Below are 288358 nucleotides of genomic sequence, written 5' to 3'. Positions count from 1 at the left end.
TTATGGAATGTACTTGAATTAAATCAGGAGGTACTAGTAGTATCATATTAGAAAATGAGAAAAAATGTAGTAGAAAAGTTCTGTTATTTCAGTAACAACGTAAATGGTGATGGCCGAAGAAGGGAGAGTATAAAATGCAGACTGGCAGTAGCAAGAAATGCGTTCCCGAAAAAGAGAAATTTGTCAACATCGAATATAACTTTTATATGACATTATTACGATACAAAGTTCCTTTGGACATGCATGCATGCATATCATATTTATCTGCAGATACCGGACAAGCCACTTTCATGTACAACGTCTGACTTGTGCGGGAATATACATAATGGATGTACGAGTACAGGTCGTAAACACCTGGTTGACGACGTATGGAGTTTGGGGCTGGCCGGAAGTAAGGTGACCGCTCGCAATGAGCGAGAAATCCGGGTTCGAGTTCCGGTGTGGCACAAATTTTCATTGTCGTCATTCCATTCTACAGGTGATGGTTGTCCTTATTCGCAATGGCGAATACATCTAATTTATAAATTTTATATGTCATAATATCTTTTCTAAAGGTGTTCGTCTAGAATGCATCATTGTACAGAAGAGAAACGGGGACGATAAACAGATCACACGAGAAGAAAATAGTAGCATCCGAAATCTAGTAGTATTGAAGAGTACTGAATATTAAGGGTCAATCGGATAACTATTGACGAGGTACTGAGTCGAACCGGGGAGGAAGGTGATTTGTGGCACAGCTTGGCTAAAAGAAAGGTTCAGGTGGTAGGACACGTTCTGAGTCATCAAGGAATTCTCATTTATCCAATTTTTGGGATGGGGGTGGAAGGCAGCGAGTGTGGGTGGTAAAGTAATATCAGGAAACCAAGACTTGACTACAGTAGGTAGGTTCAGAGAGATATATAAAAACGTTTGCGCAGGATAGAATAGCGGGTAAATTTGTGTCAATGCAGTCTTCGGTCTGAAGACTACAACAATAAAAATGAAAGTTGACTTATATTCATGCTCCGAGATAAATGCTTCAATCACCATTTTTCTCCTCCGATTGCGAAAACATTCTATTGGCACCCATCTACATAGGGATAGATGATCATCACGATAAAATAAGAGAAATCAGGACTCGCACAGAAAAATTTAAGTGCTAGTTTTTCCCGCGTGCCGTTCGAGAGTGAAACGGTAGAGAGACAGCATGAAGATGGTTCATTGAACCCTCTGCTAGGCACTTTATTGTGAATATCAGAGTAATCACGGCCGGCGGAGGTTCGAGTCCTCCCTCGGACATGGCTGTATGTTTGTCCTTAGGATAATTTAGGTTAAGTAGTGTGTAAGCTTAGGGACTGATGATCTTAGCAATTAAGTCCCATAAGATTTCACACACACAAGAAAAGAGTAATCACGTAGATGTAGATTATCCCTTAATCCAGTGTAAATAACCAGTTTTGGAACCATCCGAGTGGGTTACTGGTTGCGCTCTAAGTGTATTTCATCAATAGAGCTATCCATGAACTGCTTTCACACATCGAACGGAATCTGGCGTTAGCAGAGGGTCGTTTATAAACTATATAATTACAATGAAACAGATCTGGATGGTCTCTGATAAACTGGAAGAGTCGTAATTATTACATGCGAGACAAGCATGACGAGAAAAGAAATTACTTTAAACAAGTTGTTGATTGTGTTAGAAGAGTCCAACTCGACACTCTCTTGTTACTGTGTATTAGCTTGTGATTCATTTGTCCCATAGATGTCACATTTTATGTGGTGCCTTCGTACAGAAATAATTAGACTGCACAAAATCATTACATTCACATAACTTTAGTTACATTTCTAGAATTACATGATTCCATAATTTATGTAAAATGGAAGCGTATGTACTACATGCATTGTCAAGTCTGTCTTTATGAAACACCCATTGAGAATTTCTAAGTCTGCATCTATGCATTGCACATCAATGTAACGTACGGTACATAAGCGCTTGTCACTATAACGACTACTAAAGTCTCGTCTTGTTCCACTCATATAATAAGCGTGCGAAGAATAACAACTTACATGTCTCTGTCAGATTTTCTCAGTCTAATTTCATCTTGCTGATTCTGCCAAAACAGTGAGTGAGTTAATTGACAACATTCATAAATTTCACTCTAAAGACCAGTTCTTGTAATTTTCGAGTAACGTCTTTATTTGATTGTCAGCCTGTTAGAATTTTTCAAAATTTTGGTTCTACTTCCACTTCACTCAGTCAATATTACGAATATGTCCAGTCACGTTGCCCTTTTTTGTACAGTATCACTTTGCCTAATCACTCCAACCAGAACAAACCTTTTACATTTGCAGTTTCCTAGTAACCCATTAGTAAATCAAAGTCTGCCATTTTCTTAACCTAACACAGTAATCGTTCCACTATAGTATTATGGCTATGTATTATCTGACACATCTTTCTATGTTTGTGACGTCGTGTGAGCAGGTCAGCTCCCTAGCCTTGACACCACAAGCCTCATCCTTCTTATCAATTACATCATCACCCTTATCAATGAGGTCATCGTCACCACACGACAAGCCATGCACTTCCCTCACCCTTTTCCCCTCCCCACTCCCTCACCCTTTTCCCCTCCCCACCCCCTCCCCCTACTGCTCCTCCAATCAGAGCCTAGTATTATACCTGTCATGAAAACTACACATCCAATCATATCCTAATACTTTAGCAGCCACTGAAATGAAACAGCCAATCACAATATGGGCCCAGGGCAGCCATCGTGCCTATGTTCAAAAGTATGTGAACAATCTGAATTTTTATCATGTTCTGCAGCATGTACGCCAGAAAATGTTGTATAAAGGCTTAAAGTATGCTTAAAGTATTTCCACACCTAAGAAATCTTCAGCGGGAAACACACACACAGACACATCTGAGAAACGTACTGTGCATTCTAGTGCAATTACTGCAAATGAAGATCAGTTGACAGAGTGTCAGCCATTACCCTGGGTACGGTTCATTGGCCCATTAATGATCAGGGACATTGGTGTAAAGGTTCGCTACATCCAATGAACAGAGTTTAGCATTTTCCAGGATCTGAGTGATTTGAGCCGAAACAATACAAGGTAATTTCCGTAACATGCATTACTAGTAAGTGGAGGGGGGGGGGGGGGGGAATACTTCATACTCATCTAAAAAAAAAAAGAAATGGAAACAAATGAATTTGTTAACTGTTGTCGACTTTCATTAACAGCATTCTTTCTAATGAGGTACTGATGTGTTAGTAAGGTCCATAACATGCAAATATCTTTTAGCACGCTGTTACCAACAGCAACGCTCTATCAATTATATATACTACGAAAGGTAGGGTTCAGATGGTTCAAATGGCTCTGAGCACTATGCGACTTAACTTCTGAGGTCATCAGTCGCCTAGAACTTGGAACTAATTTAACCTAACTAACCTAAGGACATCACACACATCCATGCCCGAGGCAGAATTCGAACCTGCGACCGTAGCGGTCGCTCGGCTCCAGACTGTAGCGCCTAGAACCGCATGGCCACTCCGGCCGGCACGAAAGGTAGGGAGGGTGCTTTACTCGACTCTAAAAACAACTTTAAAACGCAAATTTCGTTAATTGTTTTTAAATTGTATTCACAACATATTTTTTAAAGAGACACTGATGGTAACCTGAAAACATTGAACATAACATTCACTGGAGAAAGTGTCATTTACTACTAACACATAAATGGTTGAGTTAAGATTAACTCAAAAACTTAAAATATTTATGGAATCTGGTAGAAGAATTCACTAAAAACAGTAATTATTTTGTGAGAACTTTGAAGTGTAAAGTAACTGACTAGATTACAACATTTTCAAAAGGTGGGCATAAAGCACTCCCCCCCCCCCCCGTTGGTACTGTGTACTGCGATGGCTTACATAAGAGATTAGTTCGTCAGAATTTCAAATCATATGGTTGTCATGAAAAACGTAGTTCTTTGTGATAATATGATTTAATTTTTGACACAGTAGCTAGCTTGAACTACATATCTAGTTCATGATAGGTTGAAATGGAATATTTGATATATGAATCTTTGGCTGCGATCTAGGTTTGGGAGTCTTTGGGTTCATAACCACACAATCTTTCTTTTGGAGATCACTAAGAAGAATTGGGATTTAATATCTGTACCTTATGGTCTTTCTGAAAAATTCTGTTGGATCATTCAATAACTTAATAATGTCATTTGACTTAAAAGAATTCTAAGGCCTTCCTAACATTCATCACAAATATATGATAAAAATTCCAATGAATTAATTTCTTATGTTAAAGACATTCAGCTCCTGGTGAATGCTGCACTCTGTTTCTTGCATGGAGCGAATCTTATACCAATGTTTCTGTCACAGATTCCATCGAGCTTGTTTGAAAAAATCTCATATAGCGCAAAAGAATGAATATTCCTGAAATTATTGAGCTGGTTTATTTACTCACATTAGTTTTATCCCAGAATTATTTTTCTTTTAACGATGATATTTGCAAACAACACGATGAATTAACCATGAGATTCTGTCAGCGTGGCACTCTTGCCGACATATTCATGGATAACGTTGAGTAAGAAATCTTAAATAACAAATTATATGTTCACGATACACTGTCTCTTTTAAATGGAAGCGTAAATGACATTCATAGTGTACAGAATCTTTCTAATGACTATCACCCTTATATTGTCACTGTTTGAATAGAAGACAACAGAGGTATTAGTGTTCTTGATCTAAGAGTTTCTACAAATGAAAGTAGACAGTACTTTAATACCACTTTAATACTTTCAGAAAACTTACAACTAGTGCTCTAATTATTGATAAAAATTCCTCCAAATCATTTATGTATAAACATTTGTTTTTCCATTTAATTCTGGACAGAATAGTTCGAGTGCCTTTGTCAAATGATAATATTGCTGCTGAACTAAATATATTGTGGTACATTGCAATACAGGATGGTTGTGAACCATAGTCTGCAGACAGTTTGTATAATAAGAACACTGAAGTTTAGGAAAAGATAGCCAACCAAGGATTCACTTTGCTTACAATGAATAGCAGGAACAAAATTAGGCATGTGAATCTTCCAATTATGGAATTATTTCAGAGAGACTGGCTTCCGGCGGCTATCTGATTTGGTGAAGACTGCCAGTCTCGCTAGCGGGATGAAAGCAGAGCTCACCATCTGCAGCATCGTCGACAGGACTGACTGCGGACCTTTGGTACAGAGCCGAGTGGAGGGTCTGAATCAGAGGCTGAGACGGTTCTGCGACCATGTGGGCTGCAGATTCTTCGACTTGCGCCATAGGGTGGTGGGGTTTCGGGTTCCGCTGGATAGGTCAGGAGTCCACTACACGCAGCAAGCGGCTACACGGGTAGCAGGGGTTGTGTGGCGTGGACTGGGCGGTTTTTTAGGTTAGATGGCCTCGGGCAAGTACAGAAAGGGCAACAGCCTCAAAGGGTGCGGAGCAAAGTCAGGACATGCGGGGACCAAGCAGCAATCGGTATTGTAATTGTAAACTGTCGAAGCTGCATTGGTAAAGTACCGGAACTTCAAGCTCTGATAGAAAGCACCGAAGCTGAAATCGTTATAGGTACAGAGAGCTGGCTTAAGCCAGAGATAAATTCTGCCGAAATTTTTACAAACGTACAGACGGTGTTTAGGAAGGATAGATTGCATGCAACCGGTGGTGGAGTGTTCGTCGCTGTTAGTAGTAGTTTATCCTGTAGTGAAGTAGAAGTGGATAGTTCCTGTGAATTATTATGGGTGGAGGTTACACTCAACAACCGAGCTGGGTTAATAATTGGCTCCTTTTACCGACCTCCCGACTCAGCAGCGTTAGTGGCAGAACAACTGAGAGAAAACTTGGAATACATTTCACATAAATTTCCTCAGCATGTTATAGTCTTAGGTGGAGATTTCAATTTACCAGATATAGACTGGGACACTCAGATGTTTAGGACGGGTGGTAGGGACAGAGCATCGAGTGACATTATACTGAGTGCACTATCCGAAAATTACCTCGAGCAATTAAACAGAGAACCGACTCGTGGAGATAACATCTTGGACCTACTGATAACAAATAGACCCGAACTTTTCGACTCCGTAAGTGCAGAACAGGGAATCAGTGATCATAAGGCCTTTGTAGCATCCCTGAATATGGAAGTTAATAGGAATATAAAAAAAGGGAGGAAGGTTTATCTGTTTAGCAAGAGTAATAGAAGGCAGATTTCAGACTACCTAACAGATCAAAACGAAAATTTCTGTTCCGACACTGACAATGTTGAGTGTTTATGGAAAAAGTTCAAGGCAATCGTAAAATCCGTTTTAGACAGGTACGTGCCGAGTAAAACTGTGAGGGACGGGAAAAACCCACCGTGGTACAACAACAAAGTTAGGAAACTACTGCGAAAGCAAAGAGAGCTTGACTCCAAGTTTAAACGCAGCCAAAACCTCTCAGGCAAACAGAAGCTAAGCGATGTCAAAGTTAGCGTAAGGAGGGCTATGCGAGAAGCGTTCAGTGAATTCGAAAGTAAAATTCTATGTACAGACTTGACAGAAAATCCTAGGAAGTTCTGGTCTTACGTTAAATCAGTAAGTGGCTCGAAACAGCATATCCAGACACTCCGGGATGATGATGGCATTGAAACAGAGGACGACACGCGTAAAGCTGAAATACTAAACACCTTTTTCCAAAGCTGTTTCACAGAGGAAGACCGCACTGCAGTTCCTTCTCTAAATCCTCGCACAAACGAAAAAATGGCTGACATCGAAATAAGTGTCCAAGGAATAGAAAAGCAACTGAAATCACTCAACAGAGGAAAGTCCACTGGACCTGACGGGATACCAATTCGATTCTACACAGAGTACGCGAAAGAACTTGCCCCCCTTCTAACAGCCGTGTACCGCAAGTCTCTAGAGGAACGGAGGGTTCCAAATGATTGGAAAAGAGCACAGGTAGTCCCAGTCTTCAAGAAGGGTCGTCGAGCAGATGCGCAAAACTATAGACCTATATCTCTGACGTCGATCTGTTGTAGAATTTTAGAACATGTTTTTTCCTCGAGTATCATGTCGTTTTTGGAAACCCAGAATCTACTATGTAGGAATCAACATGGATTCCGGAAACAGCGATCGTGTGAGACCCAACTCGCGTTATTTGTTCATGAGACCCAGAAAATATTAGATACAGGCTCCCAGGTAGATGCTATTTTTCTTGACTTCCGGAAGGCGTTCGATACAGTTCCGCACTGTCGCCTGATAAACAAAGTAAGAGCCTACGGAATATCAGACCAGATGTGTGGCTGGATTGAAGAGTTTTTAGCAAACAGAACACAGCATGTTGTTATCAATGGAGAGACATCTACAGACGTTAAAATAACCTCTGGCGTGCCACAGGGGAGTGTTATGGGACCATTGCTTTTCACAATATATATAAATGACCTAGTAGATAGTGTCGGAAGTTCCATGCGGCTTTTCGCGGATGATGCTGTAGTATACAGAGAAGTTGCAGCATTAGAAAATTGTAGCGAAATGCAGGAAGATCTGCAGCGGATAGGCACTTGGTGCAGGGAGTGGCAACTGTCCCTTAACATAGACAAATGTAATGTATTGCGAATACATAGAAAGAAGGATCCTTTATTGTATGATTATATGATAGCGGAACAAACACTGGTAGCAGTTACTTCTGTAAAATATCTGGGAGTATGCGTGCGGAACGATTTGAAGTGGAATGATCATATAAAATTAATTGTTGGTAAGGCGGGTGCCAGGTTGAGATTCATTGGGAGAGTGCTTAGAAAATGTAGTCCATCAACAAAGGAGGTGGCTTACAAAACACTCGTTCGACCTATACTTGAGTATTGCTCATCAGTGTGGGATCCGTACCAGATCGGGTTGACGGAGGAGATAGAGAAGATCCAAAGAAGAGCGGCGCGTTTCGTCACAGGGTTATTTGGTAACCGTGATAGCGTTACGGAGATGTTTAATAAACTCAAGTGGCAGACTCTGGAAGAGAGGCGCTCTGCATCGCGGTGTAGCTTGCTCGCCAGGTTTCGAGAGGGTGCGTTTCTGGATGAGGTATCGAGTATATTGCTTCCCCCTACTTAAACCTCCCGAGGAGATCACGAATGTAAAATTAGAGAGATTAGAGCGCGCACGGAGGCTTTCAGACAGTCGTTCTTCCCGCGAACCATACGCGACTGGAACAGGAAAGGGAGGTAATGACAGTGGCACGTAAAGTGCCCTCCGCCACACACCGTTGGGTGGCTTGCGGAGTATGAATGTAGATGTAGATGTAGATGTAGATGTAGAAAATTAAGCAACTGTTCAGAAAAAGTGACGTCATGGTCTCTTATCAGTCAAGAGATAAGAGTAACAAGAAATTCAACACAATTTAGAGAAAGATTCCACATATGACCACTCTCGGGTGTAAAAACTCAAATCATTGTGGAGTGAGAAATTTTACATTGGTCAGACTGGAAGAAAATACAGAAAAAGATTTGAAGAGAATTCCTGTCCAAGTAATATGTCAGCTCCAGTGGCTCATTTAAAAACCCACAAAGTAAGTAATATAAATGATCGTTTGTAAATGTTACATAGATTTAAAAAAGGAATAGGGATTACTAGAAGAGAGTGAAATATTTTTGACATGGTCACACACCCAGATATGATCTTAAAAGAGAGGACTGATTTGAAAAATAAGATTTATTTAAATAATTTTGTTGAAGTTGTAGAAATGCAATGACACTTACAGTTCTTGTCAATGGATTTTTCATATACCATGATCTGTAGTATATAGATAATTAGGCATTCATATATGATAATTGGGTGTATAAGGTAGTATAAAAAACTTTTTAGCCCAGACCAGTACTGGGATATATTAACTTATCTTTTATCAAGACTGTGTTTTAATTTTTTATATCATCAAGTTCTGTTTTCTTTCTGATTAGCATATCCACTATAGATCTATCCACTTCCCCATCACCGTCCCCATCTTCGATCTCTTCTACCTCCTCACTCTGGTCCATTTTAATCCCCCATGCCCATAATAAGATTGGTTGTGTCTCAGCCTTCTTACTTACATTTGTTTATAATGTATATTTTACATCTTTTACTTAAATTCTACATCTCATTTACTTTTTGGCCATTCTGTTAAGGTACTGTGAGCATATATCATTAGAATAGACCGCTACTTGATAGTTGTAATAGTTGTTATTCTATCTCGTCCATTATCAGATATGTATACTACATTTCATTTATTTCTTGGCAATTTTATTGTTACATTTTACTTTGATCCCATTATGTATGGTTAATATTGATAAGTTATGTTACCCTTTCTGGTCCCTCCTGTAAAATTTGAGAATTTATATTATACTATCGGAAATGAGTGCTTTGTGATCACTGTATGACTTGTTGGAGTTGAGTTATTTTTGTCTCTTCTCTGATGATGTCCCCATCACCATTGCACAATATTGTCTATCAGATATTTTATTTTAAACTGTTAATGATTTGTAAAGACTGACAATTTATTTTACATTTTTTGATATGTAGTCACTTCCCAAAATCCACTACTGTAGTTATTCATTTGTTGGTCACTTGCTTTGTCCCATTATTGTAATGTTCAGTTACCTAAACCACGTCACCCTAATAACAATTACAAGCTCATTTGCTGTTTGTCTGGTGTTTCTTATTTATTTTGTACAGTCCGGTATTGTGTACTCATCCCTCCTGAGAAATGCTTCCATATAATCCTCGTTTGTCTAGAAGTGAAAAGTCGTGTACTACATCATTTTATCCCAACATGTCGACATGCAATAATGCTTTTATTGACAGATTTTCTTCCTACTGTCACTAAGCAAACTTTTAACGAGCTACTGAGTATTGACACTGAGTAACTTGTATTGCTTTTCTGGTATCTATGATCATGTTGCTTCTCAGCCTTAACCATTTGTTCCTGTCTGTTGGGTCATGAGCTACAATGAATTGTATACTGTACTCAGAAATTATATATGACATATCCTATTAGCCCCTTTACTGTAATTATATTTCAGAGATTTTTGTAAGAGGTTACATTATTGTCATTTAACGCCAATTAAAGAGGTAGTACATAGTGATGTGTATATAACATTAATTGTATAAAAATAATATGAAAATATTTTTGGTAATTGATACTAGTAATTAAATGATCATACTATTATCCTTTTTTGTACAAATGTTACTTATGACTTTACTGTAATCATTGTTATTATGGCTACTTTTATCTTAAAATTATCTTTGTGTGACATGGTTCATATTAACTAGACATTTTTGTAGTGTTATCTTTGAGGTTACTAGTACTCTGGCTACTCATGTCATGACCAGACCAAATATGTGCCATTTCCTGTTTGTATGAATGACAAAGGTAGCTGATGTGAGAAAATTATTGTTCTTTGTTATTACTCATGAGCCTGACAGCTAATCCGATTTTATGATTCAGCATTATTGACATGTGGTTTGTATTGAGTAATTCTTTTGTAAGTAAGGTTTCTTGTATTTTCGTGTCCTTATGACCATTTTACATTAACTTCTGTCTTCTTAACACTGATTCACATACCATGTGTTGGTCGTCCATCGATACATGCAGTGAACAAATAATCTGCCCTAATTCAGCCTAATATCATGAGTTTCCTTAAACATACACTCCTGGAAATTGAAATAAGAACACCGTGAATTCATTGTCCCAGGAAGGGGAAACTTTATTGACACATTCCTGGGGTCAGATACATCACATGATCACACTGACAGAACCACAGGCACATAGACACAGGCAACAGAGCATGCACAATGTCGGCACTAGTACAGTGTATATCGACCTTTCGCAGCAATGCAGGCTGCTATTCTCCCATGGAGACGATCGCAGAGATGCTGGATGTAGTCCTGTGGAACGGCTTGCCATGCCATTTCCACCTGGCGCCTCAGTTGGACCAGCGTTCGTGCTGGACGTGCAGACCGCGTGAGACGACGCTTCATCCAGTCCCAAACATGCTCAATGGGGGACAGATCCGGAGATCTTGCTGGCCAGGGTAGTTGACTTACACCTTCTAGAGCACGTTGGGTGGCACGGGATACATGCGGACGTGCATTGTCCTGTTGGAACAGCAAGTTCCCTTGCCGGTCTAGGAATGGTAGAACGATGGGTTCGATGACGGTTTGGATGTACCGTGCACTATTCAGTGTCCCCTCGACGATCACCAGTGGTGTACGGCCAGTGTAGGAGATCGCTCACCACACCATGATGCCGGGTGTTGGCCCTGTGTGCCTCGGTCGTATGCAGTCCTGATTGTGGCGCTCACCTGCACGGCGCCAAACACGCATACGACCATCATTGGCACCAAGGCAGAAGCGACTCTCATTGCTGAAGACGACACGTCTCCATTCGTCCCTCCATTCACGCCTGTCGCGACACCACTGGAGGCGGGCTGCACGATGTTGGGGCGTGAGCGGAAGACGGCCTAACGGTGTGCGGGACCGTATCCCAGCTTCATGGAGACGGTTGCGAATGGTCCTCGCCGATACCCCAGGAGCAACAGTGTCCCTAATTTACTGGGAAGTGGCGGTGCGGTCCCCTACGGCACTGCGTAGGATCCTACGGTCTTGGCGTGCATCCGTGCGTCGCTGCGGTCCGGTCCCAGGTCGACGGGCACGTGCACCTTCCGCCGACCACTGGCGACAACATCGATGTACTGTGGAGACCTCACGCCCCACGTGTTGAGCAATTCGGCGGTACGTCCACCCGGCCTCCCGCATGCCCACTATACGCCCTCGCTCAAAGTCCGTCAACTGCACATACGGTTCACGTCCACGCTGTCGCGGCATGCTACCAGTGTTAAAGACTGCGATGGAGCTCCGTATGCCACGGCAAACTGGCTGACACTGACGGCGGCGGTGCACAAATGCTGCGCAGCTAGCGCCATTCGACGGCCAACACCGCGGTTCCTGGTGTGTCCGCTGTGCCGTGCGTGTGATCATTGCTTGTACAGCCCTCTCGCAGTGTCCGGAGCAAGTATGGTGGGTCTGACACACCGGTGTCAATGTGTTCTTTTTTCCATTTCCAGGAGTATATATCTGCTGTTCACATAGCCTGAAGAAAACATTTGGACTAAAATAGCCTCAGGCAACAAAGATGGTTTCATAGCTTTTTTATTCCATTGTAAATTTCGAGACTTCTCGTCTCATCACCATATGTACCTTTGTGCACGTTTACTCTACGTTAATTATCAATTTCCCAGCTCACAGCAGGTTGTCAACCATTCTGCAGGTGTGCAACATCATGTCACCAACACCACGTAAACTGACATGTTACCGGTGGGCAACCATGGCGGTTGTTGTCTAGTAGCAGACCGAAGACCACCAAAAAACACCAACGTACAAGTCTTTTGGTAGGCTCAACATTGTGGACATTAGCATCAGCTTTGAAACTAACTTAGTAATATTACTGTATTAGTGTCAGGTTAATAATAACGGGTAAACTTGCACCACAAAGCATTAAATTAATTCTGACCAGTGGTGTTAAATGGCTTGCTGCTGATTCTGAATTTATATGTCTTGTATGTACAGGTGCGATAGCTAACAGTATTTGATATAAGGAACCATCCATTTCTTGGATACATTACGTTTTTTGGAAGAGAGGTCCTCTAATGAATAATCTTAAAACCAATTTTTCGGCAGTTTGCAATTTTCTCTTATCCAAATCACTCGAAGTAAAACAAATGCAACTAAATACAAAGGATGCGAGTTAAATCATATCCAAAATTAGTGATTAGTATTCGACTAATATTATTGATAAGCTGTTTAAGTAACTTGACTTTTCAAGAGGGAGATTCTGACTGGACATTGAGAGAAACAGTTCAACTATATGTTAATCTAAATGAAGAAAAAGCTTTATGTAGGGCTATACACGAAACTGCTCAAAGTCATAGCACATAAACACATAGCAATAAATGTTCATCCAAAAGACTATACTGGCAGTACCTGTTTCAGTTGGTCATTCTGACTGGACAGCATCCTGTAAATAAGGATTTACAGTGTCTCTCTAAATACTGTCCTCGTGCAAACAAATTAAAATTTGCCACGATACCGCGTCCTAGTGAGCTGAAACGTGTTCACGTCGAAGTTGACGTGTGTTAGTATTACTCATCATCGTAGATATCAAAGTATGTGAGAACTGGCTGCACTATTTTCAGTCCAAGGAGAAATTAGTTGCAGATTTAATTGATTGTGCAATGTGTAACCCTCCTGGAACCACTGAGGTCAATACGACTCCATAACCACTTTGGAACTACGAGAGTGAGTCAAATGAAAACCTTAATTTTTTTTAAATATTATTTATTGTGCAGAAATGGTACAAAGCTGTATCACTGTTCAACATCATCTCCCCCACACTCAATGCAAGTCCTCCTGCTCTTACAAAGTGTATAAATTCCTTTAGAAAAAAATTCTTTTAGTAGTCCATGCAACCACTCATACACCGCGTGGCGTACCTCTTAATCAGAACGGAACTTCTCTCCTCCCATTGCGTCTTTGAGTGGTCCAAACATATGGAAATCACTTGGGGCAAGGTCTGGTAAGTATGGTGAATGAGGAAGACACTCTTGGTTCAAAATGGTTCAAATGGCTCTGAGCACTATGGGACTTAACATCTGAGGTCATCAGTCCCCTAGAACTTAGAACTACGTAAACCTAACTAACCTAAGGACATCACACACATCCATGCCCGAGGCAGGATTCGAACCTGCGACCGTAGCGGTCGCGCGGTTCCAGACTGAAGCGCCTAGAACCGCTCGGCCACCCCGGCCGGCGAAGACACTCTAAATGCAGGTCTGTGATTGTTGCAACTGTTGTACGAGCAGTGTGGAGCCTTGCATTGTCATGTTGCAAAAGACCACCTGCTGACAGCAATCCACGTCGATTTGATTTAATTGCAGGCCGCAGATGATCTTTTAGGAGATCTGCGTATGATGCACTGGTGACAGTGGTCCCTCTAGGCATGTAATGCTCCAAAATAACGCCTTTTTCGTCCCAAAAGAGAGTCAGCATAACCTTCCCTGCTGATGGTTCTGTTCGAAACTTCTTTGTTTTTGGTGATGAGGAATGGCGCCATTCCTTGCTCACTCTCTTCATTTCCGGTTGATGCAAGTGAACCCAGGCTTCGTCGCCAGTAACGATTCTTGCAAGGAAGCCATCACCTTTTCGTTAAAAGCGCCGAAGAAGTTCTCCACAAGCATCAACACGTCGTTCTCTCATTTCAGGAGTCAGCTGCCGTGGCACCCATCTTGGAGACACTTTGTGGAACTGGAGCACATCATGCACAGTGTGGTGTGCTGACCCATGACTAATCTGTAAACATGCTGCAATGTCATTCAGTGTCACTCGGCGGTTTTCCTTCACTATGGCTTCAACTGCTGCAATGTTCTGTGGAGTCACAACTGGTTGTGCCTGACCTGGACGAGAAGCATCTTCCACTGAAGTTACACCATTTGCGAACTCCCTACTCCATTCGTAGACTTGCTGCTGTGACAAACATGCATCACCGTACAGAACCTTCATTCGTCGATTAATTCCAATAGGTTTCACACCTTCACTACGCAAAAACCGAATAACAGAACGCTGTTCTTCCCTGATGCAAGTCGCAAGTGGGGCGGCCATCTTTATATTGATACTGCCACTGTATGTGTGCATCTGCACTATGCTGCCACCTCCAGGCCATTCTGCTCTCTGTTTGTAGCACGCTAACCAACTTACAGGATAACGGCGCGAAATTTCGATTTGTTATTACAAATTTAAGGTTTGACTCACCCTCGTACACATCTCCATAGCTTTCGAAATGTATGACTTTCCCAATCTGTTTCAATTGTATCCGATGACGTTTCGTTCATTTTCATATTTACAACATATTAAAATTTATTCATGGATTTTTCACTGAGTACCAACAGGGTCAATATGCTCCTAACTTAAATTGTTTGCTTCTTTCCTGACTGTAACATTTATGAAAACAGAATGGTGAATATTATGTTGAGGAACTGCTATACCAAACACCTACAACAATGAAAATATTAATTCCCACTTATTATTTTATCTGTTGTTAGGTTTTCTTTCATCAGTTGTTGTACCCTTCCTAGTACTCGTACGACTGGAGTCAACATGACCCCATAATCAAGTTGGAAAATTATATTTTCCTTATTTTCAAAGCTATTTTTTTTCAAAATATATGCCTTTTTCTCTTTGACTCAATGATGTCCAATGATTATTTTTTTCAGTTTTATATTTACAGTACATTAAAATTTATTCATGGTTTTTTGCACTGAGTAAAATGAGGTCAATATGACCCCAATCTATGTTTCGTTTTGTGTCTTAATCATAATATTTATGAAAACAATAATACTGTTACACTGAGCATCTGTAATGTATATTTTTATGTTAGTCCATTAAAATAGTGCCAACATATCCAGTGTAAACTGCTTGGGGTCTATATGACACCAATGCTAATCATGAGACAAAAAAATGCTGGTAGTAGGAGGGTTAAAGCAGTCAAGTGTCATGCATAGTGGACTGAATGAGTAAATAAAATTTAGCAAGTCTGGAAACAAACTGAAGCTCCTTTTTGTGATTTATGCTGATATGGAGTGTGTGTTAAAACTAATTGCCACTTGCAGACACACTGCTGACTCTGGTTCATGTACGAATCAGGAACATTTGCCTACAGCATTTAGCATAGCCTAGTATATACTCTGCGGCTATGACCATGGATATTCCGAGTTTAAATTGTAGAGAGGCAGCCATCACATAAAATGGTTCACTGAACAATTCATGAAATCACTAAGAGTGCGAATGGCTTTCTTCTTATTACAAAGTAAAAAGATGCACGTAAGTCCCAAGGAAAAATTAGCGTTTCACTCAGCAAAGGTCTGCCATATCTGCCGAGATTCGTTTAAGGAAGCATATATTAAACACGAAGGCCACTGCCATTTGACAGCTGCATATTGAGGGGGTGCACATGCCAATTGAAGTGTAGACTACAGGTCTCATTAAACAGTACCAATTGTACCCCATAATCTCAGCTACTATCATGACCATTTCTTTATCATGAGCATATGCAAACACATGACGATAGACAATGATGAGAATGTTGAACTAAATCTGGGTCGCATTTCTCTGCTGCCATTATGAGGTGGCGGTTGAGGATTTAGTATACCCAGGAGATGCTATGCGATCGGTACCCAGTGACCTACATGGTGAAATAATGGATCAGGTGAAATGGAAAAGCAAAGTCATGCAATGGATAACTAATTGGGTATCTGAACTTCATACGGGTGGCCAAAATGAACATGAAACCTGGGTGCCACCTAGCTACTAAACGAAACTTATGGTCGCTATGACAATTCGATTTATTACTGCATACATGTATACGATTCTTATCACTGAATGAACAGTACACATAATCACAAAAGGACACAACGGTGCAATGACTGTACGAAAAACCTTGGCACAGGTGAGTGATTTTCAAAGATAAAATGATACGAAAATTCTGTCTAAGAAAATCTCAATGAATGCTGAAAAATTTGATAACCTAATGAAAACACCAATAAAATTCGAGGAAGCATCAATTCTCTCACCTAAACACATCCTGAGTACAACTAGCTGGCTATGAATTAGTTAAGGAAAACGGAACTTTGACATGAACCAAATAACTTCGCGGTCCCCTCTTCACAACGTACACACATGTACACTCCTGGAAATTGAAATAAGAACACCGTGAATTCATTGTCCCAGGAAGGGGAAACTTTATTGACACATTCCTGGGGTCAGATACATCACATGATCACACTGACAGAACCACAGGCACATAGACACAGGCAACAGAGCATGCACAATGTCGGCACTAGTACAGTGTATATCCACCTTTCGCAGCAATGCAGGCTGCTATTCTCCCATGGAGACGATCGTAGAGATGCTGGATGTAGTCCTGTGGAACGGCTTGCCATGCCATTTCCACCTGGCGCCTCAGTTGGACCAGCGTTCGTGCTGGACGTGCAGACCGCGTGAGACGACGCTTCATCCAGTCCCAAACATGCTCAATGGGGGACAGATCCGGAGATCTTGCTGGCCAGGGTAGTTGACTTACACCTTCTAGAGCACGTTGGGTGGCACGGGATACATGCGGACGTGCATTGTCCTGTTGGAACAGCAAGTTCCCTTGCCGGTCTAGGAATGGTAGAACGATGGGTTCGATGACGGTTTGGATGTACCGTGCACTATTCAGTGTCCCCTCGACGATCACCAGTGGTGTACGGCCAGTGTAGGAGATCGCTCCCCACACCATGATGCCGGGTGTTGGCCCTGTGTGCCTCGGTCGTATGCAGTCCTGATTGTGGCGCTCACCTGCACGGCGCCAAACACGCATACGACCATCATTGGCACCAAGGCAGAAGCGACTCTCATCGCTGAAGACGACACGTCTCCATTCGTCCCTCCATTCACGCCTGTCGCGACACCACTGGAGGCGGGCTGCACGATGTTGGGGCGTGTGCGGAAGACGGCCTAACGGTGTGCGGGACCGTAGCCCAGCTTCATGGAGACGGTTGCGAATGGTCCTCGCCGATACCCCAGGAGCAACAGTGTCCCTAATTTGCTGGGAAGTGGCGGTGCGGTCCCCTACGGCACTGCGTAGGATCCTACGGTCTTGGCATGCATCCGTGCGTCGCTGCGGTCCGGTCCCAGGTCGACGGGCACGTGCACCTTCCGCCGACCACTGGCGACAACATCGATGTACTGTGGAGACCTCACGCCCCACGTGTTGAGCAATTCGGCGGTACGTCCACCCGGCCTCCCGCATGCCCACTATACGCCCTCGCTCAAAGTCCGTCAACTGCACATACGGTTCACGTCCACGCTGTCGCGGCATGCTACCAGTGTTAAAGACTGCGATGGAGCTCCGTATGCCACGGCAAACTGGCTGACACTGACGGCGGCGGTGCACAAATGCTGCGCAGCTAGCGCCATTCGACGGCCAACACCGCGGTTCCTGGTGTGTCCGCTGTGCCGTGCGTGTGATCATTGCTTGTACAGCCCTCTCGCAGTGTCCGGAGCAAGTATGGTGGGTCTGACACACCGTGTCAATGTGTTCTTTTTTCCATTTCCAGGAGTGTAGTTCATGCTTACCACTCTGGTGATATAGTCAGTTGCAGAGTATGCCTGTAGTAATGTCTGGGAATTCCAAGTTCGCTTCTGGCATCCGTGATCAGCCCTAAAATGAAGACATCATCGTTCCCTCCCTACGTTCTGTTAGAAAGAAGTACACTCTCTCGTGCGTTTAAGACGAAGTTTTCTCTTCTCCTCTCCAAAATTTAGCTGGTTCTGTGAGCACTGGACACTCAGCCAGCCAATGAAAAGTCTATAGCACTTGCAACAGTTTCCATACTCCTAACGAAATTGCCATAGTTAACCGACCTTCATCAGTTCTTTCTTAGAGAGCGGCAGAATACAGTAATTCTCTTCCATTATATGTGTGGTTATGTGTTTCCTTCAATCAAAACAGGTGCCTGCAAGTACCTCACGATTTCTCGTCCCCATTACCAAAATAATTACTTTGAACCAGTCACGGGCCATTACAGATCTTATCTTTTCTTCATGGCATTCTTGCTCCTTGCTTTTTAAACGTTTTACAGTATGCTGGGTACTCTTACTTGGCTTGCCGCCTCCAGCTGGTATTTTCGCATCTGCCGAAAAAACAGTGCTCTGTCCCCAGCTGGTACTTGCCTGACTCCTGGTTTTCAGAAGAAACATTTTTATTGTCTGCGTGCCGCACTCTTATTTGGCGCACTTGTCCGTTCTCCTGGCCAGCTGGCCATTCAAAGTTGCAGAAATACACTAGAAGGCCCCACAACTGTGCATAGTTAACTGAAAGATTTCTATTTATATCCGCAGTCAGTGGTATTGGATTTAATTGCGTTCATACTTTCATACAGTATAAAAAATTTGAGTGGACTGTGTACCCTGATCTGAATAATGATTTATTAACCCTCTCAGACCCTCTGGCTACAATTGTGTACAATAACTTTTACTGTGTCTTAGTTGCAATAGAAATATTTTTTTCCCAATGGAAACCTGAGGTACACATTTGTGAATATTCAACCTTGACATCATGTGCAAGTGCTGCCAACTGTTTGGCATCGGTCAGAAAATATCAGCAAGTCAACGTATCAGTGCACAGCAGCTCGTGACCACCAGAATACACGAATGTGATTGGTCTGCTATATTCTACAGTATAATTGAATATTGCTATTGTTACTTTGCATGCTAATTATTGAATGACCATGTTATTGTTTAGTACAATAGATAATATTTCTTAGTAAGTTATTTTAGTCCATAATATGAGCCAAGTGTACAAAGTATGTTTTGAAAACTGGTACATATTCTTGTATAAATCTTACATCTAAAATCATGGAAAAATCACCTAAGAGCATTAGCACATAAAGAAATATTTTCTTTCCTCTAGAAAAACTTCAGATCTGAAATTGTTAATAAGGTTATGGACTAGTCTTGGAAAAATTGTTCCGTAACACCATCTAATATGGAAAATTTTAATCATTTATGAAGAGTATTGCAGTATTGGACCGAGAGAGACAATGTAATAGAGATTTATGATTTATTGATTCTATACATATTTTGATGTGCCCAATCGAAAACTGTAAGTAACCTCTGAAATCAGATGAACTCAAGGTTAAGAGGATATATTTTCCTGATTATTGTGACTTTTATGTAGTTAATCAGGAGATGAGGAGGGAGAGGGAGAGGAGAGGAGAGGAGAGGAGAGGAGACGAGAGGAGAGGAGAGGAGAGGAGAGGAGAGGAGAGGAGAGGAGAGGAGGGAAGGGAAGAGGAGGGTGTGGCCTCTCATGATAATGATGATGATAATGACCTGCTCAACTGACATCACAAATTCAGACAAAGTGCACCAGAACATTTACAGCTATAGTATTCCCTTCGTATTCAATGTGTTTGTATGGCGTGAATGTCGTCAGCTGTGGTTCATTAGAAATTCAATCAAAGATTACTATACTTTTACGTTCCGTGAAGCACTCTACTGCGCATTACCTTACGTTAAGACTAGCACCCAATGTTTTTCCACCTTTCTGACAGATCGTCAACCATCAGCTTGAGGTTTACTCAAGGTGGAATCCCCAAAATATTGTTATTTCGTCAATACTGAACTGGACATTAATACAATGTGTAGCCTATATCCTTCGTCTTAGACTATGTTGTCAGAGCAGAGTCTAAGATAGAGATTAACACTACCAACTATCCTTATAATATATAACATGGACGGTAGTTCACATTCACTTTTCCATGAGATACAGTCTGAATTAGTTGTGAGTTGTAGATAACACTCCTTTCAGTGTATATTTGTGCGTTCTACATGTTAGGGAAGCTTCAGTCCAGTCGAGAATATGGCTAGATCTCTCATACGAAACTGTTTCCTTTAGATGGCGCAAGTGTGACAATGTATCTGAAGTATTTCGAAATTCTCAAAACACTGAATGAATCTGCTTACCGTCTTCCATGACTTTCTGGGTGTACTTTCAAAAGCGGGCGAGCTGTTCTTTCTGTTCTTGAAAAAAAAATCTGTATGCGATGTGCACATCCCTGCGGCACTGACGATAAATACGCACCACACAAATAACTAGTATCCACCACGAGAACTAGTTTATGAGAAGACAGTGTTGTAACGTTGATGCACTACGTATGACAGTACATAGGTTATATTTTAACAGAAGCGTTTTGAAGAGAAGGAAATTTATACTTTTAAATCTCGTTGTTGACGAAACTATTAGAGATGGGAAAATAAACCAGACAGAGAAAGTTGAAAAATAAAATCGATACAACATACAACTCATTGCAGTTATTCATTTAGTAGCATGTAAAGTTTTTCGAATTGCCGAAGGTCTTACTACACTATGTCATAAGACATTTCCATCTTCCATCACCGTTTCTATGTACTCTATTTTTTTTCTTAACTATAAGAAGAGGCATCACAGTGAAAAACGTGGAAGAGAAGGTGTTTTTTATTTTTTTATTTATTTATTTTTTTTTTTCATCGCAGTTGTCCACATGTTGCCGGGCTTCCCGTAACATAATTTATACACGTTATGGGACCAACGTTATTCTAACACGTGAAACCTATTTTACAAATTTAAAAGTTGACATAATACACGTATTTTGACACTTGAAATACGACTTGTACGTTTTTCTAATTTTTTTAAGTAACAGAGGTAATTTTATCGATGATGTACTACAAACTGTTGACTTCCTGTGATGTTTCTATTGTTGGTTATGATGGCAGTAACTGATTTGCGGGAGAAAAGCTCGAAAATAATAATCGAAATGGAGTGGGAATTTGTAGATTTTTGCAAAAAGGGAAGAAAGGCGATCACAAATAATACCGTCATTAGAGACGGAGCACATGTTCGAAACAGGAAGGATAAAGAAGGTTATCGGCAGTTAACTTTTAAATGAAACTTTCCCGGAATTTGTTTAATGATTTGGTAAATCCATGGCAAACCTAAATTTGCGTGGATCGATGGGCATTTTAATCACGGTCCTCCCGAATTCAAATCCAGTGTATTATCACTGCACCACATCATTCGACATGTAGGTTTCAATGCTTATCTTTGGAGTTGCTTTGGTGGAAGTGGAAAATTGGTCACTTTTTTTTTTTTAGATGAAAGGAAAGGTGTGGGTGGAACGACTCCGACAGGAACAGAAAGAGTGGACAGAGAAGGAAGAGAATAATGGGGATTTTCTTAAAATTGGATAGATGAGCGTATTTCGTTATCCATTCATGGTCAGCTAGATAGAAGTATTTAATGGGAGTAGGTGTGGAAACTGCGTAGGTGTAACACTGTGTCTGGTATACACTTAGGTGAAAAAACTCATCTAGGCGCTCAGTGCGGAACCGCGCGGCTGCTACGGTCGCAGGTTCGAATCCTGCCTCGGGCATGGATGTGTGTGATGTCCTTAGGTTAGTTAGGTTTAACTAGTTCTAAGTTCTAGGGGACTAATGACCTCAGAAGTTGAGTCCCATAGCGCTCAGAGCCATTTGAACCAACCATTTGAAAAAACTCATGGGGTACCTCCTAATATCGTGTCGGACCCCCTTTTGCTGGGAGTAGTGCAGCAGCTCGACGTGGCATGGACACAACAAGTCTTTGGAAGTCACCGGCATGATTGCGAAAGTGTGGCTGGTGCAGGATTTTGTGCGCGAACTCTCCATTATGTGTTCGATTCCCAGCTGGGTTGGGGACTTTCTCTGTCGGGGACTGGGTGTTCGTTTTGTCCTCGTCATTTCATCATCATCAACATCATCATTCGTGACAGTGGCTAGATTGGATTGTGAAAAATTGGACTGTGTAAAAATTGGACTGTGTAAAAATTGTGACTTTGTACGGTCGCTGATGGCCGTGAAGTTTTGGGGTCAAATCATTCGCTCGAGTAGTGCAGAATGTTCTTCAAACCAATCGAGAACAATTGTGGCCCAGTGACATGGCACATTGTCATCCATAAAAATTCCATAGGTATTTGGGAATGTGAAGTCCATGAATCACTTTAAATGGTCGCCAAGTAGCCCAACAGAACCATTTCCAGTCCATGATCGGTTCAGTTAGACCAGAGGACGCAGCACATTCCATGTCAACACATCCCACACCATTATGGACCCACCACCAGCTTGCACAGTACTTTGTTGACAGCTTGGCTCCACGACTTCGTGGGGTCTGCGCCACTCGAACCCTACCACCAACTCTTACCAACTGAAGTCGAGACTCATTTGACAAGGTCACGGTTTTCCAGTCGTCTAGGGTCCAACCGATATGGTCACGAGCCGAAGAGAGGCACTGTCAGCATAGGCACTTGAATCGGTCGTCTGCTGCCGTAGCCCATTAACGCCAAATTTCGCCGCATTGTCCTAACGGATTCGTTCGTCATATGTCCCACATTGATTTCTGCCGTTATTTCTTGCAGGGTTGCTTGTCCGTTAGCACTGACAACTCTACACAAACGACGCTGCTCTCCATCGTTAAGTAAACGCCGTCGGCCACTGCGCTGTCCGTCGTGAGAGTAATGCCAGAAATTTGATATTCTAGGCACACTTTTGACACTGTGGATTCCGGAATATTGAATTCCCAAACGATTTCCGCAATGGATTGTCCCATGCGTCTAGCTCCAACTTCCATTCTGCGTTCAGAGTTTGTTAATTTCCATCGTGCGGCCATCACGTCAGGAACCTTTTCACATGAATAACCTTTGTACAAATGACAGTTCCGCCAATGCGCTGTCCTTTTATACCTTGAGTACACGATGCTACCGCCTTCTGTATACGTGCATATCGTTATCCCAGGACTTTTTTCACCCCAATGTAGGTATGGGAGAATAATGTGACTGCTGATCAAGGTTGAAAGATAGAGCGATTATGTGTGTAGGAACTCTAGAAAATCCACAGTTGTTCATTATGTGAAATAAACGGAGAAATAATATGAATTGGTAAGGGATTCAAAAAGAGGAACTATGGAAGGAATTCAAGCTGTTCAGGTATTTGTGAGAGTTATAGGATATTGTAAGAGCAGAAACAAAGCGGCATTTAGCTAGGATAGAATGATTAAGTTCAAGTATTTCTAAATGCCTAGACTGGTGGAGTAAAGCAATGCCCATATTCAGCTGCTTAGTTTTATAGTATTGTGGGATTTTGGATGTATATTTAACGAACGATTTTCATTGTTCTACTAAAGTTTAGGATTATCCAAGGTTCTTAAAGGAGTAGTTAGCTGTATATTCTGGGTGATTAGGCAGAAGTTGGGCCACTGAAAGCTGTGGGAGGTTCAAATGGTTCAAATGGCTCTGAGCACTATGGGACTCAACTGCTGTGGTCATAAGTCCCCTAGAACTTGGAACTACTTAAACCTAACTAACCTAAGGACAGCACACAACACCCAGCCATCACGAGGCAGAGAAAATCCCTGACCCCGCCGGGAATCGAACCCGGGAACCCGGGCGTGGGAAGCAAGAACGCTACCGCACGACCACGAGATGCGGGCTGTGGGAGGTTCGACTGGACTTTGGAAAGATTTAGCCACAGAAGCCACTGACTGCAACAGTAAACTTGTTGAGATGAAAGCTTGGGATTTATTTTGGTTGTAGCAGAGTGTTTCACCAGTATACTGGCTAAAGTGTGCAAGGGGAGGCGATTTAATTGTATGGACGTTATACAGTGTTTGTGGGAGAGGAGATGATGAAGCTTTGAGCATGAATTAAAAAGAAATTGCTTTTGCTAATGATTATATTTCATGGACCATTGGATAAGGAGTATGCAAAAAGCGGACGCAATTATTTGAAACTTCATAGTTCTGGAGTTTGAATTTCTCATTTGGTACCGTATAAACAATAAGATTTGGTGACTGATTTGTGACGAGTCTACGATATTGGTAGGTACTCAGTGGGGGAGAGGACATGAGGGATCGTAGCTGATAAAGTATTCGTAAAGGAGAGAGAAGAAGTATATTGGACACAAGACAGCGTGCATGGGGTTCAATGATTCACAAGAAGTGATAGAATATTGGGTGAGCGGAAATATCATTTATAAATGAGTAGATGCACGATCCCAGGCTTTATAGGTGCGGCTAATGGTGGAGGAAGTACGAGGCAGAGAGCAGTCAGGGTCCAGGACAGAGCGGCTAACGACGCGCGTTGAGTGGCCGAGTCTCGTATTCGGGTCTCATTAACAGCGGCGCACCGGTTTCCTTTTCAGTCCAAGCGGTCGGTGATAGCCCGATACCGCCCAAATACCCACCACCGAGTCTAAAGGAACAGCTGCCACAAAACAAACTTCGCTGAGGATTGCTGAAGCCGGTAGAGGAAGACTTAGGAGATGGAGAGCTAAGGCATTTCTCATCTAGACGACATGAATAGGGCCATGTGGGCTAGCGTAAATAAGAAATAACCGAAAATATTAACATATGCATATGATTGTAGCTACCATATATTCCTTTTGGTTCTCGTAAAAGAAATTAATGCATCAAATTTCTTGAAAAAGAAAATGTTCCCGTAGCAGTGAGCTTCCTGCTTTTCCAATTACGTCCAGTGATTGATAAGATCCTAGCCCCCATCTTTTAATCCCTATCTGAATACTTATTTACGAGGGCGTGCTAGAAAGTAATGCATCCGAATCTTTTATGTGAAAACTCTTAAAGGCTTTTAAATAAAGCAAACGATATCAACATTCTACATCTGTATTCTTCATCAACAAAGTCACCCTGACGATGGAGACATTTCTCCCAACGAGAGACCTGTTTGTTGATACCGTCACTGTAGAATGTTTGACTTTGTTGACGGAGCCACAATCTCACCTCTGCTTGCACGCTTCATCACTATCAAAGTGAAATACTCGAAGGTGTTCTTTAAGTTTTGGAAACAGATGGAAATCAGATGGGGCCAAGTCGGGGACTGTATGAAGGATGATCGATGACAGTGAACCCAAGGCGTTGGATTGTTGCAGATATGGCAGCGCTCGTGTGCGGTCTGGCATTATCATGCTGAAGGAGAGTGTGCTCCATGTGTGGGCCAATTCTTCGAATTCGAAACTCGATTATAGCACGTTGTTTCTCGTGCACCGACATCTTACATTACATACAGCCATGTTACACGAAACAGTTCGGAGCCCTCTAACAGCAGAGGGCTACAAATTTGTGGACATGAAGAATGAGGATGTAAAATGTTAATAACGTTTGTTTCATTTAGAAAACATTTAGAGCTTTCACATAAAAAATTTGATAACATGACTTCTCAGCACGGCCTTGTATTTAGTCTTTACAATTACAGTCTGTTATATGGATAGCTAAAATAGGCCTTACAACCCACATTACTGGTTGCAATAGTAACAACGAAATGAGAAAAAAAAAATCAGAAAATCTACCAAAACATACAGAAGACATCAAAATTAATGGCATATCTTCTCTGGACACCACTACTAAAAAATAGGCCAACAAGAGAAACACCCCGGTTTTCCTGAAAAAAATAATAATAGACCTAGAAAGAAAGAATCGGAAATAACAGGAAGTAACCAAAAATTATAACTAAAATACTAATTCTGAAGGCTTTCAAGACAGAAAAAGCAAGAAATCAGGGACACGAAGGCCAGAAGAAAGGAAAAGACATAATGGGGAGAAGATGAAAGCGTACTGGAAAAATAGGAAAAAACAATGATAGGGTTATTGAAGTTGTTACGTGATCCCAGTTGGTCAATACTAAAGCCTAAGAAGAACTAATAATGCAACGAAGAAACAGAAAAAGAAAGAAGAAACTACTTTCTAGCACTAGAAACCCACTACTGATCCTTCAACCGATTACCTACGTACTAGAACTACTGTTTGTGCTCGTGTTTCTATGACTACTACCGCTACATCTCTCTCTACATTCGCACATGGATGTCATTGTTTCCTTGCAAAACGGATATACTGCTGACATTAGCACTGCTACACCGGTAAGAATAACAAATAATAAAATTTTGATTATTATGTGCATACAGTATAGCAGGAAGAACACATGATGTGACTGTAGCAGTACTGTCAGTCCCGTTTCGTTAGAGTTGTCAATTCAGAATTTCCAAGAGTGGGCGCAACACGCAAGTCACATCGAATGTTACTCTTTCACCTTGATAACGAGCCACTGGAAGAGTGTTGAATCGGAAAATGTGTTTGTTTATTATGTATTTGTAGCTATGTGATCCCCACAGCCGGCCGAAGTGGCCGCGCGGTTCTGGCGCTGCAGTCTGGAACCGCGAGACCGCTACGGTCGCAGGTTCGAATCCTGCTTCGGGCATGGATGTGAGTGATCTCCTTAGGTTAGTTAGGTTTAACTAGTTCTAAGTTCTAGGGGACTAATGACCTCAGCAGTTGAGTCCCAAAGTGCTCAGAGCCATTTGAACCATTTTTTGATCCCCACACTTTCCTCTGCGCCCTTCTGAATGAATGAGTTTGTTTTGAAAGTTCCGTGAGGAAACAGAGAGTGAACCACTATACGTCTGAGGTTTGGTAGCCTAACGGTACTGTTGTAGTACAGTATAGGTTAGTTGGCTGATCTGGGGGAGGTGACCAAACAGCAAGGTCATCGGTCCCATCGGATTAGGGAAGGATGTGGAAGGAAGTCGGCTGTGTCCGTTCAAAGAAACCATCCCGGAATTTGCATGAAGCGATTTTGGGAAATCACGGAAAAGCTAAATCAGGATGGCCGGACACCGGTTTGAACCGGCGTCGCCGGCCGAAGTGGCCGAGCGGTTCTAGACGCTACAGTCTGGAACCGCGCGACCGCTACGGCCGCAGGTTCGAATCCTGCCTCGGGCATTGATGTGTGTGATGTCCTTAGGATAGTTAGGTTTAAGTAGTTATAAGTTCTAGGGGACTGATCACCTCAGAAGTTAAGTCCCATAGTGCTCAGAGCCATTTGAACCATTTTTTTGAACCGGCGTCCTCTCGAATGTAAGTCCAATGTGCTAACCACTGCGCCACTTCGCTCGGTTATAGTAAAGTGTACTGCTTCCAGAGGTGTACTGCTTCCACCAAAACACCTCTAAGCAATGATTGGCACTGTGTAACTGTTCTCCCCTCCACCTCTCGTTAGGACGCAAGCGGTAAAAATAGCGAACGGATAAGCATTCTTGTTCCGTATGCGTCAGAATAATGTGGTGCTCTTTAGAGCTTACTGTTACATTTTCGCTGGCCGCTGTGGCCGAGCGGTCCTAGGCGCTTCAGTCTGGAACCGCGCGGCCTCTACGGTCGCAGGTTCGAATCCTGCCTCGGGCATGGATGTGTGTGATGTCCTTAGGTTAGTTAGGTTTAAGTAGTTCTAAGTTCTAGGGGACTGATGAGCTCAGATGTTAAGTTCCATAGTGCTCAGAGCCATTTGAACCATTTTGTTACATTTTCGGAGCTAGGTAGCGATTTGAGTTATGCCAATAACTAGAGGGGCTTTATCTGTTTCTCTCTGCAATAGAATACGACAGGGTGTTTCGTGATTATATTTTTGATCGCTTTTATTCAGATTTTACATGTTGTGTGCAAGTTAGTGTGGAGGATATTGTCTATTGTACGATGCAACCATGTACCTGTATGGTTCTTTACGTTTAGTCTCTCATGAGTTGGTAAATTCCTAATACAGTAAATACATTGTGTTCACAAGGTTTATGGACATAATTTTTTTCAATTTTTCGTCATTTTTGACACACCATCCTGCATTTTATACCTCGGTCCTTTGTCTGTGAGTCTGCCCCATAGAATCACAATCAGACTAAATTCATTCTGAGTTGAGTAACTGTTAAGATTAGCACCATCAGCGATCTAATTTTGTCTTCTCTCGATGCTTTCCGTTTGCTTTTTCCGCTGGAATTGCTGCGTTCTTCTCAATGTTGGACATAGTCTTGGTGGTCAATACAGGTCACGTGCCACTTGTCTTGTACGTATCAAGTAACGTCGTAATCCTTCTTGTAATACACGAAATTACATGTAGAACGACTACCTATATCCATAAACTACTCTGATCCTTTCTTAATTTATAAATTTTAACTTTCTTTTTCTACCACTGTACTTGGTCTGTAACCTGCCTTAGTTAGGTTTAAGTAGTTCTAAGTTTAGGGGACTGATGACCTCAGATGTTAAGTCCCATAGTGCTTAGAGCCATTTTTTTGTAACCTGCCTGTATTCCTCCTGCTTATGCTCTAGTGGGCTTAATTGTAATGATTTATGAGATTTAACATCACCCGTAGTGTCCTAGCATGCTTGGCAATGTGAATACGTGTGTGATTCATATTTTAGTTGTCTTACTTCGTCTGTTTCACATGCGTCCCGTACATGAGGCTAGCCATGTTTATGATTGTTCCCTTGTCCCCTGTATCCGTCATTTTCGTTCCGTTGTCTGTATCAAGGGACCCTTTAGTTAATTAAATACTATGAGAGGTTGTTAAGATTAAACTACCGTCTATCGTAAATTGTGTACATATGTCACAAGGTTTATGTTACATCCTCACGAATATCTAGGGCAATCTCGTGTTTTAATCTCAAATAAAGTGTCATTCTTTGTGGTTATCAGCCCCATCCTTACTTCATACCCGACACGATTCCAGACTTTATCCATTACCATCAGTTCACCCCACTCCAACGACATTATCTAAACATTTATGTTTTAAGAGGGGCATGAAACTGATCTATAGTGATGAACCCGAGGTCAGTCCTTGCGTTGTCACTTACCACTGTGCATGTGTGCTAACATTTCCAAACTATCTGTTGCACTTACAACCATTATAAATCCTTTTATAGGGCCTATGTAACCTAACAAAGCCAGATCATCCACACAAATCCAGTAGGTCGTGAATATGGTGTAAGAAGAGAAATCAAATCCTTTCCTGGTGAAGACGTCCTTGTCTAAGATTTATTTTGTTAATTTCCATAGCATGTTCTGTTTAAACACCCACCTTTTATATGACGGCACTGGCTAGGCTTTGTTATGATTTATATGCACAGTTCTTTAGAAACACCCCGTTTCTAAAATTTTTAAGTAAGTAGTTCTAAGTTTAGGGGACTGATGACCTCAGATGTTAAGTCCCATAGTGCTTAGAGCCATTTTTTTGTAACCTGCCTGTATTCCTCCTGCTTATGCTCTAGTGGGCTTAATTGTAATGATTTATGAGATTTAACATCACCCGTAGTGTCCTAGCATGCTTGGCAATGTGAATACGTGTGTGATTCATATTTTATTTGTCTTACTTCGTCTGTTTCACATGCGTCCCGTACATGAGGCTAGCCATGTTTATGATTGTTCCCTTGTCCCCTGTATCCGTCAAGGGATGATGCGAAATCTAGTACACGGAGCTGCCACCTTTGACATCAACAACAGGCATCGAGTCGAAACGAGTTTTGATGACAAATACGGATTCCTTTTTCCATGCTGTTTGAACTCTGTGCCAGACTTAATCAATCACAGTGGCAAGCTACAGGTTGCGTGACAGTCTATAGGCAAAACAGTCGAACACACTCTCTGTGGAGGTAGAACTGGACAGCATGCGCTACTTAATGTCTTGGGTTATCTTGTTGAAAGAATACACGACGAAGGCCTGTAATATAGGACATATATACTAATCAACCAGAACATTATGACCATCTGCCTAATAGCCGGTATGTTCACCTTTGGCACGGGTAACAGCGGCGACTCGTCGTGACACGGAAGCAATGAGGCCTTGATAGGCCGCTGGAGAAAGTTAGCCGCACATCTGCACACACAAGCCACCTAAATCCCGAAAATTTCGTGGAGGGGGGCGATGATCTCTGACGCAACGTTCAATCACATCCCAGATGTGTTCGATCGGGTTCAGATCTGGCGAGCTGGGGGGCGAGCACATCAATTGGAACTCGCCAGTGTGTTCCTTAAACCACTCCATCTGACTCCTGTCCTTGTGACATAGCGAATTATCTTAATAAATAATGACACTGCCGTCGGAAAAAAAATGGTTCAAATGGCTCTGAGCACTATGGGACTTAACATCTGTGGTCATCAGTCCCCTAGAACTTAGAACTACTTGAACGTAACTAACCTAAGGACATCACACACATCCATGTCCGAGGCAGGATTCGAACCTGCGACCGTAGCAGTCGCGCAGTTCCGGACTGAACGCCTAGAACCGCTAGACCACCGCGGCCGGCGTCGGAAAACATGATCGTCATGAAGGGGCGTATGTGCTCTACAACCAGTGTACGAAACTTCTTGGCCGTCGTGGTGCCTTGCACGAGTTTCACTGCACTCGTGGATGCCCATGTAAATGATCCCAGAGCACAATGGAGCCACAGCCAGCTTGTCTCCGTCCCGGCGCGACCGCTACGGTCGCAGATTCGAATCCTGCCTCGGGCATGGATGTGTATGATGTCCTTAGGTTGTGTAGGTTTAAGTAATTCTAAGCTCTAGGGGCCTGATGACCTCAGCAGTTAAGTCCCATAGTGCTCAGAGCCGTTTGAATTCTCGGTGCCGCAGTACACGTATCAAGGGGCTGTAGCCCTGGAAGACGACGGATTCGTGTCTTCCCATCGGCATGATGAAGGTATAGGTATTCATCAGACCATGCAACGCTCGGCCACTGCGCCAACATCCAGTGACGATTACCACGTGACCATTTCAATCGTAATTGCCTATGCCGTGTGTTAACATTGGAACATGCATGGGTAGTCGGCTGCGAAGGCGCATCGTTAGTAGCTTTCGGTGCACTGTGTGTTTAGACATAGCTGTACTCTGTCTAGCATTGAAGTCTGATGTTAGTCCCGCCACAGTTCGCCGCCTGTCTTGTTTTACCCCTGTACCCAGCCTACGACGTCCGACACCTATAATGAGAGGTGGCCACCCAACTCCACGACGCGTGGATCTGGTTTCACCTTGGTTTCGCCACGTGTTGAAGACGTTCACCATAGCACTCCTCGAGCACCCGACTAGTCGTACAGTTTCCGAAATGCTCTTGCTGATCCTCGGGGCCGGCCGAGGTTGTCGAGCGGCTCTAGGCGCTACAGTCTGGAACCCCGCGACCGCTACGGTCGCAGGTTCGAATCCTGCCTCGGGCATGGATGTGTGTGATGTCCTTAGGTTAGTTAGGTTTAAGTTGTTCTAAGTTCTAGGGGACTGATGACCTCAGCAGTTAAGTCCCATAGTGCTCAGAGCCATTTTTTGATCCTTTTGGTCATCACAATGTGCCCTCGGTCAAACTCAGATAGATCACGTCTTCCCCATTCTACACACCGACAGCACGCCCATTGATACCGCATGCACCGGGCGTGTGTCTGACTAGTAGTCATTCCTCACCAGGTGACTCTGCTATCGCTTCGACTGTTTATATCAATAGTAGGTCACTAGTCATAATTTTCTAGGTGATTAGTGTGCACTTATAAATGCAGCGAAGCTACCTAAATTACCGGTTATATTACGTACCCAATGGCACCCAACGCTATCACGCCTTATGACGACATCGTATGCAATTTGCAACTTTAATTTTCCTCGGAGCTTCTATACACAGACACGTGCATAGTGAAGCAGTATACAGAAGAGAGATTCATCTGAAGAGTGACGTGTTGCCTGTGTTGTGGTCCAGACCGCGTTAAGTGCAGCCGAAACGATGTTCGTTCCGCTGGCAGTCTGTGGTGCTACAGACGGAGTCGCACTGTCCTTGTCCACACTCGTTGCGACGGTACCTAACGGTTACTGTGGGTAGTTGCTCTTCTAAACAGCATCCCATACGAGCCAACCAGTTGCATCTGTACTTCCGGTTACTTGTCATTTAGGTATTGTATGTATTGTATCGGAGCGTGGACTGTATTGTACCGGAGCGTGGAATGTCAGATCCCTTAATCGGGCAGGTAGGTTAGAATGACGAAGAAATTGATGAAATGTATGATGAGATAAAAGAAATTATTCAGGTAGTGAAGGGAGACGAAAATTTAATAGTCATGGGTGACTGGAATTCGAGAGTAGGAAAAGGGAGAGAAGGAAACATAGTAGGTGAATATGGATTGGGGCTAAGAAATGAAAGAAGAAGCCACCTGGTAGAATTTTGCGCAGAGCATAACTTAATCATAGCTAACACTTGGTTTAAGAATCATGAAAGAAGGTTGTATATGGTTTGGTTGGCAGGAGAGCCAACACTGTGTTACTAGAGGAGGCCGAAAGGCACGCGTTTTAGCTCACGCAGGCTGGCGTGAGGTCTGGAACAGGACAAGGAAATTAGAATTTAGAAAAACGGACGTAGCTGGTGGAATACTTAACTTTAATCCAAAAAATGGTTCAAATGGCTCTGAGCACTATGGAACTCAACTGCTGAGGTCATTAGTCCCCTAGAACTTAGAACTAGTTAAACCTAACTAACCTAAGGACATCACAAACATCCATGCCCGAGGCAGGATTCGAACCTGCGACCGTAGCGGTCTTGCGGTTCCAGACTGCAGCGCCTTTAACCGCACGGCCACTTCGGCCGGCCTAACTTTAATCCGTTAATGAAGAACGTCGGTCTTGACGGTACATGATTCATAATATCAATAGTAACTGATAATGGCGCCTTGCTAGGTCGTAGCAAATGACGTAGCTGAAGGCTATGTTAAACTATCGTCTCGGCAAATGAGAGCGTATTTTGTCAGTGAACCATCGCTAGCAAAATCGGTTGTACAACTGGGCTGAGTGCTAGGAAGTCTCTCTAGACCTGCCGTGTGGCGGCGCTCGGTCTGCAATCACTGATAGTGGCGACACGCGGGTCCGACGTATACTAACGGACCGCGGCCGATTTAAAGGCTACCACCCAGCAAGTGTGGTGTCTGGCGGTGACACCACAGTATACATGGAAGAACCCTGGAGATACTAAAAGGTATCAGATAGATTATATAATGGTAAGACAGAGATTTAGGAACCAGGTTTTAAATTGTAAGACATTTCCAGGGGCAGATGTGGACGCTGACCACAATCTTTTGGTAATGAACTATAGATTAAAACTGATGAAACTGCAAAAAGGTGGAAATTTAAGGAGATGGGACATGGATAAACTGAAAGAACCAGAGGTTGTACAGAGTTTCAGGGAGAGCATAAGGGAACAATTGACAGGAATGAGGGAAAGAAATACAGTAGAAGAAGAATGGGTAGCTTTGAGGGATGAAATAGTGAAGGCAGCAGAAGATCAAATAGATAAAAAGACGAGGGCTAGTAGAAACCCTTGGGTAACAGAAGAAATATTGAAATTAATTGATGAAAGGAGAAAATATAATAATGCAGTAAATGAAGCAGGCAAAAAGGAATACAAACGTCTCAAAAATGATATCGACAGGAAGTGCAAAATGGCTAAGCATGGATGGCTAGAGAACAAATGTAAGGATGTAGAGGCTTATCTCACTAGGGGTAAGATAGATACTGCCTACAGGAAAATTAAAGTGACCTTTGGAGACAGGAGAACCACTTGCACGAATATCAAGAGCTCAGATGGAAACCCAGAGAACAGCAGAGAAGGGAAAGTAGAAAGGTGGAAGGTGGAAGGAGTGTATAGAGGGTCTATAAGAGGGCGATGTACTTGAGGACAATAGTACGGAAATGGAAGAGGATGTAGATGAAGATGAAATGGGAGATATGATACTGCGTGAAGAGTTTGACAGAGCACTGAAAGACCTGAGTCGAAACAAGGCCCCCGGAGTAGACAACATTCCATTAGAACTACTGACATTCTTGGGAGAACCAGTCCTGACAAAACTCTACCATCTGGTGAGCAACATGTATGAGACAGGCGAAATACCCTCAGACTTCAAGAAGAATATAATAATTCCAATCCCAAAGAAAGGAGGTGTTGACAGAGGTGAAAATTACCGAACTATCAGTTTAATAAATCACAGCTGCAAAATACTAACGCGAATTCTTTACAGACGAATGGAAAAACTGATAGAAGCCGACCTCTGGGAAGATCAGTTTGGATTCCGTAGAAGTATTGGAACACGTGAGGCAATACTGACCCTACGACTTATCTTAGAAGCTAGATTAAGGAAAGGCAAACCTACGTTTCTAGCATTTGTAGAGAAAGTTTTTGACAATGTTGATTGGAATACATTCTTTCAAATTCTGAAGGTAGCAGGGGTAAAATACCGGGAGCGAAAGGCTATTTACAATTTGTGCAGAAACCAGATGGCAGTTATAAGAGTCGAGGGACATCAAAGGGAAGCAGTGGTTGGGAAGGGAGTGAGACAGGGTTGTAGCCTATCCCCGATATTATTCAATCTGTATATTGAGCAAGCAGTAAAGGAAACAAAAGAAAAATTCGGAGTAGGTATTAAAACCCATGGAGAAGAAATAAAAACTTTGAGGTTCGCCGATGACATTATAATTCTGTCAGAGACAGCAAAGGACTTGGAAGAGCAGTTGAACGGAATGGATAGTGTCTTGAAATGAGGATATAAGATGAACATCAACAAAAGCAAAACGAGGATAATGGAATGTAGTCGAATTAAGTCGGGTGATGCTGAGGGAATTAGATTAGGAAATGAGACACTTAAAGTAGTAAAGGAGTTTTGCTATTTGGGGAGCAAAATAACTGATGATGGTCGAAGTAGAGAGGATATAAAATGTAGACTGGCAATGGCAAGGAAAGCGTTTCTGAAGAAGAAAAATTTGTTAACATCGAGTATAGATTTAAATGTCAGGAAGTCGTTTCTGAAAGTATTTGTATAGAGTGTAGCCATGTATGGAAGTGAAACGTGGACGATAAATAGTTTAGACAAGAAGAGAATAGAAGCTTTCGAAATGTGGTGCTACAGAAGAATGCTGAAAATTAGATAGGTAGATCACATAACTCATGAGGAGGTATTGAGAAGAATTGGGGAGAAGATGAGCTTGTGGCACAACTTGACTAGAAGAAGGGATCGGTTGGTAGGGCATGTTCTGAGACATCGATTGATCTCCAATTTAGTATTGGAGGGCAGCGTGGAGGGTAAAAGTCGTAGAGGGAGACCAAGAGATGAATACACTAAGCAAATTCAGAAGGATGTAGGCTGCAGTAGGTACTGGGATATGAAGATGCTTGCACAGGACAGAGTAGCATGGAGAGCTGCATCAAACCAGTCTCAGGACTGAAGACCACAATAACAAAAATAGTCTTAACGTAAGGTAATGCGCAGTAAAGGACTTCAGGCGCCGCATATGCTGTGCCTTGGTCATCGATCTCTGGTATGTGACGTGGCTCTGAGCACTATGGGACTCAACATCTGTGGTCATAAGTCCCCTAGAACTTAGAACTACTGAAACCTAACTAACCTAAGGACATCACACACATCCATGCCCGAGGCAGGATTCGAACCTGCAACCGTAGCAGTCGGTATGTGACGTATTGGTTTTAGCTGAACTACGAACAGTGATGAGCAGGCTTTAAAAGTAGTCCGCGAAAATCGTTATGCCATTTAACACTTGAGGGTAGATATTAAATGATGTTGATAAATGAACTGTCCAGCATATAATTCGATCAAAACTACATACAGTTTCCACCATAAAGAGAAGTAAGTTACCTTTATGGGTGAAAAATGATAAACGCTTTCTTCTTGATGAGAAAGTGAGCATTGTAGTTTGGGGATGGGAACTTTCCCGAGCCTCGAAAGCTAGATGAAAGCCACACACCAATTTATATTGTGAACATTCATTGCGTACATAGAACGACGGATCAGGAGTCAAAGAACCAACTAAGATAACAAAGCTGTGGATTGTGTGGTGCACGCTGATGACATCGCAGTTGAGCGCCCCACAAAACCAAACATAAACATCTGTGGTACATAGACTAAATTACGATAGCAAATATGTTGGAGAAGGGATCAGAGTTAGAACTAGCAGAGGAAGTTGGCAGCTCTTGGATACATAGAACGAACTACCATCGCAACATCTATGGGTCTCAGACATCGAACTAGAAGAGTAAGGTGGCACAGCAGGGGATTAGAGATTGAACTATCACTGGAACATCTTTGGGTTTCAGAGGCCGTACTAGCACACCAAGATGTCAGAGTGGTGTCTAAGGTCGAACTAAAACAACAAATATGGCGGCTCTGGGATACATGGGATGTCGTAGCAGGAGTTAGAAACTGAAACAGTAGAGCAAGATGGCGTCCCTGGGGTACATACTGATTAGCTGTTTCATATTTTATGGCAATAAAGTACTAGGCTGTGATTATGAGAGGAAATATTTTGTGCTCGTATGTGTGTATGTGTGTGTGTGTGTGTGTGTGTGTGTGTGTGTGTATGTTTGTATATGTGTGTGTGTGTGTGTGCGTGCGTGTGTGTGTGTGTGTATGTGTGTGCGCGCGTGTGTTGTGTATGTGTAGGCAAAAAAATGGTTCAAATGGCTCTGAGCACTATGGGACTCAGGTCATAAGTCCCCTAGAACTTAGAACTACTTAAACCTAACTAACCTAAGGACATCACACACACCCATGCCCGAGGCAGGATGCGAACCTGCGACCGTAGCAGTCCCGCGGTTCCGAACTGTAGCGCCTAGAACCGCTCGGCCACTCCGGCCGGCTGAAGTCACTTCAGACAGATATCAGAGAAACTAATCATTTTTCAGCACAGTAGTTGAGATGTCAGCAAGCAGACAGCATATCGTGGGTAATGAGGTTTTTTCTTACAATTTTCTCGGTATCAATGTAAATGTAAATGTCGTGTGACAATGCCCTCCCGTCGGGTAGACCGTTCGCCGGGTGCAAGTCTTTCGATTTGACGTCACTTCGGCGAGTTGCGCGTCGATGGGGATGAGATGATGATCAGGACAACACAACACCCAGTCCCTGAGCGGAGAAAATCTCCGACTCAGCCAGGAATCGAACCCGGGCCCTTAGGATTGACGTGATGTCGCGCTGACACTCAGCTACCGGAGGCGGACTGTGTATCAATAATAGTGTTCCAATGGCCGTATTGAATTGGTGATAAAATAGGTTATTATAACCAATAACAGTGAACTTATTCGTCAGTACGTATTTTTTTTTTTTAACTCTATAGAAAATTTCTTGGTCTTCAGAGCATTTTAAACCTTCTTAACGTCAGTCCTGACACATGTGCGCAGTGATTCACTGGACCGTTCGCTTTCAGTCGTGTTACATATGTTTCGCAGCCGGCCGTTGTGACCGAGCGGTTCTAGGCCCTCCAGTCTGGAACCGCGCTGCTGCTACGGTCGCAGATTCGAATCCTGCCCCGGGCATGGATGTGCGTGATGTCCTTACGTTAGTTAGGTTGAAGTAGTTCTAAGTCTAGGTGGCTGAGGACTTCAGATGTTAAGTCCCGTAGTGCTTAGAGGCATTTGAACGATATGTTTGCTACTCGTTAGAGTAAATGCGGGATCGGCAATGTTTAACCCGGCCGCATTCGACGCTGCAAGCACTCCGCTTCAAAGTCAGCCGAGTATGATAACTCCAGGCTGGCCGCTAGAGGCGCTGCGCACACTAGATTCTCCGTCACTCGCCGCAAGACTGATGGGTGTCACTAGATATGAAGATAAGGGGTCACCGCCAATGGCCAAGCCCACAACGTTGGATACTGTATTCTTCCGCGCCTCCTTATAAGAAGCGCACTCAGCGATCTGGCAAAAGACCTAGAGAAGACACTCCGAAGACACATCGAACCTTGGAGGACTGCCACCGACGACTGCACCACAATCGTTAGTTATTACAAGGAACTACTCAAACCCGGATCTTCCTCATTTCACAGTATTCTTAGCTGACGCGGCCCCTTTAAATTTTATTTCCCCGGATCTCGCTACATTAGAAACCATCCATTTTATACATCTATAAACTCTTTTTACATCACACAATGTCGTTATTATTATTATTATTAATATCAATATTATTATTATTATTATTATTATTACTGCTGTTACTGACAGCAGCAACAGTAGTACAAGTACTGCCAGTATTATCTCCATTAGTTCATTGTCAGTATTAAAATACATTGTCACTATAGACAAATAATTTTCATACAATTTGTCATATTAAAATTGTTATTTCTTGCGTAGCTGTGACGTAAAAAAGTTACAGTATGTGTGAAACAATGGTCCGATGTAAAAGAGGGACTGATGGCCCTAATCATATCAAGTTAAGTAAATAAAATATTCAGTGAGACAGATCATAGTAAATCCAGCAGAAGACGTTAAGTATCATTTATTGCATTTGTCAGCTTGACTACATGTAAATATTGTAAATAGAAGTGTGTGAAATTTACCCATGCAACTGTGTGTTTTAGTGTTTGTAGTATGAATATATTCATCGTATCTGTCACATACAACTGCATTCACAACAGACATCTCTGGTGACGAGGATGGGACTTAGACACCCATTGGATTAAGAAGTCCATCAGACTGAAATATCGATGGGAATGACAGTTACTTGGCTGCAACTGAATTAAGCCAATCGGGGTTAATAGGACGCGAGTTCTGTATTAAGAAAGAAATTTTTTTCAAAAAACTTTCGGCAGAGAATTGATGGCAGTTACTGCTAATTTTCTTTTCTTTCACAAGGCGGAAAACGCGTTTAATTATTCTTTCCATTAAAGATTGCAGCGCCATATTAGAAAAAGCAAAATAATTTCCTTTTTTCCTCGTTTTGTGGCAACAGTATATATTAGGTGCTCAAATACTTCAGCTGTAGTATACATTCTATTCTTTAAGTTTGCTGAACACTTGCTGAAAAGTGACACTCAATGGGGCGTGATCACTCACAACACTAGTTCAGATGATGATGGTGTTTGGTTTGTGGGGGCGCTCAACTGCGCGGTTATCAACAACCGTATAAATTCCCAACCTTTCCTCAGTCCAATCTCACCACGTTCATGAATGATGATGAAATGATGAGGACAACACAAACACCCAGTCATCTCGAGGCAGGTGAAAATCCCTGACCCCACCGGGAATCGAGCCCGGAACCCCGTGATCGGGAAGCGAGAAAGCGACCGCGAAACCACGAGCTGCAGACAACACTAGTTCAGTTTCAGTCATCAAACTGACGAATTGTTAACCACGGTTACAGAACTGTTTCAAACAGAGTAAAACCAGCAGTAAGCACAGAAAACCCGCCGGTTAGCCGAGCGGTGTAACGCACGGCTTTCCGGAGCGGGAAGGAGCGCCTGGTCCCCGGCACAAATCCGCCCGGCGGACTTGTGTCGAGGTTCGGTGAGCTGCCCACTCTGTGGATGGTTTTTAGGCGGTTTTCCATCTGCCTCGGCGAATACCGGCTGGTTCCCCTTATTCCGCCTCAGCTACACTATGTCGGCGATTGCTGCGCAATCTCCACGTACGGCGTACAACACCATTACTCTACCACGCAAACATAGGGGTTACACTCGTCTGGTGTGAGACGTTCCCTGGGAGGGTCCACGGGGGCCGAACCGCACAATAACCCTCGGTTCGGTGTGGGGCGGCGGAGGGGTGAAGTGGACAGCGGTAGTTCAAAAAATGGTTCAAATGGCTCTGAGCGCTATGGGACTTAACATCTGAGGTCATCAGTCCCCTAGAACTTAGAACTACTTAAACCTAACTAACCTAAGGACATCACACACATCCATGCCCGAGGCAGGATCCGAACCTGCGGCCGAAGCGGTCGCACGGTTCCGGACTGTAGCGCCTAGAACCGCTCAGCCACAAAGGTATCCGTCGTGGGGTTATGTACCACTGCGGCTACGGCGGGTACGGGGCCTCTCCGTCGTTTCTAGGTCCCCGGTTAACATACAACATACAAGCACAGAAAGGTAATAATCAAGATAAGAATTACGAAGGTTCAATGCCGCCTCCATCATTTCAGCCATTAAACGCCACAGTTGAAGAATATTCCGGATATAAGACGCAACTCTAGCGGCAGCAGCACTTCTGTGCATTCTATAAGAATCTCGTCGTTCATTTTTATTACCTTTGGTTGGGGTGTAAAACTTTAGACTCTTTTATTTCCTCAGCTAGAGATTTGCCCTTTGCTCACCTCATGAAAAAATTGGGCGGTTATTATGAATCTTAAATACGTGTGGCTGCAGCTCGCTGCTAATTTTTCAGAACGTCTAAACAACCTAATCAGTCCTATAAAGAACAGATAACAGAACTTAAAGATATGACCAGAAATTACAAATTTATTTGTACCTGTGTAGTATCATTTCTGGACGAAATGCTTCGCAATGCGAGCAGACAACAGAATTAGAGCAGAAAGCGTAAAGCATCGCAATCGTTGTCTCAGCGACGTACTACAAGTAACTAAAGCTCTGCACGAATAAGACTTCGCGGGGTTAGATTTTCGCCGGCCGATGTGGCCGAACGGTTCAGTCTGGAACCGCTACGGTCGCAACTTCGAATCCTGCCTCGGGCATGGATGCGTGTGATGTCCTTAGGTTAGTTGGGTTTAAGTAGTTCTAAGTTCTAGGGGACTGATGACCTCAGATAAGTCCAATAGTGCTCAGAGCCATCTGAACCAGTTAGATTTTCACGGCCGGCCGAAGTGGCCGTGCGGTTAAAGGCGCTGCAGTCTGGAACCGCAAGACCGCTACGGTCGCAGGTTCGAATCCTGCCTCGGGCATGGATGTTTGTGATGTCCTTAGGTTAGTTAGGTTTAACTAGTTCTAAGTTCTAGGGGACTAATGACCTCAGCAGTTGAGTCCCATAGTGCTCAGAGCCATTTGAACCATTTAGATTTTCACGCACCCGTAGTTGCAGCTATAGACGCTGAGTGCTCTACTCGGGCTCGAAAGACGCAAATAGTTCGTGTTGCTCAGTACCGCGAGAGCAAACAAGCGCAGCAGATCGAAGCGGCACAACTGTCCTCGTCCGCCAAAGTTAGGTGCTAAACGCTTCGTAACGCACAGCCGTAAACACTGGTTTTATCCGACAAGCGGAATGCCGATACTGTCATAAAATCGGACACAGTCAGCAAGTATGCTTACAGAAGAAGCGTAAAGTGAATTCTGTTCAATGTCTGCCTCAGTTGCAGAATATGGAAATAAACAATTTCACAATATGAAATCAAACGTGCTCCTTCTAGCAGAACTCGGACCGAATGAAAGAAAAATCGCACGAAGCGAAAAGTTAAAGGCGCGCAACAAAACTTCGCTGTTGAAAAGTCACATTAGTTCTAACCAAATAGATTAGAATCATATCGTGCACTCAGCCGAGATTCGAAGCGTAACCGTATTCGACGAGAGAATACTGACACAAAAATTAAGAGGAAAAACAGAAAATTGTTCACTACTTTACAGATTCTCAATCGAAATTTGAAAATTCAGCTAGATGCTTCAGTTAGTTTATTTAACCAGCAAACATATGAGTCTATTAGGACGCTCCAACCTTCAGTACTCAAATCTGCATCTCACAACTTATAATGGCGAAAGAATTTCTGTTCTCGGGACACTTACACAAAGAACGAAATGCAAAATTAAGACCAATACACTGACATTCACTGTAATCCAATCCAGCACTAGTCAAAACAAATTTGGAATGGAGGCATTCGATCCCCTCTGTCTGGAAATTGAAGATAATATACATGCAGTCAGTATTCAGGTATCACACGAGAGCATCAAACAATTATACAGAGTGAGTCACGTAAGACGTACCACCCTTTTTATTTCGTGAACGGTTACAAATATCGAAAGACTGTTTTCAGCAAATGGTGGTGGTGAGTTCAAAAATAGTTCAATTGGCTCTGAGCACTATGGGACTTAACATCTGAGGTCATCAGTCCCCTAGAACTTAGAACTACTTAAACCTAACTAATCTAAGTACATCACACACATCTATGCCTGAGGCAGGATTCGAACCTGCGACCGTAACGGTAGCGCGGTTCCAGACTGAAGCGCGTAGAACCGCTCGGCCAGATTTCTCAGAAACGTCCCTCAGTGGAAGAGGAGCCCAATAAGTGGACACATGTCTCGACTAATTCGTAGATATTCGACCACTTCTGAGAAAACGACAGCTAAAGTTTCCGGCATAATTTAGATGCCATTTAGTGGGCAGTAAATGGAGCCCAATTTGTGGTGTAATGGCTAGTGTCGCGGTCTGCCACTTTTCATCCCGTGTTCGAAACTGGATTATTGTTTTTATTTAATTTACTTCTTTCATTTATCTACCCATTTTCATAGACGTATACTACATGAATTTTTCTTATCAAGTTAGGGGACACAAGGGTGTTTTATTAATTGTGAAATTACAACTGGGTTTCACAGAAAGCACCAAATAGCAGTGCCTGGGTTATTAAGAAATACGATGTAATGTTCTTTCTGACCTGATTGCATATCCGAACATTGCATCGTACTTCTTAATAACACAGGCAATGCTATTTTGTGTTTATTCACCAATTTCAATCCCTCTACTCTCAATAAGTATATCATCCTTGGAAGAGAATGTACGTAACGTACGAGTGCAGGTTGTGACACAAGGACGAAGACATATAGAAGTTTGGGTGTGGCTGTGATTCGTGCCGAAGCGGTGGTCTTCTTTGTCAGTTCCGCGGGGCAGACTGTGTTTAGCTGCCCTCGCCACTACACACGTATAATATTTGTTTAATTTCGCGCCACAGCCTAAGCTGAACGAACTATCATGGCCAACTCTTACAGGAAGAACACTCTGAAGCTCACCTTTTCGAATGAAGACATTCACCAATCCATCGTCAACGCCGTCGTTTATGTTAAGGTGACTTCCGACGCTGCCTGCAACGAGATTATCCAACGGACACGACACAAAACACAATTCAAAACCCTCTCCCAGGAATGACACAACAGGCGGCATCACAGCACCTCATCACCGGCAGCGCCAACCATGAATCTGATTTCCAAACACATCTACACTCGAAGTTCACGAGCATATCCGCGACAGTCGTACGGATATTGATGATCGCATTGTACCATCTGCAGCTTTTGTACTGGAACGAGGTGGGTCTCGTCCTTCCTCAGACAACTGCACACACTGCTGAAAACAAAAGTCTTCCAAACACCGCAAGAAACGCCCCAAGACATCAGAATCGGCCACTGAGCCACCTTCGCATGACAAAGCGGTGGCGCGCAAATCTGATGGCATACACAATGAATCATTTTTCTCTGTCACGGAGACGTGTTCTTCGCAAGGCTGTGAATCATCCACCAGAGACTGTAATCGAGAGCCACACCCGGAGACCACAGATAATACCACAATTGAGTCAACGCGACCAGCGCCGTCACCACCCACCGATGTTGCAATTGACCCACCATCTTCATGCACAGATGACGAAGATTATTCACCTCCACTCGACGCGGAAATGAGATCTGTTCCTCCGCTAGACCAACACTAAAGTAGAGTATCTCCCCACGACGCCCTGTGCGTCTGCTACAGTTCCACGACATCCACAGCAACTTTCGGCAGCTATGAGCATACTGGCAGCACAGATCCCCTAGCAGGCATACCGGATAACTACTGTCAACATCAATAATATTAGATCCTGCGTTAAACGTCAACTGATCCACAACACACTACGTGCTGCGGACACCAATAGTGCCCTGCTGCAAGAAATGAGGATAGCGACTTGGTCCAGGTCTTAGGGATATGAGATCTACCCTTCCCCGATGGATATGGAACACACCAGTGCAGATATCTAGCATTGAAGAATGAGATTTTCACTCTGCAGCGGAGTGTGCGTTGATATGAAACTTCCTGGCAGATTAAAACTGTGTGCCCGACCGAGACTCGAACTCGGGACCTTTGCCTTTCGCGGGCAAGTGCTCTATCACTGAGCGACCGAAGCACGACTCACGCCCGGTACCCACAGCTTTACCTCTGCCAGTATCTCGTCTCCTACCTTCTTTCAGGAGTGCTAGTTCTGCAAAGTTCGCAGGAGAGCTTCTGTAAAGTTTGGAAGGTAGGAGACGAGATACTGGCAGAAGTAAAGCTGTGGGTACCGGGCGTGAGTCGTGCTTCGGTCGCTCAGTGGTAGAGCACTTGCCCGCGAAAGGCAAAGGTCCCGAGTTCGAGTCTCGGTCGGGCACACAGTTTTAATCTGCCAGGAAGTTTCATATCAGCGCACACTCCGCTGCAGAGTGAAAATCTCATTCTGGAAACATCCCCCAGGCTGTGGCTAAGCCATGTCTCCGCAATATCCTTTCTTTCAGGAGTGCTAGTTCTGCAAAGTTCGCAGGAGAGCTTCTGTAAAGTTTGGAAGGTAGGAGACGAGATACTGGCGGAAGTAAAGCTGTGGGTACCGGGCGTGAGTCGTGCTTCGGTCGCTCAGTGGTAGAGCACTTGCCCGCGAAAGGCAAAGGTCCCGAGTTCGAGTCTCGGTCGGGCACACAGTTTTAATCTGCCAGGAGGTTTCATCTAGCAGTGAAGTTTCCAGTGTCGCAAATCCACCGACGGCACGATATATGGCCCTGACCGTTGAGGGAACAATAATCATAAATCTCTGTGCCGCATTTGGCACAGATAAAAGGAGAAATCGATCGCAGTTCAAGGCGCAAGATGTCATGCTTTTATTTCTCAGCAGGGTGGAGATTTTGTAGTGGACTGACAAGGCAGCCAGTCCACAGAGACGGGTAGCCGAAAGGGCACACGTACACACACGCCGACTGGCGCGAAGTCTGGAACAGGATTCGTAATGAATGTGATAAAGAAAAGAACGTAGCTACTAGAACACTTAACTTTTATATCGTCCTTTGGTATACAGCATTCTTGATGATACAAGTGAGACTATCTTGAGATACATGCAATGGTACAAATGGCGCCTTGCTAGGTCGTAGCCATTAACTTAGCTGAAGGCTATTCTAACTGTCTCTCGGCAAATGAGAGAAAGGCTTCGTACGTGTAGTCGCTAGCAATGTCGTCCGTACAACTGGGGCGAGTGCTAGTAACTCTCTCGAGACCTGCCTTGTGGTGGCGCTCGGTCTGCGATCCTGACAGTGGCGACACGCGGGTCCGACATGTACTAATGGACCGCGGCCGATTTAAGCTACCACCTAGCAAGTGTGGTGTCTGGCGGTGACACCACAGATTTCAACTATGTTCTCGAGCTTAAAGATAAATACCCTCATTTCAGCACATGACTGGAACTCTGCTACCTCGCCTGCCACCTTGTCGACACTTGGAGAACAGTACACAGAGACATATGCGAAGCATACACGCGTCATGACCCACTCCAGCAATCGACTCGATAGAAGATAAATCGCCAACACCCTAACACCCAAGCTTTTCGACATGGAACGTTGGCTGTCTGCCTTTTCGGATGATAACATCTACATATGTACCATCAGTCCTCATAGACAATCCATAAGGCGCAGTGTGGGCCCCTGGAAACTCAATGCCACGCTATTGGGAGACCCCGAATGTCGACAAAAGGTCACAGACATATGGCATGCTTGTATGAAATGCATCATACGTTATGGGACCACACTGTAATGGTGGATACTGTGTGTCAAACCGGCCATCCGCCACATCGTCTCGCAATACGGTAAAGCCAAAGTCAGGTGGAACCACCACACAACAGATATTTACTATAGTACTCTACGTAATTTCACGGACTATCCCCATCCAAAGACAGTCAAGAAGAAGTTCAATGCATCAAAGTAAAAATTTTAGTCAGGACTAGGTGCCACTTTAAAGAAACCATTATAGAGCACACAGCCAAGACAGGGTTAGCAAGGAAGAACCATATCCGCCTCATATCGTTCAAAACTTTCGACGACGTCGACAGGTCTTAGTATCGACTGTAGACATCCCTGATGACGATGACTGACATTGCAAACTCCCATTAGCGATGCCTTCACAATGCACTACAGCCATTTCTATGAAGAAGTACCAGCTGGTGTGCAGGCTATTACTGAGATTCCCCAGGAGATCCATTGTACACTAGACCCCGTCGTAGCAACCTTCTCAGCAGAACTGGCTACCAACGATGTCCTTGCAGCTGTGGCCAAAGGATCACTGAGTCAGTCTCCCAGTCTGAACAACTTACCTTTCGAGTTTTACAGAACCTTTCAAGATCTGACGTTATTGCGATAGAGAGACATGTACCAGGAACTTTTGTAAGGAGCGGTGCTCCTGCCACCAACGTTCATGGAGGACTTACTCATATCAGTCCCGAAACCCATGGGAGGAACATAGCATCATCGTTACTGACCAGTCAAGTTACTAAATTCTGATTTGACGATTCTCTCACACATTTTAGCTATGAACTCAAACATGTGTTACGACATGTTGTGTCTTATAAACGTACCTCCTTAGGTGGCGATAATAACATCCAGACCGCCATCAGTGAATATCAAGATGTGATAGTCGAGGCAAAACACTCCCGACTGCCAAGCGTTTTAATTTCCATCGACTTCAACCACAGTGAGGGACCGGATGGCAATTCCCCCAACGTTCATGCAGTCGATCATGTGCCTGCTTCAAGGGCTGACGTCCAGGCTTCTCGTCGTCAGAAGACTCACAGAACCCATATGGATCGGACGCTCAGTATGACGGGATTTCCTACAGTTGACCATGCTTTATGCTGTTGTGATGGAACTACTCATCTGTGGATTACGGTGACACTTGACCAGTATTCCTCTCTGGGAGCATGTTTTCTGCTGTTGCGCCTGTACGAATGACTTGGTCCTCGTACAATCAGCAGCTGAAATGCAAGCAAATGGTATGAATTACTTGTTACAGTGTCGGGGCAGGAAGTGCTGTTAACATCCCAAAATCATTCTCCATAAAGACCGGCTGGGGCCTTCCCAGCGAGATTCCATGCAGCCTTCGGGTATGCTATATGTTCTGGACAGATCGTAAAAGTCCAGTATGATGCCCTCATCTTACCAAAACGGGATGGTGGTCTCGTTTTGGTTAACTTGAGCGCTAGGGCCACGGTACTTCACACCAATGCCAAGCTCTGGCTGTAGAAAAGCCAGAGTATTAGTTTCACTGGAATGTTGACCGCCGAGTTCGCACCTATTTCTAGACGCCCGACGACGTCATTGGCCAACAGTCCACCTCCACTGTCACACATCGGCCGTTCTCTTTCGAATACAGCTACATATGCACCGAGCTCCCCATGATCAGGAGAATAATGGCCCGCGACATGTACCATCTTCTCTGACCATCCCCATCGCGAAACCCCATCCAAGCACGACGTCCCCAGCTCTCGTGGCTTAGAGTTTGGAAAACGATCTTCAACTCTTTCACACTACTGACACCTCCGCAACGTGGTACCTTCTCGTCAACAGCAAATACACAACAAGACAGAAAATTTGTACTGCATCACGCTGGTGGACTCACCCCTGTGCCTCAAGTGCAATGTCGAAGATCATTTACTCCATTTCGAGTGTGAAGCAGCAGCGATCATCTGGACCCTTGTACAGAAGATTGTGGCTTTCTACATTCGATTACCACCACATCTCTTAAACCATTCTGATGTGACCTTTTTTCTGTCATCCAAATGGCACGCCACCACATGAATTAAAATTTCCTATCAAGTACCTCTTCAGGGACGACGTTGTCGATCCGACTGACTTCTGGACACACCTCCAAGTACAGCACCACACCCTGCACCGAAATCGACACTATGAGCCACTTTCGCGAACTATTTACAGAGTACTTTCGCCAACCCCCCAGAAACTGAAATTTTGATGGACACCAGCTAAGACAAGAGGACAACCACCCCCCCCCCATACCCTCTTCCTTCAACGACAGAAAGAATATAGCAAGTCTTTCTACTTTCTCTAACTTTCCTCTTCCCTTTCTTTTTACTTCACCTTCTAAATATTTCTTCGTACACTTATTTATTTGTGGATGGCTTTGCATATGCTGCCGTATTTGTTTTACCTTTCCATGTGCATTGCTATTGTAGTCAACCTATATTCTCTCTTCCTACATGTGCCAAAAACATTTAGCGGGGCCAAATTAATCACGAAGGCAGTGCTCCACACAAATAAACACGAGAACGGTCCCCTTAACCGCTTTTTAAAGAGGAAATCCGGGTTCGAGTTCCAGTCCGGCACAAATTTTCACTCTTGATGTTCTAATACACAGCCGAAGGTGGTTCATATTCGCAACTGCGAATACATTTCTTGTATTCACAATAAGGGTGATACATTTATAACATAATATATATGTGTGTATTGTATTTTCAGAGGCAGCAATTTTTTTTTAATCTCAGTTCTTATATTTCCTTCTTATATCAGTTCTTAGTTCTTATATTTTATTTTTTTACATTTATTCTTCAGGTAGATTTGGTGCACACCCTTGTATGATACTGATTTTAGAAACATTCCAAACATAGACATTCTGAACACCAGTAGGATTGCACTTCTAAAAGTTGGCACACAGCAACATGCCTCCATACAAATCTTCCTTAGGAAAGAAATGTCGTTAACATTACTGGAGATTTCACGTGTTGGTAATAATTTCGCTGCAAACCACGCAGAACAGATCACTTTTCCGAAAACTAGAGCTTGCAGTTGATTATGAATCAAGATACATTACACCGAAAATAATTTCAAATCATGTTTCTATTCATTTACTTTATTTATTAATTATTTTGTAATTCATTCATAAGACATACTGTTAGTACACGAATGAGGACAACATTGTTTCATTATACACTGGAAAACGATTGTGTAATCTTCTACTGTCATGTGTAGATAAATGAAAAATAAAATTCAAAATGATAATCGGATTTCGAATGTGGGGCGAAAAAGTACAAAGCAGCATGGCTAGCCACTGTGCCAGTGCATCTGTGAAGCTCTGTACTAGCTAAAAGGCACATGAAGCACCTTGAAAATTCTGAGCGTCGTTTCCTCAGAAATGGTCGGATATCTACTGATAACGCGAGGCATGTGTTCACTTATTTTGACTCCTCTATCTGTGAAATCGGGTTATGGCAGCTGTGTTACTCTGGTGAGTTAACTTTTACCATCCGCTGGGAATTCGATAACTTATTGTTCCACTAGTGGTAACAACTGTGATGGTAACAACAGTTACTCCAGCCCCCTGGTTTACACTAAATGAACAGTAATAACGAACTGCAAAGCTTTATTTTGGTCTCATAGCTGACAGATTGTGAAAAAACTCTCCAGTAACTCTTCTCAGGACCATTTGACAGTTGGCTCCAAACTCAGAACATGCCAGATGAACATGGAATGGAAACTTAACTTCTTGGTATCACAGTCAAGGAAATGCACATAGCCAAAAATTACCAATCCCAATCACAAAGCTATATACCCACCTATAATTTCACTGCAGTATTAAATTATCTGATATTGAATTGTTAATTATACTAGTATAGACACTGATAATGCCATGATAATATACTCATCCTCCTCACAGTATCTTCTTTTACTTGCCGTAAAAGTCGTATCCTCATTTTCAAGCATCCATGTATGTATACGCATTCAAGAGATTTTAACTCGCATCACAAACTCTGAGGACACAACAACAATAATACACAAGGCATAACCTTGACAGACTGGGCAAAGAGAAATAAAATACAGCTCCTTTCTGATGCAAAGCAGAAATCCACCTTCCCCAATCTCAACATAGACCAATTATTATAGCAGTAGGCATAACCATTCCTATCAGCTGTTCCCTTTCCACATGTAAATGGAATTTTAGAAAGGCTAACTGGAACAAGTTCAGTGAACAACTGGAAAATGATATCATATGGATTCATGTTAAACTAGAAGACCTGGAAAGATTTGTGGTCTTAACAATTAACTCTGCTGAAAAACTTATCTCCTGAGGAGTAACAAAATCTTACATTCCTTTGAAATGAAGAGTGAGACAACTGTACTCTGCTTATCAATGACCAAGGAACCAGGAACTAGGTGAACAACTACTAGAAGCACTTACAACCGAAAGAACTTTTAGATGGAAAGAAACAGTTGAGAGATTAGACCTTAAACACAGTAGCCAGACAGCATGGAGCTTACTGCACAAAATAGAAACTGGATAATGAACACACACCGTTTCTACTGACTCCCCATGATCAGACGACATAGCCAAAAGAAATAAACATCAATCAAAAAACATCACTCATAAGTCACAAAACAGAGAAGTGTGGTATGCAATTAGAGACATTTTTAAAAGCCAACCACAGCTCTCTCCTATCATAGAGCTTATCAAAATGGAAAAACTCAATACTGCAATCAACTTAACAAAATGCAGAAAAGCTGTAGGGTTAGATAACATATGCTCTGAATTCATTGAACCTATGGGTCCAAAAACGATACAGTAGCTTTTAATATATATATATATATATATATATATATATATATATATATATATATATATATAAGTTCTGGCGTAAAGAGGGTAATTTTTTAAATTCTCAAATTTAAAAACAAGAGTTTGGTTAAGTTGACCCCTCTATTTAATAATTTATTTATATCCATGAATAAAATATTCATTATTCAAAAAATAACAATTCTAATTATCTTGTTCTTCATATCTAAATTCTCCAAGATTGTGTTTATCTATACCAGCAAATAAAATTTTAAAAAATAACATAAAAAATAAAATAAGTAACTAAGTAACATAATAATTTTTTTCTTTGTAAATAAGTTCCACCAAACCTCATTTATGCATACCAAAGAGTGAAATTTTCATTTTATTTAAAAAATAAAAATGTAATACATTTTTTCTTTATAAATAAATGATGTCAAAAAACTTTTTATTTACAAGAATGATTGCAATTTTCATTTAAAAACTCAAAGGTGCATATCAACAGTAAAAGTTTTAAATTTTTACGTTCTAAATTTTTTCTGTATAAATAAAAGCAAAACTAAATGTACACAAAAGCTGAACCATTTCAAACTGTAGAAACATATTGTAAGAAAATTAGTGATTGAGTTTTACAGATTTATAAAATTATTGTAAAGGAAATAAATGGTTATTCAGATGTAGCTAGACAAGACCTCTGGAAATTAATTGATTATTTTAAGAAGAAACAAATGAAGAAGAGAGAACCAAGAAATAAAAATATAAAAGATCAATTTGTAAATCAAAAAATTCAAACAATTATTACAAATTTCATAACAAAAAATTAGTCGATCATATTCTAAAGCCTGTGGACAATATTACTAATAATGATAATGAACTGAATAAAAAATCTTAATAAGAACCTTATGAAATCACTAAAACAAAAAATTTAAAAATTGTTCTAAGGTTAATTAATGTAATTTATCCCTCTCATCGAAAGAGTTGAGTAAAATCTATAATAATAGTGATAACAAATGAATAAAAAATCTTTAGATCTTCATAAAATGTGTGAAACAAAAAAATTAAAATGTTATTCTGAAATTAATAAACAACAATTAATCGATCTTATCAGATCATCTGAGGGTAATATTAATAATAAGAATAATGTGAATTATTTTCAAAAGCTTCTAGCAGATACATATCAAGAAATTAAACAAAAGACGTATTGAAAAATTTTCAGCTTACAGTTTTCTAGATGACAACGACTTTTTAAAAATCACCTAAATGAAATAATCCAAAGATTATATCTAAAACAATAACTTACGAAATTAATATTGTTGAAAATATCGCTGAACCACAAAAATTTTTAATCAAATTAAAAAAAGAAGGAACTCTAAATTTAAGAATATTTTAATACAAAAAAGACTGATTAAAGCTAACATGAAGTTTTACTGTAATTTCAAAAGACAAGACGAAATACAAGAATTTATTTTGTAACAAGTTATGACGTTTTATTAAATAATTTAGAAGATCATTATCAAAAATCAATTAATAAACTGTTACCTCAAATGAGTAAAAGCAAAGCAATCAGCTTTATATCAAGCAGATGCAGATGCAGAAAGCGTTAATAAATACAACAATATCGGATTAGAATCAGATAAATTTTTGAAAAAGGGAAAATTTATTTTCCTGTTTAATTAACAGACTTCACAAAATTTGAATTCAAGTCCCATATTTGGTTGAATGTTTGAATTTATGAAGAAAAATTTATTGTATATCCTCTTTACCATACAAAAAGCAAACAATAAAAATATATTAATGTCCTTTTAATTCGAGAATAAAATAATAGCCATTACTGTTGGCCTTGAAAGCTATTGAGATTAATTATATCATGAAAAAGTGAACACAATTGAAAAATTTATTCCTCTGATAGATGTTTCAGATATTATTCTCCAGAAAAATTACACAACCATGGAAACGATTGTAAGGAACATAAAGAATTAAAAATAGATATGCCTGTAGAAGGTAAAGAAATTAAACTTAAAAATTATAATAATTCGTAATGAGTACCTTAAGTAATTTATGCAGATTTCGAGTGTCTTTTAAAAGATGTTAACACTTGTCAACCAAATCCTGAAAAAGCTTACATTAACACTATCAAAAATATGTTACATTTTGATTTAGTTATTATCTTAAATATTCTAACGATGATTAATAAACATTGCAACATATAATTTTAAAGATGCAGCAAGAAGATTTATTGAAATTTGCTAAAGGAGGAAAAAAGCAAGAGATCATTATCAATTAATAGAAAAATATTGTGGAAATGTTCATGAAGATTGTAATAATAACTATCAAAATTATAATATTATTCAAGTTTAAATTCATAACTTAGCATATTACGATTTACCTTTGTTTATTTAAGAATTACCAGTAGATCATCAAGATATAAATGCTATTCCAAATAATGAACAAAAACACATTTCCTTTAGTAAAATAGTTCAAGATGCCTTAACATTAAGATTTTTGGATACATTTGAATTTACAGCTTCAAGTATTTATAAGAACAATTAGACATAATGGTTAAAAAAGAGCTTATCCTATTGTTATATGAACTGCAAAGAAAAATAAAAGAAAACAAATATACATAATTAAGAATATTTCAATTATAGACTTAATATATCAAACATTTCTGCTGAAGATTATAATCATGCAAAATTAGTTTACAAAAAAATTAATAATATTAATTTAGAAGAATATATAAAATTGTATATCAAATCTAATGATTTAATACTAGCAAATATTTTTGAAAATTTTAGAGGTGCATGTAGTAAATATTATGAACTCGATCCATCTCGGTATTTTGCAAGACATGCTTTATCTTGGGTTTGGATGTTAAAAATCGCAAAAATGGAATTAGCTTTATTAGAGATGATTATGACATGATTTTATATCTTGAAAAAGGAATTCGACATAGAATTTCTCAAAGTATTAAAAGATATTATAAATCAAATAACAAATATATGAAAAATAATGAGTCAGAAGAACAATCATAAACTATTACATATTTAGATGCAAATAATTTATGTGGTTATGCAGTGTCTCAATTTTTAGTGTATAAAAGTTACAAGTGGTTGGATTTAAAAATTTTAATTCTGAAGAAATACATAAAATATCAGAAGATAGTAAATATAGTTATATTTTAGAAGTTGATTTCGAACATTCAAAAAATTACATAATTTAAAGAAAGATTTACCATTAGTCATAAGGAGGAAATAAATTATTAACAACATATAATAATAAAGAAAAATATGTTTTACATTATAGAACTCTTAAACAATGTTTAGATCTAGGTTTTTAACTTAACAACAATTACTCTAATATTGTAAGTTGAACGAACATATCGGTTGGAAAAACATATAGATTTAAACACAGTGTTGTGTACATAGTTCCGCATAGTCAGCGTGTACACAACTTTCTCACTAGAGCGCGCCTCGCTAAGTGCAACAGCGCAGGCGCAGCGCTCGTCCGTCTCCTCACTTCAAAATAGCGCTGCCTTAGAGACAGACCAAATTCTGCTTCCGCCGATCCACGTATTAATATGTAACGCAGCCAATGAGATTGCTACTGACGTAGAACCTTTTCCCCTCGCGGATCACACTCGTGCAGTGATACCTGAATGTGCGAGGTATTATAATGAGTGTACAGACCTCCAATTAGTCAGTCTGCTTTTTTCTGCATTAGTCTGCACCAGTCTATAGTCAAGTTTCAGTCTGCACCTAATAAGATTACCACATTCCTGTACAAAGCCATGAAGATAAATGTATAGACACTTGTGTCAAATATCAGAGATATGTGAGACCAAAGAAACTTCAGATTGTCAATTGTAAACAGCATCCAGAATCAAGTTACGTAATGTCTATGCTTTTTATTATTTTAACAAATGTTTGTAAAAAATTAATGAAGTTCTGTTTAAAGGTGATCACCGTCAATCTGCTACTCTAAGCGTGCAAGTGGCATTTCTATCGTCTAACCTAACGGCAGAAGATGAACACGCCACGATAAGACCACGAGACATATTGCTGACACTTGCCTACTTCATTAGAGTGACAAGTCAAGTAATCTGATGGTGTGTGTACCGAAGCTCTTACAGTACACACACCACACACAGATATGTAAAAATATGCAGCTAACGAAATTGAAAAGGGTTTCTGTAAGTTAATAAGCAAATCTGTAATGGTAATAGGATGGAAAATATGTGATATAGATAAAATATTAAAATAATAACATTTCCAGACAAATATACAAAATATGTATCAAAATCAATCTATGAACATATCACAGTATTTACAGGAAATCGAGTTGCAGTAAATTAAAAAAATAGAACAATTTGTTAAACAAATTTACTTTGGAATCAGTATTCTAGATATTTCAAAAACAAAAACCTATATTTTAACTATAATTTATTAAATGGAAATATGGTGGAAATATTGATTTAACTCATATGGATACAAATTCTTTCAATTGTGATAAAGAACCAAAGATTTTTATTAAGATATGAAATCGATCATAACCGACTTTGAGGAAAGCGATTATTCTGAAGATAATATTTATAAAATTCCACAAGTAAGCAAGAAAGTCTTAGTAAAAATGAAGAACAAAAATCTTGGAAAAATTATGTTAGAACATGTTAGTTTAATGTCGAAAAGAATGCTTATAAAATACAAGGTAATGAGTATAAATAATCTAACAGACTTAAAAAATCTGTTGTAAAAACGAAAATACTTTTGATCATAATAAAAATTGTTTAGTTGACAACATAAAACAATTTAGAAAAATGAGTATAATATGATCATTTTAACATGAATAGTATACAGTTGAATGTAATAAAACTGTTTTCATTTCTGATGAAGATAAATGTATTATATTACAAGAAAGAATTCATACTCTACAATACGGACAGTGTAAAATAAATGAATCAAATCTATACACTCAAAAATGTTAATATACAAAAGTTTTAAAAATTGAGATTAAAAATTTTAAGTTTAAAAAACTGTGTAATGTATTGCAGATGACAGTTATAAATTAAAAACATTATCAAATAAAAAATAATTAGATCACTGAACAGTTTTTAATATTTTTACATGATATGTTTATTTTGAATATGTTTCCATTTATATTTTACAAACAAATTGTCCATGTACAGTCAACTTTTTGATAATGCCTACTATATGTTGCTGATTATCGAATGCTTTTCTTCTCTTTCTTTATTTCATTATAGTTACAGTTATGATTATATTTAGAAGAACTTTTGGTTTCTTTTTCTGCAATTTTCACAAGTTATTAATAAATTCTTTTATATGTTCACATTTATTTTCTCTCTATTTTTTGTTTCTTTTTATAGAATCGAAACATCCACTTTCATATTTTTTATTTTTTATTCATTACGAAATTCTTATTCTTGTTTGTACAATGGACATATCACATTATTTTCACATTCCATTAACAAAGAAAACATTTTTTGGAATTTAATAAATAAAAATCTAATATATTTTGTTATGAATGAGTGGAATTGCTTTTATATCTTAAAAATAACAAACAGACTGCCTTTTGACGCAGCTTAGCTTCAAGGGACTTCCACTTCCAGACTACAAGTTCCACTATACATATGCACGGAATAGATTGAGCTGTTTTACATAAACTATATATGACTTCTGTTACAGGTGAACGCCACCCTGTTAGTATCTGGCGTGACCACTGAAACCGAGAGGTTTTTAATCGCTACTGACAGCCATAAATTAAGTTATTTCTATAGCAAGTGAGGCAGACAAGAGAAGGAACTTCACTATATGAATTGTGTTTTTTGTGTTATGCATGAATAATTTATTATTGCATACAGCCTTGCAGTTTGTTTCAAATAGCTGTCGAGAACTAAGAGTAACGGAAAATAAATCTATTTTGTGCAGTGCATTTTTTAAAATCACAAATGTGGGTGATGGAGTCATTTCAATGCTTCTGTGGCGAGTCCATAGATGCCTTGTAGTGCACCCAGGGAGGATGTTATAGGTCAGACCAGTGCCATTCGGGCGACTGTTTGCTCTTCTGCTCCACAAGGGTTGCACTAGAGTGATTCTTAAGCTCCCCATTGAGTCAGGCCCCTTTCACAGATACCATGCTTTTTAAGAATCCTGTTGATGTTGCAAAACTGTCTTCTGTGAAGAGAAAACTCTCATACCTTCAAAGTTGTATGTTTTATGAGGTGAGAGTTCATGATATTCTGAGCATGCTAAAGCGACGTCTAGTGATAACTGATGTTCAGTAGTTGAGTTAGTTCGCTACCGCTGCAGGTGGAGGTCTTGACCTGTCTCGGTTGCTGTCGTTTAAAGAAATCTGCATTGAGATGAATGGGAAAGAATGGGTTGACAAACATTTTTCCCACTGTGATTTGAGGGCTGCCACTCTTCTAGTTTGAGACGGTGCGATATTACTCTAAAATGGTAGCCCCTAGAGCGGAATCGTTGTAATAGTTCCATTCAGCTGAAACCCCCAATTTTTTGAAACATTCACTAATTATGCCAAGGTCATCTGGCAGTACATCCTCAATTTGAGCAAAGCTCGAACTTTGGCTATCGATGGCAATATCATCAGCATACATGAATTTCCAAGATGTTGTTGGTGGTGCATCTTAGCCATCTGTAATTATTAAATATTATAGGAGCTAGTACAGTTCTTTGTCATAGGCCATTTTTAAGCCATTGAAAATACCTGAATTTCCGCTGAGGTGTACTTGGCGAAGTCTGTCACTGAACGTATTTTTGAATAGATGAAGACAGGATTTGCAAAGAAAGGCTGGTACATCTTGAGTAGCAGTCTATTTTTCCAAACTGTATCGTATGCTGAACGTAAACCAATAACCACAGATTATGTTATTTATTTTGTTATTTTACCTCAATAAACAGACTTTAATCCAATAATTTTCTGCAATTTAGCTTCACATTCTGAAAATATTTTAGTATAACGATGTGGAAGAGTAATTTTATATTAATCATCTAAAAGTAATAAAACTTTTTCATCATATTTAGTTATCAAAATTTCAGCTTTGAAACACTGGAAGATTTTTTTTCAGTTCTGTTAATCTAAAGAACATTTCTGCACAACTATTGCTATAATTGTTAAATTATACTAGATCACCACTGATCCTATTAATTTTATTTTTATTTTTTTCTAGAGGCAAACATTTAAGATTTTAAATTTTTTGAAATTGAAAATTTAAAATATTGTGATTTCTATCTTTTGAAAAATACCTCAGAAGAAAAATTAAAAACAAAATTAACACTTCCATGACTTTTACTAACTTTTTATTTATTTACTTAATAACAAATTTTCAGTCAAAATTCTATTTTGTGAATCATAAGTTAAATTCTTTTTTCGATAGAAAATTATATATGCATGTGTATCACTCGCTGTATTTTCATTTAACAGTAGACATAACTTCATTGTTGTTTTTTGAGTAGCAAAAAAATTTATTCTTCTAGATATATTTATTACATAGATATGATACTTGTCAATAAAATTAATGGATTTACATTTACATCATTATTTAATTGTATTAAACTTTTAAAGTCTTTAAAAGTATCTTAAGTTTTTAATTCCTGTTCGGTGGATCAAGATTCCATAACTCTTGAAGAAAAAAACATTTCTTCCATTCCTTACATAGGTATTTTGCAATTTAACATGCTCAAATAAAGAACAATCGTGTAACAGGTTATAGGCTCGATTAGTTTGGAAAAAAAATAAAATAAAACAAGGTATATCAAATTCAGCAGAATTATAAAAATTACTAACATCTAGTTCTAAACATCTTTTTGCATCTATACCAGAAATTTCTATTCTTTGTAGTTATAGAAAAGGAATTGGAATTTTTGGATATTTTAATCTCTCTGGTTTTACTTCAGGTGAATATTCCGATTGATTAGTGGTCCACTGAAGAATACACTCTTCTTGATCGTTTTTGAACACCAACTGAAAATCACTGTTAAATCTCTTTCCCAGATTATTTCTTTCAAATGCTTAAAAATCCAACAAATAATTACAATGGATAAAGTACTTCATTTTATAAATGAATGATTAAAGTAATCTTAAAGATAAAGTATATTAGAAACAAATAATTGAATTTACTTTCATGAGTGGGGGAAAAATTGTATATTCCAAGTGCGAATTTATTCTTAAAAAGCTGTTGATAGTGGTAGGTTATACAAATAAATTTTTATCATGTAATGTTTTCATTATTTTGATAAGTGTTTTTCACAAACTTTACAAAATAGCTCCTGACAGCCAATCAATAAAAATATTGCACAAATCAAATTTTCAAACTCTAAGATTAAAAAGGTTCTGTTAAAACTGCACCATATGATGTTAAGTTAATTATATTTGGTGAAATAATTTAAAATTTAAACGTTTTTTTATTTTATATAAATGGAGAATCAATCTTATCTACTGTTAGAAGTGTAAGAAGTTTACTGAAACACATAATTGTCATAGATTAACAAATAAAAATGGAAAACAACGATTTGAGGGAGATTGCTCAAGTCGTAAAACCAAGAAAAGAATTTTTTTAAATTTATAGGTAATGTTTTATACCAAACATTCGTGAAAACATTGTTAATGAATTGCATAAACCAATGAGAAAAGGTTTTTAAGAGAAAAAATGTAATTTCTTAGGGAATAGATGATTTATGGGAACTGATTTAATTGAAATAGATTCTGGTAAATTAAAATAAATTTCAAAAATAAGTAAATGATGTAAATATTTATTGACTTTTATTCATGTTTATTCAAAATTTGATTGGTCTTTCCAGTTAAAGATAAAAACAGGTGAAATATAGTTTATTATTTAAAATAATATCTGAGACAAAAAAGCCAAATAAATTACAAACAGATAACTGTAAAGAAATAATGAATATTCAACTTTAAGTGACTTAAAAGCATCTATCGATAACGATTTAATAGAAATTTAAAAGAAAACTATGAAAAACTCCGATTTAGAGGAAAATTATAAATGGCTTGATTTAGTTACAAATGCTATGGAAGAGTATAATAACACAAAACATTCAACAATAAAAATGAGACCACAAGATGTAAACAAAGAAAATGAAAAATGTTAAAGAAAACTGTTTATATAACAAATTTATTGGATACTAATGCTAAATATAAAATTGGTGATAAAGTAGCAATAAGTAAATTTAAAGGAATTTTCGAAAAGGGATATACAGCAAACTAGTCAACAGAAATTTTTTGAGATTGACGATGTTATTCATTGTAATCCTGTCACATGTTAACTGAAAGATTTAAATGATGAAGAAATAAATGGAATTTTTATGACCAAGAACTATTGAAGACGCATTTTCCTGAACCTCATATTGTTGAAAAAGTTTAAAATAACAAAGGTAATAAAGTATATGTTAATTGGTGTGGTTCTTATAAATCACACTATATTGGGTAAATAAAAGTAATCAAATTTGTTAAAATTTTTATAAAAAATTTCTTGCATAAATGGAGTTAGTTATTGAAAAGTTAAAGTTATTTGGACTGCATGTAATATTCATAATGGTTACTGTTTTATTAAAGAAAATATTGAAGTATATTTTGATATTCAAATTAAGGTTCACAAAAAAGATTTAATAGTTTTAATAATTTCAATGTATTAGATGGATATAAAAATCGTTTTCAATTTTCATTTGAAAATTAAAAAGTTTCAAATTTACTTTTATTTTCTAAAAGACATTCCTAAGATTAATGATATAATCATACAGTTGTTCTTGTGATTAATTACCCAAAAAATTTATTTACTTTGATGGTAAACAGAAACAATATTTAGTCTTCCTTTCATTCTTTGGGAAAAATTTATTGAATTAGGTACATCATTAATTCTTAAAAATTATTCAACGTTTTGATGTTTGTTTCTGATAACTTTTGTTTGTTTTAGAACATTTTTAAACTGTGTCAAAGTAGTAATTATAATCATAATTATTATCATTTAATTTTAAAATAACAAATGTATGTTTCAATTTTTCATCAGTTAATTGAGGAACACTATGTGGTAATAAAATACTTAAATGTTAATTTCTTTCACGTAAAATTTCTATAGCTTTATCAAATCTTTCATCTGATCTTTTTATATAATTACGCCTAAATTTATTCAGATGTTTTAAATAAATTAAATGAGTTGATTCACATAAGTCTATATTTTATATTCGTCATGTTTTTGAATTGATCTTCATAAATCCAATCATGAATATTGCACCTAATGGCATTTTGAATTTTACGATTAAAGAATATAATCCTGGTTCAGGTATAACATTTGTATGGTGATGTAAGTGTATCTATGAACTACCTCTTAATTCTTTATAAATTTACTTTAAACATTGTTCCTCAACATATCTCTCGAATTAACGTTTTCAAAAATATCAGACTTTTTTGGCTTTAAACCATGAATCATTTTTTTATCAGTTTCCAACAGGACCATGCCCAGTAAAATTCTGTAATTGCTAATCCAGCCTTTGTAGTGATGGTAGCTTCTTCCTAATGAACCTACAACCATGCTTATACTCAGTAATCTAAAGTGATATGGTTTTGTTGGCTGGAAGACCCTACTGAGTAGGTTCAGCTGCTTAGTCGGAAAGAGTTTTCTTCCTTCATGCACAATGGCTTTGAGTGTAGGTGTGTGTAATGGATGTGTGTACAGTGTGGTGTTATGTGGAACCAAGCGCTAGTACAGAGCCTACTCCTCCTGAACAGCAACAAAGGCATCACCGAGCTTAATGCCCCAATTCGATAGAAGGATCACCATAAACAATGTCACATGCCCTCACTTCATGAGATACTGTGGAGAGGTTTGAAATTTAGCACAGGATACTGGTGTAAATTCTTGTGATCAGAAGTTGTACACCACCACCACCCCTCTTTCTGGCTGAATGCTGGCAGTGAAAATTTCACATACCAGCAAAATTCGAACCATCTTACCTCTGTGTCGAGAGCCAGTGAACAGGTGTGCATCAGCAATCTTGGCTGCAGAGGCCGGTTCTCATACTCAAAAGTTCTATTAGCTATTGTATGTGATGGAATTTTCGACAATTACAGTGAGTATGATGCAAATGGTGTCTGCCGCATTTTTTCCCAATTCAAGGGTTTTTAATTACACCAACATCTATGATAAAATATATGTGCATTACTGTCAAAAATTAGTTTGTTTTGCAGGTGGTTTTTTGTGGGGCTAGAAATTTGAAGATTTGGAGTAGATCATGATTTGTGAGAAAACTTTGTGTATGGCATATTCCAAATGAAACCAGGCCTCTGATTCCATGATATTAAGGTGCAGGTCTCCTTTAATTGTTTGCCTTGTTGTCAGGGTGGGAGAAGGCATTATCACCATTCATGATGTAAAAGTTTGGTTATCGAAACAACTTTTCTTTTTCTCAAAACATTACATAGGTGATAAAACATGAACGGATGAAAGTAATGCATATATGTGCACAACATAACACATGTTTAATCAACATCAGAAGAGATGTGCGATTAGTGCCTGATTTAATCAGTTGTCCCATGCACTTTGCACTGATCATAACCTAATATACAGTAGTTTTGAGTGAGATAGAAAACTAGCGTTCTGCTGTTGAAGGCAGCATCGATGTTGTGGTCACCAATTTCTACAGATACGTTAATGATAAGTGATACGGCCAGTGCCTGTTATAAATTACCTCTAATCCCATCGTTCTCTAATTATTTTCCTCCAGTCATTGAATCCTTGTGAAACTATTTTGGGTTACAAAGGGATGCATACAGACATAAATAACGACAATCACAACTTCAGTGAATACCATGTGTACATTCAGATATTAAGGCATACGTTTTTGCTTGGGTTACTCACTGTTTGTAAGTTATGTCAACATCAGTAAATTTTGTTGGTTATTGCCATATCAGTGTAGGTTCTTTTTTTGTGAGCACTCAGATTGCTTGTGACGTCACAGTAATTCACTCAGTCGCAATTTTATATAGCATACTTGTTTCATTCCTCTTGTAAGTGGCTTATTTATGAAGAAAGTGTCGTAAGGTGACAGAATAAATAAAGGTCAATTTCGCACCTTACATAAGAGTTTTATATATCATAACAGTAAGGTGAATATGGCACCTAACTTACTTTGGCGGTAATGAGCAGATTTGCCTATAAGTCTGCAATGCAAAACAGATGACACTCAATCGACGGTATTAACACATCACTCCTATATAATGCATGTCAATAAGCAGAAGGTCAAAAAGCAGTGGGAGGAAACGTTCTGTGTGGAAGCCAGCATGGGCAGATACAGAGGCAGCACACCGGGAGGCACTACAGAAAGCTCTTAAGTGGGCGCGTCCAGCGGCGGGTCAGCAACCAGACAGGTGACGCATACTGCTGGGGGAATAATGGGCCACCAGAAGTAGGACAGAAAGAAGTTTTAGAAAACTGCATATCAGCATTCCAAATGGATACAAACAAAACCAGTGACACATTCGATCATGTGAACTGCAAGTGGTACACACATAATAGACACATATACGTTTTTAGGCGTCTGGAGCAGGCACAAAACGTCCGATTGGCAGAAACGCACCGGGAAGGAGTAAAATACCGAGATTTCGATTTTTTGTAGGACCCTTACGATTCGTAGAGAGTGTTTCCACAAAATAAGAGGCACACTCTTATTGGTCCAAAAAAGCCATGACGTGGAGAACAAAAGAACCCAGGTGGGGAGAGAGTTCAGCTACGAGAAAGACGAGAGCGAAATTTTCGGGGACTCTTTTCTGAACTGGTGTCAAGTGCAGAACGAAGCACATAATCCTCTTTACAACACAGAGGAGAAATATCTGTGAACACTGTATTCACAGTAGCTGACCTCCAGGTAGAAATTAGCTGTAGTGTCGTTGAGCTCCTACTGTAGAGAAACGAACCAGCCAGTTAGTGAGTTGTTCTTGCGAGAACTGAGAGGGCATTATAATATGTATGCCGCTCCAGCCATGTGTGTATATATCGCCATAGTCTGAGACTAGGGATGAGTTCATGTTTTCTCGCATATTGAGAAACACAAGGAGAGTTTATGCTGGAAAATTCAGCAAAGGCTTAGTTAGATTTTATAGGAATTTCAGTGGGCAAGAGCAGCTATGCAGACGACAACTCATCGCAGCTAAGGTAAATACCGTGTACAGAGGCGTAAAGTTGTTGGTCACCACCTTGCTTCCGCTGTAAACTCGAGCGACCTTGGGTAATCATCCTCTGTAGACTTGATTGTCATTCTAAAAATAGTACCAAACTATGAATCGGAATCGGATGATTTATCGTAGTGCTGGCCAACATCATAATGTAATTGTAAGAATAATTTTGTAAAGAAACTTCTAGTTAAAACTTATATTTTGTTGTATTTAGGATTATTTAACTTTCTGAGAGTTACAATTTAATACTGTTGTATTTAGGATGAGTTCACTTTCAGAGGTCAAGATGCGTCATTTTGACAACTGTCTTAACATTGTCACATTGTAAACTGTGTAAAAGCGTGTATTTCTGTGACAGAATTGCAATATTAAACAATGTCATTACAGCTACCACAGCTGTGTTCTGTCATAGAATAAGAAACCACCTAAGCACAACCTTACACTGTCTCTCTGGTGCAGTTGACTAATTAACAGAAGTTTCTGTTAACTCATGATACACATTTTGCATTTAACTGAGGATCGCCATAATTAACTAAACATTTAAGAAAATTATGATGTTCAACTTGATGCATGAATTTGGACTCTCGTGACCCATTGCCTGTTGAAATTCACCCAAAATTTGATGCAGGTTTATAAGGAGCCTGCTCCAACATCTTCACTAATTAACAATAGAGCGATTTCATTCAAATGTGGGTATACTTCTTAAGTTGATTCAGTTGAAGTTCGTTCCAAAATGGCAACTATAAATGTAAACATCCAAACAGTGCATGTTGTAGTACTGGATGATCAGGTGAGCAAAGGTGTATGAAGATGCGGACGACATAGGCATTTCAGTTGGAAAAATACAGTTTATTTTACCCCAAGAATTTATTACGATAAACCTTTGTGCAAGATGGATATCGCATTTGACCAAAGGTAAATGTGAACTCGAATATCTCTAACATCTTTCACCTGTTTTTAAAAATAATGCATCTAATGTTTTATGTGGATTTTTTTATTATGGATAAGACGCAAGAAATGAAACATCAATAAAATCATTACGTGTAAATTTTCGTCCTTGCATTAGAAGAAGAGGAGTCGATTTTGTTAGCTGGAGCAATTGTGACTAGTATTTTAAGAATTCAAATCACATTCTTCTTATCGATATCTTACGGAATCCCACGGCGGATTACCACGCTCTTCTTCTAGACAAGCTATATGAAGAAAATAATGTGAAGAAATTCCTGTATTTCAAAATAAAATATAATCATCTTTCATCAGACCGCTGCACTTACCGTCAGAGGCACGTTTGTGAATGAAAAAGTGAGAGCTCTGCAAGTTTTAATTGTTGGAAGTCCACCCTGTCCGTTGTTAGCTGCTCCAAGCAGAAGACGTGCTTTGTTGATACTGCACAATTTTCGCAGTTTTGACTGAGATAACTAACGCTACAGTGTTAATCTTCAGCACGCCTTTGTAGAAGTTGTCACAGAACAAGCTAAGTAAAAAATCCGTGCAATTCGCACGTTTATTTACTTGTAAAAGGCAACTTCCGAATTTTATTTTGTGTGAAATCGTGTGTGCCATATTTCCGTGCCGATTCGAATTCTAGATTCTAATCTTTTACTGTTTGCGTCGTTTTTGCATCATCTTTCACTGATTGTGTCAATACTCGTTTGGATCATGATATAATGTGAAATTACGAACATTAGCGAGTACCACGATAAATTCAAACTATTTTCGTCAATTTTACATCTGAACTTAAACTGTGCTCTTTTAGAAATTTTTGACAGTAGTAGTCCTATGCCCATCATTCCCAAATTTTATTGTACAATTACATTAGATACAAGCTTATTTTTGAAAATTTTCAAATGTTTACAAAAATGTATTTTGAAAATTTTCATAAGTTACAAGTGTTGTGGACAACTTATTTCTTAGCAAATCAACGGTTGTGATTCACTGTTACTATCAAAGAATAATTTACCTCGAATTACAATATGTATCAACGTGAATAAACATATGTTTTTGAGAATTTTTGGGAGTTACCATTGTCGTCTGTATAAATTGTTAAATATATTATCTACATTTACCTTAAGTTAATGCTGTGTTCGAATTCATTAGCGACTACAGATTTCAAAAGTTAGGAAACCCGTAATTTTTGCCATAGGTTAATCTGTTGCCTTCATAAAAATCATATTTTGTCTACTAACTGCTACAGTTCTTAAAGGAAATTAAAAATATTTTTAGCTCAACAGATTAAAAGATAATCAGCATGCTTAGTTTAAAGTTATTTGTTTACTGTCCTGTAAAACATTGCACCAGCCACAGCCCAACCCCACTGTCAATGCTGTTCCAAACATGGTATGAGTTAGTTGACGGTCATAAGCAGCTGGAAATAGCCCTAACTACTGCCAAGCGATTGTGAGATGCTACAAATCGGTGTGTTGGGAGAGCTTCCACGGGTCGTGTACGAGAGATACCAAAGGTATTTCAAGTACTATCCTCTCTTGTGAATCCTGTCTCCTCTGACGAAGTAGGGGATGCATCATATCTCATCCAGCTGACCGCAAGTGGCACGTCGTTGGTAGTAATAGGCGCCCTGCACACGGTACACAGGGACGAAGGACTCAGGTTGTCCCAGTAATCATCAAGTTCGAGGTGCTGTCTTTCACTGAAACTGAAGAAATCTAGTGGGACTCACCTCACCTGCTGGAAAACCTGGTTTGTCCTGTGTCAAGATAAGACAAAAGGGTAGTGGTCTCTTAATCGTTGGCATAGTACCCCTTAGGGAAATGGCAGCAAGGGGCCAGAAGGAACACCAGGTGCACTCAGTGTATATGCCTGAGAGTCTAATTCACCATGCTTAAGAGACTATTCCGATGACCATTGGGGAAACAGGGTGCAGCCAACTGCATATTGTGTTACAGATTTCAACAAATGATGCCTGTCGTCTGGGCTCTGAGGTCATACTTGGATCGTTCCAGCGACTGGCAGAGAAGGTTGATAACACCAGGTTTGACAAGAAGTTTTAACGAAACTCACAGTTTGCGGAATGGTCTCCAGAACTGATTGTGGTGCTGTGGTTCGGAGTCGAGTTGAAGGATTGAACCAGAGGCTTCGAAGGTCCTGTGACAAGCTAGGCTGTGACGTCCTGGACTTGTGCCACAGCGTTGAGAACTGTAGGATCCCCTAAATGGTTCAGGAGTGCACCAAACACCAAAGGCTACAGTCCAGGTAACTGACAGTATGTAAGGTACCTTCAAGGGTTTTTTAGATTAGGTGACTCTCAATCCAATCCAGACAGCGACAATTATAGCACACACACACACACACACACACACACACACACACACACACACAACGCGCGAGAGGTAGAGTGCTGAAATCCTAGTAATTAACTGTCAAAGCATTCGCAACAAAGTCCTAGAGTTTGAAGCGCACCTGAAAAGTAGTGAAGCTGATTAAAACCTGATGTTGTTAGCAGTGAGATTTTTGTGGAAAATTTTAGTGTGTACCGGAAGCACAGGCTGTGAAATAGAGGTGGTGTATTTTTCACAGAAGACGAGAAATTGAAGTTGCACGTGATATTGTTTGGGCAAGAATCAGTATCAGCAGTGAGCATAAAATTGTAAATGAATTTTTTTATCGACCAGCAGGATCATCTCCTCATGTAACCGGAAACTTCAGAAAAAAACGTCATGTTACTTGTATGTAAACTCCCGAATCATACTGCAATCATCGATGGAGATTTTAATCATGTGACAATCAATTGGGAATATTACAGTTTTGTTAGTGGTGGGTGTGAGAAGTCATCCAGTGAAACATTACTAAATGTCTTCTCTGTAAAATATTCAGAAGAGACAGTTGGGGAACCACTAATAATGGAAATATATTCGATCTAATTTCAACAATCAGAACTGACCTCTTTTAGGTGTCCACAGCGAACCTTCTGTCAGTGACAATGAGGCTGTTGCGGCAACAAGAGTACAAAGTAGAAAGGGCAACTAAAGCAAGTATAAAATATATATTTGCTCAACAAACTAGATAAAAAATCAGTTAGTATCTTACCTCAAGGAGGAATTTGAAACTTTTAGCACAGCGCAGAAGCATGTAGACGAAATATGACTCAAGTCTGAAAGAATAGTTGATCCTGCATTGGATAGATACGTACCCACTCGAACAGGTCAGGCAGGAACCCTCTATGGTATACAGTCATTGTAACGAAACTTCTAAAGAAGCACAGACCATTGCATATAGGTGTAAAACAAAGCATAGGGCTATAGATAAAGAAATGATAAATGAAATGTGCTTGGCTGTTAAGAGAGCAATACGTCAAGCCTTCAGTGACTAGTATAGCAGAATACTATTAAATGATCTTTCACAAAACTCAAAGAAAGTTTGGTCGTATGTAGAGAATGTTAGTGGCGCCAAATGTAGCATCCATTCACTCCTGGATGCGACAGTAACTGAAATTGGTCGCAGCAAAGCAAAAGCAGAATGCGTAACTCTGTTTTCAAAGGTTCGTTTACAAAGGAAAACCCAGAAGAACGGCCTCAGTTTAATTCTCGTACCAATAAAAAGATGAGCGAAATAAGTGTTAGTGTCGGTGACGCTAAGAAACAACTGAAATTATTGAAATTGTACAGAGCACCAGGGCCCGATGGAATCTCTATCAGATTCTATACTTAACTTGTAGCTAAATTAGTCCCACTTTTAACTACAATCTACCATAAATCCTTCTAACATAAACTGCTCTCAGTAGTAGAAAGAAAGCACAGATCCCAACAGACTGAGAGACGGGTAGCAGAAGTGATACACAAAACTGCCGTCCAGTATCAACGAAATCCATTTGTTATAGAATCTTAGAACATATTCTCAGCTCAGACGTAATGAGGTACTTTAAACAAAATGACTTCCCTCCATGTCAAATAGCACAGATTGCAAAAACATACGAGGGTGCCCAGAAAGTAATGCACCGCATTTTTTTTCTTCGACAATTCTTTATTGAACAAATGAGAATTATGCCCACGACAGAATGGTGTCTTATCTACACACCCTATTTTTTCACGTAGTCTCCATCCTATTCTGTGGCCTTTCTCCAGCGCGAAATAAGGGCATGCATGTATGCCTTGTCGGTACCAATCCACGTCCTGGTAGCGGAACCAGTGCTTCACTGTGTGAATCACCTCCTCGTTGTCCTCAAAATGTCTTCCACGAATGGCATCCTTTAACGACCCAAAAAAGTTTAAGTCCGAGGGGGCTAGGCCATGCATGTATGTCAGGTGTGACATCCGTGGAGGATCTCCCCAACCGTTGCAAATGGTGGAACTCTGCCGAACCGCCTTCTGATGATTTCAACCTCCGTGCGCAGCGGCTAACTGTACTTCTGTCGACAGCAGATTCTCCATAGACTTTGCACAAGCCTTTGTGAACATTCCCCACGGTTTCTTTCTCTGCAGTGAGAAATTCAATGACGACACGTTGCTTGTAACGTAAATCAACTACAGACGCCATTTTGAAACGGTCCTCCAGCTACGCTATCTGTCGGAAGTGATGGTAACTTGGCGCGCTCACTCAGAAGACTTCAAATAATACATACGAGATTTTTCGCATTCGTAGTATTGTTTTCGGCTGAGAAAAAAAATGCGATGCATTATTTTCTGGGCAACCCTCGTAGATAATGTGAAACCCAACTGGCACTTTTTTCACATGACATACTGAAAGCTTTGGATCAAAACATTCAAGAAGATTCTGTGTTTCTTGATTTCCGAAAAGCGTTTGACTCAGTACCACATATACGCTTATTATCAAAAGTACGATCGTATGGTGTATCAAGCGAAATTTGCGACTGGATTGAGGGTATTTTGCTAGGTAGGATGCAGTATGTTATCTTGGATGGCGAGTCATCGTCACGTGTAGAATTAACCTCTGGAAGGTCCCAGGGAATGTGTGTTGAGACCCTTGCTCTTCATGTTTTATATTAATGACCTTACAGACAACATTAACAGTAACTTCAGATTTTTCGCGTATGACATAGTTATCTCTAATGAAGTGCTGTCTGAAAGAATCTACGTAAATCGATAAGATTTAAAAGTGGTGCTAAGACTGGCAGCTTTCTTTAAATGTTCAGAAATGTAAAACTGTGCACTTCACAAAACGGTAGACGTAGTATCCTGACTACAATGTCAGTGAATCACGCCTCGAATAGCTTAACTCACACATACCAGGTGATCAAAAAGTCAGTATAAATTTGAAAACTGAATAAATCACGGAATAATGACGATAAAGAGGTACAAATTGACACACATGCTTGGAATGACATGGGGTTTTATTAGAACCACAAAAATACGAAAGTTCACAAAATGTCCGACAAATGGCGCTTCATCTGATCAGAATAGCAATAATTAGCATAACAAAGTATGACAAAGCAAAGATGATGTTCTTTACAGGAAATGCTCAATATGTCCACCATCATTCCTCAATAATAGCTGTAGTCGAGGAATAATGTTGTGAACAGCACTGTAAAGCATGTCCGGAGTTATGGTGAGGCATTGGCGTCGGATGTTGTCTTTCAGCATCCCTAGAGTTGTCGGTCGCTCACAATACACTTGCGACTTCAGGTAACCCCAAAGCCAATAATCGCACGGACTGAGGTCTGGGGACCTGGGAGGCCAAGCATGACGAAAGTGGCGGCTGAGCACACGATCATCACCAAACGACGCGCGCAAGAGATCTTTCACACATGTAGCAATTTTTTTGGTTCTAATGAAACCCCATGTCATTCCAAGCATGTGTGTCAATTTTTACCTCTCTATCTACATTGATCCGCGGTTTATTAATTTTTTAAAATTTATACTGACTTTTTGATCACCTGGTATATATGGGTGTAGCACTTTCTAGGGATATGAAATGGAATTAGAGAATAGGCTCAGTTCGTTGTAAAGTAGCCGAGAAGCTTCCGTTTATTAGTAGAACACTGGGGAAATGCAATCTGTCTATAAGGGAGATTGCTTACAAATTACTCATGCGACCCATCCTAGAAATACGTCAAGTGAGTGAGACCCGTACCAGATAGGACTAACAAGGGATGTTGAACGTATACAGTGAAGGGGACCATGTATCGTCACAGGTTTGTTTGATCCGTGGAGAGTGTCACAGAAATGCTGAAGAAACTGAACTGGCAGACTCTTGAAGATAGATGAAAACTGTCCAGAGGAAGCCTACTTACAAAAGTTTCAATAATCTGCTTTAAATGCTGACTCTATGAATATACTAAAACCGCCTACTTATCTCTCCCGTAGGGATCGTAAGAACAGGATTAAATTAATTACAGCAAGCACAGAGATATTTAAACTATCATTCTTCCTGCGTTCTATACGTAAATGGAACGGGAAAAAACCTCGACAAATGGTACAATAGTACGTACTATCACACAAACACTTCAGAGTGGTTTACACAGTATAGATGTAGGTGCAGATTGTCGCTCACCGGAGCATACATGTTTCTCCACCTAGAGAAGTTGATGAATAGAAAACAATTCGATTCGAAAGAAGAGATCATGCCAGTCGGCAGTACAAAATTTGCAAACTTTGCAGAATCCCTCTTCAGGAATAAAATCGACCTTGGCCTTCTTGAAGGAACGTGTAATGTGCCTTAGGTGATTCAACGATCCCAAGGTAAACAGAATTCATAATGACCGGTTGGGGATTTAAACAGAGCTCCTCTCATCTACATCTACGTGATTACTCTGCTGTTCACAATAAAGTGCCTAGCAGAGGGTTCAATGAACCACCTTCAAACTGTCTCTCTACCGTCCCACTCTCGAACGGCACGCAGGAAAAACGAGCACTTAAATTTTTCTGTGCGAGCCCTGATTTCTCTTATTTTATCGTGATGATCATTTCTCCCTATGTAGGTGGGTGCCAACGGAATGTTTTCGCAATCGGAGGAGAAAACTGCTGATTAAAATTTCTTGAGAAGATCCCGTCGCAACTAAAAACGCCTTTGTTTTAATGATTGCCACTCCAATTCACGTATCATGTCTGTGACACTATCTCCCCTATTTCGCGATAATACAAAACGAGTTGCCCCTCTTTGTACTTTTTCGAAGTCATCCGTCAGTCCCACCTGATGCGGATCCCACACCGCGCAACAATACACCAGAATAGGGCGGACAAGCGTGGTGTAAGTAGTCTCTTTAGTAGACCTGTTGCACCGTCTAAGTGTTCTGCCAATGAATCGCAGTCTTTGGTTTGCTCTACCCACAATATTATCATGTGATCGTTCCAATGTAGGTTATTTGTAATTGTAATCCCTAAGTATTTAGTTGAATTTACAGCCTTCAGATTTGTCTGACTTATCGCGTAATCGAAATTTAGCTGATTTCTTTTAGTACTCATGTGAATAGCTTCACACATTTCCTTATTCAGGGTCAATTGCCACTTTTCGCACCATACAGATATCTTACCTAAATCATTTTGCAAGTCGTTTTGATCATCTGATGACTTTACAAGACGGTACATGACAGCATCATCTGCAAACAATCTAAGACGGCTACTCAGATTGTCTCCTATGTCGTTAATATAAATCAGGAACAATAGAGGGCCTATAACACTTCCTTGGGGAACGCAGGATATTACGTCTGTTTTACTCCATGACTTTCCGTCTGTTACTACGAACTGTGTCCTTTCTGAGAGGAAATCACGAATCCAGTCGCACAACTGAGGCGATACTCCGTAGGCACGCAGTTTGGTTAGAAGACGCTTGTGAGGAACGGTGTCGAAAGCCTTCTGGAAATCTAAAAATATGGAATCAATTTGACAACCCCTGTCGATAGCACTTAATTACTTCATGAGTATAAAGAGCCAGTTGTGTTTCACAAGAACAATATTTTCTGAAACCGTGCTGACTGTGTGTCAATAAATCGTTTTCTTCGAGGTACTTCATATGTTCGAATACTGTATATGTTCCAAAACCCTACTGCAAATCTATGTTAGTGATCGGTTCTAATGCAGTGTCTTAAGCAATTCGTCAACTCGATCAGTGTTATAAGAGTATTTTGTGTAACAGAATAATGTGCATGAAGTTGAAGGGCAACAACGTCAACGCCGTTGTCCTATAGGATGTGCAGATGCTAGAAGAGGAAGGTCAACAAGTGAAATCACTTAGTGTTACGGAACTGTTTAAGACAGGATGGCGCATATTGTATCTACCAATTGCTGTTGGCAACCCTGCTCAAATGCACGTTGAACACTTCACATATATGCATTGCTGAATAGGAGGTAATCAGGCAGTCAGTATCAATTGGTATACCGTGGAGCGGTTGTCTGTGCAGATGCAACTGCAGCGTGGAAGCTGTCACGGAGGCTCAGCGGGTACTGCGACGGAATAGTAAAGATCGCAATTTGGCTACACCTGAGACGCACAGTATAGTCAGGAAGATGAGACAGTGAGCTGTCACTGATAATGTTTTGAATCGGCAGTTATTAGACAGGAGAAGAGCGTTCGAAAATGAGGGAACCTGCAATAAGTGGGCCTAGAACTTGAATACAGCCCTAGAGCTTCATCTCGACGATACACACAATCATTATCACTATGGAGACGTTCATTCGCCCGCTAACTAGATGGTTTGAAGTTTGACCCTTGTGAACCACAGGTGGCTCAAGAGTTGAGAGGTACACTACTGGCCATTAAAATTGCAACACCAAAAAGAAATGCAGATGATAAACGGGTATTCATTGGACAAATATATTATACTAGAACTCACATGTGATTACATTTTCACGCAATTTGGGTGCATAGATCCTGAGAAATTGCTCTGAGCACTATGGGACTTAAAATCGGAGGTCATCAGTCCCCTAGAACTTACAACTACTTAAACCTAACCAACCTAAGGACATCACACACATCCATGCCCGAGGCAGGATTCGAACCTGCGACCATAGCGGATCCTGAGAAATCAGTACCCAGAACAACCACCTCTGGCCACAATAACAGCCTTGATACGCCTGGGCATTGAGTCAAACAGAGCTTGGATGGCGTGTACAGGTACAGCTGTCCATGCAGCTTCAACACTATACCACAGTTCATCAAGAGTAGTGACTGGCGTATTGTGACGAGCCAGTTGCTCGGCCACCATTGACCAGACGTATTCAATTGGTCAGAGATCTGGAGAATGTGCTGGCCAGGACAGCAGTCGAACATTTTCTGTATCCAGAAAGGCCCGTACAAGACCTGCAACATGCGGTCGTGCATTATCCTGCTGAAATGTAGGGTTTCGCAGGGATCGAATGAAGGGTAGAGCCACGGGTCGTAACACATCTGAAATGTAACGTCCACTGTTCAAAGTGCCGTCAATGCGAACAAGAGGTGACCGAGGCGTGTAACCAATGGCACCCCATACCATCACGCCGGGTGATACGCTAGTATGGCGATGACGAATACACGCTTCCAATGTGCGTTCACCGCGATGTCGCCAAACACTGATGCGACCATCATGATACTGTAAACAGAACCTGGATTCATCCGAAAAAATGACGTTTTGCCATTCGTGCACCCAGGTTTGTCGTTGAGTACACCATCGCAGGCGCTCCTGTCTGTGATCCAGCGTCAAGGGTAAACGCAGCCATGGTCTCCGAGTTGATAGTCCATGCTGCTGCAAACGTCGTCGAACTGTTCGTGCAGATGGTTGTTGTCTTGCAAACGTCCCCATCTGTTGACTCAGGGATCGAGACGTGGCTGCACGATCCGTTACAGCCATGCAGATAAGATGCCTGTCATCTCGACTGCTAGTGATACGAGGCCGTTGGGATCCAGTGCGGCGTTCCGTATTATCCTCCTGAATCCACCGATTCCATATTCTGCTAACAGTCATTGGATATCGGCCAACGCGATCAGCAATGTCGCGATATGATAAACCGCAATCGCGATAGGCTACAATCCGACCTTTATCAAAGGCGGAAACGTGATGGTACGAATTTCTCCTCCTTACACGAGGCATCACAACAACGTTTCACCAGGCAACGCCGGTCAACTGCTGTTTGTGTATGAGAAATCGGTTGTAAACTTTCCTCATGTCAGCACGTTGTAGGTGTCGCCACCGGCGCCAACCTTGTGTGAATGCTCTGAAAAGCTAATCATTTGCATATCACAGCATCTTCTTCCTGTCGGTTAAATTTCGCGTCTGTAGCTCGTCATCTTCGTGGTGTAGCAATTTTAATGGCCAGTAGTGTATATACCCTGTGTCCCCCTCTTTAGCGTTTCAGTCGATATTTGCAGTTTTGTTTTTGCAAAGTGTAGTTCGAGTCATCCCAAACACATACTGCTCAATATGTTTTTCATGCGACGCACAGTGTCGACGCAAAGCATACGTTTGTTTCCCGTTATGAACGAAAAGATTTAGAGGGGAATTGTGCCTGTTCGATAGAGCGATCCGAAATTAGTCTAGTGCGATATTTGTTTTATGGATATGTATTCGAAGATAGACCAGTAGTTTATCACCGACAGCGTCACCTTGGACTGCGCTGACTGCTACCGGTATGTAGCAGCGCTACTCAGTCGCTGCTAGAGTACTCGTTATTATTCCTGGTTTACTGTCCCTGTTAATACATATCGATAAAACGAACATCGCCCTAGATTAATGTGGGACAGCTGTATCAAATAGGCATGTAAAATTGCTCTTTGAAAATCATTTCGTTTGTAACGGAAAACAAACCAACGCTTTCCGTCGATACTAGGCGTCGCATGAAAGACGTGACGAGCAGTCTGAGCAGTCTCCAGTCACACTCTGCAAAAACGAAACTGCAAATATCTGCCGAAACACCAGAGACAGTCCGCCTAACGATTCTCAGTAGGGCATCCCGTATAGGCAAAACAGGCTCGCCAACTCAAGAGATATTGTTGCAATGATTAATCGAGAACCAATGTTTCGCCAATAACTGATTCTGTTCCATAAGAAAACTTTTTCATCACTGGAAGTCTTACAAAAAAAATTCCGTGTGTTGGTTTACATGAAAAGTCCCAGGCGAGTCCAAAGGTTTTCCACGTCGGACGTTTAGTAACAGTGAATGCCGACCGCAAATGCAAAATGTTGCAGAAATTCCCCATCCCTAACTTCAGACAGGAGGGTTGCTGAATAACATTTTGTTTCAGTAGGATGGTGCTACGGCTCACACAACCCACCGAAGCATGGCTACACTCTTACAAATGTTTCCAAACCGTGAGACAGCCCGTTTTGGCAATGTGACGTGGCCATCCAGTTCCCCAGATTTAACAGCTGCGGACCACAGCCTCTGGGGTTATGTGAGGGAAACGACCTTTGACAATCGGTTACAGACAGTTGATGAACTTAAGATTCCCGTTCGCCCAGAGATAAGTGCGTAGGATAAGCGCTCTCGCGACTCCTTGAGCAGTGCATCCAGACAAACGGGGAACGTTTGCAGGAAGTTAGTTTCAAGATGCAGTGATGTGTGCCAACATATGTTACATATTGTACTAATTTTCAGTTAATATGCTTTTATTTCATAATTGTACTAAATTGCTGTTTGTATTCATCATGTTTCTGTTATGGCTTGAAGCTGGCAAATACAATATGCGAAACCCTTTATTAAGCCTCGAATAAAAATGTTGCTATCAGGCAACACTGATCTCTAATACCCTTCGTATGAGAGCTAAGAGTCCTAATGCATGTTAATTGGTACTTTTGTTCTTAGTCATTTGTCCTTGTAGCGCTGTATTCATCACTAGATGGCACGTATACAGTGGGTTGCACGAAAACTGTGAGCTTTCGAAAGGGAAGGGGACTTTTTTTTTTTTTTTTTAAGTTTGACCGCAAACGAGGGAATACTTTCAAGCAGGCTTTGTCGTGAAATATATGCAAGTACATTTCGATTGACTGACATACATTATTATTTTAGGAACTGGAAGAACGCCATTACTTAAAAGCAACAGCCTATTTTTTAACGACAAAAAATATTTTTATAAATACTTCATAACATTCTAGAAGCCCCATGAAGTCGAAAGGTGCGGAATTCCAAGAACATATACTACAGGTTAAACAAATGGCATGAAATGCAGTATGAAGAAGCAATATGATCGGAAATTTGGGAAGAAAGAGGAATAGGGAGCCACAAGAAGAGGTAGAAGGATAGATGCAGAAGGCATATTTCAAGAACGTTAAAGCCAATCAAATAAGGAATATCAGGTACAATGGAAGCGACTCAACCAAAATTGCTACCCCTAAGTGCTATGGAAAAAATTAAAGACATAAAGGATATTTGTGGTAGAGTCGGCACACTAATGCATAGCTTTGCAAGGCTATAAGTTTTTTTCGAAATTTTGTGTATTGTTACTGTTGTACACTACGTCACCGAGGTAACTATGCTCAGTGTATTAAAGCAAAATCGTATGACGTTATTAACTGAAAAGATCCCAAGAGGTAGATTCAGCTGCGTAATTGAAGACAATATTCTGACTCCGCATTTTCTTTATTGACTTTAATATATGGCTTTAAGCCGTATTACCTAGACAAAAAGTTGAAATGTTTTAAATAGACATAAATTGAAAACTGCAGATGTCAATAACAGAATATAATCTACTACGGAGAGCACAATAAATGATATGCATATAGCAGAAAAATTCGTTGAATCGTTTCACATAAATTATTGGATTCGTCACAGTTTTAATCATCATTCATACATAGAAGAGCTTATTTGTGAGATCATCGTCACAAATAATAAATCTAATAGCCAGAATGTCGCCTTGGCAAATGAATCCACTGAGTTTGTAGTGTGATTTTGAATTTATAGATGTGGCGTTGTCAAGCATTTCACAATCCTGTCTCTATTTACCTCATCGATGACGTGGCATTATACTTTAATCTTTCTTCGTCTTTTTTTTAGCAGGCATATTGTATTTATGTCAATCAAACTTACAGAGCGTAGAAGGAACACTCGTATGTACAGAATCCCCCCTTCTATCAGTGTCTTGTAGTTTGTTCTTCTGCTATAGTATTTGTTGTATTCACCAAAGCAACTCTAGCCACCAACAACCAGGGGGGCAAGCAGGAAGCGAATCTCCTACTAGTGAACATTTGTTGTTGTACAAGGTAGCTGGCGTGCGCGCTTTGCAACGTATGTGATCACAGGGCGTAATATCGAAAACAATTAGTATGAGCAACACAATATGAAACGTTTAAAAAACAATTATTAAAGTAAACACAGTAATTAACTTCAAGGATTGTTAGGTGCGTGACATTGGAGTACAAGCTCTATCCTTCAACTAACCTAACACATTGAAGGTCTACTACTACTACCTAATCTATAGAATTCTATTTGGACTGCTATCTATGACAGTTGTTAAATACAGTCTTCGAATTTCATTAGACACTTGCCGTTTAACTGTCCGAAGATCACTCAGAAATAGTAGCAGTGCTTTTTTTCTAAAAAGATGTTTGGGGATACTCCAAGATTGGATGTAATGCAGCGAAAATTACTTATAACTGAAGCAAGGGATACCACCCGTCTGCTTTTAGCCATGACGTCATCAACAGGTCAAACGACCAAAAAAAATTGTATCTGACTCTTCAGTTGACTTTACTACAACTCAAATGAAGCAGGCGATACCAAGAAGCCGGCCAGTGTGGCCGAGCGGTTCTAGGCGCTTCGCTCTGGAACCGCGCTGCTGCTACGGTCGCAGGTTCGAATCGTGCCTCCCGCATGGATGTGTGTGATGTACTTAGGTTAGTTAGGTTTACGTAGTATTAAGTTCTAGGGGACTGATGACTTCAGATGTTAAGTCCCATAATGCTCAGAGCCATTTGAACCATTTTTTTTTTATACCAAGAAACACCCAAACATACAAGAGAATATGGTATCGAACACTTCAGTTTACATCACCTCAAATGAAGCATGCTATTCCCATCAACCCCTGAACAATAAAAGAAAATTGTATCGTACACTTCAATTGACCTATAATACACCTCAAATGAAATAGGTGAGTCCAATCAACCCTCTGACATACAAAACAATACAAGGAAATATTACCGAACACATATTTTAACCTATAAAACACCACTAAATGACAATACAACAAAAACCATCCACACCTGTAATCAACAACAATAAAAGCTACACTACAAAAATCTTTTGTAACCTTGTTTGGCTCCCGAAATGGCATAGATGATGGGTGGTATCCCGTGCATCAACTGACCCAATTTTCAATACAGCTGAAAATTTATTTAACTGTAAAATATTACAACAGTTTCCAAACTGACTTTAGTTCATGGCTGCTGTAGAGCCTAGTCTTCACACCTTCTTACTTTACTCTTGCTACCAGTAGCAAGATGTCGGCCTTTCATGAACACAGTCCATGGGTTGGAACAACATCAGTGGAGGACCAACCAACTTTATGAACATCAGATTGCTGACTGTGGAAAGATGAGATGAAGCTCTTGTTGGTGAGACGATCAGATTCATTTGGGAAAATCCACGTTCACATTCACTCGGTGAGATAGGAACACATTTCAGTGCATTCTGAAGAGGAAGGAGGAATGCTGGAATTTTCTCCTCCATCAAATACTCCCGAAATCCTCTACAAATTGCTCTCTCTGAAAGAACAAAACGACAACATAAAGTTTTGATATTTGTTTCACCATATGTTATTCCAGGATTCTCAGGCCAATTTGACGAGTCCAAAGCTTTCGCACATACAGAGATAGCAATATCCTCTGTCTGCACAAGACGATTCTCCATCCGCTGTTTCAGACAATCGTAAAATATGCTGGGCTCAAGATGTCTGATGGTTGCAGCCTTTTCCAGTGGAATTACTCTGAAGTTCAGCTCCTGGACTGCTTTGAGAGATTCACAGTAATGAGGACCACAGCTCAGTTTTCGGTGACTGGTGGAAGAGTGAATATAACTTGTCTAAGAAAGAAGTGAAGTGATTCACATGAGATGGGAAGTCTCTTTTTATTGCGTCATTAACTGATAACTCGAACCTGCTTGAAACAGCCAATGACATCGCTTTTCCTACCAAAACTGCACTGGTATCGTTCGTATTGCAATTGACAACATGAAAAAGTGAAATACAAAATTTCCGTCCGTGAAATAAATCTTTGGCACTCTTCCAAGTTCTCAACATCGTAAAAAAATTACTTTGTCGACGAAATAGTTAGGGCTACGCATCCACCAGTGTTCCCCCAGAAAAACATCACTGAATAGTGGCATGCTATTACGGCGGCAACGAATGATCAGCGTCAGCTGGATCTGTAGACTGGAACTGTAGCAAGGGAGAACTGATCAACCGCAACTGTTTGAACTGGATCTGCTACTGTGAAACTGCTGCAACTGGCTGCATGTGATCGGACCCTCGGTTTATCCGTGACTGGCGGAATAATCTTATGCCTGTGGTCCCGTTGGCTAAAGCAGGAAAGTAGTTCTGGTATCAGTGCCCGTTGTGGCAACTGATGGAACTAGCTGCGGATGGAGATGACATTCTGAAGGTGTTATGGCGGAGGCAGAAACTGGTTCCAGGTTAGGAGGCGACGATTGCTCGGAGCTTTGATGCGCCTGATGTGAATAGCGTCTGTTTGGTGGAGCCCGTCGGTGTCGTCACAGTGTATCGTACGACTGCTGAAACAGCATTATCATATGATTTAGGTTGGCCACGTCATATTGCTTCTAACTACAACCACCCGAATCAAGCATCTTTTCTTCGAATTATTTGTGCAATGTAGTATCTGGGTCCCTACCTCACTAGGGTTTATGGACATCACCTCAAGTTCACAAAGTTTCACATGGTCGAACCACACTTTCGCTGTATTTCTGTTAAGTGCCTGCATTTACACTGATCAACCAGAAAATTGTGACCACCGATCCACTATCCATATAAACCCGTCCAGGCGATAGCAGCGTCACCTGGCGAAGAATGACTGCTAGTCAGAGACACGCACGGTGCATGTAGTATCAGTGAGTGTGCTGTCCGTGTGTCGAATGGGGAAGGCGAGCGATGTATCTGAGTTTGATGGTTCAAATGGCTCTAATCACTATGGGACTCGATATCTGAGGTCATCAGTCCCCTAGACTTAGAACTACTTAAACCTAACTAACCTAAGGACATCACACACATCCATGCCTGAGGCAGGATTCGAATCTGTGACCGTAGCAGCAGCGCTGTTCCGGACTGAAGCACCTAGAACCGTTCAGCCTCTGACTTTGAGAGAGGGCAGATTTCCAAGAGGCATGGCACGAGCATTTCGGAAACTGCACTGCTTCTCAGGTGTTCGAGGATTGCTGTGATAAGTGTCTTCGACACGTGGCGAAACCAAGGTGAAACCACGTCCAGACGTCGTGGGTTTGGGCTGCCGCTCCTCATTAAAGATGTAGGCTGGGCACACTGGTAGACTTTAATGCTGGGCAGAGTACAGGTGCGTCTGAACACACAGTGCACCAAACACTCCTAACGACGGGCCTCTGCAGCTGACGATTCATGCATGTGCCAATTTTAACACCACAACATTGGGAACTACAACTGAAGTGGGCACGTGACCATCGGCATTGGATGTTGGTGCTGTGGCAGAGCATTGCATGACCTGATGAATCTCGATACCTTCTTCATCGAGCCGATGGGAGGGCGTGAACCTGTCGTCTTCCAGGCGAACAGCACCGTGACACCTGAACTGTGGGATGGAGACAAGCTGGCGGCGGCTCAATCTCGCTCTGAGGAACGTTCACGTGGAGCTCTGCAAGGCACCGTGACGGTCAAGGAGTACCATACGCTGGTTGCAGACTTTGTACACTCCTTCATGACCAACATGTTTCCCAGCAGCAGTGGCATTTTTTAAAAAGGTAACGCGCCTGTCACAGGGCCAGGAGTGTGATGGAGTGGTTCGAGGAACACAATGGCGAGTTCTAATTGTGCTGCCCCCCCCCCCCAACTCGCCAGATATGAATCTGATCGGACACATCTGGGACGCGATTGCAGGTGACGTCAGAGCTCCCCAGAATTTACGGGAGTTAGGTGGCTTGGGTGTGCGGATGTGACGCCAGCTCCCTCCAGCGACCTACCAAGGCCTCATAACTTCCAGGCCACGACGCGTCGACGTTGTTACCCATGGCAAAAGTGGACACACAAGCTATTAGGTAGGTGGTCATAATGTTCTGGCTGATCAGTGTATGATGTTGAGATTCATACCATTTGCAGTTTCAGCCGTTGTAGGCACGTTCATATCTTGTATTTTATCTCTGGTAACTTAAAGATTCTAGTCAGTATTGTCAAACACTTTTTCCAAGCCCATAGATGCTGTAAATGTGGCTATGTGCTTCCTGAATCTATCGTCTAAGACAAGTCGTAGGGTAAGTATTGCTTTCTTGTGCTGTTGCTACATTTCTCCGAAACTCAAACCCATCTTCCCTCAGATTCGCTTCTACCAGTTGTTCCATCGTTACATAGATCATACGAGGCCTGTTCAGAAAGTAAGCTCCGATTGATTGCCAAATTGAAACCACAGTGAACATCAGAAATGTTTTACTTGTAACAATTAGCTACACCTTTCAGCTACTTCTCTACGTAGTCGCCGTTCTGACTTAGACTTTTGTCATAGCGTTGTACCAACTTTTCAATAGCCTCATCATAGAAGGCAGCCGCCAGTGCTTTCCGCCAATTCTCCACGCTGGCCTACACCTCGTTGTCTGTGTCAAAATGTTTTCTTCAATGACAGCGGTTCATGTGACCAGAGATGAAACTCAGGGGGAGACAATTGCGGACTGTATTGTGGGTAATCTCACATTTCCATTTGAAAACGATGCAGGAGCATCTTCATTGCCCCTGCAGAATGCGGCTGAGAATTGTCTTGAAGAAGAAACAGCACGACAGTTATGTAATGTTAGCTGCATAGCTTCAGGCGAAATTTCTCACCAGGCCCTCGTACTTGGCGGCAGACACTATTTTCTAGCCATCTTTACGCACTCACTGCGAGCTCAGAAATGAGAAGAGCGACGTGATGCTAACTGGGGTTATACTAGAGACACTACCCAACACATCTGTGCAAAGCTTTATCGGGTTTTCATAGTCGTTTCCATTTCGCGACCGATCGGAGCTTACTTTCTGAACGCCCCTCGTATATGTTATCTCTTACTACACTGTCGGAAAATAAATCGCATCACCAAAAAATAATTAATGTGGAGTAATGAAATTTTGTAAATGCATTTGTCTCAGTAGCATATTTAAGTGATTAGTATTCTGAGATCACTACGTGCGAGATAAGCCATTGCACATTTGAGATGCTGGTACATAACCAGGTTGATTCCAGAATGTTGAATTAAAGCATGCAAATATGCTTGCACTTTGTTTTATAGGTGCCGGACGTCAGTTTGTGAGATGGAGTTCCATGCCTGTCGCAGTTGGTCGGTCAATACAAGGACTTTTAAAGCTGTTTGTGGATGACGCTGGAGCTGTCATCCGACGATGTATTCGACTGGAGACAGATCTGGTGAGCGCGCAGGCGAAGGCAACCTGTCAACACTCTTTAGATCGTGTTGGGTTACAAGATTGGTATGTGGGCGAACTTTATTTAGGTGGAAAACATCCCCTGGAATACTGTTCATGAATGGCAGCACAACAGGTCGAATCACCAGACTGACGTACAATTTTGTAGTCAGCGTGCGTGGGGTAATCACGGGAGTGCTCCAGCTTTCATACAAAATCGCACCCCAGACCATAATTTGGGTGTAGGTCCTAGTACGCACACAGGTTGGTTGCAGGCCCTCAGTTAGCCTCTTTCTAACCAACGCACGACCATCACTGGCACCGAGGTAGAACTAGCTTTCACCATAAAACACAAGACCTCCACCCTGCCTTCAATTATCTCTCGCATGACACCTCTGAAGTCGCAAATGGTGGTGGTTTGGGGTCAGTGAAATGTACGCTATAGGGCATCTGACTCCCAACTGTTCTTGAAGTAGCAGTTCGTTGTGTCACTCTTGTGCCAACTGTTGCTCAAAATGATGCTGCATATCCAGTACGATGAGCCAAAGTCGTACACTGAACATGATGCTGTTCCCTCTCGGTAGTGCCACGTGCCAGCGATCATGCAAGTGGCTACATTCCTGCAAAGTCTTTCTGCAATATCGCAGAAGGAACATCCAGCTTCTCGTTTCCCTATTACATGAGCTCGCTCAAACTCAATGAGGTGTTGATAATGTTGTTTTTGTTGCCTTATTATTAACTCACCACGTCCAATCTCAAAAGTAACTAACGCTCACGACCGTTACAGTGTGCATTTAAGGCAAGCCTCATTTGTATCCTCATAGTGGAGCTACTAGCGCCACTCAATGCGAGTGGCGCGAAATTTGAATAGACATTATCTTTCAAATGTAGGAACACGCCTACCAGATTTTGTTTATATCGCACAATTCCTTCTTGCTACTGCTATTTTTGCCGTCAGTGTATAATGACTGATAAAACAAATGTGGAGTCAATTATCTTATTATGCTGTTAAAAAAAAAGATCTGGACAATCCTTATGACTTGCATAATTCGAGTTTTTTGTTTTTAGATCGAAAATCTTTTGACGAAAGAAATAATTACGTACAGCCTCGAAGAGTAATGTCAAGCTTCTACCACGCTCGCGTTATGATTTTACGGAAAGACGTTCAACACGGTAAATTGCCCGCCGAACGAGCATACACCACTGCGACGTCGTTCGATCATTTGAGCCGTTACCGTCAGACAGAAAAATCTGCCTCTAACTGGTCGTCTGTGGTCAAAAATACCACGTAATTATCCCTACGCACAAATTATGGCTCCGAAGTACCCCGAGGAGACTTCAACAGAGCCGCGCGCTTCATTTTTGAAAAGAACTGTGGGGGCTATGTTGAAACAGATTCTAGGCAACTATCTCCACACGATCAGTTCGGCTTGGGGAGAACTTTGACGTTACCCAGCCGTAGATTTGATTTCATAGATGTGGAAAGACGTGCACTTTCAAACAGGTTGCTTCTATTTAGGTTAAGCACGAGCCCGCACTTTTGCTCTGATATATAGGTTGTGCAAAATTTTTTGAGCAATTTGCACTTGGACTAACAGGCTTCATTGGCGATCCATTTATTCTAGTCTGTTTGGAGACAATGATGGAGTCATGGGTGAAGGCTAAGGTGCCACAGTTCTATAAATCTATACTTTGCATTTTTTCTTCATCGTTTTAGGTGATTCAAATGTTTTTTGATATGCTAAGTTCGAAAATGCGAAGGATTTCCCTTTAACGTGAAGATTTTTTCACAAAGTAAAGATGAAGAACCAGAAAATTCATTCATAACACATACGCTCAAAGAACTTTACTAAAAGTCACATGATAAAAGAATTTTACAAATAAATTTATTTGCTAGAGTTTCAAGGTAACTGTTGAAATGATAACTTAATAAAAGTTCTCTGTCACTTAAGGAAACTGAAGAATTTTGATTAAATGGAGGATAATTCAATCAAATTTAAAATTGAATCGAGGAACTTGAGATGCTTTGATACGTAGAAAGAATTCTGTCTTGCTTTAAGGTTTAAATACAAGATTGTAGTAGAGGAAAGATAGCGATTGTCAAAACAAATTTGAGCCCGTTTAACTTTATAAGATATCCAACGCAACAATAAGATTCTTCTGCTCTGTGGCAGTGAACCTTATAATAAAAGACTGAGCTGTGTTTTGTTAGCAAACAGACAGTACATTATATTAGAATTTTTATTCGTTTGGCGATGCAGTGAAGTTATCATATTGCCAAATAAAGAAATATTACATTGTGCATTTGGGTATATAAGAAAAAATATTCTTCTTTAATTTTATAGACCAAGTACTATTTGCATGAAAGCCTCCTAAAAGCAAATAATGTACATAAAATTAAAGAATAAATAAATGTGTTTACAGAATACATGAGAAACATGAGCCTTTTTAAGGTCCTTTGCAACAAATTGGATCCCTGCTTTGACAAAATCCTGGCTACATCCTTGGATGTCCTCAGGTAAGGAGGTAGGTATAACAGTGTTTTTATAGATTTTATTGCCTCTCGTAGGATACCATCGACCCTATAAACTATTGCTCCCATAATTTTTGTCATGCTTAGTCATCATTTGCACTTACTCCTTATAATGAGAGTCTAAGACGCTTTGAATCTTGTCTTCCGTGCTTACATTTCTCCTATGATAATACATATTCACAAACAGCATCGTTGTCAAGCGTTTTAGTTACTGCTCACTCTGTATCACAAATCGTTTAGACAATCTGTGAGTATAAAATCTCTCATCAGTCCAAACTACAACAAAGCTGGCCATCTGGTGAACACCTCCATCCTGGAATAATGCACTGACGTTTGATTGCTTGTGTATCCTGAAAAGTTTCTAAAACGATATTTTGCATGACAACGATGGACAATAGGAAAAGCCACTTGGGATGGAGGGCCATATGTCCAGCCACACTTGGTAACTTAATTATTATTATTATTTTGAGCTTTTCCTCATTACAGAGGCTTATCTCAAAGATAATAATTAACTTGGAAAATATAATACAAAGAATAAACGTTCTTAAACTGTATTTTCAAAATGTTCCTCCAGGTGTTTCGATCTTGTGTGTCCTCTTCCTCTGTGCCCATTCTCCTCATTGTGTGCTGAACATTCTGGAACCAGGTTGTCATAGGTCGTCCTCTTCTTCTTCTCCCCTCCGGTTCCCACTCCAGTATAATTTTGGTATGCTGTCTTTCTCCATTTGTTGTACATGCCCGTACCACTGTAATTTCTTCCTATCCATTATGTCATATATTCTTTCTTTTATTTCCATTCTCCTTATTATTTCGGTGTTCCTTATCTTTTCTTTCCTGGAGATTCTTGCCGATCGTCTCCAGAAGTCCATCTCTAGAGTTTCTAATTTTTTAATATGCTTCAGATTAATTGTCCAGGTCTTCGTTCGATATAGAATCACACTCTCTAATATGGATTTGTATATTAAAATTTAGTTCTGCTCATTACATTCCTGCTTCATAAGACTGAGTTAAGTGTCCCAATGACCTTCTGTCCGCTACTAATTCTTTTATTGATTTCTGACTCTGATTTTCCCTCGATTTCTAAAATGGATCCCAAATAACAGAAAGTTTTTATCTTTTTTATTTTCTTTCCTTCAATGTGTAGATCATCTAAATCATTAGTCAAGTATTCTGTTTTTTGGTAATTTATCTTCAAACCCCAAGTTTTGTATACTACTGCTAATTGACTGCACATATAGTTAGCATCCTCCCCATCTTGTGCTACGACTACTTGATCATCAGCAAACAATAAATAATGTAGATAAAACCCATCTCTTATTTCTAATCCCATACTATTACATTTACGATACCATGTTCTAATGCTAATATCTATATAGAGTTTAAATGATGATGGTGACATTGGACAGACCTGTAAAAGGACTTTGCTTGTTCTAAATTACTGTGAAAGTTTATTACCAACTTTCACTTGGCAAATGTTGTCTTTATACATGTGTTGTATTATTTTAATCAAGGAAGGGTTTATGTCTGCCATATGTAGTGCTCTCCAAAGTAATTTTCTTGAAACAGTGTCATATGCTTTTTCTAGACCTATGAAAATTAATCCTATATTTTTTTATTTTTCCCTATGTTTCTCCAAAATCTGTCGTAATGTGAAAATATGGTCTACGCATGATCTCCCAGCCATGAATCCACATTGTTCTTCTTGGGTTCTAAATATTTTTTGCCGTTTGTTTTTAATTACTTTCGCAAAAATTCTGATTAATGTGTTTGTAACACAAATTCCTCGATAGTTTGAACAAATTTTGCGATCGCCTTTCTTAAATATAGTATTAATGTAACCTAGCTTCATCTCGTTGCGTATTGAATCTCCATGTATCACTTTGTTGAAGAGCTGTATTATCAGTTTCACAATTTTGTCACCACCATACTTCAGACACTCCAGATTGATATTGCCTGGTCCTGGTGATTTACCATCCTTTCCTGTTCTCAGCGCCTGAAGTACTTCACTTTCTAAAATGGATCTCATCACCTTCATGTCCTTTTTCTTCCACTGTTACTTCTTCTAGATATTCTCCTCTGTCCTCATTTAATAATTTTTGGAAATGCTCTTCCCATTCCTTTTTTGTTATCAGTTGGAGATTGGTTTTGCTTTTTGTTTCCAGTCGAATCCGTTTTAATACTGACCATGCTTCTTTTGCTCTCCCAAATCCTTATTTGCTATTCACCTTGGAACATGTTCTTTCCCATGCTTCATTTTTTGCCATCCTTATTTTTTTCATCACTTCATTCTTCTTTTCCTTGTATATTGATCTTGTTTCTTCTCATTTGTCATTCAACGACGGAAGGAACGCATTTCGTTTTTCTCTAACACGGACCTCTATTTCCTCTGACCACCACTCTGTTGCACGGTTGTGGTTGCTATCTTTTTTACCCAACACCTCTGTTGCTATGATTTTCACATTGGTTTTTATATAGTCATATATTTCCTCTGTACTTCCTTCAAATGATTCAACCAGTTTCCTTTCCATCCTGGCCTCAAAGAGTGTTCTGATACTTTCGTCTTGTAGGCTGTCAATATTAAAAGCTAAATTTTCATCTTTCTCAGTCTGGTTCGTTTTATTTATATTACTTGTATCATTCCTTGCATTCTTCCATAGCCAAAAAGACTTCATTTTTACTAGATAGTGGTCTGATCCACACTGGGCTCCTCTATAAGATCTGACGTTTACTGCCTTGAAACTACTTGTTTGCCTAATGATAATATAATCTATTATAGAACTAACTTCTTTAGTGTTCTGTTGCCAAGTATATTTATGAATGTCCTTATGTTTGAAAAATTTGTTGGTAAATTTTAGATCAAATTGTTCACAAATTGCAATCAGTTGTTCCCCATTGTCATTATATTCGTCCTCTCCATGTTTTCGTACTATGCTACAGGATTCTCTAATTCCTACCCTTCCATTCATATCACCCATGATAATCAGTTCCTTTCTTCTTGGGATTTTTTCAATAGTCTCCCTGAGGGTGGCCCAGAATGTATCTTTCTCATCTTTTGTGTCGTTCATGGGTGCATATACGCCAATAATCACAACTTCCCTAGCAAATAATGTAATTTCAACAGTTATAACACGTTGATTGATGAACGTCCAATTTGTGATTCTTTTTTTCCCTGATTTCTTTCTCATAATGGAGACTCCTGCTTTGGCTCTTACTGCTTTTGATACCCCACTCCAAATATGTACATAATTATCCAGTTCTTCTTCTCCTTGGCCTTTCTTCTTTGTTTCAGAGAGTATGACAACATCCATGTTGAACACGTCTGCAGGTAGTAAATTTATTTTAGTGGAAATACCTTGCACATTAAAGCATCCAAACATCATTTTCCGTTTCTCATCGCCAGTTTGTCGTCCAAAGTTCCAATTTTTCTGAGGCATATTATTAGGTTTTTTAGCATTTTTATGTTTTATGTGAGTGAGGAACTGGCCCACTGCACAACCCCCAGCTTGGGGACCAGGTAATTTTTACTCAAGGTTTTCTTCCTTTAGCCTTTGATAAGCCAATATCATACTACAAGGCAGCAGTTGCTAGTTTTGGTCCACCCCGGGTATTTTATTTCCCCGGTACCCACCATATCTGGTGAGCATTACCCTATCCGCCACCTGGGGAGGCACCCGATGGGAGTCCAGCAAACTCCACACAGGTGGTAAATTAATACTTATATTATTTCATTCAAGATGATAATATTTTAGTTTTTACATGAGGAACCTAGTACAAATCCATTTTGGATTTTACAGTTAAATATTTACTGTTTAAACGTAACTTTTATATCAAATTACAGGACGATATCAGTAGCCTTACAACAAATTAATACCATCTGGTCATGACTGCAGTTTCTGTATCTACTCTCTTTTCCCGATAATCGAATGAGGTGGTGGCTTGGTGCCAGCTGACTCACATGCTACGGAGCTGGAGATTACCCGGTGTAAATTATGCAGTTTGTGCTATAAAGATTTGACACTGCGCCATGTTGTTGTGTCATCAATACGTGTCAGATTCACATGAGTGGTAAATTGGAAAATCTTGTGCATAGTGTTGTGTTGTTGTGTTCAATATGTCGAAATTTATACCGAACAAAGAGCATTCATGGACAGCATTAATTTTTGTTTTCATTTGGAGAAAATTGCTGCTGAATCATACTGATTACTTCAAAAAGTTTATGGTGAATACGCTCCATCGCAAGATATGTATCTGATTACTTCGAAAAGTTTATCGTGAATACGCTACATCGCAAGATATGTATGAACGATGGTTTCGGTTTTTCAAAAATGGTGACTTCGATGTTGCAAATAAGGAACGTAAGAAACTACCAAAAAAACTAAGATGTGGAACTGGAAACATTGTTGAACGAAGATGATTAGCAAACACAAAAAAAAAAAAACTCGCTGAGCAATTGGGCGTCAGTCAGAAAGCTGTTTCCAATTGGCTACTAGAGATGGGAAAGATTCAGAAAACCGGTTCATGGATACCACATGAGTTGAACGACAGGCAAATGGAAACGCACAAAAAGGCATGTGAGATTTTGCTCGCTCGGTACAAAAGGAAGTCATTTTTGCATCATATAGTTACAGGGGATAAAAAATGGATTTATTTTGAGAATCCCGAGCTCAAAAAATCATGGTTAGACCAAGGCACACCATCCACATCGACCGAAAGACCGAATCGCTTTGGCAGAAAGACGATGCTCTGTGTTTGGTGGGACCAGAGGGTCTCGGTCCATTATGAGCTGTTAAAACCAGAGGAAATTGTTAATGCTAAATATTGTCAACAACAATTGACCGATTTTAACCATTCGCTGCCTGAAAAAATGCCACAATAACGAAAGAGACAAAACAAAGCCATTTTTCTTCATGACAATGCTCCTCCATATATGGCAAAACCCGTTCGCGACAAGTTGGAAGCACTTGGCTGGGAAGTTCGACCCCACGCGTCTTACTCACCAGATTTGGTTCCTTCTGATTAAGACTTGTTTGCACCGATGGGTCACACACTTGCTTAGCAGCGATGTGGTTCGTACGAATGTGTGAAAAAATGGCTCTATGAATGGTTCGCAGCAAAAGGGGACAATTTTTACTGGCGTAGTATTCACAAATGGCCCGAAAGATGGGAAAACTGTATAACAAATGATGGATCATACTTTGAATAAAGCATTGTTTATCACTCTTCTGAATTTAATATGTTTTTTAGACAAAATATCCGCATTCCATTCTTGTACACCTGATAAATCCCCGTCAAGTTATATAGATTTAGAGTCTATGTGGTTTTCTAGTATCGATTAAATGAAATGGCAGGATGGAATCTTCGAAAAGAAGACGCTTGATATACTTCTCCATGCTCCCTCTGCTCTGTCATTGACAGAACGAAAAAACAAGTGCCATTCATTGATCGATGTATACTTGTAAAATACGATGGGCCTTCCAGCCCGCGACAATCTTGTATTGTTGGGTGCATTTCAAGGTCTATCATTGTAAAGGCTGAGTGCAGTGACATTACTTAGTCCAACATAGTAAGTGCTGCAGCTCTCACAACTGAGTGTCCTTTCTGAGATGTTTCTAATCATACTTCACGTGATGAGCGACAGACACTGTCACTGCTACATTAACTTCTACATCTGGAAGATGAATTTTTAGCACTCAGAAACTTAGTCCTCCTCTCATAGCACGGTCTCGTAGAAGTACTGAAAGTGTTCTGTAAAATCTTTGTACAGTAGTATCGATCAATTATTAGTATGTGTTGCAGGCACAAGAGCCCAGATGTTTTTGGCTAATCTTTTCTTTCTTCTTCTTTACACAGGGTTTCCCAGAAATATTACAATGTACTTCGAGGGTTTGTAGAGGGTTTCATGAGGAACAAATTTTGAATAGGATCCCGTGTCTGGAAACGTCATCCAACTACGCTACAGAGCGTCGAAGTTATAGACGCCAGCTCCTGCAACTATGCCACCACTTCGGCACCAATCGCGTCTTTGCACGCTGACGCAATGTTGTTTGTTATTCTGTGAACGCGAGTTATTGCCATGAACGCCAATGGAAAAGATGGAGCTAGCTGCTGCGTAGAAAGGCCTTGTCTCCTATAAATGTGATGCACTGTTGCCTTGGTGGATAACAGTTTCAAACACAGGTTTCCACCTGCAGTTTATTTTTCTCCTAGAACCCTGTAGAAAATCCAGTGTTTTACGGAATACACGTTTCTGCAAAAGCGGTTGCCTTGTGGCAGGCTCCGTCACCTACAATCTCGATGTTGGGTAGTGTCGTTGGATGACATTTGTGGACACGGGTTCCTATCTTGATTTGTTCCTCAAGACAACATCTACAACCCATCAGAGTTTGTCGCATCATTATTGGGACACCCTGTCAGTTGGTGTGCATCTTCTCCAATATACGCTGTGTCGCTATGTGCCGTCTGTTCTTCTTTTTACGAGGATATTCGGAAAAAGGAGCAACCCATCCACTTGGACTTCCACTGTAATACTAATGTTCTGCTGCATAGTACTGAGACGTATAAAGAGGTCATTTAGCTTGTGTCTTCCATGTGGCCATATGAAGAAGTTGTGGTCTGCTAACGGAAAGAAACAAGTATGCCTCCACTGGACTGATTCCAGGGATTCTTCCTCGAAATGTTCCATATACAGGACATGTTGGCAACAATTGTTGAAAGTGGACTCATCATGGATACTGCTTTCCTCTGTCTTGTATCAGGACCCGCATTATCTCAGTGTAATCCTGGTGAGATAGTAACACAGTTACCCCATCTTTGTCTTCTGATGAGATGACGATAACTGGATTTTCTCTTAGTTCGATTATGTCTGCCATTTCCCTCCTAGGGATGTTCGGTATCGTAGGTCTTCTTTGCGTGAAGGTAAGTAAGTAAGTTATATTACTGGAAAAAATAGCAATCATATTAACTAATATGAAACACTATACACTATAGATAAATGTCACATGATACTATATGATTCCAGAAACCTTACCAACTCGTGTGTGTATGTGTGCAAACTGAAGTGATGAATGAAAATTTGTACCAAGGCTGCCACAGATAACCTAATCAGTACGCCACCCAGTCACAGTGGCTTTGCGTAACTGCTTGGACTATATTAGCACACCTCCCTTTTCAGTCTAAATTCCCATTCACGCCACTGCCCCCCTCTCTTTTTTTTTTTAGTCATTGTGGTGTGTGTACTGTAAGACCTTCGGTACACACACCATCAGATTATTTGACTTGTCGCTCTAAAGAAGTAGGCGAGTGTCAGATATGTCTCGTGGTCTTATCATGGCGTGTTTATCATCTGCCGTTAGGTCAGACGAAAGAAATGCCACTTGCACGCTTAGAGTAGCAGATTGACAGTGACCAACTTTAAACAGAACTTGATTAATTTTCACACACATTTATTAAAATAATAAAAAGCATAGACATTACGTAACTTGATTCTGGATGCTGTTTACGATTGACAATCTGAAGTTCCTTTGGTCTTGGTACGTTAATCTTATTCTCAAATATCTCTGATACTTGACAAAGTGTCTATTCATTTATCTTCATGGCTATGTACAGGAATATGATAATCTTATTAGGTGCAGACTGAAACTTGACTATAGACTGGTACAGACTAATGCAGACTGTTACAGACTGGTGCAGACAAATGCAGACTAATGCAGACTGACTAATCGGAGGTCTGTACACTCGTTATAATATCTCGTGCGTTCAGGTATCACTGCGCGAGTGTGATCCGCGAGGAGAAAAGGTTCTGCGTTAGCAGCAATCTCATTGTCTGCGTTACATATTAATACGTGGATTGGCGGAAGCAGAATTTGGTCCGTCTCTTAGGCAGCGCCATCTCGTAGTGCGGAGACGGACGAGCGCTGCGCCTGCGCTGTTGTGCTTAGTGGGGCGCGCTCTAGTGGGAAAGTTGTGTACGTGCTGACTACTCGGAACTATGTACACAACAGTCATCAACCTTTTTACGGGTTTGGCTTGGCCTGCCACGAATTCCTCTCCCGTGCCAACCTTTTCATATTGGAGTAGCACTTGCAACCTATCTCCTCAATTACTTGCTGCATGTATTCTAATCTCTGTCTTCCCCTATACTTTTTATCCTCTGCAACTCCGTCTAGTACCGTGGAAGTTATTCTCTGATGTCTTAACAGGTGTCCTATCATCCTGTCCCTTGTTCTTGTCAGTGTTTTCCACATATTCCTTTCCTCGACAATTCTGCTGAGAACCTCCTCATTCCTTACCTTATCAGTCCACCTAATTTTCAACATTCTTCTGCGCCATCAGGTTTCAAATGCTTCGATTCTCTTCTATTCCGGTGTTCCCACAGTCTGTGTTTCACTGCCATACGATGCTGTGCTCCAAACGAACACTCTCAGAAATTTCTTCCTCAAATTAAGGCCTATGTTTGACGCTAGTAGACTTTTTTTGGCCAGGAATGCCCTTTTTACCAGTGCCAATCTTCTCTTACGTCCTCCTTGCTCCATCCATCATGTGTTCTTTTGCTACCTAAATAGCAGAATTCCTTCACCTTTTCTACTTCGTGATCTCTAATTCTGATGTTCAGGTTCTCGATGTTCTCATTTCTGGTACTTCTCATTCCTTCCGTCTTTCTTCGATTTAGTCTCAGTACATATTCTGCACCCATCAGACTTTTCATTCCATTCAACAGATCCTGTAATTCTTCTTCACTTTCACTGAAGATAGCAATGTCAGCAGCGAATCTTATCGTTGACATCATTTTACCCAGAATTTTAAGCCCAAACTTGAAGTTTTCTTTTATTTCCGTCATTCCTTCTTCAATGTATAAACTGAACAGTAGGGGCGAAAGATTACATACCTGTCTTACACCATTTATAATCCTAGCACTTCGTTCTTCGTCTCTCACTCTTATTGTTCCTTCTTGGTTCTTGTACATATTATATTTTACCCATCCGTCCCCATAGCTTAAACCTATTTTTCTCAGAATTTGAAACATCTTGCACCATTTCACATTCTTGGAAACTTTTGCCAGGTCGACAAATCGTATGAACATGTCAATTTTTTTCCAATTTTGGTTCCATTGTGAACAGCAGCGTTCAAACTGCGTGTCTGGTGCCTTTACCTTTTCTAAAGCCAAACTGATAGTCATCTAATATAGCCCGAATTTTCTTTTCTGTTCCTCTATATATTACTCTTGTCAGAAACTTGGAGGCATGAACTGTTAAGCTGACTGTGCGATAATTCTCGCACTTGTCAGCTCTTGCTATCTTATGAATTGTGTGGAGGATATTTTTCCGAAAGTCTGATGGTATATCGCCAGTCTCATACATTCTACACACCAACGTGAATACTCGTTTTGTTTCCACTTCCCCTAATGATTTTAGAAATTCTGATGGAATGTTTTCTATTATATTGCCTTATTTGATTTTAAGTCTTCCAAAGCTCTTTTAAATTCTGACTTTAATACTGAATCCCTTATCGCTTCCCTATTGATTCCTGTTTCTTCTTCTATCTCGTCTCTGGACAAATCCACCCCTCATAGAAACATTCAATGTTTTTTTTTTACCACTTATCTACTCTCTCTTCTGCAATTCACAGTAGAATTAACATTCTACTCTTCACGTTAGGGCACTTGCTTTCAATTTCACCAAACGTTGTTTTGACTTTCCTATATGCTGTGTCAATTCTTCAAACAATCGTTTCTCTTTCGATTTCTTCACAGTTTGCATTCAGCCATTTCGCTTTCTCTTTCCTGCACTTCCTATTTACTTCATTCCTGAGTGTCCTGTATCTCTGTATTCATAAATTTCCTTGAACATTTTTGTACTTCCTTCTTTCGTCAATCAGCTGAAGTATTTCTTCTGTTACCCATAGTTTCCTCGTAGTTACTTTATTTTTTTTATTTTTCTTTCCAGCTTCTGTGACTGCCCTTTTTAGAGATGTCCCTTCCTCTTCAGCTGAACTGCCTACTAAGCGCTTTATTGTTGGCGAATCTATAGCCCCAGAGAACTTCAAGCATATCTCTACATTCCTTAATATTTCCATATCCTACTCCTTTCCACGTTGTTTCTTCCTGATTAACCTCTTAAACTTCAGCCTGCTCTTCATCGTTACTAAATTGTGATCTGAGTTATATCTGCTTCTGGGTTCACCTTACAATCCAATATCTGATTGCGAACTCTGCCTGATCATGATAACTGAAATCTTCCTTTATCTCCCGGCATTTCCCAAGTGTAACCCCTCCTCTTGTGACTCTTGAACATGGAATTCGCTATTACTAGCTGAAATTTATTGTAAAACTTAATTAGTCTTTCTCCTCTCCCATTCCTACTGCCAAGCCCACATTTTTGCCATTCCAGTCCCCCATGACTATTATATTTTCATCTCTCTTTACATACTGAGTTATCCATTCAGTATCCTCCTATACTCTCCCCATCTATTCATCTTTACCTTGTAACATCGGCATGTATATCTGACCTATCATTATCGGCGTTGGTTTGCTATATATTTTTATGAGAACAACCCTGTCACTGAATTGTTCACAGTAACTGATTTTCTGCCCCACTTTCTTATTCATAACAAAGCCTACTCCTGTTATACAATTTTCTGCTGCTATTGATATTATCCTATACTCATCTTCTGTATTACAGATGCCACTGATGTGCCTGACGCTTATTTCAAAGTAAATTTAGAAAGGTTCTCTGTATTGGGTAGTTTACATACAGAGTGTAATAGGTATAAGTCAGATATTGTTATATTTGGTACCTTTATATGTACACACATTGATGTGTTGGTTATTTTTTCTCTGCGCCAAACAGTCTGTCAACAAACATACCACAAACTTTACAACCTGATGTTTTCTGCACAGTTGTACTGCACAACTAAGTGGACTATGCCTGGCAGTATAGACCAACCGTTTTGTGTAAACATGCTCACAATTCAACACCTGACCTGCTGTGCAGGAAAAATAGTCATTAATGGCTTGCTCCTGCCATATGTACTTGGAGGTACAAACCAATCTAAAAACATACAACTTATAATTTCTATAATAATAATTCTGCATATGGTGTAAATTACTGATGTAATGCTGTCAGTACATCATCCTCAGTCACCGACAGAAATATCTACACTTATACTCATTATACCCTGTCTAGATATTTATCATTTGCAAGCTTCTGAGTACCACATGTAAAAGACAAAGACAAGGCAAAATTTAGTTGCAGCAATAGTTTATGGACTTTCTTGCTTCAAGTTTAGTGCATTTAAATTTTTTTAAAAAATTCTGCTAATCTAATAGGAGTGTACTAACGATTCCCTTAAACAGTAAGAAGGAATAATTTTCATTTTATATGGAGAATGTTAGTCAATTTGGGTAACAGAGTTTTTGGTAGAAGTCTTAAAAGCTGAATTTGCTTTTTTGTCTTGTTACATTCATGGATATTCAAGACTTTTTTTAAGTTCTTTTCACTTTCTTCTCATTAATTTACAATTTTCTAGACTTTAAATGCAGGAGAGTGGTTGTATCAAAGACTTTTGCAAGGAGGAATAGATGCGTGGAGCATAACACAGTGCACTTACAGCCCTGTACTAACTGGTGTGTTACCCCATAATAGAATGACATACTAACGAAAGCTATGAAGTTGGACATTGCAAGCAACTCAAACAAAGTGAAAGCATAATTTAAAAGAAAATTAACGTAATCTGTAACCTTTTTCAGTATTGTGTTTGTTTTACATACATTTGTCTGCCATTTGAAATAGATATGAAACCAAATGATAAAAAATTTTGTTCTGAGTACAGTGAAATTCTGCCAAAGTTTGTCAGCATACACATGTTGCTTATTAACCCTAAAAACTGAAGTTTATGGACAGTGTCTTTGTGTAGATATTAATAAATTATTTCCTTAGTAGGGGTCTTTTAGTTTCTTTTTTACCCTTATTTCACTATAACCAGGGTTCCAATATCAAAATATGGGACACAAATTAGAAGTTCAAATAAATCGACATTTTGTGGAAACTTTTGTAAATGTTATTTCTATATAACAGATATGAGTTAAAATACTTGGTTTATTCTGTAGCTACATAGATCATCATAATTTTTTGTTAAAACTTGCACTAAAAACATCAAAATACATTACATTCCTAATCAAATAAATATTTTATTGTTGTCACATGCAAACACAATATCATTTTAATATAATGAGATCTTTAACTCAGGTAGACAATGATTAATATTTACACAGGTTACTTATTTCTCACTTTCAATGGGCCTGGAAGTTTTACACACACAAAGAATGTTTCTGCTATGTCGTAGCAGTATAGACCAGATGGTACAGGACAAGTAAGGGACAGGGTTTAGGGTACCAGGTCACAAGTATTGTGAAGCGAAGTGCTGGAGTTAGCCACGTGACAGACGACACAGAGAATTTGTGCAAAGAATTTTGGCAAGGAGGATCAGGTTATTGTAGTAGGTGGGGCAGAGAAAAGCATTAGGGGTGACCTCAATGAAATAAGAGTAGCAACTACACACGCAAATGTGAGTTTTGTGGAGGTCCTGCAACGCCATAACCAACCCTGGGCTAACGCCGCTGTGAGCTGTGTGAACACCGAATTGAGCAGGCTGTTGCTGACTGAAATGAACTCTCATGTGAATGTAGTGCCTGTTGCTGCAATTGGAAGATATACTAGACATGGCCTACACCTGACTAGGAGAGGGAATGGTAAGTTGGTTGAGCTTCTTGCAGATAACATGGCGGAGGGGCACCACACAAAGTGAGATCCCTGTGGTTCTTGGTGTCAGAGAGGTACCTTTTTTATGTAAGAATCAGGATTCAGGCACCCTATTTTAAAAGAAGGCAAAATAACAAAAGAGGCCCACAAAATGCTTAAGAAAGCACAGGGGAGTAAGGTTAGGTTGTTTCATCAAAATATTAGAGGACTAGTTTAGTGCCCACTGTTTCCTTGCATTGGCAGTATGATCTGCACAGACATTTTTATTTTTATTTAATCGAGTTTTTATGTTGTCCATAAGTTGCAACATCTTCTAAATTTTGCATGCTAACTGAGGCCATAGAAGCATTTACTTCTGACGAATGCAATTATGGCAGTTAGAGTTCGAGTCTTAGTTATTCTTACATTTTGACTTCTTGTGGTGATATTTCCATAGACACTTTCATCCGCTAACGCATAATTATTTAGAAGTCAAATAATATTTGCATAGATTTAGCTTTAAAAATGTTTTTATATAATGAAATATTTTCATAAAAACTTTCATCCCCTTGGGAGTTGAATATCCGAAAACACTCAAACACATCTTTTTTATTTGTAAGCAAGAAGTCAAATATCAATTTGTATAGATGTAACTTTAAAATGCCTTATTAGGACTTTAGTAATGATTTATTTTCCAGAAACACTATAACTCACAATTGTACACCTCAGCAGCTGAATTTCTAAAAATGCTGAAGCACATACTTTAATTGCTGACAGAGAATCCAAATACCAATTTTTGTAGTTCTAGCTTCAAAATTGCCTTAATAGCGACATTTTTTCAAGAAACCTTTCATCCCATATTTCATCCCCTTAGGGGTGGAATTTTAAACAATTCCTTACTGAGGGATGCTGACAATATAAAATCAACACCCTCTCCCAGTTTCAACTTAGTGTCCTTAGTGGTAAGCCTGGGCAATGATGAGTTAATGAATCAGAGAGGCCCTATTTCACCTACTTAGAGGCTGAATTTTACAAAACACTGAATCACATTATATTTTATTTATAACTGAGAGGCTAAATACAAACTTTCATAATTTAGCTTCGAAAATGTTTTCATAGTGAAATATTTCTTTAAAAAACTATCATCCCCTATTTCACCCCCTTGGAGGTTGAATTTTCAAAAACACTGAAACACATATTTCTTTATTTCTGGCATAGAAACCAAATATCAACTTTCGTACCTCTAGCTTCAAAATTTCATTAATAGGGACATTTTTCAAAAACCTTTCAATCCCTGTTTCACCCCCTTATGTGTGCAATTTCGAAAAATTCTTTCTTAGACGGTGCCAGCAGTATAAGAGAAATACCCTCTACAAATCTCAAATTCTTATACTTACTGGTTTGGTCCGGGTAATAATGAGTCTGTGAGTCAGTCAGTTGGGACATTGCCTTTTACAGTTGCAGATCGAGTAATAAGGTAGAAAAACTTCTTGTCTGTTTGGAAAATTTAGAGAGGTCTGGAAACGTGAACATCCTGTGGCTGTCAGAGTACCACATAATCACAGGGTTACATAAATAACACATTATAAATGTTTACACTCTGGCAGCTTACTCATGCAGAACTAATATGAGAAATGGAGTTACCTTGCATATGTTAAGACCGGACACAAGTTTAAAACAGCGAGACAAGTAGATTTTGTAGTGATCAGCACATAGAAGTTTGCACTTGTGAATTAATACTGAAAAATAGTTCACTTTTAATTGTAACTGTATATAGATCCCCATTGGAAAATTTTCAAATTAACTTCTGAATACTAGTGATTAAAGACAGTAGGACTCTAACTGATAATGTTTTCTTTGGTAAAACTCAAAGCAAGAAAATAAGGTTTTACCCAGTAATAAATGCTCTCACTGATCACGGTGGACAGTTAGTAAAGATGAATAACATGGTATCTTACAGTATGGATACTCTTCAGTGGAAGTCAGTAAGAGCAATTAATGACTCCAAGATAAATGTCTTTAAGAGTGATGACCTCAATGAAATTTATAATGAACCAAATGCTAACATAAAATTTAATCTATTCCATGATAAATTCATATTATTATTCGAAAATAGCTTTCCGTATAATCCAATTAGAAAGGACACTAAACAGTAAATAAAAAAAACATGGATCACTAAGGGGATTAAAGTATCTTGTGAAGGGAAAAGGTAGAGATCCTGCAGTAGCTGCACACTACAAAAACTACTCAAAATTATTACAAAAGGTTATTAAAAATCAAGGAACATAGTCATAATGCCAGACATCAGTACTTTTGACAACAGACTTAAAGGTATATGAAATGTAGCGAAACAAGAGATAGGACAACCAGGCACAAAAGAGAATAACATCATCACTGAACTGAATGGAAGGGCTATGAATGATGAGTCATAGGTAACAAATGTATTTAATAATCATTTCTTAAATATAGTAGAAAGCATAGGGACAAACATTTCAAGAGAAAAATCATAGCAGTAGGTCGAAAAAGTAACTCTCATAAAATTCAGTCATATGAATGTATCACCAACTTCTCCTGATGTTAAGAAAATTTTACATTCCTCAAAAATAAAAACTCATCTGGTTTAATGGTGTTTCTGATAGAGTACTGAAGATTAGTTCCCTTATAATAAGCCCAAACTTATCAAAAATGTGTAATGCATCACTAACTGAAGGCATTTTGCCAGAGAGACTGAAATATGCCGTTGTTAAACCCTTCTTAAGGAAGGTGATAAAATAAATGTCAGTAACTACTTGCCTGTTTCACTGCTGACATCATTTTCCAATATCTGTGAGAAAGTTGTGTATTCTAGAATACTAGAATAGAATCTCACCTTAGCAACAATAATATACACAGCAAATGAAAGTTTGGACTTCAGAAGGGCTACTCTACTGAGAATGCCATTTACATGTTCAATTACGAAATTTTACAAGCACTGAGTAATAAAACAGCGCTGGTTGCTATTTTCTGTGAGCTATCTAACGCATTTGACTGGATGAATCATTTATTCTCATAGATAAATTTAAGTTTTATGGAATTGATGGTACAGCCAACCAATGGAAAATTTCATATCTAATCAAAGAAATACAGAAAGTTGTTCTCAGTAATTCAGCCAATATAGTGCAGAGATGTTGTTCTGACTGAGGAGAAATCACATATGGGGTTCACCCAGACCTAGTCTTAGATCCACTATTGTTCTCTGTATATGTAAACAATCCTCTGTCTAATGTACAACAAGCAAAATTAGTTCTTTTTGCAGACAACATTAGTATTCATATAGAAATAGAAGAAATGATAAACAATTTTCTTAAAGAATTCATTTACTTGTTTTCTGTGCATGGTTCCACTCGCAATTTTAAAAAGACAGCAAATTCAGTTCTGCGCACCTAATGGCAGTACACCAATGATAAGTGTAACACGTGGTCACAAATTAATAAATAGGGTGAACACTTTAAAATTTTTAGGTGTCCATATTGATGAGAATTTAAACTTAGCACTCAGATGCATTGCAAGTCTTGGGAAGAGACAGATCAGTAAGATGACATATTAACTACGATATCAGAAGGAAGAACGACATTCATTACTCCATACTATGGTTGCCTCTAGCACAAAAAAGGGTACACAAGGCTGCAACTGAAATTTTTGATAATTTACCAAGGGACATAAAATGTCTGAGAGACACCACAGTAAGATCTGAAAACAAACTGAAAAAGGATTGTACAAAACAAACTATAGAACATGATACAAGCTAACTGACTAACATAACCACACAGATAGACAACAAAACGCACGCTCCCATGGCCACGACATGAGGTCAGAGTGGCTCCGACTTCGGTGGATTCCCACGACGATCGACATCGACCGAAGACGGCCGATGATTTCAAATTAGTATCCCAGTACGTGAGCAGTCACAATGCAGCAGATCTCAACGCCCGAACGTACCAAATTCGGACGACAATCAATGAAATTCAAATCAGTTTTTTTTTCTTCGGTAGAATTGGTCGACGTTCACACACACAAATCATAGACTATGAGGAACTAATGAGTATGGTTCAAGAAAGGAGTTTGTGGCACCCTGGGGATGAAAAATATCATAATCGGGTTTTATCCAGGAATCTATGGACTGAAATTGCAGTTTTATTTGAAACAACAAGTAAGCAAAATCTTTATCGGAAATTTTAGGCGTAAATTATAGCCTCAAAAAATAATTAGTACAAGTTGTTTCAAGTAAATGAACAATCTTTTGGGCTTTGGTAGGTGGCCAGTTTATCTGTGTACGTATTGTTAATGCTACTATCGAAAATTGAAGGCCTAAATTATAAGCATAAGAAATTAAATGTTCAAGTGAGAACGGTGGCGTAACTTATGTTTACAGTTACCGTCATGGATATATTTTGGAGTTGTTTTGTGGCCATTTTAGCTGTACACGAATTTTTGTTGTTACTCACCGGTGTTTCTATTGAAGTAGGATGGTGATTCTGTTACATGAAGTGGTTTGCAAACGTGGGTCATGTTATTCAGCGTATCAGGGCTGTATCTATAAAAGTTACGCATCTCTGTCACATATTCTGAATGACTGTCACTGCAAGTAAACTGACATATGCCTGCTTTGTTGAATTTATTTGAAGTTATACCAAGTGTTCGCGATTTTCTCGTAAAATTTATGTAGTGGACACCTTTTTACATTTTTCGTCGTTTTTGTACAATATAATACGCATCAAAATATCATTATCTAACAAAGGTGTATACATTCTGAATATATCTTGTAGTTTTAAGTTTGATGACGAAAAGTGTTCTAAATATGTCAAAGTGTTTCTTTAACATGGTATGAACTTGCACAGGCTGCACTACAGGTCAATCTGTCATCAAAGCCTTTTATTCGACATTCATGTTCGTTTTCTTTGCCAGATATAACCAGATTATCACCTACCAACCTAACATAGACATTGGGCTATGCTAGAGATCAGTGTATCACCATAACCAAGATATTTAGAAGGGGGGGGGGGGAGATCCAAGAGCACACCCTAGCCATCTGCTTTGTAATATGTCGTCTATTCTGCATGCCACTTGTATTCCTTGTTTTCTCAGGACGTTTCACACCCAGTGGATTAGTTTTTTATCAGATATCAGTGTGTGTCATGTGTTCCTGTTATATGAGGCATCCCAATCTTGGTATACTTTCTGTGATCTTTTCTGCTGTGTGCTTGTTACTGTTGCATTTTTCTTGTGTTCATTTACATTACATGTCTCAGTTGTAGGCATTTTCTGTGGGGACTTTCTGCTGGTTTAGTTCCTGTAAGTAGCTGTATTTATTCATTGGGACTCTGTTTAGTCTGTCAAGGAGATATTTGGAGAACTGGTATTGGTGGTTTTCAGGATCTAGTGTGATGTTTGTCTGCCAAAAGGTGTGCATGTGTCTGGCTAAATGTTATGCTAGTGCAGTTATAAAATTCATCACTGTTGTGAGTAGCACATTCGGTTTGTGAGTCCTTGGTTAATTATATATGTCAATATTTTGTCATGACTTATAAATAAAAACCCACTGATGATGCCACAACAGAGGTTAAATCTAGTAAACTGTCTTCTCGCTAGAAGATAGACTCCATTAAACCTCATTATTTTCTGCAATAACAGAAATTGAATATATTATGATAACACTTAAAAATTTGTTAGATACATGCATATACAAACATTTTACATAATGTAGTTCAGAAATGTGTAATAACCATTTAAACTGAATTATCGTGTTGAGATACAACCCTACTGAGGAAATATTGCTTAAATGCTTCACGTACTTTTTATGCTCTCCGTGAAGACCAATTAAAATGCCCTGTGCATGTGTCAGAGTCATTATCTTTCTTGTACATGTTGGAGTTGGTGTCCACTGACAGAGACTCACTCTCACTTATACCTTCCATATCAATGACAATATTGTGTAGTAGCCAAACACATTTTACAAGAGTATAAACATTAAAAGGATGTAATTGAAGCTCCATCTAAAGGCACCTCCATTTGCTTGTCAGGATACTAAACGCACACTCAGCTGCTCGTCTGGCCCTAAACAGGTGGTAACTGAATATCTTCTTTTGGTGATCCATATTGTGTCCAGTGGGATATGGTGTAATCAAATATTCCTTCGGAGAGTGTCCTTGATCACCCAGCAGTACATGAGGTACAGTAACTTCTGTTCCTGGTAGTAGTTTACTGGGTGGTACATTTAATGAATTACTTTACATGCAATGATAGACGCAGTATCTACAAAGACACGACTGTCACTCTGTCTGCCATATGTACCTACATCTGCTGTGATAAATCTGTACCTGGCTTCTGCAGTACCTTGAGGGTGAATAGAGAAGTGGTTTTCGTAATTAAAGTACATAGATACCGATTTAGGAGGGCTTTTTATGCGAATGTGTTTGCCATCAGTGCTGTCTATAAAATTGGGAAAATTCCACAAACGCTCAAAATCATTCGAAATTTTGCAAAAATCTTCCATAATTTGCAATTTTACCCAGATTGCTTCACACACTTCATAAACAATGCTGACGATGGTGTTACATCCCACTCTGAATGAGTGTGCCAATGATTTGAGAGCTATTCCTGTAAAAAGAAACCTGAAACAACATTTTATTTATTTGACTATGTATCTTAGGTGAAAGTGCAGATGGCTGAAGAGGCAGGCATACAGTGAATGTTATGTTGGCAAAGTATATAGTTGTACTGTGCTCCCATTGGCTGTCTCAAACTTTACTGATTCTTTACCAACATCTGCTCACAAACTCAGTAAAGCCACAACGCTTTTGTAACCCATTTGCACTTTATCTGTCTCGTTTTGTTGTGTTATCATTCTACGAATATTTGTGTGAGCGGTTCGATAGAAACTGATTTATCGTATGTGTGTTTTTAGCTTCCAACGTGAAAGCAAAATGGCAGAATTTAAGAGAAACATATTGACGGGAACGTCTGAAGAATAAACTACCAACAGGTTCAGCGTCATTGGACACTGATTCTAAACGGAAGTACTTCCACTAAGAGCACTTTTTACAAGACACATATGTTTCGAGCCGTCTCATTGGTAACGTTCCAAAACCCCACAAATTCGACGCATCAGACTTAGTGTTTGACGATACTGATCTACATGCTGTATCATACGATGAAGAAACACAACTTCAGGATTCATTTTCAGAACAAGCTGATCACGAAGGAACACACTCTTTAACTCAGGACGAAGGTATTACTTCCGAAAAGCTATGAAAATGGGTAGAGAAAAGGTGTCGAAAGAAAACAGGTCCAATTTATGATCTAATAGAACTGGAGAAAGCTAAGAAGCTATGAGTTCCAAAAATAAAAAGTTGAAGAGTGTGATGAAGACTATTTCCTTCTCATAAGTTTATTGCTACATTTACATGCCATACCACAGCTCATGAAATTAATCACCAGAGTTAAATTCCAGCAGGTCTTAATTGAAAATCTGACTACATGTCAATTATACCCACACTCATTTCATGGTTCATCACACACTACCACCTCCTCATAAAGTCCGTCAGGCTCAAAACACTTGACATACATCAGTATTTGTGATGCTGAGGACCATCAAAATTCAGGAACAGTACTTGCATTATATCAACTAGAAAATACGATGTCACACATTTCTTGGATGTGACCCAATGAGGAATATCAATTGAATGAGTGCATAAATCTAAGTCTGCCGATGATTTGCGAGCAAATTCAGTTGAATAATTCTATTCTGGTCATATTAGTATTTTACCAGGCTTAGTGTTAGATGCTCTCAGATACAAGCAACTTCAATTCAATTAGTATTACATAGTATGAGTCAAAAGAGTTAATGTGTGGTTAAAGCTCGCCTCTCTTCTGCTGAAATGCATTTCCTGAAATTGGATTGCTTTTCAATATCCCTGTGAATTATCTTTAGTACATAAGAGAATATTTCTCTCTTCATTCTCATATACTCATAAAATTTTCCCGATTGTTCTAGCAACTGAAGGAAGAGTTTATGGTATTTGCCATGTTCTTCCCAAGACTGATTTAACTCATTTACGTGCATTCTGTGTCGATCCAAGAACAAAACCTAGAATGCAGGATTCAGCGGTTCTGGCGCTGCAGTCCGGAACCGCGGGACTGCTACGGTCGCAGGTTCGAATCCTGCCTCGGGCATGGGTGTGTGTGATGTCCTTAGGTTAGTTAGGTTTAAGTAGTTCTAAGTTCTAGGGGACTTATGACCTAAGATGTTGAGTCCCATAGTGCTCAGAGCCATTTGAGCAGGATTCGTCTCTAAACACAGAAGCGTTGTGGGAGCCATCCCGCCAAAAACTGTCGAAGGAGATCGGACGCATTGTACCAAATTGTCGGCCGATGTTATCGTGTTACCTCTGGCGACGGCCTCTGACGACCGTTGTCCAAGTCACTCCGACCGCAGCCTAACGTATATGTCACTGCACGTGACATTTACAGGTCTTACGAGTTACAGCGGCCGTGTCCAGCGATCAGCGAGTTACTATTTGAGACCACTTTATTACTTCGTATATGCGTATTTAAATAGACTCTCGATAACATACGACAATGTTAAGGAATTTATTGGGTACATTTTCTCTGACTGACTCACTACACTTACATGAGACACATCTTCCGAAAGACGAAAACGAATTCCCTAACTGTTTTTCGCTGTCGTGTTTATATGTTCAAGTCCAAAGCGGATTTGCTTGCCCTTTTAAATATGGCGCCTGAAAAACAGCTGTTACATTTTCTGATGTCATCAGCACAATCGCTGCTTCTCTTCAACTAGACGAGGTGTAAACAGACGAAAATTTCTAAAAATAAGATGAAACCTGACAGCCAAAGCACGTTTCAAAAACGCTTGCGTTTACATGGGAGCAACAATCGATTGCAGAATTGCAAAACCGGCAACCAGAAGCGGGTTTCCAGAACCGATTTTGAAGTGTTTACATGTTCACCGAGAAGTGGTATTGGGGAATCGGTTTTGGAAGCCCCACGTAAACAAGGTGCATGACCACTCAGAAGTGGTATTGCGAAATCGGTTTTCCGAAATCCGGTTTTGGGGACCCCATGTAACCGGGGTGACTGATTTCCCTTCTATTAAGTTCAACATTGAGCTCGGTTACTCCCTTGATTTCTAGTCAGCATTTGGACATAACGAAAGCAGTGACCGAAAAGGGCGTGTAATTGGTTATCATTTTGGGATCCACATTAAATAAAATTATTTATGTTTTAAATTTGGCACAAATAATAGGTTTTTTTTATTTCCCAAAGCAAGTAAACGTCACAGCATTCGAAGTCTCTAGTCAGTGAATGATAGCACAATAGTCCATCATTAGATGTTTCGAACGGATAATTTCAAATAGTCAAAACTTTTAGATTTTGATTGCTGTTTCACTCCCAATAGCGAGACTTTCGGCAGAAACCACGGTAAAACATCTTCAAAGTAAAGCCATGATACAGTGCGATTAACGCTGTGGAATATCTTCCGCGTAGCTTCATGCCAGTCAAACACTAACAAGTTGCACAGCTGATTGATATGACAAAATGGTTGGCTGGCCTCGGTGGGGTGTTGGAAAAGTTTGTCATCAAAAACCTTGACTGGAAAAATGGATGGCCCAACTACACAAATAATGGCCACAGAAAATCATGACGCCGTTAGAGACATCAAATGTGAGCTTGACAACGAACTGGAGCAAAAAGAAGTTGGGTCGCAATATGTCATCGGAGGCAGCGGTGGATCTAGTGCCAGATATTCAGAAGCCAACGGGGATACGTCAAATGACAGTTGTGCCAGAATATCTAACAGTGTCCATGGTAATAATCATGGTAGTGACGGTATCTCACACAGTCATCCAGATAGTTCAAACTCTTTTGGTGATACGTTAAACACAAGTGGCCTTGACAGCACTACTCTCAAGTTAAAAGAAATCATAGAAGACACAATCAGGTATGACTTTCAGTGACATTGTTTGGTTTGGCGATGTTTATTATTAGCAAGCTAATCCCTTTCGTTTACTTTTTAATTTTTGCATGTTTGTTTAAAGTGCGGATTGAAACAGAAAGGAAGAATCCATAATTTATTAGTCCAATGCACTTTTACTGCAGATAGATTTATTTGTGACATATTATTTATTTAGTAAATATTATCGGTATTTGTTTATGATTTATGTTTGTAAACAATCTCAGTCTTGTGAAAAATCACAAAACTAAAAAATCACCTTTAATACATTCTCATTAAGAGCAATTTATTACTCCACTACGTATTTCTCTATTAATTTTATTCACTTTTAGTATGTGAACGTGTTGGCAAACTCTTTCTTAACTGTATAATCCCTGGTTTGTTTCTTAAGGAACGTAATTTGTGTTGTAATGTATGTACAGTGCAGTAATTGCTTTATATCATGCAGGTGCTTAGTGTAGGGTTTAAAAAATTTGAATTTTGTAATTGGTTTCTGTTATCCATATCCTTTTATCTCCGTTGAGATTAAATATTTTATATCAGAACACGAGAGAATTCTTGATGGTGATTGTATTGTCTGTGGTGTTAGTACATTATTTGTTAAAAGTACCAAAATAAGCGTGAATAATTGTAATATTTCCGATAATCATTTTGGACCCACTCTTCTCTTAGATTCTTTAGTGCTTCATCCTAATCCTAGCCATTTGTTTTCTGACATTTGGTTCTTCTGGTTCCTTTTATCGTCCAGCGAACTACTTATTCACAAGGATCTGTGTGTGAAATTCGGATGTATCTGTGAGGATGATACTGTAGGTTTATGTTCTATATCTTGTTTCTAATACGTCATTTTTTACATATTCCGAACAGGCCTGCAATGCATTATGTTGTTTCTTTATGACTTCATGCCATTCCTGAATAATATTGTTGTTATACAGTGTTGTTAATGAAAGCTCTTGTGTTACGTCATTTATTGGAAATGAAAGATTTTGGGTCCTAAGGAGTAACACTGTAACTGTATAGCACTGGACTTGTATCTGTTGAATACTGAAATGATTCTGCTCAATAAATTGCATCTTATTTTATTTCCCACCATTGTGTAATGGTGAAAGTACTCTTATCTGTTCTGTGCTGTGGACAGGAAATTGAAGTTTAAATTTTCTAGTGAAGGGGATAGTGGTACAAAGCAGAGACGTTGGACTCAAATTTGTGTGCATGGTGGTTCAAATCATCTGAGCACCCAGATTTAGGTTGTCAGTTGTTTCCCCAAGTTGCGTACAATGTGCACCAAGATGGTTTTGGATAGTGCATATTTCCCTCACCAAGCTAAACTCGTGTCACGTCTCTCATGACGTCATTGTCTGAACTTTAAACCTAGATATTATTCCTCCTCTTCTTTTTTTCTTTTTTTTAAACTTTCCTTACATTGTTTTGTAATTGAGTATAAAATGTCACTGAATGGCATCATGTAACCTGAAAACACCTTGCACCATTTCTTACAAAAAATAAGAAGAGTAATAGTAGGCTAATGTAGTTTGGGTCATTGTGGAATAGTGAGAAGGGTCACAGCAGTGAGCAGCAGCAGTTATCTCAGATGAGAAGGAATTGAATTAGGTATTAATAAGCCTATTTTTATTATTTTTTCTTTCACAATTTTAATTCTAATGTTAGTTATATGCAAAATATGCTGTTATTGTTTTATGCAGAAACAAAATTTGAAGGTATAAAAATGACTAACTGAGGTAAAGTATGGTGCCTCGTAATATACACACATGCAGTTTTCAGTTAATGTTTGGTAGTGTTCCCCCTTTCAAGTGTGGTGTTGCCCAGTGTCTAGGGTAAGTTGAAAGATGACAATCTGTCTGATGGTTGACAAAGTGAGAGAGTATGAACAAGAAATAGGGTCTGTAGTAACAGATTGATCTGTAGATTGTATTTTATTGGTCCTGTTGTCTACATAGCAGCTTATGCATAAGACATTGGACAAGTCAAGTTATAAATATACAGGCTGAAAGTAACTTCAAGGCATACATATTTAAGCTTACAGTAATACACTTTACACGTAAGTATTTATATAACACATTTCATAAATTTAAATATTCTTCAATGGAGTAAAAGCAGTGATGCTGTAAATATGACTTTAGAGATTTTCCAAATGTATTGACTTCAGTGATAGCTTTTATGTTTTCAGGAAGTTTGTTATAAAGCTTAACTCCCATGTGATAAGTACCTTTTTGGCACAGTGCTGTGCTGATTTGAGTCATATGTAAGTTTCTGTTTAGTCTGGTAAAGTGCTTATGTATATTACAGTTTTTTTGTAGTCTCTGGTCCTTGCCTATTACATTTAATTTACAGAACAAAAGGGTTTCCATAATGTATACACACGGTAATGGGGGAATACCAGATTTCTTAAACAGGGGTTTACAAGAGTCTCTAGGCTTGCACCCAAACAAGATTCTAATGGCCCTTTTTTGTAGTTTAAAAGTGCTATTAGCTATTTTAGAGTTTCCCCAGAAGGTGACCCCATATCTGAGATGAGAATGAAAGTACGCATGATATGCATTCAATACTGTTTTCTCACTACAGCATGATTTTAATGAACAAAGAAGATAACATGTTTTGCTCAGTTCTGCATTGAGATATTCAATATGCTTATTCCATCTGATGTTACTCTGCAGCCAAAGTCCTAAGAATTTGGTTTCAGTACTGTTACCAACTGGTTCGTCATTGATAGACTCTGATGGGATAAACATGTCCTTGTTACGAACACTGTGGAATTTTAGAGCAACGGTTTTCTTACTGTTTATTACAAGCTGATTACTCTGTGCCCAGCTGCTAAGTTGTTTCGTGACCGTGTTTACTGTCTGCTGTAACTGTTCATTGTCGTCTCCTTTAACTGTTCATTGTCGTCTCCTTTTAATAGAATCGTGGTGTCATCTGCAAATATGATTGATTTGTGTGCATCAATATTTAAGCTTAGATCATTTATGTACAGAAGAAACAGAAGGGGGTCCCAATACGGATCCTTGGGGTACACCACATTTTATTTGTTTATAGTCAGATAAGTGATTAGATACAGTTTTTAGTTCAATATTTGTGTGCTTGACACACACTGCGTGCATATGATGTGTCAGGAAGGAACTCATCCACTTGTTGGACAGACCTCGAATACCATATCTTTCTAGCTTTGATAGCAGAATTTTATGGTCCACCATGTCAAAAGCTTTTGACAAGTCAATAAAGACTCCTATTTTTTCCTGTTTTTTGTCCATCAGGTTTAGGATGGAATTGATGCACTCATAGACAGCAGTTGTCTTTGACCTCTTATTTCTGAATCCATGTTGTTCATTACATAGGATGCTGTTTTTATGTATAAATTTCATAAGTTTCTCATACATAACTTTTTCCAGTACTTTAGAGATGCAGGAGGAAATTGTGATAGGTCTGTAGTTATTTACATTGTCTTTATCCCCTTTTTTAATATACAGGAATAACTTTTGATGTTTTTAACACATCAGGGAAAGTGCCTGCCTGAAGTGAGCAGTCGCATAAATGTGTGAGTACTTCAATTAGGTTTGATGCGCTCATCTTTAACATTGTTGCAGGTATACCATCAATACCTGCCGATTTGGAATTTTTTAGTCCTTTTATTGCTTTAGCTACTTCATCGTGTGAAACAGAACTGATGTACATTGATCCTCTACATGCACTTATTTTATATTCATTTGCCTGGATGCTCTTAAAGTTTGATTGTAACATATTTTCAGCAACACCTGTGAAAAAGTTGTTAAATGTGTTGGCTACTTCTAAGGGGTTTGTTACTTTTTTATTTTTATGTGATAGTGTTATATTTTTCCAAGGTTGTCTGTATTCTCCACATTCTTTTTTTATAACACTCCACATAGCCTTTGATTTATTAGCTGAATTATAAATGATTTCATCATTATGCATTATTTTTGCTGCTTTTATTTTCTTAATATTTTGGAGTATTTTTTATAGATGCGCGTACTACAGGTGAGGAATTTTTTGAGTTACATATTTCATGAAGTAGTCTTTTCTTCTGGCATGAGACCCTTATTCCCTTTGTGATCCAGCTGTTTGTTCTAGAGTTTCCCTGTATGGTTAATGTTTTCAGGGAAATACGGAAGTGTCCGATCCCGCCTGTCTGCTTTGACCCATGACGTCACAAATATGGCGGAAACAAAAACAAACACACACACTTTCCACAAGAAGCCTAATGACACTAACGGGACAAGTGCGGGAAATGGGGTGTTTTGGGTGGGGGGCAAACTAAATATAAACAAATTTAGACGCCTTGCGTAGCTACAACGTGTAAGTGAAGACAGCCATGCATGAATAACCCACCCACCTCCCCAGGGGTCGTAACCCCTGCAACCCATAGAAGATAAAGATGCTTCAGTAGCTGATTAGTGTTTTTTGTCTTAAAAAAAAAAAAAATCTCACGGGATAGAACGAACAGATCAGAAAGATAAATATAATAAACTAAAACAGAAATTGGAGGAAACAGATAATTAAAATAAGTAATAAGTGTTTTTAAATTTAAAAAAAAATCTCACGAGATAGAACGAACAGATCAGAAAAGTAAATAAAATAAGATAAAACAGAACTGGAGACAGCCACACTCAAACCAAACTCCGCGCCGTCATGACGTCACACACGGCAACACCCTTACGTCACCGGCCAAAGCCGACGCGTGGGATCGGACGCTTCTGTCGACCCGTTTTCAGTGGGAATGCAAGTTCAAAGAAATGGGTTAATGTATCAATGAAAGTGTTGAATTTTTCATTTATATCATTCATTTTGTACACTCCTAGCCATTTTTCTTTCTGTAATAAGTTGTTGAAGTAGTTCACATTATGCTGATTATAGCTTCGATATGCTGTTCTAAAATACATGTTGTTAATAATACTGCCTTGTACTTTTATGCTTAATATTTGAGCAAAATGATCACTAAAACCTGCATTGAAAATTTTTAGTGAGGTGTTGTGTAAACTCTTCTTTACTAGAAACTGATCAAGAGCTGTTTGACAAGTATCTGATACTCGGGTAGCTGCTTTTACTTCAGCCTTTAAATTGTAGGACGTTGCAAGGTTCAAAATGGTCTCCCTATTTCCACTATTCGTGAGGAAGTCAATATTGAAGTCACCACAGATTATCAATTCACAATCCATTTTATTTACTTTATTTAGCAGTGACTCCATTTTGTTTAAGAAAAGTTCAAAATTCCTGGACGGTGATCGGTAAACTGTAGCAATAACCAGGTTGAACTGAGTAATTTTTATAGCTGCAATTTCATAATCCTTTTCGACATTTGCCCTAGTTAAGTCAGGAAGTGTAATAAAATCTACATTATCCTATGTGTAAATTGCAACCCCACCCTGCTTGCTGTTTTTCCTGCAGTAGTAAGCAGCCAAGACAAATTTGTTTATTTTCGTATTCTGGATTAATTCTGGGTTAAGCCAGTGCTCAGAAATGCATAACACTGAGATATCATTAAGTTCATGTGTAGTTGAAGATCTATACAACTCACTTATTCATTATGAATAATTAAAATATGAAAAGATAAATTCACAAAAGCTGTGTTAAATAATAGACAAATCTCTGACAGCTATAGTTTTCATGTATCTCACATAAACAAAAATTGTCTGTGTAGAACGAGGCACTATGTAACTCTTATCCTGTTTTATGTTTAGTAAGACAATAGGAAAGTATAAAAACTTATTATGTAACCCAGTTGACTTGATAATGCGAACAACTTAACAAAGTTGCCAAATCTCCAAAATATGTGTAATTTTATATAGTAAACTATTCTGCTCTTGTTGTTATCTTTTAATTGCTTTTAGTATGGATGAAATACCAATGTTACAAATTATTTTCGTACACTTGAGTGAGTCATAACAGTTTTAAGTGATTTGTAAAAATTTGTAGAAAATTACAGGCAATAAAATGATACACATCAGTTTATGATTCATGAAGATGTGTGTTAAATGCCGGGTAGGATAACATTGTGAAATTCTGAGTATCAAGTAACTGAGCTAACAAAACGTACACTATGTCTGTTCAATTCAGACACTAAAAGCACATACAGAATGGGGAGAATATTGGTGAACTAATAAAAGCCTCTAGACTGAACAAAACAGTTTGGTTTTACATGAAACCAAGAAAGATGCAGGTGAAATATTAAAAGAAGGCAACTACAAGATACGAAAAAAGTATTAATTCTGTTTTGTATGGGACACTAAATCAGGATCAACTGAACCTACCGATACTGGGTGTTGGCTTCGTCCCGTAACATAATGATGGCGTGGCATATGAAATCACACATTCACAAACAGAAAGAAAGCAGAATATTGACAATATTCCCTTTGCATCTGTAGGCCTATTACTTTTTGTATGTTTTGTTGACTATCTGATCTCTAGCATAGCTTGAGGAATGGATTAGTTTGGAAAATGACAGTTTGATGGTGAGCTGGTGAAGGCAATGAATGTGAATATGAAGTCTTAGCTGTCATGACATACTGATTTTTAGCATAGCCTGAGGTCTAGGGTAGGTGGTAAGGTGATAATGTGGTTGTGAGTTGGCAAATTGATTTCAGTATCTTAAAGTTGATTCCTAAATCAGTCTAATTGGATGATGTATATTAAGCAGTCAGCTGTGAGGTTGGTCTGAATGCCGTAGTCCTTTACTAGACTTGCAGTTATTAAACACCAAAATATCGTTGTCTGCATTTAACTTTTGAGATGACCAGACATGTTGTTACTTGACCTACAACAACATGAAATTTTTCAAATGTATAAAATATTGACATTGAAATGTGAAGCCATCCATTTGTTGCACTGCTTATGAGACTCAAATAGAGGTAAAAACCACATAAAGTGCCAAATATCTTATAATCATGTGTAGGCTGAACTTGAAACCTTTGGTAAGTTGCCTAACAACAGCACTGTCAGTAAAACATGTGACCATTGTGGTTGAAAATAATTTCAGGAAGTTATCGTGGGTGTTGGATAAGGTTAACTGAGTGGGATCCAGTTGTTAAACGCGTCTCTCAAGTTTTAAAACAAGGTATGTGTTGGATTGTTACAAGTGTAAGAATAGTTTAAAATTGAGAATGTAAGACTTTACTTTTCAGGATTGAGGAAATTCTGAGTACTACAAGTGGCCCACATTTTGCTTATAACTGATAATTGCAAAATACTATCACCATCAAAGCTCAACAAAGAGGAAGATTTAAGATGATGTTGCTGCAGTTGGGAGGGAAAATTCAGTATGTAGCTGTAATCAGTGAACTCAGAGAGATAGGTCTTTATAAATATCCAGCGTTAATTATCTTTTGCACACTTTTATATGTAATTTGTTGTTCACTTACTCTCTGCATATGTATTGGCAACTTCTTAAAATCATGTTGGCACTATTTGGAAAGTTGCATTTAACACTATCAAAGTACATTTAAATTTTATTGAATTCGATTACTTTCTATTTGTCTCTCTGTATTTGACAAATTTTCTTGTTTTATTTTGTGTTTGCACTCTGTAGTGTATAAAAGTATATTTATAGCATGTAAAAAAAGCTTTGGGGTACATGCAATACATACACTTACAGTTAAACTTGATTAGTTGCTGAGCATAGTTTGACTCAATGATTTACTGTACATAATATTGTGCTAAAATTAGATGCTATTGCTGTTCTCTGCTGTAGCCGATGATTTTGTCAAATAAGAAAAATCAGTTGGCAAAATCTCAGATGCCCATAAAGAGAATATTATGAAATTCTGGACAGAAAGTAACAGTGTGAGCCAACAAAACATTAATAAGCCTGATGGATTCAGACATTAACACAGCTTGTCAGAAGTGGATGCTGAATGGGTATACTGTTGGTGCATTGGTAAATTCTGTTATCAGAACAACATTTAACTGTACATAAGACCAAGAAAGATCAGAAGAGATGTGAAGAAAATGTAGTTGCCAAATTTGAAAAATTATGGTGCAAATAAGCTCTTCTATAAATACAATGATGATTTACCCAAAGTAGAACAGGGCTGTTAGCCGGATTAAAAACTAATGGGGTCTGGCATGCCGGCCACTGTGCATGTGGATTGAAGATGCCTTTTACCATTCATGTAGGAAATTTCTGAGCAGGATCTATATTTTCAAATCAGATTAGTAGTGCACTAACTATTAATTACAGCCTACTCACACAAATGGCGTCCATTGTGTTATGATGTAATTTCTGATGGAAAATCGTGAGACATGTGGAGGCGGCCTTGATAGTGTAGCATAAAATGAGAAAACTGGGTCCCTAAGCGGATGGGATATTAATGTATCCTAGACATATTTAACCACACCTGCAAATCAGTAGTCTGGCACATATGGCTAGGGAGGTACCAGGTAATTTATAGCAAGATTTAGTGTGTATTAACTGCTAGTTATTTCACTTGATTTTTTTTTTTTTTGGGTTGGTTGTCCATATTGTTAGATATTTAGAATATGACCTAAGAAAATTAGTTCTCCCATGGAATGGCAGTTTCAGTAAATGAAGAGGAAAAGTTTGTTTTTCACACCTTTCATTCTTGATTGCATTCTCAAAGTTAATGTAGTGATTGATTTGTGAACTGTTGACAGTATTTGTGTTTGATATGTTGCTCTTTTCCTCCATGTACCCCATTCATTTAGTGAGCTAAAGACATACTTTCATACTCTTTTTGCAGTTTCTGTGTTTTCTGATGTTGTTGTTGTTGTCGTCGTCTGTTGTTTATTCATTACATTTGTGTTGTCATGGCAATAAAAATTGTCCAACACTTCACTTTTGACCCACCTGTTCAGTGAGTAGTCCTGACAGGTTTACTGCTATTGAATAGTGTCTTTTGTTGATAGCAGAGTCATTCACGAAGTTAGAGTTTCTCTAGATTTGACACCTTTAGAAGAATATGCATTCTTAACTTCTTGTATTGCACCTGAGTCTTTGTATGATGCCATATTTGCAAGCTCAGAGTATCTATTTGTACAGTAATCAAAATGTCCTGGGTTCATTCTCAGCCATTGCTTAAAATTAGAATAAAAATCATTACCAGTGGCAGCGAAACACTCCCAGTACAATGAGTCACCCTCGTTCTGAGAACATGAGGGTGGAGGAGCGTGTAAAGTTTCAGAGCAGCTTCTTGCTCTTCAGGTGGAAAACTGCCCCTAAAAGGCAATCAGCAGTGTGAGCTTAAGAAATTAGCACTGTCAGAATATTGTAATGAACTGCAGGAAGGCCTGCAGAGAATTAATGAATGGTGTAGGGTCTGACAGTTGATCTTGGATGTAAATAAATCTACATTTACATATGTACTCCACAAGCCACCATATGGTGTGTGGCGGAGGGTACGCTGTACCTCTACTAGTCATTTCCATGTCTGTTCCACCCGCAAATAGAGTGAGGAGGAAACGACTGTCTATACGCCTCAGCATGAGCCCTAATTTCTTGTATCATAACTTTATGGTGCGTGTGAAATGTATGTTGGCGGCAGTACAATCATTCTGCAGTCAGATTCAAATGCTGGTTCTCTGAATTTTCTCAGTAGTGTTCCTTGAATAGAACATTGCCTTACCCCCAGGGATTCACATCTGAATTCCTGAAACGCCTCCGTGACACTTGCGTGTAGTTTAGATCTACTGGTAAAAAATCTACCAGCTCGCCTCTTGAGTTGCTTCAATCTTCAATCTCTTCCTTTAATCTGACCTGGTACGGATCCCAAACAGTCGAATGGTACTCAAGAATATGTTGCACTAGAGACCTTCCACTCACGTCAAAAACAAAGAACCACAATAAACTTTGGGAACAGTGTTGCAAATTGTGAGCCCTGCTTGCATTCCATGTTTGAGGTGAGCAGCTTTCACCATCTCTGCCTGCTGCCTGTATGAACTGACAACGGCCTCAGAACCCATGCGACAGGTGTCATTGGTGCCAACGTGAGCCACAGCTTGCAGACAACTGCATCCTACATGCATGATAGCCACAGGCAAGGCCATGGCAGACGTTCTGAGTGAACATTGCCTTTCTTTCCAGCCGTGAATGCTGTTTTCCTAAGGGGCTCCATAATGCAAGTAATGTTGGAGCTCTTGATAACTAACAAACCCCTACCCACGTGTGCCTGCTCCGAGCCTGCTGAAGAAACAGCTACCTATTCACTCACAGGACAGATAGGTGAGGCCACACGGCCAACCTCCACATTGGCCCTCCTGCCTTGAGCGATGTGAACATGTTACCACCCATCACTCGCCCCACAGAGAGGGTGGATCCACCATATCAGGTACACTAGGAGGTGCCTTGGCAGCAGAGCCCACGGGCAAGATAAACGACACCTGGGATTTCCCATGCAATGCCCCAGGTTCTCTGCCACCACTACACCCTGAGCCAGCAGCCTGAAGGTGGCTGACCATAGACAAAAGAGCATTCTGCTGTTTAGGTACTGTGGCCAGTTCCCCCCTGCATCTGCACACAGTGTGCACATATCCTTCCAATGCTAGCAAGACTAACTGAAGGCATGAACTATAAAAATGGACAGAAACCTAGATATGTGACTTACTACCCTTCTGATGTGTCACCAATGGATGCAGATGCCTTAATGAGCTAGATAGCTGGCTGTTCAGAAGACATGAAAACTATGCTACAGCCTCTTAAATAGAAAAACACCCACAATCTTTAAGAAATATACCACGAGGAAAACATAGCAAAAGATAAATACATAACTTGCCACTCTGGAGGTGTGTTACAGTCAGCAGGTGGGGCCTGAAATGTAATGTATTGCACACTCATAGGAGAACAGTTACACTACCATGCAGTTAAACTATTGGCAACAAGTCACAGTAGACAATAACTCCCATAAACATCTACATCTGAACTCCATAAGCCACCTTTCTTAGTGTGGCGGATAATACAGGGTGTCCCACTCAAACCTCCCTGATTTCAAGGACCCAGGGGGGGGGGGGGGGGGGGGGAAGAAACAACAACACAGTAGATACGACAATGAAAAATGCGCCACATTGTAGAGCATTTCAAAGACTTTATTTATTTATCATCAATACTACCTGTACATGTAAACCCTTTGTAGTAAGTAGAATATCGAGTCTGTATTCAATTTCTTGTCAAGTTCTTTGTAACATTTCCTCTGTTATTGATGCAATCGCATTAGTGATGTCACAATGTAGGAGTATCGTCCACTTTGGTCACATACGTGTGGTCCTTCACAAATCCCCGCATGAAGAAATCAAGCACGGTAATGTCGGGTGAACGTGGTGGCCAGGTAATGGGTCTCCACATCCGATCCAACAATTGGGAAATTTCCTATCCAGGAACTTGCGAACAGCCGTTGACCCATGCGGCAGAGCTCCATCTTGTTGAAAAATGATTTTGGGTTGAAAGTCTTGCATCTGAGAGTACACAAACTTCTCCAACATGTCCAGATACACTGACCCATTCATTGTTTGTTCTGCAGAGAAGAATGGTCCAACAGTCCTGTCGTGCATTAACCCGCACCAGACATTTAGCTTAGGGATATCACGAACATGTTCAATGACAACGTGCAGATCTTGTGAACCCCAAATCCGAACATTATGCCTATTAACCCTTCCTGATAGATGAAAGGTTGCCTTATCTGAGAATAAACATCTTTCCAGGAAGCTGGCATCCATATCAATACGCTGCAGCATATCCGCAGCAAATTTTTGTTGGCATGGTTTGACGTTCGGCATCAGATGTTGCAGAATTTGCACTTTGTAGGCACACACATGAAGACGCTGGTGAACTACACAATGCAATGTTGATCGAGATACATCAAGTGTCCTAGATACTTGACGAATTGACTTGCATGGACTTCTGAGAAACGTTTGTCTGATGTCCTCCACTGTCTCTTCTGAAACTCCGTAACGTGCACCACCAGAATGTTTCAGAACACTTCCTGTTGCCAGAAACTTCCTATACCAGTCCTTAATTGTTTTCACATCAGGTGGATCACATTCATATACACAACGATAATTTCTTTGCACAGTAATCGGCAATTTTGTTTATGCACTGCGCTGCTGTGGAGTTGCCAATTTCACTTCACGTGACCATGCTGCAATACATTACATTTCAGGCCCCACCTGTTGGCTGATACACACCTCCAGAGTGGCAAGTTATGTATTTGTCTTTTGCTGTGTTTTCCTCGTAGTGTTTTTCTATTTAAGTGGCGGGGGGGGGGGGGGGGGGTGGTACGCCCCCATCACATATTCCACTTTGGGGGCCTGCAGCTGCTCCGTGGATGGGGCACTTTGCCTGCCTTTCTTCCTCTCCTCCCTTTCTGCCTTGTTCCTTTTTCTAGGCTTTGTTGACCTTCGGTAGGCCTTGGGGTTTTCTTTCCTTGGGTTCTGCACACTAGTCCCTTCTTTGATGTGTAGTTTTGTTCACTTGCTTGTTCCAGGTAGGAAGGACCTGTGGCCTTGTAGTTCAGTCCCTTTAATCATTAAACCGACTGACCAACCAACCAACCAACCACCACTTAAATCCTTCAGCATGCCAGTAACAGACCACACACAAGCACTGTTAAATCTGCAACGATTCGACACCTTTGGTTCACTGTCATCAGTCATTCTCCATATGGTCCTGATCTGACCCCATCCAATTTTCATCTATTTCCAGAAGTTAAAGAACATCTTAGAGGACTTCACTTTGATAGTGATAAGCAGTGATGGAGGTTGTGACTCTGTCAGCAAAATCAAACGTTGTACAGTGACAGTATCAACAAATTGGTCTCTCATTTGGAGAAATGTGTTCATTGCCAGAGTGACCGTTAAGAAATAATTGCATAGACATGAAGAATAATGGTGTAGAATGTCAATAATGTTTATTTTATTTAAAAAGCTTTAAGAGTTTTCATATAAAAAATTTAGAGGCATTACTTTTCATGATGCCCTCGTACATGTAAAAGTCAAGTATGAAATAAGGGGAAAGATGGGGACGATTTTGTTGGCGTTGGACCTGTTCCCTTTTTGCTTTACTCTGGATTTTAAATTTAATTTTAGAGTTCATTTTCTTGTTTTAAAATAGAGCTGTACATACATACATCTTTTATTGTAATAAACATTGTAACATATTTCTGAATAATGTTAAACGTTTTGCATGGTGAATTACTCAGTTATGTTCATCTGCAGTATGAGATACCATGATGTGACTGAATTTCAAAACTGTATCTAGTCTTGACGGATATAGACCATAGATTTCTTAATGTCATCCATTTTGTTATTATTTATGGTCAGTACAGATATGTAGACTGTCTTTGAAAGGAGTTTCAAAGATTGCACAACTTTTCTCAGCCTCAAAGTGTCCATAATCAAGTCAGTAATATTCATGTTGTGTGTAATGCAATGCAATGCCGATTTTCAGCTGAAAATGTCATCTCACTGTATTTTGAAATAGTGGGAACCCTTTTTCAGGTGTCTAGAGATGAGTTTACCATACAAATCATTGTCCAGGCAGCTTCTTCTATAGGATGTAGACCACCATGACCTCTAGTCTGTAAAAGAATCCACCTTCATTTGAAAAATAGAAAACTGGTCATTTTTCAAGGATGTTTTTTTACTAGTTCAGCAACATCATTCACTAAAGTGTCTTCCCTCTTCCTTCACATTACTTCTAATTATCCCCAAATCCCAAAGATTCAGCATGAACAAGTGACCTCTGATGCAAAAAATAGCTTTACTGTCAGTGAACCTTTTTATCTTGCACATCACCACAGTCATCCTAACCAGAGTATTGTTTTTGTTCTGACCCACACAATTGTCCCCTAACACGTATAAAATTTTTATTTCTTTTCAGTCGTATTTTCAGTGCCAATTCAACTTGAGCCCTGTCCTCTCTCACCTTCATGGTAGATGGAAAAATTGGCGTTTCCCATGAAGGTAGGTTATGCACACCGAAAACATTCACAGTAAGTTGTCCCAAGTATGAGGTGTCTTCAACACAAATGCAAGGTAGAGAGATGCCAGTGAAGTCAATACAGATTTCAACATGTCGTGGACTACTTCACTGTCTGCAGTAAATGGAAAATTGAAGCTGTTGCAAGACTCTTCTTACCATGCAAAAAGGTTTCCTTTTTGTGGTAAACAACAGACTGATCCTGTCAGAACCATAATTATCAAAAAATAGAAATTTATAAATTTCGGACTAGTTTCCTTTCTGCAGTAAGCAAGTCATATACAGGGTGTAGACAAACATATGGAAACACCAAAAACAACACACATCACCATGCCTAATATGGTGTACAAAACCATTGACATTCAACAAAACTGCTTTCAGTCATCTCAGAATTGATAAATACAGGTCCTATTTGGTTTTTAAGGGACTCTTGTACCATTCTTTCTTCAAAATAGTGGTGAGTTGAGGTAATGATGATTGAGGTAGATAGTGATCATGCACCCTTCTACATTCATATGATTTATCGACCTAGAAAAAGCATTTGACAAAGTAAAATGGTGCAAGATTTTCTAAATTATGGGTGAACTAGAAGTCGGATATAGGAAAAGATGGAGAATATACAATAATACTAAGAGGAATCAATAAGAGTGGAAGACAAAGAAGGAAGTGCTCTGATTAAAATGGGTGTAAGACAGGGATGTAGTCTTTGAACTACTGGTCAGCCTCTATAAACATTGAAGAAGCAGTGATGGAAATAGAAGAAAGTTTCAAGTGTGGGATTGAAATTTAAGGGAAAGGATGTCAATGATAAGATCTGCTGATAACATAGCTATCCTCAATGAAAGTGGAGAAGAATTGCAGGACCTGTTGAATGGAATGAATAGGAATTGAGAGTACATTGAAGACACTGGAGTATTAAAGAATAGCAGAAATGAGATTAGCAATAAACTTATCATCAAAACTGACAACCACAAAGTAAATGAAGTTAAGGAATTCTGCTACCTTTGAAGCAAAATAACACATTACGAACAAAGTGAAGATGATATAAAAAGCAAGCTAGCAGAGGCAAAGAAGGCGTTCCTGGCCAAAAGAAGCCTACTGGTATCAAACATAGGCCTTAATTTGAGGAAAAAATTCTGAGACTGTATGTTTGAGCACAGCATTGTATAGTAGCAAATCCTGGACTGTGGGAAAACAGGAAAAGGAAAGAATCAAAGCATTTGAGATGTGGTGCTATAGAAGGATATTAAAAATTGGCTGGCCTTGTAAGATGAGGCATGAGGAGAGTCTATGTAAAATCAACAAAGAAAGGAACATGTGGAAAACATTGACAAGAAAAAGGGGCAGGCTAATAGGACATGTGTTAAGACATCAGGGAGTAATTTCCACGGCACTAGAGGAAACCTGAGACAGTAAAAACTATATTGGAAGATAGAGATTGGATTACATCCAACAAATAATTTAAGAAGTTGAGTACAAGTGCTACTCTGAGATGAAGGACCGTATCAAACCAATAAGACATCTGATGGCTTGAAAATATATGTTAGATATATGATAGTTTCATTATTATGTAGATCCATTTTTCTTGTGATTTAAATTTACTTTCTGTGACATTCTGTATCTGTCAGATTTTTTTATTCAGATATTAGCTACCATATTTTTTGTTCTTGGTTTCCACATTTTCCATAGTAGCTATCTGATTAAAATGTATTTTCTGTCATCCCGTGTTTCTGTGAGCTGATCTGGTATTATTAATAAAGGAAACATCTGATTATGGTAGTTGATGCAACATGTAATATTGAATGAATTATGTGACCAAGATAGAAATCATTAAATAATAGATTGTGCATTATATTACCATGCTCTAAATCATAAAAAGTATTAGTTTCATAATATACAACACAGAGTTTGTTTGTTGCAATTTTACACACCACTTTTACATGAGTGCACTGTGTATGTGTTTTTGTGACAAACATATCTAAAAATAGTATATGCAATCTACCATGAGATATTTGCACTGGTCACAGATAAGTTTACAACCTGTCATCTCCTCTTTCTTTGCACAGAAGTGTTACACGTTACTTATGATGAAGTAGAAGCTCATCACTGTACGATGAGTGTACAAAATGTAACATTTTCTTTGCACACCACAATTCTATACTATTACTTGAGTGGCTCAGAAATGTTTCACATGTGATACAGTAAAAGAAATGTGTTCTTCCATTTGTAACAGAGTTACATGCAGTCCTGAAAGACTAGAGCAGATTGTGCTTGATTGAGAGAACTTGTTATTTATTCTTGTTCCCTAAATGCTTTACAAGTAGCTCAACTGATGGCTTGCTATGTGGCTTAGCAAGTATGTGTTGGACTACAAAGCTAGAGAGTCAAGGTTTGATTTATGTTTTGTACTAGATCTTTTTTACTGCCATTTATAATTTTCACCTCGTAGTACTCTTGGTGTGCAAAAACTGTCAAGTGACACCTTGATTTAAATTTTTTATTAAGTTGCATACCCAACCATAAATAATTGGATGATTTCATTTAAGAATTAGTCAAAAACAAGGGGCAGCACCTCTAATGGAACAATGCTAAGTAAAGAGCCGTGGTGATCATACCAAATTTCAGGCTATCGATTTCTGAACATTTATTCAGTGGAGAATTTGTTCAAACAATTGAGGACTCCCTTCTCGTGAGTGAAAGTAGGGGCATGTATATAACTGTCCAGTCTGTCATACAATTCTGAATCCAGGTAAGCACACAGGTAGGCTTGGCAACCAAGCAAATTAATGGACACAATGTGGCTAGTTTGTCATTTGCATGCAACCCATTGACTCATTGTTGAATCAAAGAGATGGATACAATTGAACTGCACTCATTGTTTTAGAGAACATTGCCTCATGATTTATTTTAGAGAACATTCTTTTCAAGATTGTGGCCATTTACTTTACTGGGAGGATGCAGATGTATCCTAACAGAATTATATTTGAATTTGAATGTTGCTTAGAAACTGAACAGTGCTACCATGGAGTGTATACAGCACTATCAGGGAACCTGGTCTTGGGCGTCTTCTGGACTCTGGCTACCATTGCTCCAGATACCGATTGCTGAGGGCTGCAGATTTTCATAGGCAACATTTCTGTCCTGTATGTTTTAGTTAATACCTCCAGAAATTCTGTAATGTTCTAATATGTAGTCAGTAAACTGTCATGGAATAATCCAATTTTTTTAAACAGTGCAAACTCCAGGTTGGAATATCAACAATGTAATTGAAAGGATTGATTGCTGCTTACCATAAAGATGACACTTTAAGTTGCAGACAGGCACAATTAAGACACTTACACACTAGCTTTTGACCACAGCTTTAATCAGAAAATGAAAGGGAAACACACAGACATTCGTTCACACAAGCAAGCACACCTCACACACACACACACACACACGACTGCCATCTCCTGCAGCTCGGACCAGAATGCTGTGTTTCAGCAACTGTCATAATAACACACTTTAAAATAAGAATAAAATCTGGATGAAGAAGAGAATTTATTACAGTTTGTTTCCTTTATTATTAATACCAGATCACCTTATAACAACAAGGGGCAAGAAAAATACATTTTAATCATATAGCTATTACAGAAAGTGTGGAAACCAAGAACAAACAATATGGGAGCCTGGCATTCTGGTCAGAGCTGCCAGAATGGGTGGTCATTTGCACATCTCTCCTAGACGACTGAAAAACTGTGGTTTGGTCAGATGAGTCCCGATTTCGGTCGGTAAGAGCTGATGGGCCCTTGTTGTCATTAAGGCACTGTGAAAGCTGGTGTGGACTGCATTTATGTGGAATGGACAGGGACCTCTGGTCCAACTGAACTGTTCATTCCAGAATGAGATTTTCACCCTGCAGCGGAGTGTGTGCTGATATGAAACTTCCTGGCAGATAAAAACTGTGTGCCAGACCGAGACTCGAACTCGGGACCTTTGCCTCTCGCGGGCAAGTGCTCTACCAACTGAGCTACCTAAGCACGACTCATGCCCCGTCCTCACAGCTTTACTTCTGCCAGTATCTCGCCTCCTACCTTCCAAACTTTGCAAAAGTAGCACTTCTGAAAGAAAGGATATTGCAGAGACATGGCTTAGCCACAGCCTGGGGGATGTTTCCAGGTTGAGATTTTCACTCGGGACTGTTCATTGATTGGAAATGGTTGCATTTGACTACTTGGAGACCATTTGCTGCCATTCATGGACTTCATGTCCCCAAACAACAATGGAATTTTTATGGATAACAGTGCACCATGTCTCCAGTCCACGGTTGTTTGCAGTTGCTTTTAAGAACACCCTAGACAGTTCGCGTGAGTGATTTGGCCACCCAGGCTGTCCAACATGAATCCTGCACAGTGGTGGGATAGCAACCTGACTGTTGCCCACAGTACAGCCCGACAACTAGGAGTGATGGTCTGAGGTGCCATTTCTTTTCATTTGGCTGTCATCCTCGGCACCCTTACAGCACACCGGTATGTCGTCAATATTCTACAACCCCTTTTGTTACCCTTCGTGTCATGTCGTCTTAGATTTACATTTCAGCAAGGTAATGCCCACCCAGACATGGTAAGAGTTTGTACTGCTTGTCTTCATGCTTATCATACCCAGTCTTGGCCAGTAAGGTCAGATCTCTCCCCAGTTGAGAATTTTTGGAGTGTTGTGGGCAGAGCCCTCTAACCATCTCAGAACTTTGACAATCTGATGCACCAATTGGACAGAATTTAGCACAATATCCCTCGGGAGGACATCCAACAACTCTATCGATCAATGCCAAGCTGAATAACTGCTTGCGTAAGGGCCAGACATGGACCAACACATTACTGACTTGCTCAAATTGTGAAGCTCTCTCTCCTGAATAAATCATCAATTTTTTCTGAAATTGTAATCATTTATTTGCCTTTACATGTACATGACATCTACCACTTTCTGTCCCATTTGGATTGAAAGTAGTAGGAAAGTGTTCCAGCATTTATTTCCGTATTTTGAAGCACCCGATTATCCTGTGCTAAGGGGTGAAGCTACAGATGGTGTGGCTATAATGGAAAACTGGTACATATCACACCATGTCTTCTTATACTACATGAACATATGTAGTTAAGGTTGCAATTTCTGCACTCATGAAGATCAACACAGACTCTGTATACTTAGAATTAAATGATATTATAGATTATGTGCCTCTCAGTGCCTGCTCTTAATCTGATATTGTATTTAGAGATATGTCTTCTAAATTCAAGGCAGATTACACAAACTGCACACCAGTAATGGCATTCTGTGCTAGACAAGAAACTGAACTGAAACTGGAGGAATGGTTGCTCAAAAAGGCAAACTAGATTTGATACACCCAAGTACTGTGTTTTATTTACAAGGTAGTATTCACTATATAATAGTTCCCATCATTTTCATTTATCAAGCCACTTTTGCATCCATATAAAGGTGTTGCAGTTCTTGAGTGAGTGAGAAGTTTCACTTGGTAGTCAGACCAGATGAGTGGTTACTCAGGGAGCCTGGTGTAGCTCCTATGCAGAGACTCTCACAGCCTTTTCCAAAGCAGAGGTGTGTGTGGCATCATAAATGAGTTCAAGAAGAAATGTTAAGAGTTGAATGCTAACAGAACAAGTAATGGATGCAAATGAGCACCCCTGGAGACGATAATTAGGAAATTAAAGTAGTTTTTGTAGAACCAGATCGGACAGTGAAGTCTTAACTGTAATGTGATGGTTATTTACAACAATGAGGAAATATATATTCATTCCAGAATGAGATTTTCACTCTGCAGTGGAGTGTGCGCTGATATGAAACTTCCTGGCAGATTAAAACTGTGTGCCTGACCGAGACTCGAACTCGGGACCTTTGCCTTTCGCGGGCAAGTGCTCTACCATCTGAGCTACCGAAGTACGACTCACGCCCGGTACTCACAGCTTTATTTCTGCCAGTATCTCGTCTTCTACCTTCCAAACTTTACAGAAGCTCTCCTGCGAACCTTGCAGAACTAGCACTCCTGAAAGAAAGGATACTGTGGAGACATGACTTAGCCACAGCGTGGGGGACGTTTCCAGAATGAGATTTTCATTCTGCAGCGGAGTGTGCGCTGATATGAAACTTCCTGGCAGATTAAAACTGTGTGCCCGACCGAGACTCAAACTCGGGGCCTTTGCCTTTCGCGGGCAAGTGCTCTACCATCTGAGCTACTGAAGTACGACTCACGCCCGGTACTCACAGCTTTACTTCTGCCAGTATCTCGTCTCCTACCTTCCAAACTTTACAGAAGCTCTCCTGCGAACCGTGCAGAACTAGCACTCCTGAAAGAAAGGGTATAGCGGAGACATGGCTTAACCACAGCCTGGGGGATGTATCCAGAATGAGATTTTCACTCTGCAGCGGAGTGTGCGCTGATATGAAACTTCCTGGCAGATTAAAACTGTGTGCCCGACCGAGACTCAAACTCGGGGCCTTTGCCTTTTGCGGGCAAGCGCTCTACCATCTGAGCTACCGAAGCACGACTTGTAGGAGACGAGATACTGGCAGAAGTAAAGCTGTGAGTACTGGGCGTGAGTCGTGCTTCGGTAGCTCAGATAGTAGAGCGCTTGCCCGCGAAAGGCAAAGGTCCCGAGTTCGAGTCTCGGTCGGGCACACAGTTTTAATCTGCCAGGAAGTTTTATATATTCATTCATTCCTTCTTCTGGAAATTGAAAACAGTCCTGTTTTGGTTTGCAGTGTGTCATTACTTGTTAACCAGATACAGTTAGACAATCTGTATCAACTTTGTCCTGAAGTGAAAGATTTCCATCTTGATTGTTTTATCTAAATTGGCCTGACGGCATTCTCCTTATAGCAGGAAAAGGAATCAATAATTACATGATAATTACACAATTTCAAAGCCAGGAAAGGAGTTCACCACTCCGTGTAGTTAGCATGATGTTAACTTAACCAGCCATGTAGGAAAGTCTGTTAAACAGATTATGAACTACCGCATTTTATGGATTTTCTAGTCTGAAAAACCATGATTCCCTTTCAGTAAGGGTGGAATTGATGCAATTTGACTTTTGACTACCTGATCCTGCTGGTGGCATGTCTACAGGAGTCTTAAGAACAATATCTTACCACTTTAATTATTTTTATCTGAAGAGGGCCTGGAATACTATCTGAAGAGGGCCTGGAATACTTGTTAATAGTATCTATCCTTCAACAGCTTATATCCTTTTACAGGGTAAGAAGTACACCTGTTCCTCTTATATTTGTTGGATAACAGTAGTTCTGCTTTTGAGTCGGTCACATCATGTCAATTATGTACATCACATCTATCGATTTTCATCCTGTTTAGATAATTACTTTTTGGTGCATATTTATTTATTTATTTATTTATTTTTTTTAGAGTGTATTTAGAAATCAGTCTATCTTCCTCAAGATCCTTTTGCCATTCAAATAAATATCTTTAAATGTTACCTACTGAACAGTAGTCATTTTGTGTTAAGTATTCTCTGGTTGTGGATGAGTTTTCAGGTTTTTGAACTTGACCCAGTCTTGCAGATAACTATTTAAAGATTTAAAAAATCAACAGGAAACATTGGGCCCAGTTTTATGTATTTTCAAGAAACCAGTTAGTACAGATTTTAAGTGTTCATATCATTGTTTTAACATGCTTGAGCTACAAAAGCCCCTCATTTAAAAAAAACTGTTACTTACAGGCCTAATTTTTACTGAAAAATTAAGATCGTTACCACACATGAGACACCTAGGAGCAAGGTGAACACTTTGAAGTGCCAAAGCCGTTTATGGGAGAATCTGACAGGTTATTTCTGCTAAATTTTTCAGTGTGTGTTTTGATATATTTTAGTTAACTGTATTTATCTTACCAACATATTTACCAGAGCTGCCAGTGTAGTTCTGTCTGTGTGATGATATGATAGTGGCATGGTAAAAGGCACACTGTTACCATGCCATTTAAGTATACTAGGCCCTTTTAGCTTACTGCACTTAAGCTCATCATTGCATTATATAATTAGTTTTGTATCTTCATGTACATCTGTACTTTGTTAACACTCATGTGGTATTTGATGGGGCATACATAACATACCAGAATCATTTTCAGCATTTGCTGTTCCATTTATAGGTGATGTTGCAGAAGAGAGATTGTTTGTACCCCTCTGTATATACACTAATTTGTCTTAATTTCACTCTCTTGGTCATTACATGAGAATCTCATTGCAGGATGTAATATACATCATAACTCATATTAGAATGTGGGCTCTTGGAATTGGTAATTTCAGAGAGTATTCATTTGTTTATATAAGGAGACATTAAGGATTTTTGCCAGAAGTGCATGCACTACTGAACTCTGTGAGCTTGACAGAAACTCAAGATTAATCTTCCTCATTGGCTATAAGAGTTTTTGAGTGCTGCAAAATCATCGGAAACCTTAAATGAGAGTGACTTTGTGAATAAATGCTTGCTCAGTGCCATAGAAACTGTATGGTGGGCATATGCAGATCAACTTTAAATAATAAATTATCTCAGGTTCCAGTTACTCATTGTTTTTCTGTCATTGCAGAAAGTGCGTGGAACTACTGTATGTAAAAATGCATTTGTTTGCTTTTCGTTGTACATTTATGAATTAAATGGAATTTCAGGCATGACAGTTTATGCTAATTTTGTGAAGAAGATTTCGATTACTTTTTTCCTAATGGATGAGCTGAAAGATATGACAAAAATATTGTGATATGCAGGTGTGAAAATGTTTACTATTTGTGTAGTTTGTTTGCAGTTGGGGTGTTTTTTTTTTCTTCTTCAGTTGCTGCAAATGTCACACTGGCAATGTACTGTTTTTATCACTTTTATAGTAGCTAAGTTGGATAGTAGAATGAAAAGGTGATACAAACATTGCATTATATCTTTTACTAGGAGATATGTTGTTCAAATATTTCAAAAATCACCAATATAGTGAAGCAGGTATCCACATAGTAAAATTTCATAAACAGTCATAAAATCTTCCTTAGATTGTACTCCGTAGCTATAGTAAGGTATTTTATCTATGTGGTATTAGGTTGAAACTAGTGTCTCATCAACATCTATGAGATCTGTCAGATGATGATTTAAATTGTTGAAACGAGTTTCAGCATAATAAAGATTTTAGCACCATTTTGGTGGTATATATAAAAATGTCTTTCTGTAATTCCACTCCCCTATGGGTCTGAGGTTTGGAATAGGCCCAAGGTATTCCTGCCTGTCGTAAGAGGCGACTAAAAGGAGTCTCACGCTTTTCGGCCCTATGAGTTCTGGTCCCGTTCTATGGTTTGACCTGCCACTTTCAAAGTTCTACAGGAATGCAGGCCATATGGGGAAGGACGCCTTACGTGGTGCATGAGTTATCCATTGTGCCCTCAGATTCGATCTCCTGAATCTCTTGTCATGGCTTTGCATCTCCACCTGTGATTCAACTATTTGGGCGAGGACACTTTCCAGGGTATGCCATCTTCTTCCATTGTCTCCTGTCCTCTTTCGTCCCCGTGACAATATTGGACTTCTCTGCGCCCAGTATCCAGTACGGTAGCCAGTATGCTGTGGTGGGGCCGTCATGTACCCATTTGGTGGTAGCCCCCTGAGAACAGAGGGATTGCACTGCTGATGCCTGAGCTGTAAACTCCCCACATATGCCAAGGAGTAGATGCCTGTCTTCCTGGGGCATCAGCACTCCCGGCAATAGCCATCATGCCAGTTGGCCTTTGCTGTGGCTGGGTGGCACCCATGGGGAGAGCCCCTGATTGGAGTGGGTGACAACAGGGTGGGTGACCCACAATGAAGCAGACTAAGTCATCTCTTGCTGGTGACTGTACAGCACCAGAAGTCTCTAAGAAGGGCAAGATCAAATACAATGCCGACAGGTATGACCCTAAATCATTTCCCTCTCTCGCTACACCATGGGAGGAATGTAGTCTTGATTCAGACAGCATCCCCAGCCCAATCCCAAGTGTTACTCACCTGTGAAAAGCTGGGTGATATTCCTGTTTCCATCACTCCACATAAAAACCTCAACATGGTCCAGGGGATCATTTTCCATCGCGATGTCCTCTTGCAGTCTGACGACGAGCTCCGCACCAATTTAGAATGGCGGGGTGTTCATTTCATCCGATACATTTACAGGGAACCCAAAGACAACAGGGTTGCCACCGGTGCCTTCATCTTGGCCTTTGATGGTGGTTCATTGCCTGAAAAGGTCAAGGTGATGGTTTACTGCTGTGATGTTAAACCATACGTCCCTCCCCCTATGCAGTGCTTTAAGTACTGGAAGTTCGGGCACATGTCATTCCGCTGCACTTCCAGCGCCACATATCGAGACTGCGGACGTCCACTGCTCCCAGATACTCCATTTGCTGTGGAGAGCACCACTCCCCCTGCTCTCCAGACTGCCCAGTACTCCATAAGGAGTGGAAAAATCAAGGAGTACAAGACCCTGGACCGGTTGACTTACAGAGAGGCTAAACATAAATTTGAAATATTACACCCCATTCAGTTGACGTTGACATATGCTGCAGCTATGTCACCATTGCTGTCCCAAGTGCCAGTGGTTCTTCACTCCGTGCCACAAACAGTGAGACCTCCGGGCCACCAGAATACATTCACCTCCTTGGTGGTACGTGGCAAATCTTCCTTCGTTGCTCCCAAAGCACCTTCTTTGGGAGCAAGGACCCCCCCAAACGCAGGGGACATTGGTCCCCTCCCCCCTGCAGGAGAAGCAAAAGCCTCCTTCGGCTCCTCTCGTGCGGAAGGGGTCCCTTGGGGCCCCCTCTCTTCCAAGGTCTCTACTAATGCCACAGCGGACACTCACCAGTGGCTCAAGGAGCCAAAAGCTGCTGGACAAACAGCTTCACAGTCTTCCTCCATACCTGAAGCTGCTTCGGAGAAATCTTCCCAGCAAGCCCCTAAAGAGAAGCGAGAGAGCAGGCAAACTAAGAAGAAGTCTGTTTAGAAATAGGACTCTCCAGTGGCCCCAACACCACCATTCCCTATCAATTCTGCATCTGAGGATGCGGTGGAGATCTTAGCATCTCCTGCCCACCTGGATCACACTGATGCTCATCCACCATAGAAATGGCTGCAAATACTCAGTCGGTGGCAGCAGGTGACCCTGAGGCATAACCTGCCTCCTTGCACGCTTCATGCCTTCCCAGCCTCACGATAACGTCATCCTCCAGCGGAATTGCAGCGGTTTTTTCCACCACCTGGCTGAGCTACGGCAACTCTTAAGCTTTACACCTGCTTTCTGCATTGCCCTTCAGGAAACCTGGTTCCTCGAAATGCAGACCCCTGTCCTACACGGCTATAGGTGATATTATAAGAACCATAGTGACTATAATAGAGTGTCAGGTGGAGTTTGTGTCTACGTCCTGAACTCAGTATGCAGTGAGCCTGTGCCCCTCCAAACCCCTCATGAAGCTGAGGCTGTCAGGATAAAGACGATGCAGGAAATAACTGTCTACAACATATATCTTCCTCCAGATGGTGAAGTACCCCTGAACGCGTTGGCTGCACTGATTGATCAACTCCCTAAACCTCTCCTACTTTCAGGAGATTTTAATGCTCAAAACCCCTTGTGGGGTGGCACCATGCTTACTTGCTGAGGCAGAGATGTTGAAACTTTACTTTCTTAGTTCGACCTCTGCCTCTTAAATAAATGTGCCCCCACACATTTCAGTGTAGCACGCGGCACATATTCGGCCATTGATCTCTCGGTTTGCAGTCCTGGCCTTCTCCCATGTATCCAATGGAGAGCACATGATGACCTGAGTCACCACTTCCCAGCGTCAGGCCCATGGACACCTGCCCAGATGGGCTTTAAACAAGGCAGACAGGGACGCTTTCACCTCTGCTGTCACCGTTGAATCTCCCCCACATTGTAACATTGATGTGGTGGTTGAGCAGGTAACTACAACGATCATTTCTGCGGCGGAAGACACAATCCCTCTTTCTTTAGGGTTCCCCCGGTGGAAGATAGTTCCTTGGTGGTTGCCAGAAGTCACTGAGGCAATTAAGGAGTGTCGGTGAGCTCTACAGTGGCATAAGCGGCACCCTTCCCTGGAGCACCTCATAGCCTTTAAACGGCTCTGTGCCTATGTTTGCCAGCTTATCAAAAGACAGAAACAGGAGTGTTGGGAGCGATACGTCTCAACCATTTTGTGTCATACGTCACTTTCCCAAGTCTTGGCAAAGATCAAACAAGTTTTTGGGTACCAGATCCCAACAGGTGTTCCCGGTGTTAACATAAATGGCTTGTTATCTACTGACGCAAACGCGATTGCTGAGCACTTTGCTGAGCACTATGTTCGTGCCTCTGCATTGGAGAATTACCCTTTCGCACTCTCAGACAGCGGATGGAAGGGACAGTCCTCTCATTCACTACACACCACAGTGAACCTTATAACGCCCCATTTACAGAGTGGGAGCTCCTCAGTGCCCTTGCACATTGCCCCAACACAGCTCCTGGGCCAGATCGGATCCACAGTCAGATGATTAAACATCTCTCGTCTGACTACAAGCGGCATCTCCTCGTGGTCTTCAACTGGATCTGGTGCGATGGCGTCTTTCCATTGCACTGGAGGGAGAGCACCATCATACCAGTGCTCAAAAAGCCACTTGATGTGGATAGCTATTGGCCCATGAACCTCACAAATGTTCTTTGTAAGCTGCTGCAACATATGGTGTGTCGGGGGTTGGGTTGAGTCCTGGAGTCACATGGCCTACTGGCTCTGTTCCGGGCCGGTTTCCACCTGGTTCGCACTACTGCTGATAGTCTTGTGCCGCTCAAGTCTGCCATCCGAACAACCTTCACCATACACCAACACCTTGTTACCATATTTTTTGATGTACTAAAAGCATATGACACCACCTGGCGACATCATATCCTTGCCACATTATATGAATGCGGTCTCCGAGGCCTGCTCCCAATTTTTATCCAGAATTTCCTGTTGATTCGTACTTTCTGTGTCCAAGTTGTTGCCTCCCATAGTCGCCCCCCCCCCCCCCCCAAATTGCATATCCAGGAGAATGGGGTCCCACAGGGCTCTGTATTGAGTGTATCTCTATTTTTAGTGGCCATTAATGGTCTAGCAGCAGCTGTACAGCCGTCTGTCTCACCCTCTCTGTATGCAGATGACTTCTGCATTTAGTACTGCTCCACCAGTACTGGTGTTGCTGAGCGGCACCTACAGGGAGCGATCCACAATGCACAGTCATGGGCTCTAGCCCACGGCTTCCAGTTTTTGGTTGCAAAGTCATGTGTTATGCACTTCTGTCGGTGTCGTACCGTTCATCCAGAACCAGAACTTTGCCTTATTGACGAGTCCCTCACTGTAGTGGTGACATATTGATTCTTAGGACTGGTTTTTGACACTCGATTGACTTGGCTTCCTCACCTTCGTCAGCTTAAGCGGAAGTGCTGGCAGCACCTCAATCCTCTTCGCTGCCTGAGCAACACCAACTGGGGTGCAGATCGCTCTACGCTGTTGCAGCTCTATAGAGCCCTTGTTCAATCCCGCCTTGACTATTGGAGTCTGGTTTATGGTTCGGCTGCACCCTCAGTGTTGTATTTACTCAACCCAGTGCTTTTAGGGCTAGTCCGGTGACCAGCGTCCCGGCAGAGGCTGGAGTCCCTCCATTGCAGGTCAGGCGTATGCAGCTGCTCGCCTGTTACGTCGCACACTTTCGTAGTTCTCGTGTGCATCCAGATTTCAGTTTCCTTTTCCCACCCACAATGGTTCATCTCCTACATTGGTGGTTCAGGTCAGGGCCTACAATTGCAGTTCATGTCCTTTCCCTTCTATCTAAACCGGAGTTCTTGCCTTTACCACTTATACTCAAGGTCCATTCGCATACACCTACATGGTGTACACCTAGGCCATGGCTTTGCCTGGACCTTTCACATAGCCCAAAGGACTCAGTTCACCACACGGCTCTCCAGTGTCACTTCCTCTCGATTCTTGACATGTACCGAGGCCATGAAGTGGTTACACTGACAGCTTGATGGCTGATGGTCACGTCAGCTTCGCATATGTCCATGGAGGACATACTGAACAGCATTCCTTGCCCGATGGCTACAGTGTTTTCACTGCAGAGCTGGTTGCTGTATCTCGTGCTCTTGAGCACATCCGTTCATGCCCCGGGGAGTCGTTTCTTCTGTGTACTGACTCCTTAAGCAGCCTACAAGCTATCAACCAGTGCTACCCATGTCATCCTTTGGTAGTGACCATCCAGGAGTCCATCTATGCCCTGGAACGGTCTGGTCGTTGAGTGGTGGTTGTGTGGACACATCAGAATCCCAGGCAATGAACTTGCTGACAGGCTGTCCAAACAGGCTACATGGAAACCGCTTACGGAGATCGGCATTCGAATAACTGACCTGTGTTTGTTTTTATGCCGCCAGGTCTTTCGGCTTTGGGAAATGGAATGGCATAGTCTCAGTACGCACAAAAAACTGCATGCCATTATTAAGGACACTACGAATGTGTGGCGGCCCTCCGCCTCTCGCAGGGACTCTGTGGTTCTCTGCTGGCTCTGCATTGGCCACGCAACCCACGGCTACCTCCTGCGCCGTGAAGACCCACCTCAGTGTTGATGCGGCACCCAGTTGACAGTGGCTCATATTCTGATGCACTGTCCCACTTTGACTGCCCTGTGATGAAATCTTTGGTTACCATACTCGTTGCCGATAATTTTATCTGACAATGTCTCATCGGCTGATTTAGTTTTACGTTTTATTCTTGAGGGTGGGTTTTATCGTTTGATCTAAGTTTTAGCACATGTCCTTTGTTCCTCTGTGTCCTCCACTACAGTGCTTTTAGGGTGGAAGTTTTAATGTGTTGCAGAATGGCTAGCTTCTACTTTTTATTCTCATGGTCAGCCAACCATGGTAATCTGTTTTGTCGTTTTAATCTCTTCTACCTGATTCTTGTGTTTCTGTGGTTTTCTTCTCCCCTTTTGTCAATATAAGTGTTTGTTGCCCTTCCGTCATTCTTGTGGTTTTTCCTCTCTCTCTCTCTCTCCCCCTCATGGCATTGTTTTATTTGGAACAAGGGACCAATGTCCTAGCAGTTTGGTCCCTTTCCTCCTCTTTTAAACCAACCAACCTTCTGCAATTACACTGCCTCAGTTGCTGTCAGTTAAAGTAATATTATATACACTGACAAGCCAAAACATGATGACCACTGCCCACCACAATTTTGAAAGACACCTGGTATTGTTGCGGGCATATGATGTAGTAACAAAAGCATGTAAGTGGAGTAGACAGAGCCAGGGGATCACCCTAGTGAAGATATGGGCTTCAAATTGGGAAATCCTCTGAGATAAGCAGCTTTGAAAAAGGCAGATTATTATTCGCAGAGCCTCTGAAGGAGTATCTCAAAAATGACGGACCTGGTTGAATGTTCATGTGGTACTGTCATGAGCATCTACAGAAAGAGACAGGAGGACAGTGAAACTACCACTAGGCACTAAATTATTGGATGTCCAGGAGTCTTCACATAAAGTGGGGTTCAGAGGCTTGTCTGTTCTGCAAAGTAGGATAGATGGTGATCTGCAATGTATGTGCTGAATGAGCCCAGTGCTGGTGCATGCACAAGTGTTTAGGAGCACACCGTTCATCGTACATTGTTGAACTCGGAGCTGTGCAGGAGACCATCTGTACGTGTTCACATGTTGACCAAACAATATTGTAAATCATAATTGTAATGGGCAGTTGACCATTGGGATTCGACCATTGATCAGTGGGAACATGTCAGCTCTTCGAGTGAATCACGTTTTTGCTATACTAGGTTACTGGTCGTATCCACAGATGCCATCATTGAGGTGAACGTCAGCTCAAAACATGAAGTGCCACAGACTCAGGCTGTTGGGAGCAGTATTATGCTCTGGGAAACATTCTCCTGCATTTGCATGGGATCTGTGGTAGTAATCGAAGACACGCTGACAGATGCAAACTACCTGCGTCCCTTCATGATTAATGTTGTCCCCGATGGCGATGTCATCATTCAGCAGTATAATTGTCCATGTCTCTGAGCCAGAACCATGCTACAGGGGTTTGAGGAGCATCATAGTGAACTAACGTTGAAGTCTCAGTGATCAAATTTGCCTGATGTAAATCCCATGGAACCCATCTGCGTCGCTATCGGGCACCATCACTGCATACGCATATCAGTGGCCCATTACTTATGCAAGTTACATGACCTTTGCATAGACGTCTAATGTCACATATCCCCTCAAAACCTACCAACAAGTTATTAGGCAGGTGATCATAATGTGCTCATCAGTGTGTGAATGGTGTCTGTTCTGTCAGATATTGATGTTTGAAGGAACAGACACCAACTGTATATAATATGTACACCATATGGCATCAAATCTAATGATAAAATGTCAAATTATAAAAATTATAAGAAAGGACCACTAACAACAAGAGCAAACCACAAAACGGCTCATAGCTTGAAGTCCTAAACTTAATGCAGAACAACAGTGACGACTGATAGTATATGGAAGTAAGTACTAAATATGATTAACCAAAATTATAATAAAATAAAAATGCTATGTAACTTATGCAGGTGGTTTGAAGACGACAACTTGTCTGAAATGGATCCATCACAATAATACATCATCAAACTACTGTAACAGCAATCTACATTTTATTACATAATTTCTCAATAATGTCTCACAAAAAGAATGTCATCTTCCCTCCAGGGATTCCCATTTGAGTTTACAAAGCATCTCTGTAACCCTCCCATGTTGATTGAACCTACCAGTAACAAATCTAGCAGTTCGTCTCCGAGTTGCTTCAAAGTCTTCCTTTAATACAATCTGGTGGCGATCCTAACCACATGAACAGCACTCAAAGAATGGGTCCCACTAGTCTTCTGTATGTGATTTTCTTTATAAATGTGCTAAACTCTCCAAAACGTTTTCTAATAAACTGAAGTCAGCCATTTGCCTTCCCTTACCTCCCTTACATGCTAGTTTCATTTCAAATTGCATTGCAATGTTACACCTGCATATTTAATCCACATCTCTGTGTCAAGCAGATCACTACCAATCCTGTATTCGAACATCATGGGATTGTTCCTCCTGGTCATCTGCATTAATTTACATTTTTCTACATTTAGAGCAATCTGCCTTTCGTCACATCAGCTAGAAATTTTGTCTGAGTCATCTTGTATCCTCCTACAGTCATTCAGCAACAACACCTTCCATTATGCCACAGCATAATCAGCAAACAACCCGCAGATTGCTGCTAATCCTGTCCATCAGATCATTTACATGTATAGAGTGTAATAGCAGTCATAGTGCACTTACTTGGAGTACTAATGCCATTGTGTGTTTCTGCAGAGTGGCTAGTATCAAATTCTATTGTATTAGATTCCCATTTACTAAATGCATGTTACAATGGTTGTATAAGCTTTTATTTATTTTATTGATTGTCGTTTTTGAAATGTTACATTGGTTAACATAACCAGATTTCACACAGTGAGTTTACATATTGAAACTAGCTTGATAATCAGGAGATGAATATATAGCATTGCTGTATAATATTGTTTTCAAGCATAGTTTTCAATTTACCATGCACCTATCAATAAGAGAACAATAATATTTATTATATTACTGTTCACCTGATTAAACATGTACTGAATATCCTGAAAGAACTTTATGTTCTTGCAGTTCTAGCTCAAAACAGACTGTGATGAAAATTTTGGACCAAGTTAACCAACTTTCTACTGCTGAAAAGCTTTTTCTATACCTTAAACTGCCTACGGGGAAGAATGAAAATGTGGACCCATTAAGACAGTAAGTTTATGTGATTTTTTGCTGTCAGTAACTTAGTTATATTAATATTTATGCTATTGATAGTGAAGGGTTGTGTTTAAATTACAAAATATTCAGTACTCCACAAACCACATGACATGTATTTGGTTTCTTACATTTCACGTAATTTATTCACTGTTTCTGTTCAGTATCCAGAAGTTGTCAGCTGAGACCAGATACAACACATTTTCTAGTATTTGTAGAAAATAATAATGTGTTATTCTGCTCTAGACATCAGCAGCTTGGCTGTATATTTGTGTGCTTCTCCAGTGCAAAATTTTGAAGTTGTAGTTGCTATAAACAAGATAGAGTAATATTTGAGAAGCTTGAGTGTTGAAAGTCATTTGTAATATGAAGTTGTAGTTGCTATAAACAAGATAGAGTAATATTTGAGAAGCTTGAGTGTTGAAAGTCATTTGTAATATGACTTCTGACCCGACATACACTCAGATTTTCACCATCACGTTTTTATTATTGACTGTCACTCACTCCCTCCCTCATTAATTCATTGTAAAGAGAACTGTCAGATGTCAATGAAATAAATGTTAGAAATTGTGTTAATAAACTTTTGTGAAACTGCTTACTCCAACCAAGTTTAACAACATGAACTGAACAGAGAAGAAATTACTTTGAGTAAAACTGCCACATCCTCTGGTATATTGAACCATTGCTGTTTATCTCATATTTATAGGTTATTATCAACTTTGTCACATTAATATTCATCATTGAACAACAGTTATCTATAAACTGTAAAACCAGTGACAAGTGTACATTAATTATCGTTACTCCATGTGTAGCTGTAAAGACTCCTCAGTCCACGAATTTAGATGAGTGAAGAAAGAGTTTGTGCTAATAAAGTATTTTTGGAAATTTCTTTTACATTCATGAGGTTTCTCCTCTTTATTGCTTTTTGTCAGATAGGAGTGTGCTATTTGAAGAACAGATAGGAAGGCCAAGTCAACTTGGAAATATAGTATCAGTAGCAAATATATAATTAAGGAGTGAATGTATTAAGAAATTCGGTGCAAGATTTTCAAGACTTTTGAAGAGGTCTGTGGGAGATGTGTGCTTATCTATTTCATTTCATTGTTCTAACAGCTCATATTTGATGGAATTCTCTGTTTGATTTAAGTGCCTGTAAACTGATGGGAAATAATTAAATAGAGCTCAAAGGAACTTATCATGAAATATTAAACTCTATATTGTATTTATGAGTGATATTGATGTATACTTCAGTCATTTTGCCCATAGTGGTGTATACTAGTGTGCCACATAATGCGTGTACCAAGTGAGGTGGCACAGTTGTTAAGACGAAGGACTCTCATGAGGACTTGGGTTCAATCACTATCTGGATGTCGGTATTTAGATATTCCGTGATTGCCACAAAACTCTTAAAGCAAATGCTGGAGTGCTTATTTAAACTAGATCTACACCAATTAGATACTTATTTCTTTGTTTAACCACATATCTTATGAAATTTATGCCGACTGGATGGCGGTCCCTTGATCAGTCTCCCGAAAGTTAGGTAGATACTTGTTGTTAAGTAACCTGCAGCAAATTTAAAATGAATTTGATTTGTAAAAGTAAGTAATAATTGTGTAAAAACTTATTAATACATGAGAACTGTGTACAACTTACGCCATCTGGCTTTTTCGCTGTTAAATGGCCATAGCGCGGAAAAAGTTAGCTATTTAAAGTAACAAATTATAATTATAGCATTAAGAATATGTTTGATATTTGGTAAAGATGAAATAAAAGAGAGAATCCTGGAGTGGCTATGAGTGACGTAACAGGGGTGTGAGTAGTTCCATTTACTTTAGTGGTTTAAAACCACAGACAAATACACACAAATGACTTTGGAGAATAGACGAGAGTCTGCAGTCAGATTACTTCGTGTGGAGTATGATTGAACAGAGTAAGGTTTAGAAGAGGAAAAAATTACTGTATTTGCTTCCTTGAAAACGAAATGCAGTTTAATTGCAAATCCTAATTGGGTAATGAGTGTAAGGTCAGTAGTATTTTGAAATTAAGTGCAAGGCCTTGTAGTATCCCTAGTAGCTTAGTCCTGTGGGAATCCTCATTATAAAACACCATATAATAACTTTGAGGTACAGGCAGTGACTAGAAATAAGATTATTTCAATAACATTCTGAGCCTGCATAAGACATGACTGTAATTTCTTTTTTAGGTTTTGGTGTTTCATGGTTAAGTCTTTCACTTGTCGATGAAAGTGGAATGCGACACAGATGCAATTCACAAATATCTCATCTCCCTTTGATTGACCATATAGAATGTGATATGTTTCTACATGCAGATGGTAAACGGGTATTTGTGTGGCTTATCACTGAGTAATTAACTGTAATAATCACTTCCTGGAAGTAGCTCAGATGACTGGTGTGGACAGTTCAAGGGATAAAGCAATAGAATACATGTAAGAAGCAATACCAGTTTGACATACATACAACCTGCTCACAGTTACTCAAGCTCTGACAAGGAAATTATGAATGTAATTAACTCTTTTTAAACATAATGTGCCATAGGGGTTAATAATACATCAGGTAAATTACTGAAATCCTGTTCTTCCCATCTATACAGTATATTCAGTTATTTATGCAGTACATCATTATCACAGTGCATCTTTTTCAACAAGCTGAGATTCCTTTACAAGAAAGGTAATGAGATGTTAATAATTACTGACTGGTCTCATTGCTTACCACCTCCGTGAACGTACTGGAAAATATTATGCATGCAAGAACAATAACACACCTGTTCTAAAATAATATACATATGTAGTATTAATTTGGATTTCAGAATGGTCTCTCCACATAAAATACCAATTTTTTATTCACAAATTATAAAAAAAAAATTATGGAAAGGTTCATGAGGGATGAAATGATAATTTTTCCAAGATTTCATTGATTAATATTAATATTATGTAAAATAACTGTTACTGCTCATTAAAAAAGAAGGTTAATTTTAGGATACAGCTCTATGTCATTAGCTGTAATTTTGTATTAGGGAGTTATGTTACCAAGTTCTGACATTTCTTCAGTAGCCGAATGAGGTGTTCATTAGTCTCTGGCATGTTTGGCAGATCATTATTGGGACACCCCGCCCCCTCTCCCTCCACCCTCTCCCTCCACCCTCTCCCTCCACCCTCTCCCTCCACCCTCTCCCTCCACCCTCTCCCTCCACCCTCTCCCTCCACCCTCTCCCTCCACCCTCTCCCTCCACCCTCTCCCTCCACCCTCTCCCTCCACCCTCTCCCTCCACCCTCTCCCTCCACCCTCTCACTCCCCCCTCTCACTCCCCCCTCTCACTCCCCCCTCTCACTCCCCCCTCTCACTCCCCCCTCTCACTCCCCCCTCTGCCTCCCCCCTCTGCCTCCCCCTCTCCATCTCCCCCTCTCCATCTCCCCCTCCCTCCCCCTCCCCCTCTCTGCCCCCTCCCCCTCTCTGCCCCCTGCCCCTCTCTGCCCCCTGCCCCTCTCTGCCCCCTGCCCCTCTCTGCCCCCTGCCCCTCTCTGCCCCCTGCCCCTCTGCCAATTGCCCCCCTGCCCATCTCCCCCTCCCCCTTCCTCCCTCCCCTCCGACCCTCCCCCTCCCACCTCCCCTCCCCCATCCCCCTCCCCCTTCTCCCCTCCCACCTCTCACTCCCCCTTCCACCCATCCCCCTCCCCCTTCTCCCCTCCCCCTTCCCCCCATCCCCCTCCCCCTTCTCCCCTCCCCCTTCCCCCCTTCCGCCCTCACCCTTCTGCCCTTCCCCTTCCCCCCTCCCCCTTCCCCCCATTACCCCTCCCCCTCTCCCCCTATCCCTTCCCCTTCCACCTCCCCCTCTCCCTTCCCCCTCCCCCTCTCACTCCCCCTCCCCCCTCCCCTCTCCATTCCCCCTCCCTCTCTCCCTCACCCCTCCCTCTCTCCCTCACCCCTCCCTCTCTCCCTCCCCCTCCCTCTCTCCCTCCCCCTCCCTCTCTCCTTCCCTCCCTCTCTCCTTCCCTCTCTCCTTCCCTCCCTCCCTCTCTCCCTCCCCCTCCCTCTCTCCTTCCCTCCCTCTCTCCTTCCCTCTCTCCTTCCCTCCCTCCCTCTCTCTCTCCCTCCCTCCCTCCCTCTCTCCCTCTCTCCCTCCCTCCCTCACACACACACACACACACACACACACCTTACCATAAACACCAACTATTACACATTCAAAATTGCTTCTGCAAAGTAGAAAAGTTGTCAAGTCGACATGATTGCAGTTTGTGTCTGAAGTTGATTTTGTTATCTATTAAATTCCTTACATCGCACAGTAGGTGGTCAAAGTTTCTGAATACCTCACTCATTTCTGTACCACACTAAGGCTGAGTGATGGGTAGCAAATGCAGAATTGGGCAGTAGATATCTCAAGATGTGGGGAGTATTGTGTTGTTAGTAGAGAAGCAGTAATAGTAAAGTGGGTCGGCCAGGAGAGCTCAGAGACTTCTACATGGACCTATCAGTGGATTTCAACTGAGTAACAGATTCGTGAGGGACATATCAATACTTCTGAAGCTGCCCATGTGGACTGTTGGTGATGTCATTATAAAATGGAAATATGAAGGAACAACCACAGTTAAACCAGGACCAGGCAGACCCCATGTTCTGATGGGCAGAAACAGTCAATCATTGAGAAGGGTAGTTCAGTCAGGTGGTGGAAGGTTTCTTGAGGAATGGCAGCCCATTCTTCATGGAGTACTGCACTGAGGAGAGGTATCTATTTTGGTCAGTGAGACCTGGCATGAAGTCAGCATTCCAAAACATCCCAAAGGTGTCCTATAGGATTCAGGTCAGGACTCTGTGCAGGCCAGTCCATTACAGGGATGTTATTGTCATGTAACCACTCCGCCACAGGCTATGTATTATGAACAGGTGCTCGATCATGTTGAAAGGTGCAATCACCATTCCCGAATTGCTCTTCAACACTGGGAAGCAAGAAGGTGCTTAAAACATCAATGTAGGCCTGTGCTATGATAGTGCAATGCAAAACAACAATGGTTGCAAGCCCCCTCCAAGAAAAACATGACCACACAATAACACCACCGCCTCCAAATTTTGCTGTTGGCGCTATACACGCTGGCAGATGACGTTCACCTGGCATTCGTCATAGTGTTGGCGGTCTCTGTCAGTCAACAGACGAGGCCGGCCTCTGCACTTTTGTGCTGTACGTGTCCCTTCACGTTTCCACTTCACTGTCACATTGGAAACAGTGGGCCTAGGGACGTTTAGGAGTGTGGAAATCTCACATACAAACGTATGACAAGTGACACCCAATCACTTGGCCACGTTCGAAGTCTGTGAGTTCCGCGGAGCACCCAATTCTGCTCTCTCACAACGTCTAATGACTAGTGAGGTTGCTAATATGGAGTACCTGGCAGTAGGTGGCAGCACAATGCACCTAATGTGAAAAATGTATGTTCTTTGGGATGTCCGGATACTTTTGATCACATAGTGTATGTGAAAACAGGATTTTACTTGAGATATTCATAACTCTGGGTTTTTGGTTTTGAGGGAGTTAGTTAATTATGTTCTTTATTTCTTTGGCAGATAAATTTGCTTGTGTACAAGGTGTTCCAGGAGGAACATTCAATATTCAGGGATATGACAGGAACGATAATTTGAAGTGAAGAAGTCAAATAAAGACGGGCTCTAAAATGCATCCCTTAAGAGTTTTGTCTTTGATACTGTGGAACAAATATCTTCTACTGCATGCTCTTTGTTTTCCATATTTTGAGAGCTTGAAATATGGACAAAAACAAGAACAAAAAGTCCAGTAACAATAGGCCATTAAAGTGCATATATTAAGCTCTATGAGCATTTTGTCATCTTTGGTACTGTGAAACACATCTCTTCTACTGAACTAGTGCTCATAGCTCTTAAGGTATGCTCTTTTGGGCCCATGTTTACTATTCAATTTTTTCGTGTTTTTGGTCTGTTCTACCTCCTCCAAAAATACAGAAAGCAAAGAGCCAGCTGTATGTGAGATTTGTTTCATAGCATCAAAGATGAAGAAATGTTCATAGCTCTGAAGGTATGAATTGTATAGTCCATGTTTATTAAACGTTTTTGCAATAATGATGGAACCTTCCATCATTATTGCAGATAAAGATGAGACTTAAATGTCTCAAGGAAAACTTTGAATACAAGATCTATAAACTTTTTTTTACTTTGAATGATCGTTCCTGTCATATCGCTGAATATTGACTGTTTCTCTTGGGACACACTGTATACAAGGCATTGGTTCTTGCATATATTCTATGGCTTTATCCCTTGAACTGTCCATTTCAATCTTCTGAGCTATTTCAAAGAAGTAATTATTAAATACATTGACTACCTGATTGCTATCATTTATTATTTGGCTGTTTTCTTTAATAACATATGTTGTCACATTCCTTAACTGATTTCCCAGTTTCTCTCTTAACTATGTCCATATAAATTTAATTTTATTATCTGAATTATTTATTTCACATATTATTTGGACTTTTTTTATTTTTAATCACTTTTCTTAATAAAGTACAGTATTTCTTGCAGTATGTAATCAGTTCTACTTCTCTGTTTGCTTTAACCATTTCAAACATTTTCTTTTTCCTTGCACATGATATTATGACTAATAAATGTATGTTAAGAGATGAAAAATTCACTATTCACTATATATAGTAGAGTGAGTGTTTTGGCATGGAGACACAGAGGACAGAACATTGACTATGATGAAAATCTGTTAATACTGGTTGCTGTTCTTTGTTAGGGTATGTTCCAACTGGTGGTGATATTAAGGCACAGCTGTTGTCTTGCATGCAGTTAGTATACAGCTAAAGTGTAACATATTAATAAATTTGTAATTCCATTTTCAGACCTTTAAATCCTCTTGGGAGCCGTTTTGAAATCCATCAGACAATAACATGGATTAAAACTCATTTAGAGGAGGATCAAGATGTTTCCTTACCAAAGCAAGATGTCTATGATGAGTACATGTAAGTATTTTAATTAGTGCATCCAATGTCCTTTAGTATATTTAAAAATATTGTTTCACTCGAAGTAGTAAAAAAAATCATGATTTACAATTTTGCTTTATGCATCTGGTAATTTGTAGGCAGCAAAACATTCATGCTTTCCTTGCCAAAATAAATAAAAGACTAAAACAGTGAGAGTAGTCAACCACTCACCTGCAGCTGATTAATATGTGGTACATGTATGTAACAGCACAAAAAATTTCACCTAGCTTTCAAGCTGCTGCTTTTTTTCTGTTTAAGTGCAAATGCAGACTGTGAAATACAAACACTGAGGTTAAGCTAACTTTTAGTGATGTATGTCTGTGCTTAAACTGGAAAAAGAGTGGGAGCTCAAGAGATAGTGCATCTTTCAATGCCATTATGTGTGTAAGGTGAGAGGGGGGGCATTTACATCACCACTAATCAGCAACAGTTAAGTGCTTACATGCCCTAAGTTTTGTTTATTGTTTCCATACTGGAATTTTCATTATTGTAATAAACAATCAGCCACTGCATCTTAAGAAAAATTCTCTCAAAAAGCGAGGAAGGCTAATACTCTGAAGTTTTTATTTAGTGACTTATCAAAAGTATTCCTTCAGTGGTTGGAACAGAGATAATTATGGAATGTTTTATGAAATTGTCTCATTTAAAACATTATCTGTATGTTAAAATTTTAGAATGGTAGTAAATGTGACTTACCAAATTCTGGGAAGGTATTTCTGAAGGAAACAGTTAGGGTACAACAACATGCACCATTGTAACTGTAACTAATTATTCAACTTCCCCAAAGAGCAAGTAAAGATGTTGTGTAATGAAGTTTACTTCTCAAGGTAGATCATTTTCTATACCAGACATTCATGATAGGTTAAAACTGAGTGCCAGGGCAACACTCTTAATTTGGATACCTGTCCTGGAAGGAGAGTTGTATTGATAATTGTAGTATGGTGTGAGACACTTAGATGTTGTACAAGGAATATGCAGATGGTAAAATTGGAAGAGATTTGTCTTAAGTGGCAGCTGCAGGTATCTGGGTTTTGAGCCATGGTCCTACATTCAGTTTTAACGTGGAACAAATGGTGAAAACATTATTTCTCAAGTAGTGCATCTTTTGATATGGAATTTCTTAATACACCTGACATTAGCAATTTAAATTTTATTTCAATGACATTTACAGCATAAATGTGTATTTAAAAAATGTTGCCAGTCATCATACAGGTAAGTTGAGTAGCTGTCTCTCATGTGTAGTAGTAAATGGGCCGTTGACTCTGGAGTTAGTATTTACAAAACTGAATGCTAACAGTACATTGCATTATATAATAACTAATTGTATAATTTTTGAAGTCATATAAGTATGGCAGTTACATTTTTTAATTCCCCATTTGAACTCAACAAATAAGTGTGAGCTGAAGTCTGCTTGGCCTTTTCTGAGGACTGTAGTGACAAGAGATAAATACAACCAGTGCATGTTAGCAGGATGCCTTATGAAGTTAAAATTTTTCAAAATATTTTGATCTGTTTTTAGTGTGTGTCAGCATTTATATCACAGTTTAATCATGTATCATTTTCATTTAATGTTACGTCATAATTGAAGTACTGAGGCACAAGGAAGATAGATTAATATAGGTGTACAGTGATGGATATTAGTTTTTAACATTTACTTCATTATTATAAGAAAGGTTTCTTGGTTCATTTAGGGTGCAGATTTGAAGATAGTTGATTAATATTACATCACCAGAATTTTTTAATTTTTTATATGATAAGTAGAAAATTTCAGTTACAGAACAGGTATCTTTTACCTCATGAACTGATAATGTAAATTGAATAAAAAATTTGTCTGTGAGGTAAAGATAGAGCTATTCAAAGTAATCTTCCTGTTGCATATTTGATGTTACTGTAACTTTACTGTTCTACTTTATGGAGTTAATTTTCTTTTAAAGGTTATAATGTATGTACATCTGGTTTGGTGAGGTAACGAGGCAACCCACTTTTTGAAGTTACTAAGCTGAACTCATTAGAAAGATAACAGTTGTCATTTATTGCAAATATGAGCATCAATACGTGTTAGAAATTATGTTGTGACGTGTATGAGTAGTAAAATACACCAAATTATGAATTTTTGGAGTCAAGTTAGTGGCAGACGTAAAGTTACATAAGGCATCCCTGTGTAACATGCTGCAAATGAAATTTAGTAATATGTAAATTTTAAAATATAGTGCTTTCCATACCTAACCTTTTACTTTGCACTTCCCACATGCGCATGGATCTTTGGAAAGGCGTACATCACGCTGTCATTTGTAGTAGGCACTCGTGATGCCATAAACTGCAAGGCCAGTAATTTAAAGTAAAATCCTCTTTTTACTGTCTAGAACAAGAATTTTATGTTTTTAGTGCAGTTTGCTGCATGCTTAGATTTATCATGCTGCCCAGACTTTTTGCTGTAATACACAGTCTTTAATTATCATATGCAATTGGCAGAATATAAATAGTAAAATGTACACCTACCAGAAAAGTTGTGGTAGGAAAAGAAATGTTTAAAAATACATAATGAAAATAAAATCTGAAGTCAATATATCAGAACATAAAAGTCATTCATTGGGTTCAGGGGAAAAATTTTTGTTACACACGCGTAAGAAAAAATTGTCCTTTGTATTTTCTTTTGATAGTTTTGAAGTAGCTATAATCAATACATATTCTGGAAAACAAAGTGCAGGCTCATAAGAAAGCTACAAAGATAGTCTTTTATGTCCACAGTAAGGAAAAGATATTAAAAACACTTTATCCATAGATAATTTTATATTAATTGAACCCCATATTTTCATTTAATGTTATGGTGTAACGTTGTTTTTCATGAAACCAGAGTGGAAGGACGTTATGATGAATGACTAGTTATCTTTCTGATAAATATACCCTATGTTTATAAAGATAATATTTTTATTGGGTCAAAATGTGAGGTGTAACCATTATTCTCAGTAACAGTAACAACTGACAAATTTGGTAGCCTGAATTGTTCATTTAATCAGTAGCATCAAATGAATTGAATAGTATACAGATATTTCTATTTTTTCAATATTTCTTTTAAAGATTTTTTCTTCTTCCTACTTTTGCATGTGTGCCTGATTTAATGCATGAAATTTCTGTGTAGTTAAATAGGAGTATAAGTATAAAAATTCGCATGTATGTAAATGAAATTGTTGTTATGAAATATGTGAACACTCAAATTTGAATACTATTGTCTGCAGTCAACTGGATATAGAATTGCAAAATCAAAAGTGTTACAGTACAACAGAAACACTGATAAAGAGCAAATACTTCGATAAAAGAACTTACAAATTTTTACCAAACATACATCAGATTTATTGATATTATACAGGGTTACAAAAAGGTACGGCTAAACTTTCAGGAAACATTCCTCACACACAAAGAAAGAAAATATGTTATGTGGACATGTGTCCGGAAACGCTTACTTTCCATGTTAGAGCTCATTTTATTACTTCTCTTCAAATCACATTAATCATGGAATGGACACACACAGCAAGAGAACGTACCAGCGTGACTTCAAACACTTTGTTACAGGAAATGTTCAAAATGTCCTCCGTTAGCGAGGATACATGCATACACCCTCCGTCGCATGGAATCCCTGATGCGCTGATGCAGCCCTGGAGAATGGCGTATTGTATCACAGCCGTCCACAATATGAGCACGAAGAGTCTCTACATTTGGTACCGGGGTTGCATAGACAAGAGCTTTCAAATGCCCCCATAAATGAAAGTCAAGAGGGTTGAGGTTAGGAGAGTGTGGAGGCCATGGAATTGGTCCGCCTCTACCAATCCATCAGTCACCGAATCTGTTTTTGAGAAGCACACGAACACTTAGACTGAAATGTGCAGGAGCTCCATCGTGCATGAACCACATGTTGTGTCTTACTTGTAAAGGCACATGTTCTAGCAGCACAGGTAGAGTATCCCATATGAAATTATGATAACGTGCTCCATTGAGCGTAGGTGGAAAAATGAAACTAAAATGAGCTCTAACATGGAAATTAAGTGTTTCCGGACACATGTCCACATAACATCTTTTCTTTAATTGTGCGTGAGGAGTGTTTCCTGAAAGTTTGGCCGTACCTTTTTGTAACACCCTGTATAACAGACATTATTCATTGAGTATTTCATTTAGATATCAAGACCAATTCTCAGTGTTTCTGTCAGTGATGGAGCATGGCCAACTCCTTGTGCCCAAGTCCTTAAAGGTGGATGTGCTGTATTTCAGAATCAAACTTACCTCACAGATATCAAATTTTGTAAATGACATGATGATCGCCTTTTGACTGGAAAATTTTCCAAACAAAAGATGACCATGGTCTCATTTACAAAGTTTTACTCTGGGTATGAGAAATTAAACAGATAGCAAAGTTACCAATTTTCTTTGTTTCCACAACTGTATAGCTGCTTCACAACTCCTGCCATCTCAGTCGCCCTCAACCATCAACTTTTCTGAATTGAATCCTTCGATTCTTCTTCAGTCAGTCTCGTACCATCCCTTGTTCTTTTCCACTCAACCTTAGCTTTCATATTTCTTCCTTTTGTTATCTTTTTCTCATGCTGTGTATCTTTCATATTTCCATTGGACTACTTTTAGTAGTGGCTTCTATCCCCCCCCACCTCCCCTGCCCCATGCCTTCCTTTGAAACAGCCTGCATCCTCCCCTGCATTTACCTAAATATAACAAACTTGACAGGATTTGCCCTCATTAATTCTCTCCCCCCCCCCCCCCCTCTGCCCCCTCTTCCACCAGTGTCATTCTTTCCTTTTCTTACCCCACACCTCTTTCGTGTCCCCACCACCCAGTCCAGCCAAAGTCACAAGATCATTATATAACCCAGTAAGGCTGCTGCATTGAGGAGGTAGGTGGTTGTGGGGGGAAGAACAGTGTGCTTCTGTGATCTCTTCAGCACACATATGTACCAACTATAATTCATCTGTAAGTGATAGGATTCCAGATTTTCCATTGTCATAATATCCTCTTACAGTTACTTAGAATTGTTGTAATAGTGCAGGCATGGCTACATGTTCTCCTTGGTAATACTAAATGGTGTACATGTGAAGGAACTTGGATAACTTGGTTAGCAATGTCTGGGTTTGTGTTAGATGCAAACCTTGCAAGCTAACCCCTTCTACTCAGATTGAAGTGGGGTTGTGTAGATCAGAGAGACCATTCACGCTGCAATCGGTGGATCAGTTGTGCAACCACTTTCTAAATGTTTATGGCTCGCGTGTCATGGGGTTGCATTTACACTAGCCACTTTCTGATCCTGACAGTATTCACTACACATCCAATGCAGCTAAGGTTCTTGTTAGGCCAATATTTGGGCAATTATTGCTGCCAATGGAAGACAAAGCTGTACAGTAAATTAAATATTTACTGACTGTCAGCAAAAATTGTAGACTGATGTACAAGTACAAGCTCTAATATGACGACAGTATGCTTATAGCATTTATGTATCAACACTGCATCTGCCACAGTCTCGAAGTCCAGTGATTTCACCGTGTGTCCCCCATTAGTGAATAAATCACTACAAAATTTACTACAGTGGACACAAGTGCTCATTCAAAAGTCATTACACCAACTGTTCCTGCCGTACAAGCACCATCAGTGCAATAACTATAGTGGCAGTGAACAAAGACATAAGTTTTTCATATTAGGTGCATTGTGCTGCCGCATACTGCCAGGTAATCCATATCAGCAACCTCAGTAGTCATTGGACATCATGAGTGAGCAGAATGGGGCACTCCACGGAACTCACGGATTTCAAGTGTGGTCAGTGTCGTACGTCTGTAAGCGAGATTTCCACACTCCTAAACATCCCTAGGTCCACTGTTGCTGATGTGATAGTGAAGTGGAAACGTGAAGGGACACATACAGCACAAAAGCATACGGGCGGACCTCGTCTGTTGACTGACAGAGATTGCCAACAGTTGAAGAGGGCTGTAATTTGTAATAGACAGACATATATCCTGACCGTTAGACAGGAATTCCAAACTGCATCAGGATTCACTGCAAGTACCATGACAGTTAAGCGGGAGGTGAAAAAACTTGGGTTTCATGGTCGAGCGCCTGCTCATAAGCCACACATCATGTTGGTAAATGCCAAACAATGCCTCGCTTGGTGTAAGGAGTGTAAACATTGAATGTATGCCTGTGAGAGTGGAAGCTGTCATCAAGGCTAAGGGTGGGCCAACACCATATTGATTTCCAGCATTACCGATGGAGGTTGCCACAACATTGTAAGCCTTTTCAGCCAGGTGTCCGGATACTTTTGATCACATAGTGTAAGATCCCCCCAGAGTGCACTGGTCCACACTACCATTAGAACTGGGAACTTGCCCCCCCCCCCCCCCCCCTTGCATCACAAGACATCCTTGGAACCACTGAGCTAGTGAACTTTAATTATGCATACATCAGGTAGTTCTAAATATACTGAGAAACATGCATTTGACCACAAATACATAAATATAGGGTGTACCACAGGGTAGTTTGCTAGGTCCAGTACTGCTCATAACTTAAATTAATGATTTCCAACAAAGTATCGAGCATGGGTAAACAATAATGCTTACAGATGATACCAATGTACTGGTTACTCACAGGTCACCAGAAGCACTAAAAGAGAAAGCTGAAGAAACACTTAGAAGTGTATATAAGTGGGCAATAACTTATGAAGTCACATTTCATATAAAAAAACACACACTATGGACTTCTGCATAAACAAACCCCCAGGGGGCTCACCGCTCTTTGGTGAGTATGTGCTTGGCGACCATGGGGCCCCAGCCCTCACAGCACCGCTTCTCTTTCAGTGCTGCTTGTCTCCTCTTCTTCTGTCCTTTTCCCCTATCTTGGGGAGATGTCTCATGCTTCCATGGGCTCTTGAAGCTCATTTGCGTTGGCTTACTTGTAGGTCTCTTCTCTCTTGCACTGCTCTTTCCCTATACTGTTCTTTCCCTGCACTGCTCTTTCCTTACACTGCTCTTTCCCTGCCCTGCTCTTTCCTTACACTGCTCTTTCCTTACACTGCTCTTTCCCTGCCCTGCTCTTTCCCTGCCCTGCTCTTTCCCTGCCCTGCTCTTTCCCTGCCCTGCTCTTTCCCTGCCCTGCTCTTTCCCTGCCCTGCTCTTTCCCTGCCCTGCTCTTTCCCTGCCCTGCTCCTTCCCTGCGCTGCTCCTTCCCTGCGCTGCTCCTTCCCTGCGCTGCTCCTTCCCTGCGCTGCTCCTTCCCTGCGCTGCTCCTTCCCTGCGCTGCTCCTTCCCTGCGCTGCTCCTTCCCTGCGCTGCTCCTTCCCTGCGCCGCCCTTTCCTCATTTTGCTCTTTCCCTGTTTCCACTTTCCCTGTTCTGCTCCCCTTTTCCTCCACTGTGGCATTTGAGGGCATCCTTCATTTTCTTCTTTTCCTTCTTATCTTTTCTTCTCCTCCCTGTGTGTGCCTGATGGCCAACCACGGATTTGACGCATAGCAGGAGACTGGGTAACGGGTAATTCCCAGCCCCAGGTTGGCATGTAGGACCCACACGAACTCCCTGGTACCAGCTAGGCCCAGGGAGGGGTGATTGCCTGAGCTGTTACCTTCCTCCTCTGCCAATTGGCTATATAAACTTGTGACTTACTGTTCAGTTTTATGGTGGCAAAGTTGCCTTGCCTTCAAGCTGACACTGCTTCTCCCGCTTCCCGGGCAGTAGATTCTACTACCCATTCTCCTCGCGCTCATCAGCGAAGACAGTTGCAACGCAGCCAGCAAACCATCAATTCAAAAAGGATTATTCCTGGGAAGATTTCTTGTGTACCTCGAGTTCGCAACAGTCTGGCTCTTCTGCCAGTCATGAAAAGCCAAAACAATCATCCAAAGGCAAACAATCTTCCCCCTCTCCAACTCGTGGGCCCTCTTCAACTCGTCGGTCCCTTTCAACTGACCGACACTGGGGAAGCTCCGTTGATCCCTCTGAGTTGATGGGCGAAGATCATCCACCTGTGGATTCCAGTGGTCATCTTCCCTTGACAGCTCGCCCAAAGCGGTCGTCGAGGTGAGTTTCTTCTTCATTCTCTGGTGTTCCTAAATTTTATGGCCCTTTTACAATTGAGCGCAATGTCCGCTCGTCGTCTGTCTCCAATAAACCAAGTTACGTCCTCAAGACCATTTTGGTCTCTCCCATTTTACTTTGCTCTGGATGGACCTTCCACTTAGGGTGGGGAGTCCTGCTCATGGTGGGGTCATACTGCTTCTACAAGATGATGATTGTCATCGTCCTATCCCCTTGCACACCCACCTGCAAGCAGTTGCTGCCAGCATTTACCTTCCCAAATTTACCTTTTCCCTCTGCACCATTTATATCCCTTCGTCTTCTGCTGTCACTAGAGCAGACCTGATGCAGCTTGTTGCTCAGTTTCCTCCACCTTTTCTGATCCTCGGTGACACCAGTGCTCATCATCCTCTTTGGGGCTCGCCTGTCGCCTGCCCGAGAGGTTCTCTTTTGGCGGATCTTCTTAATCATCTTAATCTTGTGTGCCTTAACACCGGCGAAGCCACATTTCTCTCTGATTCCACGCACACTTATTCCCACTTAGACCTCTCGATCTGCTCTGCCCAGCTCACTCGACGTCTCGAGTGGTGTGCTTTTTCCGATACTTACTCGAATGACCACTTCCCTTTTGTGATTAACCTGTACAGTCATACCCCACCACAGCGGTCCACTCGTTGGAAATTCTGTCTTGCTGACTGGAGGCTATATTCCTCCTTGGCAGTCTTCGATGAATGGCCGTTTCCCAGCTATGATGATCAGATCGAGCACCTCGTGGACGTTATTCTCTCGCCTACCGAATCCTCTATCCCTCGTACTACTACTTCTACCCATTGGGTCCTGATCCTTTGGTGGACTGTGGAGTGTGGCAATGCGATTCGTGCCAGACGACGTGGGTTTCACGTCTTTCACCATCATTCTATGTTACCGAACTGCATCCACTACAAGCAACTACGTGCGCAATGCCGCCGCACTATTAAGGAAAGCAAGAAAGCATGCTGGGTCTCCTTCATCAGCTTGTTCAACAGTTTTACTCCATCCTCTCTCATTTGGGGGACTACTGCCCACTCCCCAATCCCTGGTCTGACTGTGGCGGGAAATGTCATAGTCGATCCTGCAGATGTTTCGAACGCTTTGGGCCAGTACTTTGCGGAGGTTTCAAGCTCCACCCACTACCATCCTGCCTTCCTTCCTTGGAAACAGGCAGAGGAGGCTCATGCAATCTCTTTTCTCTCTTTGAATCGCGAATGCTACAATACTCCTTTTACTGTGAGGGAGCTCGGACGTGCTCTCTCCTCTTCCAAGTCTTCTGCTCCTGGACCCGATGCAGTCCACATCCTCATGCTGCAGAATCTTCCTCCTACAGGAAAACACTTTCTCCTCTATACCTACTACCGTATTTGGACTGACGGTGTATTCCCCACACTTTGGCGTGAAGCTATTATTGTTCCTCTACCTAAGCATGGTAAAGATAAATCCCTTCCTTCCAGCTGTCGTCCAATTTCCTTACCAGCAGCACTTGTAAGGTGATGGAACGCATGATCAATGGTTGATTGGTATGGTGGCTGGAGTCACACCGTCTTCTCACTAATGTTCAGTGTGGGTTCCAAAAGCGCCGCTCGGCGGTTGATCATCTCGTCACCCTGTCGACGTTCATCATGAATAATTTTCTGCAGAAGTGACAAACAGTGGCCATTTTCTTTGATTTGGAGAAAGCCTATGATACCTGTTGACGGACAGGCATTCTACGTACTATGCACGCATGGGGCCTTCGTGGTCATCTTCCCACTTTCATCCGAGAATTTTTAACAGATAGAGTTTCCCGGGTATGTGTGGGTTCCTCCTTATCCAACACCTTTTCACAGGAGAACGGGGTGCCTCAGCGCTCCATACTGAGTGTCATCCTCTTCGTCATAGCCATCAACCGCATTATGGACTGCCTTCCAGCTGGCGTTTCCGGTTCTCTTTTCGTTGACGACTTTGCTATTTATTGCAGCTCCCAGTGGACATGTCTCCTGCAACGCTGTTTTCCACGTTGTCTAGACCATCTCTATTCATGGAGTGTCACAAATGGCTTCCGCTTTTCTGCTACCAAAGCCATTGGCGTCAACTTCTGGTGGTACAAGGCGTTTCTTCCACCGTCCTTGTGACTGGGGCAAAATGCTCTCCCGTTCGTGGATGCAACGAAGTCCTTAGGGCTTTCGTTCAATAGGAAACTCAGTTGGTCTCCCCACGTGTCCTACCTGGCTGCATGCTGCACCTGGTCCCTAAATGTCCTTCATGTATTGAGTGGTACCTCTTGGGGAGCTGACAGGACTGTCCTCCTCCGCCTCTATCGATCTCTTGTCCACTCCTAGTTGGTTTATGGATGCATTGTCTACTCCTGTGCATGGCCGTCTATCTTACACCGTGTAAATACAATACACCATATGGGGATCCATCTCGCCACTGGTGCCTTCTGTAATAGCCCTGTTGAGAGTCTCTACGCAGAAGCCGGTGAACTACCACTGTCATAGTTTTGCGACATACTACTCAGTAGGTATGCGTGTTGGCTTTCTTTCATGCCAGGCCTCCCAACCTTTGACGCTTTTTTTTTTTTTTTTTTTTTTTTTTTATGACATTCTTGACCACCAGTACGAGACGTACGTTTCTTCTCTGCGGCCTCCTGGCATCCGCTTTCATCACGTGCTTGAGCAGCTGCAGTTCACACTTCCTGCCACTTTCCAAATGGGGGAGAGCCCTTCACCACCTTGGCTTCAGACACAGGTTTGTGTTCGTTTTGACCTCAGCTCGTTCCCAAAGGATTCGACTCCTGAGCTGACCTATCACTGCAACTTTATCAAACTTCGCTCACAACTTGCCGATAGCATATTTTTGTACACTGATGGTTCCAAGTCCACCCACGGTGTTGGCTGTGCTTTTGTCATCAGGGCTAATAAGCCCTCTATCAGGCTGTTCACTACGTTTGGAGGTACCAGCTCACTCACTGTGTGATCTGCTCCAACTCCCTCAGTGCCCTTCAGAGTCTAGATGATCCCGATCCAGTCCATCCCATCGTTCGACGGATCCAGTACTGCTTCCATTTGTCCCCAAATGGGGGAGCCGAAGTGATGTTCATGTGGGTTCCTGGCTATGTTGGTGTGCCTGGGAATGACACTGCTGATGCTGCAGCCAAGGCCACAGTCCATCTTGGTCAGCCCGCCTCTTACTCTGTTCCCTCGCAAGATATTTGTACTTTTCTCTATCGGCATATCATGTCACTTTGGCATGACCATTGATGCTCCCTTCATGGGAACAAACTCAGAAAAGTCAGACCTCTCCCGACAGCCTGGTCGACTTCCTCCCGGCCATCTCGCCGTGAGAAAGTAATGTTGGCTCAGTTGCGAATAGGGCACTGCCACTTTAGTCACTGCCACGTGTTGAGTGGCGACCCTGCACCCAGCTGTCCTTTCTGTAGCCAGCAATTAATGGTATGACATTTCCTGATCCTCTGCCCCTATTTTAGCCACTTACGTCTCAGGGTCGGGCTGCTGCCTGCTTTGCTGGACATTTTAGTGGATGACATGCGAGCTGTGGCTCGCGTTTTAAGTTTTTTTAAAAGCTGTAATATGGCAAAATAGATTTGATTTCTACCTGGTGACTCCAGTGTCTTGTCAACGTCTTTTAGATACTCTTCTGTAACGTCTTGATGTTTTAGAAACCAGATTCCAGTAACCTGAAAATAGCTAGACTGAATACCATAACATCCAAACCCACCAAAAATAAACAAAAATTACATCTAGTTAAAAAATCAGATAAAAATTCCCTTGATGCCTTTCTAAGAGACAGTTTCCATTCCTTCCAATCTGAATATGTAAGCATAGACAAGATGGGGTTTAAATTCAAAGAAATAGTATTGATGGCAATTGAGAGATATATACCAAATAATTTATTAAGACATGGTACTGATCCCCCATGGTACACAATAATAGGTCAGAACATTATTGCAGAAGCAACAAAAAAAGCATGAAAAATTTAAAAGAATCCGGAATCTCCAAGATTGGTAAAGTTTTATAGAAGCTTGAAATTTAGTGTGAACTTAAAAGAAAATTGCTTTTAATAGTTTCCACAATGAAAAACCGTCTTGAAATCTGGCGGAAAACCCAGAGAGATTCTGGTTGTATGTGAAGTATACCAGCAGAAAGACACAATAAATACTTTCGCTGTGCAATAACATTGGTGATGTAACAGATGACTGTGCCACTAAAGCAGAGTTACTAAACACAATTTTCTGAAACTGCTTCATGAAAGATGACAAAGTAAGTATTCCAGAATTGAATCTAGAACAACTGCCAATGTGGGTAACTTAAAGGTATGTATCCTCAGTGTAGCGAAGCAGCTTAAGTCACTTAATAAAGGAAAGGCCTCCAGTCCAGATTGTATACCAGTCGGGTTCCTTTCAGAGTACGCTGATAAAATAGCCCCGCCCTTGGCAATCATATACATCTGCTCGCTCTTTGAAATATTCGTACCTAAAGACTGGAAAGTTGCACAAGTAACACCAATACCAAAGAAAGGAAATAGGAGTAACCCCTGAATTAAATACACATATAACTAATGTCAATTTGCAGTAGGATTTTGGAACATTTACTGTGTTTAAACATTGTCAATTATCTCTAAGAAAATGATTTATTGGCAGATAGTCAGCACAGATTCAGAAAATATTGTTCTTGTAAAATGCAGGTAGCTCTTTATTCCCACAAAGTAATGAGTACAATCAACTGGGGATGCCAAATTGCATCCATATTTTTAGATTTCCGGAACGCTTTCGACAGCATTCCTCACAAGCATCTTCTAATTAAATTGCATGCCTGTGGAGTAACATCTCAGTTATGTGACTAGATTCATGATTTCCTGTCAGAAAGGTCACAGTTCGTAGTAACTGACAGAAAGCCATCAAATAAAATAGAAGTAATATCTGGCTTTCACCAAGGAAGTGTTATAGGCCCTCTGCTGTTCGTTATCTACATAAACAACATAGGAGACAATCTGAGCAGCCCTCTTAGATTGTTTGCATATGATGCAGTCATTTTTCATCTAGCAAAGTCATCAGATGATTGCAAATGCTTTAGAAAAGATATTTGTATGGTGCAAAAGTGGCAGTTGACTCTAAATAATGAGAAGTGTGAAGTCATCCACAAGTACTAAAAGAAAGCCACCAGATTTCAGTTACATGGTAAATTAAACAAATCTAAAGGTTGTAAATATTACTAAATACTTGGGGATTGAAAGTTGGATAATCACATGGGTAATGCCATGGATAAAACAAACCAAAGACGGCAATTTATTCACAAAACGTGTAGAAAGTCCAACAATTTTGCTAAATAAACTGTCTGCATCCTTTTCTGAAGTATTGATTTGCAATGTGGGATCCGTATCAGTTGGGATTGACAGAGGACATCGGAAAAATTCAAAGAACGGCAGCTTGTTTTGTATTCTCACAAAATAGGGGAGAGTGTGCCATGGACATGATACATGAATTGGGATGCAATCATTAAAACAAATATGTTTTTCATTGAGGCAGGATACTCTCATGAAATTTAAGTCACCCACTTTCTTATCCGATTGCAAAAATACTCTGTTGGTGTCTGCCTACATAGGGAGAAATGATCATCATGAAATAATAAGAGAAAACAGAGCTTGCGCAGAAAGATTTAAATGCTAGTTTTTCCTGTGTGCTGTTTGAGAGGGGAACGGTAGAGAAATAACTTGAAGATGGTAGGATGAGCCCTCTGTCTGGCACTTAATTGTGGAATTTACAGGGAAATCGTGTAGACGAATGAATTTACACAATGTGTGGAAAGCACAAAATTTCTAGGAATGCATGTTGACTGTCATATAAAGTGGGAAGTGTGTTAAAAATACTTAGTAACAGAATCTCTACAGCATGCCATTTGCTCAAATGCTTATTTCATGTTTCAGATCAGTATATTTTGCTTATATTTATTCTGTTATTAGTTAATGCATAAATTTTTGGGTAGTGAATAGGGAAAATATTCAAGCTATATTCAGGCTGCAGAAAAGAGCAGTGTGTATGATGACCAGGTGTGACAACACTGTTCACTGCCTCAAACTTTTTAAAATGCTGGAAATATTAACTGTCACTAGTAAATATATTTTTCAGTGTGTTATGTATGTAAAAAAACATCGACTACAGTGTTAAAAATTGCTTAATAAATGGTTATAAAACTAAAAACAGCAGTAATTGGCATCTTGTCTGAAAAAATAAAGTTAAAAGTCAGCAGAGTTTATTGTAAAATGCCATCAAGTTAAATAATAAATTACCACAATGTGTAAAGGACATAGATACTATTTGCTCTTTCAAAACCAAACTCAAAAATTATGTACAAAATAAAAGTTTTATACAGTAATGGAGAAACTGAATTAAAACAGATTACCTAATTTAATAAGTACTGTGTGTGTGTGTGTGTGTGTGTGTACATAAATGGTAATTAATTAAGACTAAAAAACAAAAGTAATTAGATCAAAAGGAATTTGATTGACAACTGCACTTTGTAAGGAATTAATTTTAAGCTGTTGATTTTTCAGCATTTGAATGATGAAATTTATACAGTGTAAATTATTTTACAGATTAGTAAAGAAATCAATCAATAAATCAGTGTGTCACCGTACATGAGGATTATGTAGCATAAGTCCTTGTGGTAGAAAGGGAATGCCAAGTTAATGTACCACAACAAAATGGCCTTGTGACTATCTCTGTTTAAGGCGTTCAATTTGTTTAATGTAGAATTTCTCATTTTCGAAGTGTTCCAGCATGGCCAGGGCTGTTAACACCAGTATTGTATAATTTCAGTGCAGGGATAGCAAAGCTAGTGATATCAGTTTCTGATCATGCAGCATCAGCATGTGAAATATTGAGGTACATAATTTTCCATCTCAATTACAGTTTTCTGAAAATACAAATAAATAAAACACAGACTTTGATAGTTTACAGTGGAAATTTATTAGGTCTACAATGTTTTTTCACACTTTTTTTTTTTAAAGTTTGAGGCTTCATTGTCAGAAAATTATAAAAAATTTATGATTCGGAGTATTGGCCATTACTGGCCACTACTTTCACCCATCTTTTGGGTAGCATAGAAATCCTGCATTGAAAAGATTGATGTCTTTTGAGGAGGTCCATAAATTAATCCAATTTTTCACTTGTTCATATGACCAGAATTGCTGATCAGCCAGGCCTTATGTCATTGATCAAAAAAGGTGGTAGTCAGAGGGATCAGTGGCTGGAGAACACAGCGGGTGGAATAGGACTTCCAATTTCAATGTTTCCAAGTATGTTTTGATGGGTTTTGCAACATGGGTTCAATCATTGTCATGCTGCAAAATCAATTTTTCCTGTCTATCGCTGTATGGCGGCTATTTGTCTTTCAGTATTCAGCTCAGACATGTCAGTTGCTTTCAATAACAATCTCCTGTGATTGATTCCATCTGGTTTAGTAGCTTCAAAAACTTTCTCTTCCACTGCCACGTTTGCCTTAGACTTCAACATCACCATTCTTGGAATGTTGAAACCATTCTATGCACGTTCTTTCACTAATAAGTTCCTCACCATTGGTCTTACCCAGCATTTTATGAGCTTCAGCCACAGTTCTTCATGTTAAAGCAGAAAAGTAGAACTTCCTACAAATGATAAGAATTGGGCTCATAAGTTGACATATTCAGCCAACAATAATTTTGTGATGTAATCACAGATTGACTAATATTTTGAGAGTGTTATATGTACAAATACCTAAGCTTATTGGGTGAAAAAAGGTTTTAGGTATACAAGCTTTTGGACCCAGAGGCTCCTCCTTCTGACAGAAGAGTTAAGGGGAAGGAAGAGGGTGAAGGAAAAGGCTGGAGAGGTTTAGGAAAAGGGATAGAGTTCAGAAAAGTCGCCCAGAACCCCGGGTCAGTGGAGACTTACTAGATGGATGAGAAGAAATACTTATTGTTGGGGACTGCACTAGACAAGATTTGAAAATCTGAGAGCTTAAATGTGGAAGACAGGGTAATATACAAGACAGAGATTATGGGAAAACATCATGAATGAGTTAATATGAGTGAAATGCTAAGTGCATTGTACGTAATAGAGTTGGAAAGTGTCAGCAAAAAATAGACAAGTCGGAAAATGAAAGATGTAGAAAGCTAAAATGGAGTGAAGAAAGGAGTAGTTACTGTGAAGAAATGCTGAGACGGAAGAAATTAACATAAATTAAGGCCAGGTGGGTGGCAAGGATCAAGGACATGGTGCAGCACTAGTTCCCACATGTGGAGTCCTGAGAAACTGGTGTCTGGGGGAAGAACCCAGATGGCACGCATGGTGAAAGTCACTGAGGTCATGACTGTCATGTTGTCGAGTGTGATCTGCATCAGGATGTTGTGTGTTGCCAGTAGACACCCTCTGCCTATGCCCATTCATCCTAACTGATAACTTGGTGGTAGCCACACTGATGTAAAAGGCCAAAAAGTGTTTACATAATAGTGGATATATGACATGTTGTTTCACAGGTGGCTTACCCTTTGATAATATATGTTTTGTCAGTTACTGGACTGGTGTAGGTAGTGGTAGGACGGTGCATAGGGCAAGTCTTGCAGTGGAGGCAGTCACAAGAGTAGGAGCCAAAGGGTAGGGAGATGGGTGTAGAATGAACATAGGATCTGACAAGGATATTGGCTGACTGGGAGGATGACAAAAAGCTATTCTACGTGTGGTGGGCAAAATCTTAGAATTGATCTCATTTCAGGCCCTAAAATGAGATCCATTCTGTCTGAGATTTTGCACACCACACCTAGAATAGCCTTTCATCACCCTCCCAATCTATGCAATATCCTTTCAGACCTTATGCTCCTCCTGCACCCATCTCCCTACTTTTTGGCCTTTTACATCAGCATGGCTACCACCAAGTTATCAGTTAGGATGAATGGGCATAGGCAGAGGGTGTCTACTGGCAACACACAACATCCCAATGCAGATCACGCTCTACAACATGACAGTCATGACCTCAGTGACTGTTTCACCATGTGTGCCATCTGGATTCTTACCCTAGACACCAGTTTCTCAGAACTCCACATGTGGGAACTAGTGCTGCAACATATTCTTGTTCCTCACCACCCACCTAGCCTTAATTTATGTTAATTTCTTCCATCTCAGCATTTCTTCACAGTAGCTACTCCTTTCTTCACTCCATTTTCACTTTCGACATCTTTCAATTTCTGACCTGTCTATTTTTTGCTGCCCCCTCTCATCTCTATTGCGTGCAATGCACTTAGCATTTTATATGTGTGTTCTCCTGCCACCAATTAGTGAGTAGATTTTTTATATATCCAATTACATTATATTGTCAAAGATTGATTATTTCCATCGTAATAAGCTTATTGTACGAGATGTATGGCCTACCATATGCACCACAACTTGCTACAACTGCTGTCTATTGCAAAACAGCAGAAGCAGAGCTATAGACATAATATTTCAATGGAATAAAACATAATTGGAAATCAACCTTGATCCACACATCTTGAAACAGTAAGATATCAGATACTTTGCACCTCAAAATTTACTGCATCTATGTGCAGTGTTGTGCCACACACGAATAGAATTTCATGACTACCGTAAGAATGCAGAAGTATGTTGGTTTGGATGGAAGCGAGAAAAATGCAGTTAATTAATCATGTGGTGCTACACAGTAATCAATTCATTTGAGGATACAGAACAGAATAAACTGAAAATTATATTGATTAACATGTAAACTAATCTGCAAATGATATACGTATATGCAGACTAAAGCAATGAATGAAAATTTGCACCAAGACAGGAATACTCACTAGGCACATATGCCTAGTTAGCAGAAGACTTGGGTTCAGATCCTGGTCTTGGTACAAATTTTCATTCATTGCTTCAGTCTGCACATATATATCATAGATGTTTGAGACTTGAAAAGTTCTCTGGAACCAATTTCATTTGATTAAACTGTAGATGTGGGTCATATGCATTGCTCCCCCTTCACATGCTTTCCACCTTGAGATCTATAAATACAATGCATACTCCATCTACATAGATTCTCTACAAATCGCATTTAAGTGCCTGACGGAGGGTTCATCGAACCACCTTCACAATTATCTATTATTCCAATCTCGTATTGCACGCGAAAAAAAAAACAAACACCTATATCTTTCCATACAAACTCTGATTTCCCTTATTTTATCATAGTGATCATTTCTCCCTATGTAGGTCAGTGTGAACAAAATATTTTTGCATTCGGGGAGAAAGTTGGTGATTGGAATTTCATGAGAAGATTCCTCGGCAATGAAAAACGCCTTTGTTTTAATGATGTCCATCTCCCCTATTTTGTGATAATACAAAATGTTCTGCCCTTCTTTGAACTTTCTCGATGTACTCCATCAATCCTATCTGGTTAGGATCCCACACCACACAGCAATATTTTAAAAAGAGGTTGGACAAGTGTAGTGTAGCAAGCGTAGTGTAGGCAGTCTCCTTATTAGATCTTTTACATTTTCTAAGTGTCCTTCCAATAAAATGCAGTTTTCGGTTAGCCTTCTCCACAATATTTTGTATGTGTTCCTTCCAATTTAAGTTGTTCGTAATTGTAATTCATAGGTATTTGTTGAATTTATGGCCATTAGATTTGACTGAATTACCATGTAACCAACGTTTAATGGATTCCTTTTAGCACTCATGCGAATGACCTCACATTTTTCTTTATTTAGGGTCAATTGCCAATTTTTGCTTACATACAGATATCTTTTCTAAATAGTTTTGCAATTTCTTTTGATCTTCTGATGACTTCATTAGTCGATAAACGACAGTGTCACCTGCAAACAACCGAAGACAGCTGCTCATATTGTCTCCCAAATCATTTATATAGATACAGAACAGCAAAGGGCCTATAACACTACCTTGGGAAACACCCGAAATTACTTCTGTTGCACTCGATGACTTTCCGTTAATTGCTACAAACTGTGACCTCTCTGACAGGAAATCACAAATCCAGTCACATAATTGAGACGATATTCCATAAGCACGCAATTTCATTAAAAGCTGCTTCTATGGTACAGTTTCAAAAGGCTTCCGGAAATCCATAAATACAGAGTCAATCTGAAACCCTTGTCAATAGCACTCAACACTTCATGCCAGTAAAGAGCTAGTTGTGTTTCACAAGAACGATGTTTTCTAAATCCATGTTGACTGTGTGTCAATAGACCTTTTTCTTTGAGGTAATTCATAGTGTTCAAACACAATATATGTTCCAAAATCCTGCTGCATATCGACGTTAATAATATGGGTCTGTAATTTGCTGAATTACTCCTACTACCAGTGTGACCTGTATGACTTTCCAGTCTTTGGGTACGGATCTTTCGTCGAGCGAACAGTTGTATATGATTGTTAAGGATGGAGCTATTGCATCAGCGTACTCTGAAAGGAACATAATTGGTATACAGTCTGGACCAGAAGACTTGCTTGTATTAAGTGATTTAAGTTATTTCACTACTCCAAGGATATTTACTTCTACATTACTCATGTTGACAGCTGTTGTTGATTTGAATTCTGGAATACTTACTTCATCTTATTTGTGAAGGCATTTTGAAAGGCTGTGTTTAGTAGCTCTGCTTTGGCAGCACTGTCTTCAATAGTATCTTCATTGCTATCGCTCAGAGGAGGTCTGTTCATTGCTTTCATAATGTTCCATTCTTGTTTGATCCCTAAATGATGGAAAGAGTCCATATCCATATCACTGATTGTTCCTTCGAATCTTTCCAGTGACTTCTTTTGTGTGTTGTTGCTTAGTACACTCCTGAAGCAGACCACTATGCCTCCTCGCACGAGGTGTTGGATCGTGGTTACAATAAGGCTTATGAATTCTATTTGAAACTAAATGTCACAAGTTAAACACCCTCTTTATTACCTGGACTTTCCATGTTAGTTTACGTAGCTATGTAAATAAAAGCAAGAAGAAACTGTACAAGGGCAGTCTGTGTAGCTGTGTTAGCTGCAGTGCCAGGGTGGCAGAGCTGGTAGTGCATCAGCCTACTGAGCATGAGACTTGGGTTCAAACCCTGGCATTGGTACATATTTTAATTCATTGCTTCAGCCTGTATTTGTTATACAAGGTGATTATAACTAAAGTTAAACTTTGAAACCACTGTAAAAATAACACCGCTGGTCAGAATGGTGTCAAATTGCAGTGAAATATTGTTTGAGAAGGGGGAAAAGTATGGTAGAAGAAAAATAAAGAGTTACAAAATGTAGCAATAGATGGTGCTGTAAGCATCATAATTTAATAGAGGTAGACTACAAATGGCAACTGAATCATTCAACAATGCCTAAGGTGTACGTTTGATGTTAAACAAACAGTACTACTCAGTGTGCATGGGTGTACAGGTGTGATATTGTTAGTTACGTAAGTCCACCCACCACGGCAAGGTCATGTCATTTTAGATGGAAAAAATTGTTTTTTCATTGTCCCGAGGCCAAAAACCACATCAATCAAAATCGAATCGGGTTATTAATTTCCATGTCACTGGTGCAAAACATGTTCAATATGCTGTACACTATTTTCTGCAACAAGATGAAATTGAAAAACAGAATGTTCCACAGCTGATCGAAGTGTTTCCGGGGTCACGTTCAGAATGTGTTGCACAATGTGTGCCTTCAATTCAGCTAAGTTTGCAGTCAGAACACTGAACAGAACTTCTTTCAGATAGCCCCACAGCCAGAAGTCATACTGATTAAGATCAGGTGATTGGGATGGCCAGGCTGTAGGGAAATGGCAGCTGATAATTCTAGCGTTTTTGAAATGGTACTTCAGCAGCTGCTTAACTGGATTTGCAATGTGCGGAGGATTGCCATCTTGCATGAAAATGATCCCATCCACACTGTTGGAGAGCCGGAATGACATGGTTGTGCAAAAGACACTCATAGCGCTTACCAGTGACGGTACAGGTAATAGGACCGGAAGCACCTGTCTCTTCGAAAAAATATGGCCATATGATATAAGATGCCGTAAACCCGCACCACAGTGTGAGCTTTCCACGATGAAGTGGTACTGGTTGATTTGCGTGTGGATTTTCCATTGCCCATATTGGACAATTCTGTATATCAACGTATCCTGTTAGATGGAACTGGGCTTTGTCAGTCCACAAAATCTTCCACGGCCAATCGTTCTCCACTTCCATGTGAGCAAGAAATTCTAAAGCAAAGGTCTCTCTTGCTGGCAGGTCAACAGTAAGCAACTTCTGTACATGGGTAATTTTGAATGGATAGCAAAGAAGGATGTTTCATAGGATTTTATGCACCATGCTCACGGGTATGTCCAGTGTTTGGACAATTCTCCGTGCACTACACGTTTGCGCACCACCACTCATTCTCTCTCGCATTGCTGTGACCACTGCTTCCACTGGTATTGAATCAATTCATTTCCTCACTCTACCAGATTGCACACCTAAAGAACTCATCTTTTCGAATTTCCGAATCATTTTCTCCAGACCCACGGCAGTCATCGGACCAACGCCTTTTTTCAAACCCTTCAGTGTCTGGAACTTCTGCAAAGCGACGTATGCACAGTCATCATTCTTGTAATACAGCTGTACAAGCAGAGCGCAATGCTGCGTTGAGACTGTCATAGCGAATGTCACAGACGTGAACGGAGGAAAAGCAGTGTACCTGGCTTGTTTATATCAATTTCAATGGGTCATGCGCATGACAGGTGTTTTCATTTATGTATTCTGACACATACTGCGCCATCTATTGATCAATTTTCACACTACTTTTTATTTCTTCTTCTGTATGTTTTTCCCCTTCTCCAATAATATTCCATTGCAATTTGACATCATTCTGACCAGTGGTGCTATTTCTGCAGTGTTTTGAATGTTTAACTGTAATTATAATCATCCTGTACATTGGCATAACTCATTCGGACACCAGCATGTCATGAAACATTGGCTTCTGTGTACATGTGTAGCACTATAACCAGCAGCTAAGACAATGGTAAACTGTGGGCATGGTCATAAATTTGTAGTTATCTGTAGCGGTGGCAGAGTTCATACCTCATGTGCAGCTTTTGAATAATATACTGTGATGACATGGATTTATCTGCCGTTACAGTGTGAAATCAACACAAATTGTTGCAGCATTCTGCCTGTATTACCGACCTCCAGTTGTTGTCTTTTTTTATTGGGCTTTTCATATTGCCCTGGAAGCGTGATGCCAAGGTAACTGTGTGTAGTCTGCATTGCGCAACATCCAGCATTCCCTTCTTCCAGGTTCACTGATCATTTGCATCGGTACCAAATACGGATAAGATTATTATTGTGAGTGAAGAATAAGAGTAATGATAGTAACAATAACAAACTGATTATTAATAAATTGTATTGCATTACAGAAAAAGGCTGATGATTAAAAATAAAAATAGGCTAATCTTCAGTTGGCGCGATGAAAATTTTTTCTTAGCATTTTTTTGCTTAATTCCATTCTGCTTATTGACAGAGGAAGGGGGAAAAAAACAATACACCTTGGAAGTCCAGTGAGATCAGAATGAGCAGCTACTCTTCGCTTAGATTGAGACGAGCATGCCACCTCGGGGGAAACATAACACTGCTTTGTTTACCTATCTGCAGTTGCTGTGGTGGTAGTGAATGCAGACAGTTGACAACATGAAATAGAAAACCGATTGAAATTTAAGCATAGAATTACCTTCCTAGGGTTGAAAAATTAAATTTACAATCTTGATTTTACACAAATGTAATGACTTTTCAGATTACCTTGTCAGTATGAAATGAAAATGTTACAGAAGAAGCAGGATCACTTGGCACCAATCCTGAAAACAGGTGAATGATCACGAGGTGCCAAATGTCATCGGCAACACTGCCAAGTCTCATCTGTATGAACAATATGAAGAACTTCATGGACAGCTCACAATTTCCTCGCTGCTATCCATAGCCTGCTCCAGCCAGCCCTCCATTGAGATCCACTACCAGACACTGATCTAAGGGACAGCTTCAAGCCAGCAGCAGATTACACCATTCAAAAATACAAATGAGTTGCAGACTTACCCCTTCGGCCTGCGGTGAAAGCTTATTTTAACAAAACTAAAAATGTGTGCAAAATGACCTTGCCCAAATTGTCAAAAAAACGTAAGATACTACACACTTGTTGACATCAGACAGACTGTATATACATTCGGTCTTGTCTCATACACAACTAGAATATCAGGAATATCACCAAAGTGTGAAGATTGAGAAATGACTAACACATTGATGCCACAGAGCAATAAAACGGGTTTTGGATTCACAGGCAGAAATTGAATGGATGACTACTGAAGCAGAAATAAAATATCTACCATAAGTAATGCATATTAACAAGCTTGTTTATTGTTTCCATAACTTTTTTCATCTTCTTTGATTCCCAAGATGATGAAAAAATACAGTTTCTTGTCACTGACAGTTGCTTTGAATCTGTTGAGAGCCTTTCTCTTGTTTTGTTGGTGATGTAACATGGTATTTGGTAAGCAGGCAACAATGGCTACTGCTGTGAGGTTGCAAGAATAGATATGGCACGGAGTGTTAAGATCCGTTATGTAACTTGTGACAGCAGCTCAGTTAAATTAGTATTGAAAGGACCTGGTTAAGATACGTCTTTTGCAGAAAATATTGGAACTGATTTCAAAAGAAGCTCCCATTCCAGAAATTGAGCACTTCACAACTATGCGGACAAGGCACTGCTGCTGTAAATACTCTCTCAGTGCTGTAATTGAAGCCAAGGTAGATAGCTCACAATGTGAGTGATGAAAATAGCAGTAGCTTATGCATGGGACGACCTTCATTTGCCAATCATTGTGCAGAGCAACTAGCAGCTGATACCATTTAATGCTCTACAGCAGTGAAGAGCTATATGCACTTAGTTCTGATTGGCATACAACAAAACACTTTAAAAATCAATGAGGCAGGTAAAGTGGGAGAAGTTCAGAATACATTCAGTACATCATCAAGAGATGGGCTGATAGTAAGTTAAGACACACATTGAATATTATCTAATGTAGCAAGGTATTTTAACGATTACACCTCGACAGTAATTCCCATATGAGTGTACCAATATTTTTTGTTATAACAAAAATTACTTTAGGAGCAATTGGGTAGTAAATTGGGAAGAAACTCGACCAACTTCAAAGTACTTCACCAACCCTGCCTACGTTCAAGATGGTAAACCTCTTGCTCTTATTTTGTTTATTTCAGTCTGAAGTGTATTGCAAAGTGAAAAGCTCATTCACCAGATGCTGTTTGCATTTATTGACATTGTTTCCTTAGTGACCACACAGTAAACATTACAGTTTTGCTATGTAAGCAGCAAAGTAGCCAATGATGGCTGAAGTAAAACAAATATAAAATGTAGACAGGTAAAAGCGAGAACAACTTTTCTTAGGAGATAAACATTCTAACATAAAAGATATTTGAATAGTAGGAAGTCCTTACTGAAAATATTTGTTAGCCTTCCTGTTGTTATTTAATTATGTATGTTGTTGTCAGTACACACAAATATTATCTGTAGATAAGCATTACCCACGATCAGAGTCACAGAAATGGGAAAAACTCTCATTGGAATATTATTCTGTTTTATACTCTCTTTAGACAGCTTGCCACACCAACATATCTGAAATCTGGGGAGCAGTGGCTCCCAATAAATTACAATGCTGGACCAAGTCATGCACAATTCCAGTGATGAAAATGAATTCCTCTTGCCACTAGTGTACTCGAGAGTCTGAAATGTCACGGGCATTGTTTGACAATTCTGTTGTCACAATAGTGATTTGCGGATGTGGGACCGATTGATCCTACTAAATTTGCTTGAATTTTGCTTCTCATCTTGATGAAATTTTCTTACTAATTCCTACTGAAGGTATCGCATTGCGTTAGTAATGCAAACTGTTTTACTTCCAAAAAGGTCGTTTCATGCAGAAACTTCCCCTACTCTCATCTTCCACATCGCATGCTATCTCCTCAGCTTCCATTATGGCAAAGAAGGAGTGTTTTTATTTTATTTCATTTCATGTTCCGTAGATCCTGGTAGTGAGTGAATCGCAAGGATATGGAACGTGTCAGATTCTACATAGTTCAAATATAACTTGTATAAATACAATAAAAAGATACAACGTAAATAAAAATCAACTGACCAACAGTACAATCAATTAACAGAAAATTGTGTTTCACATGTTAAGGATGAGTAATATATTTATGATATGGAATGTGTCAGATTGTACACAGTTGAAATATATCTTACATAAATAAAGATACAATGTAAATAAGATATCAGCTATTACTGCAGCAGTGCCTTGTCTGCTAAGCTCTGTAGCACTCAGTTTCTGAAATGGTAGCTGCTTTCAAAATCAGTTCCAGTTTTCCTGCAAAAGCTGTATCTTGTCAGTACCTGTTGATATACTTGCATTGAGCTGCTATCATAAATAAGTGACAAATCTTAAACACAGGTCTCCTGGCAACCTCACAGGAGGAGCTATAGTCACCTGTTCCGTGACTACTAAGTTAAATTACCAACAAAACAAGAGAAAGTCTCTGAAGAGATTCAAAGCAACTGTCAGTGACATGAAAATGTATTTTGTTCATCACCTTGGGACTCAAAAAAGATGGGAAAAATTATGGAAACCATGAATAAGCTTGTCTGTATGCATTGTCTATGGTAGAGCTGGAGGCTAAAATCATACAAAAATGCACAACTGCATATTTGCCTAGTTCTTCTGTTTTATTTCTGCTTCAGTAGTTATCCCTTCAGTTTTTCCCTGTGAATCCATATGTGGCGTCAGTGTAATAGTCCTCTCTCAATCTCCACATTTTGGAGGTATTCCTGATATTCTTGTTGTGTATGAGATAAGACCAGATGTAGATACATTCCACTTGTTAACAGTGTGTAGTTTCTTACTGTTTCTTGACATTTTGGACTAGGTTATTTTGCACACATTTTCAGTTTTGTTAAGATAAGCTTTAACCGCAGGCCAAAGAGGAAAAGTATGCAACTCATTTGTATTTTTCAGTGGTGCAATCTGCTGTTGGTTTGAAGCCATCCCTTAGATTGACATCTGGTAGTGCAGCTCTACAGAGGGCTGGCTGGAGCAGGCTGTGGACAGCAGTGAGGACATTTTTATATTTAATTATCAGTGTTCATCTGTAATGCAATAAACTTAATTTATGATTAATTTGTTATTGTTGCTATTATTATTTATATACATTGTGTTTGTTCTTTCGCTCAGGAATCAATCAAGACACAAATGAATGAATGACATTAGCTGCCAGTGGGCATTAATTTAAAGCAATGGAGAAGGGTGAAAATTTGTACCAGACCAGGATTTGAACCCAGGTCTCCTGCTTCTTAGGCAAATGCACCGACCACTGTGCCATGTGAACAGAATGGTCATCCCAACTGCACAGACTACCCTAGCATACCATGTCCGAAACAACAGACACCACATATATAATAAAGTGAGGACAACCAGTTGATCACTTCAGTGCCAATCCACACCACGCTTGAGCTCTTATGGGAATTGGCGAAATGGTATGAGTAATGAAGGACATGGGGCAATACAGCAGTAGTGTGTGGATAAGTTGAGAATTTTGGGTCTGATGGGAGGCATGCAGTTGTACTTGCAATTGTGATCATCACAGTGTCCAGATGGCTCTGTGATCAGTGTATCTGCCTAGTAAGCTGGAAATCTGGGTTCGAGTCCTGGTGCGGCAGTTGTACTTGCAGTTGTGATCATCACAGTGTACAGATGGCTCTGTGATCGGTGTATCTGCCTAGTAAGCTGGAAATCTGGGTTCGAGTCCTGGTGCGGCACAAATTTCCAACTTCCCCCATTGATTCAAATCAGTGTCTTCTGGCAGCTAACATCATTCATTCCTTTGTACTTTGGCTACATTATCATTATTGCTTCACTTGAAAGAGCTTTGATATGTCTATTTGGTACTGATGCACATGACCATTGAACCAGGAAGAAAGGAATGTTGGATGTTTCGCTTACAGAATGCACGCATTTATCTCGGCATCGTTTTCGCAGGGCAGTAGGAAAAGCTCAGTAAGAAAATGCTATAATGGGAGGCCAATGACACAAGCAGAATACTGCAACAATTTCTGTTGATTTAACACTGTGACGACAGATAAATCCGTGTCATAGTATATTACTCAACAGTTAAATATGTAGTACAGACTCTTCCACTACTACAGATAGCTACAAATTTGTGACCACCCCCAATGTTTACAGTTGGCTTGGCTACTGGTTGTAGTGTTACAACAGAAAATGGAAGACTATGTTTGATAATTTTGTTCTGCTGTTCAAATGAGATATTCCAATAGATAAATAATAGTTTCTTCTTGCTTTTATTTACACAGTTAATGTGGAAATTCTGGATAATCAAGTGTATGTTCCACTTGTGACATTATATTTGGAATAGAATTCATAAGCCTTTTGGCAACCTCAATGCAATATCTCATGTGAGCGGGCATGGTGGTCCACTTTGGGAGTACCAGCAGCAACACACAAAAAAGTCACTGGAAAGTTTTGAAGAAACCATCAGTGACTTGGACATGGTTCCTTTTCATCCTTTAGAGACCAGATAAGAAGGGAACGTTACAAAAGCAATGAACAGGCTAGTTACTATGCATTGCATGTGCAGACCTAAAATTGAAAAAAATATGCAATTCAGTGTGCATTGCCCACATTTATCATTGAGTTTCTGTGTTAATCAACATAATTTCCAGTTTCCTCTTTTCTGAGTCCTCAGATGAATTGCTTACTTTGTGGCATCAAATAACTAGTTAACTGCATTTCTTCTTGCTTCCATCCCGATCAGCATTCTTGTGGTAGCTGTGGAATTCTTTTTGTATGTGGCAGAAGAGTGCACCTAGACTCAGTCGATGTCAGGGGGAAAATGTTTGATATCTTATGCTTCATGATGTGTGGAGCAAGGTTGATTTCCATTTACTTCTTATTCCATTGAAATAAATTTACTTTGTAAACTATCGAAGTAAGTGCTTTATTCCTTTGTATTTTGGGAAAATTGTGGTCCTGATGGAAAATCATATACCTCAATATTTCACGGCTGCATGCCACACAAGCAAATACTGATATTACATGCTTTGCTGTCCCTACACTGAAATTATACAACACTGGTGTTAACAGCCCCTTTTGTGCTGGAATGCTTCAAAAATGAGAAATTCTAGATTAAATCTAATTGGATGCCTTAAATAGAGATAGCCACAAGTTGAAGTTAGAAAGTATCAGGAGATATTGCTGCATAAAAACCAACCATGCTCGCACCTTCCCTCTGAGAAGCCATGCAAGACGAGCACCACGAGCCCTTCACCACATAGCTGCCCCTAGCACAGCTAGGAATTGGCACCATCATTGCAAATATTTTGAAACACTGTGACAGTGTATTTACTTCTGCATATGGTCCTGAATTGTTCCATTAAATTCTCTTGGCATTCTGTTTCCACTTCGATGACTGATGTGACGTAATCCTCATGTAATATGAGACACTGAGACAAAAAACTTAATTTTTAGACTCCAGGTATCTTGTTCTTAACATAAGTAACAACTGTTCCTATTGTTAACATTGCATTACAAGGCTCAGCAACCAGTATTGCAATGAGAAAACTGTCTCCAGGCAGTGTCTCATTAGCTCAGTGCTTCCACATGTCTTGTGATGCAAGGGTGATATGCATTCTCAGTTCTCTTTGTGGTGTGGACCAGGGCACTCTAGGTTTTTATTTTCTGTTTTATTTAATGGAGCTGCAAATTGCTAGAAGAAATTCTTTAACAACATTTTAACCTTTACCCATCAACTCTTCTCATGGTCTTTACTCGGTAAGCGGTGTCAATTGTCATAGGTGCCTGGTTTGTGAATGCCAAGTTCCTTCACTATACAAACATCTCTGAAGAACTTAGACTCAGACATCAGCAGTACAAATTTGAGTTTTGTTCCTCATGTAGAACTCATTTATTTGGGGAGTATTTATGAAATAAATATAGTTTCTTTGTGCTAAATCTGTGTAATAGCAATCAGGCGCCCCTGTAGACATTTGCTGACACCAACTTCCTCTATATATATATATATACTAAGATGGTATCTGTTGTTTCGGACATGTCCGAAAGAACAGATACCATCGGTGACCATGCAGCTTGTTAGAATGAAATTACAATGAAATGAACACCCTTAGCTGCTTACAGGCGTTGACATACGTCAACGGGGACAGATGAAAATGTGTGCCCTGACCGGGACTCAAACCCAGGATCTCCTGCTTATGTGGCAGACGCTCTATCCATCTGAGGCTCACCAGCCACTTGACCATCTTCTCCTTCTGTGCGAATGCACAAACAGTGCCCGAACTCTTACGGGAATCAGCAACACGCTGCGAGTAATGAGTATAATTTGGGGGGAGGGGGGGACTACGAATGTAGTGCGGGCCAATACGTTGAGAATGTGGGTTTCGCAGGAGGCGTACCAGAGATAAATCCCTGCAGTCGCACTATCCTCTGTGTCCTTGGTGGCTCAGATGGATAGAGCGTCTGCCATGTAAGCAGGAGATCCCGGGTTCGAGTCCCGGTCGGGGCACACATTTTCATCTGTCCCGTTGACGTATTTCAATGCCTGTAAGCAGCTAAGGGTGTTCATTTCATAGTAACCAACTTCCTCCACTTTTGATAACTTAAAAAATGACCAATTTTTCGGTTTAAATCTTATTGAATACATTAAATACCACTTTAAATCAGCATTAAGTTCTCAATCAATCCATATGTGGACTTCAAAATGTGTAGTGTGCTTGCACTGCTACAGAGCATTCACTGCAAGGTATTCAGACAGTTTATAGCATACATTTACTGTAAGATATCAAACAACAACAACAATAATAAAACTCACTACACCAACTTTCCTCACTGTGACTTGACAAAACCATACGAATTCCTGACGAAAAAATGGATGAAAGATCACTACTAAAGGAAAAGAAATGAGACATAAAACCTTAACAACAACATTAAACAATGTAGTGAAGTGTTCTGGTTGCATCACAAACTACACCAACGAGGTGGCACAGTGGTTAGCACACTGGGCTCGCATTTGGGAGGATGATGGTTCAAACCGGCATGCGGCAGTCCTGATTTAGGTTTTCTGTGATTTCCCCAAATCGCTTCAGGCAAATGCCGGGAGGATTCCTTTGACAAGGCATATCTGATTTCCTTCCCTTATCTGATGGGACTGATGACCTCACTGTTTTGTCCCCTTCCCCAGATCGACCAACCAAATCACAAACTGCAAAATTAATTTTAAGCCATACTATTGTCTCGCATATTAGTGCAATACAATATTCAACATATAAAAATGGATCATCTGTCTTCATTTCTACCAAATGTGAAATAAAATAGTAGACCTTTTTGTGGAGCATCACTCAACAAAAGTAAAGCATTATATACACTCCAAAGCAATGAGTGGTAGGTGGCACTTGCATCACAGATTGAGGGAACGCGACACCACTGCCGCAGTCACTGCCAGATACCAGCAAGTGTGCCCCAGAGAGCTCTGCATGTGCATCATTCACAGATAACCAGTCTTTCAAGAAATTTTCTGCAAAAATTTTGATGGATGGGACTGTCATGCAGTGTGTCAATACACTGTAGCTGTTCACCATTACTCTCAGGACTTAAGCATTCAAACGAAAGACAGTATAAAAAATTTAGGCATTGAGTTGCTTCGAATGCAAAGTGATGCATTCAGACAATGCACTGTTTACTGCTAGACCACATTTGTACACATAGCATAACAGCTTGAACAGAAGACAGGACCTCACTTGTAGAATTGCCAGATTGTGCAGATAGCTGGACTTAAAGAATTTCAGTGTGACCATGTTATTTGTCCCACCTTGCGATTGGTGTGAAAATAGGCTCGTTGGTGGCTGGCTGACGATCAGGTTTTATGTCAATGAGTATAAATATGTGGCTAGATGCACCACACTGAGTTTTCTAATTTTGATTTTTGATAATTTCAGTATATTGAATATATGAGCTGTAATTAATTTTGTTCTAAGTGGCCATTACATAGTGTTTCCCTAAATAATATTCATATTAGTCATACAGATGTGTTCAGATTATCACTACATTTCATGTGTTTCATTCTTTCCACTGGTGTGTACGGTTTCTCCGTACCTTACTCAGGAAGCTGCATTACAAACAGGTATTCAAAACGTGTAGGAGTAATTGGCTGTGTACCACATCTTAAAATTGCAGCTCAAAGAAACTTTCTGTAGTGGGTACTTTTACCAGAGCCATGCAGTTGCTCAGCACCTACCTGCCTTGCGTGAGCCTCAGCCTGCACACCTGCTGACAGCTCTGAATGGTGGTGCTCTGCCACTCTCCTGTAGAGCATCTCATCCATCAACTCACATTTTTCACTTGAGGTTGACGTACATGTTGTTGGAATAAAAGAGTTGAATTGTGACTGAAGTGGGGGATCTGTGTGGAAGGAGTGGCATGTTTCATCCTAATTGTATTAGGCTGCCTCAAACATGAGGTCATGGCTGGTTTGATTTGTCTACCCTTTTCCTCTGCCCACTTCTCCATAGCTTCTTGTAGGAGCTTCATGGGACCCATTGGTTAGTTTTTAAAACACTTCCTGTGACTAGGATTGCAAACTATTCAATAAAATAAATAAATCTCACGTGGCAATACAGCTTGGTGCAAGTCCTTCAATTGGATACTGCTTTGCTGGCTTACGTGTCCTTAAACCAACAGCACTCGGTTTTCCTCGAACAGTCACCCATCCAAATTCTAGCTGGGCCCAAACATTGCTTAACTCCAGTGATCGGGTGGGAACCAAGAGAGGATAGTGCTTTTAAGCACAATACCACAAAGAGAAAAAGCAAGAAACAGTTGCTTTTTTTTCTCTGTATGGGCAGCATCAAGTAGTTGCTGAACATACATGTAGAGCATGTAATGCAGTATGGAGATTTTTAATCATGTCACTGAAGATTTCCTTCAGTTTTTCAAGTTCAATAAAGCATATATCTACCTCTAAAGTCTGCAAATATTGAGAAAATTGGTTGCAGAGGACACTTATCTTAGGACAGACCCACCAATGGGGCTTTTGGGGACCTCCTCCCACATCCATATGGCCATTGCTTTTGCAACATTGAGTCAATTGTGTCCTGTCAGATTACTCTACTTCAAGTTCCTTTACATTGCTAACCATTATTTTACCATCTTTAGAAAGCCCCATCCAGTATTCACTCCTTGTAGATAATTTCCTGTGCTGTCTCTAGCCTTGTTATTGCAATACATCAGTTGAAACAGATGCTTGGATGATTGGAGAAATGAGCATTGGCAATTACCTTATTTTTTTAATAAAACTGTACATATTAATTTAATCGAATCTAATCATATTTGAACCTACCTGAATATGTTTGTAGATACATGAAGCTAAATTGTAATAATTAAGTGAAGTTTTTAACATCACTTATTATGAACATTTAATGTGGTTGCTGCATTTGAAGGTTTTAAATGTTGAGGAACTCAAGATACTGAATATCGTTAAGTACCTTACAGTATAATTACAGAGCATGGGGAGCAGACACAGAATGCGTGACCCACTTCTACAAGGATTCTTCCTGACCTTAGATTGGTTACATTTTCATATGTATGATTCAGTGAGATATACCTTCCCCTAACATTTGACCTGCTGAGCACCACGAGGGTATAAGGCTGGTTAAAAGCACTTGTGTCTTGGTTGCTTCACAATCACAAGCATTCTGTACCATTCCTTGCCTGGCAAAGTAGCAAATTGTCAGGTACCATATGCGAAGGGTGAGGCCATTCAGAATAACACAAAGAAATTGATTTTAATGTTGACCAAGTCACTATCCTTAACTGTTGGTGGAATCTTTCTGCATTGAGAATTATTATGAATTCCATAAAGTTCTTGATCAGGAATTGCATGCTATCTTGAAGGAAAAAGGAATATAATTAAACCATAACATTTCTTCTTCCTCAGGTTGCCATTGTCCTCTTCAAACAATCCACTGCACATTTCTATCAGACAAATTGATACGAGACGTGAAGGACTCCTTTTTCCAGTTAGGGGCATGTAAAGAAGGTAGCATTCTACTGGATATTAGGCCAAATGGGAATTTGGGAAAAATGAGCTCAGAGGTGCAGTAGCTAAGGGTATTACTTGGGGCAAATATTTTCCATTCTCTTTCATGCTGCTGTTCCACTGTTGAAGCGTAGCAGTGGTTGGAGGATGTGTGGCTAGAGATTAGTGAAAAGGAGTTAGCTACTGGTAAAATCCATCACCATTCTACGGCATACCACATTTTAACTGCTCAGGATTGACCAAGTAACTTACAGACTGCCTCTAAATAGGGCACTAGCTTATGATAAAAGAGCTCCTCCTCCAGTGAGTAATGGTTCGGCCACAAAACTTTAATTAAATCACATTTTAATTAACATATTTTGTATATTTACAAGATCACAGTGATTGCTTTATATGATGATCTGCGGGCTTCTTCAGGGAATGAGGGAAAAACGAAACTTTTGCAAAGCTTGTAAGTAAATTGTTTGGCCTTACATCTAAATCAGTGAAAGTCACAGGTTGCCAACTGCAGTGAATTGAGTGGATGTTAAACCACTTTGTACTTCAGTTGACTAAGTTTTCCCGTCTAAGAGTGCCTTTGTGGATAGGTGCATTATTTGGTTGAAAGATTTTCAGCCATTTTCTATTCATTTACAAAATTTGTTTCTTGGCTTGTTGACCCAAAAGACTTGGCTGTACCAGTTATTGTCTGACACTTTATATGACAATCATTGAGATTTTTCCATAACCTGTCCAGCAGATGATCAGCCTCACATCTTTTTTGGCACAATTGTCATCATTTTCCAACCAGTGCTTTCAGTAGCTGTGTACAAAAATTGTAACATCAAGAGTGTGTGTGTGTGTGTGTGTGTGTGTGTGTGTGTGTGTGTGTGTGTGTGTGTGTGTGTGTGTGTGTGTGTGTAAAACTGAGTATGGAAAGTTGTGTATGCAATTTTACAAGTATTCTGTTTTATCAATATCTGTATTTTGGATAAGCTTATCATGCAAATTTTATTCTTCTCCTACCAGTAACAGCCACCCTTGGCTTGATAACATCTCCGACAACATTAAGATCTGGATGTAGACGATATCAGCACCCCAAAATCCATACCTCAACAAAATAACTGCTTGTTCAAGTAATGTGGATACTGCCTCTGACATATGGTGCATAGTTATGGTTGCTCCTATAGGCTTTAGATGGTGCTCAAATCTGGGTATTTGTCAAGTCACTCAACATGTGTTCCTCATGTCATGCAGCCTTGATAGCCCAGTGGACATGAAAATGATGATATTAGAAGAATGGGCTTTTTGAGACACAACCTTCTTTCAGTGAATGGCAAAATATCGTTGTTCAGAACCTCATTGTAGCCTCCTGAGATATGAGATCAACATGACTGTATATTGTCCATGTACTGACATAAGTAGAATTTGTCTGCCCATATGAAACATTTCCAGTCTACCAGTGTCCACTTCTGAAACCTATTCAGCCAGTATAGGCAGGCATATTTGAGAGTAGGAGTAGGCAAGGGTCTCTTGCATGCAGTTCTGATCCAGATATCTAAGTGAAGCAGTGCTTGTCAAGGAATCATTCAGAAACAGGTGCGGAAGGACCAGTGTAGACATTCTGCAGCAATTGGTGCACGCCTTATACTTTTTAGGTACAAACCATGACAATTGCCCATAGCTGTGCTCCAATTTAAATTTTTGTTAAATTCTCGTAGACTGCAATGTTTGCCACTGGTAATAAACACAAAGGACTGAACATGGTGATGTGAAATTCGCCAGTTACTTAGCTCTGTTTGTCTTTCTCAACCTTTACCTCCCCCCCCCCCCCCCAACCCATTATCCCAGGGCACTCTCAACTCTTTTGTGAGTATGTGCTTGACACACACGGGGCCACTGCCCTTGCAGTACCCCTTCCTTTTTCATGCTGGACTCTTATCCTCCGGTTATTCTTTCTCTCTCCCCTTGGAGACCATGTCTCATACAAAATCAGGGAACTGAAACTTGTGGTGAAAGTGTTGGAAGACCTAGGTGGTTTTATTTTTGTCTTTCTCTCTTTTCTTGTTTTTACTTCTCCTACCTTTGCTCTGCTTTGGTGTTTGAGGTCTCCCTTTTTGTCTCTCTTCTTCCCTGTGCGTGCCTGAATGCTGGCTCACACATTTGACGTATAAAGAGCGACAGGGTAATGAGCACCGGGCTTGAAAGACAGGGCTCGTGCATACTCCCTAGTAAAGGCCAGGCCCAAGGAGGGGCGACTGCCTGAGCTATTACCTTCCTATTTGCCGACTGATCTCTCTGTCTGGAGTTAGGGAGTTGTGACCTGAGGTGTAAACAGTAACCTAAGGTAGGTGTGCTCCCCTCTGTGGGGACTCGCAGAAGGAAGGAGCGTGCCATTGGAGATTCTTGCAGCTATGGGGGATTCACTCATGATGAGTACATCAACTCCCTTGATGCAACCTCCATCTAATCAGTGGAAATGGAATGAGGCCAAAGAGACAACAAATGTTCCAGTTGCACCTCATTATCTCGTGGTGTCATGCACAGGAGTAGGTCAGAACTTTTCCACAGTGAACCCGTTCATCATTCAGAAAGGTGTGGAAACAGTTGCAGGGCCACTAAAGTCATGCACTCGCTTACACAATGTAACTTTGCTTGTAGAGATGGACAGTGCCTATCAGGCCCAAAAAGTGCTTAAAGCTACACTCCTCCACGGATACCCTGTTTGTGTAGAGGCTCATCAAACACCGAATTCCTCACGTGGTATCATATGCACTCTGCTGCTTGATGGTATGGCTGAGGGAGGTATATTACATTATCTCTCTGATCAGGGCATAACTGCTGTTCATCGGGTTACAAAGGAGGTTGCTGCAGAATTCGCACTCTTTTCTTCACATTTGATAGAGTGGAGGTTCCATTGAAGATCAAGGCAGGCTATGAAGTCATCAATGTCAGACCCTACATACCAAATTCAATGCATTGCTGCTGATGTCAGCGCTTTAACCATACTTGTATGTCCTGTAAAATGCGGCCAAATGTATAACTTTGGCAGGGATGTTCATGACAGAAATTGCCCACCTCTTTCTCCCTGATGCATTAACGACACTGGCAATCATACCACTTCATCCCATAAATGCCGTCATGTGTACTTCGATGAGTGAGCCTTTCGGGATATGCGGGTGAAGGAAAAGGTACCCTTCAATGTTGCTCGCAAAATGTTAGCTAGTAGAAAGTCTTGCATACCACTATCCAGCAGTTAAAGTACCACCATCCCATTTGGGGCTCTCTGAGAACCTGCCCGAGAAGCTCTCTCCTGGCAAACATTCTCAGCCATCTCACTCTCATTTCTCTGGTGAACACTGGCGAACCCACATTTCTTTCTAATTCCAGACACACTTCCTCGCACCTGGATCTCTTTTTCTGTAGTGCACAGTTTACCCACTGTCTAGAGTGGTCAGTCCTCTCAGACACATACTTAAGCGACTATTTCCCATGTGTAATTCATACACTAACTCATGTCCCCCCTGTGTGCGAGGTCAACTGGCAGCTTTCTACAGCTGACTGGAGGCTCTGCTCTCCACAGACAAGCTTCAACAAACATCATTTCCACAGCAGTGATGATTAGGTAGACTACAAATGTTATCCTTACCACTGCAAAATATTCCATCTCCTGAACCTACCGTGATGTGTCCCTGTCTGCTGGTGGACTGAGGAATGCCATGGTTAGGGAATACTTTGCAGATATCTAAAACTTTGCCCATTACCATCCCGCTGTGCTACCTCCGAAATGAGTGAAGGCAGCTCAGGAGATATCTTTCCCCTCTCAGAATCATGAATGCTATAATACCATTTTTACTATGAGGGAACTTGAACAGGCTCTTACCTCATCACGATCCTCCGCTCCAGGACCAGACGATATTCACATATAGATGTTGCAGCACCTATCTCCTGATGGCAAGCACTTCCTGCTTTGTACGTATAATCATGTCGGGACAAATGGCACATTTACCAGACATTGGTATGAAGTCACTGTAATCCCCATACCCAAGCCTGGTAAGGACAAACATTGTCCATCCAGCTACCGCTCAATTTCCCTCACCAGAAGTGTCTGCAAGGTGATGGAATGCATGCTCAGTGGTCAGTTGGTATGGTGGTTTGAGCGAGTCTTGGAATCCGCTAATAAATGCAGAGCATGGATTTCATAAGCACGGCTCTGCAGTTGATCATCTTGTCATCCTGTCAACCCATATTGTGAACAATTTTCTGAGGAAATGCCATACTGTAGCTGTTTCTTTTCCTTCCCATTTTACTCAAGGTACATGCGAGTTTGACTTTGTCAAACACTTTTATTCAGGGGAACACGGTGCCTCAGGCTCTGTGCTGAGCATACCCCTATTTGTCATAGCAATTAGCCTTATCATGGTCTGTCTCACGCAAGGCATCTCATGCTTTCTTTTTGTTGATGACTTTGCTATCTACTGCAGGTCTCTGTGGACTTGTTTACTTGAGCAACAACTTCAACAATGTCTTGACATTCTTTACTCATGAAGCATCAACAACGGATTCCACTTTTCTATGTAAAAACTATCTGTGAGAACTTTGATGTCATAAGGAGTTACTTCCACCATCCTCACACCTCGGTCCTGTTGCTCTTCCACTTGTCAAAATCACAAAGTTCTTGGGGTTCACACTCAATAGGAAACTGTTGGTCCTCCCACATATCTTACCTGGCAGCATGCTGTACCCAGTCTCTAAATATTCTGTGTGTTTTTAACAGTACTTCATCTGGAGCAGATTGGAAAATCCTCCTCCACTTGTACCGATCCCTTGTCCAATTGTAAATGTTCTCATATATTCATGTCCAAGACCATCTGTTTTATGCCTCTGAACACCGTCTGTCATTGAGGCATATGTTTGACTACAGGAGCTTTCTAAACTAGTCCAGTTATAAGTCTCTATGCAGATGCTGCCGAACAATCGCTGTCGCATCAGCGTGATATTCTCGTCAGCAGATATGCATACTGCCTGTTCTCTATGCCCAGCCATCCATCCTGTGTCCTTTTTTTGATGAATCCTATGACTGCCAATACAGAGAAAGCACAACTTCTTTACTGCCTCCCAGAGTTTGCTTTCATATACTACTTTGGAAACGTAAACTTACATTCCCTGCCCATAGATGAGAGTCCTTTACTGCCTTGGCTTCACGCAGAGGTCCATGTTCATCTTGGACTCATTTAGTTTCCCAAGGACACTACTCTACAGTTGACCTATTGTTGTAAGTTTCTTGAACTTGGCACATGGCTCACGGCAGCACCCTCATCTATACTGATGACTCTTAAGACCAACCGTAGTGTCGATGCACCTTTGTCATTGGCAACAAACATTTTAGATACCGGCTTCTAGAACAGTGCTCAATTTTTACTGCAGAGCTTTCCACACTCTAGCAGGCTACCCAGTATATCCGATGACACAGGCTTCTCAATTGTTTATTATTTTCTGATTCACTTAGTGCCCTCCGAGCCTCTGTGTGCTGTACGTGTACCACCCCATAGAACAACGGATCTGAGAATGCCTCCGTTCACTCACTTGCTGACGATGGAGCCAACATGGTGTTCATGTGGGCACCTGGTCATGTCAGGCTGTCAGGGAATGAAACTGCCAATGCTGCTGCCAAGGCTGTAGTCCAACTATCTAGGCGTTTTAGCAGTCCTGTCCTTATAATGATCTCTATGTTGCTGCATGTAGGAACATTGTGTCTCTCTGGCACGTACACTGGCCTTCTCTATGTGGGTACAAACTCCCAACATATGGACGATTTCCTCTTGCGCCTCTCATCATGAGGAGATACTTTTAGCTAGGCTGCCTACTAGGTGCTATCGTTTCAGTCACCACACTATGCTCACTGCAGCCAACCATTGACAATGCACCATTTTCTGACCCAGTGCCAATTTTATAACTGTTTACCTTTTTAATTTATGTTTTCCATTTGAATTATCGAATATTTTAGCAGATACAGTATGAGCTGTAGATTGCGTTTTACCTTTTATTCATTGTAGTAATATGACAAAGGAAATTTAATTTTCAACCATTTGAGCAACGTCCTCAAATGGGAGGGGATCATTTTTCACTACCCCTTTACTCCAGTCTCTGACTACCATCCACTTCAAATTCATTCAGTAATTGACCTTTTTAAGTTATGAAATGGGCACTTATGACATGCAGCAGTTTTTCGCCCTAAAGCACCAACAAACAAACTCAACCTGTACAATATAGTGAGTCCTTCTCAACTTTTACAATCCAGTGCCCCCTTCCTGTTTTAGAGTGATAGCCAGTGCTCGCCACCCCACCCCACCCCACCCCAGTCTTTCTTTCCTTACCTGTTGGAACCAAACAAAGAACTTCATTTGTCCATCTGCCACTTATTAATCTGGCTACATGTTCACCCACCACAGTTTCATTATCATTCCAATAACAGGTACATTTTCCTCTCCAGTTTATTATCCAGTATCTTGTTTTGCTAGCTGCCTCAGTAATTTTGAAAATGTAAGTGTCCATTGGTTTATAAGTGAGTCAGTTTTTGAATGGTTTTCACATTAAAAGTCCTTGTTTCCTCCCCTACCCAGCCATCCAAATTTAGGTTTCTCTGTAGTCTCCCTTAATTGCATAAGGCAAATGCTGGTATTGTTCCTTTCAAAAAGACACATTTGATAATTACTTGCAAATAGCTGTTAGAACACTGATCCTGGAAGTGAAAGATGAAAGCAGTAACCTTAAGGAAGGCATAATTCTCCATTGATTGGGTGATATAGATGAGGAAAGAAGAAGACTAGATTACAGTAAGAGAGATAGTAAATAAGATACAAAGTTGCTGAGTTTTTCATGGCCACTTGTTGTCATATTGCCTGTGAACTTCTGTCTTTGGATCTTCTTCCAACATCTGTTTAACATTAAGCAGAATCGGTCAAAGATCCGGAAGCAGAAGCCACCAAGCAATATGTCAGCTGAGATATTGGCAGTCATTTAAATCTAACAGATGGAGAGTAGGGGGATGTTGTGAGCACCATTTGATACTGAGAGAGGTGAAATAGGGAGCTGTCACCAGTGTTATTACAGATGATGGAATGAGGATAGTAAAGAGTCATGAGGGTAGGACAAAGAGGGGCCAATTGGATTACCTAACTTTTGCAGACATTTTAGTGTTATGGAAGAAGGGTCAAAGGAACATCTTGGGCAGTTTATTATAGAAAGAACATATCAACTAACATGAAAGATCAGGCAAAATGGGACAAAAAGGAGAAAACATATAATTCAAGACTGATGTTATTACACTAGAAAGACATGGTATCAAACCAGAACAATATAAAAAGAGAAAAATCCGTAGGAAGAGTAAGTGAGAGATTGGGGCTAAAATGGACAAAAATACTGTACTGAGACTTGAAGACAATTCAGAAGAAATTAGACCCAGTAGTCCAAGATTTGCTGGACATATAATAAGAATAGGCTGAGATAAAATGATTGGTAAAATGGGGGAGTGTGTGTAGAGTGACAGGAAAGAAAGACCAAGTGGTTAGTTCAACTTGAGAAGAAATGTAATGAGATGATGATCAAAATGGAAGGGCAGGACAAGTGGAGAAAACTGTACATAATTATGAACTAGTAACTGTGTTAGCAATAAACTAATTAACAAAATAATTACTAGGAACAGGATAGATGGCTATGAATTGAGTGGCTCAGGACACTGAAGATCTCAGAATATGGATAGGATGGAAGGGAAAGGATTAACTTTTGGGTGGAGAAGAGGAAAACCTTATCCATGAAGGGGTCCACAGAGAGAAAGGTGGTGGTGGTGGTGGTGGTGGTGGTGGTAGTAGTAGTAGTAGTAGTAGTAGTAGTAATCAGAAGCAATGTACACAGTTCATGGAAATTAGAAGAGATATGACATACTTTGAAGAAGTCTAGGCATTCAAGAGGTTATTAAGAAGATAATGTGTGTTTTAAAGTGGGTGATAAATGAAATCCATGATTGTCAGATATGTATTAGAGAGATTTATTCCATTTGGGTGGACATGGAAATATAACATAGATAATGTACTCATAAACGTGTAAAACTTATACTAATAAAGGAATAACGTGAGAGTTTAGTAGTTTGAAAATCGGCAACTAGTGTAAGAAATTTTTGGGGTGGTTAGGCTTCTGGAACTCTTGTACAGGCAGCACGTAGTCAGCAGAAACAAAAGTAATATTAGCGGTGTCCCAAGGAAGCACAATTGGACAACTAATATGCTCAATAGGCATAAATGATTTAGCTGAGAATATGGTTAGTGGCAGTATAAGACTGTTTGCTGACAATGCTATTTTCTATACTAAGTATAATTGCTGGATCATCATAATGAATGACTTGGACTGAATTTCTTGTTGGTCAAATGAATGACAGCACTCTGTAAATGTAGGTAAATGCAAAATAAGACCCACAACAATGTGGAAGGACCTTATAGTATCCTATTACAAGATTGATGTAAACACTTGGGCCTCTCAGAGCATTTAAATGTTTAAGGTTAATGCTAAGAAACAACATGAAATGTGATAAGTACACAAACTCAGTGGTAGGGAAAGCAAATGGAAGACTTACGCTTTTTAGAAGTAGGTGCAATGCATCTGAGAAGGAAACCGCACACAGTACTCCATTAAGACTTCCACTATACTGCTATTCTAACATTTTTAGTCCTGAAGAAGTAGGTGTGGTGTTATGATGTGCTGTGGGATTGTAGCAACTCAATATAGCTCATACGATAGTGTAACTGTAATGGTCAGGGAACTTATTTGGTAACCTTTGTAAAAAGTGTGACATTTTTCCTGTGAAACCTTTGTGGGTAAATTTGATATTTGAGGAAGGCTGTATGCAACTGTATTACCTTTACCATATTCTCTCATGAGAATAACATAACCAAGATTAGGGCACATCCCAAAGTTATAGATACTTTTCCATCCCTCAAATCGTGACTGAAATAGGACAGAAAATCACTGATATTGGTAAGAAATACCCTCTACTGTAATATGTTCATGGGCTTGCAGAGTTTAATATATATGTAGAGCATTTCTGTACACCCTCTATCAGGAGTGTACACTTTCACGTAAATGGCTGCAGAAAGCTGGGTTAACAGCACAGCTCACCTCAAGGTTTGCAACAGACCTTGACTTCTATATTCCTTCCAAACTTGAATCTCAATACAGTTTAATGATCAGTGATAAAATGGAAATAATTTTGTGTGAGGCCATCTATCCATTGGTGCAGTATCAGACATGAAACCCTTATGTAGTACATTTGTTTAATCACTGCCTGATATATAGGTGTTGCAGTTTCTTTACAAAAATAGTGAGGTTCAAGAGTGTTTCCTGCATGAAATACTGTAATTCAAGTTTGATTTGTCATTTTTTAAGAACTGGCCACATATTGATTTAACATTATCTATTTTCCTGCTGTGAATATAAATTATCTCTTGTTTTGCTGCTGCCGCCGCCGCTGCTGCTGCTAATGCTAATAAACTAGTACTAGCAATGTTAAATTAATGATGTTCAGATTATTCAATAAGTTCACATATAAAACCATTCTATTCCCATATTGAACCATTTGCCGATTTGTTAGATACTTCTTGAGAGTAGTTAATGCCACTGTTATTTTTTTGATAGTTGATATTTCATATTTGTACTTCTCTCACAATGCAAAGTTACAAGACTTAAGAATAACTTTGCCCATTATTTCAAAATTATTTGGACGTAATGTAGTATCAGATTCATGTTGTGATGATACATATATATATCTTAATTTTTTAAAAAAATATCACTTGATGCTGTCACTAAAAGTGGTATGCCAATAAGAAGTGTAATACTATCTGTGATAATAGCAACTGATATCTTTCTAAGAGAAGAAAGATGATAAGTTAGAATCAAAAGTATTCCAATTATTCTTAAGGGTTCCTTACATTAATATGACTGACGGTAAAAAAAAAATTTAAAAAAAAGTACATAAAGGAAAGCTGTGCTGCGCTCAGTTGAATTTCCATTGTTTCAAATTTGGGCATGTTCACTATAGTCTGATTAAAATTACTTGTTAATTGACACTTCACAGGCTGGAGCTGCTTTCCTCCAACCACAGCACTCAATGTCATGCCCAAACCATTCACCATTGCCAAACTGCCACGACAATTTGTTAGTTCAGCTTATCCAGCTTTCTGTCTTCTTGTGTTTGGATCCCAAATCCTGGATCTGGCCCTTTAATTTCGTATTTCATCACACGTGATAAACAGAAATACGCGCGCGTGCGTCCACCCCCCCCCCCCCCCCCCACACACACACACACAGATGCTAACGATATACCCTGATCAGCCGGAATATTATGACCACCGACCTAATATTGATATAAGCCTATCCCAGTGATAGCAGTGTCAACTGGCAGGGAATGACTTCTAGTCAGATACATGCCAGTGCATTGGAAACTGCACGACTTGTTAGGTGTTCGAGGAGTGCTGTGGTGTCTCTCTTCAACACATAGTGAAACCACACCCAGATATAGTGGGGTTGGGCAGCCACCTCTCATTACAGATGCCGGACATTGTAGGCTGGGCACACTGGTAAAACAGGACAGGTGGCAAACTGTGGCAGAAGTAACATCAGACTTTAATGCTGGGCGGAGTAAAAGTGTGTCTGAATGCACAGTGCACTGAATACACCTAACGGTGGGCTTCTGCAGGTGACGTCTCATGCATGTGCCAGAGTTAACACCACAACTATGATTGACGTGGGCAAATGACCATCAGCACTGGACATTGGTGCAGTGGCAGAGTGTTGCATGTTCGATGAATCACTGTACCTCATTCATGTCAATGTACTGCAGTATGGAGACAAGCTGGTGGCAGCTCCATTATGCACTGGGAAACATTCATGTGGGCATCCATCGGTCCAGTGGAGCTCGTGCAAGGTACCATGATGACCAAAGAGTATCGTACACTGATTGCAGACCATGTACACCCCTTCGACGATTGTGTTTCCCAATGGCAGTGACAGTTTTCAGTGAGATAATGCGCCCTGTCACAAGGCCAGGAGTGTGATGGTGTGGTTCGAGGAACACAGTAGTGAGTTCCAATTGATGTGCTGGTTGCCCAACTCACAAGATCTGAAACCGATCGAACTCATGTGGGATGTGATTGAATGGGGCATCAGAGCTCATTGCCATTCCCCAGAATTTACAGGAATTAGGCAACTTTGTGTGTGTGTGTGGGGGGGGGGGGGGGGGGCGCGCGCGCGCAGATGTGGTGGCAACTCCCTCTAATGACCTACCGAGGCCTCATTGCTTCCATGCCAACACACATTACCACTTTTATCCACACCAAAGGTGGACATACCAGCTATTAGGTAGGTGGTCATAATGTTCTGGCTGATCAGTGCATATGCCTTTCATACACAGCACAACCAAATGCTTCTGGATCCTTTCACACCAGACGTGTTTCAGCCTCCTGTGTACTGTTATAGTCACAGAGATTGGCTTACATTAGAAAAGTTTCACACAACATTAAGTGAAGCCAGATATTTGAGCCGGCCGCGGTGGTCTAGCGGTTCTGGCGCTGCAGTCCGGAGCCGCGGGACTGCTACGGTCGCGGGTTCGAATCCCGCCTCGGGCATGGGTGTGTGTGATGTCCTTAGGTTAGTTAGGTTTAAGTAGTTCTAAGTTCTAGGGGACTTATGACCTAAGATGTTGAGTCCCATAGTGCTCAGAGCCATTTGAACCATTTGAACCAGATATTTGAAGGTTGCACCTCATCATTGCTATTGGAATATCTGAGTCATAAATGTGTCAACATTATGTATCGTAGTGTTGTAGCGCAGTGGTTAGCACATTAACCTGTTATGTGTAAGAAGGTCATATCAAAACTCATGAAGCACAGTCATTAATTTTTTTAATCTAATCAAAAAATATTTATTACTATTTTTTCATTTAATTGATTTAAATGTATTTTTTAAATTTCTAATTCTTTGCCATATCATTTTCATTATTGTATTGGCTTTTTTATTTGTCCTTATTTTTTTCCCTATCATTCTTTTGTCATTTATAATCTGCCAGTATCTGTAATCTACAACAAGTGCCAACCAAGACTGCTCATTGGTTGGTAAAGTGGCAGTTCATGTAGCCAGTGTGAGGATAATTTCAGGTAACCAGTGAATGATAGGAAGAAATTACAGTTAGTTTTTTGTGCTGAAACGGAAATTTTTCTGTCTAAGTTTGCTCATTGAGATTAGCTTTAATCACTGTGTACAAAGCAATCGTGATTTTAGATCTGCTGTCATTTTCTTGGATACATTGCACATCACAAGGTTGTGGTTAGCCAAGGGCATGAGTTAATTCAGGGCTACAAAATGAGACATCTGCAGCAGTTCAGTCATTCCTCACTTAAAATCAGCTGTCAGCAGAGCAGAGGCCACTTTCAACATTGCTCCACATTACACGTTAAGCGTTTGTGAAGTGACCTGCAGTAACCTGCAGACGATGTGACAACACTGTAGCAGCAAGTGACAAGTATTAACTATCAAGTGATTTGAATTGGACTATAGTAGTTGTAATATTTGTTTGTAGAACAGTAGCTGTTAAATTAGCCCAAAAAAGCAATATTTTAGAGCCTCTAAACAAATCTTTGTATGTCAGTAGACCAATTTGTGGACATAGCATTGCAGCTTACACCAGGTACTGTGTATTTTGTAAATTTCTGTGAGCAGTTGAGTACGTTGTTTTAAAATATTCCATAGACTTTCTCTTATTAAATCATATAACTTACCATTCAGGTAGTAAGTTCTATTATTTTCAATGACATTGTGTATTTGGAGATTAAGTAAACCGCAAAGTAACACACTATTATAGTCAACCTGTGCTGCTTTGGATAACATACAATTTTCTAATTGTTATTGCGTATCATATCAGTAATTAATAAGATTTTTAATAGTTGATTGCATTCATATCAACAGGATACTATAAACTACTTTTGTTGCAATTAGCTCTACATATCATAATATAGCTATGTGTACAGCTCTTAACTAGAAATCTAGAAATTAGTGTAAATCACAAAATTGTCCCATAGAAAATTGGTTTTGTAGCCAGTAGAAATAAAAAAACCCAAAGTATCTTTTTTTTGGGGGGTGGGGGAGGGGGTATTTCTGGAAACTCTTGGTCAGGTATGTTCAAATGACACAGAAGAGGAGAGAGTCCAAATAAAGACCAGAAAAGGAAATTTTTTATAACCCATTAGGTTTAACTGAGCTGTGATGTAGCCCTAAATGTCAGGGAACCAGAAATGTGTTGTGGCCCAAGAAAGATCATTATGACATCATTATATGAAATGAAAGTAAGAATTATGAAAAGTAATTAAAAATGCAGATAATAAAATGTGGATGGAAAATGTACTTATATGAAACCAGTGTAACTTCTTTTTAGTCTTAAGCCACAGGAGACTGAAAAAAATTGCGGGGGAGGGGGGGGGGGGGACGACAGAAGACAAAGAGTATCAAATGGAGTAAATGATGGACAATGAAAAATTATTAAAAATGGGATGTTTTTCACAAAGAATAAGGGATTTGGGGACAGTAGAAGAAAAATTAAAAGTAAGTGAATACAATGGAAGGATACTGGCAGCAGCCATTGCCTTTTATGGAAGGGAATGAGACAAAACAGCGTTAACTGAAGTAGCACAATAACAGCCAGAATTTTTGTATAAAGAAGAGAGTCAGGAGTAAGGTTATGAGTCTGTCAGGAGGAAGAATAATATGTAACAGGAGGAATGTACACATTGTATGCTACCCTCAAGCTTCAGAGTTCTTGAGCGGTGATGATGTTTGAAACACTGGAGTTACTGAACACTGATGAAATGTTGTTTCCCTTCAGAAGTTGGCTAATCCTGCCCGACACTGTGCCACAGAAAGGCAAAAACACAAGTTCTCGCCCTCTTCTTCAATGGTGTTTTTCTTGCGTGTCTCACTGGGGGTAGCCTGCGATGCCTGACGGTGATTGTACCCATTTTCCTGGAACACTCTTCAGAGGCAGCTTAGTTGTGGTGGTAGGTTTTCGGCGTCTGAGATGGCTTAAGCATGACGAATGAGGGTGTTTACAATGCCACCTTTTTTGTGCCGGATGATGACGGCTGAGAGTGTGCAGATACTGATCCGTGCCTGTAGGTTTCCTTTAGACACTGTGGCTGAGGTGCCCAATGGTTTTTTGCCAAACAAGAACATCAGGGAAGGGTAGTGCAACATCTCTCTCTACTTCAGTAGTAAGCCTTATGTGGCTGTGAATGCCAGACAGCTGTCTCAAGAAATCTCCCAGTTTCTCACATCCATGGGGCAGATAGTAAATGTGTCATCAAGATAACAATAAAAGCAACTTGGCTTAGTTGGAGCCATGTCCAAGGCAATATCTTCAAAATCCTCCATAAAAACATTGGCTGTAGATTGGGTTAATGAGCATCCCATCACCATGCCATTTCACCGGTGAATGTACTAGCTGCCATATAGGAAGTATGATGATGTCAACCTGTGCTTAATCAATTCCATAATTGTACTATCAGATAACTGAGAGAGGGGACTATGCAGTCTTTAACAGAAACATGCATAAGTAGGAGACCACACCAAAGCTGACCATTATGTCAGCTTCCCCAAGATATAGATGCTTAATTAATCTGATGAAACTGTCAGTGTTCTTTACATGATTCCTACAGTGACCTGCATGCAGTTTAAGCAGACTGGCCACATGTTTTGTCAGTCTGTAAGTTTGTGACCCAGTGTTGTTCATAGTGGGGCAGAGAGGTGAATACACTATAAGGGTCTTTAGTACTCAAAGCATAGCAGTAAATAGAGTGGCCTTTGGGTTGCATATGAGATGTGCTAGGCTTTCCTTTCCCTCTGGGTATCCACAGCCAGCTTGTATTGTATGATAAACAGGGAGTGAAATTTCAAGTAATCTGATTTGCCTAAAAAAACTGTTGTATGTATTTAGTTTATCAGTAAAACTTTTAATTTTCATATAAAAAATAATAAAAAAAGAACACTGTTTTGGGATTCCTGCATGATCTTTGCTATGCATTCAATTTTGGGGAGACTGTTTGCGAAGAAAAAATAATTTTTCCATATTTTATAGCCACACATTGCAGGTTGATAATGGACACATTTTCTATGGCCATAATTATTGCGATACTTTAAAGTAAAGTACATCACCCCACATATTTTGAAAAGTTTGCAGTGCAAAATGTAGTTGCTGACCAGTTTAAGTTTGGCATATTTTATGCCATACATTACTGTGTACAGAACATAGCTAACATATTGAAATTGTTTTAATGGTGGAAGAAGAGTCATATCTCTTTCAATTTCTGAGAAAATAAAAAAGATAAATTGGAGATTGCCCTTGACAAGGTTGGCAGCTATGCGACACATGCACGGCTATTGCCACTTGCTATTCGGAGTGCAGAGTTGCCTCATGTTTCTCTTCTTCATATTCTGTTGATGCAAACTGAAGCTGGAAATGAAAGAAAGACTTCATGAAATGAAGACAACCGGAGTCATCATCTCATGATGCTGACTGCATGTTTTTTTCAGTCTGTGCTGTCTGGTTTCAGGAAATAATGTTACCTATATTATTTTATTCACAATGTTACCTATGTTATTGAATTTATTCACTGATTTATGTATAACATGTTCACTTTACAATTGCCATTTTAGCTGTGTGAGCTATGACCTGTTGACATGTTCTGCTATCGCCTGTTTCAAATGACGACTGAGTGATACAATCGTGCTCAGTGAAAATTTATCTTACAAGGGGAGGCCGCCAATTGTGAAATTCAGATTCGATTCATACTGCGCATAATAAAAGCTCATGGCCAGAGGTGTAATGTGGCAAAGCACCAAGATGCACTTCTCAGCCGTTGTCGAGAAAATCGACAGTTAAAAGAAACCGTTGCGGTGAAATACTCTCTACGATTAATAATTTTCTACAGCGTCGTGGCGCAGCGGTAAGCGCTCAGGTTTTAATCCAAAGGTCGCCGGATCGAATCTCACGCCATGCAATTTTTTTGTTATTATTAGTTTTTTGTAATTTATATATAAAAACAAAGATGATGTGACTTACCAAACGAAAGTGCTGGCACGTCGATAGACACACAAACATACACACAAAATTCAAGCTTTCGCAACAAACTGTTGCCTCATCAGGAAAGAGGGAAGGAGAGGGAAAGACGAAAGGATGTGGGTTTTAAGGGAGAGGGTAAGGAGTCATTCCAATCCCGGGAGCGGAAAGACTTACCTTAGGGGGAAAAAAGGACGGGTATACACTCGCGTGCACACACACACATATCCATCCACACATATACAGACACAAGCAGATATATATATATATATATATATATATATATATATATATATATATATATATATATATATATATATATATATATATATTAATGAATTGCTTATGCATGTTGGTGAAGGCGGATCGCTCTCCAATTGTACTGCCTCCATTTTTTTCCGTTTGTTTAACAGGGTGTACCAAAGCTCTCCCGTCCGCACTAATTTTCGACGATGTTATAAGTTGCGCTAGGGACTGCATCTACCTTCTTTCGAAGTTAGCAGGCAACTACGCTGTTATGCGGCTGCTCGTTTCGGCCCATTCAACATCTGTCCTTCAAGTGTAACGAGCGAGTAACGGAGTTTATATTTCATACCTGCCACAGCAAATTTGTGTTCGTGGGGTCTCTGTTCTTATTCGAACGTTCGACTTACGCTATACGTATTCGTTTCGGAATATCGTTTCTACGTCTTCCGTTAACTATACGTGGTTAACATTATGAAAACAATTAATAACATTTGTGAAATACAACTTTGTTTGCGGAGAACATAATGATGTTCGAAGTCCCAAGTTTTTCCATGAGAAACGACTTTCAACAACTTATTATATGCATAATTGTTGCAACTGATTGCCGGGAATTTTATATATATATATATATATATATATATATATATATATATATATATATATATATATATATATACACACATTTGAATTACAAAAAAAAAGGTTGCATGGCGCGAGATTCGATCCGGCGACCTTCGGATTACGAACCCAAGCGCTTACCGCTGCGCCACGACGCTGTAGAAAATTATTAATCGTAGAGAGTATTTCACTGCAACAGTTTCTTTTAACTGTCGATTTTCTCGACAACGGCTGAGAAGTGCATCTTGGTGCTTTGCCACATTACACCTCTGGCCATGAGCTTTTATTATACGCAGTATGAATCGAATCTGAATTTCACAATTGGCGGCCTCCCCTTGTTAGTTCCTGAAGTGTACTTGGTAGCGTGCAGCAGAAAAAAAAAAAAAAAAAAACAAATATACATTCTGTTAACACATTCTTCTATAGAAAATCGGTTGAAATGAGCAGTGGGAAGATGAAACTTGTTTTATGATTTTTCAACAGAACTAAACTACATTATTTATCAACACTTTTCCATCTGAATGCACTCTTCAATAACATATATTTGCTCGATGAGTATCCATTTCGGCAGACCTAAGAATACACAGAAGTAGTGTAGGAGACAATGGTACTTATACTCTTAATATATTCTTATACGGGAAAGCACAGGAAATAATAAAATAAAATTGTTGTGTTTCTGTCTGATAACTAACGTGAATGTGTAATATGTCGGCCATTGATACTTTTCCTATAGAGACGTATATGAAATTAAAATAAATCTGTGTGTTACAACCTAATAACTGGAGTTGGGGTTCAGATCACAGTTGTAAGTCTCTTCGCACCTTTCTTGTTTTATCTCATTCTTCTAAGAAAGTTATCATGCCATTCTTCAGTGTCTTCCCTCTCAACAAGAAATTTTTTTTTTAATTTTTTTAAAAAAATGAAGCTAACCTTTCCATTTTTCTTCTCAACAGAACTGAACTACGTTATTTATCAACACTTTTCTGTCTGAGCACACTCTTTGACAGTGTACATTTTCGTGATGCCTATCCATTTCAGCAGACTGTAAGAATACACAGAAGTATGAACTTTAACGTGACTGCACAATGCCGAACTGTGTGTCAGTCATGTACTGTTGAGCGGTGTCGGACACCTTTCGTCGTGTATGTATGTAAACAAAGTTTAGTTCCACTTTCTACCATTGGAAATTGTAAAATGAAGAGGTTATAATTAACTTGAAAACCAACAAGTCTAATGCAAACCCAAAAGAAAGTAGATGAGGTAGTGAGTAAACAAGTGCACACAGGGAAAACAGCAGTAACATTTGTGGTTCAAATGGCTCTGAGCACTATGGGACTTAACATCTATGGTCATCAGTCCCCTAGAACTTAGAACTACTTAAACCTAACTAACCTAAGGACAGCACACAACACCCAGCCATCATGAGGCAGAGAAAATCCCTGACCCCGCCGGGAATCGAACCCGGGAACCCGGGCGTGGGAAGCGAGAACGCTACCGCACGACCACGAGATGCGGGCAGTAACATTTGTGCTGCTGCACTAGGTACACAGGGGGGAGGGGGGGGGGGGGACAGGGCACACGCCCTCTCATTCTTCTCCACAGGAAAGCACTTCTGTGCTCTGTTCTGTAGTAGCCCACTATAAAACGTAGGTGTTCTTGGTGAGTGACTCAGGAGATACGCTTGTGCTATCCTGAAAAATCAGCCATGGTAGAATGCACTTTAGAAAATAAACACTGCATTGTATTCCATGAAACTTCTGTCATTGTGAGGATGAACAGGTTTTGAGATAAAAGAAGCTCTAGAAATAAAAATATCTGAAAATCCCATGAATAAGGATGGTGGCTTGCAGCCCAGCACAGCCTGGGATGCAGCCACCACAAGGTTGAAGTGGACACGATGGACACAGAACAGAAATATTACAGTATTTGGCAAGCAAGCAAGCACCAGTGACCTCACAGGAAGCGGCATGTCTATACACCTGTGAGCCACAGTCACATGGAAGTCATTTACCACTCGACAGTGGCTGAGGAGAGTTCAGTTGAAAGCTTGTGGGATTTTAACCACTTATTGCAGCTGGATGCCTGAGAAAATTTTACTAATTAGTGTCACCTTGAGCCCTTACATTCATATGAAATAGAGACTATTTCAGTGGAAGCCTTCATAATGATTTTTAAGGAAACATTTAATTCAAATGTACTTTCGTTTCTTTTTCACAATGCTAAAGGTCTTGGCAGAGTGTGGCTGTAGTAAATAGTAATTTGTGGTTGCAGAACACAGATTGCCTGTAGATAATTGTTAAACTGTTAAAAACCACATGATTTCTCCACTATTTTAAAAGATTGCTGTGCAACTTACATGCTCCAAGGATGCAATGCATCATTTTTAGACACAATTTCATAACATTTGTAATGATTGCCTTAAATTGTGCCATTCTGTGACTGTTAGCAGATATGAGACCAACAAAGAAGGAATATCACATTCTTGATGTATTTAGGTTCGGATTTTTTGTTGTATAAATGGTAAAAGTGAGCTAGGAAGTCTTGTTTGAACTGAATTTTGTGTTATCAATGCGATTCAAATGCACTGCTAAAATTGATAATGTTTTTGCTGTCAACACATGCAGTCTTCTCTTTCTTTGTAAGCCCACCATATTCTTTGGTGTTGTAACTTACACTTCTCCTCTTCCTTCACCCTCGTGTATCAATGTTCTAGTTGTTGTCTATCAGTGTTCCAGTTACCTGTAGTTCTTAATCTCTATGTAGCTACTCTTTAACTATTGTCTTCCTTCCACCTCTCCATGTGTGTTATGAACTTAGTTACTGGTTCCAGACAGGATTTTTTCAAACATTGATGTAGCTGCCTTGTAGCCAAGTTCACTAATGTTTATTAGCACAAGGCTTGATGGTTGAAAAAATTTCATCATCAGTGCTTAGTTGGGAAGGAGAGGAGATAAGGCATGAAGCTCCTGATGCCCAAACCTTACACCAATGTCCTGAATTAAATCTTCAAACTCTGTGGAGTCTCTCATGGTTGAAGACAAAATGTCCATTAGGTTTTTTGAGCATGGTAGAAGTCTGGGCTATGTGTCACCTCAGAGTTTCACCCTGGTACAGATACATACTCAACAATTCGTACAAGTTGAAGGAAGGAATTGGCAGATTACTTCCCGTAGAACATCGCCTGTAGCAGTGAATAAGAAACTCCCACTTTAGCTATATTTATGATTGTATCAGTATAGTACAAGTTTTATTTCATTCCAAATGCCTGACGGAACCATTTTTTGTGTATGCTGCAAACTAGAGTTTGATTCATTTATTTATTTGTTGTGAAATTGAATACAGTCTAGGTAATACAATTTTATGAGATTTTCTAATCTTATCATTAAGATTCTACCCAAAAATGTAGCAAATTAATAAAAAATATTATTATTATTATATTACTGTCATTATTAAGAAAAATCAGAATACTGTTGCCTATGTCTGATTAAGCATTGGTATAACGTGTTTATTTGTATCTCAAAGAAGATGGTTACTGTAATAAACTATCTGAATTCAAATTTTTCAGTGCTTACTGCAACAGTAATATGATGAAACCTCTCTCTACTGCTGATTTTGGAAAAGTTATGAAACAAGTATTTCCTCATGTACGACCACGACGACTGGGAACAAGAGGCAATTCACGGTACTGTTATGCCGGTATGCGGAAAAGGGTTAAATTGGAGACACCACTTCTGCCTGATGTTGGGGAACCAAAGAAGGTATGTCCATGTGCAAGAAATATTATTTTAAACTCACTCTCCCTCCCTCCCTCCCTCCCTCCCTCCACGTTGTGCCAGTCAGACACACAGTGCCAGGACTGTAGTTTGGCAGGTGGACTGGGGTGGGGGTTATGTTGGGTGGGATGGGTAGAGGGAGAAAGAGGTGGGAAATGAGAGGATATCCCTTATTTCCAGGCCTGATAATAGATAATCAAAGCCCTGACAAAGGATTTGGTTTAGTTCTTCCAGTCTGGGAAGATGTTGGGGTGACAAGGGTCACACTCCTTTGCAGCTGATTCTTGGCAATTGTATGAGAATTATGGGTGTATGAGGATACGGCACGGGAACTCTGTTTTCAGAATTGCTTTGGGGACTGCTGTCTGTATGTGAAGCCCTTTGTGAGAACTGCAGTATACTGGGCAAGGGAATTCTCGCCATTGCAGATATAGTGTCCACAGGTAACCAGATTGTATGGGAGTTATTTTTTGGTGTGGAAGGGATCAGATGTCAAAAGGCGGGTAGATACTGTTGGTGATTAGTGGGATTAATATGGACAGAGGTGTGGATGGGGCTTTCTGAGAGGTGGTGGTCAATGTCCAAGAGGTTCACACAGTGTGTTGACAATGATCTAATGAAGCAGTTGGGCAGAGCTGGTATTGAGGTTGTGGAGGAATAAGGATAGGATGTGTTGGCCTGGAGTCCAGATCATGAAGATATCATCAGTGAATCTGAACCAGACAATGGGTTTGGGCTTTTGGGAGGCTAGGATGGTTTCCTCTAGATGGCCTGTAAAGAGATGGTCATGGGAGGGTGCTATATGTGTGCCAGTGGTTGTGCTGTGGGTTGTTTGATTCCTGTCAAAGGAGTAGCTGTGCGAGATCTTTTTTGAGTTATGTAGATGGTAGTAATCCTTGCAACACATCCTTCACTCCCATAATCCTCCCGGTCTCAGTCTCCACGAACCCACTATCCCCCATTCATTCCCTATTCCTCTGCTCTTTCATCTCTCCTAGTCCATATGTCGACATCATATTCATTGTGCACCATACCTCACCCACTTTGAAACCCATGTGCCACATTCATAGCTCGTACACTTGCCATCCCTCCCTCCAACATTCCTATCCTGCACATGCCGCCCCTCTCTGAGCTGCTAGCTACCCATCCCCAACCCTATTCCTGTTCCCCACCTCTTTCCCCCTCCACTCCTTCCACACACAACCCCCACTCCAGTCCACATGCTGAACTGCAGTTCCAGCATTGTGTGTCCAGCTGGCACCTTCTGCTGTTCAAGGAGTAGTCTCCTTTACTCCTAAATTATTCACATTCTGAAGGACTTAGTCTAGTAGCTGAATATTTCGAGAATTGTTTTTCATTGTGCCAACACATGACATAGTGGCTCCTCTGTGACGAGAACCAATTTATCCTTCCATATTTTTGTTATCCAAGCCTATATGTTCCATTGTTAGATACATCAAATGGAAACTTACAGTTGTCAGTCACCAGATCATGTAGGGTAAGGTTCCGGACTAAATGTGTCATTACTGTATGCAATGCCCATCTAATACTGGCAAAGAAACTGTTTGAAGCTGCAAAGTAGTGTCAAAATGTTAAACTCTGAATTAAGTATATGCAAGAAAGGTTAAATAAACTTAGTGATGCGAATGTCAGTGCTAGATGGGAAAAAATGTATGTGAAAGTTAGAATTGAGGGTTGCCGAAAATCCGAAACTCATCGCTACCATTGCCCATCTGAATCATCTAGCAACATGTGAGTGTATGTAATAAAAAAATATGGAGTCATTGCACATAAATTTCCCAATCTCACCATAGTTACAGTAGATGACTTCAGTTCCCCATAGTTGCCTGAGAGAAGTAAGCATTTAAAAATTAATGCAAAGAAAAATTCTTAATACGTGTTTAATTTAAAAATTTAATATGTGCTCCCAAAAATGTTTACTACTTAGTTAGAAAATCCACTCGCAAGGACAATACTTCAATCTTTTGACATCAAGAAGCCCACATGTTTGTGCCGAGCAGATAATATAAGTGAACCTAAAGATGTTGTAACATCTGTATTTACCAGTAGCTGAGAGAAACAAAGGACAGTAGCAAGTAACTGATTGATAATTTCATATGTAGGGTGCAGCAGTCTTTCATCATCATCATCATCATCATCATCATCATCATCATCGGGCTAAAACTGTTCACTTCTGTCACTCAACATCAAGACAAACAAGTGAGATATGGACCATGGGTCGTGGTAAAGATCCACTGTAACTTAACAACAATATGGGGGGGGGGGGGGGGGGGGAGATCCTGCTAGTTTGCAGATTTAAAAGAAGCCATAGTTTTCTGACAACCGTACACTGGAAAAAAATAAAAAAGGATGAATAGACAGCTGTAAGAGAAGCATGCTTATACCAAATTGTCAGAAATCTCAGAAAGTGTTTGTTGTGTGAAAGTTAGTCTACAGATGAAAATTATCTGTCCAGACATCTGTTGACCCAGCACACAGTGAAGGCGAAGGTGCCAAAATAAAGGCAGAGTCTCTGCATAGGAAGGTCTAACTACCATAGGTACTTGATGAAGCCTGGAGTTTGTAGTTAGCTGTAAACCTGTTTCATAACATACTGCTGCCAACTGTGCTGCATGCAATGTGAAATACACTCCTGGAAATTGAAATAAGAACACCGTGAATTCATTGTCCCAGGAAGGGGAAACTTTATTGACATATTCCTGGGGTCAGATACATCACATGATCACACTGACAGAACCACAGGCACATAGACACAGGCAACAGAGCATGCACAATGTCGGCACTAGTACAGTGTATATCCACCTTTCGCAGCAATGCAGGCAGACGATCGTAGAGATGCTGGATGTAGTCCTGTGGAACGGCTTGCCATGCCATTTCCACCTGGCGCCTCAGTTGGACCAGCGTTCGTGCTGGACGTGCAGACCGCGTGAGACGACGCTTCATCCAGTCCCAAACATGCTCAATGGGGGACAGATCCGGAGATCTTGCTGGCCAGGGTAGTTGACTTACACCTTCTAGAGCACGTTGGGTGGCACGGGATACATGCGGACGTGCATTGTCCTGTTGGAACAGCAAGTTCCCTCGCCGGTCTAGGAATGGTAGAACGATGGGTTCGATGACGTTTTGGATGTACCGTGCACTATTCAGTGTCCCCTCGACGATCACCAGTGGTGTACGGCCAGTGTAGGATATCGCTCCCCACACCATGATGCCGGGTGTTGGCCCTGTGTGCCTCGGTTGTATGCAGTCCTCATTGTGGCGCTCACCTGCACGGCGCCAAACATGCATACGACCATCATTGGCACCAAGGCAGAAGCGACTCTCATGGCTGAAGACGACACGTCTCCATTCGTCCCTCCATTCACGCCTGTCGCGACACCACTGGAGGCGGGCTGCACGATGTTGGGGCGTGAGCGGAAGACGGCCTAACGGTGTGCAGGACCGTAGCCCAGCTTCATGGAGACGGTTGCAAATGGTCCTCGCCGATACCCCAGGAGCAACAGAGTCCCTAATTTGCTGGGAAGTGGCGGTGCGGTCCCCTACGGCACTGCGTAGGATCCTACGGTCTTGGCGTGCATCCGTGCGTCGCTGCGGTCCGGTCCCAGGTCGACGGGCACGTGCACCTTCCGCCGACCACTGGCGACAACATCGATGTACTGTGGAGACCTCACGCCCCACGTGTTGAGCAATTCGGCAGTACGTCCACCCGGCCTCCCGCATGCCCACTATACGCCCTCGCTCAAAGTCCGTCAACTGCACATACGGTTCACGTCCACGCTGTCACGGCATGCTACCAGTGTTAAAGACTGTGATGGAGCTCCGTATGCCACGGCAAACTGGCTGACACTGACGGCAGCGGTGCACAAATGCTGCGCAGCTAGCGCCATTCGACGGCCAACACCGCGGTTCCTGGTGTGTCCGCTATGCCGTGCGTGTGATCATTGCTTGTACAGCCCTCTCGCAGTGTCCGGAGCAAGTATGGTGGGTCTGACACACCGGTGTCAATGTGTTCTTTTTTCCATTTCCAGGAGTGTAGCAGTTAGTGTCACTGGCTGGCATGCTACGGGTTGCCAGTTCAAATCTGATTACCAGCAAATATTTATGTATTATTTATCAATTCCAGAAGGTTTCTGAAATTTCTTGTTTGTAATATTTGTCTATTCTGGAAAATTAAATGTTTGTATAATTAGCAGTATTTTCCATACAGGAGGCAGTTCTGTTTAGTCTATGTTGATATCTAAAACAAGCTCTCTGTGCTAAGTGTTGTATGTCATTGATTACTTCGCTTTCAGATTTGGGTTTATTGCAGTTATGACATGTCATTTTTTGTATAGATACTATGTATTGACTCATGTACCTCTCAATTACAAAAAGCTACTCAGATTTGTAAAAGAAATTGGTTTGTAAAAGAAATCTACATACATGTGATTATCGTAAGCATTTAAGGTGGACAGAGATAACTTTGGATCACAAATTGTGAGCCATAACTCATCCCTAAAAGTATGTGCGTAGCAACAGCTGGACCAGTTCAGAATGGGCAGGTCAGTGCCACTGACAAAGAATAATGCTCATTACCATTATGACAATGCAGTGGAGGTAGCTGCTGTAGCTGCCAATAGGATCTGGTCTGATCGAGTAACAACGTCAGTGAGTGTTAGTGGTCTTTGTGAAAGGGGAGGATGATGCACATTATTTCTGCATTAACTACTGACAACTCAACAAAATCACTATAAAAGGTCTCCTACTGCCACGTATTGATGACATCATACACTGCTTAAAGAAGCAAAGTATTTCTCTACTATAGACATGGAGAAGGGCTACTGGCAACTAGAGGTTGATGAGGCTGACCAGGTTAAGACTGCCTTCATAACTCCTGACGGTCTGCGTGAGTTCAAAGTTATGTGGTTTGGATTACGTAACTCTCCAGCCACATTCAAACATGTGCTGTACAACATGCTTAGACACCCTAAATGGACAGTGTATTTTTGCTACCTGGGTGACATTGCAATTTTTTAAAGACATTTGAAGAACATCTCAGATGCCTGACAACCCTGTTGAAGTATGTTCAGCCTGCAGGTCTCATCGTGAAGCCTAAGAATTGCATGTGCATCGTCCAAGAAATAAAAATGATGGGGCACCTAGTTAGTAGTGGTGGAGTCTGTCGTGATCAAAGGAAAATAAGAGCAGTCCCAAATCATCTGGCTCCTTGGCACATTCGTGATGTGAAAAATTTTGTGGGAATGTGTTCAAACTAACAGTGATTCATAAAGAACATCTGCATTAAGGGACATCCCTTGCAAGTGCTACTACTGGGAAATGCCAAATTTTCCTGAAACAAGGTGCAAGAAAGATATTTCCTTGTCCTTAAAGAGGCAATAATATCATATCCAGCCCTAGCATTATATGACAAGAATGCTGAGACAGAACTTCGCTCCAGGACAGGGGCGACAAATTGTTAAGGACCACAGGGAGCAGGGCCCTCTGGAAATTTTTATATATAATTTTATTGTGTGTATTTTTTCAGTGTTAAACAGTTTGAGTATGATATGATTTTGGTGTAGTACAAGTGACAGAGACCAGAAGTAATAAGGTCCTGTTTCCACTGCTCCATTGCATTGCAGAGACCTGGTGTCACTCAGAGCTGCCAGTAGCTGGGCAAGATCTTGCTACCACACCTCCCCCCCCCTCCCCCTCCCCCCCCTCCCCCCCCAGCACATCCTTCCACAGTGACAAAAGTCTTTTCCTCTCCCCACCCAATGCTGAGGACCAGTGTGACAGTCACAGTGACATGACCAAGCTGTTTCTCTTTCTACACATCATCTCTCGCCATAGCACTGCTTAGGGCTATCTCGGGTGAACCCACTGGACAGACCAGCTCATGCCTACCCCTCCCTCCTTTTCGCACACCCCAGTGGACTCTGCTGTCTCTCTCCATCCCTTGGCTGTCTTTGAGTCTCCACAGTGTTTGGTGAAAGACGCCTGGGGCCCATAGGCAGAAATGACCAAGCCTGCGCTCCCACCACCCCGCACCCCCAGAAAAAAGTACCATTCTGCAATTTTTTTCTATACAGATACAGGAAATTTTGTAATTTGTAAGGTAGGTTTAATCATAATGAATTATTATTGAAAAATATTACTTATTTGAGCTACCTAAACAAAAAATATTTCACATGACAAATTAAATGTATCATTTGTTGTAAATAAATTACCAGTAGTACAGAGTTATCTAAAAAGATGTAACTTCAAACAAAATCTTTGTCTTATTTGTGGCAGCTACTGTAAACTGATTTGATCATGTTGTATAATGAAGAAAAGATTTTATTTGCTCCTTTTAAATTATCAACATTATGTGAATCATTAATAGGAAATTGAATCGTGTTCTTATTATAATTTTACATTCTGTTTCCTTGCTTTGAGTGCAGCAAGGTCATTGATAATGTAATTGAAGTCAATTTTAGCAGCCGTGTGATATTCTGTCGACAAAATAGCTGAATTTGACAGTCTACTTCATCTGTACTTTGCCATAAATATCCTCAAAGCGAGTGCTTGATTTGTGACTGTACACTCTGGTATGCCATACTGACACCTCTGACAAAAAAGAGCATTAAAATAAATTTTCAAGATGTTTAGATTTTAAAAAAGCAACCCCCTCCCCTCTTCAGAAGGTCACATTACTGGAACTTATTTTTTACAAATCGAGCACTGCTCTAAGCTATTTTGATGTTTGGCTAAGCACCTCCTAACCCCTACTTCAGGAAAATAAAATAAAAATTAAAAAAAAAGTAAGAGATTCAGAATATCTAAATGGGAATCTCTGTCAGTGCTCTTCATCAGCTCTTTCTACTGGAATTTGATTGCAACTATTTTGTTAACTATTCTGCTGTATCAATATCTGTTATATTTAACACCATAATCTGTTGCATAGTTTTCAAAATAAGGCTCAAACATCTCATTTAATGCTTTCCTAGAAGGAAATTAAAGTGAGATGAAATGATATGTTATATGTGAGATTTATTTCCAATTTTACTTATTCTTCTATCAAATATTTTGAAGCAGTTTAGCATAAACAGTTTCACTCCAGTCCTCAGTTGACAGAAATCAGCAAAAATTGGAAGCTTTCAGTTAAATAGAATGTAAATTGCTTCAAGACTTGTGGCCAATCTTTGAGTTCCTACAAAACTGTAGCGAAGTAGTAACTAAAATGCCATTCTTGGCTATGAACTATCTGTGGAGGTGGCAGCCATATGAACCAAGTGCACTGTTGATACATAACACAAGTGACACACGTTTGGTAGTAGTCATTTCTTTATGTGATACTTGAACAAAATGGCACTGTGAGAACAGTGTGCATGCCAAAGGAAAGTCTTCTTCTCACAAGCAGAGGATAGGAAAAAGTGGTGCAGGAGAACTCGAGTGCTGGTTGGTTCTTAAATTTTCTTTCTCATCATCTTAATTGTCTTTGTGTCCTGTCTGTGCCTGTGCCCTTGGCTGGGGCCTAACTCATTGTGGCCTCAGTACGGCCATGCCTATAGCTCAGATTTTCATTATTGAGTGCCTTACTGCATCTGCCACCCCCGTGACCCTCATCCCCCCCTCCCCCCGCCACTTACTGCCATTCATCAATGGGAAATGTCACTAATAGCAAATGGGGCCACCTCTCAGCAGTGTATACTTATATGGATATGGTGTCTGTTCTTTAGGACATGTCTGAAAGAGCAGACACCATTTATGACCTGCAGCCATCTAGAACGAAATTAGAATTATATATTAATTCCTTCAGCTGCTGACGGGCGTTGATATATATCAACGGGGACAGGTGAAAATGTGTACCCCGACCACAACTCAAACCCGGGATCTCGTGCTTACATGGCAGATGCTCTATCCATCTGAGCCACCGAGGGCACAGAGGACAGTTCGACTACAGGGACTACCTCGCCCATACCTCCTGAGAGACCCACATTCTCAACTTATATGTCCACGCACTACATTCATAGTGTCCCTACCCAACACACTCATTACTCGTGGAAGACATTCTTACCAAGTCCCGTAAGATTTTGGGTATTATGTGTGCATCTGCACAGAAGAGGAAGGTCATGGCCGATATTGCCAGAACTATATACTTATATGGATATGGTGTCTGTTCTTTCGGACATGTTATGAGTGTGTTGGGTAGGGACACTACAAATGTAGTGTGTGGACATATAAGGTGAGAATATGGGTCTCGCGGGAGGCTTGCATGAGGTAGTCCCTGCAGTTGAACTACCCTCTGTGCCCTCGGTGGCTCAGATGCATAGAGCATCTGCCATCTAAGCAGGAGATCCCGGGTTCGAGTCCTGGTCAGGGCACACATTTTCACCTGTCCCTATTGATATATATCAATGCCCGTCAGCAGCTGAACGTATTAATATATAATTCTAATTTCGTCTCAGTAGTGTGGTTGAAACTTGAGCATTCTTACAAACCACCATTTGATTTATTAAATATGGAAGAGAAACTATAAATCAAGTTCTTAAACACACTGCAACCAACTACAATGTTACACACAAAACTCCAAAAAAAAAATTGTAGGATTCACTTCTGTGTGTACTTTATTAGCTACAGTGTTTCATGGATTAGATTTATGTTTGTAATTGTATAATTACTATATTTACGATGTTTCTAGTGCTTTTTAAGCAGTATGACATAAATGAAGGGTATATAACAAACAGTTCAGAACAATTCCATTATGAAGTTTATTGACTTTTTATTTCTGTTCCAACAACAGAAATGAGCACAAGCCGCTTCTTCACTGATGGTAGTCATTACAGGATAGATGCAGTTCTAGTGCAAATTCAGGAAAGTGCTGATAAGGTGATAGCTTATGTGTTCAGCGTACTCTCTAACTCAAAGATGAACTAGTCTATATATAAAAAAAAAAAAGAGAATGTCTTGAAGCTGTTTGGTCCATTAACAGTTTATGGTCATATTTAGTTGACAAACCATTCACCCTTGTGACAACCATCCTCTGTGCTGGCTGATGAGCTCGAAGAATCCATTGAGTCGACTAGCAAGGTGGGTGCTGAGATTTCAGGAGTGCAATGTCACAGTGGTACACTAAAGCAGATCCAAACACAAGGACACTGTCATTTGAGGAATTCTTTGATGGAAGACAGCGTTGTGGATGATATCTCTAGCATCATTGCATTAAATGATATTTCTGCTGAACAGAGGGAAGATCCAACACTGCTGAAAACAATAGAGACCTTAAAGTAGCAGAAACTGACCAAAGGAGAATTTCACTTAGACAGAACACTGTAGAAGATAAATTGTAATCCAGTGGGGTGGAAATGGCTGCTCATCATCCCAGCTCATCTACAGCCAACTGTCATGAAGTATTTCCATGATGCTTCAACATCGATCTGTTTGTGAGCCTCATTAAGAAACACCAACAATGGAAGCATGTGCCATAGTTAACTCCGGGCATCTGATACCCATTCCACCTGGCGCAGAACCATTGCACCAGATTGGAATTGACATCCTGGAGAGGTTATTGAAGTCAACAAATGAGACTCAATTGATAATAGTTGGCATTTACTGTCTCACTTACTATATTGTCACCAATGCTGTGCTGACTGTTGAAGCTCTGGAAATTGCAAGGTCCCTTGTAGAAGAGATCCTTCTGAAGTACAGAGCACCCTGTGTAATGACCTCTTGTCATGGAAAAGTTTTCCAGTTGAGACTAGTATGGGGTAATTTCATGTTGCCACATTACTCGCAGGATGACAATTGCCTTGTATTCACAGATGAGTGACCTCACAGAATGCCTGGCAGATATTGTCTTAATGCACATTGATGTCTTTCATGACATTCATATGTAATACAGTGAAGCAAGACACTACATACTTCGTACCGTTCTTTTTGTTCCATGGTCATGTGGGCAAAACAACAAGGGATACACTATTCCCATTTCAATTGGATGATATTCAGGATGACTGCATGAAGCACCTTTTCACCAGGATTGATGACAACGGGGTCACATATGGTTTGTGGATGCTCAGGAGAAGTACAGAGAGCACTATAATCCCAAGCACTAGCAAGTGAGATACAGCCTAGTAGACTTGGTATGGATATTTATGCCAGTTTAGGAAGTAGGACTGTCAGAGGAGTTGCTAAAATGCTACTTTTGGCGATATCGTATCCTTTGTAGCTTCTGGACATCAAATACAAATTCAAGTATTATGCCCCTTCATCACAAAGACAAAAGCTCTGAAGATTTTTTCCATGTCTTGTATGTGAAGCCCTACTACAGTCCTGAGATGGAGATCGATGGAGGGGGAATTTTTATTCAAAGAAACCAAAGGTCCACTTTGTGATTGTGAAGCTTCGATGGGAAGCACTATCTTCATTGATCGTCATAGTGAAGAGGGTGTGACAAGACAACCTGAATGCGAAGATCCTCCAATACAGCCATGCAAAGGACCACTGTCAAGATCTAGATCTATAGATTGAGAATGATGTAGTCAGCTCCAATGAGAACTGAAACACATGTTCGCTGTTTCTCCAGGAGAGGGAGCAAGCTGTGCTGCATGCAGTGTGTAGTACCAGATAGTTGATGGTTGGTGTGCTGCGGGTCGCCAATTCAAATCCAGTCACCAGCAAATCTTTGTTATTTATTATTTCTAGAAGATTCTTGAAATGAAATGTCTTAAGTTTGTAAAGTTTACATATTTTGTAATGTTTGATGTTTTTATAAAAAGCAGCACCCTCCTTCTAGGAGGCAGTTCTGTTACGTCTGCATTGATGTCCGTAATAAATGGACTTTGAGTAATAAGTTCTCTACTTCACTGATAACACTGCTTTTAGATTTGGACTTGATAGGAATGACAACATAACAATATGAATTGCTGAACAGAACTGGCCACGTTGTTACCAACAAAGTCACTGGAGCAAGATCTCATGCAGTCCAGCTTTTGGTCACTTCCGCATTTTTTTGGTAAAGGAGAAGGCATACCTTAACATACCTGTCCATAGTAACTATCATTCTAACCCTGAGTGTGTCTGTGATGCTGTGTAAACTTGTGGTAATGAAAGATACATCATTCTCTTGTCAACAGTTCATGGTAAGATTGACAAGTGTAATTTGGTAGTTGTGTTTCTGTCAAATTGATACAAACGCATGTTGTTCTCCGTTACAATAGCAAACATTGGTTTTGACTTGCTGGGTAACTGTATCTGACATGACGACTCTCATGTAAGGACTTAAAGAAAACTGCTTTATTAATTGCAGTAGTACACTGGAAGAGCTAATGTATATGAGTGCCTTCAGTCATTTTCTGAACATGAAATACATGAAGCATTGGAGGAGGAGAATCTTTCAATCCCATCTGTAGTTGTTCATAGCACTCCAGTTCACTGTGAAATGATAAAGTGTTTCATACTGAAAGTTCCTATTTCCACTCAAAGATTATATTGGCTGTTGCTGTCTGCTGATTTGTCTTGGAAATGTGACAACAGCCAGAAGCTGATCATTCTTGAGACCTCCAGTGTAACGACCACACCATGTACTTAATTTAATTGTTTTGTACCTTCTTTATTATATCAGAACTTGAAAATATCAATTCGGTTGTAAAGTTCTTTTATTATCACACGACCGGTTTCGGGCTCTTATAAGCCCATTTTCAGGTGTCATACTGGAAATAGCAAAATACAGGAGATAATTTTCACACGTGACAGCACACACAAAAAAACAGCAATTTTTTTTTTCATAAAAAAGTTTTCAAAAACATTTAAAAACCACCAGTCGAACTAGGTGCTGTGAAACTTATGTCAATGCAAAAGTGACGCTAGACAGTACTACGGACAGCTGTCTGGGTAGGGAAATATACAAATAATACCAGGACACTTACACTTGGTGGTGTGGCCCCCGAGCGCCGCGGTGGACGTGTACTAGGCGTGATGTGCTACCTATGAGCACAGAACAGGGAGTAGTGGATGCGAATGAGGAAGCAAAGTGGTAAACCAGAGTGGCAAAAGTACTGCCATCTGTTGACAGAGAGAAGAATGTGGGGCCACTAACCCAGCCGTTCACAATTTGAATTAGTGGTTTACACTTAAAATGAAGAAAAAACAAACAAAATTACACAAAAAATGAACAAAATAAGTTTAAAGTGCATTATGCATAGTAAAGGAGCATATTGAACAAGTCAATACAGAACTGTGGTGAAATTGAGTGGAAGCTGTAATATAAAATTATTATATAAACCGTAAAGCGCAATGAAACTTTCCTTTACATGATTGGCAAACAACTTTTTAATTTAGTGGGGATATATAAGTGGCAACGTGGAACAACGCGCCAGTCATCAGTTAGAAGAATATACACATGTGCCACTCTACAAACTCTTGTTACTGATCAACAGGTAAAGTAGCGAAACCTTACAGTCTATACTGTCAAAAAGTAATATGCCAATTAATAGCTAGCAGCAATAGCCCTAAAAGGACACATTAAAAATTGGGGCAATTTAAAACCTGCTAACCAACAGTCGACAACTAATCGAGGCTTACATCATGAAAGAAAGGTAAATTTTTAACTAGTGATGGCACAGATAATTTCAGAGCACAATGATGTTCCATAGTCATAGAATTAAATGAAAAACATGCAAACATTTTTTAAGAGAGGACAATTTTACAGCTACGTAAAATGAACTGGGTGGACCTTGCAGACCTCACTATTGTTATGTTTATATTTGGATTATACACTCTTCTTTGCAGCAGCACTACAAGATAACTCTGCCTGACTACTTATGTGCAAATTCATCATAAATACTGCAGATACCTACATTGGGCCAGGTCGGAGATTTTCTTCACTTGGGGAGTGGATTTTGTGTTGTCCTTATGTTCATATTGTCATAACTGACATTCTATTTTTGATATGGCTCCTCCTGAAAGCCAATAAATGGAAATATGTGCATTGGATAATTGTGTGAGGCATCAGTAGTTGAGAATATACACTATTCAAAAGAATTGGGGGAACACCACATTGGGTGTTTTTCATACTCCACTGAGTAATAATTGAGGTCTAGATATGTTACCAAATTATAGCTTTATCTTTCACAAATTAAGGATATAACAAGAACTGGAATGGCCGACAGGTGTTGAAAACGAAGTGCAAACAATGTTTCATCCCATCTTATGGGATGCTTCTCATTGGACTTCAAGAGCTTCATTAATGAGTATGTCCTCCATGAGCATTTATCAGCGCCTGACACCTATGTCAAATTACCTTCCCTTAGGAAAGTGGAATGGCTCAACCACTGTGATATGACTTTCAAAATGATGGTGAGCAGCAATCATTCATTGTTTCCTTTCTAGGTTTAAGCTAGGAAGGAAATGACAACTGGTTTCTGCTCTACATCATTTTGAATGACACCTATGTGGCATGCTCTATATAAATCTAAGGAGGTCACCCTGTGGTAACTATTCCCATTCTTCAGTGAGAGTCCTTAGGAGTTCTGGAGAGACTGTGCTGGAACTGGATGACTACGAACGCATCTATCAAGCATGTCCCACACATACCCAGTGGAGTTTAGCTTGAGATTCACCATAGACCATTCCATTGCTTCAATGTCCAGACTTCGCAATACATCCCTGGTGATGCCCACCACATGGGCCCGAGCATTATTGGGTGTGCAAAGGAATTCAGGGCCACCACTGTATGTAGTTGCCACTACATGGTCCAACAGGATCTGTTCACTGTACTACCTGGTGGTAAGGCAACCATGGACACTGACAAGATCTGTACGGCTGGTACCACTGATGCCTCTCCAAACCATCACAGAACCTTGACCGAATCTGTAGCTTTCCTGGACAACATGTGGCAGGTACCGCTCACCACAGTGTCTGCACACGCGAACAGGGCCATCATCTTGCGCCATGGAAATCTAGACTCGTCTGTGAGTAACACATTTTGCTAATGACGAAGTTGCCAGTTGACATGGAAACTGAACCTAAGGTCAATTGCGAGATGTTGTAATGTGAAGAGCGATACTCTAACACAACATCTGGGGTGAAGATCCTTTCTTGTAAGCTGTTCCTTAGTTTGAACAGATATAGTTGCTCCACTGACTTATGAGATCATCTTGCAGTGCTCTGGCTCTAGCTGCATGATGCCGCAATGCAGAGATGGGCAGATCTCCCCCCCACCACCGTCGCCTATCCACCACCACCACCGCCGTCGCCTATCCACCACCACCACCGCCGTCGCCTATCCACCACCACCACCGCCGTCGCCTATCCACCACCACCACCGCCGTCGCCTATCCCCACCACCACCGTCGCCTATCCCCCACCACCACTGCCGTCGCCCCTCGCCCCGCCCCCCCACCGTCGCCCCTCGCCCCGCCCCCCCACCGTCGCCCCTCGCCCTGCCCCCCCACCGTCGCCCCTCGCCCCGCCCCCCCACCGTCGCCCCTCGCCCCGCCCCCCACCGTCGACCCTCGCCCCGCCCCCCCACCGTCGCCCCTCGCCCCGCACCCCCCCGCACCGTCGCCCCTCGCCCCGCACCCCCCCGCACCGTCGCCCCTCGCCCCGCACCCCCCCGCACCGTCGCCCCTCGCCCCGCCCCCCGCACCCCCCCGCACCGTCGCCCCTCGCCCCGCCCCCCGCACCGTCGCCCCTCGCCCCGCCCCCCGCACCGTCGCCCCTCGCCCCGCCCCCCCCACCGTCGCCCCTCGCCCCGCCCCCCCCACCGTCGCCCCTCGCCCCGCCCCCCCCCCACCGTCGCCCCTCGCCCCGCCCCCCCCACCGTCGCCCCTCGCCCCGCCCCCCCCCCACCGTCGCCCCTCGCCCCGCCCCCCCTACCGTCGCCCATCGCCCCGCCCCGCCCCCCCTACTGTCGCCCATCGCCCCGCCCCGCCCCGCCCCGCCCCCCTACCGTCGCCCATCGCCCCGCCCCGCCCCCCTACCGTCGCCCATCGCCCCGCCCCGCCCCGCCCCCCCTACCGTCGCCCATCGCCCCGCCCCGCCCCCCCTACCGTCGCCCATCGCCCCGCCCCGCCCCCCCTACCGTCGCCCATCGCCCCGCCCCGCCCCCCCTACCGTCGCCCATCGCCCCGCCCCGCCCCCCCACCGTCGCCCATCGCCCCGCCCCGCCCCCCCCCCACCGTCGGCCCTCGCCCCGCCCCCTCCACCGCCCTCTCTCGCCCCGACCCCCCCACACCGTCGCCTCTCCCCCCCACCGTCGCCTCTCGCCCCGCCCCCCCCCACCGTCGCCTCTCGCCCCGCCCACCCACACCGTCGCCTCTCGCCCCCCCCCCCACAGTCGCCTCTCGCCCCCCCCCACAGTCGCCTCTCGCCCCCCCCACAGTCGCCTCTCGCCCCGCCCCCCCCCCCGTCGCCTCTCGCCGTTCCCCCCCCCCCACACCGTCGCCTCTCGCCGCGCCCCCCCCACCGTCGCCTCTCGCCGCGCCCCCCCCCCCACCGTCGCCTCTCGCCGCGCCCCCCCCCCACCGTCGCCTCTCGCCGCGCCCCCCCCCACCGTCGCCTCTCGCCCGTCCCCCCCCCACCGTCGACTCTCTCCCCGCCCCCCCCCCCACCGTCGCCTCTCTCCCCCCCTACCCCACCGCCGCCTCTCTCCCCCCCCCCTACCCCACCGCCGCCTCTGCCCCCCCTTTCACCCGCTCAGTTCCCTCATATTTGTTATAAGAAATATAGTTCATACCTCATTCTTTTTCAGATGAGTTTGTTTTTCATCTGATTTCAAATTTTAATATTCGTGCGTAATTACTGCTAGATTAGCTTCTCATCCGATGTACAATAATTTCTAAAGACTCTGATGCATCGTAGTTATCCACTGAAATTTACTACAGGTTTCTGACTGTATCAGTCAAACAAAGTTTAACGTCTGATTTTTGGTTGCAGGGAATACTCAGTTATACAACCCCAATTTCTAAAGGGCAAGCCTTCATCTCCTAGCCCAATTCTGACTCCTACTCCCCTACTGAGCAGCATGTATACTTACATTGACATGATATGTTCTCCTCCTGCCAGACCATATTACCAATACAGGATGTTGCAAGGCCCAAGAATATAAAAAAATTGTTAATGTAACATTTACAGCAATGAACAGTTGTTGGAAAATTATAAATTACTAGTTAAAGCATCATTTGATTTAATAGAGAAGGTACTAACCTTACATTTTACATTCCTTCATTTGTGGTGTGATTTAATAAAGACTGATAATTGTTATGCTTATGTTGGTGGTTATTGTGTAATGATTACCTGTCCAGAGACATGAAAAAGTATGTTTTGACCCTATATGTCATGCCTGCAAGAAAAACTATTTTTTTTTAATTGTGAAATGTCCCTTTTTACATACGTCAACATCTGTATACAGTAACAAATAATCTACATGAAAAATATCCCTTTTTTCGGAGACAACAACACTGAATTCTAAAAGAATTGAGGTTTGAATTGTGTTGCAGGTATTGAAAATGTTTTAACTTCATTATAATGCTGAAGATTTTATGTGAATCAATTCTGATAGAAATCAACATGAATGAGCAGACAACTGAAGACTGAAAGTCAAATAGACAGGAAAATAACAGTAAGTCAAGAGACACTAATGTTTACAAACATCCTCAAACTTCCGCCAGTGTAGTGTCAAGTTTGATAGGAATTGGAAATGTGAGTTTACACCAGCTAGTAATTGTTAACTTTCCTTCTGTTGCAGACTCCAGTCCATTGCTCTGAGGGTGAAGTTATGTCAGCTGCATCATGCTTAATTCGTGAGTGGGCCGAAAAACTTCTTGGCGTCCGTTTTGATAATCTGCGAGATCTTGCCTGTCACTTGGTGGAAAAGATGTGTGTGGACTCGCGATCTGTAGCTGCATTCACTCTTCTTTCAACATCTGGTCATCTGCAAAAGCGTGACAACAAAGGTGATATACTTTCCCAGAACTTCCTGTGTGTAGTTATTGCATTTAAATTCTGAAAAATATATGATAAAATTCAGATCCTGCCATCTGCAAGCATAATTTTAGTGTTTTCTATACATATGCTCACAAGATAAAAGAGATTCTCATTTAGCTAATTAAAAAGATTTGCATTTTTAAATTATATTAAGTTATATTATTGTAGCTCTATTATATATTATGTGTTATTTTAATATTCTATTTAATATTAAAGTATATGTATATTGTTTGCATTGGATACAAATTCTCCTTTTTGCTAAAGATGGTAAACTTTCCTTACTATCATTTTATAACTCTTTATTTGCATAGTTATGTTCTTATTTAACCATGATTTATAAGAAAGATAAATTATAGTTCATGAATCACCAGTTACAAAGACACTAAGCTGGCCTACTAAATAAAACTAGATTTGCTGAAGACACGCATTTCATAATGATACAGCAACAAAACTACTGTAAAGTTCTGACAAATATGAAGGGAACCCAAAAATAGGACTCCATCTTTGTACACAGAGGGATAGTACTGATGTGTTCTGCTGGGTGTCTCTTTGAATCTAAATCTACATTGCATCTACATACATTATCCACAAGCCACCGTATGGTGTGTGGTGTAGGCAACCTTGCACCAGCACTAGTAATTTCTTTTCCTGTCCCTCTTGCAAATAGACCAAGGGAAAAACAACTATCTGTATGCTTCTGTAGGAACCCTGATTTCTTGTATTTTATCATTGTGGTCCCTATGCAGAATGTATGTTGGAAGCAGTGGAATCATTCTGCAGTCCGCTTCAAATTCTGGTTCTCTGAATTTGCTCAATAGTGTTCCTCAAAAAGAAGGTTGCCTTCCCTCCAGGGATTACTGTTTGAGTTCCCGAAGCATCTCTGTAAAACTTGCATGATGTTCGAACTTACTGGTACAAATCTGACCTGGTGCAAATCCCAGACACTCCATTAGTACTCAAGAATAAGTTGCACTAGCATCCTATATGCGGTCTCCTTTACGGATGAGATAAACTTTCCTAAAATCCTCCCAATAAACCAAAGTTGACCATTCGCCTCCCCTACCACAATCCTCACATGCTTGTTCCATTTTGTATCTCTTTGCAACATTACACCCAGATTATGATGATCCCTCGTCTCTGATGAACACTCGATGTCCTTTCCTAAGAATTGGTCGATGCCCATAAAATAATTCCCATTTAGGAACAACAGGTTTTCAAATAGAGTTAACAGCTTTTCTCATAGTGGCTTGCCTTAATCTTAGTCATATAATGACCTTTATGTTGACTACATGTTAAACTCCAGCCTTCCTTTCATTCCAACAATCGGGCAAGGTGCCGCAGTGGTTAGCACAGTGGACTCGCATTTGGGACAATGACAGTTCAAATCACTGTCCAGCCATCCAGATTTAGATTTTCTGTGATTTCCCTAGATTTAGTCCAGAAAAAGTCGACAATGGTCCCTTTGAAAAGGGCACAGCCAGTTTCCTTCTCCATCCTTTTGTAATCCGAGCTTGTGCTCCATCTCCAGTGACCATAGTTGACAGAATGTTAAATCATAATCTTTCTTCCTTTTTCTTTCTAACTAACAGCATTTTCATATTTTCAGCCCTGAAGATAGCTATTGGGACTATCAATGTTAATTGTTGAAGCTCCTTATTTGGGAAGGGCATTCAGTGAACACAGTACAGTGTTCCCCTTTGTGTTTTTAGTCCATCCTTAGTTACTGTTCAAACAAAGAACATGATCCATGGTATGTGACTCATTCTTACCACCCACTCTACAGCATAAATTTGCAGGAGACTTCCACAAAGTTTTAGAGCCAAACAGCAGATTTTCAAACAGAAGTTAACAGCTTTTCTCCGAATAAAGTCCTTTTCTGCCCTGCTTGAATAATTTAGTGGCATACGTGTTTGTCATGTATCTTCATTGCAAAGGTACTTAAGGTTCAGAATACAATCTGCTGTAGAAGAATGAATGCAGTATAAAATGCAGTTTTAATATCCAGTAATGTGATCTGTCTCTGAAGGTGTTTGAAGTTGCTTAGCTGTATCTTCTTTTACTGTCATTATCTTTAGTTTGTGTGGTAGTCTTAATCTTACTCATAGGATTTTGAGATTCCTTACATTAATTTGTGTATTTTAAAATTCATGTATACTTTTGTTCACATCCCCCATTATTGACTCACATCCCCCATTATTGATGGGTTTACTTCTGTAGCCACTGATAACTATCATTATTGCTATTTTATTATTCTATGAACTTATTCTACTAACAGTAAATTACTTCCCATTTATAAAATCATTTATTTTTGTTTATCCTTTTTTTACTGGAACTGCTTTTTTTTCAATTTTTGTTAAGTTTTTTATAAAACTTCATGTAATTGCTATATCAAGATCCTGTTCTAAAGCTATTGACTCAGTGTAGCAATTCCCCTCCCCATAACTAAACCTATGTGAGGCCTGAAACTATGAGTAATTCCTAAATTGTCAGATATGATTCTCTTTAGCAAGTTTGAATTTTTTTTATCTTGAACAGAGACAACACCACCACTGGGGCTGGCAGTACAGTACACCAGCAAACACAAAGAAGCTCAGCTGCAGCTACAAAGAAAGCTTCAGGAGCGGGAGGTCATCCGAGAACAGAAAAGGAAACTACAGGTTAGTGAATGACTGTTTTACTTGTGTGTTCTTCTTTTCTGTCATTCAGGTCAGCGTGTGAACCTTACAGCTTGATCTGACTGAGTAACTTATAAAAGTTGCATTTTGTTGATCAGCTTCCTTAAGCCTCAGCAGGTGTCTTCTTTATGTTACTTATTACAAGATGTAATTCAGGAACCAAGCCATAGAAGAGAATATACGAGGGTAAGTCAATTATTATCCGCAAAGTAGTTAGAAAATATTATTGTAATCAAATAGGAACCTGAAACTTGCAAGAACATCATTTTTTGACATAGTCTCCTTGCGTTTCAATGCACTTGATCCGTCATTGTACAGGCTTCCTGATGACCTTATCCTGTTGTGGATGATTTCGTGGGCAAAACCATGACCAATTTGCAGATGATGTGCCACTTCGTCAATAGTTAGTTGTCTGTCTAAGAGAATCATTTATGTGAAAACACAATGATTTCTTCATTTGTTGCGGTAAACAGTGATCCGGCTCCTTCATTGTGCATAACACTTGCGCAACAATTTCAGAATTTTTCAATCCATTCGTAGACACTGTTGTGGCAAAACACTGGTCCCGTACTGTACCAAAAGTCTTCGATGAATTTCGGCCCCTGATACGCCTTCCAACCACAAAAAATGGATCACTGAATGTTACTCGTCTTTGGTGTAAATAAACAGCAGAGCAGCCATGATTAACAGCACGGCAGCGATGACGAAACTAACCTAGCAGCTTGAAAATTTCAAAGATATAACAACAAATAAACAAAAGCATGTGTCATCAACATAAAACGACAGTATTACCAAAGTAAACAAAAATATAACTAATTTGCGTATAATAATTGACTTACCCTCGTAACTGGACTGCTTCATAGTTAGATACATGTACATATTTGCTTTTCAAGCCCTACAGTGTGTGATGAAGGGTGCTTTTGATAACATTGTCTTCCTGGTTCCATTTGCAAATGGCACATGGGAAGAATGGGCTGTAATTACTCTGTCTTCCTTGCCATGGTCATTTCACAGTTTTTATGTGGGAGATAGCAATATGTTGCCAGGCTGTTCCTAAATGTACAGACTCTAAATTTCAATAGTAAACTCCGTGCCTCCGTGCCTACTCAACAATGTCATGACAAAATACATCATTTTTTATTGGCTCTCTTTTATTAATGAAACACGGTAGACTTCCCAGACTGGTGAGCAGTACTTGAGAATCGACCAAAAAAAGTCTTTCGTACGCCGTTTCTTTTTTGGATGAATTACATTTCCTTAAGAATTACCCATTGTATCTTAGTCTGGCATCGGGATGGTTACTCCTAGGTACTTATGGTTTTTACTGTTTCCACTGATTTGTCACCAGTAGTCCAGTCAAACAGTAGTGCACCGCTTTGCCTATTTATGCTCAATACATTACATTTATTTACATTTAGGTTCAAGTGCCAGTACATGCGGCAAACATTGAACCTCTCCTATAGATAACAGGATTGTCCTCAAATGGCTTCACAGAGGTCCCACCTTTATCCACTTGATGATTAATATTATTATATATTGTAAACAATAATGACTGTCACACTTTCTTGGAGTTTTCCTGAAAGTGCCTTCACGTATATCAATTTCCTTCCCATACAGGCAATGTGTTGATTCCTGTCTGCAAGGAAGCCCTGAATCCAGTCACAAATGTGATCTGATACTCCACAAACTGGTATTTTGTTCAATAATTGACAATGTGGAATGGTATCAGATACCTTCCTGAACTCAAAGAACATGGCTTCGGCCTGGGTGCCATTGCCTATGGTACTCTAGGTCACAAGGACAAACAGAGTGAGCTGAATGGCAAGAATTCTCTGTTTGTGGGAGATTTTTGCACTCTTAAAATAAAAAACTTCATAATGTGTGGCCATAAAACGTGTACCACAGTTATATGACAGATTGATGACAGCGATATCAGCCTGTGTTTGTATGCATTCTCTGATAGCTCTTCTTGAAAAGGGGAATGACATTCACTTTTTTCCAATCATGATGTACTCTCCGTTGCTCTAGTGACATACAATAAACCACTGTTTGAAGAGAGGCAAGTTTTTTTACATAATCTCTGTAGAATCTCACAGGGATCATATCTGTTCCAGGTGAATTAGTTGATTTTCTGTTGTATGGTGACTTATCTTAATATCTGCCATCAGTATACACCTTTGACCACCGGATAATAGTTTACTACTCTCAGTTTGTGTCTGCGTGTGGGTGTCATCTATCCTTCTTCCAGTAGTAGGCTTCCAGGTAGTTAAGAATTTTACTCATTTTCACCTTGAAAAGGCTTTCCCTCTCAATCAATTTTACGTTTTGAATATTCTTAATCATATATTTGAGTGTCACTAACTTTGTTATTACACAGTCAACTGTAGTCTTCAGTTGCAGCAGTCGGAGTACAGATGTGTGTACATTTCAAGCACACCTCCAGGCATCTTAAGTTGACGATTTTGTGTGACCTGTGTGCTGCAAGTACATATGGTTGTTTATAGAGGTTAATTTGATTTGTAATTTATTTTCCTAGTGTTTCACTATCATCCTTCCCTTTCTTTTTTAACAAACCATCTGTTAATGACGTCATAGAAAGTCAAACCTGGTAATGATGTTACTTGTGACCAAATGTTGAAATATTAAGACTACTTCTAAACCACTTCCAGCAGAGATTGTTAAGACATTCCAGAGATGAAGCTAAATGCACAATCTAGTGCAAAATATTTGTATCACATATGCGAAAGGCAAAATTCACATCAACATACAAAACCATCTGATAGGAATGGCCAGTACTAACTGATGAAGATTGCTCTGAAATAGAACTAGATCCGATTTTTCCATTCACTGTCAGACATATTGCCAAAAAAGAAACAGGATGAAAGAAAATCCTTTCTGATTAATACTGTAATGAAACGTGAAAAGTTGAAGAACGTGTGGAAAAAGTAAAGCTTTTAACACAGGATAGACCTTTGTGCTTCTGTATATAAGAAACACATTTTTAACTCTGTGTTTGAAGGGTACACCATCCACGTAATACACATGGTGAGAGGGCTAAGGACGTAGTTTGTCTAAGATACATGTTGTTCTGTGCCTGTTACCCTCACCACTCACCTTCAAGCAGTAGAGCTTGAGATTTCAGCTCTCTTAGGAATAACTGTGTGATCCCCAGTTTTCACATGCCATAAACCTATGGGAAAAGAGATCCTACAAAACCTCATCTATCAACTGTCTGATCCCTTTCTCCTCCTCAGAGACTTCAGTGAGCCTCATATTCAGTGGGGCTTTACGTACACTTGTCCCAGGAGAGGGGCAAGTATTGGAGAGGTTCCTCTTGTCAAATGATGTGTGCCTCCTACGTTCAAGGAAAGTGACACACCTCTTTACTGCAAACAGATTTTCCTCAGTAATTTATATAATTTGTCACTTTGCTCTCTTACACTAGCTGATGCTATCCTTCAAAAAGTGATAGGAGACTTTTAGACTAGTGACCACTTGCCTGTATGGATCCACCTGCCAGATACATCAGCATCAAGCCATTTAAATAAATTTTTAACTAAACCAGCTGGATGCTTTACAGCATGGAGAGTCAACCTTTTTTACCTACCGCCCACTTTTGTGTGTCTGTTAGTAGTAAACTCTCCTAACCACCCAGTGGTTCCACAGTAATCATAACCTGTAAAGTAAGGAAGTAACATTACTTTATAAAATTTATAAAGCAGAGTTACAGCAAGTTAAAGCATATATATCACAGATGTAGTTGGAGGAGGTCTGAAGACACCAGTTATGACGTGACAGCTCTGATGGCTAGGTGTGGACTAGGATTCTATGTCGAGGATGGACATTGTGCAGCTGAAGAAAGACCAATGATAGTTACAATGGATCCTCCCATCATACTCTCAGGACAGCAGCCAAGTATGAGGCTGCCCCTGGCGTCCAGATGCTTAGGTGGCAGGCAGGGCTTCGTGTTCCAGTTGAGACAGAAGAGTCTGCACCATTGGCATGGTGCAGAATAGCGCAGACTTGAAGTCACATTGCCGCCCTGCTGTTTGATGATGATGAGCTGGTTCGCACAGTTCTTAAATACTGCTTCTCCATACTGATGTCGTGAAGGAGGGAGGGAGGGGGGGGGGGGTGCTAAGTATGTTGGTGTAATGTTTAGCTATCAAAGTTGTTTTTTATACCTAATAGAGAAAATAAATTAAAACTTAACATACGGTTCATCAGATAAAGAGCCATTTCTTGAGTTTAGTGCTGCTGCTGCTTCTTCTTCTTCTTCTCAAAATGTTGCAAACATACATCCTTAGCCATCCTAGGAATTCTTCTCATGCTTTTTCATTTCAGCTGTGCCAAGTGCTTAATATTTTTTCCTCGTATGTCTTTTTGTTCATTATGATTCACGTGTTTTTTTGTATTGGTTCTCAGTGGGCTTTTTTTTTTTTTTTTTTTTTTTTTTTTTTAAATCATGTTGAATATATGTCTATATGTAATATTTCTTGTGCCTTTACTCATGATGTACAGTGACAGTGCTCACCACTGAAACATAGCAAATAACATGCAGCCTTTTCTCTACCAGACAAATGACTGTTGCTTGTGAAGTGATTTAAATCATACAAAAATACATGATTGCTTGTGGTTGTACGTCAGAAAATTTGTCAGAAATTTAATCAATGTATGTAACACATTCATGCTCATATAATGATCTGTAGATAAACAAATGTGTCCCAAAAGCATGATTGTGCTGTCATTGTTCTGTATTTCAGTGTGCATCATTCAAACTTTCATAATAATATACCTTGCATTTTCTCCCACACTATCATAGAGACATGTTCTGTATCCTGCCTTAACAAAGAAAAGGGAAAATTAGACATACCAATACACACATGTCAAAATTGCCATTTTTGCAAATTTGTGGTTTTAACATGAAAGGGACAATGTATTTAAGATCATGTGACAGTATCAGTCTTGTACTTTTTCTGTTCTTCATGCTGCCCTTCTTAAATAAGTCAGTGACAACTTTGTTTGCAATCTCTGTGTATCAACACTTTTCTTTGCACGATCTGTTGAGCACTATATGGACATTGATGTCAGATCTATAAAGTGCTTGCTTCATTTTAACGACTGAAAATGTCTTATTCTTGCACGATTTTTTAATGACTGTAACCCAATCACGAGGGGTGTACACAGTGGAGTATGTGTTCTTAACGTGCTTCTCAATTCGACTCAAATCTCAGTCACAGGGCAGTCGTGTGTGTCCAACTTGTGGAAACCAATGTTCAGTGGCCTTAAATTTTCCTGAACACACTAGTGATCTCTCTAGTGCAACAATTGCCCAGTTTTTGCCTTGGCATCTGCAATTATCACTAATAATGTGAAGAATGTTTGCCTGAGACTTTTGTATTTCTGAGAATTTTATCAAGACAGCTTCCTATCTCATCAGATCCACACGAACATATGTTCCTTTTCAGATCCGCAATCATGAATACCAAAATTGTAAGTCCTCTTATAGAATGCAGGCCCAGATGTAAGCCTTGGAGTTGGAAAGGTTTGTTGTAGATCAAAGGCTATTGTAAGGTATTCCTCAGGATTTCCCCTAGCTAATTTGGAAAGCTGTGTAATCATATTTTGTCCTGCAGATGCTTTGGCATGATGTAGGTCCCTTTCAATTTTTTATCTTCTAATAATATCTTCAGAGTTGGTCAACTGTGCATTTTTTATTTGAATTTGAAATTTGTCATGTACATGACGTGTCTGAATGAGACAATTTAAAACCAATATTAAAATCTTCGTTAAATATATCTCGAAATTTCGAAACTTTTACTTGTGATGCACTATTTTCTTCACAATATTTCAAATAATGTTCTTGATGTAATGAATAAATTGACATGTCATAGTCAAAGTACACTTTATTGGGGCTCTGTGAGCGGCTGTAATGACTGGCATACTTAGGTATATTATTTATGAAATTGTGAACTGTCTGAACTGCTTCTTGTGAAATTTTCCTTGATGGGTTCCCTTTTTTCCCTGGAAACAAAGAAAAAGAAAAAGTGATTTTAAAGGTTAATGCCCAGGTCAGACAAATTTAGTGAATTTGTGTCTGAATATGATATGTAAAGGAAAACACTGGATAAATAAGCACAACAGAACAAAATTATGGTTTTTCATGGAAGCAACATTAATTTAATCGTTAAGTACCTCTTCTGTCTTTTGGAGAAGTGGAGTGTCCATCACACAAGTATTTTTGTGAGTTCTTAAGATGTCCTTGATTGTTCTGAAGCCCATGTACACTTAAAAATGCTTCTCAGCATACCAAAATATTACAGGCATTAACCTTAACCTGTTACAAAAAAGTGACCATTCGCCATGAAATTTTGCTTTTCCTTTTCTTTGGGTACCTTAAAAAGTGAAATATATTAATCAAAATAATAATATTTTATTTATAAAAAGTACGTGACATAAAAATCAATTTCAAATTATCATTAATCATAGTTACCTCCTTTGCACTTGTTGCATCTTAATATTGCTCAGAAGGTAATTATTTTGGCAATTGAAATCACCATATTCCAAAAAGAATTGAATATCTGCTCTACAAATTCATGAATTTTGCTCCAACACTTGTTTTTACATTTACATCCAGGACCAAGAATTTTAGCACCAACAATTTGTTCTGTTTTATCAGATATGTACTCTCTGCCATAATTTCTACGACGTTTACATTTTTCCCTTTTCCAATTGCTCATATTTCTCCTATTTTTTCTGCCTTTAGGTTCTTTAGCAGGTGATACTTCAGGAGACCTTTCACATTCATCAGCATCCTAAGCCAAATAAAGTATTCAGAATGAGAAAGACCAAAGCCACTTAAACCATATACCAAACTTTAATATATTATACAAATAGCCTTATAATATTTAAATTATTACTAATAATGCAGTAATTAATAGGAGAAGTAAAATTTGTTCATGATTCACATGTACATATTTTAATTAGCGAGTTTATAACAGTTATAATCACGCAATAATATTTCACTGTGATACAGACCTAAGCCTCAATGTTTTAAATGTTTAAAAAAGTAAGTATGTTAGACTTACCATGTCATTTTCAGATGAAAATTCATCAGAGGGACAATAACTGCTGCCATTGGACGAAAAATCATCTTCAGAACTAGCCATTTCTGTATCTGAATCTTCTTTTTCGCTTATGCATGGAAGTAGCCTCTTCTTTGGAAGCGCCATTGTATTGTGGCTTTGGGTTGTTTCAGACGCAAAAAAGACTACTTCCTCACAGTATGAGAACAACAAGTGTGAACTGCTCTGCTATCTAGTGAGGGAAAGTTAAAATATTTACGCAGTAGCTTCCTCTGTTGAGAAGAAGTTGAACTAATACAAAAAACATATTTTGAGAAAAGTGTGGCGTTGGGCTATATCATTCTTGCTCCTCCATCTCTATTCAGAAATTTGCTTGGAATTATTTTGATGTAATTAACATTTTCATAAATCTTATGATCTGTCATTATATAATTATTACTAAGGCACTGTTAAAAGCCTAGCAGTACCAAGTGTTAGGGGCTTGCCTACTCTGGAACCAATGATTGGTATCAGATTGTTTCCTATACTCAGATTTACTAAATATATTCCTCTGCATCTCTTCTTCACATCCCATGAGAAGATTATTGTTTGAATTCATGTCCAGTGTTGGCAACAAATCTGTGCATTAAGGTCTACTATTACAATTAAATTTTCATAATCTGTATCTTCTTACTAATGTGATAGTTGTTGTTTATGAGCACCTGGAAATTATTCTGGGTGCCAATGAAATGCCAAGAGACTCACACCAGAGATACCGAAGGTATATCTTGAGTACTGTACTCTTCAATGGATACTGTCTGCTATACAGGAAGCACAGTGCTGCCTGCCCACTTCAGTGTGAGTGGTGTGGAAGTAGTAATTCAGAAGGCCTTGTACAGGGGAGGCCGGGACTGAGGGCAACTCACAGTATTACACCCATCCCCCAACCAACAAGTCTGATGTGCTGTTCTTCCTCTAAAACCAACCTTAGCCAGTGAGAGAGATCACATGTTGAGAAACCTGGTGTGTCTTACAACAAGAAGAGGCAAACACAAAAGTGGAGGGATCAGTTAATCATTGGGAGTACAAATGTGCATTGAATAATGGTACCCCTTAGAGGAATGGCAGGAAAAGGTGGGAGAGATCACCAGGTTCACTCTGTGTATGTGTAGCATTATCCTCAGAGTTGATCAAGTGAAACACTTGAATCAGAGACTGAAAAGTTTCTATGAAAAGCTAGGCTGTGACTTCATGGACTTACGCAATAGGATGGAGAGTTTTAAGGATCCTCCTAAATGTGCGAGGGGTGTACTACACGTCAGAGGCTGCTACCTAGGTGGCTGGCTGTGTGTGAAGTGCACACAAGGTTTATTTTAAGTTAGGCGACACTCCATCCATTCAAGATAATGATAGCTGTAAGAGACCCAGAAGTACTACTGTATCATTATGAGAAATGGTCCCCACACATGAAACAATAAAAATTCCTAGTGAAATCCTGCTGAAGCATTTGCAACAAAGTCCGAGAGTTTGAAGCAGTCCTAAATAGGAGTGAAACGTGTACAACAATAGGTACAGAAATTGACAGCATTGAGATTTTCAGAGAAAATCTAAATGTATATTGAAAGGAGATGGAAACAGAAAATAAAAATGGTGCATTTGTTGTAGTAGACAAGAAACTTAAATCTACCAAGATAGAAATTCAAGCTGTGTGCAAGAATCTTTGCACAAGATTCAATATCAAGGTTGAGCATAAACTTGTAAATAAGTCCTTCTGTCAACCACTGAACTCACCCCCAGATGTAACTGAAAGCGTAAGAGAAAACACAGTTCACTAGTACAAATGTTCCCCAACCATCAGTTAGGAAATTATAGTTATATAAGTGGAGAGCATGACAAAACTCCCTGCAATACATTACTAAATCCCTTCTCTGAAAACTACCCAGAACAGATAGTTCAGGAGCCCACTCATTATGGAAATATATAAAATTTAATGGCGATAAATAGACCTCAGTTATTTGGGGTATTCATTATCAGTGACAATGAGGCGGTTGGTTACTACAGTACGAAGAGCAGCTAAAGTGGTTAGAAAATTTACACATTTAGTAAGTTAGATAAAGTGGTGGTACTGTCACATCTCAAAGAGGAAGTCAAAACATTTACCTCTGGGCAGGAGCACATGGCCCAAGCTCAAAAGAATAGTTGACCATACACTAGATAGGTATGTACGTAGTTGAACAGTTTGTAATGGAAGGGACTCTCCATGGTGTACAGTCATTGTAGAGAAACCTCTAAAGAAACAGCAACTTTTGCATAATGTATGTAAAAGTGTAGGGCCATAAATAGAGAGATTGTAAATGAAATTCATTTGTCTGTCAAGTGAGCAATATGCAAAATTTTCAGTGATTACCGTAGCATAATCTTATGGAAAGATCCTTTACAAATGCAAAGAAATTATGGTCATGACTAAAAGTTGTCAAATGCACCAAAGTTAGTATCCGGACAATCATAGGTGGTAAAGGAACTGAAATTCTGGGTATCAAAACGAAAGCAGACATACTGAACTTTGTTTTCAAATATTCCTTTACTGTGAAATGTACAGATGCTCTGCCCTGCTTTACTTTTCACACCACTAGAGAGATGAGTGATATAGATGATAATGTCAGTGGCATTGAGAAGTAGCTACAATAGCTAAAATTATGCAAGACTCCGGGACCTGATGAAATTCCTGTCAGATTCTATATAGAATTTACATCTTAGTCAGCTCTCACATTAATCGTAATACATCATAAATTCACTGAACAAAAAGTTTTGTCCAGTGTCTGGAAAAAAGCACATCACATCAGTCTACAAGAAGGGTAATGGAAGTGAACCACAAATGTAGCATCCAATCTCACTGACTTCCATCTGGTGTAGAATCGTAGAACATATTCTGGGCTCAAACATAATGAGGTATCTCAAACAGAATGACCTCCTCCTTGCCAACTAGCATGGATTCTGAAAACATTGATCATGCAAAACCCAACTTGCAGTTCTCTCACATGATGATGTCCTGAAAGTCACGGCTCAAGGAAATCGTGTAGATCCATTACTTCTTGACTTTGAAAAGTATCTGACTTCATACCACACCAATGTTTAATAACACAAGTGTGATTATATGGATTATCAAACAAAATTTCTGACTAGATTGAGATTTTTTTGGTTAGCAGGATGCAGAATGTTATCTTGGCTGGAGAGTTATCAGTATTTAGGTTAAGTAGTATGTAAGCTTAGGGACTGATGACCTTAGCAGTTGTGTCCCGTAAGATATCACACACACAGAGTTATCAGTAAAAGTTGAAATAACTTCATGTATGCCCCAGGAAAGTGTGTAGAGGCCCTTGTTGTTCATGTTGTGTATTAATGACCTGGTAGACAATATTAGCAGAAACTTCAGACTTTCTGCACATAATTCAGTTAACTGTGATGAAAGAACTGTCTGAAAAGAAGCTGCAAATACATTAAATCAGATCTTGGTAAGATTTGAAAATGGTGCAAAGATTGGCAACTTGCTTCAGATGTACAGACATTAAATTATGGGTTTTCCAAAATTCAAAAACAGTGTCCAATGAGTACAATCTCAATTAATAACAATTAGAATCAGCCAACTCATACAAATACCTGTGTGTAACAATTTGTGGAGGTATGAAATGGAATGCTCGAATAGGTAAGTCAGGTGGTAAACTTACATTCATTGGTCAAATACTCGAAAGATGTAGTCGCTCTACAAAGGAAATAAGTCACTTGTGCATCTAATCTTAGAACATTGCTCAAGTTTATCGGACCTGTATCAGAGAGGACTAACACTGTATGTTGAACATATATGACGGAGGAAAGCATGAATGGTCACAGGTTTGTTTGACTGATAGGAGAGTGCCACAGAAATGTTGGAAAACCTAAATTGGCAGACTGTTGAAGACATACATACATTATCCCATGAAAGCTTACTTCCAAAATTTTAAGGACTGGTTTTAATTGAAGAATCCAGGGATATTCTTCAGATCCCTCTGTATCATCCTGTAGGGACTGTAAAGAAGAAAATTACACAGTATGGATTTAAGCAGTCATTTTCCCTCCCAGTCCGTATGTGATTGGAATGCAAAGAAATCTTAGCACATCATACCATGTGCTTTCATTTAATTTGAATTCAAGCTGCGACAGGTTGAAGGATGATCAATGCCTATTATTGCTCTCAAGATTCACCGAACAAGGTGGCGCAGTGGTTAGTGCACTGGACTTGCATTCAGGAGAACAATAGTTCAAATCCATCCAGATTTAGGTTTTCAGTCTGAGTCTCAGAATAGATCATTCCGATGGAGAAGACTGTCCATTTTCATCATAACACTTTAACTCATAATCAGCTCAGTGTTGAGAAGGCAGAATCTACATCACAATAGCAATGGTTGAAGTTTAAAACCTTATTGTTACTCTCATAATCAGCTTAATAAATTAGGTGTACAGGACTGTTTTTGTGTGTGATTCCATATCTAGTTTTGTGTGCCAAGTGTACCAATACGCTTTCAACTTATTGGTTAACCTTCCAGAAACACACACACACACACACACACACACACACACACACACACACACGCGGATGTATTCACATATTATTGATTACAGCTGGTCATCTCTTTTAGATTAAAAATCTGAAAAAAAAGTAGCCAGAAACTGTTGCAGTGACCTCATTTATTTTTCTTGATTAGATCAGTATGTCAATGGAAGTGCTAGTTTTGCTTCAGTTTTACAACATTCATAGTTACTCTTGTACTGCACTGTGAAAAATTTAACAATTTAACATCACTTGTGAGGCTCTAATAAAAATATTTATGCTGATAAAGATGTAAATAGTGATTACACTTCACTTGTTACTGGATCTTTTTTGAAAAAAAAAATTGCTTTAATTGGTTATGTAGCTGAGTTTTTGATCTATTGTGAGGGTTGGCAACTGCCTCTTAATGTAAAGAGATGTGAAATTTTCTACTTCAAAGTGTGGGAAAAATGGTGCCCATGTGCTACAGGGTCAACAAGGCTCAGTCGTAGCTAATCATGTAAAAATCTCTGAAACATGCCAGTGAAGACATAGGTTCAATTATGATGAAGTATGTGTTGAGCTTTGATTTAATTTTTTCACACTGAGAAACTTCAGTTTGTGTGCAAGGGAGATCTATACAGTTATATAATTTAAAGTCCCCGCCCCCCATCCCACTGCTTTTTTCTGTCTGTACATGAAGGCTAATATCAAGAACTACTGTAGGGATTTTGATATGGTTTTCATTAATTGATAGACTAATTCACAAGGAAGGTTTATGTATATAATTTATTACTTCTATGCCAGGCAAGTCCCCTGTCTGTAGACACTTGGTGCTACTGATGTGAAGCTGGTGTGGGTCAATAGAAGCTTATACAAAGCTTTTATGACCTTTTCTTGGAGGTTGATAGAGTAGCGGGGTCTACATAGGCTTGGATGTATGACAGCGTGTTTACGAAATTGTCACTCATTGACAGTGAACCCGGAAAGGGCACTGTGTTAAATTTCTGGCAGTTCATCAGGAATTTGTCCCAAATTTCATATTAGGAAATGTTGTTTCATTACGGCTTAGTGAACATTCTGTAAGAATCTGAAGTTGACATTTTATATAAGATTAGTATAGGGAATAAATTCTCAAATTATTGTAAGGAAACATGGACATATATAAACAAAATTGTCTCTGACAGATATAGCATGATGACAGGAGGAGGAAAAGCAGACAGTATCACACACATGAAATGTATTTTGTGTGTGTTTAGTGAATATGAAGTGCATGCAGTAAATATAATCTGTTGTTTGTCAAGTAATGGGTGAGTAGTGACTGACATTCTCTTCATTCTTACCTCAGTTATAACATTTTGTATGTGGTCATTGAATGCCTTTTCACATTAGTGCAGAGAATAAATATTCAAATCTGATTATCACTTATCATACAAAACTTACTATAGAGAAAAAAATGTGCCAAAGAAATATAGACAGTATATGATGAAGCATAATTAAGCAGCCACCCACAAACTAACTGTGAGATCTGCATTGCAATGCTAATAATATGGGCAGCAGTGGTATGTTTAAGTTTAAATTATTTATATTGTCTTCAAATTTTGTAATCTATTACAGTACTGCCATTACTACTCTCACATTTTTTTTTTTCTGTTTTGTTCCTAAATCTTTCTTGTCTGTTGAATTTTACTTTGTTTGTGTCATTTGTGAGTAGTATAATGTTGACGTATACTGATGAGCCAAAATATTATAATAAACTGTTCATTAGCATGCTGGTCCACTTTTGGAAAGCAGTGCTGCAGCAATTCTGAATGGCATACATTCAACAACTGAAATGTGACACTACCCACGTGATGCAATACCTGTAGATTATGGGTTGGTGGTTTGTGGATGTGTAATTAGTGCCTGATAGCATCCCAGATGTGTTCCATTGAGTTCATATCAGGCAAACTTGGTGACCAAGACATTGCGAGTTCACTATTGTGCTTCTCAAACCACTGTATCACAATTGTGGACTTATGACATGGACAGTTATCCTGCAAGAAGTTGCCATCACCGTCAGGAAAGAAATTGAGCATGAAGGGATGCAGGTTGTCCACAATAACGTTCATTTAGTCCATGGCTGTCATAGTGTATTAGGTTACTAATACAAGTCCCATGGAAACCGAAATCAATATTCCCTTGTAGTATAATACCACCTCCACCAGCCAGCATACATGGTGCGGTGCAAGTCTCAAGCATCTGCTTGCATGGACGATGCTGTACCCAGACAAGAGTATCAACTTGGTGTAACAAGAAAAGTGATTCATCAAATTACGTGACACATTCCATCGCTCTGTGGTCCAACCTTGATGATCCTGTGCACAGTACAATCATAATTAACAGTGTCATTGGGTCAAAATGGGAACATGTAGAAATCATCTGCTATGAAACCCTGTGTTCAGCAGTATGTTCTGAAACACCTGTGCAGGCACCAACAGTGTAATTTTCCATAGATTACCAACTATCCTGCTTTACAGGGTGGATAAGGTTATGACCTCCATGTTCTGTGATGATGAGGCTTGGATGTCCAACAACTTGGTGCCTGCTCATGGATGCTTATAACAGTAGCATGTGAACAGTTGACCAGATCTGCTGTTTCTGAGATGCTTGTTCCTATCTACTGGGCCTGAAAGTGTGCCCTTTGTCAAAGTTGCTTATGTCAATAGTTCTCCCCATTTGCTGATTGTCTATGTGCCTATGCTCCACATACATACTTTCCTTACCATGTCACATGCCTACAATGCCACTGAGTGATATTCAGTCTCTTGATGGGGAGTTTTCATAATGTTTAGGCCCATCAGTGTATATAGTAAGGCAGAATTTTGGTGTCATTGTGCACTCAGCATTTTGAGATAATAGATATCCTAAATTTGTCCTATGCTCCATCTTGATGAAATTAAACGTAGTGGGAGGCAGTTTGTGGAGGTGACAACATAAAGATCTTGCCCCTGTTCTGCACATATATTTTCATAACACTGCACATATGCATTTGTTATTAGTGTCTTTTCTTGTAGATATGTTTTCTTACTTGCTATCCCTCTTTCAGGATCATCAGCAGACAACAGCTATCCTGAAGAACCTCTCATCTGAAAGACTGAAGTCAAAAAGAGCTAAAATATCTCAGCACAACAGCATGAACAATCTGCATAGTTCGAAAGGCCTTGTGCACATTAAGGATTTAAATACTACACTTACGAATACATATACTCAGGGAAAGCGTTCACCACCGATGGCAATAGAAACACCTATTTCGTCGGAAGTTGTTCATTCTGTCTGTGATAAAACTCTTACTTCCGTGCCTAGCTCACTTGGTAATTGTACATCATCTTCCATGGTGTTCAAAAGTGACACAACAGATAACAGTAGGGGTCTCTCCAATGAAGTCAACTCTACCAGTGCTTTTCTTAGTCTGAAGGAAGACTCCACTAATGCTGGAAACTGTGTGCCAAGTGAAAAGGTGCATTTGTTGAGTGTAATAAGCAGAAAAAGTGATATTGAAGGTATGAGTGATAGTACTGTTCCAGTTAAGGACACAGTAATGTATGAGAGCGAGAATGCTGCTGCTGTAGCTGGTAAGTCTGACCAGACAAACTATAATGCGAACTTTCAAACTAGAGCCAGAAGTGTTGACTTCAGTATTGCCAACTCTTCAGATGATGCATTGTCTACAGCAGAGGGTATGGCAGTTAAGCCTGTGAGTGAGTGTGGCTTAGACATAAATATGCAGCTTAACTTAGGAACTCCTCTTGACAGTACTAATAAACATAATGTAAATAATCTAAATAACTTGAGTACAAATAAATGTTTATCTGCCTTCTCTCCTGTCCAGGACTTAACTCCTGGAACGATTATTAATGATGTCAAAACTAAAACTTCTGAAATAGTTTGTCATGATGCTTCTCAGCAGGATACATCCAGTAGCAAAACGCAAAAGCTTCCAATTCCTAGGATAAATAACATGAAGGTTAAAAAGGCAACTAATCTGATAATATTTCCCTCATCAGTGTCTTCATATCGGCAGACAGCAAAAAGGTATAAACACATACAACCAAAACCAGAAATAGGAGGCACCGGCAAATTGAAATCGGAAATTGAATCTAGTCAAGAAGACAATCAAGAATTCATAAATTCTGGTGTCAGCTTAGGTGTGATTTCTGGTGAAAGGGCCAAGTTTGACTGCAGTTCATTGAAAAACTCTCATTTTACAACAATAAAAAATGTCCCAGCTGCCTCAGAAAGCAATAAAAGTGACACATCAGAGAATGTAAATGTGCGCGAAGTAAGTATAGAACATCTAGAGAAAGATGCATTCAGAGAATATTATCATGATGGAAATAATTCACAAGAGCAGGAGGAAGAACTAATGAAGTATTTCCAAAACCAAGACAGCTCACCTGCCAATGAAGAAGCCACAACACATGCTCCTATTCGAAGGCATTCATCTGCAGAAGTTCAGAGCAATACATTATTTTCTGAATCAGCTGGAAGTAAATCGGATAAACTTTCACAGCTACGGCTGCTCCTAGAGCGTAATCTAAATCCTGCAACTTCCTGTAGTAGGTCGAAGTTCTTAAAATCAGAAGATCAAGTGCAGATATCTGATAGTGTGTCAGATTCCTCTGTAATGCAGTCATCATGCCTGTCAGCAGATAGTATAGCGAGCAGCAGGAACACTTGTGATGAAGAATTTTTTATGAGGAAATCTGCATTCCCTTTTGGAGGCAGTTCTTCAGCATCAGAAAGTCTTGTGCTTTTATCACAACGAAGCCAACAGTTAAATAGTCCTAAGAAGCCTTCTGCCCTTTTGCCTTCTCTTCTGAATAACTGCGTGTCTGGTCTCAGTGCTAGAAGGAGAGTCAGTTTTGAAACACCAGCAGTGGAAGACAGTCATGAAAGCACGCGTCATATTGCTGTACCTCCTAGTCCCAATACAAGGCGACGTATTTTTAGTTTCACACCAATATCTCCTGGTCCCCATTCCCCAAACAACACACAACAGAAGTCATCAAAGCCATCCAGTGCAAATGCTAGCCCATTTGTGTCCCCACGAAACACCCCTATTCCACGTTCAAGGCAAAACATTAGCCATGTAAGTGCACAGTTGTGTTTGAACAGTAATATTCTGAACATGTCAAATCAAAATAATCTCTATGCATCATCATCTAGTCATCCTAAGCAATCAGCAAACGCTGCAAGAATAGTGCGTTCGAATTCTGTTAATAGCAGTTCTCCTTCAACCCAAGTTCATTACCCAGCTCCAAGACCACGAGCCCTTTCCACAACTACTTCTTTCCTTCATGCAACTGTACAGTGTGATGCACCTGCAACAGGAGATAAGCACAGTGAAACCAATAGCCATTTCAATGCTGGCAGCAGTGCTGGGACCAGTGAAAATGAAAGGATAACTCTGAATTGTAGGAACAATATTACTAGTATTAGCTGTAGCAGTAGTAATAGTAGTAGTGGTAATAATAATAATAATAATAATAATAATAATAATAATAATAGTGAACTTGATAGTAGTGGAATACGTAGTGGTGAAGATCTTGAACTGAATAACTTCTGTGATACACAAATGAAGACTTGTAATGACCCTGCTGCATTATTTGCTATGCCAGGGGAAGCATTGCAGAAAGAGGCACATTCAAATGTTGTACTTCCTTTGTCTCCTGTTTCAGTTTCTGCTCCCCATTCACCGATGTTGAACATTCCAGCTGCAAAACGTGTAGAATGTGGTGTCAGGAACACAGTAAGCACCATAGATATTGGTACAAATTCTGTGAGGAAAAATAAAGATATTCTAGACTTTGAACCCAGTAACACTCTAAAATGTGAGAAGACACGGAGTGTAAGAGCTAGTAGGAGGTCTGATGTTAGATCTTTGAGCACTATTAGTGGTGAAGGGCCTTCTGGAACACCTCTGTTGACAAATGGCAATGTGGTTGATCCACTGGCACATGAAGTCAGTCAGTTCTTTTCAGATGAGCAGCATTTTGTTCGGATGCTAGGAAATTCTCAAGTTCAGTCCAGGTCACAGTCTGTACCTCTGCATTGCCCAAATTCTGACAATACTGCCATTTCTTCAATATCAGCACAGCCTTCACCATTGTATCTAGGACAGCATAATACATTCTCCTTTAGTAATTTTGGATCATCAGCTACAAGTTCCGTCACTCCCACACCTGTCCCAAGTGAGTTTACTGATTTTGCTGTTACAGAAAGTTCAGCACAGTCTTCAAGCCTTTTAATAGTTGATGATGAGCACAATTCTGATACCGTTACAGGAGATTTGAACAGTGAAAATTTGAACCGCATCTTTAATATGTTGGATGATGCTCAAAATGATCATGAAAATAGACATTCAGCAATGGGAATATCCATCAGTAATGAAATCAGTGAATGTGATCTAGAATCAGCTTGTCAGAGAGCTCTGCAAAAACCATCACGTTCTTACCCCAATACACCTGTACCTTACAAAACTGCAGGAATAAGGGACCCTGTTGTGACATCTTTCAGTACCACTGCCAGTCCTTTTGAATCACACTCAAACTTAACTTCGAGGTCATACCCGTCAACTCCGCTGATAGGTATGCCGGTCTTTGGTACTTCAGATGATGCACGTCTCCAAAATGTAAACAGTGGTGAAGATTCTGTCAATCAGTTTACATTAAGCTTGTGTCAAGAACAAAGCACAGCAACTTGTTTTGCAGAAAGAAGGAATATGAGTCCTTTGTTAGACCAGAGCACATTTACTGTAGGAAATGATTTGGAGTTGGATACCCTGGAGGTTTTAGCAGACTGTGACTCAATTACACAGCTTGTTCAGGATGTAAGCAATGTTAATGCATCATCATCATCATCATGTGATATATAAGGGCAATTTTGTTAAATAATTAATGTTTAGCACAACTTAGTTTCTTTTTGTTGTGTGACTTCAGCATCATGTACTATTGGGGGATGGAGGGAGGGGAGGGGAGGGGAGAGAGAGAGAGAGAGAGAGAGAGAGAGAGAGAGAGAGAGAGAGAGAGCGTGAGCGTGTGTTCACAGCAGACCAGCCATAATGAATCCCAGTGAACTGAGAAATATTATTACCTACTTCTGTATACATGATTAATGAAAGAGCTGTTAGCACTGTTGTTCTTTGATCTTGCTATAAATGCAACCTTTTGAGCATGCACACGTACATGCTGCTGCATACCCCTCCCTCCCCCTCCCACTCCCCCACCCCCACCCCCACCCTCCCTACCTACACACACACACACACACACACACACACACACACACACACACACACACAAATTAGTTATATGTATGTGTGTTGTTTGCAAACATTGTTGAATGAGTGATTAGTATGCCAGTTTCTCACACACTGAGTTAGGTGTGTCAATAAGTCTTACACAGTCTGAAATTCATGAAAGTTTGTTATCGAAAACAAATATTAATATCCTTAGAGTCTTCTGCAACAGCATATGTGATGTGAGACCAAATAGTCAGTAGTTTAATTCATGATAATGCAGTCAGTGATAGCTGGTTCAGTGTTGAAAAACAGGATTTTACTTAAATTAAACTTAACAACTTTTCTGTTAACTCCCTTTCAGTTCTGAAAAAGTCCACACTTTAATCTGTAGTCACAGTTTATGTATTTTGCCAGTAGCCAAAATAAATAAATTGTGACTATAGAATAAAATATAAACTTTTTCAGTATTATATTGGTCACTATTCAACTTGCAGTTTGTTGGGAATACGTCCCGTTCAGTTGTTCAAGTGGGGTGCAGAAATTGGTGTGCAGTACCATATCGCAGGGCATGCATTGAAGAACTTTGTAATAGTTATTTAATTACAACCCGAGGGAAACTGGAATTACATAAGAGACAGATAAAATAGTGATATGTATTTTAAAGATGATACTATACCAAACTAGGAAGCATTTCTAAGTGCAAATTTGGGTCTTTCAGACCTAGAGTTTCATTGTATATGAGAGAAAAAAGGAGCTGCAAAAATGGAAGAAACATTAATATGGGGATGAAGTCAATTATCATTAGGAACTGGAAAAATTAGCATTTTGCGGTAAATGGCAAAGAGATGGGAATTCTGCCTCTGAATGCAAAAATGCGAAATTGCTTAATAGACTCTGTTTCATCGAATTGAATCCAGATGAACTATTTTATCATAGGTAGTTTGAAATAGCTTTATTTAACCAGTTTTCAGTGACTGGTGTTGTACATCATCTGGCAAAACCCAATTTGGAAAGATAAAGTGCATAATATCTGTGTGTGAAATAAAAAGTGTAAGACCGCAAAAATGTATCGATGCACTCAGTGCTCTTGTACCATACCAATTATGAGCGCTTGAATGGGCTGTCTAAAATAGACACCACGCAAAGTTACTCAATACCCAGCCATGGGACCTAGCATTTTATAACAAAGAAATGTCTATCTTTGTTTGTTAGCTAAAGCTCAAAAAATGGTATAATGTGGACACTTTGAACATGGAAAATTAGGCGGTGGACATTTTGAGCGGTGGTTGCATTGAATACCGCTAGAGGTTGGGCCTGAACTACGTCATTAACAGTACACTGCTAACGTCAGCAAGCAGTTGTGCAATAGCTGCCCCTGAATGCTTTGTGTTGTGCATTGTATTGTATGTTAACCGGGCACCTAGAAACGACGGAGAGGTTCCGCAGCCGCAGTGGTCCACAACCCCACGACGACTACCGCATTCCACTTCACCCCTCCGTCGCCCCACACCTAACCCAGGGTTATTGTGCAGTTCAGCCCCTCGTGGACCCACCAGGGAATGTCTTGCACCAGACGAGTGTAACCCCTATGTTTGTGTGGTAGAGTAATGGTGGTGTACGCGTACGTGGAGAACTTGTTTGCGCAGCAATCGCTGACATAGTGTAACTGAGGCGGAATAAGGGGAACCAGCCCGCATTCGCCGAGGCAGATGGAAAACGGCCTAAATCCATCCACAGTCTGGCCGGTTCACCGGACATTGACACAAATCCGCCAGGCAGATTCGTGCTGGGGACCAGGCGCTCCTTCCCGCCCGGAAAGCCGTGCAGTAGACCGCACGGCCAACAGGGCGGGCGTGTTGTGCATTGCTTGTTGTTTTGTTATTTTGAAGATAAGTGAAACGAGTAATCCCATCTGGCCCAGATTTGATTACATCCCGTACAGCACCTGGCAATCCTTGTGATAATGTGTCAGTTCTGCTGTAAGCTGCTGCCCTGCGAAATAGAGGCGAGGCTTGTTTTCCTCCCGACCCACTTCTCTCTCTACTGGCAGTCCAAATTCTAGTTTGTTTACACTTGTGGCCACCTGCTACTGTAGCCTAAACTGCCAGCACTGTGCACTATAGCGATTGAAAACAAAATCTGTAACGTTTTTTTACTCTACTGAAATTCTTAAGGGCCCCCACACACCGGCGATGGATCGCAGCAATCCGTCACTGGCAATACTGTGTGCAGTTGGTCCCTCGCCTTGACACCACACACGAGCAGTTTGCTAAGCAACTTCAGTCAGTATTATAAACATCACTGTGTTGATAAGTGCTGCTACGGAAAATGAACTTCTATGTTTAGCAGCAGTTCCAGTGGTTTTCAGTGGCACAATGAATACTTGCAAAACATAAATTGAAAATGAACAAGAATTATAATTTATTAAACTTGCTTTGAAACGTTTTTCCTGGGAACTGCAGATTATTATACAGAATATATTACATTTTTCGTCGGCACCAAATGGGTTGATTACATCTTTCCTGTGTGCTAATATAATTCATTTTACATTTATTAGTCATCAGTTCATTTTTTCTTTATTAGTCTTATATTTTATCTGCAAGTATTTACACAATATAGGCACATCGAGTACAATTTGGCTATAGAGAGGTTGTCAGTAGCAGCATTACTGATTACTCTAACCCTTGTTCTAATTTCGTACGAAGGAGAGTTAGGTTATATGAAATGACAAGGGCGTATGTAACTGTGTAATAGATTTGCCCTGAACATTTAATTTAAAATGTGTTCTTAACATTACAGTAGGTACATACTGGTATGTCATTCTGTTTAAAAGTTAAAAACTTTAACTATGCAGATAATTATTTCATAAATAGCTCGAAATCATAAGAGGGAGCCCATCGTATTGTGCCTATTACCATGAACTTCCCATCAATACTACTCCTGTAGCACAAGCTTCAAAATACTAATTACTGCAAAATCAGTGGGTGTATTTTGTATTGCTTCTTAATATAAATTGCAACTCCGGCTCACACTTCACTTCTTAGTGTAGTTCGTAGCTCCTGGATAACCGTAAATTCAAACTAAATTTCTTACACAACATGGGCAAAGCAAATTGAAACAAAACTGTACAACCACTCTTAATAAATAGAGAATCAAGTCGCAGCCAAATTGCCAAAGGTTGCTGCTCACCAGCTAGATAGCCATATTGCGTACATGATTTACATGCAATCTATCAGATTGTGTGGGATTTCCAGCAATCAGTGGCCGATCGCTGTGATTTTCCCATATATGTGCCATCTATGAAGCAATAGGTCACCCACGCGATGGACCGCTGTGATCCGTTGCTCATGTGTGGGGCCCTTTACTCCAACATTAAAATAGAATTACTGTACATTCAGTTCCACTTCTACACTAAGTGCTTTGTCAGTTTTGTCTGTAGTGTTATAAACCTTGGGTCGCATGACTGTGAATTCCCAAGAAAGGTAGAAATCAATACTCTGCAGATTTTGTAATCACCGAAGTGGGCAAGAAAAGACAAATAATTTTAGAAACCCCTTAAATCAGCAATGCATTCAGTTCACCGGTCGAAAAATGCTGCTACTTCTCAAGAGAACAGTCATTTTAAGAGCTTAAATACAGCCAAACAAAGGCCATTTCAGAAGAAAATGGTGAAGTTTTTGCAATTGCAAACATTCCAGTTAAAGGTTCCTAATCACCACTTTCTTTTAACAGTCAGTTTCAAAGAATTAAGACTTTGCTTGTTTTCACTCATGTAACATGACAACCTTTTAAATTTGTGTGTCTAATCATTTACAAACAAAAATAGATCTGAATTATGACAAAAATAGACACAAATTTTGCAAAAAATATAAGCAAATTTTGCCAAAAATAGATGCTACATTTTCCAGTTCCTAATTATCATCTTGTGTAAAGATATTGATATATATGTAAGTCAAGTAGTGAAGTACAACACACAGAATTTAACCAGGGACATTGGCTCCAGGTCTAGTATCGCAATTGTTTCCCTTTTAGATACAAATGGCCAAGGTGGTACTGTGGTTGGGACAGTGTACTCATATACTGGAACAGTGAGTTTCCAATCTCCAATCGGCCTGAGACACATACCGTTGTGACTCTTTACATAAAGCCATAGACAATTTCCTTCCACATCATTGCTCCGTCTGAGTTTCAGTTCCAATTTTAATCATTTTGATGTTGGCAGAACATTAATATTGAACCTTCCTGCCATCACAGTCATTCAAACCAGTTGTATTCACAAGCACCACCGTAAACTACAGTTCTTAATTACTGACCTGGGTTGGTTTCAAAAAGTCCTACATTCTGTAATAGAATGAGACCATTAGACATTGCTAATTCCCATAAGAAAGATATCAACTCAGAATTCAGATAAAATAATACAACAGAGACCACAATATGTGAGAAGCAGGGGTAGAAAAATTAAGAGAAGGAAAGAAACATAGTTAATAATTGAATAGCTGGAAGTGTGTTAATACAACAATAAAGAAAAATTTCTCAGTAGACACAGCAGCTTTGAGTCTGACTGTGAGACTTGCTTGTAAAGCTTGTGAAGGCATTCCATTATATGAATGCATGGTGTCTGTTCTTTTGGACATATCCAAAAGAACAGACACCATGCAGAATCCGCAACTGCGATATATATTATGTAAACAGAAGGTGGAGGGCGGGAGAAAGGGAAGGGGCTGTTGATGTCAGCTGCATTAGGACTTCATGCAGAATCAGTGACGAGTGGAAATGTGTGCCAGACCGGGATTCAAACTCTGGACCCCTTCTTGCTAGACAGTTGCATTAACCACTGCGTGAACCAGACACAGTGTTTATCGCAAATTTGTGGACTCTCCTGGTACAAACAGAAACGGCGCATTGATATAACTGATTTTCCTGAAGGGGCAATGAATCCTCCACACTCAGTGTGGATCCACAATTATGTCTGACCTCCTTTGGGAATATGAAAGTAGTGAGCATGGAGGACATGGACGGGGACTGTGGATAGGAGACACTAGGGAGGAATGTGGGTTGGCTGAGAGGTGTACCGAGGTAGTCCGAATAGCTGCGATAAACATTATGTCTGGGTGGAGCTGTTGTTAACGCAACTGCCTAGTAAACAGGAGGTCCCAGTTTCGAATCCCGGTCTAGCACACATTTTCACCCATTGCTACTAATTCTGCATAAAGTCCTGATGCAGCTGACATCAGTAGCTCCTTCCCTTCCCTTCTTTTCATTTCCTTTCTCCCCCCCCCCCCTCTCCACCTTCCATTTATGTAATTCACATGAAAGAAAAAGGTTATAGCATACAGTTTTATTATGTCAGATAGATTCAGTTCAGCACATCTTTGCTGCAGATTCAAAGGCTTAGAACCAACCTTCTTGAATGTGGCTGATTCTTTTTTTCATTTCATTCTTGTTCCCTACACTATTACCCTTGTGTACTAATCTAAAGACCTTTCGAGTAAGAGAATCGTTAAAGAAATTCTGAAACTTTGAATTAGCCTGAAAAACATACCTTAATCTCTAGTTGGTAGGTCATTGCAAATGCAAGACAGATAATAGTTTTAATATGTAGTGAAGCAGCCAGCTCTGTAAACAACCTAGTTCTGACTAGCCTCATTTACAGTTTCGGTGATTTATCCTCTTTCTCCTGCCATTCGACATCCAACCTACATTTGATTGGGCAGCCGTAGCAACTGCAGACGTCTTTTCATTAATAAAATTATTGTTGTGTCTAGGTTTCACTTTCCAGTATAGTTCTCCAGTCACAACTTATATGAAGTTACAGCCATTCACTGCTTAAGAAAAATTGTCTAGCCTTTGTTAAGTTTTATAGTGTGTCATCTCTGTCCTTGTAACGCACCTCTGTCATCATTTATCCAACCACTTCCCCAAATCTTGCAAGCTAACCTAGCTGTTCTCTTCATAGTTCTGATATTACTAACAAGTGAGGTGATGCAGTGGTAAAAGAATGGACTCATATCTGTGAGGATGGGATTTCTTATCAGTGTCAGGCTATTTAGATTTGGAATGCTGGCACATTAACTCCTTGTAAAGCATATGTTATTCAGCATGTGCTAACAAAAAAGGCAAGGTTATGTTATTTTCCAACCACTCTGTATAAAATGTACTCATACTTGAATCCTATTTAGCAAACAAATCTGATACAGTAGTGATTCTCTTACATCTACATTTCAAATATACTCCACAAGCCACCGTATGGTACATGGCGGAGGGTGCCTTGTACCACTACCAGTCATTTCCTTTCCTGTTCCACTCCCAAGTAGAGCAAGGGAAAAACGACTGTCTATATGCCTCCATAGAAGCCCCAATTTCACTTATCGAATCTTTGTGGTCTTTACACTGAATGTATATTGTTGACAGTAGAGTCATTCCCCAGTCAGCTTCAGATACCAGTTCTCTAAATTTTCTCAGTACTGTTTCATAAAAAAAAGTCGTCTTTCCTCCAGGGATTCCCATTTTAGTTCACAAAGTATCTCTGTAATGCTTGCGTGTTGATCAAACCCACCAGTAACAAATCTAGCAGCCTGCCTCTAAATTACTTCAATTTCTCCCTTTAATTCAACCTGGTGTGGATCCCAAACACTCATGCAGTACTCAAGAATAGGTTGCTCTAGTGCTCTATACATAGTCTCCTTCACAGATGAGCTACACTTTCCCAAAATTCTCCCAGTGAACTGAAGGTGACCTTTACCTTCCCTACCACCATCCATATGTACCCATTCGATTCCATATCTCTTTACAATGTTATGCATGGATATTTAATCGACGAGATGGTGTCAAGCAGCTCACTGCTAATATTGTATTCAAACACCTGAACTCCTGCTCCATTGAAATCACCATTGCAAATCATCTTGCAGACACGCCATCTGTATTGTCAGCAGATAGATAGCTCATACTCTTTCTCCATACTCAGACATAATACATGCAGGCTGTAACTTTAGAATAGAGTTCAGTACTGTGTAAGTCTGAAAACCATTAATCTGTTTCTCAGTTTTGGTTATTGTTGATGCTTTTAACTGAGGTCTGCTCTGTTTATTATAGTTGGAAAAGTTTTTTTTATTTTCATAATAATACATAGTGGTAACCACACAATCGAAGTAGTTGATCATTCCGGTTTCCCCTCCACTCATCTTGTCACTACTTGCTGTTGACGAGTTTAGTTATTCAGGAAGGTGAATGGAAGGTATCTAGTGTGAGGATGGGGGCCGAAAAGCACATATAAGGGCTCTCGTGGTAAGCAAGCTCCCATGCAAACTATGCTTAGCTTACCATATTAGCATAACACTGGCCAAGTTTACTGTAGAAATTGATGGGTTGTATTGATGTTGTTCACTTGGACCACAGATGGCTCATTTTGCAGATTATGGTTCACAACATAGTGTTGGAACCCCATGTGACTGTTTTACTGCTTGAGCCATGCTGAAGCCTCCTGTAGTCTTACAATTTGCTATCCAGTGCTTACTTTTTGTATGCCTGCATTATTGTCATGACATAAGTTAACGTTTTTCCTTGCACCATGTAACTGTGTTTATTCCATTCACTTCCAGTCCCCACCAGTTTTACCTTGTTCTGTTAGGTAGTCTGCTTTTCTTCTCCACTTTCTTTCTTTTCAGTTGTTTCTTCTTAACATTCTTGTGTCTTTTGCCACTTTCCTGTCACATTTTATTGATGTGCTAATGGCACTCCTGTAAAAACCAGGAAAAATGTCTAACTTTATTTTAAAAACTGAAAAACAATGAGAAAATCATGAGTGTCCAAATAAAATACAGTTAGAACTTTCAGACGCACAACATGTATCATCAGGAGTGTAAGATGATATAAACTATGAAGAGATGAAAAGTGAACTGTCATGAGGACAACATGAGCTGTAAGCTTGGGATGCTGAACAATAATTCTCTGCTGGCCTTTATATCAAATCCTTGTATGCTCACAGAACATTGGCTTCCTCCTATTATTACTTGTTTCATGTAATACATCACTTGTGTGGCCATAGTATCTATAGCTGTTTTGCAGCTATTAAAGGGATTTCAGTCTGTCTATGCAGCTACTAGAACATGTGTATTTATAACACTGTTATTATTTCATTCTATTGGTATAAAACATCATTGGTGGTAGCATTTTATGTTTGATTTTTGTTGTCTGGTTGCACATTTATGAGGTGTGCCAAATGAAGGAGTACCACAAAAATGGGCAAGCAGAGATACTTCCTAATACCAGGGAACATCTGAGGTAAAATACCACCACTGGTGATGTTTCATATCAGTAAAACAAAACATATATGGTGATATAAATATTCATTTTCTTGTAGTTGCTAGTATGAATTTAGGTACCTTTCATAGTTATTCCACAAACTCCAGATGTCTTTTCTGTCTACTGAATACCTTTATTTTAACTTCTCAAGAAGATGAATCAGACGTGTTTCACTGCAGTGTCTGACTTCCTGTGCAATTTCTGTTAAACTGAATGCAAGCCCTCTTGTTTGGTTCTGTCACACATGACCTCCTTGTCCCTGTCCTTTATTTTCTTACAGAAAAAAGGATATTAAAATGTTTTTTAGTTAGTATAGTTCTTTTATATGCCGTTAATGTTGTTTCACATGTTACTTGTTTAGCTGTCAATAGACAGTAATTGAAAGTCAAGTAAATATGAAGCAGTGTTGTAAGTCATTCACCATAATGTGTTTTCTTCAGGAAGTATTAGTTCAGGGCCGGCCGAAGTGGCCGTGTGGTTAAGGGCGCTGCAGTCTGGAACCGCAAGACCGCTACGGTCGCAGGTTCGAATCCTGCCTCGGGCATGGATGTTTGTGATGTCCTTAGGTTAGTTAGGTTTAACTAGTTCTAAGTTCTAGGGGACTAATGACCTCAGCAGTTGAGTCCCATAGTGCTCAGAGCCATTTGAACCATTATTAGTTCAGGCAAATGTGTAGGAGAACTTCTGAGGAGTTGGGAAGATAGGAGAGACGTACTGGCAGTCAAAAGCTACAAGGCAGCTTGTGTGTCAGAGCTCAGCCAGTATAAATATTGCTCTCAAATGGTACAAGTTGGGTTTCTGTTTGCACACAGTTTTTGAGTGTGAGGATATTTCAGTTATCAAATAAATGTGAAAAACAGACTGAACACATTGATCTCATTTCCAAGTTATAGTAGATTTCAAACTTCACATGATACTTTTTAAGATTTGGAACCAATAAGAAAATCAGTTCAAGAAATTAAATTCTGAATTTTAGTTGAGCCTGTGACAGGTATTTTAAGTACTTAATGATGATGCCATGTGCAGTGGATGAGCAAAAGGAACACTTCGGAATAGTTGTTGTCTTTCACTGTTGCAGATTGTTTCCGATAACACAACTTTTTTTTTTCCTTCAATTAATTGCTGTGCTTGATACAAATGTAACTGGTCCAGAACTTACCTGTGGAAACTTATTCACCACAATTCACTGCGCGTGCGCACACGCGCGCGCGCGCGCACACACACACACACACACACACACACACACACACACACACACACACACACACACACACAAAGGAGAGGTTGGTGACTGCTGTACTTCGTGATGCTCATGTTTTATACAGAAAGCATGCAGCCCATTAATTACTTTCACACAGTCAGGAATGAGTACAGTGAAACCTCTTTATAACGTTCCTCCATATAATGTTTTCCTCTTTGTTACATCTGTTTTTTTCGGTCCCGACTAAAAGCCTATATAAACAATGTTAAATTTTCCTCTTTACTGTGTTTCCTCTATATTACAAATTCCTCCATGTAACGCTCATATTTTTGGAACCCTGGTCAATTATTTACCTCTTTATAACTTTTAAATGACTGGATGTAGACGCATCGTTTTCTGTTCTGTGGATTCACAGTTTGCACCAGCTCGGAAAGCCCACGCTCAGCGTATTTCATATGTCAGTGGCAGAACCTGGTCACGTGACGTGTGACGCACATTCTGCTTGCGATCTTTTTGGCACCATTTACTTTCACCCATCCACCTACCGGGCCCCATGTTTTAATTACAAAAAACTAATCATTTTATACATTGATCATTTGCAATGGATATCATATTACAGTGTTGTGAAAATTTAAAATGTCACCTATGGCACCATTTGTCAAAGCTGATTAGTGGTATCCCAATCTTCTAATTATTATTTGGAAGCCTTCCTCTTTATAGTGTTTTCCTCTATACAGTGTTCAGAGTTTGTGGTCCCTTGAAAAACGTTATATAGAGGTTTCACTGTATATGTTCATTACTTCTTTAGAGGGTATATCACAGTTATGCCTACAGATTCTGCTAGATCATCAGACATGTTAATAATAATCACAGTGAAAAAGAAAATATAATGATGCAGACCTGTATAGCATCTCTCATTGCAAAGAAATTAAATGTTATGTTGATAATTTGACCCTACTGTGGAGATGAAATTGCCGGTGCGGTAAAGATTGCACTGAATGGAGGTAGTATCAATGTCTATTAGATGTTCGAAGGTGGTTAAGGGAAAATGCATGTGATATTCTTAAGTCCGCCAACAATTAGTGGCTGTCTTTTGGTTTCTGTAAAGGGACTAGTTCAATGTTTCCCAAAGTGATTGCTTTCCATCTCGTTGAAAGGACCCATGGTAAATTTATGTATTGTGCCTAGTCGTTTCCCTGTGAGGAATACTTTGTTTTCTTGAAGTAAAATGTAAAACAATCTCCAGATGAGTGTAGTTCTCAGTAGCCTGTAGACACCGATTGTAGTGAGTAAATCTGAGATTATTGCCTGTCAGAATTGCTTGTTTAGTATATATGCCCGATTCAAAATACACAAAAGTGGTTTGCTGTGGATAGGGAAAATAGCTACATCATGTATTGTTCTCTTAATTACATAGTCATCTAGTGCTCTTACAAGAGTAGGCAATGTGTATGTAGTTTTTTCTCTTACTCTCTTAATGATTTTACCATGAGCCTGCTATTCATATTACTTACATAACTTGGAACTGTACTTGTTCATATTTCCGTTTCCTGCTGCCCTTCCTTTCATTCGATCAGCTATTGACCATTATTGCTATGATTTTTCTGTTAGATAAATGGTATAGTTTGTGATGGAGAAGAGTTCATCTAATGTAAGCAAAACAAAATCAATGAACTTACCTACCCAAGTAGTTCAATATTGATTGTATGATTATCACTTGTCAGCAATGATGTGCTTACTGGACTGATTATGTGCCATCAGCATATTTCAGTTAGACTCCACCAGATGGTATCAGAAGATGAAATTAAGTTCTTTAGTTTCTGCATTCCATTCCCTACTTGACCAACTCGACAGCACCGATGACAAAAGGTTCAAACTTAATCAATTACTCATTACTGTTAGCAATACCATTGTAACTTAAGTTTATTTTTCTCTCCAAGAACTTGGAGGTGTACATTGCCAAAATTTTCCTTCCACTATATTATACAATGTCTTCATAGATAAAGTGTAGTTCAAGTTCCCAACAGACATTTTTATCTTGTTCGTTACTTCATGGATGGGTTGCAGCTTGCTGGCCGAAACTTTTTCACAAAGCTCTTGTAATAGCTTATCTGTTTTCTAAAAATTTAACCTGCCAAACAGACCTTACACTTCAGAAGCAGTCTTCCATGATGTATGCAATTGTTCTGATGGCATGTGCTTGGGTATCTGTCATTTTTGTTGAGTACAGAAGTTTATTCTGGAGATGGGACCTCAGTAAACATTGTAAGTGATGGTGATTATTATTGCTCTTCTGTTGAACTTTTATTCATCAAACCTTCCTTCCTCTTCCTCACCTTCACCCTCCCGTGATTCCTCTCTTCTGCGTGATACTTGCATTACTTACATTTCAGTTATAAGGTTGATAGAAAAAGTGGAATTGTGTGTGTTGCTGGGGGTAGGGGGGGGGGGGGGGGGGGTAGGGGGGTTAATAAAAGTTGAATAGCTGAGCTGTAATAATTTTCACATTTATATGTGCTTGTCTATTGCTCATTGCTTCCTCTACATGGTGAGTGGGTCTCTTGTCTTCATTCAGTGGTATAAAACAAACATCTAAATGATACACAGATTTTTAAGAACAGATAGAGCAAAATTTGGATAAAAACCTGTGTGATAATGTCATTCATAAATAGAAGTTATAGAGAAATTTATATAGATTCTTATTGTAAACAGCCATGTTTCAACAATTATCAACATGAATTAATACTGTGCATCTGAAAATACACAAACTCCTGTTGTAAGGTTAATCTTCTGTAAGATTTATGGGTTGTGCATCTGTTATCTCCAGTAATTATTTAACTCTGATCAAGGAAACTCCTAACATTTTCATCTTGGGTATTAATAACCGCTTCAGTTGTATTTGGTCCTTTATTACTGGATCACTGCCGGTTTCGTGGCACTAAAAGCCGCATCTTCTGGTGAACATGCGATCTAAACATTAGAGCGGAAAAGTGCGGAATCTTTTTACCCAACATTCATTGTCTGTCAAAACAAAACACTGCTAAAAGATGGTGTGTCATAGATTGAAATCTGACAGATTGCAATATAGAGGATGTGTCCAAAACAAATTGTATGATTTGGTTTGGACCCATCCACAATATCGAAATCTGGCAGTTTTTGATCTATGACGTGCTGTCTTTTAGCGGTGTTTTGTTTTGACAGACAGTGAATGTTATTTAAAGAGAGTTTGAGCTTTTCTGCTCTAATGTTTTAATCAAATGTTCACCTGAAGATGTGGCTTTTAGTGCCACGAAACTGGTAGTGATCATGTAATAAAGGTTCAAATGCAACTGAAGTGGTTATTAATTCCCCAAGATGAATACTCATAGCTGTGGTTGCCTCACCTACAAGGTTGTCTGCTCCTAACATTTTATCAGTGTTCACATATGAATTCTGGCTGAAACTGGCAAACTAACTGCTCATCCACCAGCACATCCAACTACTCAGTGGGCAAGTTGTAAACAAAGTGGAATGTCCTCATACAGAAGCAAGCAATAAAATCCAAAAATGGGTAAATAAGAAGTGGCTCAAGAATGTTTGCTTTTATACCTGATATTGACCTGGGAGAAGGTGCATTGGTTCTCAGTAACATCTTTTATTGTATCGTTGATGTGTTGCAGAAGACATTTGATACCTGATGACAGGCAGTTTCATAACAATCTTCTGGCATACTTTTTGCCTTATTTTGTTTCTGTTCCTGCATAGTTACAATATATTGTTGACTCAACACAGAATTTTAGGTAAAATTCAAAAGCATCTTCAGGTGAAAAAAAAAACTGGAAAAAGAATTGACTTAAAGTGAGGTGTAATGAAAAAATGTGATTTACTACAGTACACTATCAAATGCTGAATTGTTGCTGTTGAAAATCAGCGTCCCCAGAAGCAATTTATCACTGTAGTATGCACTAGAGTCAACAAGTAGAATAGTATAAAGACATATTAAACCTTTTGTAAAAAATTGTCGCAAAAGAAGAGATAATTGATATAAAATTTATCTGCATGCAAGACCAAACATCTTTAGTTTTGGGTTTCACTAGTCGATGCATCAAAATAAACGAGTATGATTAATACCTTTACAATTCTAAAGTGAATCTGCTCCTGAATATTGTTGCAGTATATACGAGCTTGTCAATTGTGAACTTTCTGGTGTCTCAAACACAAATAATGAATGAACTGTGATAATCAGTAAACTGTGATTACAAGTTTCCTCACGGCGCCTTTATATTGCAGCTATGCTATTGACAAACTGCTGTAAACTTACCGCACAAATAAATACATCGCATGGAAACTTGATGTGAAGGATTTCAAAGCAAGAGTTTACAATGGAAGTTTATTATGATTCCATTAGAAGAACTGTATATCACATTTCGCCTTTTATTGCACTTTAATCCATACAATTAATCATATAGTGTCAGGTTTTTTAACTCAAATCCAGAATAATTAACTTCAGAATCAGTACCTTCATTAGGATTAGGATTACACCATTTACTTTTAAATGTATGTTAGTATTGTGATAATGCTCTGCTAACATTATACGTTCTTTTATTTTCCATTTTTAAGTAATGGTGACTATGTTAACTCTGTCTCACACATTTAAAGAATGTCATCAAGAAATTCTTCCAGAAAACAGGTACTGCTGGTAATAATAATTTATTTCTTGTAACACCAAATGGGATCATACAAATGTGGATTTTTGCAGGATAGTTGCAACAAGACCACTACAGATTCCTGTGTATCATTGGTACTTTCTGTTCACAAGAGACATTAGAATCACATTTGGTTTAAATCTCCACTAGACCAACCAGATTTAAGTTTTCTGTAGTTCCCCTAAAAGGGCTAGGATGGTTCCTATGAAAAGGATATTGATTATTTTCTCCCTCAATTGTAGCTTGTGCTATATATTTTTATGGCCTTGTCATTAACAGAATGTAAAACAGTTAAGTCTTTCTTTTTCTATGTAGTTCACTTGATACAAGCAAATTTTAGTAAAAGATGGACAATGTTCACAAACATGCAATTTCCCTGGTAATACTGCATTCTCAGTGAATACCAGGGAGGATAGTTGGGTTAATATTTTAAAACATTTTTATGACAGTAAAATTCTTACAAGAAATGAAAATCTTCTAGGTCTGACAATCATAAAGGAAAAGCTTATGAAAATTATTTGTTAGAAGCATATAATCTGGCAACTTTCAAGTGGTAAAAATTAAATGTTCATTCATTACATAATCAAACAGTTACAGTGTAAGGGAAGTTAAACAAGCATAGAGTGCAATTGCTTAGCTATTACCTTGTGAAATATTACATTAAGCTGTGCTCCTGTCTATAGAAGTGTAAGTCTTGATCAATTTATCATTCATTACAGTTTTATTATTGCTGAATAAAAACAGAAAATAATCATAATTTGAATCAATTTAAAATTAGGGACTTTTGTTTTGCAGAGAACAATATTATGTGGAGATGATAACTTTTACTATTGGCAAAACAGCCTGTAACAATCCTTTCTACTTTGCCTTTATCCTTTATGGTTCACTGTGCAGCATTAGCACTGGAAGTTAGTGGCTCTTACATTAATCATGTTTTTGTAAACTTTATTACAACACTGAGCTTAATATTTTCTAAATTAAAGAAAGTCTTGATTGCAGCTTACAAGATGTTACTATATGGAGAGAGATGATTTAAATATTGTCAGTTTCCTTTTCTGTATAAGGTGCTAGCTGAAGCGACTTCTGAAGCAATGTAGCACAATAAAATTTTAGGCAGCTTTGTTTCCTCCAGAAAATGTATTAACTTTTTTGTTTCCATATAAATGAAGTGAGCCAATATATGCAAGAAACCATCCTGGTTTTATTTGTTTCTCTGGTCATCCTAATTGCTGTAAACTGTATCAACCTGTGTGTGTTGTTTGGCTAGTGGTACATGTGCTTCAGTTCCGTTATCTACATGTTAATTGGTACCGTCATGTAAGGAACCAGTTTAGTTGCTGGTACAATATGAGGGGTTTTACAAGTTGTTGATTCTGTGCCCAGCAGATTTTAGAAATATGTGAAGACACATTGTTTGTTGAAGTTATTTTATACTCTCTAGTCTGCTGGTGTATACTTGTGTAAGTAGAAAAAAATAAAACTTGGAACTATTTTGAGAGACATTTTGTAAATAAAGCCACGGTTATTCAATCGTGGAAGTATGTAAGCAGGGTACTATTAAAAAAAAGCATTTTAACGCTTTGATATTGGAACTTTTGTAGTATATTTCTGAGTCTATCTGCTAGAGGACCAATAATTAATTAAAAGTTACACTTTTGTGATTAGGTGTGGTATAGCACTTCAAAAGTGCTGCAGTAAGTGAATATGCAGTTTGGTTTTGTGAAGCTTGGATGACTTCAACAGATATACTTCATTTGTAGATTTTATTAAACTTCTTTATACCATGTAATATGACCTTAAAAATACTAAATAATTGACGCAGGCCCTGAGAGTCACCATGTAGTGTATAGTATAGGATGTTCATTACTGCTGTTATTAGATTAGCTTCACACATGGAAGCATATGATACTGTTAGGTGAACTAAATAATGCACAATACCATTTCAAAACCCAAAAGCTTTTAGTCACCCTCTAATCTGTATACCTGGTGGAATGGGCTTGTGTGAGTCTGAAATAACCTTAGCAGTTGTTGATACTATTGTTTGCTGACATTAACCCCTTGATCTGTCTACAGTTGGCCTCTGGAATAGTGCTTCCACAGGTCCAGTACTGTCAGGTCTGGCAGTTGAGGTACCATGGTCATCTGTCCTCTTCCTAAATTACCTGCTTTCCTCTACTAGAGGAAGTACAGAAAGAAAGCAGTGAGAATTGTGATCCAACCAGTGTAATTGTTTGTTTGATAGTTTTCTTAAATCATCTTATATGATTGTGAGGATAATTTCCCAATGTGCTACATATCACTGCAATGTTAGTGAGCATTGTATTTACAAATTTAATTCCACCAGGCAGTCAAAGACAAATAGAAAGTAAGTCTCCTCCGCCTCCTCCTCCTCCTCCTTTTTATTCTTCTTTACTGTTTTTATTTGTTTCTTATTATTTCATCTTCTGTGTTCCTTACTTTTGCCGTTACACTGAAATTTTTTAATTTCCATGAACTACTTTTCTTTTCATAATGCATCTCCTTAACATAATACACAAGGAACTTAAATAAAAACTTGAGGATGACAAAAAAATGATGTTGGTAGCTCAGGTATTGCTCTTTAAAATTTTTTCAATAATACGTTAGCCTGTATTAATGGTGTGTTAAGATTCATGAAGGGATTCAGAAAGAAAGGTTTCTTATTCATTACTCTAATATAGATGATGTTGGTACATTGGTGAAAGAAAATGGAATCCAAGTCATCCCAGCATTTCAACGCATCAGTAAATTTTTAATAGGAACTGCAAAGAGCAGGAAGTGGAAGGAATTTTCATCACACTTCCATGAAGTGTTTTTGAAACCTATCATACTAGAAAGATAAATTTAGTTGTGGGCACTACAGGTTGTAAGTCTCGATTTTGTGTTATGTTGGTGATAAACAGAGGAGGTTCTTCTATAGTAAAAACAGAAACAGGAAAAACTGGAAAGATTCTTTTGCACCAAATGCATTGCCTCTAAGACCAGTCACAGCTTTCACAAGAATTGTTTGCTAGCTTTTCATCCCCCTCCCCCCTCCTGCTCCCCTAAAAAATCTACATACACGGAATTCGACATCTATATTTTAAAGATTAAATTTGACAGTTGACAGAAAGCAAATAGATTACAGAGAATACATTATTAGGTTTTGAAATTTTTGTGTAGTTTAATGATTGATGTATATAGGATCACGATTTATGATCTCTCTTGTGTAGTAGTTTTATATTTATTCACAGCATCAAATTCTCATTGTGACTGTGAATTAAAATTCCACATAAACGTATCAGTTGAGTGTAGATTGATTTAAAGTTTATTATTTATTACAGAATTAGTTTGAGGAACATTGCATAGTATGGGAATTTGCCTGTAAAAATGTGTAATCTTGTATACGTGACTGTTGGACAGACCTTGTCATCATTATTCATGGAAATCATTCATTTTGAGGTGAAAGATGTTTCCATTCGTGTTGGCAGTACTTAATCAAAGAGTGCTTTCGTAAATGCTACGTAAGCAATCTGTTTTGTTTATAGTACTTTTTTAACCTTCATGCACTTGTTTTGTTGTTATAGTTGTTTATGTTCATTGCCTTATAAATAAAAATATGAAAGTGATACTTGATCTTTGAAAACTATATGGAAAAGTTTACTTTGCTAACAGCCTCCATTTCAATGTAGATTTTGCTAAAATATATGTGTATGACTTGTACAGCTGAATGCCTGTTTGAAGAACCACTACAGTTTCATTGGACAAATATTTATTTAATGTTCAAGTTAAGTGTCTTCTATTATGTACCAAATTTGGGTTAAATCTGTCTGTCATTTGGAACACTGATGTGCAGAATTACTGTTATTGTCATTTTTATTTACTTCTTGTGTTCCTCCTATAATGAATGTCAGTTCAAAGAGTTGGGGGGGGGGGGGCGGGGCGGAGGGAGGGGGGGAGAGAGAGAGAGAGAGAGAGAGAGAGAGAGAAAGGGGGCTGTTATGCATGTGGTGTAAAAAGTAAACTGCTGTAAAAATCAGTTCTGTAAATATTGCAGCATATGGTTTTAGCTAACTTAATGTTCTCTACAATATGAAATTCAAATGTAGTTGTATTATAAAGTGGCATCTGACTAGCTACCTTTTCCTTTGCTTTTCTCATTTAGAAATCTTTTAAAGTTTGTTTCATTTAAACACTTTTCCCCTTGTGATACACTGTGCTTGTTGAATATTCTTTTTGTGCAATCAGCTGCTTGCACTTGATATTGTTTACATTCCTGCCAGGAAGGTACTTTTATCATGAAAATTCATTTCTGTTTTTCAGTAAATGTAGCTCCTTTCTGACTTCTAATGTAGATGTATTTCATTGCAGTTTCTTCCTGTTCACAGTGTATTTCTTTTAGTGCCTTGTGTAGAAAAAGCAAGGGATGTTTTTGTTTATACTTGTTTATATGTTTGTATCTGAAATGTCGTGCTCTGCTACACTCAAATGTTATTGTGTACAATGCCATATACAATTGTTTTATTATACAGAGTGCAGCACACTTCATTTTTGTTTGACCAACATGTATGTTCTTAAATAATTTACTGTAACATAGGAGACATCATTCATAAAAAAACTGTAATGATACATGAAATTTGCATTCTATAATGTCAGTTGTTTACAGAAATGTCTGCAGATGCCATGCAGGAATAAATGCCCTGAGAATCATGTAGTTATTGGAATTATAGTTAAATGTACTTAATACAAAAGTCTAGTAAAGAATGCTAAATGCTTCCTATCTCTAATACTGGGAGTATGAAAATTATGTTTTAACTACACTAAATTTCTTTAAAAGGATCTTTCTTTTAGACTGCTGTAGCAAAGTTGCACAGAAAATTTGGTGAATAACTTGCTCATATAAATTTCTAGCATGTTGTAAAGTTGTTAGAACTCACATACTGTATTTGAGGAATTGTGGAATGCTGTACTCCGTGTGTGTGTGTGTGTGTGTGTGTGTGTGTGTGTGTGTGTGTTTTAGGTGTGCGCACACACAGAGTGGGGGACGGGTTACAGTGTGTTAAAAAAAACAACAAAATATGTTAATAAGTTTGGAATGGTCAAAGAGAAAAAGAAATGTATGTGTAGATGAGTAGTTGAAATTTTATTAAAGAAATTGCTAGATTTTGGTGAAATAACTTTCTCATTTTAAATTTCTATTGTGCTGCATTATGACTGATACTGCTTCATATTCAGTGTTCCAAAAGTTCTGTTAACACTTTTTCTTACATTTAACACTGATAAATCTTGTATGATATAGATGCTTAATGCACATGTAATTGAGTTAACTGTGATTACTCGAGAATTCTGGGCTTCGCTTTTGAAATAGACACCAAGGTTACTATGCTGGTATGTAAATTTGTAACTGTTTTAGGTGAACATGATATTAGTGATAAAATTGCCATTTATATTAAAGTAAATTATATTTTGATACTTTATTTTTCTTTTTTGGAGATACTAATACATGTTTTATATTCTGCCATGGACGTAAGGCAAACTCTATTTTTAAGCATGGTTGTACCTTTAAGATTTATGAATGTCATATTTTAATTTCTTGCTGCTTGTAGATCATTGTACTTCTGTTGTTCCTATATTCTTCCAGTTCTTTATTCAGTTGTACAGCACTTTATAAAAGATTTGTAAGTTTGTGAAAAACTTCATATTTCACATTGCTATGCAATTTCTGCACTAGGGAAGAAGTTACAGGGATGCTAAACAGACCCACTTGTCTTCCATTTTAGTGTGTGTAAAAGCTGCAAGATCTGTGCAGTGATAGATAATAGAAGCAGTGCAGGAACTGCAGAGTGGCCCTGTAGCTTTAAAAATTTGAAAATAATATGAAAAGTTACTTAGTTTCAGGTAATTATTCTTTTCTTTTATGGGGATAAATGTGTGCTATACCATAAATACTTGTTATTAATAGAAATTTTATGTTGTATGGTTTTTAAATTGTGATCTAACTTTTCACATGTTATTTTTGTGATAGTTAGCCACAATGTCAGAATTTTATAAAATATGTGGTATGCATTTTCTTGTTATCTTTTTCAAAGTTTAACATGTTTATGCAAATGACACATTTCTTTAAGAAAGTGTATTTGCACATTGTGAGGCACTGATTTTAAATATTTTATAATTTTAAATTCATTGTAAGCAATTCTGTTGAAATTTCATATTCTAATTTAGAGCACAAATATGAACTGGCATTTAGTAGATGTTAACCTATGCTTCCTTTCTCTCCCCATACCTAATTAATTGTACTGTATTACCTAAAACTACAATGAACTTTAGTGAAATTAGTGTATATCTATCATTTCTGTGATTCATAAGTTTTCATGATGATACTTATGGCATTCTTAAGAAAACTATAATTTTTGTATTTTTTGTCAAGGTTGAGGTGAGTTTTAATGGCACAGGCTTGTTGAAAAGTGCCACCAGTCATTTTAGTACTCTATATCAGATTGATATATCTGCAAATGAAATGGTACAAATTTTAGAGGTGTAAAAACTGGAGTTGATTGTAATGTAAATGTTATTTGCTAGTCTTGGTAAAACTGAATTGTCTTTCTATGATACTTTTTGTGTATCTGGGGTAAAGCATTTTTACTATTTATAAATCACAAATGTTAGATTATATATAATCCTAGCAAAATATATGGCACCTTCAGTAAGAGATGATTATATCTGTGAGCTTAAAAAAACAGTTTTGTATACTGAATTGAATTGTCCAAGAGCTGACACATTTGTCACAGTGAACTGTATCATCGAACTTTCAGATACTGAATTTGTATGTCTCCTTTTTCAAAATACAAAATGAAATTTACAAATAAGACACTGATTGTGATGAATATGTCTGTCTGTTCTTTTCAAAATACCTAGCTGCCCACTGTAGTCCTGATATTGTGCTTTTCCTGTTTAATAGTTTTCATTAACCAAATACTTTTATTTTCATTTTATCTCTAATTTTTTAAAATCTTTTATGCTGTTTCAGCCAGACACCAGAAAGTGCCTTAATGAGGTATTTCAATTCCATTGACAGAGAGTAATAAGTGCTTGGTAATGTGATTATTTTTGACTTGCCAGTTCAGGGAACAAGTAAGAGGAGGAGGAGGAGATGGAGATGGAAGGGCAGTTATGAGTTTAGCTCCCCACAAGTGTCAAGCATTAGTGCATAAGGGTGTGTGTGTGTGTGTGTGTGTGTGTGTGTGTGTGTGTGTGTTTGTACTGTTCAGTGAGATGTTGTATTTGCTCCTCAGATTATTCACATTCCACCAGAACTTTTTATTACTATATTTAGTTATAAATGTAGTATGTGAATGAGTTACTTGATGTGTTGAGACTATTCATGGATAATAATTCTTAAAGGCAGTGTTGGGTGCACATAAGGTTGCCAGAACCTTTCCAGAGGTTACAGTCTGTGTATAGTATTTAGAGAGATAAGAGCTTTATTTTGTGTTGATTCAAGGGATGGAAAGCAAATGCTACAAACATATGCCATGCTATAAGCCCTTGCATGTTTGATTCAATCATTTATTTTATGCTTCAGCTGTGTTTGTCCTGTACCTTTTTCTTCTGTTTATTTTCACCTTCAGTATCTCACTATCTGCTGCAAATGTATGCTGTATAACATAACTATTCGTTACAGTGCCTATCCCAGAGTTCTTATAGGTCTTATTTCTTAACAACCATGTACACAGCTTCTTAAGTGTGGATATTTAGATACACTCGCTTACCATTCTTTTCACTTCGCGCACCTGCCCGTATGTCCTGTTCATTTTATTAACTGTAAGTTTCTTACAGCAACACTCAGTCATTTCTGAATTTATTTTTCATTCTGTTTTGATCATTATTGATCATAGCCAAACGAAGCACACAATTAACCTTGTTGTATAGTTCCAAAATCCCTCCAACCCTGATCCATCCATCTTCCTTCCTCCTCTTTTCACCCCCTGGTAAGCTTTCCACATAACTTTTCTGTCCTCCTCCTTCCCCAGATACCTTCCCAGTGAGTCAAGTATAAAGTATATTGACTACCTGAAAACCAATCCTGATTTTACAATTCTTTCTGCTGAGTAGTGGTCACTTTGGTCACAGCTTGCTGTGACTACTTGACTGTGGGTCTCTGCCAGTGTCCCTGAATATCTATTTAGTGATCTTATCACTGTGATGTAATCCCAGAAGTCTGTCATGACCTTAGTCAGACCTTCAAATTATATGGTCTATCCAGGAACTTCTCACCTAAATCTATCTCCCTCCCTACACCAGCACCTTTCCATAGGCACTCCATTTATCTGCTCCCAAATCTCCACAGATATTGCTCCCCTGGTTTCTTATTGATTGCCCCATTGTGGTTCATGACAATGCTCCAACATAAATATCCATTTCTTTGGTTGACTAACAGCCCCAACCAATCGATCATGGTGTTCAATTCTAGATCCAAGAGACTAAGAAGTTTCTCCTACACCTTTCCACAGATTCTGTTCTATTATTACCAGGTGTTTGTCACTGTGGATGCTATGTCACTGTACACCAACATAGTTGTTTTCATGGCCTTGCTGACCTGGGATGCTACCTTCTCTGTGTCTTCTTTCCATCTGTCCAATCTCCTCCTTCTCTTCAGCTATTTTGGACTACCACATTTGGAAGAATAATTATTTTTCCTCTGAAGGCCAACTCAACAGAACTGTCATGAGCACGTGTATGACACCCTCGTGTGTTTTCATGTTTACAGGCCACCTAGTAGAATCCTTCCTAACTGTTCACCTTGCTAAAACCCATGTCAGATACAATGAAGACATATTCACTCTTTTTCACAAGCGATGTTCCTGGATGATGTCCACCTCTCTGATGACTGCATAAATACATCTACCCATATAAGATGCGCTGTCTGCCAACAATAACTTTGTTCTGACAGCTGTCATCCATTTATTGTTAAAAGGTCCCGCCCCTACCACTGTGGCACACATGGCCAACACATCTGCAAGATTTGTCAAAATATGCTTACAACTTTACAGGATCTTTTTAGGATGCCAATAGCCTGCCAAACTAATCCAGAACAGATTTCCCACATCATTTCATCTTGTCTCACAGAATAACCCTTTGCCAGTGACACAGTCACCAATCATTACTACTGTTGTCACCTAGACCTTGAAATGTTGTCATTCACCAGGGTTTTACTAATTGTGTTTGGCATTTCATGCCCAAAATGTTGCCATCATACTTAAAAATAGCATTCTCATTGCCCACACAACTCTTACAATACCTGAGGTCATCCTTGTGCCACTCTTGCTACCAATACTGTACTCCACAGATCATTCTCCTGTAGACGATGAAGGTCAGGATGTTTCACACAGTGACCCACCACCTCTTCCTGCAGTCCAGTAACAGAAAATTTGTATACTGTGTACACTCCAGTTCCTGTGTAGCATCTCTCTTGGATGTGACATCTCACTGGCTGCACACCTACATGGGTTAACATGGTTAACCAGAAACATGACCACCCAGTTTCTGATACTGCACTCCACTAGATCTATGCTTTCAACAACAGCTTTCAATAACTTAGAAATTAGCGCTCTCTCTCTTTCTCTCTATCAGTATGATAGTTTATCCTCATTCTGGCTTTGTTGCTGAAGTACTGAGAGCCATCTGTCTCCTCCCTTCCAGGACTTCTTTATCCCCACCTTACCTCAACTCCCCTCCCAGTCACCAAAAACCGGTTTCTCCCCCATCAAGTGAGATGGTGCTTTGGTAAAAGCACTAGATTCGGGTTCATGAGACGCAGGGTTCAAATCGCCATATAGATTGTGTTTTCTTTAGTTTTCCTAAATTGGTGAGATGCAAATCCTGTGATTTTTCCTTTGAAAAAGGACATGACCAACTTTCCTCGTCGTTCTCCCATCCGGGCTAGTGCTCAGTCTCTAAGAACATTGTTGGCAGGTCACTTAACCATTATAGTCTTTCCTTTTGTTTTTGTTTGGAAAAAGCATGATTGAATTCCTTCTCCATCCTCCAATCTGAGGTTCTGATAATTAACTCACTGTCAACAGGACTTTAAACTCTTTCATTTCTTCCCTCTTCCCCCCCCCCCCCCCCCCCACACTCACACACATCTGATGAGCCACTCTTCAATTTTAGAGCCAAAGTTATTGTAATGAATTCAGCACAACATGCAACAAAGAATAAGACATATGTTACATGGTATTTGATGATGTTAAAGAGAACTGGCTTGTAATAAATATGAGTGGGTAGGTATAAAGTTTAATTATCACCTCAGAAAACTGAGTTGCATAATTAGTTTTTTTCATTTTTTTGCAAATACATCTGCAAGCCTGTTACACATTGCTGGCCCCATGTCACAATGCTAAAGGAGCCAAACCAAAATGGCACAACTCATCTCCACTGATATCAATGGGGTTTCTGTCCACCCCTGATACAAATACATAATCTTTAAACAAAGCCAAAGTTGTCGTGAACTGGTCACTGAATAGAAACTGATAATGGGGACAAGGAAGTCAATATCCGTAGCATCATCATCGTCCATATGGGAACAAGGCTTGACTGGTGGTAACTCATGTAATGTACTATATAACATGACTGGTAGTAACTCGTGCAATGTTCTATACAAGACTGAACTAACAGCTGCTTGTGCGGCCTCATTCCCTGTGTGAAGGGATTGACCCACGTGATGTGCCGCATACTTACTTCCCTGATAGTTATCAGAAGATACAGCACCTCTGAGCTGAAATCTATCTCTGCCATTGGATTCCTTCATTTTTTTTTTTTTTTTTTTTTTACTCCTCTAGCAGCATGCCATCATACTGTGGTGTGTCAGTTTCTATGCATATTAGGACTATAGAAATATACTTACAAACAAGCAAAAAATTATGTTAACTTAAATTTTGGAGATAAAGCTTTCTGACTAGCCATCAAAGAGTGGATTACAACCCCTGTCCAACTACTCTTATTTAGATGTCCTGTGATTTCTCTGAATGTGTTACAGTTTGTACTAGGATAATTCTTTCAGTAAAATCACACCTGGTACCTTTCTTCAGCCTTATCCATCTATGCTAAAAAAAAAAGTGGGCGATTATTATGCAGTTTCACCAATAAATATTCAAGCCTAGAACATGTTTGAAATTATGTAGAAAATGTTTGTCTATATGATATAGTCAGCCTGGAGTGTGAGTACCACCACCAAGCAATATGATATGTACAATGATGTGTGATGCACATAATAATAAATATAAACTACACTGGAAATTAATTGAGTTCTTTCAGAGCTACTGTAAGCACCAAAGGATCTTGGGAGAATTACTGTGAGTAGTAACATTTCACTTAAGAGCATTAGACACCTCATATGGAATTCGGGTTGGAAGATCCAGCTAGCTACTCACTACACTTGCTGTTCAAGATATTTATGCGTGAGAAGGTTGCTGTGTTGTTGAATGCTGTCATCTTGTAAGTTGAAATCATCACTTATTGATCCAGCATGAGGACAGTTAAGAATTTAGGATGTCATACCCTTGACCTGTTTCACATAGAAGTCAGCAAGCCCACTTACAGATGTACCACCCTCCACACAGACATTGGTTTATCCAAATGCATTTCACTGACAGATATTTGATGGATTATAAAAGGCTCCAGCTTCTTGCCAAATCATAAATATGTGATGTTGTTTTGCAAACTACACTTAGAAGTCACCTTGTGAAAAGAACAGTCTTCATTGGTCCTCAGTGAATTGTAGATGGCAACATGCCAGCTGCACACACACTCTCCTGTGATTAGTGGTGAGTATTATATACATAGGTCTTCTTGCCAGAAATATACAGTTGTTTGCTTTGTTGAGTGACAGAAGTGGATTGCAGTGCAACTGGTCTGTATAGGCTTCCACATCCTCTTCTGTTTCGACCTTGTGCTTCATCTCTAATGTCTCGACAGCAGAACATGAGAACTGAAACTAAATTACTTCTTTCTCACTTTCAGAGCACTGATTGCTGTCCGTGTCTGAAATACGTGGTTGTGTGCCATGTTCAGTAACAAAAATGGGTTGCAAAGCCACTATTTCAAGCTATTTAATGTTTTTTTTTTATTTTCTACAATTTATGCAAGCAGTATGGTTTGATCAGAGGCACTTAAAAGCAGGTGACTTAGATGCACAGTAAACTTGGCAATAACTTCTTCTAGCACTGAGACATGTTTGATTTCTTGGTCATGTGAACAATGTATTAAAAAGGTTTGTAGACTCATTCAGTTTTTGGGAAGGACGCATTAAAACACTTGTTGTCCAATCTGCTCTGGAAATGTCGATCAGAATTAACATAGAATTCTCCAAATTTCTTTTAGTTTGCATTTTCTCAAGCATTCCTGTGCCATTCAACCACTTTATTTGCTAGTAACAAAACTTTGATACCCACTGGTATACTTGCCAGTTAAACATTGTGCACCCTAATTAGTTGTGAGATTTGACAACAAATGGCTCTGGGGGCACATACTAGTAGGAAATGTGAGTTACGTGATCTCTCTGCAAATGGTTATGTCTGTCTTGCTGGCAGGATGCAAACTCAGTTTGCAGAATGTATATATACCGTCCGGGTTATCTGGATACTTCCCACTAACACCAACCTATCCAAACTCCGGAGATGGGAACTTGCTCGTCAATATATCCTCTCTTCCCGTTACCCACCAGGCCTCAATCTCCGCTAATTTCAAGTTGCCGCCACTCATACCTCACCTGTCATTCAACAACATCTTTGCCTCTGCACTTCCGCCTCGACTGACATCTCTGTCTTTGAATATGTCTGCTTGTGTCTGTATATGTGTGGATGGATATGTGTGTGTGTGTGTGCGCAAGTGTGTACCCATACTTTTTTCCCCCCTAAGGTAAGTCTTTCCGCTCACAGGATTGGAATGACTCCTTAAAACCCACATCCTTTCGTCTTTCCCTCTCCTTCCCTCTTTCCTAACGAGGCAACCGTTGGTTGCGAAAGCTAGAATTTTGTGTGTATGTTTGTGTGGCTATCGACCTGCCAGTGCTTTCGTTTGGTAAGTCACATCATCATTGTTTTTATATATATTTTTCCCACGTGGAATGTTTCCCTATATATATATATATATATATATATATATATATATATATATATATATATATATATATATAATTTGTGTTTTTTTTCCTGCTGATGGGTGATTGCAGTGGTTTTACTGGACAGTTGCCCCCTGCCCTCACCACCCCCCTCTTCACTGCATATCGCCTTGAATATAAACAAAGTTGTTGAAACATTTAAATTAATAGTAGTGTGCTCTGTCCCTTTCTTGCTCAAATTGTTTAGGCTGTTTTTGCAACAATTCTTTGGAGCTCTTAAACATTGATATTAATGTTTAGTCCAAATTGTAGAAGGTGAGAATTTGAAGACAATTACATTTTTGTATTTGGTGACAAACTACAGTTAAAGTACTGAAATTTATTCCTGAAATTCAAGTTAACTCAAATAGGTATAGATGTACTACATAAAGCAACATATGAACATTTGTTTGGACCAGGACTTGAACCCAAATTTCCTGCTTATCTGGAAATCCGGGTTTAAGTCCCAGTCCAGCACAAATATTCACATGTCACTTTAGGCTGTACATCTATACCTATTACAGTTAAGTTAAATTTCAGGAATAAATTTCAATAACATAATTATTTGATATTCTGTAGCATTACAATGTACTGAATTGATTACACACATTAGACTTGCATTTCCTGATTAACTATCTGTAAGATAAATTAAGGTGTCATTTCACTGGGTTCACTGCAAGATATCTGGGTAGAAAGTAAATTTTTCTACACATTTGAAGGCTAATTTACTAATCAGGAGGCGCGACAAACAGTATTCCACATTTATTTAACATGCACAATTCTGCATAACATTTGACATATTTTTGTGCCATCCTTTTAAATTCCCGAGTGTTTTTCTACGAAATGAAACAAAGATGTGTGCATCATTTCATTTTTAATGGCAAGATTTCTTAGAGTTACTTTACAAGATGAAAAGTATCTATATACCATCTGAGAAGAGAATTTTAGACACACCTGAGACTCCATACTGCAAACATCACTTATATAAGATATCCAATTTCAGTGCAAACAATGCAAGACTACAAAATGGGCTATTTTGAGGCAATCACAAATTTTTTATATTTCCAGGTACAGTAGAGCTACAGTTATCCAAACTCCGACTATCCAGATCACCAGTTACCCAGATTGCTATGAGGAAAAAGAAATTTGTTTTGTATGACGAAACTTGCTGGTTTTTTCAATTGTCACTAAAGCATACAGTATGTTTCTTTATCGCCGTAAAATCAGACCGCAGTGAATGTATCAAAAGACAAAATCTACCAGTCAGCAATGAATACAGTACGTGCATTGTTGTGTCTGTGGTGCTTATGATTCAGTGCAGCCTACATCAGTCTGCATTGTGATCTTAACGTGTACTCTGATTTTTCACTATATGTTCGCTTCTGTCTTCTGTGTCTTTTATTTTGTTTTGTGCATCTGTTTTAATTTACTGTGTGGAATATACCTTCCAAAAGGAAATGTCTTGTCTTACCATAGGCAGATGAAAGAAAAGTCCGTGAATAATGAGACAAAGGTTTGAGTAGTAAGCATTTAGCTGAGATATTCAGCATGGGAACCAGCGGCAGATTTAAAAATTTTGCGCCGCCCCTAGTCACACCATATTATACGGGTCCCCCACCCCCCACCCCCCCCAAAAACCATGTTTTAAATAATAACTATTACCCTGTCACTTCACAGTTGCCGTTTTGGGTGGGAGCGCCGTGACCTGTTTCCGCACTCCGCTATTCGTTGTTCTGAAGGACGCGTCAGCGATCTAGTCGCTCTGAATCAAAATGTTATATGGTTCCTGACCTGTATTTGTTGCACGGCAGCGGATAAAACAAACGTAAAACTGCATTGTGTTAACACATTCTTCTGTCGAAAGACAACAGAAACGAACACAAGGAAAATAACTTTTCTTTTATGGCCTAAAAATTCAGCAGAGCGTATAGGAGACAACGGATTTATTGTTATACATTCACTTATAATATGTTCTTTTACACGAAAAGATTGAAAATAAAAATAAAAAAGTTGTCTTGTGATCTAAAAATTGAAGCGAACGTGTCCTAGATTAAAAATTAATAGGTACTTTTACAGAGATGCGTTCAAAATTAAAATTAAACTGTCGTTTTACGATCTCATAACTTGAATGTGTAGCAGATAAAAAGACACGTTCGATATAATACGTGAATCTACAGGAAAGCGTAAGAAATAAAAATGTAATAGAGATATCGGTGCACGAAGTAATAAGTAAATGCAGACGAACATACACAGAACTGGATTTGCGATTACATAATTTTACAGACTAGTGTGGAAAAATCAAATTTGTTTTATAATCTAATAGTTAACGTGTAAAGCATTAGGGTATGTGTAGCTAGATGCTGCATAATAAGTGTACCTTTCACGTATTTACGTTATTTTACACTTTTTCATTTGAGTGTACTTTCCGATAACGTATATTTCCGCGATAACTATACATTTCAGCAGGCGCCAAGAATACGCATCAGTTGTGATATACTTCAGTATCAGTATGACTTGACTGTACAGCACCGAGCGGCCTGGGTCATTCGAGTATTGTTTAGTATTGTTGGGCGCCTTGGGCCATATCTGCACGTAAACGAGGTTTAGTCCCGCGTTCTGCCATCGGCTGTTGTAAAACAAACAGGTAATACGAAGTTTGTAAATCCAACGAATGTGCTCTAAGTTATAATAAAAATCACATTATAATCTTAAATTTTTGAAACTAATGTGAATAAACAAACAAACTCACCAGTCAGCAAAGTTTGCGCCTGGCTTTGACGGTACAAAACTCGTTGACCATATCTTCATAGTTCAGACGGTTATCAGTTAGGAGGTCGGTACCTTCGATGTGAAGAATGGACAAGGCGTTCAATCTCTCCTCAGACAACGTAGGTACGATTTCAGTCTTTTTAAGAGCCGAAAAGTGCGTTCTGCTGAACAATTTGTAAGTGCCATACATAGAAATATTCTAAGAGCAATGTCAACGTTGGAAAACACGGACTGTAACATTTCTTTTCGTAAAAAATTACTCATTTCGACTAGTAGATCACTAATCTTAAAAGATTTCAAAAGTTCCGCGAAATGTACACATCCAATAGGGAAGGAGGGCTCTAAATCTGTGTCATATGACGCTTGGAGTTTTGCTGCACGTTCAGCAATATCGTCAGTCACAATCTCGATGGATTTATTTTCATAATAGTCGAACATGCCACGAACAGATGCAATAAATCCTATAAGTGATTCACGTAATTCATGCACTATTTTAGTATCAATGTTTACACTTGCAATTTCAGATTTACACTATTAAATCTTCGGAGTATGTCCTTCCAAACTGTCATCACCAATACTGTTAACAGTCTGCTGAGTTGATTCAATAAAGCTGAAGCCTCATGTCACACAAGTGGTTTTTCAAACGTATTATTGGCAATATGTGTGAGGACATTGATAACGCCCTCCCACTTTTCATATAGACTTACACACGCTTCCTTTCTTGCTGACCAACGTGTTTTTGATAAGCTTTTTACCGTTTTGCTTCCTGATTTCATGAAAGAAAGAAGTTTATCCCAGCGCTGTGTAGAACCAGAGAAAAGAATTATAAAGGTTTTGGACCACATTGGAAAATGAACATGCTTCCCGACAATAGCTTGCAGTACTAGTGGCTACTAAATTCAAAGAATGTGCTGCACAAGCTACATAATGCGCTTTCGGATTTCGTTCTTCAATGTGTGCCTGCAAACCAGTGTAGGTTCCTGGCATATTGCTTGCGTTGTCAAATGATTGGCGTCTACAGCCAGTAATATCAATGGAATTTGTAGACAGGACTTGTACCACGGCCTCAGCTAAGTTTTCGGACTTGTGTCCCGGGTTTCGTAAAAACAGAGGGAAACGCTCAACAGGTTCACCATTCTCGTTTACATATCTTAATATGAAAGATAATTGATCAATATGTGAAATGTCCGCAGTAGAATCTACTATTGTAGAGAAATATTTGGCCTGTTTTATTCCACTTATGATAATTCTATTTATTCGTTCATAAAGAAGCTCTGTTATTTCATCACAGATTATTGGAGAAAGATAACTTGTATGTATCTGCCCTGGATTTCCATATCATTCAATCTGCTCGACGAGAAAAGGATCAAACTCAGCTGTAAGTTCAAGAGACATAATAAATTGACCATTATGTAATGAATGGAATATTTCAACGTGTCCTAGTAGGGGAAGTCCACGACATGTTAGCTTCTTCACTTTTGCAAAATCCCTTTTCAATACTCTGCGCCAGTAAATTTTTTCTGTTTCAACATATGACTAGAAATGGTTATTTATTGTTCCAAGTGACTTTTTTCTTGTTGAGAGTGATAACTCAGAATTTTTGTGTTCAAATGAATTCTCATGATGAGATAAAATCTTAGAAATATTTTTCCAATCTGCAATACCATTGGTAGCAATCGTGGCCTTACCTCCGAACAATTTACATGGTGCACAAAGAACAGCACCGGTGCTACAGGAGTATACTAGAAAATTACGCAAAGTTGATTCACTATTTAAAAGTTTACGGTAAAATACATTTTTGTTAAGGTATCTGGTTTTATCGCCTATTGATCTTCTAGAATTAGAAATATCACCGTTTCAATTTTGATTAATGTCACGTTGTAAGAGAATGTCGATTGTTGATTCATTGACACACCACTCTGCAGGATCATCACTAAACAGGTTATTTCTTTTTGTAATGTCTGACTCGACACTTAGTTTTCGTGAAACTCGAAATCAGGAGCAATTTACTTTTTTTCATTTTTAACTTGTGTTGCGTCTGTATTTACTTCTTTTACAACAGCTGCAGTGCCATAAATATCATCCGCATTTCTTGAACTCGAAGTCGAACCAGCAAAATTCTTTGCGAAAAAATTATCTACTCTGCCAAGCGTTTTTAGAACATTGGCTTCTCTTTCTCGCCTTTCCTGCGATAATTTCCGAAACGCCGCCCCACTTAATTTTGCACGTTTGCTTTTTTCACTGTCATTCGTGTTAAGCCACTTACAAAATTGTCATTCAACAGTCTAAACAAAAGAAAAAAATTGTAAAAGGAAAGGAAGAAAGAAAGACTGCATCCAGTTCCAATCGTACTATATCGCACATGAGAGCAAAGCTTTTTACTTTAAACACGTTACACGGCACACGAGCACAAAGATTTTTCCTTTAAACACGGAACGATGAACTGACCAACTCGGATTACTCGACGTAACTGTGCTATGAAAGAACGACAATGCAGAATAATTTAATTTCGCTGTCGCCTGTTTCTCTTTTGTCAGTGAACAGTAGAAGCACACCTGCCGGGTGGAATTCGTCTCGTAAAGAAAACGCGGCAGTCTCTTTTTTTTGTTTCTGTTTGCCGCGTCGCCGGAATTTTAGCTGGTACGCAAATATGTTCTGAATATTCTTGACACTGTCTTTCTAATTTAAAAAGCAAAAAATTTTTGCAGTTTGTTTCAGTGAGGTGTGCTGGATCGACTATTATCCCACTTATAACATTTTAGCGGTTTCTGTGGGCAGAGAAGAAGAAGAAGAAGATGATGATGATGTTTGGTTTGTGGGGCGCCCGTACAAATTCCCAACCCTTTCTCAGCCCAATCTCGCCACTTTCATGAATGATGATAATGATGAGGACAACACAAACACCCAGTGGGCAGAGAAGACAGACTACAAAGTTTAAGTTGTCTTGTTGGCAGTTGATGTAGTATGTTGTCATATGTGTAAACACTGCTGTTATGTCTACGCGCAAATGTACCGTTTGTTCCAACATAAAATAAAAATAACCTTTCCTCGAAGAAAAGAAGCTTAGTTAAGAAGTTTAATATAAAATTTTCAATGCCACGTACTATTCGATTGCACAGACTGAGAACTTTCATATCCTGCAGACATTTTCGTCAGAAAAAGTAACTAAGTAAATAAATGAATAAAATTTTTGAACTGTTGTGAAGTGTATTTCACACATTATTAGATATTCTGCTTATGTTCTTTTCGTATAAACATGTCTTTAAAAATGTAAAACATTCCCAGTATCAACGTGTTTTGTTAAACTGTTGTCATTAAATCAATGCTCAGATATTGAAGACCACAGACGTTTCACATTAATTACGGTAATGGGGGGGGGGGGGGGTTGACTTGATACTTCCCCGTAATTACTACAAGAAATTTAAGTAGAGTCGGGTTTTACATACTGAGGCCCACATGTGTTACGGTATTTAAGAAACTGCTGATTAGTTTATCACAGCTTTTCAGGGGTCCCGGTGTTTTCGCGGGGAAAATATGGTAGGGTTAAGTAGAAGCCGACAACATTCTCAGAACAATGTTTCAAACATTGTATTGGTGATTGACGTCCTGACGGTTTACTTCAAAATATTTTGAACAATCATGAAGATGATACCAGAGAGAAACTCAATGTTAAATTTCCATTCAGTCACTAAGTAAACTATGTATATTTCCAAACTTGTATTGCCGAATTTCGTTCTTCAGGCTTATTTAAACTAGCAAGTTGTTTAACAGTATTAAAAATTTTTGTCCTTTGTAAGCGCAGTTATTTTAAAACGTAAAAGGTTAAAATGAGTACAGAGAAAAAAACGCCTAGTTGGCCTATATGTAAATCCGCCACTGATGGGAACATCAACAATTTCAGACAAAAAAAAGTACTCAATTTGAAACTTTGTGTCTGTTCTTGAGAATGAAGATGGGCGTTTGTCGAGAAAAGCGATGAAAACAAAGAATTTGAAGAGGCCATATTCCTCTCGTTTTTGCAGCAGTAAGCATTGGGAACCCTCTTTCAGGGCTGATTGTTCGTGAAAAATCAAAACTTTTAGCCAATAAAATCGACCGTTGGTCTTCGTTTAAAGTATGCAACGGCTGGTTACAGAATTTCAAGGCAAAGCCTGGTATTCATGAGCTGGAATTAAGTGGTGAAAAGGAAAAGGAAGAGGAAGAAGGAGAAGCAGCATAGAACGAAATACTACTTGAGGACGTAAGAAAGATCCTTTTGAAAATTCCGGGATGTTCTGATTGCAGTGCAGAGGATATAGGCGAGTGGATTGCTTGTGATTCTTCGGATCCTGGATTCCAAATTCTTAGTGACAATGAAATCATCCAAAGTGTGAGAGAAGAAACTCATGGTCAGGAAGATAACATTGCAATTGAACCAGATGCGGACTGCGAGCTGGTGGGGCGTTTGCATATCTTGACTCTGCATTAACGTCAATAGAGTAGCAGCCTGAGTGTGACCATACACAGCTCCTTCAATAGAATGGATATGATGCTTAGCTGCACGAAAACAATTGTAGACAGCAGAACAACTGACTGACTGATATGTTCAAGAACGGACTCTGTATGTAAGTATAATACCGTACAAAATATAAACAATATTTTTTGTAGTCATTAAATTAATATTATAGTATTACATATACATAAATTTAGCTTTTTTTAAATAAATAACTGTTTTTCATGATTTATCCAATTATCTGGATATTTGATTACCCTGATTGGGTCTAGGCCTGGGTCATCTGGATAAATGGTATTCTACCAGGGTGTATACGACCCGGAGATCCGGGAAAAACCTGGGAATTTTTTCATCCGGGAGAAAACCGGGAAAAACCCGGAATTTTTTTAGAATTCCGGGAATTTTCATTGTTTTAGTTTTCAGTTAAGCTTTTGTAATTTTGACTGGTAGGAACCAATAGTCTAACAATACTGTATTTCGCTACTGCTGAACAATACAGCAGGAATAAAACATGAAAGAGAGAGAAAAAAAAGAGAAAAAAACTTAAGTTACAAAGGAAATGCCCAGATCAAGGGGGCACGGGACAAATTCATATTCTTGACGGAAAAAACCTTGTTTCACAAAGCGCCTAGCATCCAGCGCATGTTGGTCTATCGATTATTCATTTGATTTTTAAATGCATTCCTGTTGGTTTTTGAACGTTTTTGAACACATTCTTAGTTGATTTCTGAATGAATGACGGAAGTTGATTTTTGAATGCATGCATAGTGTACGTGATATCTCGGCCAGGGGAATTCCCGTCGCATCTAGAAATAAACTTTCCTGCAGATAAAAGTGGACGGGGTTATACGAGCTGAGCGGAAGAAAACCGAACGGGTGAATGACAATCGGTGTTTATGTGGTTGACTGGGTTTGCGAATGATCAGCGTTGTTATAATTACTAGCGAAATCCAAAGATTCAAACTACTAGAGTGGAAATAAACGACTGACAGGTGTGGCAGGTAAGAAAGTTTACGTATTATCTTTTTTGGTGTATCCAAGAAAATGAAATTTTGACAGAAAATTTTTGGCCAGGTCGCTACACTAGTAAGGGCCAGTTGTACAGTCCACGGCTAGCAGCCGCGTAAGTTCTATTCTGGGAGTGGCGCGGAAAACGCTTAGTACGAGCATGTAATAACGCCTAACCGGAGAATAAATGCGGGATAACTAAACTGATGATTGTGGTAGGGTTACTGAAGTTAACTGGAGAAGACGTTTTGACACTGGCAGGAATAGTTACAGAATGATTGGTGACAAGATTGTTTGTTAGAACGCGAAGGAGAAAAAATGGTTCAAATGGCTCTGAGCACTATGGGACTAAACTTATTTGGTCATCAGTCCCATAGAACTTAGAACTACTTAAACCTAACTAACCTAATGACATCACACACATCCACGCCCGAGACAGGATTCGAACCTGCGACCGGAGCGGTCGCGTGGTTCCAGACTGTAGAGCCTAGAACCGCTCGGCCACTCCGGACGGCGCGAAGGAGAAGAAACGGGCCCATCACACAAATTATGGAAGAATATGACGATTCCAAATTTATATAAAAATTTCGTACTACTACGATTCGATCTCATGCTTGAGAAGCTGGAGCGTATGAATGAAATGTGAAACAATTTCCTAACATGAAACTTTTTGCTTATAGTAGGCTTAACAGGCATTTGATATTTGTACTACGTGAATTATATTCTGTGTTCTATGGCCATTTGTGCCAAACCAGTCTCATTTATTTGGTGTGTGTTACAATTGCTGCAATATTAGGCAGGCCTATTTCATTTAATCTAGCAGACAGTGGCAAAATACACGTAGGCTAATCAGATTGAGAAACCGCACCAGTCGTGGGTACTATTTGTATTAACAGCTTTTTAAGTGTTAGACAACGACGTTTCGTTTTGACATGTAGCAAGACGTTTGAAGAACTTTGATGATGTAATACATTCTTTCCCAGAAAGGAAAGCATGCCACGTAAAGCTGTAGCAAGATTAGAGAGAAAGAAATGCTAGTACCTAAGGATTGAAGAAATGTGTACTGTCTTGCTTGCCTCTTGTCTTTACTGGTTTTATGTATCCTATATTTAGTTTTATGTCACACAAAACAGCAAGTTATTAGCTAATAGGCAATAAAGAGTGCAAATTTTCTGAAGAGTTCTTGTTCCCCCTGTTACAAATAATCCCATCCTGCAATAGTAGCGAGGGGCAGGCCGACTGGGAACAGGGGAGACACCATAGAACAATTTTAATTTCCACTGTTCTGAATATAGTTTGATGGCATCCATTAAAAAATATTACACGTTTCAATTCCTCAAAGCGAAATACAGTGACGTGCGACAGAGCAACGCTGTGTGAAGAGGTGTGGCACTGCACTTTGGCATACTTCAGACCAAATAACATGTCTTACATTTCCTCGAACACATATGTTTTATGTATTAGGCGCTTCAGAAAGATGTGCGCTACAAAATGGATATATTTTTGAAAATCTGATTTTTTTTTTAATTTCTGGTGTCCCACTATCTAGTATTGCCCCGGTTCGGAAATATCGTTGATCCGGGACTGATGTACTGAGCAGTCTGAGTAGTCTCCATGTGACCCGTGTTTACGTTTGGTGATCTTCGTTTATTGTCCTCACGTCAAATAAAAACAACGTGGATTTCTGTGGACGGGAGCTATCAAGTGACTTAAAATACATTCACGTAATTACGGAAGGCAAAAATATGTTATTAGTTTCAGATTTTATTTTATTTCCACCATTCTGACAGTCAAGCATTAATCTCCTTGCAGAACAATGAAGTTATTTTTGTCAGTTTACTGAAGGAATTTGGCTTTTATTAATATTTTCCGCTGAAGCAGTCAATTTATTGAAACGAAGTGATTAATTCCACACTACTGGCTAGTTTCAACTTTCTCTGCATTTCAAGCGCACGTTTTCATCTTCCAGCGCGTATGACATTATGACAATAATAAAGAACCAAACATATACAGTACTGGTACTCCAAGAAAATGTACTTCCGAATCTGGACATACGAATGTGCACTTTGAGCTGAATTATGCGCTATGGTATGGTTTACTAAATTACGATGCTCCTGGAATATCCTCTAATGTCTTGTTTCTTTTATGGCGTAATGTAAGATCTTTTATTGTTTTACACGTACGAACATACGGGCTTCCTGCGTCATCGTAGCTGCGCAAGCGCGGTGACGCCTGCTATCTGACGCTATCTGGCAACTGCTGAAACCAACCTGTTTCTAAAACGTCGCTGGACAATATTGCGGACGGTTGTTTGAAAAGCGTTACTTTCAAAGTAAATTTTCTTTTACGCAATTTGAACTATGTGCGAGAATGTACGATGAATTTCTTAAATCACAGAGCATTTAACTCTAATTTAAAAATCAACTCTTTGAGGACGATCGTTTGGAAGAATTTCGAGCCCAGAAAATCAGAGATTTATGTGTTGTTAAAAATTTTACTGTCACATTTGTGTGATGTGTCTTAAAAGTGCAACACGTGCAAAAAAGATCAACATTATATGTGAAAGCTTAGCTTCTCTTGCAGCTTATTAATCTTCGAGACCAATATTTTATGTGAAAGTTTTCTTTTCTTGTAGCAACACTATGTATATTAATTTAAACCATTAACTTTTCCAATTTATGTTTTCGCTCTACTTAACAGTGATGTTGCTATTGGCTGACTACAACGCGTGCCCTATGCTCTGAATATCCGCTGTCATCAGCTGGCGAGATCACGTGACATGAGCTATGATTGGCTTACAAAAGCACATCGCAATCTCGATTTCAATGCTTCGGAAAGTAACACGCGGTGTGTGGTGAATTCAAATTTATACTTTCGTAATATTAAAATATGTAGTGTACATGTTGCTGCACATCAAAGATCATTGCACGTCCTCTCCTGCCAGAGGTTTGAGTCCTCCCTCAGGCATGGATGTGTGTGTTGTTCTTAGCATAAGTTAGTTTAAGTAGTGTGTAAATCTAGGGACCGATGACCTCACCAGTTTGGTGGTTTCACACAAATTTGAACATTAAAATCTTTCCAAAACGTGATTTTTTCCCCCGAGTTTCGTGTTCTAAAGTGCCGGGTAATTCTATGCTGATGTGTAAAAACCATAACCATTCAAAGGATTGATCATTTTTACAGTTCCGAGGAAAAGTATGCTATCACTTAACACGGAAATAGTGTATTTTCATCTGGGAGAAAGTGTATTTTTAACCAGGAAATCCGGGAATTTTATTTGCTTGTCCGCATATTCACCTTTCTGCTGTACTTCGGTGCCACACAGATGACATGTCAGTATGTAAGATTTGAGCTCTAATAAACGTGCACAATTCATATTGGATTGAATTGGATGTATGGAGGGATACACACAGTTCATATGTAATCACACTGATATGCTATTCTAAGGATCACAATCAAGTGAGTGCCAGTTTTTAGAAACCAAGAGGCATATCACATTAGTTGCAGCAAGATTTTTTGCATTACTGCAAGGTCTTCTAGGAGGACCGTTTCATTTGATGTGTTGAAAACGTGCTCTCCATGGATTGCTTATAAGCTTATATAATGCTATCAAATTCAAAATGTGGCTTTATGGTGCACAGTGTGAAACTATTGCACCATGGTAATGTAAAATGACTTTTCATGGTGTGGTACTGTGACAAAGGAGATATATCTGTTGGTAGCACAAAAAAGTGACTGCTGCTTTAGGTCACTTAGTGTACAGTTTAAAACAAAATGATAGGGGGCTTGTGTATTATCTTCATTAATAGTGGGAAAATGTAATAATGTTCTTCCCTATTCAGTAACCCTATGTTTATATGATACAGGAATAAATTAGTAGCTTTTCAGAGCAACATTTGATACCGATATATCTGCTGCAGGGAGACATTCACAAATTCTTCACACACGCTGTTGATCAAGTTGATGAATAGTGGTGCCAAATATGATGAATTCAACAGCTCCAGTTGCCACTGATTTACTCATTAACATGTAATGACCAGTTTTGACTTTGTGGAAGATAATTATCAGTTCGATATCAAGTTCAAAAAGAATGTGAGCTCGTAATATTGATAAAAAGGAAAAGTCTTTTTATAAATTTAAACAGAGAAATGCTATTAAAGATGTACACAGCAGCTGTGCAGCATATAGTAAGTTACAGTATTATAATGAATTTAGGCAAGGGAAGGTCAAATTACGATCATTATCAATGTCAGTAATTAATTCAGGGGAGGGGGGGGGGGCAGAGAATGTATAAACAACTTATTAGGTTTGGTGTCTTAAACTATGTCAAATGGGATGTAAATGTCTGGAAATAGACAACCAATCAACCAATGCAGAAGCAAACCAGATGCTGAATATGAGGGAGGGGGAGGGGGAGAAGGAGGAGGAGGAGGAGGAAGAGGATGAGGATTGATGATGAGGCATTGATGAACCTCAGTGCTACGAAGCACAACACGAGTGTGTCATCAGCACTTTCATACTTCAGTTATGAAGAAATTGGCACAGTTTTAGAAATTTATGCTGTCGTATGCATTACAAGCAGTGCCGAAACAGAACAAACATTACAAAATGAACAATTACAGGAGGGCTGAGGTGTAAAATGCTCTCTGGTACAAGGAGAAACAAACCTTTCCGTAGCAACTTAAGGAAGCAGTAGCGAGGACATGCCACACCGCAGCAAAAGTGTGACATCACTTTTTTTTTACACGAGGAAGAACTACAGTTAAGTTGATGCCAGAACAGTGAGCAAGAGAAGGAAGTTGCTGGTAAAAAAAGTACAGTACAGAGTTATAGTTCATGTTTTCATGTGATATCTAGATATTTCCTTTTTCTTGAATTAACACCTTAAAGACTGTTCCCAAAGCTAATAACGGATTACACTTCTGGGATAGTGGGAGACCCACGATTGCCTTGAAATCACTGAGACCCATTACAATAATGCTACTTTAATCCTTTAGCCATAACCGAAATATCCAGATTTACTAAAATCTGCATCACAATATTAGGCTATGGCTATTGTAAATGGATATAATACCTAATGCTCCAGTTGAATGAACTATTCTTTCATATTTTCATTTTTGTGTGTGTTGCAAACAAGAGTGCTCGTGTAATAGTTTGTGGGGGAGGGGGAGACACCTGGGGTTATAGAGTATTTTCAATATTTCTGAATATGAATAGCGACTTGAAGTACCCATGAAAAAGTTTCACATCCAACACTGTTATCAACCTGCATAATACCGACTTTTAAATAATTTTCTTGAAAGAAAAAACACCTGACTACACTATATTTTTTCCTCTCCCTGAGAGCGTGGGGGGGGGGGGGGGGGGGAGGAGGCAGTGGTAGCGCCCTCCTTGCCCACAGGTAATTGTTCCCTTAGCTGCAAAAACAAAAACTGTCAGTGTGGCAACTGTGAAAAATTAGAGAGAAAGAAAATACTCTTGTCATTTGAGTAAAAAGTTTATGAAAGAGTTTCTTTGTAAATTGATTTCTCATCTAGCTCTTCGGGAATTAAATTTTCCTCAATCCAAACATTGATTTGAACATCTTGATGAGTAACAGATATGGCCATATTGAATACCCTACCTGTGAACTGAAATATTCAGTCAGATATAGAGGTAGTGACAGATTAATTCTGATTCCAAACCATGCAGCAGATTAGCATTTTTCACATGTCAGAAACGGTCTGAAAAGCTTGTAAAGGTGTTGCAAGACAGGTTCTGCTGTGAAATTATTGCTAAGAAAAAATTCAATATATTGTGCTGTTTCTGAGTTGTTTATCATTGTAGTTAGCCTATAAGGCCAGTCATGTGCACAGATTCAAGTAGCCTGCCAGAGGCGAATTTTCATTTGACTAACTGAAAAGAAAGAAACCATGGGAAATCATTGGATGGTAGTAAGGATCAAACCCAAAGCCATTCACATTAACGAGCTCTCGTTTGCAAGTAATCGACGAAAAAATTTTTCGAAATTCCCCATGATACCCTAGTGTCTTAAAAATAATGGCACAGCCTAGTGGTTAAGTGACATTCATAACATGCAGACGATTATCGGTTCGAATCTCGCCAGAGGATTTGAAATTTTTATTTATAATTCATTACTGAAATGACTTTGATCATTATTTATATGCAGTTAATTGCTTTAAATTTAATGTTTTTTTTGTTTCTACTTCTTTGTAACATCGTGTCAACTATTGTAGTGATGTTTCATCTGTTTTCAGTTTTTTTCCCTGTCATTGTTCTCTGTATTAGTAACTTTGTGCATGTGACCTGAATTATTTTTATTTGTCTGTCATAATTTTGAAACATTTGAAATTGGCAATCTATCTGTTAAAAACTGAAATACATATAATGCAATCTCCTGATGTCCACAGAGAATCACTGCATCAATGATAGGTTCTATGCGTTCTCTATTTTTTCCATTTGCTCCACTAAACTTTGTTCCAGGCAATATTCTATACTGGTATATTTTGTCTTGTTCATGATATTGTGAAAAAAAAATTGTCACCAATGATTACAGCAGCCTTATAGTACGTGTTGCTCACATGGATTTTGAAATATTCAAGACTAAGCTTCCACTTCGAAAACTTGGAGCTTACCATTTTGATGTCTACCTTTACCCAAACCTGTCTTAACAAAAAATGCACAGTACTTACAAATGGAACCTTCCTCTTTGTTAGAGTATACAATCCAAAATATTCTTCCATCCAAGTTAGGCTGAACTTATTATATTGGCCACTTTGCAAAGTGAGGGGAAATTTGTAAGTTGCGATGGGCACAAAAGGGTTTTGGAAATGTTGTAGCTTCATGTGGTCATCAACTTTTCTGTTATTTGGTAGCGAACAAGTACATGTCATACTTACAGTCTGCTGGTGGAGTGTCAGAGCTTGATGTGCCAAAGAAAGATGTTGATTTTGCTTCAGGACCATAAAAAGGTGAATTTGAATTGACAATAACACTTCTATTGTTTGAAAATGGCACTGGCAGCAACTGTGGTGGACCATCCATTTTCCCAGCCTGAGAGGACAGAGTTTCTTCTAGTCGTGGTGTTTCGGAGAAGCATTTCAAAATATTTCCAATTTTTGTTTTGTGGTGTTTTGTCTTAGCTCTCAAAATTAAGACTTCACTATACTAGCCACAGAAACACAGGTATTTGCAACCCTGTCATATCAACAATTTATCAACTGGTAACACATAGAATCATGTACAAAACAAACTAGAACATTTTCCGGTCAGCACATGCTCTGGCATTGTGTCCTCTATAATGGCATTGTTTCTGTATTCATTAACGTTCATTTACGGGTACTGTAATATGCTGAGACTGAGCTTGTACATTTTGTATTTAATTCACCACTGATATTAAATTGATATATGTTACTAAAAGAAAACTGAATACATGTAATGTTACTATGTAATGGAAAATGTTGCTTAAATAAATAAGCTTTAATGCTTGAAAAACTCTATTTACTATCAACCAGTCACCATGTACAATCACGCTAGTTATTAATGATTCTCTTTTGTGCAAAGATTGATTCAGAAACAGTCATATTGTAGCACCATGCAACCCGCTTCTTCACATACGGAGGCAGAGGTGTCGTTAATCCTTTTTTGTACCCAAAGTAGTACAGTATTGTGTGCAGTTGAGTGAGTAAATAAAACATGCCTATAATTTCACATTTTCCTCTTAAACACGCCACTGAATAATTCCACCTATGAAACTAAATACAATGTGATCATTTTGGTACAGCTAGTTGAGAATGGAATGAATGTGAAATGAATTGAACTGAATTTGAAAATCAGTGTTAGTTAAAGAATAATTATGTCTGTCAACAAAACAGTGCGTGATCGTTGTGGTACAACTAGTTGATTATCTATGGTTATGAATCCAGTATGAATCTGCTACCTTACTGAACTTGCCATGGGGCCCACTGTTTGATTCTGTGGAATGAATGCGTTATACTACATCAAGCACTAGTACTCTAGCCAACTGCGACACATCTACCATACATCCTTAAGAACTATTATAGTGCATTTACATATAAATGGCACCCTTATAACTGACTGTGGTACCAGACCCGGTCATGCTATAGTGGTTTGAGGAGCACTCGCATTGAATTCTTAGCTATCAAAGTCGTCTGCTCCGAATGTATCTGGAACACAATTGGACATCAGTTCTGTACCCATAATGTATGGGTGTTTTGTGGAAACATATGATGCCATATACGTCAGGAGGATACAGCTGCAGAACTGACTTATCTGTGTTGAGCTGGTCAAACCTATTTAAATGATACCAATGTGACCAATGTGAACCGTTGCAATAAATTATATAATGTGCACAAGTTTATCATGTTCTCAGTATCCACGGAACCTCAACAGTCTGCTTGCTCGATCTGCCAGTAATTGAAAGCTTGCATGTGAAATGTAGTATAAATAGTAACAACAAACCTCTTTATCGTGGCCGTCCACAACATTGGCGAGCAAAAGGCTTCCAACACAAGTGTGTTGCTGAAGGAATCGCACCCACATTCATTAGAAATGATTTATAAACCCTATGCAAATATGTGATGTATGTGTCCAACAATTAACTCATTGTACAATTTCTGTGACATTTCTGAGATTTACTGTGCCACCATCTGTCTTTGTTTGCAAACCTGTGACGCTTGTCATTGTTCATCTTGTATGCAGCAAGACGAGACTTTCATTAATTGAAAGGGACATGTCTAGAGCTATTTGCAGCACTTGTGGATACAAGACTTTCATACTGATTTTGTTCACCAACAAAATGTGATCTTACAAATAATGAGTGACTGAAATCACAGACAGTAGATCTCCATTTGAGCAAGACAATACCACATATTCATCCTGGCAAGGTCAGTCCACAGAGTACCTATATCATCTCCATTACGATGACAATGAGCTGCATGGCTCACAGGTGCACCTGATGTTAAACCTCAGAAGTACCATTATAAATCTGCTAGAGATGTTGAATATTCTATGTACAATGTAAAACACTTGTAATTTATGTGAGAAATCGCTCAAAAATTGCAATACTAGCTTGATTGCTTTCTGCTTATCGGAGGGGTGACTGAATTTTCATGAACTTTTAAAAATATTAAATTATTGAATTATTTTAAACTAAAGACTTTCACGTTGCTCCCACTAAGCCATAAACATTATAAAAGCAATTAGGTATACTCTGCATGCTTCCTCAGTGAGTATATAATATATTACTGCCAACCATTCCCTTGCGTATTCCACTCACAAATGAAGTGGTGGGAAACGATTATGTACTTCTGTAAATTAAGTGTTCTTTGTCCAGTGGCCTCATATGTGTTGTGAGAAAAACGTCTGGTGTGTATACAGGTGTAACACATATATGTGCAGATAATTTTATTGGTGACAGACAATGTACTGAACAACAATACATCAGTAATTACTTCATTTGCAGACTAGTAATTATGGCAATTAGAGGCAGCAGGTTTTTAGGTTGGTTGGTACCTTCAGGTATATGAGACAAGAGCAAGCTATTAATGCTTATTTTGCGCTGGGCAGCAGGTCAGATTCTGAAGTGTGGAGACATGGACATTAACCAGTTATCCTGTACTGGCAAGTGTAATCCACTTAGTGGTGCACTTACGACCATGCAGAAAACATCAGGTAATAAATTATGTGATGTGTCTGTGGAAAGACTGTTTCATGCAGAGAAAAAAACGAGCACACTGATGTTTGCACATGTTAAGGTACCACATATAAACATATCTGCACCTATACCCATTACACCATGTATATACATCTACAGCAGATGTGTGTGTAGTACTCTCTGGCTGATTTTACTTTAAAATATGGACCTAAGGACTGCTGAATGGCGTTGAATTATCATTTCATGCACATTGTCATTGTGAGTTCTGCATTTTCGTCTTGTATGCATACATTGCTTTCAACAGAAAAAGTTTTCATTTGAATGTATTTCAGTTAAGAATGAGCTACTGTTTCAAAAATCATGTTTCAGTACCTTTAGACCCGTCAGGGGCTTACCCAATTAATGTAACACAGAAATCATTCTCGAGACTTCCAGAAAATTCAAAAGTATATCACTAGGTAACTATGTAAACATAATGCAGTTGAGAGATGAAGTACCACCAAACATGTGAAATTGCGAATCATACCATTATGATTATGCTCATGAAAACCTTTCACCATTAAAGAGGAATCGGTTTTTGACTTTGTAAAGATCAATTCTTATTAGAAAATATCGTGCTTTACATGGTGGGTTCTACGTTTTGTGTGCAATTCGAGATGTAGCAAAATCATCAACAACATTTTAGTACTTTGTATCACAGAATCAGCACTGTAGTTCAGACACGCTATTAAGCAATCGTTCCTGTTTTCAAGATCTGGTATTGAATGTTGCATGTTTTCGGATTTCAGTACAAACGTGAAAGTGGTCTCACCTATGGCCTCAGCCACCAAGTAACGGTACTGTAGCGAGGGGAGAACGAGTGTATACTTCCCTGCATTAAGTATTCTCTATCAAGTGGCTTCGTCTATGTTGAGACAAAAATACCTGATACCTCTACATCACTAACACAGGGTGAGTCACCTAACGTTACCGCTGGATATATTTCGTAAACCACATCAAATACTGACGAACCGATTCCACAGACAGAACGTGAGGAGAGGGGTTAGTGTAATTGTTTAATACAAACCATACAAAAATGCACGCAAGTATGTTTTTTAACTCAAACCTACTTTTTTTAAATGGAACCACGTTAGTTTTGTTAGCACATCTGAACATAGAAACAAATACGTAATCAGTGCCGTTTGTTGCATTGTAAAATGTTAATTACATCCGGAGATATTGTAACCTAAAGTTGACGCTTGAAACCTCCGACGTTCAGTTGCGTGTTGTAACAAACACGGGTCACGGTCGGCGAGCAGCATCTGCAGGGACATGTTTACGATGACGACCGTGTTTACGAGTGTGGCTGTAGGGCACTGTTGTGGTTTGGTCTAGTTGTCGCAGTGTCCGCATGTAGCGCTTGCTGCTATTGTTATTCTGCATTCGTCTCCGCACGCAGACCAACTGTAGTACACCGTGTTACCAGACGTCTGTGATAGTGTAGTGTTGTAGGAACTGTGACCATGGTGTATTCGAACTCTGAAAAGGCGGAGATGATACTCATCTATGGCGAGTGTCGACGAAATGCAGCTGAAGCCTGCAGGGTGTATGCAGAACGGCACCCGGACAGAGAGCATCCAACGTGCCGCACATTGTTAAACATCTACCGCCAACTGTATGCAACAGGTATGGTCGCAGCACGCAAACTGGTCCGTAACAGGCCCGTCACAGGAGAAGCGGGTGCAGTTGGTGTGTTAGCTGCTGTTGCCATGAACCCACACATGAGTCCACGGGACATTGCGAGAGCCGGTGGACTGAATCAAAGTAGTGTCATGCGCATACTGCATCGTCACCGCTTTCACCCGTTTCATGTGTCGCTACATCAGCAATTACATGGTGATGACTTTAATCATCGAGTGCAATTCTGTCAATGGGCATTAACAGAGAATGCGTTGCAGTTCTACCTGTTTACCGATGAAGCGGGTTTCACAAACCACGGGGCAGTGAATCTACGGAACATGCATTACTGGTCCGTGGACAATCCTCGCTGGCTCAGACAGGTAGAGCGACAGCGACCGTGGACTGTAAATGTATGGTGCGGAATCACTGGCGACCACCTCATTGGTCCTCACTTCATTGCAGGGGCCCAAACAGCTGCAACATACATCGCGTTTCTACAGAATGATCTGCCAAGGTTGCTCGAAAATGTCCCACTGGAAACGCGTCGACGTATGTGGTATCAGCATGATGGTACACCTGCACATTCCGCAATTAACACTAGGCTGACCCTTGACAGGATGTTCGACGGGCGTTTCATAGGACGTGGAGGACGCATAAATTGGCCAGCCCGTTCTCCTGATCTTACACCTCTGGACTTCTTTCTGTGGGGTACGTTAAAGGAGAATGTGTACCGTGATGTGCCTACAACCCCAGAGGATACGAAACAACGTATTGTGGCAGCCTGCGGCGACATTACATCAGATGTACTGCGGCGTGTACGACATTCATTACATCAGAGATTGCAATTGTGTGCAGCAAATGATGGCCACCACATTGAACATCTATTGGCCTGACATGTCGGGACACACTCTATTCCACTCCGTAATTGAAAACGGAAACCACGTGTGTACGTGTACCTCACCCCTCATGGTAATGTACATGAGCGTCAGTGAAAAAGACCAATAAAAGGTGTTGGCATGTGGACGTAATGTGCTGTTCCAGTCTCTTCTGTACCTAAGGTCCATCACCGTTCCCTTTGGATCCCTACGTAATTCGGTGCTCTCCGATACACACGATCGAACAGCGGAGGAGTGGTACTCAAGCGTCAACTTTAGGTTACAATATCTCCGGATGTAATAAACATTTTACAATGCAACAAACGGCACTGATTACGTATTTGTGTATATGTCCAGATGTGCTAACAAAACTAATGTGGTTCCATTTAAAAAAACGTAGGTTTGTGTT

The 288358-nt window shown here is 39.9% G+C and overlaps 1 protein-coding gene across 1 annotated transcript; it reads left to right on the top strand.

The window, feature by feature from the left end:
• The first annotated feature begins 108292 nt into the window (after window positions 1-108292).
• LOC126249140 (DNA-binding protein RFX7) lies at window positions 108293-239767 on the top strand. Its single transcript, XM_049950794.1, has 8 exons — window positions 108293-108721; window positions 140409-140534; window positions 147418-147537; window positions 201376-201568; window positions 218310-218517; window positions 221084-221205; window positions 235940-238307; window positions 238437-239767. The coding sequence occupies exons 1-8, from the start codon at window positions 108381-108383 to the stop codon at window positions 239765-239767; spliced, it is 4809 nt and encodes a 1602-aa protein (XP_049806751.1). The 5' UTR covers window positions 108293-108380.
• The last annotated feature ends 48591 nt before the right edge of the window (window positions 239768-288358 follow it).

The sequence above is a fragment of the Schistocerca nitens genome, chromosome 3 (genome assembly GCF_023898315.1).
Source record: "Schistocerca nitens isolate TAMUIC-IGC-003100 chromosome 3, iqSchNite1.1, whole genome shotgun sequence".
NCBI lineage: Eukaryota > Metazoa > Arthropoda > Insecta > Orthoptera > Acrididae > Schistocerca > Schistocerca nitens.
Note: the sequence above shows the minus strand (reverse complement) of the source record. Positions and strands in the feature narration are given on the sequence as shown.

Bases quoted from the DNA above. Each gene is read 5' to 3' on its own strand.
- LOC126249140 (XM_049950794.1), top strand. From the start codon at position 108,381: ATGGATGGCCCAACTACACAAATAATGGCCACAGAAAATCATGACGCC. The intron at 201,569-218,309 runs GTATGTCCATGT...CTTCTGTTGCAG, and splicing joins ATGTTGGGGAACCAAAGAAG to ACTCCAGTCCATTGCTCTGA. The intron at 238,308-238,436 runs GTAGGAACAATA...GTAGTGGTGAAG, and splicing joins TGAAAGGATAACTCTGAATT to ATCTTGAACTGAATAACTTC.